General features: G+C 37.1%; 13 protein-coding genes and 2 long non-coding RNA genes across 29 annotated transcripts in view; 8 read left to right on the forward strand and 7 right to left on the reverse strand.

Moving 5' to 3' along the window:
• Positions 1-971: 971 nt before the first annotated feature.
• On the forward strand, positions 972-13,806 carry LOC311072052 (myotubularin-related protein 9-like). 2 transcript variants are annotated; one of them, XM_084096764.1, is made up of 11 exons: positions 972-1,431; positions 1,851-1,877; positions 2,472-2,580; positions 3,479-3,604; positions 5,926-6,099; positions 7,565-7,782; positions 7,896-8,057; positions 11,083-11,224; positions 11,387-11,607; positions 11,801-11,952; positions 12,083-13,806. In XM_084096764.1, exons 1-11 carry the CDS (start codon positions 1,247-1,249, stop codon positions 12,262-12,264), a joined length of 1,698 nt encoding a protein of 565 aa, XP_083952890.1. In that variant the 5' UTR covers positions 972-1,246; the 3' UTR covers positions 12,265-13,806. The 2 variants fall into 2 exon arrangements, with proteins under 2 accessions (XP_083952890.1, XP_083952891.1); XM_084096765.1 differs by lacking the exon at positions 1,851-1,877.
• A 503-nt stretch (positions 13,807-14,309) lies between these two features.
• Positions 14,310-21,313, forward strand: tdh2 (L-threonine dehydrogenase 2). Of its 3 annotated transcripts, XR_014603969.1 has the most exons (10): positions 14,310-14,445; positions 14,626-14,782; positions 15,561-15,603; positions 15,849-15,919; positions 18,014-18,163; positions 18,335-18,507; positions 18,942-19,032; positions 19,189-19,458; positions 19,672-20,171; positions 20,229-21,313. XR_014603969.1 is itself a non-coding variant. In XM_084096770.1 (9 exons), the coding sequence occupies exons 2-9, from the start codon at positions 14,635-14,637 to the stop codon at positions 19,815-19,817; spliced, it is 1,092 nt and encodes a 363-aa protein (XP_083952896.1). In that variant the 5' UTR covers positions 14,310-14,445; positions 14,626-14,634; the 3' UTR covers positions 19,818-21,313. The 3 variants fall into 3 exon arrangements, 2 of the variants coding, with proteins under 2 accessions (XP_083952896.1, XP_083952897.1); XM_084096770.1 differs by having other exon boundaries at positions 19,672-21,313; XM_084096771.1 differs by having other exon boundaries at positions 14,341-14,445; positions 14,630-14,782; positions 19,672-21,313.
• An 859-nt stretch (positions 21,314-22,172) lies between these two features.
• Positions 22,173-33,645, forward strand: srrm1 (serine/arginine repetitive matrix 1). Of its 6 annotated transcripts, none has more exons than XM_084096759.1 (18): positions 22,197-22,259; positions 22,751-22,840; positions 23,323-23,445; positions 23,757-23,882; positions 26,380-26,550; positions 26,696-26,790; positions 27,256-27,444; positions 27,549-27,746; positions 27,852-27,965; positions 28,705-28,880; positions 29,048-29,122; positions 30,297-30,383; positions 30,538-30,679; positions 31,097-31,189; positions 31,293-32,036; positions 32,117-32,300; positions 32,514-32,690; positions 32,841-33,645. In XM_084096759.1, exons 5-18 carry the CDS (start codon positions 26,395-26,397, stop codon positions 32,946-32,948), a joined length of 2,538 nt encoding a protein of 845 aa, XP_083952885.1. In that variant the 5' UTR covers positions 22,197-22,259; positions 22,751-22,840; positions 23,323-23,445; positions 23,757-23,882; positions 26,380-26,394; the 3' UTR covers positions 32,949-33,645. The 6 variants fall into 6 exon arrangements, with proteins under 6 accessions (XP_083952883.1, XP_083952882.1, XP_083952884.1 ...); XM_084096761.1 differs by having other exon boundaries at positions 32,848-33,645; XM_084096757.1 differs by lacking the exon at positions 23,757-23,882 and having other exon boundaries at positions 22,173-22,259; positions 32,848-33,645.
• Positions 33,646-36,314: 2,669 nt separating this feature from the next.
• Positions 36,315-61,427, forward strand: clic4 (chloride intracellular channel 4). The gene is made up of 6 exons (XM_084096777.1): positions 36,315-36,678; positions 54,029-54,138; positions 56,761-56,886; positions 56,982-57,088; positions 59,096-59,277; positions 59,439-61,427. The coding sequence occupies exons 1-6, from the start codon at positions 36,610-36,612 to the stop codon at positions 59,601-59,603; spliced, it is 759 nt and encodes a 252-aa protein (XP_083952903.1). The 5' UTR covers positions 36,315-36,609; the 3' UTR covers positions 59,604-61,427.
• A 1,370-nt stretch (positions 61,428-62,797) lies between these two features.
• Positions 62,798-109,802, forward strand: crybg1a (crystallin beta-gamma domain containing 1a). Of its 3 annotated transcripts, XM_084096753.1 has the most exons (22): positions 62,798-63,252; positions 83,347-83,494; positions 88,385-89,574; positions 90,875-95,078; positions 95,575-95,613; positions 96,048-96,166; positions 96,264-96,438; positions 96,614-96,753; positions 97,599-97,725; positions 97,835-97,870; positions 98,771-98,952; positions 99,079-99,205; positions 99,366-99,511; positions 102,365-102,491; positions 102,612-102,641; positions 103,015-103,127; positions 103,249-103,381; positions 103,998-104,137; positions 104,223-104,346; positions 104,775-104,933; positions 105,045-105,207; positions 107,728-109,802. In XM_084096753.1, exons 1-22 carry the CDS (start codon positions 62,942-62,944, stop codon positions 107,814-107,816), a joined length of 8,022 nt encoding a protein of 2,673 aa, XP_083952879.1. In that variant the 5' UTR covers positions 62,798-62,941; the 3' UTR covers positions 107,817-109,802. The 3 variants fall into 3 exon arrangements, with proteins under 3 accessions (XP_083952879.1, XP_083952880.1, XP_083952881.1); XM_084096754.1 differs by lacking the exons at positions 62,798-63,252; positions 83,347-83,494 and adding an exon at positions 85,666-86,106; XM_084096755.1 differs by lacking the exons at positions 62,798-63,252; positions 83,347-83,494 and adding an exon at positions 86,709-86,795.
• A 151-nt stretch (positions 109,803-109,953) lies between these two features.
• rtn4ip1 (reticulon 4 interacting protein 1) lies at positions 109,954-116,052 on the reverse strand. Of its 2 annotated transcripts, XM_084096769.1 has the most exons (10): positions 115,978-116,047; positions 115,631-115,848; positions 114,873-115,024; positions 114,706-114,774; positions 114,419-114,543; positions 113,740-113,788; positions 113,428-113,564; positions 113,147-113,330; positions 111,973-112,065; positions 109,954-110,158 (listed from the first exon to the last, which is right to left on the reverse strand). In XM_084096769.1, the coding sequence occupies exons 2-10, from the start codon at positions 115,776-115,778 to the stop codon at positions 110,036-110,038; spliced, it is 1,080 nt and encodes a 359-aa protein (XP_083952895.1). In that variant the 5' UTR covers positions 115,779-115,848; positions 115,978-116,047; the 3' UTR covers positions 109,954-110,035. The 2 variants fall into 2 exon arrangements, with proteins under 2 accessions (XP_083952895.1, XP_083952894.1); XM_084096768.1 differs by having other exon boundaries at positions 115,631-116,052.
• Positions 116,053-116,072: 20 nt separating this feature from the next.
• Positions 116,073-124,772, forward strand: qrsl1 (glutaminyl-tRNA amidotransferase subunit QRSL1). Its single transcript, XM_084096779.1, has 11 exons — positions 116,073-116,184; positions 116,493-116,652; positions 116,732-116,830; positions 116,929-117,025; positions 117,192-117,353; positions 119,231-119,406; positions 119,490-119,602; positions 120,231-120,423; positions 120,598-120,715; positions 122,759-122,964; positions 123,303-124,772. Exons 1-11 carry the CDS (start codon positions 116,134-116,136, stop codon positions 123,518-123,520), a joined length of 1,593 nt encoding a protein of 530 aa, XP_083952905.1. The 5' UTR covers positions 116,073-116,133; the 3' UTR covers positions 123,521-124,772.
• Positions 124,773-131,351: 6,579 nt separating this feature from the next.
• On the reverse strand, positions 131,352-132,561 carry LOC311072281. The gene is made up of 2 exons (XR_014603985.1): positions 132,419-132,561; positions 131,352-131,844 (listed from the first exon to the last, which is right to left on the reverse strand). It is a non-coding gene; the product is annotated as an uncharacterized lncRNA (long non-coding RNA).
• A 274-nt stretch (positions 132,562-132,835) lies between these two features.
• On the reverse strand, positions 132,836-133,932 carry LOC311072282. The gene is made up of 2 exons (XR_014603986.1): positions 133,707-133,932; positions 132,836-133,464 (listed from the first exon to the last, which is right to left on the reverse strand). It is a non-coding gene; the product is annotated as an uncharacterized lncRNA (long non-coding RNA).
• Positions 133,933-134,600: 668 nt separating this feature from the next.
• On the forward strand, positions 134,601-145,516 carry iars2 (isoleucyl-tRNA synthetase 2, mitochondrial). Its single transcript, XM_084097849.1, has 23 exons — positions 134,601-134,891; positions 135,069-135,191; positions 135,367-135,520; positions 135,640-135,788; positions 137,314-137,363; positions 137,491-137,600; positions 137,709-137,799; positions 137,886-138,001; positions 138,083-138,252; positions 138,347-138,437; positions 138,540-138,691; positions 139,591-139,751; positions 139,825-139,927; positions 140,478-140,571; positions 140,723-140,831; positions 140,993-141,095; positions 141,175-141,300; positions 141,883-142,014; positions 142,116-142,222; positions 142,318-142,463; positions 142,554-142,744; positions 143,505-143,649; positions 144,284-145,516. The coding sequence occupies exons 1-23, from the start codon at positions 134,712-134,714 to the stop codon at positions 144,427-144,429; spliced, it is 2,949 nt and encodes a 982-aa protein (XP_083953975.1). The 5' UTR covers positions 134,601-134,711; the 3' UTR covers positions 144,430-145,516.
• Positions 145,517-146,287: 771 nt separating this feature from the next.
• Positions 146,288-162,975, reverse strand: rab3gap2 (RAB3 GTPase activating protein subunit 2 (non-catalytic)). 2 transcript variants are annotated; one of them, XM_084097848.1, is made up of 35 exons: positions 162,638-162,975; positions 161,789-161,862; positions 161,578-161,698; positions 161,406-161,487; positions 161,089-161,136; positions 160,503-160,578; positions 160,245-160,346; positions 160,009-160,108; positions 159,781-159,879; positions 157,300-157,448; positions 157,119-157,198; positions 156,909-156,998; positions 156,156-156,295; positions 155,291-155,486; positions 155,066-155,209; positions 154,889-154,971; positions 154,355-154,419; positions 154,185-154,275; positions 153,980-154,101; positions 153,677-153,881; positions 152,785-152,882; positions 152,528-152,633; positions 152,280-152,440; positions 152,030-152,204; positions 151,586-151,717; positions 151,356-151,462; positions 149,800-149,866; positions 149,587-149,657; positions 149,467-149,502; positions 149,309-149,383; positions 148,914-149,129; positions 148,209-148,298; positions 147,801-148,001; positions 147,231-147,395; positions 146,288-147,151 (listed from the first exon to the last, which is right to left on the reverse strand). In XM_084097848.1, exons 1-35 carry the CDS (start codon positions 162,747-162,749, stop codon positions 146,999-147,001), a joined length of 4,032 nt encoding a protein of 1,343 aa, XP_083953974.1. In that variant the 5' UTR covers positions 162,750-162,975; the 3' UTR covers positions 146,288-146,998. The 2 variants fall into 2 exon arrangements, with proteins under 2 accessions (XP_083953974.1, XP_083953973.1); XM_084097847.1 differs by having other exon boundaries at positions 149,264-149,383; positions 162,638-162,968.
• Positions 162,976-165,414: 2,439 nt separating this feature from the next.
• On the reverse strand, positions 165,415-179,358 carry ppp1cb (protein phosphatase 1, catalytic subunit, beta isozyme). The gene is made up of 8 exons (XM_084096661.1): positions 179,239-179,358; positions 171,574-171,705; positions 171,028-171,258; positions 167,914-168,018; positions 167,693-167,764; positions 167,181-167,332; positions 166,912-167,046; positions 165,415-166,731 (listed from the first exon to the last, which is right to left on the reverse strand). Exons 1-8 carry the CDS (start codon positions 179,309-179,311, stop codon positions 166,627-166,629), a joined length of 1,005 nt encoding a protein of 334 aa, XP_083952787.1. The 5' UTR covers positions 179,312-179,358; the 3' UTR covers positions 165,415-166,626.
• Positions 179,359-180,164: 806 nt separating this feature from the next.
• plb1 (phospholipase B1) lies at positions 180,165-199,652 on the reverse strand. Its single transcript, XM_084096662.1, has 43 exons — positions 199,520-199,652; positions 197,501-197,540; positions 197,116-197,175; positions 196,970-197,033; positions 196,073-196,107; positions 194,773-194,824; positions 194,647-194,683; positions 193,099-193,155; positions 192,921-192,989; positions 192,780-192,841; positions 192,610-192,691; positions 192,411-192,515; positions 191,861-191,929; positions 191,542-191,610; positions 191,141-191,230; positions 191,003-191,063; positions 190,861-190,919; positions 190,118-190,191; positions 189,262-189,305; positions 188,797-188,905; positions 187,410-187,461; positions 187,042-187,122; positions 186,855-186,920; positions 186,481-186,581; positions 186,268-186,349; positions 185,927-186,031; positions 185,724-185,819; positions 185,213-185,284; positions 185,052-185,129; positions 184,898-184,958; positions 184,332-184,390; positions 184,172-184,239; positions 184,036-184,079; positions 183,776-183,875; positions 183,643-183,694; positions 182,667-182,747; positions 182,385-182,450; positions 181,810-181,904; positions 181,623-181,704; positions 181,416-181,520; positions 181,168-181,263; positions 181,008-181,082; positions 180,165-180,912 (listed from the first exon to the last, which is right to left on the reverse strand). The coding sequence occupies exons 1-43, from the start codon at positions 199,541-199,543 to the stop codon at positions 180,643-180,645; spliced, it is 3,249 nt and encodes a 1,082-aa protein (XP_083952788.1). The 5' UTR covers positions 199,544-199,652; the 3' UTR covers positions 180,165-180,642.
• kcnh1a (potassium voltage-gated channel, subfamily H (eag-related), member 1a) lies at positions 199,587-253,782 on the forward strand (the record flags this gene model as incomplete). Its single annotated transcript, XM_084096663.1, has 12 exons — positions 199,587-199,659; positions 203,880-204,003; positions 205,664-205,770; positions 206,017-206,145; positions 206,226-206,344; positions 207,537-207,929; positions 213,595-214,021; positions 231,038-231,237; positions 232,489-232,741; positions 237,554-237,750; positions 246,825-247,687; positions 251,240-253,782. 11 exons carry the CDS (start codon positions 199,587-199,589, stop codon positions 247,671-247,673), a joined length of 2,871 nt encoding a protein of 956 aa, XP_083952789.1. The 3' UTR covers positions 247,674-247,687; positions 251,240-253,782.
• Positions 250,641-288,358, reverse strand: part of hhat (hedgehog acyltransferase) — a 38,955-nt gene continuing 1,237 nt past the window's right edge. For all 3 annotated transcript variants that reach the window (XM_084096665.1, XM_084096666.1, XM_084096667.1), the window contains exons 3-13: positions 285,586-285,653; positions 285,302-285,415; positions 285,020-285,214; positions 280,900-281,130; positions 280,659-280,821; positions 278,664-278,814; positions 272,069-272,104; positions 261,943-262,144; positions 261,678-261,822; positions 255,293-255,407; positions 250,641-251,644 (exon numbers count right to left, since the gene is read on the reverse strand). In XM_084096665.1, coding sequence (XP_083952791.1) covers positions 255,328-255,407; positions 261,678-261,822; positions 261,943-262,144; positions 272,069-272,104; positions 278,664-278,814; positions 280,659-280,821; positions 280,900-281,130; positions 285,020-285,214; positions 285,302-285,415; positions 285,586-285,653 — 1,385 coding nt within the window. In that variant the 3' untranslated portion in view covers positions 250,641-251,644; positions 255,293-255,327. The remainder of the gene's footprint in view (positions 251,645-255,292; positions 255,408-261,677; positions 261,823-261,942; positions 262,145-272,068; positions 272,105-278,663; positions 278,815-280,658; positions 280,822-280,899; positions 281,131-285,019; positions 285,215-285,301; positions 285,416-285,585; positions 285,654-288,358) is intronic.

Below are 288,358 nucleotides of genomic sequence, written 5' to 3' on the forward strand. Positions count from 1 at the left end.
AAGAATTACATTCTAGCATCAGAATCCGTCAGATGTAATGTATTATTCTAAAACGAACGGCAGGCCTGTAGTGGGCCCCCAGCCGGGACCCCCAGAGAGCCGCAAAGGGTTACAAGGGAGTCCTCGAAAAAGTTCAGAAAAAAATTGTGTAAAAAAAGAGACAAAAATATTTAGAAAAATCACCCTTTATTTAATTATATTGAAAGATAAAAAAGTAAAACAGAAAGTACAATTTTTCTAGATATATTTTTCACAGTATAAATTGATCTTTATACGCTACCTGTATATATTAGAGAGGATGTCCCTCGCAAGACTTACATCAATAAATGTAAAACAAATGTTTAAATGACTTTTAATCCTGACCAAAAAAATAAAAAGATCCTACGTTTTATCCGCGGTTATTTTAGATGTCAAGTGAAGTCACCTTTATTTATATGGCTTTTTACAATACAGATTGTTTCAAAGCAGCTTCACAGTGAAAACAGCAAAAACAATGCAAGAAAGTTTCTTTAAACCATACTCCATTTAAAAAAATACTTAACTTACACTGACTAGCCTAATTAGTCCAACAAAAATGTTTGCAAAAATAAGTGACAAAAATGCTAAATGAAGTGTCATTTGCACAGTGACTAATGTTGACCTGAAATACTTAATTCAGCATTTTTGTGACTTATTTTTGCAAACTTTTTTTTTTTTTTTTTTTAGCTTTTTTTTTTTTTCATGTCTTAATTAATTGTCTGTAGCTTATGCCCTCCCCCATGTCAATTTTTCCTGCTCCTACCATCATCATCATGACCCTCAGCAAGCGGGGTCCAGAGACACCCTCTCAATTGGATCAGTTGAAAGATCACTAAAAACTGTAACAAATTACTTCACAATTATGCCAGGAAGAGTGAAAAACAGCCACAACAATAAACAGAAACATCACAAAAAGAGAAGAGGGCTGGGACTTCAAGAACGGAAACGAAAGCAGAGAAGCAAACAAAACTCTTATGAATCGATCGAGCATACACACCTCCCGCCGCTCGCTCGCGCACTGTCGATTAGTGGCATTTTATATATTTGCCAGATGCCGGTAAGTTTTATAACAGCATACATTAACATCAAGAGGTGGGACACAGTTTTGTAAAGGACTGACTTTAAACATTTGCGGAAAACTGAGACCCGGAGTAGTGGCTCGCCCACGGCCCACCGGCTCTCTAAACTCGAGAAGCTGCTACCAGATGGTGGTTGTTGTCATTGTGAAATGGAGTTGTCGGAGCACATTAAGACGGCTAATGTTGAAGATGTTACCCTGAGAAGACCTTTCCATCCCGCGCTCAGAGGAACCCTGTGCGTTACCAGCCACCACCTTCTGTTCTCAGACAGAAAGGATGAAGATTCCTGGCAACTTCTCATTCTCCTCAGAAACATCGATGCCACCGAGAAAAGGTAGACAGCTGTTCATCAGCTGGAGATTATTCCCTGCTGGGGGGGGACCCCATCATAAACCAGCCTAAATTGAGTTGCTGGTATTTCAGTTTCGTTTTATTGGTGTAACCAAATATATTTAAGTTGATTCAGTTATGTTAAGTAATATTTTGACTTTATTTATTGTTTAATGTTTAATGTTAATGGATTTTTTTTCCATGTAGGCCTATGTAGCCTAATATGTCTGTCCTTTGTAAATGCATAATTCATATTCTCATTATTACGGGCAAATATACTCTTTGAATCGCATTTGGGTCATGCTTACAGATAAGGTTAGAAAATTGTGTGTGTGTTTGATCCCTGAAATGACCTGCTTCTGTAATATTAAACTCTAATTCTCTCTTTCTCTAATATAATCCATCACTTTTCCTGCATGTCAGTGTCGAGAATCTTTTCGGATACCCCAGGTACACTTCTAAAGCAGGCCCAATGTTTGATTTGTGGACTGTCATTGCTCATTGACGCTGCCGTTTATTCTGATCTGGGATCTGCTGTTAATTTAATACAATGATGTTAAAAATGAGGAGAGCAGTGGCAGTGGGCAGCATCTCTTTTCAGCATAAGAAGGCAACTTCTAAAATGAGCTGCGCTGGCAATGTGTTCTTAGCTTATGGCAGGGAGGAGAACAAAATAAGCATATTTTGCAAGATCTTTTGTGCTTCGCAATGAGCATTTACGCAAAAGAAGATCATATCACTCTGAAATGCTTTTTGTGTTTTGAATACATGCAAAGCAGCTATTTGTGCAGTATATATTTATGTTTGTAATCTGATGTCCAAATACGGAGAGGAACTAGTTTACATTCTATTAAAGTTATATTTAGAGCTCAGTCATATCTCTCTAAAAATCTCAGAGTCTCTCTGCTAGCCTTACGCACATGGCTTATTTTTGCTTCCTGCTTCTTTCTCTTCTGAGGCCCCACTGGGGATGATTGTATGGAATTTGAGAATGTGTATGTTCTTAAAAATGTGTGTGGGGGTGTTTGTACGTGTCTAATACAGGGCTGTGGGATCCTCTGGTACTATCACCATTAAATGTAAGGACCTGCTTGTTCTTCAGTTGGAAATTCCTGGAATGGAGGAATGTCTGAACATAGCCAGTTCTATAGAGGTACTAATATTGTTCTCACTACTCGCGCTTGCGACAGGGATTATGAATATTGCTCATATTAATACTCTACTGTTCAAAAGTTATGTTTACCAACGCTGCATTTATTTGATAAAAAGAAATTCGTACTGACCCCAAACTTTTGAATGTACATTCGAACAAACCCCCTAACCCTCCCTAAGTATTAAATGCGCAACTTGTCCCCAACCATTTGTGCTACGGACATAAATTAAACCTCAAATCAAGCAGTTTGTTGAAGAGAGGTGTCTGACTTGTAATTCAACTTTATGAATAGCAATAATACACTAATACAATAAAATTAGGGTTGCACCTATAGCCTATTAAATTTCTGCCTTTCATGTTATGGCTGATAAGTGTTGCCCAATATTACATTTTTTTACTATTTTGTCTAAATGTTGCTAAAAAGTAAATTTAGGTGTCATAACATAATGTGCAGTATGAAAAATGAAGATTCATTCTGATTTGCTAAAGCGTACAATTAGCAGTGTTACAATATTATTAGTGTTTTTAATGATTCACTTTGAATTAGTATTAGATGATGGCAAAGGTTTTATCCAAATGTACAAATTGGGGAAATTGCCATGCACAATTAAATATCCAATATTGGCAGATATCGATAAATTAAAAATGAATATATTGAGAAAATCTTTAATATATTTTCCTCTCGTCAGTAAAGCATCCTGGAAAATCCTAAATACTAATGGGTCATTGCAAGTTGTCATTCATTACTTTTAAAGATGACTTAAGATGACATCAAGCATATATTCTGAAAGAAGAAGCCAATCTTCACTCTAGACACTGGCAGTAAAATAAATGTTGAGACCAGCACTGCCTCATCTTTAATGAGAGTTGACTCTGATATTGTCTCATGTCTCTGTAGGCTCTCTCGGCTCTGGAAAGTGTGACAGAGATGTATCCCTTTTTCTATAGACCGTCACACCTTACTCTGCATGGCTCATGGGGCCTGTCCTCAACAGAGAAATATTACAAACAAACAGAAAGACTGGTGAGCTGTATTTTTCTTTCATTTTCACTTCCCTTTCCTTCAGACCAGTTAATGTCATTCTGTAATTCTCTCACTTTGAGAAACACACAAGAAAATAGACAAACACAGACAAATGATGCTCAAAATCATTATTTAACGCTAGCCATTGCTTAGTTTCCTGAAAGGAAGTCAAACAGGATGCACTTTGTTTGCCACAGGAAACTAAAAGCAGTTGTGAGACATGTGGACACTTAAATTCACAGCAAACAGTGTGTATGCTCTCTCTGTAGTTAATAGGTTTTAACTCATGCATATTTTTTATTTTCTATTCCTTGTTTGTGTCCATAGCTTTCATTATCACCCACTGTCGTCTCACTGTTGTTTCAGATGTTTATCTCTCGCCTCCTTTTGGCATGACATATTTGTATCATAATTACTGTGTTTTTTACTTGTCATTCAGTTTTATATGCTGTATCTAGCTTATATAAAAATTGCTTATTTATAAGAATATATTTATAAGTATTTATAACTAATATGTTTAAATATATAAAGCATGTATGCATATACACTGCTCAAAAAAATAAAGGGAACACTTTTTAATCAGAGAATAGCATCAAGTCAGTTAAACTCCTGGGATATTGATCTGGGGTGCGTTTCCCGAAAGCATCGTTAGCCAACTATGGTCGCAAGTTCCCTCGTTACCAATAGAGTTCAATGGACATTGCGTTGAACTTGCGACCATAGTTGGCCAACGATGCTTTCGGGAAACGCACCCCTGGTCAGTTAAGTAACAGAGGGGGTTGGTAATCAGTTTCAGCTGCTTTAGTGTTAATGAAATTAACAGCAGGTGCACTAGATGGGCAACAGTGAGACAACCCCCAAAACAGGAATGGTTTTACAGGTGGAGGCCACTGACATTTTTTCCCTACTCATCTTTTCAGACTGTTTTTCACCAGTTTTGCATTTGGCTAGGGTCAGTGTCACTACTGGTAGCATGAGGCGATACCTGGACCCTACAGAGGTTGCGCAGGCAGTCCAGCTCCTTCAGGATGGCTCATCAATACGTGCCATTGCCAGAAGGTTTACTGTGTCTCCCAGCACAGTCTCAAGAGCATGGAGGAGATTCCAGGAAGACAGACAGCTACTCTAGGAGAGCTGGACAGGGCGGTAGAAGGTCCTTAACCCATCAGCAGGACCGGTATCTGCTCCTTTGTGCGAGGAGAAACATGATGAGCACTGCCAGAACCCTACAAAATGACCACCAGCAGGCCACTGGTGTGAATGTCTCTGACCAAACAATCAGAAACAGACTTCATGAGGGTGGCCTGAGGGCCCGACGTCTTCTAGTGGGCCCTGTGCTCACTGCCCAGCACCAGGGAGCTCGATTGGCATTTCCCATTGAACACCAGAATTGGCAGGTCCGCCACTGGTGCCCTGTGGTTTTCACAAATGAGAGCAGGTTCACCCTGAGCACGTGACAGACAGGAAAGGGTCTGGAGAAGCCGTGGAGAATGTTATGCTGCCTGTAACATCGTTCAGCATGACCGGTTTGGTGGTGGGTCAGTGAGGGTCTGGGGAGGCATATCCATGGAGGGACGCACAGACCTCTGCAGGCTAGACAATGGCACCCTGACTGCCATTAGGTATTGGGATGAAATCCTTGGATCCATTGTCAGACCCTATGCTGCTGCAGTGGGTCCTGGGTTCCTCCTGGTGCACAACAATGCCCGGCCTCATGTGGCGAGAGCATGCAGGCAGTTCCTGGAGGATGAAGGAATGATACCATTGAAGGGCCACCACGCTCACCTGACCTACATCCAATAGAACACCTCTGGGACATTGTGTTTCAGTCCATCTGACATCACCTGGTTGCACCTCAGACTGTCCAGGAGCTCAGTGATGCGCTGGTCCAGATCTGGTAGGAAATACCCCAGGACACCATCCGTCGTCTCAGTAGGAGCATGTCCCGACGTTGTCAGGCATGCAAACAAGCACGTGGGGGCCATACAAACTACTGAGAACCATTTTGAGTTGCTGCAATAAAATTTCAGCAAAATTGACAAGCCTGCTGCATCATTTTTTCACTTAGATTTCCGGGGTGTCTTTGAATTCAATCCTCTGTAGGTTGATTATTTTCATTTCCATCAAACGATGTGGCATCCTTTTGTTCATAACACATTACCCAGTTAATATTAGTATAGATATCCAGCATGATATTTTTCCCCATTGAGATCTGATGTGTTTTCAAAGTGTTCCTTTAATTTTTTTGAGCAGTGTATATTTAACTGTATACATGTACATGCCTGTGTATGTTCAAAATATGTGCATGTGTGTGTGAACAGTGGGACAGGTGGAGAGTCAGTACAGTAAACTCAGATTACTCTGTATGCCCATCGTATCCACATGCGGTCATTGTGCCTCGCGAGGTGGATGATGAGAAGCTGGTCCAGTCAGCCCGGTTCAGACAGGGCGGCAGATTTCCTGTGCTCTCCTACTGTCACCATAGGAACGGAATGGTGAGTGTAGGATGTTTCAAATCATCAAACCCAGCCCTCTCCCCACCAAAAGAATAAGCCTGAAATAAGCTGAAATCTTGTTTTGGAAATAAATTTAAGATATGACTAACCCTAACTTCCCACTTTGTTTACTTCCTAAAATGTCACATTAACACTTAAACGCATACCTCGGGTCTTTAGTGACCCGGGACATCATTCACTACCCTCCTCCTCATTAATTTTTTTTTAATTAGACATCAACCTTCTTAGAATTCCACAATCAATTTATTATAAACAATATAACAAAAGAAAAAATATATGCCTGTTTTCTCATTCATTTTATGTAAAAATTGTATAGGGTCGCTAACGACCCAATGTGTGTAACAGTATAAGTATATTTTTTCTGCACAACAATAATTTAATCTTTGATGACTGAATAAGTGCCATTAACCTGTATTCCTCAAAGTGGCAATGTCTGATACATAATGATGAAGTGACGTTTCAATCATAGTTACCGCAGGCAGAAAACAAAAGAATAGAAAGTATCATCAGCAAAACTTGAAATGGCTCAGCGATTTACTACAGAGCAAGTACTGAACGCAATCAAATATTAGTGTCACTGTCACTTGGTGATGGATCTGGTGAAGAAACTGTCAGCGATCAAAATATTGATTTTGAAGATGTTGAAAATGATAGTTTTGAGAATATGTTTGAGATCGCGAATATGAGCCAGATGCAGAATGTACTGGGAAATGAGCTCTGACGAGGACAGTGATGATGGTATAAAACATCTGCTCAAACTGAACCCTTCCAAGCTCCAAAAGGTTACAAAAAAGGGCTTTAATTTATTCTTCTGTAATTGCATGTCAGGAGAGTTTTATATTATCGTGACAGGTAGAGATCCATCCATGTTAGATGTGGGTCACTAAAGACCCAAATATTTAATAATGATTGGTGAAAAATTCATGCATTTAACTGGTGTGAGTGGTGTAAGTGACCCTTACAATAACTGGATCTGGCAACACAACAGGCTGCATCTGTGCCCTCACTCATAATTCTCTCTCAAGTTCCGTTCACTCTGCCAGCGTCTCACAGCAACATGAATCAATCTCCATAATTTTCTCACCATGGGAACTAAACAATCTAGCAAACTGTAAAAATCTAACTAAACTGAATTATACATGCAGTCACTCACAGGATGAGTTGTAAACGCCTAATAAGTCATTCAGAGAACTTCACATTTTAACAGAGGTCCGGACCTCTGTGACCTCATAGCTGGCTGTGGCCATGTCTCAAATGTAAGTGTATGTAACAGTGTATTGGTGTGAAAGAACAGTACAACCATAAAACTGAACAAATGTGTAACACTGTTTCTAGCATTAAATCATTTTTCATCAAAGCGAAAAATGCATCATACAACTCAATTTTTAATTTTGTAGGCTAATAAATTCATACAAAGTAAAAGTTATTTGCATCCATTGCTTAGGTGATCATGCGAAGTAGCCAGCCCTTGACAGGAGCCAATAGGAAGAGATGTAAGGAGGATGAGCTCCTTCTCCAGGCTGTGATTGATGGGTCAGTGTTGGGTTACATCATCGATCTGCGTTCTACCCAGCAAGCCCAGCAGGCCCGGATGACAGGAGGAGGTTTTGAGTCTAAATCCTGTTACAGCCACTGGAAAAGAATCCATAGACACCATGAAAGGTGAGAGGGATATTACAAGTCATTTTTAATTGTCTGAAATTATGTAACACATTTGACTTTGAAACAGATCTGCCTTTGGCTTTGATTTTGCATGTCATTGTGTGTGTTTACAGGGGTAAGGTTCTTCAGGAGAGTCTCATTAAGCTGGTGGAAGCGTGTAGTGACCCGTCTCACAGTGTGGACCGCTGGCTCAGTAAACTGGAGAACTCCAAATGGCTTTCTCATGTTCACAGTGCGCTGTCCACTGCAGGACTGGTGGTAGAGTGTGTGGAGAGGTGGGAAGATCTATTACTTTGGTCTTTTAAAGGGACACTACATAATTCTGGGCTCTCTGTCACCATCTATGGTTAAAACGTAAAATTGCAGTTTTATTAAATTATTGTAGGTTTTCTGTAGTGACTCGGTTTAACACTGATTGTCTATGTACTGGCTCAATAATTAATTTCTAATAGAAAAAAATTATTCTCTGTAGTGTATCTTAAACTATTATTGTGGTTTGCTTTTTACATTCTCTCTATTATTATTTTATCCACAGCCTTTGTGTAACTTACAGATAAATATATATTAGGAATTGTGTGTTTTAATGTTTTTGATGTCAGTTATGGTTGACAAGCATATTTATTCATTTGTTTCTTTATTTATTCTTGTAATGGCAAATCATTTTAATATGCTGATTTGCTGTGCAAGAATCATTTCTTATTATTATCAATGTTGAAAACAGTTGTTCCACTTAATATTTTTGTGGAAACAGATTTTTTTTTTTCCAGGATTCCCTGATAAATAGAAAGTTCGAAAGAACAACATTTATTTAAAATAGAAATATTTTGTAACATTATAACTTTACTAACCCTTAACTTCTAAATGTGTGTGTATAAAAGTGCTGGGTAGGTTGTTGTCTGGGACTGATTCCAAATTACATCCATTACATTACACATTTTAAGTAATATAATCCAACTACTTTTTATAACATTGTATTAGTAATATTGTACCATATTGATATAAGAATACAAAGAGAAAGAATATATATATATCAACAACATGAAATGCATTAAACATTAGATTGCGTCAGGGTTCATGATGGAACTGCAGGGGGTTTGTGAGTTTGATGAAATAAAGTTTAATTTAATGAGTTTAATTAAATAAATCATAAAAATGTCAAATTAAAATAAATCATTTTAAAGTAATAAAAGCCTTCCAAGGACATAGAAATACATGTTAAATGACTTGTTGAGTGATAATTCGAATAATAATGAATGTGTTTGTCAAGAGTTGATTAGATATGCAATGTTGAGAAAACACTTCTTAACCCTTTCATGCATGAATTATGATAACCTCAGTCAGGATTTTTTTTCCTATGTGTTTTTATTGCTCTTAGGGCATGAAAAACAAGAATTGATTTTTATTTTATTTTTTTACAAATTTTTCAAAGAGATCTTAAGATGTCCACTTGAGTGGACAGCATGCAGTTATGGTTAGCCTAATCAGATTACTTTTTGATCTAAGAAGTAATTAACTACAAGTAATGTGCATTACCTAATCAGATTACTTTTTGACGTAACGAGTAAAGAAACGCATTACAATAACATGCATTACGTAATCAGATTACTTTGTGATGTTATGAGTAAAGAAACGCATTACAATAACGCACATTACATAATCAGATTACTTTTTGATGTTATGAGTAAGGAAACGCATTACAAGTAACATGCATTACGTAATCAGATTACTTTTTGATGTTATGAGTAAAAAAACGCATTACAATAACTTGCATTACGAAATCAGATTACTTTTTGATCTAACAAGTAAAGTAATGCATTACAAGTGTCATACATTATGTAATCACATGACTTTTTTCGATGTCAATGAAAATTACATTCTAATAATACAAGTACATTTATTTACAGTAAAAAAAGTTTTTAAGTTTTAAATTTCAAAAACAATATTCACATTATAATTATGAATTGTAGCTGAAATATAGCAATTGATGCATGACGTCCACTACAGTGGACATGTGATTAATCAGAGTTTTCTCTCAATCTAAAATCAAAACTTGGAAAATTTTACTGTGATATGACTCATTAGATATTGCTTGATGCTGCAATATTTTTTTTACCTACAAGAGTCTCCTAGGATAGAAGGAATGGGTGGATATTCCGGAGCAACTTGGCATGTCTGACTGACCCTTGGCCATCTTGGTTTGGAGTGGGCTTGCCACTTGTTTGCAATTTATGGGATGATGCACCAGGGTCCAATGAAGAGGCTGATGTGCAACTTTGCCATAAAAACCCGTGCAAATTCAAGAAAATGCTTTTTTAATAGCTGTCCACTGTAATGACCACTATGCGTGAAAGGGTTAAAGGGATACTCCACTTTAAAATGAAAATTCTGTCATCATATACTCACCCTCATGTTGTTTCAAACCTGTATGAATTTCTTTCTTCTGCTGAACAGAAAGGAAGATATTTAGAAGATTTTATCAGTAACCAGACAGTTTCTGGTCTCATTGACTTCCATAGTAGGAAAAAAATATACTATGGAAGTCAATGAGACCAGAAACTGTCTGGTTACTGACATTCTTCTAAATATCTTCCTTTCTGTTCAGCAGAAGAAAGAAATTCATAAAGGATTGAAACAACATGAGGGTGAGTATATGATGACAGAATTTTCATTTTAAAGTGGAATATCCCTTTAAAAGTTAAATGATTTCTGTAAATCCAGTGAACAAATGCTTTGTGGCCTCTCAGTTTTCCATGTTATTATCTGGTCTGTGTATACAATTTCACAAAACTAGAAGACTTTCTGAATGAATATAAGTAATATGCTTTTTTAGAGAGGAAAATTTAAAACATGAAAAAGAAGAATTAGTGAGAATCAATAAGCTATGAATGATTTACTGCCAATAATATGTAATCAATAAAAAAGTAACTGTAGTCTGATTACGAATTTGTAAAAAAAACTTAATATAATCTAATTACAAGTACTTAATTTTTGTAATCTGGTATTAGCTGTTAGCTAACTCTGGTGCAATTACTCTTAATTGTGCATTGTCTATGTAAAAATAAACAATAAAGTAAAGTAAAGTTACGTAATCCAGATTACATGTGATCAGTTACTACCCAGCACTGTGTGTGTGTATATATATATATAATTTATAATTTTTTTTCTCTCTGTTGTTTTTTAAATCCTGTGCATGGCTCTGGGTTGTATTGTTCTGGCATATGGTCTATTTTTGTGTGGTCACTCCTGGCACACACATGGCTTTGAGATGTATCGCTCTGGTCTGTGCTCTGTTTTTTGCAGGGATGGTCACTCTGTGCTTGTGCATGGCTCTGAAGGGACCGACAACACTCTGCTGGTGAGCTCATTGGCTCAACTTATCCTAGACCCGGCCTCTAGAACTCTCACTGGCTTCCTCGGCCTGCTGGAGAGGGACTGGATACAGGTGAATGTTTGTTTGTGTGACATCATTTGTGCTCAGGTATCTGTGAAATTTGTGAATGTTTACAGATGCATTATGCCAACACTTTTCTAATAAACTACACCCAATATAGTCTCAGATCTGATTGTCAGAAAGTTGATGAATTGTATGTTTGTTGTTTCTCAGGCTGGACACCCCTTCCAGCAGCGCTGCGCTCATTCGGCGTACTCTCATGCCCGTCTGAAGCAAGAGTGCCCGTCCTTCCTGCTGCTGCTTGACTGTGTGTGGCAGGTGTGGCGGCAGTTTCCTCTGGCGCTGGAGTTTAGTGAGGCCCTGCTGCTCCGATTGGCACAAGAGGTTTACGCTTCTAACTACGGAACCTTTCTATGTAACAACGAGCAGGAGAGGTGGGCACAAATTATCCCTATATGACACTCATCATTATTATGCACTATACCGTTCAATTATGCACTATGTCTTTATTGTCACTTCTGATCAATTAGAATTTATTTTTATTTTTTTATTACTGACACTCGACTTTTGAGCAGTAATGTATGTATACTGTATTATTTATTTATTTAAATGTTTTGCCTGGGATAGATTTACTGCAGGAGTGAAGGAGAACACACACTGTTTGTTTCAATCCCTACTGAGTCCTGATATTGAAGAGCAGTACCTCAACCCACTGTATGAACCCACTGATTTAGCCATTTGGCCTTCAGTGCATCCTCAGTCCTTACAACTATGGACAGGTTAGGTCCAGATTATTCAGTAAATACACACATAAATGCAAAGTTACAGCTGTGGTGTGATAATGTTATTGGAGTTTTTGGGGTATTATTAGTGTGTAGGTCCTCATTATCTCTATGGGTTTGTTGGTAGGGCTGTTCCTCAGGTGGACTGAGTATGCTCAGAACATGGAGGAAGTTCGAGAGGAGGTGTGGAGCATTGTGAAAGAACACCGTGAGAGAGCGGGACCTGACCGGACCAATAATACGCCTAGTACACACTGTGACACCTTGACCCCATTTGAGAACCTCATGGATGAGCTGACTATTTTGTGACCTCGTGGTTGAAAGGACATTGTAGAGACTGTTACTATTATGCATGTCTTGGCAAGAATTAGTCCAATAAAATGAGTATCACTGCCAATCAGATATATCAGATATAATGTAGTTTTACAAAATCTGATGTTCTGTCATTGAATCGTAATCAGACATGCTTGCATTTGAAGATCAGACATATTGGCGGTCCTCTGCCTTACTTTCAAGCAAAATGCTAATGTAAATGATGTGTTTATTATGACCGCCGCTAGCGTAGCTAGCGAAAGCGGTCATATAGGGATTGTCAAAGTTTTTTTTTTTTTTTTTCCCGTCATCTACTGAATTTTTCGTCAACGATACCAGGGACACCGAAACACCGGGGAACATGAAATTTGGTGGGGCATGTAGCCCCACTAGATTTTTACGGAAAAATTTCGTTTGGTCCCCGGGGGCCACTCCCCCCCCGCGCTGGGCCCCCCAAAACCCCAAAAATGCAGTTTTTCCTAAATAACTACCTGATCCATGGCACCGAGGATGAAGAAATTTTTATGGTATGTTGGTCTTAAGGGCCCACATCAACCTAGCCCATAATCACTCATTTGTGATTTGCGCCCCTCCCATAAAAAATGAAAATGCAATATTATTCTGCTTTAATCGCCCCTATCTTCAGTTGAGATGTTCAGAACTGCACCATATTTCATGTGTATGATTAACTTGACATCCTCTGGGGGTATGCTAAGTTTCGTAGAATTTCATCCATGGGGGGGTATAAAATAAATTAATTTATGTGCACATTTAGTGACTGTACACTCATCGGCCTGTAGATGGTGGTGTTGAGCGAAGGGTTGCTGGTTTAGGATGATACTGTCACACACACACATGCAGGAATACAAACAAACGCAAGCATGCACACACACTGACATCCACACGCACAGACACACACCCATACACACACATACAAATCCACATGCACAGACTCACACACACAAACACACACGCGCACACACATGTACGCACGCATACATACACGCACAGACACAGACACACACATACACAAACACACACACATACACACACACACAGACAGACATGCACATACTACTACTTTTTTTAGGTATATACATAAACACGCAATACAGCCAAATTGCTCCACGTCATTTATTTTTGTGGAAAGCCAGTGCAGGCCTGAGCGGCGGTCATATTTTGTACCGCCATGCGGTACATCTAGTTGGAGTGTGTTTGAGTAGTTTGTTGGGATTTACTGTGATTATATGAGACAATATCAGTGATTGTTTTATTGTAAAAAAGTTTTACACTGTTACAGACAGCTGAATGTTGAATCAGGTGAATGTGAGAAGTCTGAATACCTACCAGAAGGCGATTTTATACATGTTTGAGAAGTTTCAGCATTTGCCATTGGAGCATGGTTTATAGCCTAATTAATTATTGCACAGCTCTCTGGAATACTTGATTCTGATTGGTTAATTGCCACATTCAGCATTCAGATATTTTCAAATATAACTTGTCTAGGGAAATTTTTTAATAAATATTATTAAAAATGTTTTCTAGCGTGTTTTTATTGTATACATTTAGCCTACTTTTTATTTGATTTTAGAATTTATTTGAATTTTTATAGAATGTATAAGTGACATATTTTTTCTATTCAAAAATGATTATATTATATTATTATTTGACATGTTTGACATTAAAGTATATTGTAATTAGGCCTACACATTATTTGATTATAAAAAGGGGAATCTGAGCATGCGCGCACATACACAAACAATAACATCTCACTGGCCAATAAAGTCTTCAGGGTAAATCCCCAGCTCAGCTAAACTCACCCACACAATATAATTCCGGAGTGGGCAGCCCGTCAGCAAGTTTGCCCTCTTCTAGCGCTAATGGACACCACAGTCATTATCACGCGACTGCATGTGCTAGCATAACGATACAACTACATTTCCCAGCATTCTCTGCTCCGGCCGCTTTTTTATCCAATGGTCATTCGATGCGCTCCTCCGGCAACCAATCGGATAGTAATCTCTTAATTCTAACGGTTAAATACCATGAAAATCCCTCTTATCAGCACTATTTACTTACTTAATTTTCCACCTCCGGATACACCACAGCAATGTTGTGATTTTGGTGCAAGACACGTGTTTCACATCATCACGGATTTCAAGTTTTGATAAACTCAAGGTGAGATGTTGCGATTTTTTCTTGATCTAGCTTCTGATTTACATTAATCGTGTATCAATCAACTCCATTTTAAAGACTTGACATTCAGTTTTAGCTAAAACTAAGAAACAACATGGAAATAGTTACTGTATTCTTTCTGAACCATTCGGTTTGATGACTGAAATGTTTATTAACTGACAGATAGACGACATGCTGTCAGGTGTCCGGGTGTGTGTCCGCTCGCTGTGTAAAGGTTGGTCGGTTCGCGGCATGAGTTTGTCGCCGCGTCAAATCAACCGATGGCCGAACAACGAGTCCTCCGAGCCTCCTACGGACAGTCCTCGAGTCCTCATCACAGGTGCCATCTGTTTCCCAGCTGCTTAAATAACGCGTGATAAACTAATGTTTTGGTGGAAAAAGTCATCCGTTCCATCATGTCTTCTATGTTTGTTTTCCATGCCACGTAAGAGGCGATCCTATTGATCGCCATGACAATAGGTTGGGAATAAACAGTGTTAAAAGCGCTCCGCGTGCGCACAATGGAGCGTGCGGCTGTTTTATGCTTGTGCAATAGCGTGTAAAGAGTGTGTAAATGGACTGTCAGTTGAAGTGGAGCTGAAAAATGTCTGGACAATAACAATCACGGAGCCTATTTTAAATTAATTAGGCTTGTTTATGAAACTGTAGTGCCATTTGTGAGCTTTTAGATCTTTTGAGTAGCCTACTTTATTTGCCCGTGCACTATTGCAGGCACACTACAAATAGCATCATATCCATATGGGTTTAAAGCGCTTACCAAATTCACAATAATCCTATAGCTACTTAGCCTATATGTCTTAGGCATCAGTCTAAAGTAATCACTGTAATATAATAATTTTTTTTTAGTTGTATAGAGTTGATCCCACATGATGTGTGCATATCATGTTTTCTTTTATTGTGCATTCACCTCTGACCTCCAAAATAATGCACACATAATAGTGACATTTATAATTAATGTTTAGATTTAGGGAATTTATTCAGCTTACTTGCTGCTCAGTTGTGACATGAGTGGTGATATTTCTGGTTTTTAAATCTTTGTTGCTGTAGTGTGTGTTTAAACTCCTTTAATTGTTGAATGTGTTTTCTCCTGTTAAAAGGTGGCCTAGGACAGCTTGGAGTTGGTCTAGCTCAAATGCTGAGGTTAGTGAACAGCTGAAATATGTGTAGCGTGGGAGAAATTTGAAATCAGACTCCAACACACACAATTTTTAGAACTTTGCATAGATTGGATATTTGCCTGGCTTTGCGTTGATATTTACTGTGAAAATTTTCCCTTTTTAATTTCCTGAGGTAGATTCTGTGAAATTCTGCAAACGCTGAATGAACGTTTCACTTTTATTTTGTCTATTTTGTTTCATAATCATATTTAACCCCCTTTACATCAGGCAGCAGTATGGAAATGAAAATGTCATCCTGTCGGATATTAGGAGGCCTCCCGCTGAAGTTTATAACATGGGTATGTTGACTGACTCTCAATACGCCTCTGATATGGGCAAGGCGGTTGCATCAGGTGCAACATATATATATATAGAGCCACATAGACAGTGTGGTGCCTTGAACTGGCTGTTAAAGTTTACAGTAGCTATAAATTTATTTATCATGTGGCTCTTTTATTTCAACACTCCAAATAAATTTCAGTAACACCGGATAAGGCTCTATATGTTATCATTAATTAATAGAATATCTAAGGTGAAATAACGATAAAATAAATCTTAAAGCATTTATTAATCTTATAGTATCAATTTGTACATACTCTACTGTTCAAAAGTTTGGGTTTTCAGACGTTAAAGCTGCAGTCTGTAACTTTTTTCGGTAAAAAATTATCCAAAATAGATTTTTGAGCAAGTACATAACCAGCCAGTGTTCAAAACTATCTGTACGAGCATGTCTTTGCGTCATTACGTCACATCTGTAGGCTATATTGCGTGTGAGGATGTTGGAGGTGGAGATTTACAGCCTTTTCTCACAGCACTTGATATAATTAAACTTATCAATTTAAATAAAAGACTTCGGACTTCGGAGTGGCTACAGAAAAAAAGAGACTGCAACCGGGCCCATGCGAAAACAAGGATAAATATTGGAAGGGCATTAGTCACGCAAAGCTGATGTTGTTAAACATTAACAATTTGAGAACAAAGTATAATTTGCACAGTTTGACGTGATATAAGCGATCGTTAGATTTAATCAGCGCAATTTACTGCAATGCTTTTTTTTCCCTTAGTTGGTCAAAACAAAAGTGGATGTTACTTACTTGTTCAGATGACATTTTCCGGTGAAAATTCTTATGTTGGTCACAATGTTGGGGAAAGTTACTTTTAAAAGTAATGCATTACAATATTGCGTTACTCCCCCAAAAAGTAACTAATTGCATTACTTAGTTACTTTTTATGAAAAGTAATGTGTTACATTACGTTTACGTTACTTTTTCTTCTCACCTGGGCTGGGCTTGCTTTTTTGTTTTTTTAATAACAAGACCAACAAAAAAGTTATATTTTTGGCAAATGTTAAGGCCCTTTCACACCAAAAGTGAACTGAATAACCCTCAGGCTGAAGGAAATGTATATTTACGCTTGTACAGTAAAGGGTGCCGCTCAAACTAACCTTTCAGCTGCGCTGCTGTTCTGGATTAAAGAACAATAATACACAGGAGAAGGAAGTTCAACACTCTTATTTCTAAATCTTATAAAGTAATTTTTGCTTATTAGTATGGTTGAATTAGATCATTGAAGGTCAGCAGCAAAGACATTAATAAAGTTAGATTAAATTCACAAAGTATATTTGTGTAATTTAATAGTTAATTATAAAAGTTGAGTAAAGTTCTGAGATTGCATTTTACTGTTTTTATTTATTTTAAGCAGTGAGATGAGTAAGTTCACATTTACTCTAGAACTACAATAACCATCATGTTTACACAGCGCACCCACCACCACCTCACTTTGTTTCTCTCAACATGGGGACAGGAGAGCTGTCAGTCAATAAATGTGAAAAAGTAACTAGCGTTAGGCTACTTATTTGGAAAAGTAACTTAGATATTTTATTGCAAATTGAAAAAGTAATGCATTACTTTACTAGTTACTTGAAAAAGTAATCTGATTACGTAACTCAAGTTACTTGTAATGAGTTACCCCCAACACTGGTTGGTCATACTTCCAAAAAGTAGAATCTGTGATTCCGAATGACAGTATCCACACCACCGGCACGGTGACTGACAGCCGCACATTCTCCTCAAAACATTGGATTCATCCGCGCTGTGCCGTGCCGAGGCACAACCCACGTAAAGTTGATAATTCCACGAATAACTGCAATTGCAGATTTCGAACAGAGTTGGCGACAAAGAGGAAAAACTACGGACTGCAGCTTTAACTATAAAGTATATTTATGAATTAACATTAGATTCATGCTGTAATAAATATTGTTTATTGTGAGACCGACCATGATCATGTTAACAAATTGAACCTTATTTACATTTCAGTCACTTGGCCTCATTCATATTCCTATTAATAAAGCTCGCATTTAAACTCCAACGTCTGTTGTGTGTTTTACCTCACAGGTCCATTTGTATACGCTGACGTGCTGGACTATAAAAACCTGAGGGAGCTAGTTGTGAATAACAGAATCACCTGGCTGGTGCATTATAGCGCATTGCTCAGTGCTATCGGGGAAGCTAACATGGCTCTCGCCCGCACCATCAATATCACAGGTGGGAAAACTCTGTCACACATGTTTTAAGCGTTAGGGTTAGGTCGGTGCTATGACTGACTAATTTACAACGTAAGGTTTCCACTATCCCTGACGTCCCACATTCTGTCCTTCTCCTGTTGCCCCTGTCCTGATATCTTCTCTTCTGCTCACCCCACTCCTCTTTCTTTAGGTCTGCATAATGTGTTAGATCTGGCTCTGGAGAACTGCTTGCGACTGTTCGTACCCAGTACCATCGGAGCATTTGGCCCTTCGTCTCCCCGCGACCCGGCCCCTGACCTCTGCATCCAGAGACCTCGCACCATTTATGGAGTTTCCAAAGTCCATGCAGAGCTGATGGGGGAAGTAAAGATTTATGTTTTTTTATGTTCTAGTTAGTCTGGGGAAATTAATTAAGTAATGAATGAATGAATATGTATATGTATGTATATACTTTGTAAGCTTAATGTGAACAATTTCTCACTTACATCAGGGTTTCCCAATAAATAATTGAACGTAAAATTAAAATAAATGAATAAATGGGACTGCATGAAAATCAGAATATAGCTTCAGAGTGAAGAACATATTATTATTATTATTAATTATTATTTTTTATTATCAACATCAGAGAACTTGCAAATGTTGTTAAATTGAAATATTAACTTAAAATCTCAATGGGTACTTCAAGTAAATATTTTACATCTAAGAGGTTCGGCTGACAAAATAGTTTTGGAACCCCTGACTTACATGATATTTAATTATGAAATGCCAACATCCTAACTGTGTTCTGATTGGATCAGTATCTCCACCATAAATATGGCCTGGATTTCCGATGCTTGCGATACCCAGGAGTCGTTTCTGCCCACACCAAGCCAGGAGGAGGCACCACTGGTAACTAGCCTCACTTACAAACACAAAATCTTTAGTTGTACATAAAGACACACACACATTCAAACTTACTCACTTATTCATTGAATTGTCATTTACTTACAATAAACAACACACCTAATCTGACCTATTTAATCGTATATGTCCTCTTTTCCTCAGATTATGCTGTCCAGATCTTTCACGATGCCCTCAGCACCGGCCACCATGAATGTTACTTGCGTGCCAACACTCGGCTTCCCATGATGCATATCTCTGACTGCCACAGGGCCACCATTGAGTTCATGCAAGCTCCTGAAAGCCGACTTTCACTGCGTACTTACAACATCGCAGCCATGAGCTTCACACCTGAGGAAGTGGCAGAGGAGATCCGTAAACACCTACCCCACCTGAGGGTCACGTACAATCCTGATACCATCCGGCAGACTATTGGTAAGAACAGTGTGAGTCAATGACCTTTTGAAAGAGTCTGAAATCATGTTTTTGTTTTATTGTACAAATAATACAATCAAATTAAAGACTTATACATGTGTTTTAAAATTTCAAAAGTACAAAACAAATAAAGGAATAGGCCATAAAACCCTTGATAACAATCCATTAATGCAATGATCTTAATGTTCATTAAAATGTACGTTCCTTCTATAGCGGACAGCTGGCCTGTGCGGTTTGATGACTCTAACGCCCGTCAAGATTGGGGATGGAAGCCTGAGTACGGCCTCTCAGAGATGGTTAGCAACATGCTGGCCTCCATCCGTGAAAAGAGAACCAATGCAGGACTACCTGTCAGCTAGCAGGTCTTCTCAGGGACTGTAACACAAATCACCAGCATTTTTCCAGTACATTTCTAAACTTATCTATCTCAAATTTCTTTAGACCAGGACTCTCTGTCAGTTAGAGAACTGCTGACACTGACAGTTCTCTACAAACATATGCTTGTGAAGAAAACATGTAAACCAACAGTGAAAACTCACATTCTCTCACTGCTCAGGAGACTCTTGCTGCGTCCGAAATCGCATACCGTATAGTAGGTGCTACATTCGATTTGATACTTGCTTTGCGAAAAAAAAGTATGTTCTATTTAGTGTGAATGTGTGTAGAATGAATGCAATTCGGACATACTATATCCGCCATGTTGTCACTGTCATGTGACCTATAGCATCAGTTGCCAGTGGATGCGCACTTCAGAATCTCGCCGGAAGTAGTAGGTCATTCCGGTACTTTCTGACCTAGTGTTTTGGACATACAACTTGGCTCACATACAGTTTTTTCCCTTCTATATAGTATTTCGGATGCAGGGTCTGTCTTTCTACTCTGTGATCTATTCTTACATAGTTTTTTAGTCATCATAGGACAGGGGAAAAACAAGAAAACGACAAAATGCTGATGAATATAAGAATAAGAATAATAGCCTAATGATAATAATAATAATAATTGCACACATTATAGATGAAACAGTCCAATTTAATTATTTTAGAGACACCACACAGTTTTTTTTTTTTTAACTACATGAAAATAGCAAGTTCTGGCCCCAATTTTCCCTTAAAGACTTTCAACGATCTGATGTTATAACTAAAACACTGCTTTCACTGCTTAACCAATCCTGACATTCTTTTTGCGAGGGGTTACATTTGAGTCTTTTTGTACATATACAGTAAGGAGCATTAGACACCTTTCACTCTACAGTGCTCTAGACCATGTACCGTGTGTCTTGGTTTGAACACAGCCATGGGCAGAAAAAGCTTCACTACTGCCTTTATTCCAACTGCTATCTGTGATGAATTCACAGTTGCCTGAATTTTGGGTTCTGCCCACTATTGCTTATATTGGCTTTATTTATTCTGAGTCAGTTATCAAGGGCTCTGGATTCACAATGTATAGTGTGGTGGTGTGAATTAAGTACTTAATCACTCAGCATTGCTGATGTATTATTTATTCACTATGAAGAGATATTTTTTAAATTTTTGTTAACTCAGAAGAGCAAAACTAATGGATAAAACACCCGGTGGCCTTGCAATAGAAAGGGGAGAGTTGTTTAGCTTCTGCCTGTCTGAAAGTCTTAGTCCGCCTTCTGTATAGCCTAGTGCAGACAAATAAAAATGAGTCTTAACTAAGACAATATGTAGAATGAATCACCCGTTCCAAAGGCAAGTGTGATTTCTGGACAAAACATATTGTGTTCACAATTGAAACTGCCTTAATTTACTTTTATCATTTAACCTCAAAAGTTGCTAATGACTCACATTCAGAATTGCAGTGTATGTCAAATAAATGACTTTAATACAGCAAACAGTTTATGTATTTGTTCAATGTTGTTTTAAAAATGAATCATGTAATATATTTTTATACTCAGTTCACTAGTTGACTCAGAGATAGGACGGCGCCAGACCATTCAAGGACTTATATACTACCAACAGCAGCATTACTAACAAACAACTATATATTTAGGAAAAACGTTGTGCACATTAAATTACAAAACATTACGACAAAATGTATGGAGGAGGTTTCCTAACAAAATATAATGATAAATCAAATGTTCACATGATCACATAAAATTCTAAAAATGTCTGCTCAAATGCAGTTTCATTTTCTCATTTGTTGAAGGATAAACTAACAAAATGAAATGAAATAATTTATGTTTTATATTTTATACTGATTAATCAGTTATATTATGAAACATTAATTAGTATTAAATAGATTTTAACAATGGGACAGATTTTTTTTTATTCAAGCAACATGAAATGTACATTTTTTTTACAAATGCAATGCAAGTATTAAAAGTATGCCATTATGCATACAATACAAAACAGAAAAAAAGAGAAAAAAAACTATATTAAAACAAAAGAAAAAAGGTGCCAGGGGAGATAATAATAATAAAATAAAATAAAAATAATAATAATAATATTAACAATACATAGTTAATGTAAATGATTGTGGGATATCAAAAGCATGCAGCGAAGGAAACATCTATGCTGCCTTCAAAAAATCCATCAGATGAAGGTATCTCAGGAGACTGGATGTGACACGATCACTGGATTCGGACGTGCCTTCTTGTTGCCCTCCAACATCTGTACTGCCTGCGGAGGCAGCATTTTCCAGCTTTCGGACGCAGACCAGATTTCAGGCACATGATCACCCATCTTCCGGAAGTGACCTAAAAGCTGCCGCGCCGCAGTGGATTTTGGGACATCGTGCCATATTGACACACGACAGAAATGGACGCGGGGTTTTTCCGCGTAAGTGTACTATTCTTTTACAAATACCACACCATAAAGGTCGAATACGTTGTTACTATTTGTTATTCGTCAGTTGGTTGACTGGTTGGTTGTTTTAAGGCTGTATTTGATGTGTTCATTGGAGTGTGGCTGTAATGGCGGCTGCGTGAGAGAACCTGAAAATACTCAACAGATTAATCAGGAACAACAGATTTAACGAATTTATTTTCATATTATCGCACTTATTATTACAAATAAAGTCCACTATAAAGTAATCTGTAGTCGATGTATCTTAGTTATATTTGTGAAATACAGACTGAAACCGAAATATAGATTGATATTTAATGTTCTTATAGACTATGTAACGTTATGTATTGTTGTATAAATAATTCATATTTTTCATTAGCCTCGTACTGCAAATTGCATATTAACCTCAGATACAAGTAAAAAGGAAATAAAAATGTGTCACATGATGTTTTAATTATGATTTCATGTTTTTTTTTTTTTTAAAGGGCACCAGTGCGGAGCAGGATAACCGCTTCAGCAACAAACATAAGAAGCTGTTGAAGCAGCTGAAGTTTGCAGAATGTCTGGAGAAGAAGGTCGAAAATATTAAAATACTTGTTTTCTTTGGTGCAAATGTGTTCACAGCACCAGCTTACCATAAGCACGCTGTACATTGGGGCTCATTAGATTTTAAGTTGTTCAATCGTTTTAGTAGAATAATAACTTTCTAAACTATCATCATTTTGCAATGCAAAGAAATTAGGCATTAAATTGATCAAAAGTGACAGTAAAGGCACTTATAATGTTACTTAATTTCTATTTCAAATAAATGCTGTTCTTTTGAACCTTCTATTCAACAAATAATCAGTTTCCCCAAAAATATTAAAACAGCACAACTGTTTTCAAAATATTTTTGAGCACCAGAATTTTAAAATGATTCTTGAAGGACCATGTAATACTGAATAATTTTTAACCAAATAATTAATGTAATACTGAATTAATCCAAATAAAAGTTGATCCTAAAGTTACCCCAAAATAATATATGGAAAATCCTTTTTGTTTTGTGATGTGGCATTAGGTGGATATGACCAAGGTCAACCTGGAAGTCATCAAGCCCTGGATCACCCAGCGTGTGACAGAGATCCTTGGCTTTGAGGATGACGTCGTCATCGAGTTTGTCTTCAACCAGCTGGAGGAAAAGGTAGACGCCCCCTCTGCTCTTCCCGCTCTTTTCACACATGCTGCAATTATATATTAAATGTGTTTTGTTCTTTGGGAGGATGAGAGAAGGTTTGAAGTTCAGTGAATAACCGCTGACAGTTATTTGAAACATTTGTCATGTGTAGATGTAGCAGAAAGCATCTAACATCACAGTCTTTAAGTGTCTGTCTGGTTTTAAAAAGACAGAAAAAGGGGTAAAAATGATATTCTCTCTCTCTGAAGATATGATTTGTGACACCGTTCCTTCTGAACAGCAATGTTCTAATGTTGATGTGATTTATGATTTAAAAGGCCTGAACCAATATGGATCTTATTCCTTGCATCTGAAGTATAGCACCAACTCCTAATTAGATCTCACCTGAGCCCAAAGTCTCTCTGAATCCAACTCTCCCTTGATGATGAGCTTTATTTTTTGAGGTGAGTTTTAAGCAGGGATTGACATTGTGCCAGTGGTAGAGTCATTTCAGCTTTATCATTTGTGCCTTTCAAAGTCAAAGTTTAGCAATACATCTTAAACACAAAGGCCTAATTTAATGACAATTTTAGAACAACATACAACTATTAAAGAATGCAAAGAAAACTTAAAATTGCATGTGATAATGCAGTACGACATTGGTGGTGTAAGATGGTCATGTTTTTCAAGGGGATTTATTAGGCAATAATTATTATTATGCTCTGTCTAATTGACTAGCTCAGCTGTCAGTTTTAAAATAATATATTGGTTAATTGTTTGATTGTCCGTTTGCACAATGTGATACAAATAACAAAGAGAGACACATTTTGCGTTTTCATTAATTTAGCTAAGGCTTGTTTATTAGTCACTGTTTTAGTCTCTAAAGATTTGATTTTCAGGAAGCTTTTGCTTGGATTCCAGAGAGGTATTTGCTCCTATTAATGATACGTACAGGTGTTTCCTTATTCTCTTACATAGAGGTGCTTTCAGTTTTTGTAATTACATAGCCATACAATAACTTAAAGGAATGTTTCAGGTTAAATACATGTTATGTTTGATCTACAGCATTTGTGGAATAATGTAATTTACCTCAGAGAATAATAAGTCGTCTTTTATTTCTTTTAAAAAAATTGCAACTACAATAAGGCACTTATAACTGTGCCACGGTTCGAAGGGTTTAAAGACTGAAATGTGAGGTTAAAGCACTTTTAATTCCATATTTTTATTTGTGCTAAAAATGGTCTAAATTCTAATTTTTGCAATTGGACTGCTAATCTAGGTGGATGAACCTGTAGTTTTCCAGGGTTTTTTAAACTGGGGCGGTGTTTCTCAACTAAGGGGCTGGGGCCTCGGCAAACATTCACAGGGCCCACAGGATGAATTTTAATTATGTTTTTAAAATCTAAAAAAATACATTATTTCTCCCCCCCCATTATTATATCTCAAAATGAATCACAATAATGAATCGAAGTATAATTTGCTACATTTTTTACACATTCTTTTTTTAATTTATTAGCTTTAAAGCTGATTTGGAGCAATATTTTTGAAAAGTACTATACATTTACATATAATTAAAAAAAATATTCAGCTTCAGGTTTGTCATTTCAATAGTGGTTAGAAATACAATATGAACATCAACCTTTTCTAGATAATACTTATAATAATAACAAAAATAATAATAATTGATTGGATAGATAATTGCTTCAGTACAGTAATGATATGTAAAGTAAAACAAAAGGGCTAACATGTTCTTTTTTTATATCACACTTTTTCTGAACGCTGTTTAAATGGGTCCATAAACTGTACATCAGGGGTGCCCAGTCCTGTTCCTGTTGATCTTCCCTCCTGCAAAGTTCAGCTTCAACCCTGATAAAACACAACTAAACCAGCTAATTAAGATCTTCAGGAGCACTTGGTAATTACAGACAGGTGTGTTGGATCAGAGTTGGAACTGAACTTTGCAGGTAGATCTCAAGGAACAGGATTGGGCACCCCTGATATACATGCAAAATAAATATGTCTGAAGAGGGCAAACAAATCATCATATTTGCTTGTTTCTGGTGTGAAAAATGTGAAAATTCTTAAATTATTCCACAGATGCTGTCGATGGAGTTTAACCGTTATTGAACCAGAAATGTTCGTTTAACCCTCATTTTAGGACACCGGGTGCTCAATCCTGCTCTTGGAGATCTACTTTATTGCAAAATTTAGGTCCAGCCCTATTCTTACAACTGAACGTACATCTTTAGGAGCACGATTCAGCATCCCTTGTTTTAGCACATGGATCTCATAGGTTTATTTTCCTCTTCATTTGTTGTAAATAAAGAGTTTTCCATGCCTTGTGTACTCATTATTGCTTGTTCGTCTCTTGCAATTTAGATAAATGATATAGCATTAAACTCAAGGTGATTGAGTGTGATGCAGTAGTGAGGCGGAGGCCAGCCAATGGAGCGCCTTTCTCCGCCCCCCCAGCCCACAGAGCCTGCGCCACTCACACTGAAGACAACTGGACTGTTCTTGCTTTGTGGGGTTTTGATGCACTCTGTTTGTGGACTGTAATGTTTCTATCTCTCAGGAGTTTGATATTGCACAGGAAGAGACAGCCCTAGTGGTGGGGAGGGTCTTATTGCTCCTTGATGAGGGGATGTGAACTGGGAGGGTACATCTCAGTTCAGATAATATGTAAACATGTAATGCATGCTCAAAGTGAGTTTATCCATTTTAGAAGTGTTTTGATCCTTTTATTAAATTGGTAAAAATAAAATTCAGCTGTGACAGTTGGTTTTAGAGACATTTTTGAGGCCCGCAGGTACTGGGCTCTTGTTGAAAAGCAGCTGTTTACTGGATGTTCAGGAAGGAAAGGTGTAGGTAGACTTTCAGAGCTCAGCACACTGGTTCTGTGTCAGTATTAACTGCATGGTTTCCTCCCCTCTCTCTTCCTCCCTGCTGTTTGTGTTGCAGAACCCGGATGGGAAGATGATGCAGATTAATTTGACAGGGTTTTTGAACGGGAAGAACGCTCGAGAATTCATGAAGGACCTCTGGCCGCTGTTGCTAAGTGCCCAGGAGAACATCGCAGGTATCCCGTCTGCTTTCCTGGAGCAAAAGAAAGAGGAGATCAAACAGAGACAGGTGATGAAGAAGAGCTGAATAGTTATGAACTTGCATACTAATTATGATGGGGTTTTATAAGGTTGGACATTTTGTGTTGTAATTCATTACATGATTGTAAACTACAAGTTGAGTGTTTAACAGTTTTTCCTATTTGCTGCTTTAGATTGAACAGGAGAAACTCGCCTCTCTGAAAAAAATAGATGATGATAAAAGGGAGAAGGAGATCAAAGAGCGAGCTCAGTCAAAAAGCCCTAAACGGTTGGTTTTGGCCTTCATTTTGCTTAAAGTCAGCATGAAATGGAAATTTTGATAGTCTTTTTTTCCCTATTGTGAAGTAAATCTGAGTGAAATGGCTTCTCAAACATTAAAAAATATAGGGTGGCACTTGATTTGTCCATCGGGAATTGTTGGATCGTTGTAATTTGCTAATTATAGCGATTTCAGTTCGTTTTTAGTTCAGTTCATAGCGATTTTAGTTGTAAAGATCATAAGGGCACATGAATCAAAAGAAAAATAGTTATGTACATGGATAAAAAAAAAAAAAAAAAGATTTTCATGGTGACGTTAACAATTAGATTAGTATATATTTGTTAGTGTAAATAATGGATAATGTTGTAAATCAAATGTTGTGTTGCAGAACCCGGATGGGAACATGATGCAGATTAATTTGACCATGTGCTTAACTGCTGTTTTTTTTCCCTTTTTTTTCTGGTCTAATTCCAGGAGGAAGTCCCGCTCCCCTGTGAAGCGTGATCGTAAATCCAGTCCCTCTCGCTCTCCTCGCCGAAAACCGAGCCCGGCTGCCTTGCCTCCTTCTAGTCCGCCCAATAATAAAGAAGAACCAAAGCAAGAACCGGACCAATCAGAGAGCTCCAAACCAGAGCCTCTAATTGAGGAGGCTTCGTCTACAAGGTAACTATGGAAACCTGACACTGCACTGTGCAATCCTAAAATTGTAGTTGCTATTGACCACAGAAAGACTTTGTGTATGAATCTGAAATCTCTCCCCCTGTCAGTGATCTGGTGGTTGAGATGAAGCCGGACTCCATGTCTGAGGCTGTGAAAGAGTCCTCTCCAGACAAAACATCAAAATCAGAAGACAGGCCCAAACCCAGAGACAGGGACAGAGATAAGGATGGACGGAGAGATCGCCCGCGCCACCGCTCTCGCTCTCGATCACCTCGTTCTCGCAAACGACCTCGGTCCCGCTCTAGGTGAGTTTTGTCTTCGATGGTGAAGTCAGTTGATTTCTTATCTTAGATAATTTTGCTTGCCTGTAAATGTGATTGAACTGGGGGATAAGCTAATGTCTCTTCTAGGTCGTTCTCTCCTCGCCGCAGAAGTCCCAGGAGGCGAATCTCTCCGAGACGCAGGAGCCCCCCTAGACGGCGACCTCCCTCTAGACACAGACGTAGCCGTTCACCTGTCCGCAGGTCAGCCTTTTTTATTTTATTTTGTATTCATACTTTTATTCCACAAGGAGGCATTCAATTGTTCAAAAGTTACAGTAAAGACTTTTAAAGTGTTACAAAACCTTTCTATTTCAAATAAATGCTGTTCTTTCGAACATTTTATTCCATTAAAGAATCCTAAAATAATGTATTAATGGTTTCCATAAAAATATTAAGCAACTGTTTTCAACATTATTAATAAGTGGGTGGGACAGGAGTGGGGGCGGGGGAGGTAATACAATATGTACAATAACAATTGCAGAATCATGTGACACTGAAGACTGAAATAATGGCATCTCAGGAATAAATATCATTTTACAATATTACTTTTTTCTGTGTTTTTGATCAAATAAATGCAGGCTTTGAGCATAAGAGACTTGAAAAATAATAATAAACATTTGGGCTGTCACAATTCCTGTCCCGGTCTATTTTTATTACCACAAAAAACAAAACAATCAGATTACTTGATTAATCGTCTAAATAATCGAAAGATTACTCATTTACCAAAATATTCGTTAGTGACAACCCTAATAAGCACGACTTAAATCTTTTGAACGGTAAAGCCACACTGGTGTTACATTTAGTTTTATAAATGTTCTCATGTCTTTTTCATCTTTTTACTCATCTTTAAAATAAAAATCTCTCTTTCATCTGCCTCATGTGAACTGCTAGAGGTTTTTGCTAGTCAGCTTTTGTTCACCTGATCTTGTTTGTCCACCAGGCGGCGCTCTCGCTCCCGGTCCTCCTCAGGCAGCTCGTCCTCTCGGTCACCCCATAAAAGAGCAGGGAAGCGTAGGTCAGCTACACCGCCCAGAAAACTTCCACGCCGCTTGGACCCCGTCAGCCCCTCCAGAAGACGAGGCCGCAGTCCTTCAGGACCAGACACCAGCCCTTCAGGTTGTTTCCTAGAAGTCAATATTGTTATTTGAAATGGTTTGAATAACTCCTTGAGTATTTTTTTTTTTTTTTTTTTAAATCTGAAATGGTTCCTTGTCAGCACCATGTTATTTGTAGGATAATAAGCTGTAAAATGATTCTGACTGAAATGCATGTGAAAATTTCAGCTGTGAAGCACAGGCCTGGTGGAAGAAATGACACTCCTTCTCCAAAACCCAGACGGTCCGATGCATCAGAGTCTGGTGAGATTTGGCTCCTAAACGTGCATTTGTGTACATATCAGAAATGTTTAGAGACTTGTAGGCAGAACCCTGTCTGTCTGGCCTGTTGTTATACTTCTAATAACATGAACTAATGAACTTTTGGATTCTGCAGCTCTTGTCTCACAAGTCTCTTCAGTCTCTTCTGTTCATTTCAAAGATGAGGGGAGGGTGCATGTCATGGCTGTGTGTGTGGCTGTCAAGGGTGTCTGAAATTAAGTCACAATCTCGAACTTCGAATTAAAAAATGGAATCGTTGATGCTGCCACGCCCCATGTCACGTCCGGTCGGCTTGCCAAGCGGAAAAAAAAGCTTTGCTAACACAATGCTAAATCATAAATCAGATGTATGTACAATAACATTACGATGTCCAGCAATCGATTTAAATAGTACATTGGGTTTAATGAGGTCTAATATATGTTGTTAGTGGTGAAAATTTTCACGTGGATAAATGCATAGATCTGACTATTTTAAGCCTGTATTTAAATGGTCCAGTGGCAGAACTTTTGCCAAGCGTTTCAGAGATTCTGGGTTCTAATCCGCACTCGTATAGTTTTTTTTCCTCCTCATCAAAACCGATTATGTTTATCAGTGGTTGTAAATCAGGCAGGGACACGATTGTGTGCATTTTGTTTTGTAATTTCACCGGAACGAATAGAGAGTCTCCACAACGGATTGAAGCGCGCGTCCGAGTGAAGACTGAAGGCTGATCGCAGCGGCAACGAGCACTTTGATCACTTGATTTCAAAAACAATACAATTCAGTGCTAGATCGCCTCTTATTAAACGAACGAAATGAATGCTCTGCCAGTTAACTGGAGATATTTTATTTATTTGTATTGGTACATTCGTGCCACGAGATGTTTCAGAAGTGGTGGGGACAATATCGAACTTAGCAAAATGTGGTGGCTACATGTCTCACCCGTCCCACCCGCAAATTACACCTATGCTTAAAAGTCTAGTCTAAAAATGGCATATCAACCTGTACTTTAAAAAAAAAAAGTAAGAATCGAACCGTGACCTTTGAAATGAAAATTGAGATTTGGAGAATCGTGACACCTCTAGTGGCTGTGTGTTTTTGCACATGATTACTCTGTGTTGGTGGGCCACGTGGGTGTTTCTCGGGCACTGAAGGACTCCACTGCTTTGTGTTACAGAAGAGGAGAAGGTGGGCAAAGGGTCAACAGCAGATTCTGTCCAGCAGCGTCGTCAGTATCGGAGACAGAATCAGCAGTCCTCTTCAGGTTACCACTGTTTTTTATTTCCATCACACTCGTCTGTCCTCACTTCCCCTCTCTCTTCCTCTCACACCTTCAAGTCGTGTTGGATATGGAAAATGTATGCTAGTAGATGATTTATTTATATTTTTTTATTGATTTTTTTATTTTTTGCTTATAGACACTGGTTCATCCTCTTCCTCTGAAGATGAAGGTCCAAGGAGGCAAAATAGAGGGGCAGGTGCCAGGAATGGAGAAATCAGAAGGCGGCGGAGCCATTCACCTGCATCACCACGGAGGCGACACAGAGATGCATCCCCAAGGTGAAAATCAACAATATTTGCATGACATTTGCATTTGACCTGTGATTTTTTTTTCCTTAAGGTCACTACTAAGATGCTTTGCTCATTTAAGGATAAAAATAGATTTTTCAGATCTTTTTTTTAGGATGTGTGCAAACTACTTTTAATTGTAATTCACATTTAAACATAGATAAACACATAGATGAAGCACATCAGAAATGGTAAACGGAAGCTTCGCCAAACGCAAGACAAACTTCATTGACAATTCTGTCAGCTTCTGCAAAAAACATAGTTGGGTGGACTAACCTTTTAATGAATATAAAGTTTATAACTGAATTGAGTTAAATTAAGTCGATACCCAGCCCTGTGGTTTACTCAACTGAGAGATGCTTTATTACTATCAGACCCTGAGTTTAGATTCCCTTTCTCTGCTTTCAGAAAGAGACGTTCTCCATCACCTGCTGGCCGTAGACATCGTTCACCATCTCCTGTTCGCCGCCGCAGGTCACCCTCTCCTCCCCCAAGGCGCAGGTAATGTCCAGCTGAGTTTATGAAGAGTTTGTGGTTTTGGGTTGTGAAGACTCTTTGACCTGCTGTGGGTATTCATCCCTTTATTCTGTCCCTCCTTTTTCAGATCTCCATCTCCACCTCACCGGCGTTTTACTCCTCCCATCCAGCGCAGATACAGTCCCTCCCCTCCCCCAGCTCAAAAAAGACGCTCATCAGGGTCTCCTCCCAAGCGTAGAAGGTCTCCATCCCCTGTATCCAAGAATAGAGGGTCTCCTTCACCTGTGCCCAAGAGGAGAGGATCTCTTTCACCAGTTTCAAAACGCAGAGGGTCTCCTTCACCCGTTTCAAAACGCAGAGGGTCTCCTTCACCCGTTTCAAAACGCAGAGGGTCTCCTTCACCCATGTCCAAACGCAGAGGGTCTCCATCACCTGTGTCCAAGCATAGAGGGTCTCCTTCACCTATGTCCAAACGCAGAGCGTCTCCCTCGCCAGTGGCCAAGCGCAGGGCATCTCCTTCGCCATTGGCCAAGCGCAGGGCATCTCTCTCGCCAGTGGCCAAACGTCGCTCCTCTCGATCCCCTAAACGGAACCGTGGCAGTAGTCCAGGAAAAAGACGTACTCCGCCCACTTCTGCTTCGCCTCCACCCCGCCACCGTAGAAGCTCTCCAAATCCCTCTGCAGCCCAACGGGGCAGGGATGCCCGCTCCTCTCCCCCTGCCCACTCTACTCGAGTGTCTTCCAGTCCTCCAGCTCGATACGGCCCCTCGAGTTTATCCCCGCAGAGACAAAGACGTCAGACGTCCCCGTCTCACAGCACCAGACCCATTCGCAGGGTTTCCCGCACACCAGAACCACGCAAATCTCAGAGGTACGTTTTTCTATAGCTCCGCTTCTATTTGTGTAACAGATGAACAATCTCTGAATGACTCTCTTCCTGTCCATTTGTAGAGGTTCTCAGAGCCCCCAGCCTGTAAGGCGACAGGTTTCACATTCACCATCTGCTTCTCCTCCTCCTCCTCCCACGGCTCACAAGCGACCTGCTTCAGTCTCACCCTCTCGCTCTGCTAGCCGTTCTCCACCTCCACCTGCCAAAAAGAACAGCAGTGTCTCCCCAAGCCCATCACCTAACAAGGTATGCCACACCTACCCAAGCTTGGGTCTCACTTGCCCCAAACTGGGGCAAAAAAGTCCAGAGAGCTTTGAGGCATCTAAAACCAAATTTGTATCTGGTTTTAGTTTCCAAACTTTTCAGTTGTTTGTTTTTACAAATGGATCCTATTAAAACTACCGTATTTAGGATTAATGCCAAAAGGGTCTCAACTTTTTCTCTTTGTTTGTTCTGTAGAACTCGGATGTAGAAGGTGGTAAGAAGAAGAAAAAGAAGAAAGAGAAGAAACACAAGAAAGAGAAAAAACACAAGAAGCATAAGAAACAGAAGAAGGAGAAGAGTGGAGAAGAAAAGAGCGGAGGGGCGGCAGGAGTACACGGACAGGAAGCAGAGCCAGACTCTGACCAGAAAAAGGTGAAGTTACACTTTTAAAGCTGTCTATAGTCCAGTAATATGAAGTGTCTCTCCATTTTTACTATACATATAAAAGTTCTATGTAAGGTAAAAGCCTAAGCATATTTGTTATGCTTGAGTCAGACATAATTAATGCTACCTTTCCTGAAGGAATCAGAGAGTGAAGTAGAAGACAGTTTGGATGATCTGGAGAAGCACCTACGTGAGAAAGCTCTCCGCTCAATGAGGAAGGCCCAGATGTCTCCATCTCAGTCCTGAGGGAATTTCTACCACACCCTACATTTCCCTATTTTTCTTCCACTCTCTGCATTTTAAATGTTTGATGTTGGTTCAGCTTTAGAATGTACAAATTGTTAAAATTCACCCTAGACTTTTGTTTGTTTGGATTTTTTTTTGGGAATGTTTATTGCTGAGGAGTTTTATGATGTGAAAATGATTGAGCAGCTGAAGCTTCTTGATCAGAATTTGTCCTCTTCTCCAACCTTAAATACTGTCAATGACTGTTTATCCAAAAACAAACCTTTTTTTAGTCCCCAATCCCTCTTTATGATTCCTGTTGCTTTTATGGTCATGATGAAACAAATGAAAAGCTTATTTGCAGTTCTGAGTTAATAATGTACAAGTTGGCCTAAGGATTCTCGCTTCACGTCAGCAGGACCTTTTACGAGGGTTTTGTTTGCATGGAAGGCAGACTCAAGCGTGTTTGTCCTCTAGTGTGCATGATCCATAAACCAAAACACCCAGAGAGCTGATCCAGCAGGCTGCTCTCTCCTGTTCATCTGAGCATTGTGGCAACGCTCCAGAGCTCTACAGTGCACATGAGAACAAATTAGAAAAGTCTGTTTTCATTCTTTATTTTTGCTTTATATTTTTTGTAACCTAAGTTGTGTTTGGAATTGTCAAACCCTGCAGTTATTTCTGGCTTTGAACAGTCACATTAAAATGAAAGAAAATATTTTTGTCTCAAATCCTTTTCTTTGAGTTGTATAATTGTTCATGTCCTCAATTTGATTTGTTTCCTTTTAATCCAAACCAGTATGGTGACAATTGGATTCAAACAGAATTGCATGCATTACATTTTAGATGTAATGTATGCAAGGCTGTTTTGCATGTAAGGCTATTTTACATATGTTTGCTAGTCCATGGTTCTGTGGAAAGCCTGTGGTGTCCCAGGTCTGGTGATGACACGTTGTCACCTTGGCAACACTTGGAGACAGATCTTGAGCAGCCACAGATGAAAGCTCAGTGAGTTCTTACTGTGTAATGTGGTTAATGAGGACTGATCTGCAAAAAACAACCAAGGCAACGGTGTTTATGCCCTGGTTATGTTATAGTGCCACCTGCTTTCTAACTGCAGGCTGCTGTGGGAATACATAGGTATTTAAGAGATAAACATGAGGTCTGTCTTTACCATGGTCTTTACACTGTCCCTAGAGGTCAGACTAAGTAATGGAGAGCTGTGTTTCTGAAACAACTGTTTCTTCTGCAGTGTGCTGGAAGATCATTGTTAATAACAAAAAACATCTTAAAGCGATAGTTCACCCAAAAATAAAAATTCTGTTGTCATTTACTCAACTTTATGTTGTTCCAAACTTGTATGGCTGTCTTCTGTAGGATAAATGCTGGTTACCATTGACTTCCATTTTATAAACGAAGAAAAAAAGAACATTTCTTTTCCCAATGTGGTTTTGGGACATCTATACAATACTAATGTTTTAAACCCTGATTTCTAATCACAGCTTTCATGTGTCTTGGCATGCTCCCTATCAGTCGGTCACATTGCTGTTGGGTGACACTATGCCACTCCTGGCGAAAAAATTCAAGCAGCTTGGCTTTATTTAATGGCTGGTGACGCTTGCTTACATAGACATATCAAGACATATCTGCCTGATTCTAGCCGTACTGAAGAACCACCAGATCATCACCAATCCACCACCAAATTACACAGGTGCGAGAGATTGTGGGGTTTAGGCCTCTCCAGGTCTCTGTCTAACCGTTGGGCAAAGCTGAAAACTGGACACATCAGAGAAGATCAGAATCAGGCAGATCTGTCTTTGTGAAGGATGTGTGACTCAAGCCACATACAAGGTTATCCTGGAAGAAAACATGGTTCCTTCTGATCTGACAATGTTCCCCAACTCGAAGGATTATTTTTTTCCCACAGGACAATGCTCCAATCCACACAGCCAGGCCAATCAAGGTGTGGATGGAGGACCACCAGATCAAGACCCTGTGATGGTCATCACAATATCCAGACCTGAACCCCACTGAAAACCTCTGGAATGTAAGCAAGAGAGTCACCAGCAATTAAATAAAGCCAAGCTGCTTGAATATTTCCACCAGGAGTGGCATAGTGTCACCCAACATCAATGTGACCGACTGATAGGGAGCATGCCAAGACGCATGAAAGCTGTGATTGGAAATCAGGGTTATTCCACCAAATATTGATTTCTCTTATATTTAAACATTAGGTGAACTTAAGTTGACTATTCCTAAGTTAAAACATTAGTATTGTGTTGTTTAAAAATGAATATATACTTTATTCGAGGTCTGAAAACATGGTATCTTTTGACCAGTTGTCATTTTCTCCAAATAAATGCTCTAAATGACAATATATTTATTTGAAATTTGGAAGTAATGTTATATGTTATGTATACATATATACACACACAGTGCGGGGTAGATTACTTACAAATTGTTGTCAGTTACTGATTCCAAATTACATGACAAAATTGTAGTTGGTAATCTAGATTACTCATTTTAAGTAATGTATTCTGACTACTTTTTGATTACTTTTTAGATTACTTTTAACCTAACTCGTTTATCGCATTGATTTGAATAGGATAATCTTGTACCATATTGATATGAAAATAAAAAGAGAATGAAAATATATTCCATTCTTTGTTAGCAACAATATTACATGCCTTAAATATTACATTAGGTCAGGGTTTCACACACTGGGGTTCGTGATTTTAATGGAAAGCTTTCAAGTTTCAATGTGTTTGAAATACAAATCCTCCTATAGAAAGTAATACATTAATTGACTCACTGAGTGATGACTCAAATAATAATTAAAGTAATGTTGATATGCAATGTTGCAATGTTGAGAAAACACTTATTAAAAGTGAAATGATTTATGTAAACCCAGTGATCAGATGCTGTGTGGCTCTCAGTTTTCAGTGATTTTAATTAACCTGTCACTGATTACTTTAATTGTCGCTACCTAGTGGTATAGGCTATTGAAATTGCATAGAAAAGGTAACTAAACGGATTAGCGAACAAAAGCTTAGACTCTGTGAATAATAAAAAATAATAACCAAGAAATACACGTTACACAGTTTCTGCCAAAATACCATATTTAACAATTCTGTATTTTTTTTTACAGAATTGTTAGGTTAAATATAGGCTATATAGATAAACTCGTTAACAGAAACTGATTTACTTTTCTGTTATTTATGTTGTTAAAAGCTTTCTCTGTAACAATATATGAGAATTAAAATAAAAGTCAGATTATTTTTCTATATAAATTTAGCATTCAGGAAGCTCTAGTTCTTGTGCACGCGGCACGGTACCGATTCGGTCGCGCCCGTTCAGTCCACTGCGCATGACATCACCGCCTTAAATACTCCCGTTGATTTTTCCCCCTCTTCGTCGCCATCCTGAGAGAGCAGTTGAGGAGGAGACATAGCGGACTCTGTCGGGTTTTCTCAGTGATGTGTTTCTAGGTTGTAGAATCTCGTGGAAAAGCTCATTACTTGATTTCATCGGACTCTCTGTATTTCGGTTGCGCTTGGTAAAAACACAGAGTGATATTTGTGTTCGAGAAAGAGGGAGGCGTGAAAGGAAAACTTTTTGTGCCAAGGTGAAGAAATCGAGGATTGTTGTTGTGAACGTGTCCGTATAAAGGCAGAAGTTCGGGATGTCTCTCTCGGTACCTCAAAACGGTGTGAAGGGGGATAACGAAGCCGTCATCGAGCTTTTTGTGAAGGTAAGACCAGGAGTCTGACTAAGAAACTCCAATCATTTAAGTAGGGATTAAAGGGATAGTGTACCCAAAAAATGATTTTTTTTTTTTTTTTTTTTTCATAATTTAACGTTACTCACCCAAATGACTTTCTTTTGTGAATACAAACAAGATACTAGGCAGAACGATACCCTTTGTTACCTTTTACTTTCATTATATGGAAAAAAGAAGCGTTGAAAGTGAATGGCGAGACTGTCAGTCTCTAACGTTAAGCCTACACCTTCCAAACCCACATGCTTCTGTTATAATTTGAATAATAATTATGTTTTTTGAACCATTTTAATGTTTTTTTAATTCACAATCCCCTAACCCGTAATATATCCAAAACGATGTCAGAAATATGATTCAGCCATTGTGTTTTACAGTAAACCTGAATGATGACACTGTGTCCATGTGAATGTCAAATGGGTGGAGGCGTTTTCTCACTATCACTCACTATCGGACTATGTGCTGTTTCTTTCATATTTATATGATTATATGTGACAAAAATAAAGGGCTAAGAGTTTTCTCCCTCAGCTAAACGCACAAAGCACGTGGGTTTGAGGAGAGGTTGCATGAGAAACAATGCACATCTGCAGTTCCTAATCCCGACTGCAGGAAATCCGTCCGGTACAGGACACAGAGGAACCCAGGCTTGCATTAAACAGAGCCAAAAGAGCCCAAATGCTGTGCTACAGTTCAAGATATGTCTGTTTAGTAAAGGGCATTGTGTTTGTATGTGAAACCCTTTGAATGGAACACATAAACCTTGCCTTTCTTTATCTACTTCAACATTGTTTTGCCTTCATAACAGTGTCATATTTTAACCCCACACATGAATCAGTCAGATCTGTTTAATGTCACCAGAGATGGTGTTAGGATCTGTTTCTTGTTGGTTTGCTTCTCAAGATATTAGTTCCAATATAAACGGAATAGAAAGAATCCAGTCCTCCTCTGGATCTCAGAGTAATCAAACTGGAATTATTCGAATTCCTCTCCACTGCAGGGAACCCTGCTGTCCTCTTTCTTTCCCTTGCTTTTCTCTTCTTTTCTCTCCCTCCAAAGGCCTTCTGCCCGGCAGAGCGGGAAAACTCCTGAAAGGAGAGAGAGAAGGGAAGTGGAGGAGGGGAGGGATTTACAGAAAGAGGAGGGGGCTCCTAACTGTGGATGTTTGGGGTCTGATGTCTGTTTGGAAATGTGCGACACAAGCTCTCCTCTCTAAACCGCATGGTTACTAAACTACTAGTGCATTAAAGCTAAGGACTTTGGATTTCAGTCTTGAAAACGCTGACCAGAAGTTTATGATTCCCAAGGCTTTAATTAAAGGATGCCCCTGCTGTATTAAATGGACTGTAATTAATAATTCAATGAACATTGCGGCAGTTTGTCACAATAGAAGACACTTGTATAGGTCAGCTCTTTTCGAGAAGTTGTGAAGTGACCCTGTAAAACATTAGAACAGACTCATATTTTAAATACTGGCTTTATTTTCTAACCCTACCCTGACCCTACATGAAATCTGAGAAGTGGAGTTGAGTTTTCTTGACTGCATTTGCATATTTCCAGAGTGAGACAAATACAAAAGGCTATTAACATTTAAAATCAAAGTATTTCAGAAAAAAATTAAATAATCATGTTTTTTTTAGTTTTTTTTACCATAAAACAGTATATAATTTTAAAATAATGTTTTACATTTTTTTTTAAAATTAATGTTTGTGTTTCTATAACACCATTAAAGTGCCCCTATTATGGTTTTTCGAATATTCCGTTTCATGCAGTGTGTAATATAGCTTTTTGTGAATGTAAACGTTCTGCAAAGTTGTAAAGTCGAAAGTGCACGATAAATAAAGTTATTGTCTACCAAAAGAAATAATTGATTAAACGAGTCATCTGTAATTCAAATCCCACTGCTTTACAGTTCTATGTCACTAGATAAGCCATTTGCATAATTTCTGTCTATGTTGTATGTTTTCTGGCCACAAACAACTTGTCCTGCCTTCAAACACGTCATTTTACTGAAGACTGCTTCTCAAATCTCGGGAGTTCAACGCAGGATTCGCTAAACGCTTGCTTGTGAAAGATGGGTCAAGTACCCAGTTTAGTTGGACCAGCTTGCTCCTCAGAATCACAACCTGTAAGTGTGAATAATTATTGATGTAAATATTTTCTACCGAGTGTTCAAAATACTTCGTTTTAATATACTGTGTTTTATATTGTGTATGTTTCCAGCTAACTCGCGTTATTACTGTCTTGTGTCTTACTCAAATACTACCTCAAATCATCTGTGGGCCACTATTACCTAAAACTTTGTATTAATGCAGATTTGTTTTGCAAACTTTGTTTCATCAGTCATTCATGTTAGTGCTCGGCTAACGTACGCGCTGTTATTGATACAGTTAATACAGTTCCTGCATGCCCACCGCAATAAATAAGAAAAACACATCGGTTTGTTGATGAACATACACTTTTTAATGCTGATGGTGAGAAATTACAGCTGCAACATCTCATAATGTAACATCTCAAACTGATTAGCGCATCACTGAGAAACTTCCTGCTCATGTCGTCATTGCCATGGAGGTTCGGGTTGAATAACTAGTTATACCAATGTATCGTCATCAGACTGTTTGGATTGATGTGGTAAAATCAACGTCATCGTTACTGTCTTTACAGTGTGTACAATCGCTGAGGACTGAGGAAGCCTCCTGAGCTGAAGTTCAGTTATGGTAATGCGCGTTTAGCTTCCAACAAGCACTGTAAGCAGTAGACCAATCACAACAGACTGAGCTGAGCCATTCAGAGCGGAGTAACTCGCGGAAAGGAGGGATTTAATGAGACCGATTCAGACTGAGAATGATTTGAGAATCATTGAAAAATGTGGTTATGTACAATGCATATTATGAGAAAATGAAACAGTTTTTTTTTTAACCTTTGATGCATGTAAACCTGTTGTAGGAAACCTCCAAAACATAATAAAATTAAAATAGCATAATAGGGGCACTTTAAAAATAATATAGGGTCATTTCTCATTTTAGAGGGCTTTTTTTTCTCCAAAAGTCACAGTCACAAAACCGCAGTTTTTATTTTATATTTTTTAAAATATAAATTGACCATCAGTGTTTTTTCTACTGCAGTTCAGTTCAGTGATCATGACATAGGAAATCAGCATCCAAAATTAGCACATGAGCAGTGCTAAAACAATTCTGCTGTTGTGGCTTTGATGTGGAGCAGCATGAAGAGAGACCGCAGGTCTCCCTCTTTCAGCATTGACAGAGTCTGCTGATATCAGATGAGCTACAGCGACACTTATAGTGTGTGTGTTTTGTTTCTATAGCGCCTGGGTAAAGAGTTTAGTTTTATTTGTTCGAAAGTGCACACACACTGCAATAGATAGATAACGGTGACCTCTTCCCCTCCCTTTCTGTTGTTTTATGTCCCTCTCATTCATAATTAACCGCATGTATGTAATGCATCTTTGTTCCACCTTTTCTTCCAGCACAACATCACAGCAGGACCAGCCCCTTTGTTGCCATAGACACCAAGCAAACCTTACCCCTGCTAGCAGCTGATAATGCAGTCATCTCCCTTCCTCCCTCCCTCTGTACAGCTGCACCTGCTGGTCATCTTTACCATGTGCATGTTCAGATTTTTGCTTTGATCGCCATTAAAGCACACTGCAGCATGTGTTAGTATACAAAGCGTTTCAAAAGGGCTCTGAACAGATTTCTTGTGTGGCTGAATCTGATCAGTACTTACTGGTTTAGAATTCTGTGTCTTTCTTTTAGTTCTTTTGGTTCGTTTAGTATCCTATAGTGTTTTCTAATGGATTTGAGATTTAGAGATCAGCCTCAGAGGTTTAATGGGATCAGTGTCTATTAAATTGATGTGACTTCTCTATAGAGTATGATGCAGCAGTAATAAAGCCTTGGACGGCGGAAGGATTTGCAGATCTTATGGTTATCAGATCAGATGTCAGACTTCAACATCTATAAGTGTGGTAAATTACAGATATTTAGAGCAGGATATTTAGATGCAGCCATTGTCCTGGTCCGCTTAGCGTTTACAGTGACATTTTTAACACCGAACCTAAAGGCATAGGAATACGTTCACAACCTGATTGGTCGGCTTTTATGGCGTATATTTCGAGACGGCGCTTACCAAATATCCAAAACAATGGTGTGTGCTGGGATAAATGCGCTCGTTGTGTGTGCGTAGCCTACATATGATGGTATTTTGACCAGCTTGTGAAGAGCTTAAAAAATGTGTAAAAACAAAACAGCGGCAGGAATTCCTCCGTCACACATACAAACGAAGATTTGCCACGAGGCGACGCGGTTCTGATGCCTTTACCAAACTGTGATGGCAAACGGGTATGCTTGAGCATTCTGTCCTTTTTAGGGTCACATTTTGTGATATCACTACCCGTTCTTAGTTCGTTTACATATCTTTGGTCCATTTTGCGTTCATATATGGGCATTTTTACACCGGCAGTTTAGTTCAGAATGGGGCACGGCTCGCATGAAAAATCGGTAATGTGCTGTCATGTGGACCTTGGGAGCGAACTGAGGCTCGAACCCGAGACTACCTGAAGGAGGTAGTCTGAGTTCGATTGCACTCGAACTTTGCCGTGATTCGCATGAATGTGAAAGCAACATGGACTCAGGTGTGCACTTGTTTTGGAAGAAAAGTAACATGTAAAAAAAAGTAAAAGTAACATCACATACATTGTAGCTGATTACGATGTATTTAGTTCACTAAAACGCATGTAAGGGATGATGGTGCTGATGATTTACCTTGGATACAAGCGAGAGTGAGCCTGCAGTGTATTCGCGCATATCATGTGCAATCAGGGCAAAAAAATAAATTCTCTTCTAAAGATTCAGTTTGCAAGCAGCAGAAAGCCGCCTTCATGTGACACACATACAGTAAACCCAAGTGTTGTTTACTCTGCTGTGCATAATAGCAACAAATAAATAAAATGCGCAATATATTGACCCGCGTTCTGTTTTCTATCATGCTCCGTGCATGTTTGTGATGACGTAAGATGCACGCAAATGCACCAGGGTTCGATAGAATCGAGTGGAGTGTGAAACCAGACCAAATTGCGATCGGACTCGGACTACAGCAAATGTGCCCAGTGTAAAAACGCCCTATTAATCGAACCACACCAGAGTTCGTGTGGAAGCGTCTTTTCAAGGGTTTTTTGGTCCACTTGTTTGGTGCGCACCAGGGTTCAGATGGCAGCGTTCACACTTATTCAAATGAACCACACTAACAGAGCAATCACACCAGAGTTCGTTTTAATCGAACCAAACATGCCAAGTGTGAACACACCCTTAAGCAACCACCAACAACACCCTAGCATTTTTATGGAAGCAGTGTGAGTTTCATTTACGTTTTCTTTACAATTTATAATCATTTATGATCTACCCAATCCTCTACCTCAGTGTGCACATGGAGGTGATAGCTCTGGAAAATGAGCCAGATCACCATGTGACGGTGGTGATGTTTACTTTGCAGAAGGACACTGTCACTCAGGTGCTTTACACAGCCCAGGTGCTGATGATGCAACCACAGTAACCCTTGCTCTGCTTTGATTGGCTCTTTAGATTAATTATTGTTTAGGCTGCATGTGGAGTCAGATGACTTCAGTGTGTTTTGCCTTTGGTTTGATTTTTGTTTGAGCTGATGTTAGCGATTGTTCCTTGCAGACTGCAGAGTTATATTTTTATCATGAATTCAGTGACATAGTTTGGCCTTATTTTTATAGCTTTCTATGCGTTTTTAAAGGAACCATTGCTCCTTAGACAATAAACAGGATATGCTGAGTCTTACTTGTGAAATGTTTTGTTTAACCTTTTTTGATATTCATGAAGAGTTCATAGGCTCAGATCTGCTGTGCTGTAGAAGTGACATGTCTGTCGAAACCTCAAGCGTTTTGGAGAAGGATTATGGGACAGCTCAGAGTGTCCTTTCATGTCTCACAGCTTCCATTTTTAACCCAAACTAGTGGTCAGTCTTTTTTTCATGGTTAAATATGCAATACAGTCTTTTATCAGCTGCCAAGATGGGAACTTAAATAAACACAGACATTTAAATGCTCCAAAAGTTTGGTGAGAACCCCAGCGTGTCTGTTTTCTGATCAGAGAAAGTTTGTGTGTTTTCGTGTGTTCTCACAATGACACAGGACTATTAGAGCAGACAGACATGGACACATTCTTGGCCTTTAGGGATCCAGTTGCACCAGAGTCAAATGCTTTCACTGCATGAGATCTGTCCTCACTGAACAGTCTGAAGGACAAAATACTGGCTCAAACTTTTCACCCCGTTTTCTCTCTCTCTTTAATGTCCTTCAGCCAGTCACGTTCACAGACGGCTCTTATCTAGAAAGCTGCATTGCAGTCATCTCAGGATAGTGAGCCTTCATGATGAAGTTTTATCCGTTTGTTTGGAGCTCCATTGTGTCCTCTTGGTTCTGTGTGGGCATGTCCTTTATTTTCAAACCAATGAAAAGTTTGTCATGTCGGTCACTCATCCTTAATTGGATCAGACAGAATATGCGAGTCAGAGTACACTTGAAGGTTTGTGTTTAACAGATGATTGATGCAAAATATTTAGTTACTGGGAATGCTCCTCAAGTCAAATTAAACTTATTGGATGTATATTAAATATCATGTATTTAATCATATAAAATATTCACATAGTGACTTGAATATTTAAATATTGAAGGGTTTATTATAATATCGTATCAGGAAACAAGATTTCAGTGTAGTTATTTTATAGGGCTGCACAGTTTAGGGAAGAAAAGTAATCTTGGTTTTTCTGATAAAAATTTTGATTTAAAAAAAAATATGATTTAAAATATTTTAAGAAATTACACCAATAATATTTGTGGCTGTCTCGTTACAAGTATGGGAAGATGTTTGCCGCATGCTGCATTCCCAAATGCATGTTAAAGTGACCCAAACTCCGAGCAGATGAAGAGATGAAGTTTGTGTGGAGCAGCATCACGCTGCAGACTCTGGTGGATAAGTGGAAGAACACAGTGAGACATAGAATAGATCATTTTTTACTCATTAATTTTTTTTGAGTAAAAAAATACCCCCCATGGCTGTCTCACTCACTCACTCACTCACTCACTCACTCACTCACACACACAAACTTTGTGTTGGTGTGTGACAGCCTTTTGCCGCCATGTGTAACAGGCATATGCCTGTGAGTTCAGTAAAGCTGTGTCAGCAGCACTGCCAGGATTGTGTGGATGTCCTGTGCCATAATGACATTGGATGTCACTGTACTATGACTCCTGTAACAACACCAGTATTTGAATTTTATTTTAAATGTTAAATGTAGGCAAATTTGACCAAGTTCTTCTAAGCAGGAGGGATTTGATTCTGAATTATTATATGGGGTAATTTAGCCTGTAAGCTCATTTTGGAATCTGGCATTGATTTGCATGCGTTTAGTCTTGTCAGATCTCACAGCTGATTGTCTCTCTTCTCCTAAAGAAAGTGATCTCCATGTTTTTGTTCATTTGAAAAACACTTGTTTATTCAGCTGGTGCAACACTGTGTAACCAGTGGTGTAGGTCAGGCGAGACTTTGCATGTGTCCGTTGGTGTGTGTGTGTGCTGTTGGTGACTGATGACAGGCTGGGAGCGTGGCTGTGAGTCATCAGTCTGGGGTCTGCTTTTTTGTTAGGAGGAATGTTTTGGAAATGTTTGCACAGACTTCGTAGCGTACGGGAGGCCTGCATGGAATCTGGAAACATGCAAAATTCAAATGCCAATATATTTATTTTTAGATGTCTATGTATCTTTCCCACTTTTAAATGTTCAGTTGTTTTCCTTATTATAAGCGTTTGAAGGGAAACTGAGCTTTTTTAATAAATATTTCAGATACCAATTTGAGTGAATGTTTTGAAATGTTTCAGCTTCAGTACAAGTTAGATGCTGTTGCATCAGACAGTTTTCTCAGTTGAAAGTTTGTTGTACCTTTGCACATAAGTGATTTTGTTAGACTACTTTCACGTGAATGGGGTAGGTAATGTTGCGTTTCACAGTATATTTATTTTGAAAAAATATTACAATTTAAAATAAGTATATTAAATATTTTGAAATGTAATTATCACAAAGCCAAATTTTCAGCAGCAATTACTCCAGTCTTCAGAAATCATGTTTTAATAACTTAAAAAATATTTCTTATTTCACAATGTTAAAATGCTGATTAATATTTTTGTCTAAACCGTGATACTTTTCGCCCCAGGAGTCTAAATAGCAACTTTGTAAGAGCGCATGACTTTCTTCCCACTCAAAAGGGGTCCCAATACCATCCATATATCAGTACATGAAATCATAGATTTCCTGATGCGAACGTCATTTGAAAAATGAATGTCTCAATCTGTTTCTCTGTAATTGGAAATCTTTCTTTCACTCTGTATGTCTTATTTTTTTTCTCTTTCTCCTTCCCTTTTTCTTTCCTTCCTTATAAGGTAACACCGTGGTCAGATTGTGCACAGGGGCTGGAGAATGAGCACATTGTGATTGTGAAGAGTTTGGCTGTTTGGGGTTCTAAATTTAGTCTGCTGGGCACTTCCCCTTGGCCACACACACACACACACACACACACACACACACACACACACACACACACACACACACACACACACACACACACACACACACACACACACACACACACACACACACACACACACACACACACACACACACACACATACACATACACATACATACATTCCTGTCCTGTGGGAATCTCACAGTGTGACCTAACAAGGGAGGCTGAAATAGAGGGCAGGAGTGGGTGCTGTGCCGTGTGTGTACAGGTTTAACACTATACAGGTCTCACTATTCTTGTGAGAGCCAAATGTCCACACTTATATAGTGAAATATTATGAAAACCGACTAGTGAGGACATTTTACTGCTCCTCACTGGTTAAAAAGGCTTATAAATTGGTCAAAACATGTTTTTATTTAAATCTAGTGTGATTTTCTGTGATGGGTAGGGGTTGGGTTAGTAAGTCTATGCAGTGAAATATTATATTTGAGAGAGAGACTCCACCTTCATGCATTCAGATTGAGTTGCCCTCTGTGACGTCTTTAGAGCTGTGCTGGAAGAGATGAGATCACTCACAGAGAGTGCAGATCAGATGGAGACGATGACACACTTACCAGCTACTGCACCATGACTCACTGTCTCCACTGGACAGCTGTAGCTATGTGTGCTTCTCCTTTAGGGAGTTCAAATCATTCATCTGTCCCTGACAGTGTTGCACAGTTTATTAAGAAATACTTAGCATTTACCTGTGAGAGAATGTGGCATAATTTTTCCAGGCTCATATTAATTCTATCACTAAATCAGCATTCTTTCATCTACGTCGCATCGCCCAGCTCCGTCCCTTCATCAGTATCAAAGACGCTGAAACTGTCATCCATGCATTTGTCACATCACGTCTTGATTACTGTAATGCCCTTTTCATTGGCCTATCTGCTATCTGCAATGCATTCAAAACTCTCCTGCTAGAATACTTACCCACACCAAGCGTTCTGCCCATATCACCCCAATTTTGTACGATCTTCATTGGCTTCCAGTGACTTACCATATTAAATTCAAAATTCTCCTGCTCTGTTTTAAATCTCTGCACAGCTTGGCTGCCCCCTATCTCTGTAACCTGCTCCACCCCACACCCGACTCGCTCTTTACGATCCTCTGACTCTAGCCTTCTCGTTGTCCCTCGGCATCGCCTAGCTTCAGTGGGGGGCAGATCATTCAGTGGTGTTGCACCCAAACTATGGAACTTTCTCCCCCGATCACTCTGTTGTGTTAATACTATTTCCGAATTTAAAACTATGCTCAAAACTCACTTATTTTCTGAATGTCACCATTCTTAAGTTGTACTACATTTCGTTGTGTCTGATTGTATTCTGCTGTATAGAGACAGAGCGCAACGCGTCATAATCTGAAGACCACGCCCACCGGGGGGGAAAACAGTCCAACTGTCTCCATTGACTTTGCATTGCGAGAGGCTGCCTCCTTGTCATTTCTTGCTTCTAACAAAAGACAGAATTATGCCTAAAAGCTGCTATGTGACAAGGTGTACAGCAAACAAGCTAAGAAACCCAGAAATAAGTTTTCATAAGCTGTCGACCCCAAAAAACGAGCGTTTGAGGACATAAAAGTGGATACAGGGTGGAACGAATGGGTAAATTGTGGGATCCTGACACTCAGTATGCACTAAAAATACACCACGTGTGCAGTAAGTTAAACATTTGGTCACTGGTGAGTCAAATATCCAAATGTCAGTTTTATATATTATATTTCTGTAAGATAAACTATCCTGTGTTGCCGATTATGGTCTCCTCCAGCGGGCGTACGTTAGTTCTCAGAGTAATGAGACACGTGACACTGTCTCAACTGCCTGTATCCACTTTTATGTCCTAAACACTCGTTTTTTGGGGTCAAGAGCTAATACAAATGTATTTCTGGGTTTTTTAGCTTGTTTGCTGTACACCTTGTCACACAGCAGCTTTTAGGCATTTTTTTGTCTTTTGTTAGAAGCAAGAAATGACAAGGAGGCAGCCTCTCGCAATGCAAAGTCAATGGAGACGTTTTGATTGTTTTCCCCCCGGGTGTGGGCGTGGCCTAAATACGCTCTGTCTCTATGCTGCCCCATCTACCTAATTCTCCTTTACTGTACTTTTACTCTCATCTACCTACTGTTGTTTTGTATGTTGTCATTGTCCCTTGCCATTATTGTTGCTTGTTCATTGTAAAGCGTCCTTGAGCCCTGGAAAGGCGCTATATAAATAAAACTTATTATTATTTATTATTATTATTATTATTATTATTATAATAATGCAACTGAAAGCATAATAGCAGGGAACATAGTGATGATGAACTAGGTTTTTGGGTGATATAGGTGAAAACTTATATCTAGATACCTTTTAATGATACCTGAGAAATAGGGATTTAAAAAAGACTTGTATAATTAATAAATGTGTTTTTTTGTTGTTACAAATTAATCCACAATATTACTTTTTCACTTTTTTTTTATTTTTATGATCAAATAAATGCAGGCAGCCTTTGATAACATACCAGGCTTTTCCAACTTATAAATACAAAAAAAATCACCTTTTCAACAGTAGCCTATATGTGTATATTTTTATTAAAAAATGTAAATAAATAAAAAATTAATTAACCAGAAAATCCTCTTTACTACAATTCTGACATTCTACACATTCAGTGTTTTAAACCGATTCACTGAATTAGAAAGTTTGAAAACTTTTTTGGAGCATCAAACGTCGGCAGCAAAGTGTATAAAGAGTTGGGAAGTTTAGAACAGAAAAGCAATAAATAGTCTTTTATTATCTGTCTTTGGTTTATTTATTAATTTGATTTAAAAAAAAAAAATGTTTTAGAGGTTCCGGTGTTGCCATATAAGGTAAACAGCCTGTCTTTTTACGTCCTCAGACTGCCATCTGTTTTTTCCCTCTTTTCTTTTGGATGCACCCAATGTGTTTTTAAGAGGTGTTGAACAAAAGGTCTCTGTTTGTGTTTGGAGAGTCATCCATATGTATCAGAGAGTGAGCTAGACCTCCTTGAATGGAGAGATGTGTATAGAGGGCAACATCTATGGAAAACAGAAATGCAAACACACTGCTGCCGTTCATTTTTGACCATGTGCCTCTTTCAAAGGTCATTTGGACCATTCTGATTTTAAGGGAACAACGTCAGTTCTGTTCAAAACCGGCAGATTAAAAACGTGCAGCACAGACGTTCCCGTGTCTTGAGGGTGTGAGTAGTGTGTTGTGTAGCTGTTGCTTATTTTAGTCAAATAGAATGTGTTTTAATAAAGATTGGATGAGTGAGCAGCTGTCTCAGAGGAAATGCTTGCCCTCAGTCGACATTGCAAAACCTAAACAAAACCCTCTTGCAACAGCCCATGCCGGACATTTCTGGAATATATTCTGCTCCCCTCCCCACCATCCTCAGAGGCCTTGCAGAAGGGGAGGTGAGAGAGAAGAGGAAGAGTAAAAATAAAAAAAGGGGGAGAAATGAAGACAGGAAGGGGTTTAACAAGTAAACGGGAGAGAATCCTCTCAAGTTTGTGAAAGCCCACCTGTTGCTCTCCTTTGTTCATGCTTTTTGTCTTGTCTTGTTGGTCTACTATACATGAAGGATTTGTTGTAGTTAGTTAATATGCTTATTTTTTATGAAATTGGATTGAAAAGCACCTGGAGTTGGTTTATAACCCCTAAGTAATTCAATTTAGATGCTTTTAAATATAATTCTGGAAGGACATCAATGGCCGACGTCCTTCTGAGTGATTTTTCTCTCTACAGCCTCATTAATAACAACGATTGGTCTTGTTATTAAACCTCTTTGTGTGAGGAAAGTCTGTTTGCTCTCTGTTGTGATGAATGGAGCAGATGAGTAGAGAACACACCCTGGGGAATCCACAGCTGTGGTGACCTGCAGGCCATTACTGGTACTGCAACAAGAAAACTGATTGGACCAACACAAGCCTCTGTTTGTGGCCTGTGTGTTTGTGTGATAAACCATTTCTGATTTAGTCATTTATTTTACTTCCTTAAAATTTGAATGGTTTTGTCTGTAAAAAAAACAGAGCCATAATGATCTCCGGCCTTGTAATATTCTGATGTTTGCAGACAACAAATTACTTAAGATGTTTTTTTTCTTTTTTTTTCTTTCTTATCACTGGATTTTCTGTTTCTTCTGTCATTCCCAATCACTATCAGTCACACAGGATTCCTTTGATAATTTATCTGTGATATCTAGAGAACAAGAAGGCATATATAAAATATTAATGTTCTTTTGTTCTAATTTTTGTATACACTATCAAAAGTTTGGGTTCAGTAAGATTTTTTTTTTAATTAATACTTTTATTTATCAAGGATGCATTAAACAGATCAAAAGTGACATCAAAGACATTTGAAAATAAATAGATAATATAATAAAATGATTTCTAGTTCAAATAGCCTAAATGCTGTTCTTTCAAACTTTCTATTCATCCTGAAAAAAAAACTATTTCCACAAAAATATTAAGCTGCACAACTTACTGTTCTGTTTTCAACATTGATATTAGATTGAATTTAAACATTCATTAGATTCAATTTAAACAAATAAATAATACTTTTAACAGTATAACTATAGTAGAAAAACATATAATATTGTAACTTTAATAGAAACTAATCTTTGGATTTATAATAGTAATCTAATGTGTTGTTTATAGCTGCCTTTTAAATTTTAGGATGGGGTCCCTCACATGAGGATGATCTCATATGGGGGTCCGTGGCATCTAAAAGATTGAAAACCCTTGGTCTACAAATTTATATGCATTCAGGATTGCACTTCAATCTTAACTTTATTTCTGATGAAGGTTTTGGACACACACAGTAAATAAGCTTTGATTTTAATGTTTTTCTTCATAACCCATATTTGTAATGTTGCAGTTTTTGGCTGTGAGTTTGTGTAACAGGTTGTTTTATAGTCAGTTGTCAGCCCTAATAGACTGAACTCTACAGGACAGATAGAACATTTGTGTCTCTATGGAAACCGTTGTCCTGTCCCTATGAGACATACTCTTCCTGTTCCCTCTTTCATTGGGCAGAATCCATTTACATTTACATTTATGCATTTTGCAGACGCTTTTATCCAAAGTGACTTACATTGCATTTCAAGTACACATTTACATTCTTATCAGTTCTTGCTTTCCCTGGAAAAATGAACCCATGACCTTGGCGTTGCAAGCGCCAATGCTCTACTGTTTGAGCTACAGGAAAGCTTCCAGGAATCCAGGAATCACTTAATTATTTTGAGCCATTAAATCTCTGACTCTTACTCCCCTCTGATTATTATTATTATTATTATTATTATTATTATTATTATTTTTTGGAATGTCAGGGTTTGTTTTGAGTATGTTAGCTTATTAATATATGTGAAAGAGGCACAAATTCAGTCTTCATCTGCCTGTTTTTAACAAAAGAAACTGCTCGAAATGAACCCAGAGTTCGCAGGAGAAGGACCTGCCACAATGAGCACTGAACAGAAGTAAAGCTTTTGTTCACCACACAGAGAGCGAAAGTGTATGAACAAGAGATACCAGCAGGGTGTCTGGATGGGAGAGAGATGGAGGAAGAATGAAAGAGAGAGAGAGAACTCTCTAGAACAAAGTCATCTGTTGTTTATTGGACTGCTGGATTCTTTTCAACATGCTAAACCAGATAACAAGAGAGCTAACAACAATACACTGCTGAAGAATAAAAGATGATTCAGATATCTGATGCTCTGTGTGGCTTATTGAACTGAGAACAGAACAGACAATTTATGGTTGCGTAATGCCTTCCTGAAATGGTACGGAATGGGTTTTCATTCAATAAATGTTGATTTCATCTAGCTAATCGTTACTCCTAGTCTGTTCCAAAACCTAGCTCTCTGCCTACTGCCTTACGAGGCAGCATCCTAACTAATTAAAAACTCATACATGAATGATTAGTAACACCTAACATGAAATGCAATGGAAACTCGACTCAAGTGATTTTAATACAGGCGTTATAGAAAAGCACAAAAATATACAGCAAACAATTTTTGATAAAGAGATTAAAAAAAAAAAAAATAATAAATTAATAATAATGTATATCTTTTTGACTGAAACATTGCAATAAATTCTGAGATAATTGCCAAGTCCACGAAGGATATACACTAACGTCCAAAGTTTGAGGTCAGTGTGTATATTTATAAATAAATTAATACTTTTATTCAGCAAGTACAAATTAAGTTAAATGAATCAAAAGTAAAACATTTAGCCCTATAATGGTACAAAATAACTTTATTTCAAAGAAATAATGTTCTTTTGAACTTTTTGTTCAAAGAATTCAGAAAAAATTAATGAATCAAGTGGCACAACTGTTTTCAACATTGATTATGAGGATTTTTTTCTTGAGCACCAAATCAGCATATTTATAATTTTCTAAAGGATCATGTGACACTGGAGTAATGGTTGTTGAAAATTCAGCTTTACCATCAGAGGAATAAATTACATTTTAAAAATAAGAATAGAAAACAGTTATTTTAAATTGTATTAATATTTTTACAATATTACTGGAATGGTTATTTTGGAATGGTCTTTGTGTTGAGCACCCTTGATGCCTTAAAATTCTCCATATGAGGCAGATCAAGACATTTTGGTGCCTGTTTCTCTCTCAAGTCAGGTCAGACTCACTGTTAGCTCATTGTATAGTTAGCTGAATCTGAATTGCTAAAGCACACAGGAACATCTCTATGCTCTGAATCATACGCATCTTGTTTCTGGAGATTGTCGGAGGACTAATGGAGAGATGGAAAGAAAACACGAAGGTCCATTGTGTTGGAGTTCACACGTTGTGTGGTATTCAGCCGAGAGATGTGGAGGAGGAGGGTGGGCTCCTTTGGTGATATCTCCACTGTGGAATTCTTTAAAAATGTTCACACATACACATGTTGTCTGAATATTTGAGGTTTAGATTTATTGGCATGATAAATGGCAGTAAATACATTGCTAAAGAATTCCTTAACATGATGCATGTAACCATGCTTTAACATTTTTTTTTAAATGGCACTCATTTCCCTCATTAGAATATAAAGAAACACAAAACATAATAGGACAGCCTCACATAAAATCACATGAGCAGTCAAATTCTGTTCTCAGTATTGGACAGGATCTCTGTTATTGGACATTTTTGCTCTCAGGATAAATATACTGTATTAGGGATGCACAAGATTTTAACAAACAATTATTGGCCATATTTAGTATTTTTTTTATTTACAATATAGATTTACAATAGTTACTAGCTAGTTAATTGCTGCATCATCAAACAATTTCTAATGAACATGGATTGGATCCATTTAACATTCAGCAGGCCAACAAAAATGCACAACAGAACAAAGATGCATATGAAATAAACAGTGCTTTTTAGGTAGGTTTAACAGTTTTCAGATGCAGAAATAAAGTAAACAGATGTAACATAACACTGCATATTCTTCAATGTATAAATTAAATACATGTTATTACATTGAGACGTAGCTAAATTCTACTGTACAATAGTAATATATTTCTGTCACAATTACTTTGTTAAACTGAACTTCTATTTTGATGGGTTGCCATGAAGACCTTTGAGTTTCTGTGTATGTTTATGATATGACCGTGACGATAGATTTTGTCAAATGAAACGGTAAAATGCTCATGAAGTGACTCTGGAGATGAAGTTCATGCATTCATGTTCTCATATAGAGAGGCGGCAGAGGCTGAAAAACACAGCGAGCGTCGTGTGTGTGTGGGGTAAATGAAACCAGACGTCTGTGCCATTCATTCACACAGTGACACGCAGGATTCATATTTAAATAATCTTTTCGCGGCTTAATATTTGCAGACACTATTATATATCGTGATTTGAAGTGTACTGACCTACTTTTTATTTATTCATCAAAACTTTGACAAATTCCATGACATTCCGCAATATACAGTAAATTCCGTTTTTATGACTGGATTCCGTCCATGTTTTCCGTATCGCAGAAATCATTGGACCCTATACATTAATCCTTATGAAAGTTACAAAAGTTATTTAGTCAAGAGTAGTGAGTGAGTTTTTTTTTTCTTGTCTTTAAATGCAGACAGCAGCGCAGGAGGAATATTAGATTACAATCTTGGATCATGCAACAGACATTATACACCTCAGTGCCTTCACGCAGTTAATTAATAAACCATCGGTTTGTTATATCGGCCTTTTTCATGCTATATCCTAGATGCTGATGGTTGTAAATTAATAAAAAATCGTCCGATACATCGGTGCATCTCTAGTATACATAGATGTATATAGTTAAGTTTGTCTGCACATGTTCAGGACTTTGAAGGTTTTGGAAGGTCTCTTTGGTTTTGAAAGTGCACCATTTTAGAATGTTGTAGCTCTCGCCATCCACTGGGTTATAACAGATTTTTTTTATTCTGGAAAAGGACAACATGTTTTGAGTCGGGTCAGCTTGCCTTCTGCTCTTAATGTAGGTTTTGTCTGTTGGAAGCCGGTTTAAAGTGAGTCTTCCTGTCAAATAAATCTCAGTAACATGGATCAGGTTAAAAAATCTTTCTTGTTGTGGTTTAGTTGTTTTCTCTGGCTATAATCTGATACAGAATTGTACGATAATGACCCTGTTATTGCAAAATGTTCACTGCTGAAATTTCAACTCATTGGAATAATGACAGTTTTGATGATTTGTTTCATATGCTTTTCTGAAGTCAGACTAACACATTTTTCTTTCTCTTTCAGGCGGGCAGTGATGGAGAGAGTATCGGCAATTGTCCATTTTCTCAGCGTCTCTTCATGATCCTGTGGCTAAAGGGTGTGGTCTTCAATGTCACCACTGTGGACCTTAAGAGGTGTGTGTTTTTGTAGTTTTTATATTTATAAAATAAAGTAGATCATTAATGTTTTTATATCCCCTTTTATATAGCAAACAAAAGAGTGTGTGTGTTGGGTAGTCATTGATCTCTGATATTAAAGTCCAATTCATAAGTCAACACCATTGTTGAGTATTTTCTCTTTAAAACTGCAGTGATGTAAAGACAGTCTCAAAAACCTGTTTTGAAATCACTGGTGTTTCTTACATCACAAACTACTTTGTAACCAATCACGTCAACGTGCCGGCGGGCTTTAGTATATCATTAACTATGACCGCTCTGAAGCAGTGGAGTCTCAAGAGAAGCCAGGTTATCCCGCTATACCTTTCTGTTGATATGAAAAATCGGGTACATTTAGCAATATAGTTGGGTGTATGATGTATATTACGATGTTATGATGAACTATATGCCTTTCTGGGTTTTTTAAAGTGTTTCTAAGGATACTGATTGTTAGAAGGCAGATGTCTGACTCTGAGATGGTGAACGGGAACATGGTTTGTGTAACATTAGTAACACATTATTAGCTGTTTGATAACGTAGTCAAACAAAAGGCTAATCATATTAATTACTGTTATGTGTTCGATGTTGTAAAGAGTGATAGCATTGTGCAGCGTTTACCTCAGTAAGTTGACCGAGTGGATCTCTGAGCTGTGATTGAGTGGAGGTGGGGCTGATTTGCATATTCATGGTTCTGCGTATACTAAATGAAGCAAGGGTGAACAGTTGCATTCAAGCTAATTTAAGGCATGAAGAAAAAATTTTCACAGAAAGAAAAAAAAAACGTTTAAATATGTAATTTTGGTGATCAAAGATCTGTTTGAAGGGATACAGGTATTGATTACAGGCCAGGGGGACTTTAACATTTTCATTCACAATCTTAGTAATTCACAGTTGTCTGAGATAAGATATCAGTTGTCTGAGATAAGATATTTGTATAAAAATGTATTTCAAAAAAGGATTTCACAGAGGAATTTAAGACACTAGTGTGATGGTGAGGCAGCAGAGACACTATATTCTGCACACAACTGTGTGCCACTAATTATCTATTGTAACATTTTGAAACTTCAGAACTTGTCTGAAAATGAGGTTAAGCCAGCTAATATTAGCTGTGACTTTAACCTGCTATTATATAGTATCCACTGTGTTGCGTATATGTGAATCCTAAATGCTTCTTGCAGTCTGTAAGGATTCTTACAGTCTGAATATTGCAAGGTTCTCTTCCTTTTTTCGTATTCACATCGATCGTTGATGACATCCACACCTATAGTATATTTCTCTCTCCCACTTTCTCTTCAGACTTTCCACATCTGATCTTCAGTCCGTGTTTTATGAGGCTGTAACACAGAGACATTGTTCAGCCTAAAGTTTATGACCCCAAACTGAAATCAACTGACATTCTGACTCCATCCATCTGTCTGTCCGTCCATCCGTCCATCCATCCATCCAATATAATATGAGTAGGGTACAATGGGGCTCAGCACTTTTCTTAATAACCGTTTTTGGCAAATTTGGCTGTCTTTCTTTCTTTCAAGCTGCTGGTTTTCTCCTCTCTCTTACCCTTTCCTTTGTGCCAACACGAGGGATAGGGTGCTCCTTGTGCTCATGCCAGAGGTGTGAGGTCATTTCCTGTTGTTGTAGTTGGTAAGATCAGAGTGTTCCTGCCTTCAAGGCCTCATGGGACACAACCCCCCTCTGTTCCTGAACCCTCGAGTGTTTTCATATTTCACAGTCTCCATTTGTGGATATCAGGGGACAACGTCCTCGTTTGGGGAAAAAACGATTCATGTAGAACGTTGTTGTTTTTTTTAATGCAAATATATATTTCTTTTAGGGGTAGGTTTAGTATTTACCAATACTAGTTTTATACAAAGCGAAGTGTGTGTTGGGCTGTGAGTGCTCTGGAAAACCCGTATTGTCCGAACTGTATGCAGGGCATCTTATCACCTTGTATTCTAAAGAAAAACAATTCATTAAATATCCTTGGGTTCTGTCATGCTGACCTCCTGTTACAGTTAAAAACTAAAACATTTCTACAGTTCCCATGGCTTTGGTCTCATGTCACATTTGTTTGAGCAAAGTTGCGTAGGGTTTATAGACTGAACATACTTGTTGAGATGTGCTGAAGAGTCTCTTATGAATAATTTCATCATTATGAGAAGTAGACTCATAGGCCAGGTTCACACAGCAACAGAATACGGTTGTCAGTCCTGTATTTGAGTACTTAATACGGTTACATTCACTCATAGTACGGTTATTTTCAGTCCACTGGAGCTGCTCCAGTCAGTTTTGTGTTCTACACGTGATTCAAATGTTCCGCTCTCCACCAAGATATAAAAGCTGCTGGTAGTTAATGAAGATTTGATGGATTTGACGGAAGATTGACTCGCGGCTTGATTGGACGTTTGACATATCAAAAGTGATAACTTTTCAGTTTTATGGACGTTGCTATGGTAACTGGTAAGAGAATACGGGCTTGACTCCCGTTGCACGTTCATACACACGTTCATTCGAGATACTACTGTAACTTTTGTTTCAATGGGGCAAACTGACAGTGTGAATGTAGCCATATTAATGTTGCACTTATGTTTTTCTTTGTGGTAGAAAACCAGCTGATCTGCAGAATCTGGCCCCAGGAACCCACCCTCCCTTCATCACCTATAATGGAGAGGTCAAGACAGATGTCAACAAGATCGAAGAGTTCCTAGAGGACGTCCTCTGCCCTCCAAAGTTAGTGAAAGAGTGTGTTTGTGTATTTAAGTGTTGCATCTGTCAACACCCTGTCAAAATGATTTATTTGACTTATGATATGTTTGTACACTCAGGTACTCTAAACTTAGTGCCAGACACCCAGAATCCAACACTGCAGGGATGGATATATTTGCCAAGTTCTCAGCCTTCATCAAGAACTCCAAACCTGATGCCAACGAGGGTAACCAGAAAGATTTCACTCTCTCACCTCTAAACAAACGAACAAATGTACATTGTTCAGTGGAATAATCACACATTTGATAAGCTCAGTTTAACCACACAAATACTTTCTATTGCTCTAGTTTAATAGATTAGACCTGGTTATGGTTGCCGTGTCTTATGTTGTGCATGTAAACAGTGTTGTCTCTAGTTTAGATAACGCAGGGCATGGATCCAGTGTCTCATTTACATACTTTAGTGCTGTAGGCAGGGCCACAATTTGATAGTTAGGTCAACTTCCAGAGTAAACACTGTTAACATGAAACTGAGTTTTGGTCATAGGAACAGCGACTGCACTTTTATCAGAGGGTGTAGAACTGTTGTCATAATGATACATATGCTAGGAATTTGCCTTGGTGTAATGTCGCACAATCTCAAAGACTCTTCGGCTCAATAACAGTTTGGCAGTGACCCTGAACATAAACTAACTTCAAGAGTCTCCACCCTTATGAAATGTTGACTGTGGGTGATAACAGCTCTCTATTCCAGCTGGAGTCTGTCAACATTGTCTCAGTGCTAGAAATGGCTAAGAGACCTCTCGTGGAGAGCAGAACATGCCGTAGCATTTTAGTTTGCATTTAGTTTAGAGCTTAATGTAACCTGTTACAGTGGCCTGCTAATATTGTTTATGTGAAGTGTCAGTATCAGCTTTCACTGGAGTGTAATAATGCCCTTATGTGGCAGCTGAGCAGAAGTGCAACCAAACACTGCAATTCTCTTTTGGAACTTTCTCCCTCTAGAGGGCAGATCACTATTCATCCTTTTTTTTTTTTTCTGTTTTTTTTTGGGGGGAATTCCTTTTAGTTTTTTAAATTTATAATTATATTATATTATGTTATATTTAGTGCTGTCAAATCAATTAATCGATTCTGAAATAAAAGTTTGTGTTTATATAATCTTTTATATAATATATAAAATTATAATTTTAGTTTAAGTTTATAATTTAAGTTTATATAATAATTTTCTTCTAGAATGATCATTTTTATCAGGCTTGTTTAAGTTCAGTAATTTCACATAAATGGCAATGAATAGTTAAATATATATAGACAGTATATAGACAGTATATAGACAAACTTATTTTAGAATCACGATTAATCGATTTGACAGCACTTATTATTTTATATTATACAAATATATTTCTTTTGTAATTTGTCTACTCTGAGGCATTGCAAGATGATGTACTTTTTCTAGAAAACTGACCTATTTTATCTTCTGTGTGTGGTTGATGATTTTTATTTATTTTATTTTTATTTTATTTCTTAAACTTGCTTTTAATTTTTTACAACACAATGCTCTGCCATTAAATTAAGTGAATTAGTTAATTTACTGTGAATTTGGATATTTTTGTTGTGTGTTTGCAATTTGGAAAAACAGACACAGATTAAAAAAAGCTTTAAAGTGGCTGTCTGTCTGCAAGGAGAAAATCAGAAGAACAACTTTGATTTATATGATTAAGTTGTATATTTTTTTTTTATTAATCACAATACATGTTACAACCCAGCAAGCAATAGCCATAATTTCACCGTCTAGGTTAACTGTAGACCCAATATGAGTAACCCACTTCTGGCCAAAATAACCTTGAATTTGGTTACATGTCATTTTTGCCAAAATTACTTGCAAGATGTATGATATATCATGTAAGCAAAGTCAACAGTGATTACAAGGTGTTTGGTTTCATTTCTTTGACATGTTTCACGTAGCCTGTGCGTCTATTCTTGGGCTATGGTTAGACATCTAAAACATTTTCCCTGCAGCCCAAATTTTGCCTTGTTTATCCTAGACGTCAGGGCTGTGTTTGGACGTCTATTAGACGTCTTTTAAATGCAAAATTGCTTGCTTGGAAGTGAACCGCACTGTGGACCACCTGAGATGGTCAGAGTTTGGTGTGCTTTAGATTTCTTTTTGAGTGTTCACATTCTGTGAATGGCAAACAATTTAAAACTTGTTGTTTTTTGTTGACGACATATAGCATTGGAAAGGGGACTGTTGAAGACCTTGCAGAAGTTGGATGAGTACCTGTGCTCTCCTCTACCGGACGAGATCGACCACAACAGCATGGAGGAGGTGAAGGCCTCTGTGCGCAGGTTCCTAGACGGTGAAGAGATGACTCTGGCTGACTGCAACCTGCTGCCCAAACTCCACATCGTTAAGGTAACCAGTTGAACAGGTCAACCTCTGCCTCAGATTAAAGAGAATTTCACAATATTGTTTTGGGCTTCAAATGATCTTTTAATATGATTATTATGTGCCATAATACATGACGGACTGAGCAGAAGGATTTACCAGTTAATTTTCTCTCTTTTGGTTTGCAGGTGGTGGCAAAGAAGTACAGAGGCTTTGAGATCCCTAAAGACATGACGGGCATCTGGAGATACCTGAACAATGCCTACAAGCGTGAGGAGTTCACCAACACATGTCCCAGCGACAAGGAGATCGAGATCGCCTACGCTGACGTAGCAAAGCGGCTTGTCAAATAATGGCTCAAAATCTCCTCCACTCCCCTCCCTGCGCTGGGACTGTTTCATTTCCATCACACGAGAAAGAGAAAAAAAAAATAGCTACGGACTCCTTTTTTCCTTCTCTTTTATTTAGAGTAAATACCCAATGCATGATTTCTCCCTCTTCCGTTACAGCTCTTTAGGACATATCATACATATTCGGTGTGGCCGAAAGGCTGTTATCACACGTTACTTTTTTCTTTTCTTTTTTGTCCTAGTTTAAGTGTTAAAGCAGAAAATGCCAGATACTGTCAGTGTATCGATGGCTAACAGCGTGTGAGCATCTGGCTCACGCATATCTATTCCTCTCACCCACACTATGTAGCAATAACAGAGTGGGTTCACCAGCCTTTTGTTTTATTATGGATTTAAAATATGAAAACAATGCTTTTTCTAAGCTTGCAACGTGAAGAGTTATAAAGCATTTTTGTTTTGTTTATATCTAAATGCATTTGAACAGTGTTGAAAGCTCCAGTGTTTATTTTCAGAGAGTTTTAGAGAGCAGTTTAGCCCGCTGAACACACCGACCGAAGTCTCAAAAGATGCTTTACTGATGTTTTAAATGAAGTGCATATTGACTTATGTTGATGTCAAAGTTCAACACTCATATATGAAGTTCATATCATATACATTAGTCATCAGTTTTTTGCAGAAATGGCACCTTTCATACCATGTAGTAAATTCGTAGCACCTGTGGCCTTTTGATGAAAGAAAGGCCTCTTTAACAGACTATAGATGCATGAAGAGATTCTATAGATCTGCCTTATTCACTCTAGATTCGTTATTTAATGTTAAGAGTGCTGCGCCATCATAACTGCATCCCATGGCACGAAACACATGAAGGGAAATGCCTGTGTAGCTCTAGAGGTAGAACTACTTCACTTGAAGTGTCCTTAACAATTTGAATGGTAGCAAAATATTTTTTTTTTAAGGAAATGGTTTACAAGGGGCATCTCATTTAAAGAAGATGGATTGTTTTTAACATGTGGTGCTGTGAAGGATGGCTATATAGACAGAAAAATGGCTTTATAGTCTTAGCAGATTAGTCTATCAAGTTTGATTAAAGGCCCAGAGTAAAAAACTGCATTTTATGTTGATACAATGTTGAGTGTAAACTTGATGTTTCTGATTTGGAGAAAGATAATAATGAAAGAAATTGGTTGCCATATGTTTTTTTTTTCCAATTCTATTTGTGATAGAGAATTGTAAATACTGTTTTGGGTTTTCAGAGATTAACATGCAACTTTTATACATTCGTGAACTGAATGTAATAGAATGATCCTTGTAATGACACTTCTGGCCTTATACATTTCCTCAAGGTAGCAAAAAAGAAAACGTGGTTGGAAGTGAGTGAGTTGCTGCCCTGTGGGAACAAAAAACAGGAAGATTGTGTTGTAGGGGGGCTTGTTTCCTTTTTCCACTCCTCTGCTTATGCCGATGGTTGAGTGAAAATGTAGGGATTTTTTTTTTCCAGCCTGCCATCCTTTCACTTTGAGTTCTTTGAGTTATTAGAAAGTTGGATCAGGGCCCCCTTTTTAAAATCTGTTTTCAGCTTTGTGCATTTAAAGGAATCGGCGATGTGCTGGGTTTTTTTGAGAGATGCTCCCTCCATACTATTCAGCCCATATCTCTCTGAGTAACTGAATGTTAAAACGTTGCTCTTTGTAGGTTTCTGATTGGGCCTGTGTGTGTGTGTGTGTGTGTGCGTGCGTGCAAGGAACAGGTTTGACATTAACTATGAAAATACTGCATGTTTGCCATATGCCATCGCACTCTCATTAAATAAACTGCTGGCAGCTATGACATATTTGGAGTATGAATTATTTTAGCATATCACTTTCACAACAGATTTCTGCCATTTCCATTTCAGTCCTTCTTTCCAATGTTAAGGATATCCACACATTTTGGCTGCAGTACAGATATAAAACCTTTTTAGAATTTAGGATATATAACTAAATTTAGCCATTGCTCATTGGGGGAGGGGGGAATTCTGAGAATATGCTAGTTTTTGTCATATCTAACAGGATGATCATGAGACAAACAAACTTACACCCAAAAAAAATTGTCACTGACTTTTGTCGAAGGGATATTACAAAAGACAAAGTGAAACTGAAGACAGAAAAAAACAATAAAATGTTTTACAAATAAAACATTCTCAAGAAAACAAGTTTTGTTTAGAACATTGCTAACACTTTACAATAAACTCTCATTTGTGAACTTTATCATTAGCTAATATAAACAAACAATGACCATTACATTTTTACAGTGTTTATTCATTTTTAAATGTTAAAATAAAATACAATTGTTCATTGGTCATACTAGTTCACTGTGGATTAACTTGTGTTAAAATATGAATTTTGATTTGAAATATGTATTTTTGAATGTTGAAATCAACATTAAGATTAATGGTAATACTTTACAATAAGGTTCAGTAGTTAACTACCTTATTTAACATAAACTAAGAGTGAACAATATTTCTACAGCATTTATTAATCTTAGTTCATATTAATTTCAACATTTACTAATACATTGTTCAAATCAGGTTGTATTTGTTAACATTAGTTAATGCACTGTGAACTAACATGAACAAACAATGAACAGCTGTATTTTTTATTAACTAACATTAAAATATATTAATAAATAGCCTACTGTAACAAAGGTATTGCTCATTGTTCGTTCATGGTAGTTAATTAATGTTAACTAATGAACCTTATTGTAAAGTGTTACCAGATTAATAGAAGTAGCCTACTGTTCATGTTAACAAATGAAGCCTTATTTAAAGGGTTACAGGAATATATATATAAAAAAAACAAAGAAACGTCTACAATATATTAACTTCATTGTAATATGAAAAATATGATTTAATTTTGATTGATTTTAAGTTGTGAGTTTCAGATTTCATTTAATATTTTTAGACGTATGACCACCAGAAGGCGCTATAACCCCTTTCCATTCGAAAGAAAATTACAGTAGTTGCTTCACACAGCAAATTGAGATTAGATTTAATAAAATAAGCACTGTAAATTGACAATAGATAATTCAGAACAAGTTATGCGTCTATATATTCCAGTTCCAGTATATTAATCTTTAAAATCTACCTTTGTTAGATTTTACAGCTCAGTCCAAAGTAAATACAAAGTTCAAAGATGAACTGCGCGCTCCGCCCAACACGCTCCTGTGAGCTTCAGGAGCGCGTGAATAACACCAAACCTCCAGCGCGCGTCAAACAAAGCGTGCGCATTTCAAACTTTCAGTTTAGACACCTTCATTAGACTAAAGGGAAACTTTATAATCGTATATGTCGTATATACTTAATCATGAGCATATCAAAGTCCAAAATTAAGAAGCTGTTTGGGAAGTCAAAGAGTTTAGGTAAGGAATCCAGGGATGCTGACAGGACTGAGGGTCAGTGGGGAACTTCACCCGAAGACGAGCGCGCGAGTTTCAGACGTTCGTCTATGACTTTACCGTCGAGCCATGGAGATGTCACCTCATCCCCGGACTCACTGCCCATCAGCCCCAGCGAGAAGAAGAAGAAACGTTTCCCGACCTGGAGGTCCAAATCGAGAAATAAAGATAAAGAGTTTTTCAGCAGTTCCGGAGAAGTGGACCATGCGTTCAACCACAAGTGAGTGATCTGCCGTCTCATTTCTAATGCTCTTTTCTCTCATTTTTGAATGAGCACCATATGCTGGAATCTCTCATTGCATCCACATTCACTGGTATTAGTTAACCTGGTCAGTCTTCAGCTGGTCAGACTGGGAGACCAGCTGTAGCCTACCAACTAAACAAGCTCAGCATCAGCTTTGCCAGGCTGGCAGACTATTTTAATTTTTTTATTGTATTTTTTTATTTGTTAAGTAGTGACTGAGTTGGTAACACTTTTTGGTAGGGTAAATTTCTTAACATTGTCTTTAACAAACATGGTCAACGGATAATTTGATATAGGCAGTGTCATGATTGTTAGAAATGTCATGATTCATATATATTCAACTTTGATTCATATGTATTCATATCTTAGTTTGTGTGAATCTCACAAAACCTCAACCGAAATTATAGGTAATAAAGCCCTACTGCAGAATTATTCAATGAAGCATTATTTGAATCAAGACAATTAAGCACCTCCTCCCTCATAATGCATAAATGTCTTATTCTCATTTTGAAAGTGTAACAATTGCAAAAATGTATATATTTTATATGCCAGCTGTGTTATATGTACTATCTTTAATTTATGTTGATGTAAAAAAGAATTACTGTCATGAGAATATAATAAGAATTAAATCGAAACAAAAACATTTTTATTGGGGGTTACGGTAAATCAATAAAAAATCATAATGGTGAGTCACGTACATAAACTACTGGGCTCTTAAATACTATGTTTCCTGATAACTTATTAAAGAAAGATTTTTCATTCATTGATTTTAATGTTGTAATGTGAAAGTTTATAGTGTCCTCTGAACAATGGTGAATTAAGTTCAATTTATGAGGCTACACTACATGACTATGTAGTAAGTACCATTGGTCTAATTTATTTGTAGATTATTAGACATGGATTTATCTGTTAAAAACTGCGACATTGTGGACTGCAATGTAGTATCAGGATTGTATCATGCCATAAGACAGCGGAAAGACAGTCAGCGGTTTGATAACACTGCTGAATCTGCATTGAGCTGATCAGCCTGCACGTCTCTGTGATCTCAAGATGTGCTATAATATTTCTCCTGGCTAAGACTAGTTACCTTCCACTGAGGCAGTATTCAAAACACTCTTTATTCACACAATTCTAGCGAGGCTTCGTCTGTGTTGAATCAAGGGTTTGGACACAAAAGCAAAATCTGACAAGAATTAGCAGTGTTCTTTATAGTCCCACTGTTGATTTATTTTCATCTTGCGTAATCACATTTGATGGGGAGCTTTGTTTGATTTGATGTAGAGAGCATGTTGTTAAATAGACAAACATGCTTCTGTTTTTTCAAGTGGTGAGATTTTGCTTGACTAGTTTAGGCCCTCACCTTTGGCTTACTGGGATGAGACGTCCTTGTATTTCAATAGCAGGTTTCTTCTTGTATAAGTTGGGTGCTTTTTTAGATTTACTGAATCACATATGCTGTGGTTTTAGTAAGTAAAATAAATAAATCTGTTGTATAATACTGTGATCGGTTCTTTCCAGATTGCATGGACGGAAGCATAACAACATATAATCTAAAAATAACTATTGTCCATAATTAACCATTTCTGCACATTTAATTAGTATTTATGATATGCTTGTCCATGTTAATGCCACTTTCCACTACACCTGGTACTGTTCAATGAGTCTGTTAAAATTAATTTATGATCATATGAATAAGCAAAATAGCTTCACATTGCAAGGAGTATAAATGGGTTCAGTTGGACAGACGATTTTTAATCACCAGACTAGACACTTTAGTTTTTTGGGGGTTTTTCTGTTGCACTTGTCACAGAATCAGTTTAATCCTGGGACAAAATAGAAAATGAAATTTTGTTTTGTATTTCATCTTTAATAAGCATGCTGATTTAAGTGATATATCATCTCACTTTCATAACAGATGATGTTAGAGAGACAGAATAGCAGCTTGATTTGATTATAGATCATAATGTCTGTAATTTGTTAAAGGCATATATTAAAGGAATTAAAGCCATCACGACTACAGATGAAGAGGACCGGCAAGAATTTCCTGCTGCTGGAGGCAAGAGTCACAGCCTTCTAAATATAGACGATTGTAGAGCTAATATTTTCAAAACATTTATAGAAACAATTATATTTACTATACCGCTGTGGCTTCATCTGAATTTATGAACTAACACTTCTGAAATAGCTGTAGATTTATACCTAATTTTATTGATGACAATCTAATTTGCTCAATGATTGTTAATTTAGCTCACATCAATTCAGGTGGTTGTTGTGTACAAATGCGCTAGTTTCTTTTTTCGTCGTCTTTAGGTTTTAGACAGGAAAGTGCGGATTACACAATTATCAGGCTTTCGGGATTCATCTGTCAAACTTTAAATGAACCAAAAGGCTCTGAAAAGCAATATGATCAGAGAAAAGATTGAGGATCACCCACACAACAGAAGCAGACTGCATAGGCTACATTAAATGAAAAACACGTATATGCATTTACAGTTGGCAGCTTTGACAGTTTGAGAAAGTAAAGTGACTCACAGTGTTCATTAGCCTTTTTATGGTAGGTTAATAAAAACTTAAGCTAAACTGTTTATGACCACTCTGTGTGGAAACACTGATCAGTTGGAAATGCGAAAGAGCTGCTGTGAGCTGCATGGTTAACTCCACAGTTGCCTGTGGGCAGGGTGTGTGTGTGTGTGTGTGTGTGTGTGTGTGTGTGTGTGTGTGTGTGTGTGTGTGTGTGTGTGTGTGTGTGTGTGTGTGTGTGTGTGTGTGTGTGTGTGTTGCGGGCAGGTGGGGGTTGAGAGAAATCCAGCTCTTCATGATGGTATTTGCTAGAAGCTTTGTTGTCATGACATAAAGTGCTAACAACACATTTCTACATACACACATGGTTGTTTTTCTGTATTAGTGAAGACAACTCTTAGGCCACAAAGCCTAAACACTGCAACTAAATTCGGTTGTCACTTCACCTTTTAGTGCTTAATCCTGTTCTGTACACACACAGTTCAGTATTTAATGGGAGTGGCAACCGCATTCTACAACCGAATTAACTGGAAAACGAATTAACAACCGCAAAAATCTTACGCAGTGTGTACAGAACCGAACTGAGCAACTAGTTGTTAATGAAGTAGTTTAACGTGCATTAACGTGCATCAAATATTTCTCTCTTCTATGTGTGGTGCAAGAAATCACAGGGTAAGCAGTACGAGCCTTGACTCATTCGTGTTGCCAAATCTAGCCAGAAAAACAAAGAACAAGACCACAATAAATCAAAATAAATTCAAATGCTTTGTGCTAAAAATAAGACCAAAATATCACGCCCCGCACTTGCTCACTTTAAAACGCTTATAACCTAATAAGTGGACATGGCAACACTGCAAGAGCCACTCTGTGAAGCAGCCTTTTCAAGCATACGAAAAACACTACACCTCCGTTGACTGAGCTCTAGGGGAAAACTGCTGAACATAACGAGTCCTTTATTGCTGTAATATTTCTTTGGTTAGAATTGCGTATACCAAACACATGAGACGCAAGAACATTACTATGGTTACCACGCTGTCAATCATCGCAGTTTCGGGAGTGAGTCATGTTCCGTACGTGGAACGATTCTCCGGCATTTAAATGCGGTTGTCACTCCTGAAACTTTACAGTGTGTATTTATTTTTTTATACAGAAGTGGTGTTTGCTAAACCCCAAACCTCTTTACACAAACCTATTGAATATCAGTAGATTTAAAACAAAACGTGAACATAAGAAAAAATATATAAATACATTAAAAATAAACAAATACCCCAAAACATATTTACATACATATGTTTTGATATGTTACTTATATTACTTTATGCCTATTATTGGCCATTCTTTATTGTCAGTTTATCTACTAATATATTGCATGTGCCCAAAATGTATTTTATTACTGAAATGTATTTTCTTACCCCTTAAAGTACATTTAGAAAAACATATTTCCTTAAGTGGCAGAGCATATTTTCAGCATATTTTTGAAAATGATTTTGGCCAGAAAAAGATTTATGAGCTTTATCAAGATTTATCAAGATATGAGCTGTTTAAATGGTCAAGTTTAAATGTCCTTACAAGTCTGCTTTTGGCGTGTTTGACTATATTTGTGAGTCTAAAAGCATTAGACCCTCACAATCATAGACAAACCTGTGTGTTTCAAGTGAAAAGTCTTCATGGATTGGATCACATCAGAAAGTAATTGTTACCATTGCCAGATTTGTTCTAAAACTGGCATATTAGAAAGCTCTGGACGAGCAGTGACTCACTGTGGTCGGCAAACATCTGGATTTGCAACACTGTATGCTTTTGTAAAGCAGAAATAAAAGGATTTGTTCCACTCAGAACAGTCATAGATGAGTTTGGAGGTTTATTTTAGCATGCTTTTTTAGCATTTTTTGGCATGAGTTTTTTTCTATTCATATTTCTTTTTCCATTAAATCTCTTCCATTGTTTTACAGCTTGAGTGTTTTTATGATACAATCTTTTTGCTTGAAGCACCTATATGTTTGTGTTCAACCATTTCAGGTTGAACACAAAGACACATTTCAGTGTTTCTTTAAAAATTTGGCATGATAAACGACAACAAACGAAGTATCTGCTTTGAATTTTCCGCTGCCAAGGCAACACACACACACACTCACTCAAATAAACAGCACACTATAGTCCTGACTACAATTGATATCTTTTGCTTTATATTTTAGATCTTTTAAATGCATTGAGAAAATCCCATTGTCTGTATCTCAAAATACATTTTTACTGGTAACACTTTACAATAAATTAACATTGTTAACATTCAATAATGCATTAGGTCAAAGTAACAATGAAAAACTTTTATTGATTTTTTTAATTCACACTTGTTAAAAATTCACAAGCTAAGGTTACGTTATACAATTAAAATGATAATACTGTATTAGTATACTTTATAAACTAGATTAATAAATGCTGTTTTATGTCATGTTAGCAATTGCATTTACCAATGCTAATGTACAGAATCTTATTGTACCGTGTTACCATTTTATTTGATATTTTATTTGAAGCACAGAAGGTAATGTGACCATTGTTCATTTGTTTGCATGCCACTGACAATGTCATGAAACGGTTAAAATTGTTACCAGATGATCATAGCAGAGGCCATCAGTTCTTCAACAGTTGTAATAACCTGGTGAAAAGTGCTGGAGGGTGGGTGCACTCTCTATCTTGACTTTCACCCCTCTTTTTGTGTGAAAAGCTCTTTGTCTTGGGCAGCTCTGCATGTTCCTATAAGCACATAAACTCATGCTGCAGGAATGTGCAAAGAGTGGTTGTGAAATATCCCAGTGAGCGATATAAAACAGAAGCTGATTACTCCAATTGTAGGTTATTTTATTCAGCACTTTTTGTATTTTTAACATGTCTGCCTATAGAGCTTCCTAATAAAACCAGTGAAACCAGTTTTTCTCTGAAGTTTTTTGTTTCTTTGAGTACAGTTTGTTATTGTGTTCCATGTGACTTTCGAGGGGAATAACTAAAAATATGATTCATCAGCACCTGCTTTATAATAATAATAAAGGCAGACTTAAAAACTGGAAGTTATCTCCAACCTATTATCTCCAACCTTAGAGGACTTTGCTGTTTGCCAACTTTTTATACACATGAGAAAACAGCTTTTATTCATTTGTAATGATGCAAATTTGCGTTGTCTGGCATATCATTGACAAAAAAAAAGTTCTGCTTTGTTATTTTAATATTACTTAGTAGGGCTACACGATATTGAGGAAAAAATGCGATATACGATAACTCTGTAAATAAGGCGATATTCGATATGTGATATGATAATGCTTGAGGTGTGTAAAATAAATTTAAATATATTTAAAAACTGGAAATGATATAACCAGCAATGTTTCACATTATTTTTGTGAGAAGAAAGCATCCCTACAACTTGTGAACAGTATTGTTTTACTGTAACTTAACATAAAACGTAAATGTCATTTTAACGTTAGTGTAAACCAGGGGGTTTAGGGTTTCAAGTAGGCCTAAATAAGTTTTATTTAACAACATCAATTGAATTAATCAAATGTACAAATAAAACACTGCTTAGTCTTCACTGTATGAATTAAATATATACCGATTCTCATTAAAGCTACAAAAGTTATTCAGTCAAGAGCAGTGAGTGAGTTTCTCTGTCTTTTGTTGTTGATTAACATTAAGCACACAGACGGAAGCAGGTTTATTAGGCTGCTGTCACTTTAAGAGCTGCATGGATCCAATATATTGTTGTTTGCTTTCTTTCTCAACTGTTTACTCCAGTTTTGTTTGTATTTGACAATATAAGCTGCGGGAGAGAACTGAATTAGCTTTCTGTGTGTGTGAATACTTTGCTTATTGCGCCTAATAACATTAAGTATGTCACATTTATGTACTGTAACAGTCATGTGTCCAGTCTACTCTCTACTGTTTGCGTTGACCTAAAACCTGAACTTTTTACCATCAGTCAATCATGCAAGCCATTGCAATAAGCATATCGTGATATGTATATTTGTGATTTTTCGATAATTTTGATATATCGTGCTGCCCTATTACTTAGTCATATCTATTAGTGATTTGCAATTTATGCTTGTGCCAATGCAATCTTGTTATTTCTCCCCTTATCATGCATATTTTTGTCTTATCTACATAGTTTCTGAAATGCACACAACACAGGCTGACACATAACTAGACTGTCATAATTCAAGATCTGTTAAGAGAAGTTACTATCAGGCTCACTGAGAGATGTTTCAACCGGCCCAGACACATCTCACAGAAATCTGATTAAATAAAGGCTCTATTCATTAGAGGCTTGAATTATGTCCGAGCTCTTGGAGGGTCCACCTTAAAGGGTTGAAATGCAAACAGTGTAAAATCAAATAAATAAAGGTTGTTTCCACATATACGGTATCTTATCATGTAAAAGTTGTAATCAATGTAGTGATGATTCTCTGGCAGCTTCACTTGTATCTAATCATGCATGGTTTACATTGCTTAAAGATACCTTTTAGTATATAAATGCACTTATTCAGAACAAAGGTAAGGAGATAATTTAAATACATCTACAATAATAAATAAACAGATTTGTTATAAGATTTGTTATAAGAATCCACTCCGTCCCATTCTGTAAACACCTCACAAACTGTATTTTGTACTTTGTACTAATGAATCACTAATGACAAAGTAAAGAAAATAAATGATGTTATATCAGGGAAGTTTCATCATATTCTTTAATCATTTGAATAAGAAGGGCACCCTGCAAATTTAGATTAGTCAAAGAGGTCAAAACTTTTATCATGTAGTGTCTTTCAAGGGTGGAAAGACATTTAGTTTGGTTCACAATTTCTTCTGTTCATGACAACTCTATGGGCTATAAACCAAAAAATATGTATTTGGGATGATAGCATCTGTTATATTGGAGATCATTTTTTCCAAAACACTTGAGAGAAAATAGTCGTATTTATTTACTGTAAGAGGAGATATCGTCACATGATGCTCAGATTCAATATACTGCATCCTGCACAGTTTGCATTAAATACAGTTTAGTTGATATCAAACCCACATCCTGAGGCGAAACTCGTGACATCCATCACTTCATGAATTCAAAACCAAAAATTGAAACATTCCAAAAGACACATAATCCCAGGGAGACGAAGGCTGACACAGGGAGACGTGTGTTTACAGGAAAGACACTTAAAGGAATTATCTGGGAAGGCTTAGGAACTCAACCATGCATACATTTGACATATAGACACATGTAACTGTAGATGGGTCCGAGTACTGACTGTTTTTGTACTGCGTGTTTGTGAGCGGATTAGTAACAGAATGGCGTTCTTTGATATAAAATAGAAAAAAAGTACCATTGTACTACCATGTTGATCATGTACCTTAGAGTGCCACATAAATAAATCAGTAAGACTCAAACCTTTAGTGTTATCAGTAGTATTACTATAACCATTATAAGAATTCACCTTTAAACTTAAATCTCATCTCACCACTCTCCTTAATATGCACATATAGGCTATTCAAGTAGTGTCATTCACAAAAATTACCAAAACCAACACATGTACATTAATGAATGAATATATATATATATATATATATATATATATATATATATATATATATATATATATATATATATATATTCGCTAGAGGCTGCAGTCTTTAGCCTCCTTGTTAGAGCGCCTGACTATCACGCCGGATACCCGGGTATATATATAACTAAAATCTAACCTTTCATTGAAGTAAAAGAATTGAAAGTGGGGGGTAAATCACATTATGAAGTAAATGCTTTTCTCCAAAACATGCTGGCCATAATTATTGGCTCCCTGTTATTAAATACTTTTTGCAACCGCCTTTTGCCAAGATAACAGCTCTGAGTTTTCTTCTATAATGCCTGATGAGTTTGGAGACCAACTGAGAAGAGATCAGAGACCATTCCTCCATACAGAATGTCTCCAGATCCTGCAGATTCACAAGTTCATGTTGGTGCTTCTTCTCTTCAGTTCACCCCACTCATTTTCTATAGGGTTCAGTTTAGGGGACTGGGACGGTCAAGGCAGAAGCTTAATTTTGTGCTCAGTTACTCATTTTTGTGTTGATTTTGATGTTTGTTTTGGACTGTTGTCCTGATGGAAGATCCAACCACGGACCATTATAAGATTTCTAGCAGAGGCAGTCAGGTTTTGATTTTTTATCTGTTGGTATTTGTTAGAATCCATAATCAGGGCCGGATCTACCATACGGGCAATCTGGGCACGTGCCCAGGGGCCCTTGCGCAGAGAGGGGCCCTCCGTGTTCAGAGTTTTTTTTTGTGCGCTACATAAAAATAGTATACACAAGGCCTGGCCTCGATCTTGATAATTACCAATCAGAATAAAAAAAAGTGTATATTACATTATATGATCCCACTCTTATTCATGCAAATGCTTTTAAACAATTAATGTGCGACAAGACAAAAGTGTGACTGTGACACACACACACACACACAGAGAAAGACGCGCCAGTATCGTGCGCACAAACAGCACACCAGAATACAGTTCTCTTTCGTGCTTGAACTTACAATAACACAATTATGCCAAAATGTCAGTTTTTTGTCGAGTATCTTCATATCATAAGAGCAGTCTTATGATGAATGTGAAGAGGTGTGAGAGAACGAGTTGCGTGTGAGATCAGCGTCTCTGTCAGCAGTGGCTGGTCTTAAAGAGACAGCAGCCAATAAAGCTTTCTGTCAGTAAAGTTAATCAAAGAACAGATAAATTACTCACTGCTCTTGACTAAAGAACGTTTTTAGCTTTAATAAGGATTAGTCTATATTTAATTTATAATTTATGCAGTGCAGACGGTTTGATAACTTTATTCAATATCGGCATATGTCCTTGGCCTACCTGTTAGACAGTAAGGGCACTGGTAAATATGACATTTATTTTTTACTATTGTATTATTGAGACAAATAACAAGTTTGTAAAGATGTCAATATTAAATTTTGTAAAAAATATCATTTTAATTTAAAAACACAGTGCATTTAGTTGTTGTTGCTAGTTTGAGTCGAGAAATACACATTTCAGCATTATCACTAATCTGTGTGTGCATTTCACTTGAGAACCAAGCAAGTTGAATAATGAAACCATTTGTTTATTATATCGCAATCGCAATATTGAACTCAATAATCGCAATATGACATTTCCCCCAAATCGTGCAGCCCTACTTTTCAGGGGAAAAAAAATTGTATCATTGTCTTGTGAACTTGTCATTCAGCTTTTGACCAATAGTGATGGCATGTAAAATCCCACACCTGGTGGGTCTTAGTATTGTGTGTGTGTGTGTGTGTGTGTGTGTGTGTGTGTGTGTGTGTGTGTGTGTGTGTGTGTGTGTGTGTGTGTGTGTGTGTGTGTGTGTGTGTGTTCCTTTGGAGAGTGTGGTTGTCAGGTAGGGGAGGGGGGCCACTGAGCTTCAGTGCCCAGGGGCCCCTGGGGGTACTAATCCGGCTCTGTCCATAATTCCATGTATCTGAACAAGATGTCCAGGACCTCCAGCAAAAAAATAGGCCCACAAGATCCTGCAGTATATTTAACCGTAGGCATGGGGGACTTTTTATCCCTGTTTGCACCAAACACATCTGGTGGGTTTGCTGCCAAAAAGCCCTTTTTTTGTTTCATCTGACCACAGAATCCGGTCCCTTTTGTAGTTCCAGTAGTGTTTGACAACTGAATATGCTGGAGTTTATTTTTGGAGGAGCGAGGAGGATTTTTCTTGAAACACTCCCAAACAACATGTGGTGATATAGGGGTTGTTTGATATATATATTTTTTAGGCTTTCTGGCCCCCAAGACTCAAATAATCTCTGCAATTCTCCATCTGTGATCCTTGGAGAGTCTTTGGCCACTCAAACTTTCCTCCTCACCGTGCATTAAGACAATATAGACACACATCCTCTTCCTGGCAGATTCGTAACATCTTTAGTTGATTGGAACTTTTTAATTATTGCCCTGATGGTCAAAATGGGGATTTTCAATTCTTTAGCTATTTTCTTAGAGCCACTTTCTATTTTGTGATGCTCAACAATCTTTTGATGCACATCAGAACTATTATTCTTTGGTTTTACTCATTGTGAATGTGAATGTGGCCTCATATTTAAACTCCTGTGAAACAAGTAGTCATAGCTAGACAATTTCATGTTCCTAGTCACCCTGGTGTGCTAAAAAAAGATAAATATTAATGGGAATATACTTCAGAGATATTTTACTCGTAAAAAATTCTAGGGGTGCCAATAATTGTGGCCAACATGTTTTGGAGAAAAACATTTATTTCATAATGTGATTTATGTGACTCATTACATGCAAAGTGAGATATTTCCAGCCTTTATTTGTTATAATTTTGATGATTATTGCTTATAGCTTATGCAAACCCTAAATTCAAAATCTCAGAAGTTTTGAAAATGTTCATAAGCTGTATGCCATAATCATCAAAATTATGACAAATAAAGGCTTGAAATATCTCACTTTGCATGTAATGAATCTATTAGTTTCACCTTTTAAGTTGCATTACTGAAATACATGAACTTTTGCACGATATTCAAATTTTTCGAGTTTCACCTGTATATATTAGGTTTAACAAAATTTATAGTCATTAGCATAGCATAGTCATTGATGTTATATAATGACAGATTTCTCTTCTCTTGTTTTCTGTAATTTTCATAATTTGTAAAGGGGAGTGGGAGTTTTGATTTACCAAACCCCTTTGCTCCATTAAAATATTATCTTTTGGACAATAATAAAATGAAAATGATTGATTTGACGTTGTCAAAATAAGTTGTGAAACCGACCAGGCCACATTGTTTTAAAACCGTGACCATATTTAGGTTAACCATTTATTGTTTGTGGGTGTGGGTGTGGGTTTAAAATGAAATCATCCTGAAAGGTTATGGAAGTTTTAAATCATTCTGTTCAATAGCAGCTCAAGATAAAGACAAGGGTGAGAACTTTTGGCTTTTTAGAGGAGTCATTACTGCTTTTTAGAGATAATAATAATAATAATAATAATAATAATAATAAAATAGCCCTAGTGGCAGCTTAAAATCTTATATTTTGAATGTATTAATTCAGTGCAGAGGTGTAAAGCGGTTCTCAACTGGTTTGGCCATGGGACCCACATTTTCCCATGTTATGAAGCTGCAACCCAAATTTTTAGGAATTTGAATCAGGCAAATTTATTTCTCAAAAATGATAAACACACACAAATACCTTGCCACTTTACTTAACATACATAAACTTTAACAATGTCACTTACACTGATGAACAGTATAAGGTAAAGCTAATAGAAGTCCAAAACTATTTTTTGTTATGTTGATATGATACACAATCATCAAAAACAACACAAAGTGAAAATAAAGTGGTATGGAAACTACAGTTACCAATACCATGACAACTACACAACATGAACTCTTAGTAAAACATACTGAAGAATCATACCTGCAATTCCTTTCCAGCTAACACATGACATACCAGTTATATAATTTATTGGTACTTTTCTGTAATTTCATTGGACTTTTATTGGACATGTTCGTTATTTATTGTTCCCTTCCTACATTGACATTTACATTGAATCATTTAGCAGATGCTTTTATCCAGAGCGATTTACAAATGAGGAGAGCAATAGAAGCAATTAAACTAACAACACTGTAAAAAAAAATTACATCCCCAAGTCAAAAAGTTCAAGTGAACGATAACATCTAAATTTTTCAATTAGTCTGACGTATTATTTCTCATTGAGCCAATGTTAACAGACTATTGCAACAAGAATTTCACTTGGGCCAATTGAAAAATTTAGATGTTATCGGTCACTTGAAATTTTTGATTTGGGAGGGTTAATTTTTTTTTACAGTGAACAGGACAACAAAAGGGCATGAGTAAACCAATAGCCTTCAAAAAGATCTCTTCAATATAACGGATAAATAAAATAATGTTAAGTACAATTAAGTAGTCAAAACCTACTTACAGCCATGTCCTCATCTCATATATGAAACACCTGCGATTCAGCAACTACCTGCTAATGCACTCAAATTCGATTTGTGTAAAGTAGCCTTGTTGACAAGTTTGGGCAAGTCAGAGCAAAACATACAAGATATCACTTCTTTTGTAGCAGAAATAAACTGCTGCAGAAAAAGTTAGGTGCCATGAATTACTCATTTCAAATGTATTTGTGTAAAGAATACATATACTTTTTCAATAATGTAGTCAAGTAGAGAGTAAAAGTTGCTAATATCTTTGATACTCAGTCAAAGTACAAAGTAGCCAAAAAGCTACTTAAAGGTGCTGTATGTAACTTTTCTACTAAAATTAATCCTTTTTTTATTATTAAAATGATCCACTTTGCGGGTTTTGCTATTACCTCGGAAAGCAAGTATTCGTATTTTTATGTGAAGGTGCCGGGTCGGATTTACCGCGGAATCCAGTGACGTGACCTGCGCGCGCGCTCCCGAGCCTCTCACCTCTCGCCTCTCGCCTCGTCTAGCCTACTGACTTTGCACTCAACAGCGACGACACTGCAATTTATGACATGGACTTATGACTTAAGCAACTTATGACATGTCTGATAACACTAAGAAACGACCTGCTCCCAGCAAAACACAGACTCCAACACAAACTCCACATATTGATAAAAAACTAAAAAAAAGTTTTTTTCTGCTGAAGCTCGTAAGGCCAGACGTGAATCGGATGAACTTCGGGTGAAAAAACACGACTCAACATCGGCAGGGCATTTGAATCATGGAGAAACCATCTACAAACCTAGAATGTACATTTCCTGAAGAAAATGTAAAGTGGTGCTTGCAGTGGCAAAATTCGGCACGGTTGATAGGGTTCCATACTTATCATGGTACGAGCATGGAGCATTAGTTCAACGCCAAGCTGATAAAAGTAGCCTATTATTGTAACGTTGCAGTGGGAGTTTACCTGAGTTTCCAGCATGTTGTATGATGCTTTCTCCGGTGTGTTGCGTCTCAGTCTGGAAGGTACCCACACAGTGCTCGCTCATAAATTCGAGCACACGCAAGAGCACGCGCTTGTAAAATTATTGGTTGCAATCTGAAACATCACCGCTAGAGGTCGCTGAAAACTACATACAGCACCTTTAAGTACAGTGTTGCGACCCAGATTAGGGATCAACGTAAAAAAAGCCGTTCAGAAAAATTGCAATGGCAAGGGCAAGAACAAGATCAAATTTAGTGGCAGCAAAAAGTAACAAAATAAACAAACAAGGAAGATAAACATCTACAAAACTTAAATAAGGACTGGTGAGCTAACTAATCTAAAATATAACTTGGAGTTAAAACTTTCCTAACTCAAGATAACAAACACAAAAGAATCTTCCTGGTCAGCTAACTTGCCTATGTTTTCCCTCTTCTCTAATATAACTAAACAAACAAAAACTCACCATCCTGTTCAAAAGAAAAGAAACTCCAAAACCACCAACAACAGGTTTCCTGAGGTGGGCCAAGGTGAAGAAGTTAGGAATAATCAGGCTCCCCCATCCAATTGACTATGCTCAGAAAAATACTGTTGTTTTAAATTTTGGAAGACACTCTTGCTGTTATTCAAGAATTACAACCGCGGTCCAAAATAGTGTTTAAAATTAATGCGGCACCTGCTATTATTGAGTGAATTAAAAAACTTACTGGTCATCAATATTTCTTCCATGAAATTGTATTTTGCATTGTTTTTATTTATTTATTTATTTTTATTATTATGATCCTGTGGCCTGTTGTCTTTCCTTGCATGATTTCACACATCCTGTATCCTGAATTTTCATGAATGCTCTGGAGACAGTCTGTATGCAAACCGTTTTTATGTAATGAAGGGGTGTGGCTCTCCCAACACTGTGTGCAACAGCTTATCGTATGTAATTTGTCACATTACCATTGTACCGCGAAGCCAAGTGATGCATCAGATGAGTCTGTGGTCACATTAACTGTACCTGATTATATTTAACTATCCTCATAACGATCTTATTTATATATGAAGACTTCAGATGCAAAAGCCTCTAAGTGCCATCTGAAATGTTCTTCTAGAATGATCATTTTTTTATCAAGCTTGTATATTTAAGTTCAGTAATTTCACTTAAATGACAATTCATAGGTAATTTTCATTGCCATTTAAGTGAAATTACTGAACTTAAATATACGAGCTTCATAAAAATGATCATTCTTGAAGAACGGCTTCAGATGGCACTTAGAGGCTTTTGCATCTGAACTCTTCATATATACATTTTAAGGAGTAATTAATTCACCCAAATGTGATTTTTTTATATGCCTTTATGTCATTCTGAACCTGTATAATTGTCTTTCTTTTGTGTAACACAAATAAGTGAAGAAAAAATAATATAATAGTTAGATTTTTTATATAATATTCATATAATATATGTGAATGGGGATCTGGACCTTTGAGTTCCAAATGGCAAAAAGTAAAGCGGTAAGACGAAGTTTGACAGCGATACTGTTATCGAACATCTGACGCCGCCCACTCTGCTGAGAGTGACGGTTAGATGAAAATATGTGCTGCGCGCTTTCCTCTAAATAACTAAATAAACACACAACAAAATTGAGAAAACAGCAAGCATTTTGTAATAAACCATAAGAAAAGCATCTAATCATAGCAACGTGGATAAGTTTGTTTGCACGACCTCTGCAATTCGACACTCTAGTAAAGTCACGTCATGTTTATATATATAGCACTTCACGTTTTCACTCGCGAATGTCTGAGCTCGACAGACTCGAATTGAAACTAGAAATGAACTAGAAAAGATTTCGAAGTGAAAGAAGGCGGAGCCTCCACGCACACCTACCTATTACGTAATCGCCACGGACCAATGATAGTACAAAGGTGTTTACCAGCCGGAGCAAACTTTTCCGTAAAGTTCGCTTTGGCAAACTGTTTCAAACTCCAAACGAAGTTCGTTTTGGCCTGATTTTGCTTGGAATTGCGTCACATCAGTTCTTTCTTCGATTTCGCCTTAAAGTATATCAGGCTCTTAAATGTGGACAGAACTGTAATTTTGGGGTGAACTATCACTTTAAATACTGTGTTTGGCCTCATGCTAATCTTTAACAAGTATGAAGTATTGAAGAATATTGCTTTATATGTTAGGATAAAAAAATAGCTGGCATGTCATGTGGCACACTCAAAAGGCACACTCTCTCAGATAAATGTAAACATGAACATAAGATGTGGACCTTGTACACAAAAGCATTGGGTTTCATTGTGCAAACAATGGAGGGTGGTCTTTGGGGGGTGGTCAGAATGTATGTGGATTTGGGTCAGAATGTCAGTTGTTATGTAATAGTTAGGTGCGGCCTAATGCTCCTTACGGGGCAGCGGTCTTAGTAAGAGTAGCCTCTGCTGTGGATCTTTGTCCTTGCGCAAAGCTCTCACAAATATTTGCTTGCTTAAATAAAGTACCCCAACCCTCCCAAATGCATTGTCCTAAGTAATGAAAACATAAAGCTCTTTGATTACAGATTTAGAAACAAGTTTGAGTCCTGTTAGTGAATCCTTTCCTCCAAAATCCATAAATAACACTCTGTGATCAGAACTGCTCTCATATCATTTGAAAGTAATTCTTTCAATTCTTTGTTGTTGTCTGTATATTATTGATAATCTTCCAAAACCCCAAAACCGAGACAAATAGGACAGGGTTTAATTTTTTAGCTGAATATTTAAGATGTCAGCAGCAAAAACTGAAGTTAAAGACTGTATTAGAAGTTTTTCATCTAATATTTCTATTTTATTGTATTTCAGCTTTATTTAAAGCAACACCAAAGCACTTTTCCTCTTCGGTCCCCCTACAGGTTGGAAGCGGAATTGTCCATTACCGCTGTCGTTAATAATTTAGCCTACCGCTGCCTACCGTCGCACGCACACTATTTGTTTGTCCAGCACCGGCTTTGAAAATAACGATGTCCACAGACAAGGTAGAGTATGTTGCATGATTTTATAAAATTATGATGTATTGCGACATCAGAAATGAAGAAAAACAAAATAATGACATTATAACGCTTGTCGTAAAGCAATTCAAATTTGTAGTTTCTTATGTCTCATTCGAACTACAGATCCGCTACCCGATCTGGCAAACTTGCATAGTGCGGTTATAGCCGATAAAAGGCCGCAAAGCAAATGATTTTGGAAACATTATTTTAAGGTATAAAAGAATCTTTGGTGTTGCTTTAAATGAACAAAACCCATTTTTAATAGTTCATTGTGTTGTGTGTGGGTGTGAGACTGGCAAGCAGTGCTTGAACATTAGCATAATTCCACAGAAAGTGCATCAGATGCCAGTCATTCACAGAGCTCTGCCACTCCTGCATTTATTTAATTTTTTTACTAATTGTGACAGGGACAAGACATGTGATGTGCTGTCATGTGATCAGGTGGATGTGTGTTAGAATGATCACACGTTCATGTTTTCTTTTTATATACATAATACAATTTTGTGTGACAGGTCAACACACATATTATTATTCACATGTGTGGGTCAGGGACAAGTTACAGTAGATCAGCAATTCCTTTTTAAGTTTAAAGTTTTCACATTTGAGTCACAGTCTCAATATTTCATAATTGGATGCATTTCGTTTTAAATCCAGAATCTGTGTTATTGGGTCATCCTGTAAATAGGCTTGGTTGACTGAAAAAAAAAAATCCAGACAATTGACAGAAATGTGTGTCATGTAAACAACGAAGGAATTCAAAATGCACTGAAAGGAATATTCATGGATATCTGTATGATACAAAATCTTAAACTGGATATGAGCTCATTCACATTAAATATGAAAAGCCGCAGGTGTCTCAGGTCGTTTGCGTTAGCATCCATAGCCCTGAGATCACGGCTTCTTTTACTGACACACATGTCAGATCATGTATTTGCCTGAGGGCTCAAACAGTCAGAGAGGAAATTGAAGTATTAAACCTTTTTTGAGCCATAGCTAAACAAATTGGTGTCATTCACAATATGAAGCAAAGGCTAGAACCAACATAGATTGTCAGTTCAAATTTTAGTAAGATGAAGCAGGGCTGTTGATTTGGAAGCCATTTATCGCATTCAACACCCAAACAATTGAATTAATGTGAACTCTTTCAATGTGATGAGTCAAGCATGAACACTGGATTGTGGTCAGAATGGCCAGATCAGACACGCTCTGTGAGACTTTCGTTTACTTTAACAAACCTGTCAAAGAACATTTTTGTCTTTTTCCCCTTAATGGTGTTCAGGTATTCTTCCTGCTGTAAAGTTATTTACTCAGATACTGTGTTCTCTAGAAAAAGGATGGAAGCATGCGGATCATTTCTGCACCTTCCTCATATTTCTAACAGTAAAAAAAAAAGTTTAATAAGATGTTTGCATTATGGGGCACGGAAGTTGTGTCGCAGAACTATGTTGATTTCCAAAGGCTTTTTATCTGTGCCAGTGGGATGTACCATGTCCTATACTGTTCATACACTGTGTTCCAAATTATTATGCAAGTGACATATCAGTAAACATTCAGATTTTAGTTTTTCAAAGAAAGCATTTGTTTCTCATATCTTTTTAGATATCTGGTATCAATCTCGGACAGGTTTAAGTAGGCCTAGTTTGCCAGGTCTTCTTAAATGGAAAACCTACTTAAAGAGGTTGTTCCACATTATTAAGCAAGTCACAGTTCTCACATAATATGGGGAGGAAGAAAGATCTTTCTGAAGATGAAAGGCATGAAATGGTGCAATGTCTTGCAAAAGGCATAAAAATAACTAATATTTTGCAGATTATTGAACTGTCAAAAGATTTGTGAAAGATCTTTCTTCCTCCTCATTTAGAACTGTGACTTGCTTAATAATGTGGAACAACCTCTTTAAGTTGGTTTTCCATTTACCTAAGAAGACTTATTTTACTTATGTTGAATCAGTACTTTGCGACCGCTATATAGTATAAATGCGTGAATGTAATCCGGACATATGCCTATAGACTTTATTCAGAGCAGCGCCATGACAGGTATGAAAGTTAGGCTGTGAGGGATAGACTTGCTGTGTTTTCAATGGCATCCGCTGTAAAAAGCTGTATAAAGCTCCAAGATTACTTACAATTATCCACAGCTTATATTTTCAGTTGAGTTTTTTGTCAACTGAAATTTCTTGGAAAGATATTTTTCCAGTGTTTCATGAGCAGAACAATCCAAAAACACATTAAATAACCGTATAGCCCATTGAAGAGATGCATGTCTGTCCCTCACAGCCTCGCTTTCATTCCCATTAAAAATCAAAGATGGCGCTGCTATGAATAAGGCCTATTCGCCATGTTGTCATTATCATGTGTGTAGTTGCGTCACTTCACTGCCGTTCACAAATCCTCTCCAATGGCCTCATGGGATAGTAAAGTGTTCATCATATGCACACTTCAGAATCTGGACAGAAGTAATAGGTAATTCGGGTACTTTTTGGCTACGCTGTTATAAGTACTGTTCGGACATACTTTTTTTGTCACATACTGTTTTTCACCTACTCTATAGGAAGTATGTGATTTCAGATGCAGCCTAAGTGAAGGAAAAGGCAATTGCATACTTGTGGGACTAAGCAGAACTAATCTTAGACTGCTCCCTGGTGGTTATATTGCAAAATGGTTCAATTGCACAATCGTTAACTTGCACAATACCTAGACAAGATTTTCTCACTTTAGAGCAAATTTATAGTTTTGAAGCCAATGTGACTGATTTTATTTAAGAACTGACACTACATTGAATGGAGGAATCTTTTTATGGTGTCACCCACTGTCCTGCAATGTTTATTTCCAACCTGCTTCCACTCACCTACATGTGTATTTCCAAGTGATCCTGAAGTGCTTTATAAGCTGGTTCAGGTGTGGTTGGTTAGTGTTGGAGCTAAACTCTGCAGGACAGTGGATCCCAGGAGCAGGGTTGAAGACCTCTAACCTAGATGACAATGAATTCCTATTACCATGAATTATTAATATTGCACTTTAATGCTAAAAGATAGACTTGTTGTTGTTGTGTCACAACGCATATTATAGTGAGCAGGACAAAAACAACAAAGCTGTTGCAGCATTTAAATATTTATTCTGAACCTGAGACCATGACACCACATTCTTCCAAGAAATATATGCAATAAATTCACTTAATTAGTTTTAATATATTATATGCTAGGTTTTCTGTTTAAATGTGCTTACAAAAAACACTCTTGATATTTTAACTTGTGCCACATACTCTTAAAAGTAAAAATATATTATATTATTTTTTATATTATATTATATATTTCACTATAATATAATTTTCCTATAGTTTCTTTTCTTCCCTCTTTGAGTTTGGGTTGAAATGTGACCTGAACATGTTCTTTACTGGTTCCATGTGATTCACATGAGAGGATTTTGTTTTGAAGTTTCTTTTTATTGTATTGAAAAGTCGTTTTATCTGTCAAGATAATGTCAAGAGTTTGCACTTTACATCTCCATTGCAAACTAGGGTATCTGGGAGTCATTTTATACTACAGTAACAATTGGTTCTCTGTTCCACAGGAGTTTTGATCAGATGAGCATCCAAACGGCGGACTATTTGATGACCGACACCTGCCCCACCCCTGTCCGCTCTCGGGCTAATTCCATGATAAGCCTGGATCTCATCTCCCTTTCAGATCCATCTTCTCCCACTCGCAAACACAGGAAGGTAGGTAGATCCTGGTAGCTCTATCTGTCTCTGTCTGTAAATCTGTGGATCTTGTGAAGTGGACATCACATGGGGTGAAATGTCTTTTAATCCTGAATATATAGATATTAAAATTCTCTTTACACTTTGTCCTGTTAAACAAAAAGAACATACTGATCTTGATGAGATCACTAAAGTTTACTGTTAGGAAGAGGAAGTTGACTGCATTTCCTATGCTGAGACTAGTTTGCTTTAGCCTTGGGCAGCTGCTGCTCTACTTTCATCAGAGGATCAGATTACAGCAGTCACAGCTCCCTGTACAACAAACACTAACAGACGCTGAATCTGTCTGAAATATATTCTGTGTTTTATGTGGTTCTTTTTTGAATTCTGCACAGATGGTTTTTGTAGAGAAGACTCATTTGTTGAATCATGTTCACAAACCAAGGACATTGTACATTGCTTCTTGTACTATGGTTTAACTTACTACGTACAAATACTTGGTAAAAAGCTTCTAGTGAATTAAAACAGCTCAAATGTGTTAAACATACATTTTATAACCATTGTCGGCTATTTATAACAAAAATGGTTTGATGTTAGTGAAATAAGTAGCTATATAAGGTTATTTATATTTGGTTTCCCCATTTGCTGATCTGTTTCAGTTCCATTCATGACATAATGATCTCTTGAACAGCTTCAAGGGATAGTTCACCCAAAAAGGAAAATTCAGTCATTATTTACTCACCCTCAAGATTCATTCAAGAATTTTCATTTTTGGATGAACAATCCCTTTAAGTGTTGTTAACTCTTTCATGAGCCTGCAGAGGGCAGCACAGGCTGAACAACTCAGTGAACTTACACATTAAATACATAATATGTATGGATGTCAAAAGAACAGAAAAATGTGGATAGAAGTATAATTTAAACATTATTATAGTCCATTAAAGTCTATTTGTCCACACAACCATTTGTTAGTTATCCATACACAGAAAAACATGTACGCCTTCACTTTATGTTTCTATGGTAGGCTACTCTACGCAAAGTCCAGGTTCAGGTTGCTCATTATTACCCAAATAGATCTGAAATAGAGTAATGCAGGGATGACGTCAAAACCCGGAAGACTAATTCGCATCTAGTTTCCTCAAGGTTTTCCTATAGGGTTTTATAACAGGGTTTTTCAATTTATGAGTAAAATATAACCTGTGGTAAACATTACTTGATGATACTTTGACTTTTTTTTTTCAATGACGTAAATTACACACACCCCTAACAAAAACGCAAATTTTGAAGCTGAATTTTTGAAAACGTAACTAGATAAGACAGTTTGGGGTGTGAGTGTGTGCAGTTTATGTTGTAAAACATAACCTCAAATGATCTTCAAGTTATGGCTTTATTTTACTCATAAATTGAAAAACCCCATTATAAAACCTATAGGAAAATCTCCTTTCGTTTTGATGTCCTCCCTTCAGCAGTCTATACTGGGTGTCTCTTTACCAAAGATTTCAGTAACAATATTGTAAAAATTAGAGTGTTCACTTTGACCTACTGAGTTGACAGAAAAGTAAAGTCAAAGTCATACAACAGTGAAGTCAAACAAAATCCTCAATAGCAGTGTTAAGGAAGGCTGACCTTTCTGTTGTCCATGACAAAGAGAATTTCAAGGTTTTATACTTCTATGGATAAACCACCTGATGCCAAACAAAGAACACACCTTCCTTTTTTAAAAGTTATTAGCAATAACTTATGCTTATGGTTTGTGTTATTTGCTATTTAGCTGATACTTTTCATCCAAAGCAATACTTGAGTGAATATTCATTCAATTAAGTGTTGTACTCAATTAATGCACACAACGAACAATCCAGTTCATTGCTCACACAAACTTTGGGCTGAACATGCAACTAAATGTAATAATGATACATTAAATATTTTATTAACTTTTATTTAATTGTATTCACTGTAGTTTCACTTGATGCTAGTGATATATACATAATTAAATAATCCATTTGACAAGTGCAATACAGAAATTAATATAAATCAGTAAAGTAATTGTTGTACAGGTGAAGATATTTAATTGTTTTGTAATTATAAATTACATATTACATTAAAGGTTGACAACAACATTATTATTATTATGAGTTGTATTATTTGGTTTTATTAATGCCCAGTGGTCTGTAGAGTCACTTTGGATAGACAGGAAGGGTGTGGCGTTTGCTTGGATGTGATCGGTCTTCATACATTGACTGTGGACGAATAATGGTATTCAACTTTGCCAGTTGCACAACAGCTCTAAAGTGAGCGCACTTACATGTGGCACAACCAGCAAAACTCCTGGAGCGGCGCCACCAAAGTAAACAGAACATGATTGCAACTTCAAAAAGTTTTGTCATTTTTTCGGTTCATGCAGTCTGCGACCGAACAGCGATTGAATGAGACGGTCTGAATATCGTAATCGAGAAAAGAGCTGGATTAATACCCTGTCGGCTATTTGTTTCTTCTAAGTTTTATTGCTGAGAACTTTGGACTGCTTACAATGATTTCTGTGTTCTGATTTCGGTACACTGCTTGAAAAAAAAGAAGAAAAACAAACAAACAAAAAAAAAGAGACACAGACTCACCATCAGTTGGATAAAATGGTAAGATATTTTGTTTAAAACAGATCAAACGTTAATGGAAAGTAGTTGTGTTTGTTTTCGGGGTTTTATCGTGTCTGGAGTTTTTGACTGTCTTACACATTGAGCTGCCTACCTAGACAGCATGTTGTGTGTTCTCACATGCGCGGTAACGTTAATTATTATTTCCCCCGGTTCTTAGGTCGCTCTGAGCTGAATCGGAACACTCTTATAATGCCCAAATACTGTGTAGGTAGACAGTCACAACACTCGGTTTTGAGACACCGCCTTTGTCCTAGTTTAGGATAGTTACAGTGATCCTGCGAATCACTTTTCGTTCGTTCAAGAGCCGCTTTAAAATAAATAAATTATTCTTTACGCCATGGCGTGGTATTGCTGCGTGCTATCAAGTTCATATATATGTTTAGTTAGGCTATGTTTCCCGCAAGTTCTGTCAATAGCTCAATTAAACTTGCGACCATAGTTGGCGATGCTTGTGGGAAAAGCACCCCAGACCTATTTATGAAGTAACGTTAATCGTTGTATCCTGTTTTGTGAACTGAATCATTAAAAGGTATCGACTCCAAGGAATGATTCGTTTATGAATCGGACGTTAGTAGGTGGAGGTAAAAACAAGGAGGTACATGTTTCAGAGGACTGCTCTGTAGAGGAAAAGATCATATATTATTAACGGGGAATTGGCAAGGTATGAGGTTAGTCATTTCACCTCGGGTGCTCAGAACTTTTTATATGTAGATTTTTTTTTTTTTTTTTTTCATAACGTATAACTGCCGCGGGAGTCTGGAATTTATGTTCTTGTCAACGTGGCGCTGCTAATATTTATGTTTATGTATCTGAAAGATGGATATGTCCCCCAAACTTATTTACTTATAAATTAAGTACTTGAGTTTATCTATCAAATGTATTTTATGATTCCGTTTAAATATATATATATATATATATATTCTATTCATTTAAAATGTAATATTTTTAGTTTTACATAAGTATTAAAACCGACTGAACCGATGTCAGTGGCAACACCAAGGTACCACATTTTTAAGTAACAATAATAACTGTAAATATAGTATTTTGTTGGAGGATGTTTGGTTAGGGTTCTGTGCTGACTTGAATGTTCTGTTGATGTGCTTCCTCTTGTCCCCGGGTGACTGTTCTTGCACATCACTCATTTTAGAGTGCCCGCCAAGGCTGGGTTGGTCTCATGTTCAGAATTTGAAGACCATGGATTGTAAAGTGGAGGTTTTGGGACTTGTCTCAAGTCCCACTTGTCTTTTCTGGAGACATTTTACATATTTTTTCTAATGATTGTGTGTGGCTATCTTGTTGAATTCCTTTATACTATAACGAAGGTTTTATGCATTTATGGAAGAGTGTAATCGTGAATAATTGATTTTGAAGCAATATGGTACAATAAGCTGTGCTCTTGATAGAGTCATCAAGGAAGAAGACAGCTCGCAGGTTGGGGAAAACAAATACCAGTTACCATAGTTACCTATGCTTTTCTATGTGGGAAATAATACCGGTATGTATCCAATAGATTTGCAATAGGGGTTTTTACGCTCCAGCAAATGGAATAAATAAGCTAAAACAAGATTTCTGGGAATACAAACAATGCAATGACTCTTTACTTTGCATATTTTGAATAAGTAAATTGTAAATCAGTAAATGTCAGAACTCAGATTACTATTTGCCAATGGAACACAGAAATACACAGTATCATTGGTGTTATTTTGTCAAGATCATTTATCATAATTTAGTAATTGGAACTAAAATTGCTAATAATGTTCAAAATCTGTAACCCCCTCAGCACAGTCGCAAGTACTCAAGTTTAAGTAAGGGATAATGTAGAGCGAGGCGGTTGTTATAGCGAATACAACCCCGACAGGCTGATCAGGACCCTGACGCGAAGCGGAGCATGTAATAAGCAGAGATAATAAGCATTATCCTGCTTATTAGATGACTACCTACCAAATAAATCAATAATTTGACACAAAATATTGATTTAAAAAGGAGTTTATTGATTTAAAAACGATTGTATTGCTTCCGCTAAAGAAAATAGTCCGTTCCGTCTCTACGGTTAGAATCCTGCGTCCTTAGCAACGCTCTGTTTTTCATGGCAACGGTGTGTTATACTTAGCAGCGGTCTGTTATCAAGAAATAACAGACCGCATTCTACATTAGAATTCAGCCACACCATGTAATAATAATAATAGTTATTTGAGATTGTATTTTATTTGATTTAGGCTAGGTGTTCTTACTTGTCTTTCCCGTTTTGTTCTCCTAGAGTTCTGAGGAGAAGAGTGGAGTTTTCAATCGTATTGGAAGCTTTTTCACTCGGAAGAAAAAAAGCAGAACCACATCGGATGACAGTGATGAAAATTTGTCGCCAGAGGCAAACAGCCCAACCAAGTACTCAGGATCAGAACAACTGAGACAGACTCAACACAGAGAGATTGATGATAATTCAGAGTTTGGTCCAGAGAACAGAAGTCCCAGCGTGTGTAGCGTTGCCTCCATTGTCGCATATGGAGGAGACTTGCCTTTTGCTGACAGTGGCAGTAGTGGACGAGGGAGCTTAAAAGAGGTAGAAGTGATCAAAGTGAGCAGGGTCGAGACCTCCTGTGACAAGAAGACCGAGCATCTGGTGCAGGAAGTGAACAGGAAGCTCAAGGTGTACCAGGAGGAGACAACAGACACAACAATAAAGAAATGTGCAGACGTCCCTGTACACACTCCTGACACGCCAAAGTATTCTGCGGCCTCAGGAGGGACTGAGAGTAAAAAAACTGTTTTGAAACCCACCATCACAGGCGGCGGGAATTACACGGCGCTGGTCGGGGTGACTCTGGGATCACATTCTAGAAACTCATCGTCCTCCGACATTCAGCCTGGAGAACAGACGATAACTGAAAGCATGGGGAAGAAAAACAGCTGCAAGCGAAAATCACGCAAACTAAGCAGTCAAGAAGGCAATAATGAGCTTCCCACCCCAACAAACACAACTTCCCCTGAGGCAGAGGAGAGTTCAGCTCAATCTTCTCCCTCACCTGGTCAAGTACACAGAGCCGTGTGGGCGGAAACTCACCTGACAGAGGAGGAGAGTGAGAGCTCCATTACTGACTCACTTTCTCCTGCAGAACCTGCTCTGGCCAGCCCAACTGAGAGCTACTCTATCCTCGGTGCAGTTGCCAGCAACACTCCTGGTCCTTCTCGAGCTCCAGAGCCAGCCAACTTCACCTTACAAGACAGCACTGAACCACCAGAGGAGGAAACTCGAGAGAGACTTATTCCTAAACACCTACATGCTGACAATAATGAAGAGAAACGCAGAAGCTTGAAACTGTCAAAGAGTGAAAAAGTCTTTGCTAAAAGAGTGTTAGTTGGTTCTCAATCAAGCCTAGACGGGGAAGAACAAGCTGAAAGTGAGACTAACTTGGATATAACGCAGAATGTACAGCAGGTTAGGGTGAAAATGTAAGTACTCTTGTGTTGTGTTTGTGTGTCTGTGTTGGGTTACTGAGCAGTGAGGCCTTTGTTAAGACTGTACAGTGCAGAGGACTGTGTGCAATATGATACTTGGGTTCCCATGATTTTGAGTATGAGATGAACAATGACTCTCAGATCTTTCCATAGATTTAGGTTTCTGTGTATGTGTATATATATATATATACACTCTACCGTTCAAAAGTTTGGGGTCGGTAAGATGTTTTAAATGCTTTTGAAATAAGTATTGCATGCACACAATGCATACAATAAAACAGTAATGTTGTGCAATATTATTACAATTTAAAATGTTTTTATTTTAATGTATTTTAAAATGTAATTTATTAATGTGATGGCAAAGCTTAACTTTCAGCAGCCATTACTCCAGTTTTCAGTGTTGAATGATCTTTCAGTAATCATTCTAAAATTGTGATTTGCTGCTCAAGAAACATTTCTTATTATTATCAGTTGAATGCAGTTGTGCTGCTTAATATTTTTTGAGGAAACCATGATGAAAGTTCAAAAGAACTGCATCTTTTTAAAATAGAAATAGTTGTATAACATTATAGATGTTTTTGCTGCCACTTTTGATCAATTTAATGCGTCCTCACTGAATAAATATATTTATTTCTTTAAAAAAAATAATACTCACCCTAAACTTTTAAACTTTTTTTTTTTTAAACTATATTAGTTTTGTTGTGGACTTTCTTTAGGGAGGAATAGATCTAACCACAATGAGTGTTACTGTTGTCTAATGTTTAAAAACTGCTGTTTCTATGTAATTTGATTTGATTATCTCATTATTTATCATATCTTCATGTACAGCTGAGTAAATTAACACCCGTACAATGGAAATTAAGTGCAAGTGATTCACTGTCAAGATAGGGATCGCTTGGGTTTCTACTGCAGCTATTGTTTGATTTGATCTGATCTTTAATTCACACAACAGAAATTTACCTGAATAATTCTGTGCAAATTCACCTCTGATTTATCAGCCCTTTTCAGCTGAGTAATCTTAAAAGTCTACACAATTAATTGATATTCTATGTCATGGTTAAAAGTTTAAGCTGTTTAAGTTGTGTTCAATGATGCCAAGGTTAAAAATGCGGTCAATCAAGTTCATAAAAAATGTTCTGAAATAATTTAAGCTCTTTAACACTACAAGTTTTTACACGGTTGAAGAAATCAAATTATTTCTCATCAATGTGATGCATGCTGTTGAAAGCATATGAATGCATGGATCCTCCCATACCTGTCTCTTAACATTGCTGTTGCCTTTGTCTTTCCACAGATTACCAAACCCCAAAAGTGTGAATGTCAATCAGTCCAACCAACAGACAAATGAGTCGGTAGAAGATTGTGCTGTTTTCATTCAAGAGCAGCCTCTCAATGAGGATGTAGAGAGCCCCTTTGAACTTTCAACAGAGAATAGAGACACCACTGATTTCCCAGAAATGCCAATTAATAAAGTACCATTTAATAGTGTGATGAGCAGTCATCAGAACTCATCTGTGCCATCCAAGCGTACGGACAGAGCTGCAAGTGGAACAAATGGGGGAATTAAAGCGAAGAGCTCTCCACCACAAGTTGCCCCTAAAACAAAAGCTGTAATGTCTCGCATTAAAAGCCTCTCTGAGGCATCAACGATAGAAGTGCCTCCAGTACGGAGATTTTCGCAGAAGCAGACAGACCAAAAAGAGATCCGGTCTCCAACAGAAAAAGACCAATCTGTTACACTTAGTAAACCAATTGACACTAAGACCAGAATTCCTAAGAAAACCGGACCAGAGGTTCAAACAAAACCAAAGAAAGTGGTGGAGGTTGTCACAGTGTATAGTGTGTCTACTGAAGCTGAAAGACAGATGTCCACCAAACGTCAGAATGGGGCAGGATTAATAAGCCCAGAGCAGAAAATGTCACAGACAAAGAGAGTGGAAGAGAGGGATGTTTTGGATGCCTCACTAATGACAAAAACTTCTCAACCCACTAAAGAACAGGTCACTGTTTCAAACCCTAAAAGAGAAAGAAGTCTAAAAAATTCACTTTCTGATGATAAATCCCCATCCTCCCCATCTTCACTGGAGAATTCTGGTTCAACAAAGCTTAACATTGAATTCAAAGCATGTAAAGATATCCAAAAATCAAAAACACAACCAACAATTGTCAGTGACAGAAGTCCAACATCAAAGAGTAGTTTTCATTATTCAAAGAGTAAAGTCAAATCAGGTGACACTGGCAACAAAACCCAGGTAAAACTTTCTTCCTCAGCGCCTGGCATTGACCAATCAGAGCAGAACATTGAAAAGGAGAAGTCAGCGAACGAAACCCAGCTAAGCGGGCCAAAGAGTCCAAGAAAAGTCGTGACTGATGTGTCACCAACAGGAAGAAAGCTGCCTCAAATGTCACCAACGAGCCCTCTTAAAAAGCCCTCAGATGAAGAAGTTGCCCGCGGAGAGAGTGAGTCATATAAACCCGCTACTCTGCCACTTACCAAGCCAGAGAGAAATGAGTCATCACTGGTTAACGGTCCTGAAAGTAATAGCAAATCTTCCAAATGTGATCAAGCCACTGGGAATGCTGCGGCCAGGGTATCACCAGAGCTCAAATTGAAAAGCCCTGTTAAGGACATGGGTGATTTACAGTCAGCAACACCACGTCTCAAAAGTCCCACTAAACTTAAACCCAAGAAAGATTTTAGGAAGGCAGAGGCAACTGCAGCTTCAGATTCAAAAATAGACGAATGTGAGAAGATGATGACAAATTTGCCTGTCACAGCCACCGCTGCTCTGAAATCTGACACAGTTAAAAATATTTGTACTCAATCAAAAGCCATTTCTGAAACGGAGAGTGAAAATTGTGATACTGCTGAGACCAAAGTCACACCGGATGTGTCACTTTCAGTAAATGATTGTCAAACCAATCGACAGACAGAATCAAATCTGTCAATTTTATCAGACCCACATGTGGAAGTTGCATTAGATAAACAGTCAGATATTGCCAAAGAAAAGGATATTGTTGGGTTTGGGGAAAAGACATGTGCTTTTGCTACGGCAGATGAAATTTCCACAATATCTAAGAAGGCTAAACAATCAAAAGCCACTTCTAAAACAAAGGGTGAAAAATCTGGTGCTGCTGACACCAGAGTCAAACTGGATGTGTCGCTTTCAGAAAACAACAATTTGCAAACCATAAAATGTCAGACCGAATCAAATCTTCCAGATTTATCAGAGTCACATGTCCAGATTATGCCAGATATGCAGTCGGATGTTGTCAAAGAGAAGTTTCTTGGATTCAAAGAAGACAAATGTGCCCTTACTAAGAAAGATGAAATTTCCACAATACCCAAGACAGCTAAACAACCAAGAGCTTCCTCTGAAATGAAAGATGAAAAATCTGGTGCTGCTGAAACCAAAGTCAAACTGGATGTGTCGCTTTCAGAAAACAACAAAATGCAAACCATAAAACTTCAGACCAAATCAAATCTACCAGATTCATCAGAGTCACATGTCCAGATTATGCCAGATATGCAGGCAGATGTTGTCAAAGAGAAGTTTCTTGGATTGAAAGAAGAGACATGTGCCCTTACTAAGACAGATGAAATTTCCACAATACCCAAGACAGCTAAACAATCAAAAGCTTCTTCTGAAGTGAAGGATGAAAAATCTGGTGCTGCTGAAATCAAGGTCAAACTGGATGTGTCGGATTCAGAAAACAATTTACAATTCATAAAACGACAGACAGATTCGAACTTACCAGTTTCAACAGAATCACATGTGCAGGTTGCATCTGATGAGCTGCCAGATGTTGTCAAAGAGAAGTCTCTTGTTGGGTTTGAGAAAGAGCCAACCAGTAATCTGAGTGCTCAAGGTATGGAGAAGTCTTGCCCTTCTCAGGATCAAATCATTCCAGTCATTTCAAAGAATTCATCAAAGATAGTCCAGAAGATGGAGACCAAAGAGCACAGTGTGAAAAATGCTCTAAATTCAGATTTGAAACGACCAAAAACAACTATACAGCTAGATGAAAAGGTTAAAAATAAAGAAGAAAGTGGTAAATGCAAAGTTTCAGAGAAGCAACCGGTTCAGTCTGAAGACTCAAGTAAAACAAACCCAGAGTGTGTCAAACAGAATGAATCCAATATATCAAAGCAAGTTGATGAGACGGCAGTAGCAGTGTTCACGGCTCCAGAGGCTGCTTCTAAACCAGAACCTGTTCAAAAAGGTGATCAGACTTTAGAGCAGCAACTTCCATCAGTAAAAAAAATACCAGATAAACGGCCTCTCAAAGTGGACAGGAAGAGTGAGTTCCAAATTAAAAATACAGAGTCTAACCTGAACATCAAGGATTTTACAAAGACTAAAGATAAACTACCAGCTATTAACTTGCAAAAGCTGAAACCACCATCCGACCAAAGTGTTCAACAATTTACATCTCAGAATCTTCCTTTAGACCCCAAAAGCCTCTCACAAATTAGCAAGGCACCATCTAGTTGGTTAGACGTGGACCAAAGTTTTGAGAAAAAGAAAACAGAGAGACGTTTGGATTGTTCTGCAAGTGATGACAATCAGCATGACACTTCGGGTGACTTTGATGATTTCATTCGTAACATTAAAGAAAACTGCTCCCCTTTCTCTTTGCCACCAAGAAAACATGGGCAGAACAAGATGCCTTCGCCACCTTTTGCCATGCCGGCCATTAAAGAAGATCACTTTGAAAAGATTCTTGACCCAGAACAGTTCCAGTTTGGGACAAGAAAAAACGCCGGACCAAAAGACCCCTCTCCAGCCATGATTATTAAGAAGAACAATGAAGGGGCAAAAACCAACCCATTGTCCAAACGTGCTGAGGACAGCCTGCTTTATAAAGGTCTTTCATCTAGACGGGAACAAGACAAAGCTAAAAAGCTCACAGTTACTGAGGAGAAAAATGATGGAGAAAAACAAATCACAGAAGGCTCTGGAAAAATGTCCTCAAGATTGGAAAGAATGTCAATAATTTCAAACCTTGTGAACTACCCAAACACATCAAGAAAAGCCAGATCTGAACCAAGCTCTCTCATTAATGGCATTCAGTCCCCCATTACGCCACCACCAGAGGTGGTGCCAACCTCAGGAGAGCAGAAGGGTATACCACTGTCCCATGCTGTCACAGCTCCAAAAGAGGGGCTTGGTGATTTGCCAGATCATGGCAATGTAAAGGGTGGATCTGGTGATTCAGTAAAGAGCCCATTGACACCTCCTCCTCTTCCAACTTTCTCAGAAGTCAAACTGCCTGACTTATTGGAGAAATACATGAATAAAGGCAAAGAATCCAACACAATTAACCAGCAAAGGCCTGACACTAGCTCTCTCCCTGCATTGGATATTGGTCTCACCTCCAACACATTCAATTCAAACATGGGACTGCAAGGCATATCAGGATTAACATCTCCATCCAACAGCACTCAACAGATTCCACTGCTCACACCCACCAGCCTCTCACCAACATATGCAGAGGTAAGAAATATTCTTAATACAGAATGCCTACTGTTTAAAAAAATCTCCTTTTGAGTAAAGCCCAAAAAGTCCTAATTTTAAGTTCTTGCTTGTATAGTATAGTATAGTATAGTATAGTGTAGTGAACAGCATGTGCTATATACTCTAGTGCATAATGTGTATAAAGCCTTTGTTTATAGTTTATTCGCTGCAGGGATGTGGGGAAGTCTTGCTTCACTGTTGAAACTGCTTGGGTTGTCTGTACCTGCCTAGTCTTTTATTAGTGGAACTTATGTTGTTCAGTGTCTAAGGGGAATGTTATGCCCTCTAGGCTTCAGTTTGTTTTTATAGGTACCACTGACCACAGTGCCTTAGTGAGCAGTACTACTTTTAAACCAAAGGTCCAGTCAATCTCTCAAAGTAGTTTTAAAAATGTAATAAATGTCATGTCATAATTTTCTTATGATTATATTGGAAATAATGTTTAAATATCAGCTAATTTGTTTTTGATTTCTAGACAAAAGGTGTCAGGGGCTTCCACAGACGCCCTGGAAAGGTATTGCAAAACTGAACTGATCTATACAAAATTGATCATAAATTATAATATTTATAGTACTATATTTGAAGACTGATGCAAAAGCCACCTCTGTCAAAAATTAGATAATAATATTGAGTGAATGCTCTCCGCACATAGTATACATTCATCAAATACTTTCACTTCAAACTCACTGCCTCAGCCCATTCAGAAATGCCGGTACTTGGGTAGAAACCTATACATAGGAGCCTGATAAAAATGTTAATATTAAACAAAAACTTTAGACGGACTTAGAGGCTTTTGCATCTGAAGTCTTTGTTTATTTAGTAGGTATTTTAGTACAACTAATTTATTGCTACTTTCCAGTTCATTTTCCACTCATACAGTGCTTCAATTAAGCAAGAAGAAACCATGTGACTAATTTATGGAGAGTGTTTAAATATTCTTGCTTGCAGATTGTTATATACCAACAACCTCATTCTGGAGGAGAGGCATACGAGGTGTTCAGAGACGTAGAGGATGCCACTTCTCTGACACTTTCTCCACTCATCTCCGTAAAAGTCGTCAGAGGATGGTAGGAACAATCACTTCCTCCTGTGACAAAGAATGTGACAAATCTTGTGACACTTTAAAATGCAAGTTTGCTAATGTTTCCTGTTTTGTCCTGTTAGCTGGCTGCTGTATGAAAAGCCAGGCTTCCAGGGCCGATCCATCGCACTGGAGGAGGGGTCAGTTGACTTAGCAAATGAGTGGGCGGAGACAGAGCCCAGTGGGGAGATGGGGCCAGACAGCCTGCCACTCCCAACTACACCCATGGTCATTGGCTCCATTAGACTTGCATTAAGGGTAAGTCTAAAATCATGAGTCACATGCATCAACACTTGACCTCAGTACTCTTATTAATCAGTACAATTACCCAAAGAATCTCTTAAAAAAAAAGTGTAATATGCATTGAAAAATGCAAATGAAGCACTGACGTGCATCCTTTGATCTTTGATTTGCATTGATATTTTCCTCTCAGGACTACAGCACACCAAAAATAGACTTGTTCACAGAGCTGAATGGGATGGGCCGAATGTCTTCATTCTGCGATGACACCATAGAAACCTGTTCATTTGGTATTCCTCAGAGTACTGGGTCCATTAAGGTCCACAGTGGAGTGTAAGTGAGCTTCTGATCTTAAATAAATGCCAAAATGCCTGCTTATATGGGATGCTTATGTTTACAAAGGCTGCATTTAAAAATACAGTAAAAATAGTAATATTGTTTACACAATTATTGTGAAGTTTTCAATTTTCATATATTTTAAAGCTGAATTTTCAGCAGCCTTTACTCCAGTCACATGATTTTTCAGAAATAATTATAATACGCTGATTTTTTGTTCAAGAAACACTATTATTATTATTATTATTATTATTATTATTATTATTATTATTTTTATTATTATTATATTATTATCAATGTTGAAAACTGTTGTGCTATTCAATATTTATGTGGATTCTTTGATGAATGGAAAGTAAAAAAAAAAACTGCATTCATTTGAAATAGTAAAGACATTTATAAGATTCCTGTCACTTTTGATCAATTTAATGCTTCCTTTCTGAATAAAAGTATGAATTTCTTTCTTTCAAAAATAATCTTGCGTATGGGATCAAAATTTTGATCTCTCAAAGCTAAAATTAGAGATTAAGGACACAAGCTTCATATTTGGCCTCGCTGCATGATCTAGTGGAAAGTTTTGAGGTTAAAGCATGTGACCGATGATTGGAGTTGTGAGACTTTTCGAGAGGAGACTGTGTGTGTGAATGGAATGTTGCTTTCTTGTCGTTGCGTGTTGGTTGGAGATGACATTTTCAAAATATTTTTTTATGCATTGGCATGTTTGTTCTTTGCCAAAGCTTCAAAAGGCACAGGTACCACAATACTTAAAACTATTTAAAAAAAACTTTTTTTTTCCCTGTAAAAAACCTGTTAGATCGATTCTTACTGAAGTTGTGTGTTTGTAGATGGCTGGTCTTTAGTGACCCAGGTTTCCAGGGTCTTTTGGCTGTTTTGGAGGAAGGAGTATATCCCTGCCCTCAGGACTGGGGTTTTCCCACCCCATTTGTCGGATCACTGCGGCCCTTGAAAATGGTAATTACATACCACCACTCACTTTCACACACTTATTTTATCTTTATCATTAATAAATGAGATATATGAACAGAGATTCGAATAAAAATTTTCCTTATGATGTTCACAGGGTGAAATTAAGGTGGAAAATCCCAATGAAGTTAAGGTGAGCTGTACATGTTAAATCTCATTGAACACTGATTGTGCCAATAGGTGTAGTTCACTGAGAAAATTGTAATGACTAAAGACTAATTTTTGCACATTTATTGGGTGAAAGACTTTCTGTACAGCCTGGAATTAAAGGTACCTGTTGATGCAGGTAGTCTGGACCAGACTGAGCATGCCCAGATGTGGGATTTGTGTTATTTGCTTTCTCAGTCCGTGCCAGCATTTGTTTTTTTTTTCTGAGCCGTGAAAGAGCAGCAGCATTGTGTCTGACTTTGAAACTACAGTTAGATGCAGTAAAAACTTTGGCTGTACATGTATCTCACAGCAGAGGCGTGTAATCCCATAATGATTTAATTACATCTATATATTACGTATAAGAAGCAATAAAATGTTATGGCAGAGGATATGATGGACTAAGGAAGCTGGGTTAGTTTGCGTGAACTGTGCCTCTAAGGTTTCTGACATTCCTGAACTAATGTCTGGCTGGGCTCTGAGTGCTGTATACAGGCCTTGAGTCGGCTTTGCCAGAGCCTCACCAACTCTGGAGGAAGAATTCCCAGAATTCAGAATATTCTGCCTACAAATGTATGCACACACATAAACACACCCCAGTCAAACATTGAACATGTCATGGATTTTGCTGTATGAAAATAAATGATCTCTAAGACCTCTGTAGCATTTCATTTGGTCATATTCTGGGATGTTGTGTTCAGGCCTGTTCACACAGGATGCGTTATTGCATCTGTATGTGCTATTTAATTGTTTATCTGACTAAAAAAGCTCTAAACAGATATCTTGAACTGCTTCAACTTGCTTAAATTGTTCATGTTGCTTCATGTTTTTGACTGAAAGTTATTTTGCAGGAAGCTGTAAAGTGTTTTTCTCTGTCTGAAATTAGGCAGTACTCTTTGAAAATCCAATGTTCCAAGGGGAGTACATAGAGATCGAAAGGGACATTTACAACTTTGATGAAGGAGAGGAAGAGGAGAAGAAAAATGAAGAAGAGGAGACTGAGAGTCCAGACAACACCAGGAGAAAGAGACTCTGTTCTGTCGGTTCATTGAAGATCCTGAGTGGCCTGTGAGTGTACTCCTTTTTTGACAGTGAGACTGACGTTGTAGGATTTGGTTTTGTTGGTCGCAGTTCTTGCTGGTTTATTGCCTTTAGCTGGCTCAGACAGTGATTCATGTTTTTGTTCATACATAGCTGGGTAGGATACTCTGCTCCAGGATTCGAGGGGCGCCAGTATCTTCTGGAGGAAGGAGAGTATGCAGACTTCACTGACTGGGGTGGACTGGAAGACAGGCTCCAATCTATACGTCCTGTGTTAGCAGTATGTACACGGAGACCATTTCTGAAACAAAAGAGCTCAAGATTAATATACAATAAACAATTTACAGCATAATGTAGCCTTGTGTTTTTCTGACTTGCACTGATGTTTTCTTGGAATAAGGAGGTTGTAAGTCATTTCATGGTTTTGTGTCCTTCTGTAGGATTTTATTACTCCTCACGTGAGAATGTTCAGCGAGCGTGATTTCGCTGAGAGAGGGATGAATGTGGACCTGCTGGAACCTGTCATCAACATGGAAGCCACTGGCTTTGGCATAAAGACGCAATCAGTGGAAGTCCTTTCTGGAGTGTAAGTGTTTGTTTGTCCTTTTAGTTCCATCTATATCCAAACTCCCTCCTTCAGACATCACTCTCTCGTTTTCTTCCTTTCTTTCAAAACCTTAGTATGGCTGTAAATCTGTGAGTGAAATGTTTATTAGCTCTTATGGGCAACTGCTTACAGAGATAAAATCAGGAGTAGTTCAGTCAAAAATTATAATTCTTTCATTATTTAACTCATTATTCAAGAGTGTAACAGTCACCACTCACATTTTTAGAAGTCTTGGTTCTAATTCAGAGTCATTAACCAAACTAACAAACTTTAAGATGAATCAAAACATTACAAACTTTGCTTTGAAGCAAAAGATATTTGAGAATCAGACAAATATACACTAATGTTCAAAAGTTTTGGGTCAGTATGATTTTTTTTTTCTTCTTCTTCTTTTATTCAGCAAGGATGCATTATATTAATAAAAAGTGACAGCAAAGACATTTATCATTTAAAAATGTTTTCTATAAGAAAAAAGTTCTTTTGAACTCTCTATTTATCAAAGAATCCTGAAAAAAAGTATCATGGTTTCCAAAAATTAATATTAAGCAGCACAACTGTTTTCAACCTTGATGATAATAAGAAATGTTTCTTGAGCAGCAAATCAGCATATTAGAATAATTTGTGAAGGATCAGGTGACACTGAAGAGTAATAAATGCTGAAAATTCAGCTTTGCCATCATAGGAACAAATTACATATAAAATATATTCAAAATAGAAAACAATTATTTTTACTTATAATAATATTTCACAATATTACTGTTTTTTTTTTATATATTTTTGAAAAATACCAACCCCAAACTTTTGAACAGTAGTGCATACCTGTCAACCCTCCCGTTTTTCCCGGGATTCTCCCGTATTTTACCTTGCTATCCCTCTATCATCCCGTTTAAAAATTTTCCCGTATTTCTCTCGTATTTTTAATCTTTCTATAAAAAAAATCCCACTGGGCGCAAACCAGTTAAGCAGAAATATTTTGGTATCCAAATGTTGACAGGTATGGTAGTGTGTGTGTGTGTGTGTGTGTGTGTGTGTGTGTCTATATATATTATTTTATGATTAATGGAGGATGATTTTGTCAGTTAATCCATCAACTAGTTCTGTAAGATCTATAAACTAGATTTAAAACGAATGTGTTAAAATGCAGCAGTCTTAATTCACTCTGTAACTCTGATAAATGGTATGTTACAAAGCTGTTTCATGGTTTAAGTTCATACCTGCTCTTTTAGGTATGTTCATACCTGCTCTTGTTAATGAAAGGAGTGGCACATGAGTGTGAGGTGTCATATATCCTGAGGCAGACTCATACTCTAGTTATCTTAAAAAAATAAATAATGATTTTAGTCATGGTGTGACAAACACACCCACATTCCCCCATCTCTATCTTCTCTTGTTCACATACAAACAGACACATAAAACTCAAGAACACACGTGTCACTGTAGCTCTGCATCATTGGCAAGGGTGTGACTTTGATATGATACTGAAATGAATAAATTATGAGATAAGTAAAACAATAGTGTTCATATTTAACACAGATACATAAAAAGACAATGACATTGTGATTCAGTCACACATATTTCTGTATATTTAATGCCTGTGGTTTATTTTATAAGATTAGTAAGTGACATTTTGCCTACTGTCTGAGACTGATTCATTCAACTGTCCATATTTTCCTTATTGGATGTGAAATTTGTGGCAAATTGTGAGTTTTGTGGATGTGAATGTGGTCCATATTACAGATATCAGGGGCCTCATGTATATAAACTTTACGTAGCTTTCATCCTAAAAGTGTGCTTGCGCACAAAAGCTAGATTTTTAGTCCAGCAGAACCTGCACAAAATTCCCTTTATAAAACCCAGTCAGCAGAAGATGCGTGTATGCATGTGCGTATATGCATCTCCACCCTGTTTCCTCCCCGAAATAACCATGTATGGAGCTTACGATGCCTAGTTTTACAATGCATATCCTTATCTGCATATAATTTCCGTATGCATATTCCAATCCACGTTAAACCATGTTTAACAGTGCAAGACATTAAGAAAATATGCCATTTCTGTCATCACATTACATTGCTAAAAATCATTTAGTATTCTTGTCTTGTTTTATAAAAAAATATCCGTTAAAGCTAAATTATATAAAATACTTTTCAGAGAAGAGTTATTTTCATTCTTTTCCACTGGACAAATAGTATTTGTTTTAAACAAATCAAATTTATGCAATTTTGCCTATAAGGTAAACATATTTTTAGGATGTTTATACAGTATATTTGTAATGGAAACAGATAGGCCCGTTTATTTTTTCAGTGTAAATACAATTGTCTGTCTCAGTGCGTCATTTAAAAAAAAAAAAACATTCAAATCTTACCGTTTCCTTCAAATTCTATCCTTCGAATACAATTGTTTTTGCCTGCACACAACATCAACAGCACACCTCCGTGCAGCAGTGGTTGTACAGTATTGTCATCGGACCTTTTTAAACCGACCAATGGACCTTTCTACCACCAAACGAAAATATGCATCAATAATTGTTCTCGCGAGAAATATTTTCTCAGAACATGAGTTCTGCAATTTAGTTTAAAGAGGAATTATCATGCGCCTAGCACTCTTCGCTGTCATTAAAGAGTGTATACGCATGGTCTAGACTAGAGTGTGTGGACAGTGCGCACATATTTACGCTAAGTTTCTTTTTTTAAATCCTGATATGTGCATGAAGAATTGCATACGCACATTTCAATGCCTTTTTTGTGCGTACGCAATGTTTTTGCATCAGGCCCCAGGTCTGGTGGGATACAAAGTAAGCCTGTCAGTGAATTTCTCTAACATCTGACTGAACAGGTGGATAGCATTCGAGAAGGAACACTTCTCAGGCGAGCTGTATGTTTTAGAGAAGGGTCTCTATGGCAGTCCAGAGGATTGGGGAGCACGCAACTTCAAGATCTTGTCTCTTCAGCATGTGGTTTTGGTAATAATTTTCTGCAATATCTGCCCTATTTGTTCAATGTTACAGTTACATTGTTACTTAATAAAACCATGCTGGTGTTTGTATTCCCATGGCATCTTATATTTTATTTTTCTGTCTCAGAATCAGGCTGAAGGACTGTCCAGATATAAGGTGAGTTTAATGGACATCCACAAATTGTTATTGTTCCACATGGAATCTGCACACACTATACATGTGAATCTGAATGAATTAATCAGATATGAATTAATTGGAGCTGACATTAAACTCTTATTGGCCAATGAAAAAATGATCAAATTAGAATATTTTTTAAATGAACATGCAGCAAGATGCTTTGTGAATGACAGGCATTGACATTCTGTGGAGTTCTGCGGACAGATTCCAGGCAGGCCTAATTTGAACTGTGTGAAGATCTTGTTATTCTAGTCAGCTAGATTTATTTTTAGTTTAGATTAAAAAGCAACTTCTTTGAAGCATCATTAATGTGATGTTTTGATTAAACTCTCTGCCTCTTGTTGGTTCTCAGGTGCAGTTGTTCACTGAGCTGGGGTTCCAGGGAACAGTACAGGCCTTAGATGAAAGTGTGGCATTCCTGACAGAGGGCTTCCAGCCCATGTCCTGCAAGGTTTTGGCTGGGAGGTATGAACCCAGTTCAGTGCTATCAAAGAAAATCCAAAAGGACTTTTCTCAAAATAATCAACAGGATAGGATAGTGTTTCAAAATAATGATACATTTCTCTGTGCATGTCTGTGCTTGAAGCTGGGTGGTGTTCGACGGCCCACAGTTCACTGATAACATGTATATACTGGAGGAAGGAGAATACCCCAATCCTGAGGCTATGGGTTTACTCAACTCAGATTGCAAAATCAGCTCTCTCCACAGTGTAGGACATGTGAGTACTGGAAAGATGACAGGAGTCCCTAGGCTTGTCAGATTAATACTCAATTTGGTCCAACTGAAAATGAGGCTGTGAGGATGTGCCAGGCAAGAAACTGTCACTTGCTCTATCAGACGAGGGCTGTCTTACAACAACAAATTACTTTCATTGGTCATGTACATGTATTTTTGACCCTTGCCAAAATTTAGATTTAAACATTAAACATTTATCTGTCTAAAAGAGATGTGAATTTGTTGTAATAACAAGAACAATGCTCTTGGAAACAATATCTACAATGAATTTGAAAAAACAATTGCACCATATGCTATAGAAAAGTCTCATGTCAAAAACATATATAAAATATGTATCATGTTTGTAGTGAAGCAAAATTAAAATGTTGACAGGAAATATTTCTGGAGAATTTGTGATACAGTATAGTCAGTGTTTTAGCTGAAAGATCTAAACCCAGGTACACAACAGTACAACATATTCAATTCCAGGGACAGCCTTGTTTTCAGTCATGTCATATTAAATACAGTCTCACCACCTAATCTGACCAAGGTTTCTGTGACTAAATCATTGGATTTTTATTTAATAATAAACACATTCTGTGTTTCTCTGTTTACCTCAGGAGTTTTCTATACCCTCCATCACACTCTTCTGTAAATCCGGCTTCAGAGGGCGTAAAATAGTTCTGACAGAGGGCGTTTTGAACCTTTCTCTGGCTGGCATTGATGGGCGGGTCAACTCTCTGTTAGTCAATGGAGGAATGTGAGTGGTTTCTGGCCCATTTAAAGCTCAGACTCAATCTGATGTGAAAATAATGTAAAAGTAATTGATTTACCTTTGTTGTCAGCTGGGTGTTGTATGAATACAGCAACTTCCGTGGTCGTCAGGTCCTGCTCCATCCCAGCGAGATCGGTGATTGGCAGAAGTTCAGCGGCTGGGAGCAGATTGGCTCTCTTCGTCCATTACTACAGGTATAAAACACCAGCACATCTCTACTAGAGATCATCTTATAGAGTTGGAGATGGCAAACTATGACCATCTAGTTGGTCAGACAACCCAACAAGTAATTTAGCACATTGCTAGTTCTCAGAAGCATCTCAAAGCATTATTACTTATGATTTACTATGTATGTGTTCAAACGGGATAGTTTTGCTCTTAGGCGTGAGAGTTAATAATTTGGGAACAGCACATATGAAGGCAGGGCAAACCGAACACATTTACAACGTGCACATATTCCAGTAAATCCAGAACAAGATCAGTAATCCTCATAATGGCTTAATAAAACATAGTTTAGTGGAGTTGATGAAAGAAGATTTAGTCAATCTTTATCAACAGTAGTTCTCTTGTAGTTAATTTAATCATTCAAACACAACCATGTATCTTCTGTCTTTCTCAATAGAAACGTGTTTATTTCCGGCTGCGTTGTGCAGAGACAGGCTGCTTGATGTCTCTGTCTGGACCCCTGGATGATATAAAGCTGCTCCGGGTTCAAGTGCTGGAGGAATCTGGTGGTCCAGAGCAGATTTGGGTCTATGAGAACGGACTACTGCGCTGCAAGGTACTCGAGACTTTGATCAACACTGTTCCACCTGAACTTGAGTACACGTGTGATCTCTGTTATGGCTCTGTTTACCGATCATGACCAGCATCTTTCTCTCTTGCTCTTCAGATGGTAGAGGACTGTTGTGTGGAGACGTCTGGAGGTGTGGTGATGGCAGGTTGCAGGTTGAATGTCTCACCTGAACCAGGCAAAGACAATCAGTTCTGGAGCATCACGGGAGACGGAATAATTCGCAACAACCTCAAGCCTGACCTTGTGCTGGAGGTCAAAGGTCAGTACTTGCATATGCTTGAAAGAAGAAAGACAGAATAAAAAGAAATGAAACAGAAAGGTTGGAATGAAACAAACAGAGAAACATTCACATGCACATAGGGCGTGTGTGTGTGTGTATCTGTCAGTAATACAACTGCACCCTCCACTGATGAGCTCATAATCTCTTACTGATGACACATTCTAATGTCACATCATACCTGTGTGATATTTCTATTAGCAACTGTGCTCGATCTGCTTGGGCAACTACACTGACCCTCTCATACATACCACAACATCCTGTCAGAGGCAAAGAATCTGTGCAATCTAAATGCTTTAAATATTCCCGAAAAGTATTATAGTAAAATATGAATATAATTAAAATACATATATTGTTATAATATATAATAAAAAATATATAATTCATAAAGTTTAAAAGGTTTTATGGTCAATGTGAGTTGCCTAGTATACAGTCACTAAATTATTTCTTCGGCTAGAAATGTGTGCCATCTTTACTCTTATCTATAATTTTTTTTTTTTTTAATCCTTATTCAGCCATCACAATTAATTAGAAAAGTCATTGATCAAAAATGTGTATGTATGTATTTAAAGGAAACAATTTGTAAAATTATTTTTTTACATGTAAAGCATAAGGAGATCAGGACATCAAACAAGAAGTAAGATGAGGGTAAATTATTTATTTGGACTGAGACGGGAGTCTCTGATGAAAGATCACTGCTGTATGGCTCCTTTTGTTTGTCTGAATCCAGAATGAGGCTGTTTGTGATTCAAATTACTGTAACCTGAGCTCCACCCTGACTTCAGTCAGCTCAGCAGTAGCCGTGCTGCCATCTAGTGGTCACTTAATGTGGAACACGTTAAATCACTCATCAGTCTTGAATTAACACTGAAATGGCCAAGGCAAAAGTATATATTATATATTCACACAAACACACATTTATAGAAAACACACACACACACACATATACATATATACACACATATAACACTTAGTTCTGGTTCTCGAATCTGATTGGCTGAGAACCTTATTTAATAATAATGAGAACCTTATTATTACCTTATTGAGAACCCATTTCACAATTTGTATCACCTTGCATTTCTCACAGCAATAATGTAAATGTAAAGCATCTATAAAATACACGTACACTACTGTTCAACAGTTTGGGGTCAGTAAGACGTTTTAAAATACAGTTTTCTATTATTGAATATATATATATATATATATATATATATATATATATATATATATATATATATATATACACACACACACACACACTACTGGTCAAAAGTTTTAGATCGGTAAGATTTTTTATGTTTTTAAAAGAAGTCTCTTCTGCTCACCAAGGCTGCATTTATTTGATTAAAAACTATAAAAAAAACAGTATTATTGTGAAATATTATAACAATTTAAAATGACTGTTTTCTATTTTAATATATTTTAAAATGTAATTTATTCCTCAGATTAAAGCTGAATTTTCAGCATCATTACTCCAGTCTTCAGTGTCACATGATCCTTCAGAAATAATTCTAATATGATGATTTTATACTCAAAAAACATTAATTATTATTTTCAATGTTGTTGTTTTTTAATTCTTTGATAATAGAAAGTTCAAAAGAACAGCATTTAAAATAGAATGTTTTCTAATATCATACATGTCTTTACTGTAACTTTTGATCAGTTTAACTCATCCTTGATGAATAAAAGTATTGATTTATTTTATTTCTTTCCCCCAAAAATAAAATTAAAATTCTTACTGACCCCAGACTTTTGAAGGGTAGTGTTTAATGTTACAAAAGCTTTAGATTTCAGATAAATGCTGTTCTTTTGAACTTTCTATTCATCATAGCATCATGAAATAAAAATGTACACAACTGTTTTCAACATTGATAATAATCAGAAATGTTTCTTGATCATCAAATCATCATATTAGAGTGATTTCTGAAGGATCATGTGACACTGAAGACTGGAGTAATGATGCTGAAAATTCAGCTTTGATCACAGGAATAAATTACACTTTACTGTATATTCACATAGAAAACAGCTGTTTTAAATTGTAATAATATTTCGCAATATGACTCTTTTTGTTTGTATTTTTAATCAAATAAATGCAGCCTTGGTGAGCAGAAGATACTTCTTTTAAAAACATTAAAAATCTTACCGATCTAAAGCTTTTGACCGGTAGTGTATATATATATAATTGTTTTTTATTATTATTATTCCAGTAATGGCAACGCTGAATTTTCGGCAGACATTAATCCACTCTTCAGTCACATGATCCTTTTGAAATCATTCTAATATGCTGATTTGGTGCTCAAAAAAACATCTTCTTATTATCAATGTTGAAAACAGTTGTGCTGCTTAATATTTTTGTGTGTACTATGATAACTATGTTTTTATCAAGATTTTTTTTGTGTACTATGATAACTATATGTTTTTATCAAGATTTTTTTTTAAAGTAAAGTTAGTAATTGTTAAAATCTTGAAGTATTTGACCTTCTTAATCTATTCTTCATCCAGGTGGCCAACAGTATGATAAAAACCAGGTGATTCTTAACACCTTTGATGAGCAGAAAAACAACCAGAGATGGACAGTGGAAATCCTTTAGTGCTCGAGTCACACAGAGACCAATTCTGTTACTCCTGATGTTCAGCAGAACCCCTAAAATATCTGAGGCTGTTCTGAGTCTTCAAGATGATGGGAATCTTAACCCCCAAAAATTACTCTGACGAGTCTCTCTTACTGATGGATTGTTATCCCAAGGTGAGAATGTGTTGGGGACTGAATCTTTTGTAATCATCCATCTACATTACAGTCTCTAAATGAGTGATGTGTCTTTGGACATTCAACGAAGTTCATCGACTACGTCAAGGCCATTAAAAAGACCTGCCACAGTTTCACTGGATGCGTCTCAATCAGCTCCCTAGTTCAGTAGTTAGGGCACTGATCAGGGAGTCAGTCATTTTAAAAGCTGTCTCAATAGCAAAATCCTTACAGTGCACTGAAACGTTCGCTCCCTAAAACGTCCCACAATGCATCATGAAAACCAGGGAGCATCGATGCTCACTAACAGAAGCTCTGAAGCGCAAAACATAAATCATGCGAGCCAACTCACTACACATAATGACACGAGATAGATGTTTTTAAAGATACAAACCATTATTTAATTATATTTCAGCATAAATTACATCGCTAGACAGGTAATGAACATAATTTAGCTAATGTTTGTAATCTACGGCTGAAATGGTGCACGTATATGTAACAAGTAAAGAATTTATAAGACTGTACTTGAAATAACATTAAAAAAAGATATCAGATTAAGATATCAGTTCTGCTGTTGTTCATAAATACCAGTAGTGATGTTGTACAATGAGGATGTTGTCATGTCACAGGCAATAGTCATTAATGTCCCAATGTGTAGTGAGCCAGGGTCCTTACTGTCTTTACCAGTGCCCGAATTTGTGTACACGATATACTGATTCATGACCTCGGATGCTGAATGAGACACACCCACTGTCTTTTGTGCTAGTACTTTTTAGTTGTTGACCCGGCAACACAAATAACTGACCTGCTTGCAATGCAATGATATTACCAAAGGGGGTGCAATAGCATTAAGATTTGTATGTAGCTGCACTTTAGGTGGCCTTGTTCATTTTTTTGTATTCGCAAAGAATCAAGGTTTGGCTAGTTAGTTTGACGCAGTTTACCCCTTGCTTAATGGGGCAAAAAGCTTCCTCCAAGTCTTGAGTTGCTGTGTATTGACTAAATTATTTTTTGTAAGAATTACATAAATCGTTGATATTTCATTATAGTATAGTAGATATTTTACTAGTGCCTTATTTTTGAGGACTCTAAAATAGACTCTTTTTTTTTTAACATCTCAACTTCGTCACATCTCAGGATGTTCACTAGGTAAAGGGCTTGTTCATGTGCTATCAGCAGTCATGACATCATTTTCTTGCGGATAGTGGATACAGAGTGATTAATCACATTTATTGGTTCAAAACAACCTGGCTGCAGAACTAATCTCTCATGAGTAAAATTAGCGCATTTTAAATGACATATATTCAAGGGCTCCTGCACCAGATGAGCCACTTCTGTTGAGAGGAATCAGAATACAAATGGATAGTTTTCTCCAGGTATTACAGACTTCACTGAATGTAAGGCAACATTTATATGCCATTCAAAGTCACTGAATGTTTACTCACACTATTTTACAGTTGCTGACTGTACAGTGTTTAACATGTGAGACTATTCTGCTAAATCAGCAAAAAGAAACAAAAAAAGAAAAAAAGAAACACCATTGCACATATTAGAAAATTCTACAACATTTCCTTCTGTTCGTGCTGATCTGGCATCAGTTCAATCCTGTTCACATACTCACATTTATTGGAAAGGCAGCTGATCCTTGATCATCTGTTCTGCTCTCAGAGTATTTTCTGTCTCTCTCCATTTTTAAGTTTGAGTTTTTTGATAGTTGGTTTTGTGTGTGTACATTTTCTATATATCTATGTTTAGTCATCTGTTTTAGCGTTTTTATGTTCATGATTTCTGAAATATACTGTTACATATAGAATAAAACATTTTTATTGTTTGTTTGGCTTTTCAAGTTGTTTATGAAAAAGACAGCAATGTATATATTTGAAATAATGAACAAGAGAATTACCTTATATATACTAATATATTTTTTATATACTATATATACACAATACTAATTTTGTAATGCAAAATAAAGACACTAGCCATTAGATAAATGTTTTTAATTCAACGGACATTAAAAAAAGTGCCAGGTTTAACAGCTTTTAAGTAGGTTTTTGGTTGCCATAGTCACTCTTTCTGGTCCTCAGTGATGGACACCACAGTTTTGCCACGAGCATGACCCTGCTCTACTTTCTGAAAGGCTTGAGGCACCTTAGCAAATGAGAACACTTCTTCCACCACGGGACGGACCTACAACGACACAACAGATCACAAAAGTTAAAACTAAAAGTAACTTTACATAACACCTACAGGTTCACTGAAAATTCATATAAAAGCCTGAAAATCAACATTTAAAGTGTGCTTGTACTGCATTAGTTGATGCTAGAGTCATAGTGAGTGTTGTAGTTTAGTTGTGGGTGCGATGTGGTGTAGAGATTAGTATTCTGAGCAGGTAAACAGGAAGTTGCTGGTTTGGCAGCAACTTTCACACAAGATTAAAGTTCTTGTCTTCACCATCATGCCCTTGAGCACGATTTGCTACCAGAACTGTCATTCTGTATACCGGAAATATATGATCTGCTGAACTCATTATCAAAAGTCAAGTGATTCATTATAATTACAATAAGAATAACCACTAAAAAGAACAAATAAATAAATTAAACTTCCAACACGGGTAACTTACAAATCAGACCAAAAGTCAGGCCAAGTATTGTTTTGTATTAAACATTTTATATATATATATATATATATCATTGTATTCTCATATCTTATCTAAACTAACCCTCACTGACCACAATCTTGTTAGTTGAGAGTGAAAATATAAACGTCTGGTCACCAAACAAACAGAACATGCAGGCACAACACCACAATGCTCTAAAGGAAATAAGATAAGATACATTTCCTGTCTGTTGTTCTCTGTATCACTTTGTATTTTTACTTAGATGTGACAAGTTTCTAACTTAAAAAAAAATGTTTTTATGCTTTCCAATAGAAAAAGCTCCCTTAAATGCTGATTAACATTAAAGTTTAAAGGATATATTCAAATAATGGTAACTTTAATAATGTTCTTTTTGGTTTCTTTCTCTTCTTTAATATCTGATATTAAATTCATAAATCCCAGAGCTCCATAACTTCTCTTTCAATGACGCGTCTGTCTTGTGTTTATGTCTGGTACAGTGTTTGCTATATCTGACATCTATCGTGAGGGTAGTGGCCCTTCATACTGTTGTTCCCGCCATGGAACAATCAAGTTGTCATAACACGAGCGCATAATGACAGTTCTGTCTCATTTCTGTGTTCAAGCAAACCGCAAAAGACTTACCGAGTCAAAGGTAAATATGCAACTGTGATTACAGATGTATTGCAGGTAAAGTTAAGATGTCATTCTATTTTGACATGGAATCATTTTTCTTCCTGCTAAAAGTTCAAATCTGCAGGGGAAAGTAGATGCTATTTATTTTATTTATATGTTTAGTTGAGTTACAGTTGCTGCTAATCACCGTCAGTGCGAACAAAGTGCCACAACTGAGAATCACGTATACAAGCCGACAGTTAAGAGAACTGACTGAAGATATGGGAAGGAGAAAGCTTAGGCGGCTGACTTGTTGCCTCGCTACCCTATTAGGCAATGACTTTTCAGGCCGTGTGAATGTGCGTATGCAGATTGAGGAAGCGTAAGGGCTTAATGAACTACAGCAAAATAGAGAGCTTTGGAGATAGCTAAGCAAATATGTAATTACTGCAATACTAATTTCTCACTAGAAATAACATCAAAAGTGGAAAGTGTTGGTCAAAAACAACTGACCACTGCAACTGTCAGATGCCATCTTTATTTTTTTAACTCAACTGTCACGGAATAGAAAGCACAGGATAGTGGGATATCAAAGGCAGCGAAGGATACATCTATGCTGCCTTCAAAAATCAATCAGATGACGGTATTGCCGTGAGTAGACAGGATGTGATGTGATCATTGGATTCAAACATGGCTTGTTGCCCTCCTACCTGCAGTGCGGAGGCAGCATTTTTCAGTCTCACACACATCAAATACACTCAGTCTGATGTACCTTTCCAGAATCAACCATTTCGCTGATCTCATCCAGCGTTGAGCCACTTGGAGCAAAGAAACCCCAGCGATAGTGCACTCCTTTCCTGAGGTGCTGAGAAAGAGAGAGAGAATTAGTACCGAGCAATCTTCTACCTCCACATTTATAATTAACGATTATTACTAACGAATGAAATGATGTCAGGTAATCAGGTTTAGGTTCCTGACACTTCTACACTCCTTCATTCTGGATCAGTATATTTTCATTCATTAAATCACTTCTTTCCCCACGCCACAGGACAAGGTGGTGTAAAGCAATAATGGGTCATTAGCAGTGAAATGAAAGTGTATTTGATAATGAAATGCTAATAATAATTTCTAGATCAATATTCGATCAAGTAGATTTGTGACATTGATCATATGACTGTGTAGAGATGTTCTTGCTTCCACTGAATATTTTCTGTGGGTTAAATGCCAGAAAAGCAGAACAGGGGTGTCGATTTCCTGCTGTAATTCAGTGGTGTGGATTTCCTGAAACATGAACATCTGCAAGAACAGTGTTCAGACTAACCACAAAAAAAATCTACATACTGCAGTATACAAAATGTTTTGAAAGAACACTTTTATTCACCAAGGATGCATTAAATTGTTTAAAAAAACACTAAAATATATATATTATGTTACAAAAGCTTTCTATTTCAAATGAATACTGTTCTTTTGTACTTTCTATTCATCAAAAATATTAAAGACAGCATAACTGTTTTCAACATTGATACTAAGAAATGTTTCTTGAGCACTAAATCAGCATATTAGAATGATTTCAGAAGGATCATGTGACTCTGAAGACTGGAGTAATGATGCTGAAAATTCAGCCTTGCCATCACAGGAATAAATGACATTTTAAAATAGAAAACAGTTATTTTAATTTGTAATAATATTTCACAATATTACTGTTTTACTGTATTTATGAACGCATTAATGCAGCCTTGATGAGCATAAGAGATGAAGTCTCTCGATGTTTTTATGAAAATTAAGTGATTCATACAAGCTACTAATTCACCCACACATACATCTGTTTGAAAGGTCATGGTTATAAACTGATAAACCATACAAAATAAGAGAAGTTCAAACATCTGTGCCAGAAGAAACTAGATTTCTAGATGTTTTTCACCAGCACATGGACAGGAAGTCTCTACCTTCAGCACTTTGCATCCTATGGTGACTCCAGACTGCATCATCCCGTCTGCTAGGCCCAGTTGGTCCGTGTTATGCAGGAACGGTGTTAATAGAGTAACATATTTAGCACCATTCCAGGGTTTCAGAAGATCTAGTGCCCATTTCTCAGTTTCACCACCAATATTGTCTAAAATCAAATCAAACCTAAAAGAGAGAAAGAGACAAAAGATATAAACTCAACTTCCATCACAAGTTCCATAAAAATAAAAAAAAGTCACTGACTGGTTGCCCAAAAACGAACTTTTCTAAAGTCTGTAGTTGCTTTTCAACCGGTCCAGCAGTGTAGTCCACGACATCATCAGCACCCAGATCTCTCACCAGCCGCTCTGCATTCTGGGAACATGTTACAGTCACATGGGCGCCCCAGGCCTTTATCATCTGTAGAGAAGTAAAAACCAACATCTTAATCAAAATGTCAATTATACAGTGGTGTTACACACAAATGATTATGTGTTTTATTACTTATTAACTCATTTGAAATTGTTTCCAAAAAAAGTTTTAAATTATGCAAAATGCTAAAAAAATCTTACATGCAAAGAATTATCATCATCACCTGTATAGCAAAGGTCCCCACTCCTCCTGATCCTCCCAGGATCAGAACGCTGTATGAGGAAAGGATAGTTCCATTACAGCCAGTCTAAAACAACTGCACATCTATTATGATTCATCTAAGCTTCTAACATGGGTATGAATTATTTGAAATCACCGTTGTTGTGTTCAAGTGTTGCTGAGATCACAGGGTCGAAAGCAAAGAAGAACTTTCAGCATATAAAGTACAGTTGTCTTTAAATAAGAATGATCTGCTAAATAATGTTGCAAATTTGTAAATACGAGCTTCAATGTGGTAATTAATGTCATTATGTAATTTGTTTTGAGATGCCTAATCTAATTTTGGTACATGCTAATTCAGTTAATACTATGAGGGCATTATTAACAGAAAAAAATAAGACCAATTGGAGGCTGGAAATTAAACTAGATACAGAACAAGACAAAGCAAAAAGCAGAAAGGAACAACAAGTATTTTTAGTTTAAAGGAGTCATGATATATATACATATATAATTTTTCACCATAAATCATCTTTTCACAACAAGGAAATATCAAAAATATGATTCTATGTGAGATGAGCCTATTAACTGGACGAAACAAAGACCTACTCCCACTCGACTCAACAGGAGCAACGGACAATGTGTTACAATCACTGAAAGATGAACCTGAACAAACAAGTACTTGCCGTTTCTTAGCACAGTTGTCTTTGTTCAGGCCACCGGTGTTGACGATGGCAGACCAGGCCGTTGCAGCCACATACGGGATGGATGCTGCTTCAACATGCCTGAGTGATTTGGGTTTATGGGACACCTAAATCACAGTGATGAACAATGAACTTCTCTACGTAGGAGTAATTTAATTATCTAAAGGACAACAATTGTCATGTGACGTGTCAAAACTACTGTACTGTTCTCTACATGTGAATGGATACTTTTATCCGTTTATACAACAAAACATGAAATTAAATATTACCTCATTGGCACTAAGCACTACAAACTCTGCCAGGCCACCCTGCTTCCATGGAGGGACAGCGGCCCACACCTAACAGAGAAAAACAGACTTTAGGGTAATTATTGGACATTGTGTATATAATATCATACAGTTATGATATTATATAGAATAATAACTGAATAGAGCACCTGATCTCCTGGTTTAAAGTAGTTTACATCCAGGCCACATTCCATGATCTCTCCAGATACATCCCGCCCCAGGATTAGAGGAAACTCACTGCCTGCCTGGTTTATGTTCAGTGGATCACGTTTCATGGCCATAGTAGCTGCTCCATAACCACCTATGGGAAACATAAAAGACTTTATTTAGTACACTATAAACTCTTACCAGAAAATATTTTAATTTATTTATTGAACATTTTAAAATGAAATACATGTTTATTGTTTAATTTATGACGTTAAAGACCCAGTCAGGCTGGTCCCAACAGGCCTTGTGACTCATCCTTTCACAATAACACAATAAAGTGGTGTGTTTTTGACTTTGCATATAGGCAAGCTGGTGTAAACCTGAGGATGTTGAAGTGCTAACATTACTAAAACTATGTACATGTATACATGATGTATGTATATAAATCATTTAAAATATCAAATAACACATATAAAATACTAATTCTAACTGACTGTAACATGGTGATATTTAGCAGGCACCACTAATGACAGCTCATAATGACTAAGCAATTCACAATTATGATATTGCATGCTCCAGTTCAAAGTCAAACATTTTCTTCATGAAATATGGTGGTCATTTGTCCCTCACATACTTATGTCATATCTGAAAGTGACAAACTATTCTGAACCATATAAGATGCCTACAATCATTCTACACACTATAAATGGCACATGCTATAAACACAATGATATCATTAAGTGATGTGATCGTCACATACCCCTCATATTGATGTCGATGGGGTTTATACCCGCAGCGTGCACCTTCACGATCACTTCATTGGGATAGTGGATGATCGGAAGCGCCGCGTTCTTAGTGAACCGCAACACCTCGTTTTTCCCGTATTTGTCGATGACCCATGCGGGCATCACAGTCCTGCGGGAGGCTGAGAAACTGAAGCTCCTATACTGACCCCTCAGCGAGCACACCAACCACCGTCTACACATGAGCATGATTGATCAATCATAAAAAAAATATTCCAGGGCTCTCCTCCCGAGGATATTTCTTACAGTCTCATAAGCCCTTCATCGATTAGGAATAAAACCTATTGCTTAGTTACACACTTACAAGTTCAGCGAAAGCGCGTCTCTTGTCCTGCAAAGTCAAAACAATCCGGTGAACTTTCACACGACGCAGTGAACCAATCACAAGACACATTGCTTTTCGATTGACCAATCAGAGAGTAGAGGTGATGGAACGTCAGCGGGGTCAACAGAAAGTGTCATGTCAGCCTCCAGTGCGGCAACAGCGATGCTCGGCCTGTCCATTAGAGAGGTCTGTGCTTACTTTAACCTTAAATTAATTTATATCGCTTAATTGTAGCCAAGAATTGAACTTTATAAGGATTCACCGCGCTGTTTTTCTTGGCAATGTGTTACTTAATGTTTTAACTCAAAACCCTTCTAAATTCAGCCTATAAAACAGTCTGACATAGCTGGTAGACCTTCTAGGACCAGCAAAGCAGTAGCTATAAGCTGTTTTACAGCAGGGTGTAATGAGCTTTTAGGTTAATATTCAGATACTTGGATACATTTATATAATTACCTACTAAAATAGAAAGCCACAATGTCTGCCTACTACAGGTGTCCCAGGCACTGAGGGATGGAAGGGTGTCTGCCACCGAGCTCTGCAAAAAGTGCATCAACCAAATACAAAGGACACGTTACCTGAATGCTTATATCACCATTACAGAGGAGACGGCAATGGAACAAGCACAGAGAGCAGACATTAGGCTCAGAACAGGTATGTATGTCACATAAAATGTATATTTAATTCATGGCTGAATAATAATTTCCATGTGCTCTATGTTTTTTCTTGTAAGGCAAACCTCTTGGTCCTCTGGACGGCATTCCCTTCTCTGTAAAAGACAACTTCTGCACGGAAAACATCGAGACCACCTGTGCTTCAAACATGCTTAAAGGTCAGCTAAAATACAATAACAATATTGAAGCATAGACACCTTTACGGTGTCACTGGTGATTTGTGAGCGGTTTACATTTAGTCTGTTTGGATTTGTAGGTTACGTTCCTCCATTCAATGCTACAGTTGTGCAGAAGCTGCTGGATCAAGGAGCAGTTCTTGTTGGAAAAACTAATTTAGATGAGTTCGCAATGGGGTAAGATCAAAGTGTGCACCTACACTGCTTTTCAAAAGTTTGGGCTCAGTAAGATATATTAATGTTTTGTTTTTTCAGCAATGATACTGTACATAGTTGAATAGATTGAACAGATTGTGTCTGCTCTGCAAGTCTGAGCATTTCCTCTGTCTCTCTCTCTCTTAAGATGTGGCAGTGCGGATGGGGTGTTCGGTCCAGTTCGTAACCCATGGAGCTATGCAACCCTGTACCGTGAACACAGCAAAGAAGATCCAGATTCTGATTGGGCAATCACAGGAGGAAGTTCAGGAGGTAGTGCAGCGGCAGTGGCTTCTCTCAGCAGCTTCCTGTGAGTGTAAAACTCTCCATATAATTCTGCATACTACAGCATTCACCAGTCAAAATATACACCTGGACTTTCGCTTCAATACAAGCATGTCCATAAAGCCCAGTTCACATATTTGAGCAGGTGCTCCCAGATGAAAGCAGAGGAATAGTTCTCTGTATATCTGAAACAATATATTATATTATCTAATATTTTAGCATTCATTCCAGAACAGATGTAGACATAACTCATTTACTCTTTTGATCTTTCTGACACTTTATAAGTGACTAATTGATCATAATGTATTTATTTAGCAGTTTAATACTCTGCATTTAATTAGTTAGGTAATAGATGTTCATGTGCATGGGGTGAGTGTACCAAAAACACATTATTACATAAGGCTTCATTTACAATGTGTATGGGCCTAAAACTATCTCTTTGCCACACCTGCCAATGGCCGGTAACTTCAGAAAATTTATCAGCCATAAATATGTTTTACTGGCCATTAAACTGTTTTTGCAAAAACAGGCAGTAATGACACCAAAACTTTAGATATTAGTGAAAATTCACAATTTTCGATTCCAATTTCAATACCACAACTAAAACTACTAGCTATAATTAATATAAATTTAAAACATTAAAGACAAGTAAACAGTCAGTAGTAAAATTAAAAACAAATAATCAAATTACAAGCAAAAGCACAAAATAAATTAAAAATAACAAAGATACTGTGAAACTGCTTTTCAGGTTTTTCAGGTAGGGCTGACAGTAGTTTTCAGTAGGGCTGCACGATATTGAGGAAAAATGCGATATGCGATAACTCATTAAATAATGCGATATTCGATATGCGATACGATAATGCTTAAAGTGTGTAAAATTAACTTAAATTATTTTTAAAATATATTTAAAATTAAATAACCTACATACGTGTTTCACATTCTTTTTTTGACAAGAAAACATCCCTACAACTTCTGAAAGTGAACAGCAGTGTTTTACTGTAGCATAACATCAGTGTAAACCACAGGGTTCAGGGTTTCAGGTTATCCTACATTAAGATTATTTAACAACAGAAACTGAATAATCAAATGTAAAAATAAACACTGCTTAGTTTTCACTGTATGAATTAAATATATACTGATTCTTATTAAAGCTACAAAAATTATTCAGCCAAGAGCAGTAAGTGATTTTCAGTTTGTCTTTTGTTCATTACCCAGATTATTGCAAGCTGTTGCGATATGCATATCGCGATATACACATTTGCGATATTTCGATAATTTCGATATATTGTGCAGCCCTGGTTTTCAGGTACAGAAATTCAATAAAGTAAGCAAATGTAAAATAACACTGCATAGTCTTCACTGTACAAATTAAACTTAAACATCCTTATTAAAGTTACAAAAGTTATTTAGTCAAGACCAGTGAGTGATTTTTTTTTTCTTTGTCCTTTGTTGTTTGATTAAGATTAAAAACGGACAAAAGGAATATTAGGCTGCTGTCACTTTAAGACTAATGCATGGATCTAATATACTGATACACATGCGTTTACTTTCTCAACTGTTTACGTATGGGTCACTTAAGACATAACCAACTATGTTTACTTTCTTGCTTTTTTTTTTACATACAAATTTGAATTTGTCTGCTCAAGTGAAAGACAGTGTGCAAAAACTAAACTGAGCTCTCTAAGACACGGCTTACATGGCGCGTGCTACGGATGTTTGCGCACACAAAACTTTCCACACAGCATGCAGGGAGCTCATTTTCTTTTCGCATCATCTTGAATATTGTCAAGGCTTAAACTTTTGTGACAATGCAACACTGACCCGTCAACTGTCCTGAGCCTGTTTCACATTTGTTCATGTTCATGCATTGTTAGAATTCATAAAAAATCAAATTTCTCTTAGAGCCTTGGGATCTGATACAGGAGGCTCTACACGAAACCCTGGTTCTCTCTGTGGGGTCGTGGCTCTGAAACCCTCTTACGGCCTACTCTCTCGTCACGGCCTCATCCCTCTGGTCAACTCAATGGACGTGCCGGGAATCATGACCAGGAGTGTCCATGATGCTGCCACTGTCTTGAGTAGGAGAGCTTTCGTTCATTAACATATGAGAATCACTGATTTAAATTTGTACTTTACGTTTTTGGGTGGTTTTGTTTTTCAGGGATTCTGCAGGGCCGAGATGAGAGAGACTCAACAACTGTCCAGGCACCCGACACCCCACCTAGCCTTCCTGAACACTTTGACATTAGAGACATATGTGTTGGCATACCAAAGGTAAAGCTGCCTTCAGACCATTCGCTGGGTGACAGCAGCTCAGTGTGGTTAACAGCAGAAGGGTCGAGTCTGGTAACTCAAATATTCAAACAAGCATTGTTTATAAAGTTGGACAAATTATCTTACCATATCCAAAAAATATTATATTTAGATAATGATTAATTTAATATGTAATGCAGCATTTGAGAGAAACTCACTGTCAAGTGGAAAAAAGAAGTCAATAAATTTTAGGTTAATATTTAATTTCAATAATTATTATATTTTTTATAAAGTATTAATTATGTTTTTTCCATAAAGAAGTTTAACCTATTTAATATGTAACTGTAAAGTATTTATCACAATAGTAATTATTTCATTTAAATAAAATTTATGCTGCTTTAAATAAAAACATAATTGTGTCCAGGAAGGATTACTGTAATACAATAATGAAATGGACTTTACTGCATTATGTTTATTTCTTACGACTGTAATGAGAATATGGGACAAAATATGCTTAACTGTCATAATACTATCACAATGCAAAATGGTCTTCATTTTCTTTTTTTCAGATTTTTGGGGTGAAATAAATTTGATTGTAAAGATTCAGTTATGTTTCTATGATATTGTAATAGAGTTTCTATGATGTTAGGAATATCATGCTCCGGGTCTGTCTAAGGACACTCTGGCCCAGTGGAGTCGAGTCGCAGCCATGTTTGAGCAGGCAGGGGCGCGGGTACAAGAAGTATCTCTTCCACACACGCAGCACTCCATCGTCTGTTACCACGTCCTATGTCACTGTGAGGTTGCATCAAACATGGCACGTTTCGATGGGCTTGAATACGGTATTTAAAGCCTAAACATTTCCAAAACCATCACATAACAATTAGACCTACATGATGGGTTTAAAATGTAGGTGTTACTTTTAAAGCTACAATTACAAAAAAAAAAAAATGTACATCTCCATTTGAGTTTTGAAAAGTTTTTTTTTTTTTTTAATTGTCCCTTTTTCTCTTCAGGCCATCGCAGTGCAGTTGACAGCTCCACAGATGCCATGTACGCCACCACACGACATGAAGGCTTCAACAGTGTGGTCCGTGGAAGAATCCTCTCAGGGAACTACTTCCTACTGAAATCGTGAGGGCCTCAAAAACAGAACCACAATTGTCTCAGATCCGTTTAACACTGTATCTTTATTCATAGTTTGTATAGCCCCTCTCATGCACACTCTATTTAAAGATGCACAAATTTGCTCACTTGCTTAGTTTCTACTAATGCATCGGTACTACATTATCATTGACATTATAGTTAGACAGATGTTTAAAAGTTTGGGATCAGTGTAAGGCCCGTGAAATTGGTCCAATCTGCCGGTCCGCCAATACACGGGGAAGGTTATCACGTGCTCTGTCCTCACTCATGCAAAGTATTGGTTGGTTAAATTTACAATACATTTAGTTATGTATTGTCTCGTTTATTTCATCTGACTCCATAAATGAAAAGGTTTTAATGATATCTGTGGATCATTAATCATGAGTAAATGTTTGACTATTCCGTTTAACTCTTCAATGAAAATAATATCAAAGTCAGTTAGAATAATCAAATGTAACAATTTATTATGTCAGGTAAATGTATCATGCCAATTTCATAATCAATTCAAAGATAATCGATACAAAACATCAAATGCTCTGGAATAGAAAGAAGATGCAAACCCAACATTAAGAAATACGTGAGGCTGAGAGATCTATATCTCTCAGCCTAACGGACCGATCTGAAGTACAGAAAAGGCCCTGAACTCTCTGCTGCATCTCATTAAATAGTCAGACCTCTTTCACATGGAAACATGTGCTAACAAAAGAAATTTGCATGCAGTGGTCGCACCTTCATGGGGGTGGGTGACCATTTGCTTGAGAGACCACCTTCCTTTGTAAGTCAGTTATCCATAAACTCTTAAAACCTTATTACCTTTTATTTGATCTATCTGGATATGAGATATCTGTACCACTCACTTTGAGACATTTCAAATGACACCAAAAACATAACAGTCAATGATAAACATTCACATTAAACCATATTCTTGTGTGAGTTCTTAGTAGTTTGCGGAAGTGAGGTCGTATGGGGGAGGTCAAATGGTAATTAGCCCTTTGTTTCAGACCAGGGCCTCAACCAGTATTTTCAGTCTTACATCAATACGATTTTTTTTTTTTTTTTAAAGAAATTAATAATTTTATTCAGAAAAGATGCATTAAACTAATCAAAAATTACAATTTCAAATAATTCTATTTAGTAATGTTTCCTGAAATTAAACTGTTTTCACAGTTTCCACAAAAATATTAAACAGCACATCTGTTTTCAACATTGATAAGAATGTTAATGACAAAAAGAAACGTTTCTTAAGCACCAAATCAGCATATTAGAATTATTTCCGTAGGATCATGTGACACTGAAGACTGGAGTAATGGCTGCTTAAAATTCAGCTTTGCCATTGCAGGAATAAATTACATTTTAAAATATATTAAAACAGAGAACAGTTATTTTCAATTGTACAAATATTTCACACTCTTACTGTTTTTTTATGGAGCCCCTAAAGGGACATGGTGGTGGAAAAAATATGAGATGAGAGGAAAAATTATGTCAATGCTTTTGCAATGCTCTCGCAAAATGTTTGCGTTCCCCCAATAAACTTTGTGTTCGCTTGCAAAACATTTGAATTCTTTGTGAGCAAGTGCAAAGTTTCTCAGGACCAAGTCCCTTTAGAGGCTCTGTAGTTTTTACTGTATTTTTGATCAAATAAATGCAGTCTTGGTGAGCACAAGAGACTTCTTTCAAAATCTTACCGATGCCAAACTATTGAACAGTAGTGTACATTAGTTCCCAATTTGAGTCTTAGCTACCTGCAGAAGTTATTCTTATTAACACATGGCCTGCACTTGTTTTGTTAGGAAATTGTATGCCAAAAAAGAAATGTTAATCACTTATACAGAATTTTTCAATATGCAGAACATTGCAGGTTTTCCAAAATGTTACCATGGTGCAATTTTGATTTGCAAAAAAATAATAATCATTTGTATCAATCCACCCTACTGTGCTGTAGTGTGTTTTAATGCAGATTTGCCTTGTGTTTGTTCTCATAGAGTGGTTACAGATATCAGCGTTTCAAATCTTCACACCCTGTCTTCGCAGGAATTATGAGCATTACTTTGTGAAGGCTCAGCAAACCCGTCGTCTTATCACTGAAGATTTTAAAACCGTGTTCCGCTCTGGCATAGACGTTCTCCTCACACCCACAACGCTGAGCGATGCAGCCCGCTACTCTGACTTCATACAGGAAGACAACCGAACACGCAGTGCTCAGGAGGATGTCTTCACCCAGCCTGTCAACATAGCAGGTATGCACAGGAAGTGGATATGAGAGAGAAATTACTCCTCTCAATGGAGCGAGATTTTCCATAGAGGTGCTGCATGTCCATATCTGGCTTTACCTGTGCAGATGTGGTTTGTTTATCACCTGTTTTGAGGTCAATCAGGGAGTTTTGCGTGATCACAACAATCGTCAAGGACGTGTGAACTCCAGCTAAATGACCTCTGAGTACAGCAGGGTTGTCTCCTGAAGCAGTATAAACAAACTCACAGCTGAGTTTAATGGGTCAATGAACTAACAAATCCAAAGTCCATCCATCTTCTTGTGATCTTTTTCTAAGCCAAAATGTATGTATTTCCTCCACAGGCGTGCCTGCTGTGACAGTGCCAACAGCCCTTTCACCCCGAGGTCTTCCCATTGGCCTGCAGCTGATTGGTCAGACACTACAGGACTGGAAGTTGTTGACAGTAGCCCACTGGATGGAGCAACAACTCAACTTCCCATTGGTCCGTTTTCATGAAGACTCAAATAAGAGAGAGCTGGACCAATCAGTCAGAGATAGGACACATACAGTGGGATTATAACCAAAACACAAAGACTGAACTGGTAGAGTTAAGAGGAAATGAAACCTATGATGGTGTAATTTAGTATGACGTGAGAATATTTGTTGTAGAATGTACAGCAAATCCTGTAACAGCACACTGGATCTATATGAGTCTCTATTTTGGACTTTGGGCTGCATCATTCATTCTCCTTTGCTTCTCAAAATTCAAAAAGTGGAGCCACTGAATTAAATTCACTACTGCTGATAAAATATAAAAATGCAAATATCTCAATATCTCTATTTTTATTTTGTAACAATATTTTATTTGTCAAACATTATGGAGACAATAAAGTGTAAGCCGTATTTGGGAAAAAGATTCCAATTTTAATAAATCGATTATATGTGATAATTTAATTGAATTAAATAGCATTGTGTTATAAACATATAAACTCACATACACACAACACATAGTTTTTTGCCACGCTGTATTTTTAAATCTATATGAGATTAAAAACAGCTGTTTTAAGCTAGTTCTTTTTTTCTTTATAAATGAGGAATATCGTCATCAGGAAACGTGTCACATTTTGGCAAAATTTCACTGGCAAAAAATGTCTTGTCAGTAGTGTAGCGACGTATAGACCAGATCTCACACATAATTCACTCAAAGAAAGCAGCTTTCTGTTGGTCAACCCGACAAAATAGTGTGAACAACTTGAGCTGGTTGCGAAACGTGCCTTTGGGAGTCTTTCATCTTCACGGCATTCGATTATATGTGATATCATTTATTTTTAACAATTAAATATAGCATTGTGTTATAAACTTACTGTGATCTTAAAAATTACCTATTGCAATCCTTATATTGCAGCTTTTGCTGCAGCAGTGGTTACTTTTCAGATATTGTGAAAGCATAAAAATAAATCAGTTAGGAAAAACTTGAGTGAAGGTAAAATAATTCTCATTTATACAATCAGACAATATGGGCAAACTTGTAAAACAACTTGTATTCAAAGAGAATGGTCGCAGGTCTCCAACAGAACCACATCACTTCAGTTTGTACCACAACCTTAAAGCAGAAGTTTGCAAGCAAACCGCAGGTGGAGTGCTGTTTAACCATTCCATGTGCACACATCCTGTTTCTAACGTATGACAATACTTCGGTACTTAGGCCGGAAATGAGCTTCAGTTATGTCTTGAGTATGAAGTCGTTATTTATAATTTCTTTTTATGGCTAAGGTTATTAACTGAATAAAGGGAGCTGGCCATGAATTATTGTCTCTCCAGCACATCACAAATTGTGTTGTGAAACATTTTTTGTTCTGTTCTTACATTAAGATGGTTATGTTAACAAAATAGTGTGTTGAATTGTATAATCAAAATCATATTCATCACTGATAAACAACATCTTCACACAAATGAAAGAATGTGAATTATAGATTTATCCTTGGACAAAGCTTAATGTTGTGTATTGTATGAAGAAGCTGGAATCATTCATTCTTGTTTAGTGGTATCTTTTGACTAGTGCTGGAAGTGTGCTCTTTATTTCATTAAAACTTAATGTGATTATCTCATCAGCACCACAGGAAGCTGGTGTATCTAATTTAGTCAATGAAGAAGTGCACTTATTTCCATTTAACCATTTCATTCCACAAGAAAAATACTGACCATCTGTGACCACACACACAACAGAAGTCACTTGCAAAGAAAGGAGCTTTCTGTCGGTCAGTGCAGTGAATTTAATTGAACAACTTGAACCAATTGTGAAAAGTGCCTGTGGGAATCTTTCACCTTCACATGAAATTCTAGATGACATGGATTTCAATTGAAATGACTGGATTTTGCCCCTTCAAAATTCAACGAACAACAGAAAATGTGATGTCACCGCTGTTGGAAAGTTTTCTTTTATCGAAGCAGAGACCAGGAGACAGTTGGGATCGCGTTCAACGGAAGTTATTCTTTATTGAGAACTCCGCTGTACGTTGCTGTAGTACTTCCAACATGATCTAACTCTAATACAGTATGCATTGTAGTTATATACATTCCAAGGGGGAGGGATTACATAGAGGTGGAGATTCTGAACAAAGCATGCAAATGAAGTATACAGGTTAAGGTAACACCCTAGACTGAGGGTCTGGCCCATCCTAATTCAATCAGCATAAGGCTCCAAGAGCCATTTGGGTCCGAAAGCCATTTTGCAGAACAAAAGGTGAGATTCTCAGTGAATCATTCGTGTGCTAATCCCATCAGTCTGACAATAAGGAGAGAACAGAAATTGCAACTTTGCTGAGATCTTAACCTTAAAAGATTCTTTACCATGATGTTATGTACAGAAGCATATTTGAAATAGATTCTTAAATTTGTAACCCTTCACCGCACATTATTTAGTCAGGGTAGACCCATATTAAATTTTACATGGATGAACACAAGGACTTTCAGTCTTTTTAATGGCACAGACTATATAAAGGTCCTAGATCATGTCATTTTCACAACGTGAAACGTGACCTATTGTGACATATGTCTGAGTGTAAACGCTTCTCAAACAAGAAACAATGTAGGGCAGGACTTTTTCCATTTAGAATTGATTGGATTGTTGTGGTTTGCAGTTGTCATGATGTCATGTGAGTGACAGGTTGTCCCGCCCTTGTGCCAAAAAACGTGTTATCAAAGAAGAGAAGAGGGGAATTTATTTTGATTAAAGGTTATGGGGGCAAAACATTATGTGTACAGTTAAATCATTTAGAATAAATACTGCAATATTCCATTAAAAAAATAATTTTAAATTTTCATTTAATTGTGACTTTAAGCAACTCTCTTTGACAGTTTTACCATGTCTCGCTGCTTTTTTGCACTTCTTTTCTCAAACAGTCTCAAATTAGATCCTAAGTTTCAATAGGCTGAAACAAAAATAACTTCCATCAATGACATCAAGGTCAAGGTCAAGGTCACTTTTATTTATATAGCACCTTAAAACAGCATTTCTGCTGACCAAGGTGCTTCACAGAAACACAATAAAAACACAAAAAACACAATAAAAACAAAAGTCGTACAAATTACATAGTAAAAAATGTAACTCACTAAGGCTAGATATCCACAATTATGAATAGGCCTGAGAGAAAAGATGCATTTTCAGTGCTGACTTGAAAACATATAAAGAAGAAGACAACCTGACAGATTGAGGTAACGAATTCCACAGTCTAGGACCAAGAACGGAGAACGCTCTGTCACCTTTGAGATGAAGGCATGAATTACTGTCTCTAGGTCACCAAAAGATAAAATAGATTTCAATTTCCGTAAGCCTCTAAGCTGGAAGAAACTGCCTCTGACAACAGAGTTTATTTGCTTGTCAAATTTTAACTCTGAGTCGACAACAACACCCAGGTTTTTTACATGAGTGCGGATATTCGCCTTTCAGCGGTCCTAAACCAGAGGTCAGGCCATCTACCAAATGGGGGGGGGCAAATAAAATAACTTCAGTCTTCTTTTCATTCAACTGTAGAAAATTTTCACCCATCCAATTTTTAATGTCATTTACACAGGCTAATAAGTCAGATACAGACTTAGAACCAGGCTTTTTGACATATACAACTGGGTATCATCCGCATAAATATGATAAGGAACCTGATGAGATTCAAAGATGTAACGAAGGGGGAGCATATATAAAGAAAATAAAATCGGTCCCAAAATGGAGCCTTGCGGTACTCCACCCGTGACAGGAACAGGTGATGAATGAGACTGACCTATCTCCTCTCTGAGAAATAGGATCTAAACCACTCTACAGCCGAATCACAGATACCAGCCTCAGTTTTTAACCTGTTTAAAAGAATGCAGTGATCCACTGTATCAAAAGCTGCACTTAAATCCAACAATACAAGAACTGCACAGTTTCCGGAATCCACAAATAACAACAGGTCGTTTACCACTCTCAGCAAGGCTGATTCAGTGCTATGCTTGGATCTAAACCCAGACTGAAACGGATCAAGTATATTATTCTCAATTAAGTAAGGGGATAACTGATTTAAAACAGCTTTCTCCAATACTTTCGATAAGAAAGGCAGTTTTGAAATAGGTCTATAGTTATTTAGATCAGATGGATCCAAATTTGCCTTTTTGAGCAGCGGATGAACTACTGCATGTTTGAAACAAGATGGAACGGAGCTCGTCTGTAAAGAACTGTTAATGACAGAAATAATATTTGGTGCAACTGAGTCCAGGACTTCCTTTAACAATGTAGTTGGTATAACGTCAAGTGAACAAGTGGTCGATCTTAAACTGGACACTATATTCGATAGTTCCGCATGTGAGATTGGATTGAAGTGAGAAAATTTAGCTCTATTCAAAGGCAGATGTCAGACCTTCTGGGATGGATTCGGGACAATCTGGGATTTGATGCAAAGGATTTTGTTAATGAAGAAGCTGCAAAACTTCTCACACAACTCTGGGCTCTGAGCAACACCAATCTCAGTAGAAGAATTTAATACTGAATTTATAGTAGCGAACAAAAACTTTGGACAGTGGGAATTTTGAGAAATCAAGTTAGAAAAATATTTAGATCTTTGCAAAGCGGCCTCCTCTTGAAATTTAACTAAGGGATGTTGCAATAGCTGATAAGAGATTTGTAATTTGTCCTTCCTCCATTTTCTTTCTGCCCTTCTACACTCTTTCCTTAAAGAACGAACTTTGTTCATCCAAGGCTGTTTTTTAGGTTTTCGTATCCTGACTTTACGGGGGGCAATTTCATTTAAAATCCCAGTACATGATGTATTAAAACTAAGCACCAAGTCATCAACATCAGGATACTGTGTAGTGACACTTACAGGGAGTTCTGTGAAAGCCTCAATAAACTGTGCAGCAGTAGAATGATTAATAACTCTAGACAGGTAAGTGGAGGACTTGTGTTCAGATTTTAAAGTAGGGATAGAACAATCAAATATTATTGATCAGACAAACCAGCATCACGAATGTCAATGTTTGTTATAGGAAAGCCTGAAGTCATAACAAGGTCAAGTGTGTGACCCTGCATATGTGTAGGATCGGAAATCAGTGTTGTAATATCTCTAGTCATCACTTCAGTGCGTGTGTCTTGCCTAATAATATGTCCAAATAATATGTCAGTTATGGAAATATGAAAACAGCGTACCTGGTCAGAACACCATGGTGACCCTAGGGAGCTTTAACAGAACCGAAAAGCTCTGCTTCCTCTCCAGGAAAGGTGCAGTGCAGTCACGTTTCGCTGCTTGGTCAAATTTTGCAGGCAAAATCTGTACATATGGGCTTCATACATTGCTACGCTATAGATAATGGACCATTTTTTGCTAACAAAATTTCACTAAATGTTTGCATTTAATTTTATCTGTAAAAGACTGTAAAAATGCTACAGTACTGATGCTAAAAATGTAAAAATTACAGTAAAAACCTGTTAGTTGGTTAACAGTTATTTCCCTTTTAGTTTACGGGGGAAAACAAATAGATCTAACCTTAAATCTGTACCATTTTTGGAAGTAAAACTTATGATTTACATTGAAATGCTGTAAAGTGACATTCCTAGAATTCCCTGTGTGACAATTCACATTTGATGGCTTTTCATTTAAATAATTATTTCTTCTTAGTTTCTGTTATCAGTTTTGTACATTAGGGTTGTTTAGTATGTCTATTTTGTTTAGTATGTTAGTATTTACCTGAGCTTGTGGATAAGCTGCTTGTGATGAACTTTAGTTCATCATGTGGCTTTCTCTTTACCACTTGTGTTGATATAGTGTTTGTCAGACTTCAGTAGCAGCTTGGCCAATTCAGAAGAAAAAGGCTGTTGGAATAACCCATTTAACACATTATTATTATTATTATTATTTTTGTTATGAAAGTGATTCCAATGATATCGCTCCTCTGTGTCGTTAACTTTACAGCTCTGATAGAACCAGAGTGATTATTAGTGAAGTTCACAATGTAATTTCGGGAGGAGTGAACCCATCTAATCTTTCAGTTAACTGCTGGAGCATATAAGCAGCCGCTCACCTTGCTCTGGCATCAGCTGTTTTGGCATCCCTCCACCTCCCCAACTCCACCAACATAATTTAGGCATCTTGCTACCTTACTCATCATCCAAGCGTTGGTAGTCCCACTGAAGCTCGAGTTGAAGCTGCTTCCTCGAGCCCCTCCACTCCGGACAGCAAGCCAAATACGCTTAACCTTATAAGCTTAAAGATTATATGGGTAAAGGAACTCGTGAAAAACTTTATAGTTTTAGTTATTAGTTATCATGCTTGGTGTAAACAGACCTTAACTGAGACATTCTGTCACTGTAGGGTGTTATGAGCCACTGCTGTGGGTTTTTGTACAGCCACACACACAAATCATCTAACAATGGGTGGGTTTCTGTTTCCAATTATACTAACCACAGATCAACCATAACTTTTCACCTTTTTTTTTCAGATATTTTGATTGGTAGATTATACAAAAAGAGAAAGAGGGAATCTCTGCAAGAAAAGAAATAAGATGGACTGTCCTATCCTAGGGCAATATGAGGTGACCTATAGGGCCGATGTGGCAGGGGGTCTCGTGAGTCAAAGCAGCCAACAGCAGAACTACTGGTGTAATGACACTCTGACTTGAATAAAGGCCCATTATTGATAGCTTCAGTCAACACAAACAGTGTTCCACCTTAATGTTTACACAACAGACTGAAAGATATCAGAGAGACAGAGGGAGGGTTACAGACGCTCTCATTCATGGCATCTCGATCTGTTGAGGTACAGGATGTTTAGCTGCTTGTCTGTGCTCTCACCTCAGGGACAAAACACCCTTATTGTTCTGATTCATCAGAAATAGCGTTTCAGAACGTGGTGCTCTGACTTCAGTGTTTTTGAAGAAAAGTAAAAGATTGTTTTTCCTTGAACACATAACCATATCAATTCTAGAATATAGGCAAGGCAAGTTTATATATATTTCACATTTCATACACTTTGGCAATTCAAAGTGCTTTACGTAGAGAGGAATAAAAATAATCACACTATAGCAATTCATAGAGCTTTGCAAATTAATTCACTGCAAATAGTCACATTGAAGGCTCTATAGCTGTTGTTTGTTTCTGCTCTACATGACCAAATCAGGGGTCAAAAACACTGCAAATTATCCCACATTCTCTCTTGTTTATGAGCAGCACATATGTGTGATGTTAACTGTAAATATTCAACACAGCTTAGTCATTCTGTTCACCATCACTTTGGCCCCTATATATGGGATCGTTATGAGGAACAATACAGTCTTTAATTGAAATGGCCCAAGGTAATTGAAACCTTAGAATAAATACTCACTTTTATTGACCAAACATCTTGAGTGCGTCTAAGAATGCCATTGAGAGGCTGTTTTAGACACTTCTAAAATACATGAGCCAAGTTCCCTGCTTGAGTTTCGGGTAAGTTCTCACTTACTCTATGCCATTACATCAGTGTCAAAAAGACATCAGCATCTCAAAAGTGACCTCATTCTCTTAAATACAGTAACAGAAACTCTTGTTTAAAATTGCTTAATTTAGCTTAAGTGTACTATAAGAAAAAAAACTGATAAGATAATAGAAGATGGAAGAGTAGTATGCTTAAATCTGGATGGAGAGAAAAAAGTATAGGAACTAACAGGGTTTTGTAACCTGCCTTTTCAGTGTGAAATAATGCACACTTGCCCCTTCTTTCCTTTAAACACAAGTTGGCCCAAAAAGTGACAGTCTGTTTCAAAAGCCAAGATCAGACTATTTTAACAATTGTTAAAATAATTATAAAATATCACTGCAATACTGGAATCTAAATGCATGAATAAAACTCTTTTTATAGCATTTTTAAAAACACACTAATATGAAATTGGATAAAAGATGACACGCAAACATATACAATGATCCACTTTAATTGTGCATATAGACAATTAATAGCTCATCACAATCATTACAAAAACATTGTGGAGGAAATGCATTACAGTGGTCAGATTACAAGAGAAGTGAGCCCTATCTAAAACTGTGACTTGATGGGGACAAAACACAACTGAGAGCCCAACTGTGTGGTTTTGTTGGGGTTTGGAGGACCCTCGGTACAGTATGCAATGGCAAATTTCCTTTCAATAAAAAAATCAATTACAAGTTGTTGTGGCATCTTTCTCTCTTCTGTGTGTCTTCTATATTCACGAATTGTGGAAAAGTTGACTCTTCATGTGACTGGCTGTTCATCGTGGTCATCTCAACATTCTCCAGCCAGTTTAGGATCTACTGTGGATGAAGGCCAGAATGGCTGGTGGGATCAGCAGGCACAGCGTGGTGGGCCACGGACCTAATCCTGCAGCGCTGGCCACAGGGGGATCAGGATTTTTAGGGGTGGGGTTGGTTGAATTCTACACCAACATGAAAGAAAAATCAGTATATGCAAGCTGATTATTGTACATTACTTTAATGTACACTGTTAAAAGTAAAAATGTGCAGTTGTTAACTTAAAGAACAATTTCTGCCTGATCTGACCCTTATAAATAATGTTTGCTGCTGTAACCAAGTTTTAGCCTTTTTTTTTCTTCTTTTTTTTGTAGCAGTGTATGTTATATTAATGTTTATTTGGAGTAGCTGCTTGAAAATTCACTTTGTATGGTAGGCCTATTATTATTATTGTTGTTGGTATATTTGTAACCAATATTATTGACACTTGTTGAATTAACAGACACTATAACGTGTATAAGTAGTAAAAAGTAAATCCAGTCCGGTAAAAGACCCAAGCTTCTGCTTTTACACATTATAAAGAGAAGTGGTGACACCTTTCTATAATCTACATTTTGCATGCACATACAACAAATGATTACCAAATGTATCAAAGGTTATTAAAAATTAATTAACAAAATGATCAAAGATAAAAGAGAAAGATGGGAAAAATGCTAGAAAAACTTCTAATGCAAGAGATGAACAAATCATATTGCCTACCTTCTCAGTTGAACAAGGTAAGGTTATAATCAATATCCCAAGGCACAATATCAATATTTTATTCATTTTTATGCCTTCTTCTTCCGGAGACCTTTACTGTGAGGCAGAGAGTCTGTGTTCAGTGATGCGGGATGGGAGGGGAGTTTTATTCTCACAGAGATTAACGATTGATGTGTTTAAAAACCTGCCCACCAGTTTCTGGAGGAGGATCACATCCTCTGTACATGATGTCTGAGGAAATCTCAAAATAAAAGTTGTGCTTTCAAAATGTCAAATACACTAAATTCTCTAATACATTTTGATCTATACTCCTTTTTTTATAGTCAACATAGCTATAATCTAAAGCATTACTAATACTCTGTGTGAAGAGAACACACATTAACACCAAATTGAATAAAAGATGACATACAAGACATATACAATCATCCACTTTAATTGTGCATACAGTACAGACACATTCTGAGATGGATTACATTGATTCATATAGTAAAATTTGTAGTACACAATATCATTATAGAAATGGAAATTGGTCTGTTATTTTAAATGCACAGTGATTACTGATTTAAGTAATTGAGTTATTTAACCTACTTGACCTCAATCACATATACTGAGCATAGGAGAAACAAACTCTTCTAAGAGAAGTTGCCAATGAGTGTGTGAGCCTTCACTAAAACAGTGACTTTGAGACAAAACATAACAAAGAGCCCAAGGGTGAGGTTCTGTATGGGGTTCCAGGCAGCAGATGTATTCATTTTCATTAGTTAAAAATCCATTTTAAAATGAGCTGTTGTGCGTTATATCTTTATGAATTGGGGAAAAAACTGCTCTTTGGGTTGAACGCTGTCCATTTCACCACTGTCTCAGTTTGGTCATCTATGGCGAACTCTCTCCATCCATCAGGATCTACTGTGGATGAAGCCCAGGGTGGCTGCTGGGATCAGCATGTACAGTGTGGTGGGCACAGGACCCAATCCTACAGCGCTGGAATTTGTGGAAGGATTAGGGGACGCGCTGCCTGAGCCTGTGGACTTCTGATCAGAGCTCTCCTGAACCAAACATGAAGAAAGTCAGAAAAAAGAGCTCACATGTTACAGTGTGACTTCAGAAGTGATAACCTATTTTTGGAGCTACTTGAAGATGCACTTTGCTATCATCATTATTGTAATTAATTATATAGATGCTTACTATGAAAAACATGAACACAAACAATTAGTGAATAAATCCTTCCATCCTCTTCTAAAAACCTAAGACAATAAATGGGGGGGGGGGGGGAAATCATAGTGCCTACCTGAGTTGAAAATGGTATGGTTATGATCAGCACCGCAAAGCACAATATCCAAATTTTATTCATTTTTGTGCCTGTGTTGTCTTCTTCCAGAGAAGTTTGCTGCTGGACCAAGGGTCTTTGCTCAGTGAGGGGGCAGGCCAGAAACCTTTATTCTCAAAGTGACGTCAAAAACACCCGCCCATGACGAGGCAGGAGATGTCCCATATCTAGATTTAGCTGCAGGTGAGATATCCAAAAGGGGGAGGAGAACTCGCCCCTCCTCGCAAAGTACATTGACAAAACATAAACAGCAGGCCTACACTACTCAGCACAAGAGAATAACAAAAACTGTAGTGTTTTGTTTAAAACATATCACACAAAAAGCTTACGTTTAGCTAACTACGGACCACGGAATTAATAAGATATTAATAAGATACAGTTTAATAGCTGTTTATGCAACTGGCCCCCAGGTTGTGGTGTAGGCTACACGTCTTTTCCCTGTCAAATCTTTGACTTATAGCATTTTCTATTATAACAGCTACCTCAAAATGAGCATTTCCTGGACTGAAGGAACTTGGTTTTACATACATTTATACATTGGCAGATGCGTATCTTTTTATCAGTTCATAATATACATTCCCCGGGAATCGAACCTTGCTCTGTTTGAGCTACAGAATGGGTTTACAGTAGGGTTTACTCAATTATTCATACATCATTTATGTTAAAAATCATGTTAAAAATGTGTGTATCGAACATGACTCTGAATAAAACCTAATGCTTCCTTCAAGCTCAAGCTCCACGTTAGTGACCCTACAACGCCCTCTTCCGTTTCAAATACGCAGTCACAACATGAAAAAAAGCGTTTTCGTTTTATGTGAATGGTTAAGAGAATGTCTCTTCCTGGCTTCCGTAGTTCCGTCGTTTCTATCATTCCGGTTAAGATCGAGTTCCGCCCATGCGGAGGAGGAGGTCACATCCCATAACAAACTCTCACCCTGGTCGGAAACTCACCTGTCAGAGTCCCTCATGCTGCTGGTTCGGCGTTCGGCAGTAGGTTTCGGCGGTGTGGCTCGATGGGGACTCCGCTGTCTGTGCTCCGGAGACGCAGCGGGGCGGTACCGGGACACTGTGTTGCTGCCCCGCACTGACTTCCCCATGAAAGTGAACGGGCCAAACCTTCTGGAGCGAGAGATCCAGATCCAGCAGGTGAGAGTGTCAGATCCAGGACCTGACACATGCTGTTAAAACTGCCCGGTTCTGTTTTGTTACGTTCCTAAATCACCCTGAATGATTAAGATGACAGTATCCGTTGCACTTCTATAAAGCCACAACTCTCTGGTTTGTCTTGTGATGGTGTTTGAACTTTGTTGTGTTGTTCTACAGAAATGTGGTTTCGACCAGCTGTACACATGGCAGAGAGAGAAAAAAGCTAAGAAGGTGTACTGCCTTCATGATGGACCACCGTATGCCAACGGGGACCCGCATGTTGGGCACGCTCTCAATAAGGTAAGTTACCTCCTGTCAGTTCATAGGCACACAAGTAGATGTTCCTGGATCTGCATCCTTCACTTGTCCTTTTAATGACATCATACAATATTATGCCTAAACCTATATGAATGGAGATACACTCTCATGAGCTTCATAATATGCCATCAGCATCTTTGTTTAATCTCTCCTGCAGATCCTCAAAGACATCCGCAACCGTTTCGAGGTGCTGAAAGGCAGGCTGGTGCACTATGTGCCCGGCTGGGACTGCCATGGGCTGCCCATTGAGCTCAAAGCACTGGGAGACCTGGGAACCAGTGGGCTGACTCCTCTACAGATCAGACAGAAAGGTCAGGAAGTCACATATAATGAATGTTCTGGCGAAAGAGTCATTTGTTTTAATATTAAAAGCTTATGTGCTATTCTGCTTCTGGTTAATCAAAAACTGCCTTTGTGTCTCTCCGTTCAGCGCGGGAGTTTGCAGAGAGGGCCATCTCTCGGCAACGTGCTGCATTCCAGCGCTGGGGCGTGATGGCTGACTGGGACAATTGTTATTACACTTTTGATGGGAAATATGAAGCGGCCCAGCTGAAAGTCTTCCTGGAGATGCACAACAAGGTGAGAGAAGCTCTTTCTGTTCAACACAGCTTGACTCATTGACTTTTTTCACCACCCAAAAAAGAAATTCGGAAATTATTTACACTACTGTTCAGAAGTTTAGTTAAATTTAAGATTAAGCGTTAAGAGCAAGAGCAAGATGTTTAATTTTTTTTTTTTAAGAAGTCTGGCTGCATTTACCCGATAAAAAAAACAATATTGTGAAATATTTATACAATTTAAAACTAGATTTATATTCTATTTTTAAACTAAAGTTGGCATGAAACTGAGGTTGCAGTAGTCTTTTCTTTCCCTGTTGTAACATATATCCTTGTGAAAAGATTTTTTGTACAAGAAACACTTGATTGGGACTTGATTTTGTCCATTGGGTATTGATTGGAACGTCGGATGGTTGTGGTTTGCTTTTGCTGTAATCTCATGTGAGTGACAGGTTGTCTCGCCCTCACGCCAGTAAACGCGTCATCAGAGAAGAGAATAGATGTCGCTGCAAGAGGGAGGAGAAGTTATTTTGATTAAAGATTATGAGGACACTTGAAAAAAAAAAAAAAAGGATAAATTCTTTGTAATAAATAATGCAATTATGGGTGGGCGATGTGACCAAAATCTTATATGACGATATGAGTCATTTTATTTCATGATAACGATATCACTATATATATATATATATATATATATATATAGTTAGCTTTAAATAAGGTTTTTATGATATACTATATTTTTTTTTAATACTAACCTAAGTAAAAGCTTATTGAAGACAAGTAAATAGTCAGTGATAAAATAAGAAAAAGCAATAGGCCAAAACATCAATAGAACAAAGAAACAAATGAAATAGACCTACCTGAAAAACTTCAAGCATTAAGAAATACTACATAGTGTATAAAGTAATTAAATGTACAAAAACACTGCATAGTCTTCACTGTGTAAATTAAATATAAATGTATTCTTATTAAAGTTACAAAAGTGATTCAGTCAGGAGCAGTGAGTTATTTTCCCTGTGTTTTGTTGTGGCTGATTAACATAAGTGACAGATTTATTAGGCTGCTGTCACTTTAAGACCGAATGCACTGATCTAATATACTGATACACTCAACTGTTTACGTTCACTTAAGACATAAATGACAGTGGATACTTGAAAAGCCAGGCATTTTGAGACATAAGTGTGTGTGTGTATTTGACCTGTTCAAGCCCAATAAGGCAGCAAAAATAACTCCGTTCAGTTCTCACGGGCTCTGAGTAGCGGCTTCATGGACAGCGCACATATACCGAAATGAGTTCTCTTTCGCTGCTTATTGCGCTTCAACAGTTTAAAATCACTTGTTTTTAAACAGCAATGCTTAAAAACGCATACAATACCATTGACTTTAATGATCAAGTGTCGAATGATAAAAAGTTCATCCTTGCTGGCTGAGAGTATTAATTTCTTTAAAAATATATATTTTACTGACCCCAAACTTGTTTGTGTACTCACCCTCATGTCATTGAAAAGATTCTCACTTTCCCCTTCTCTTCCTATCTTTGTGTACAGGGTTTCATTTATCAGGACTATAAGCCTGTTTTCTGGTCACCATCATCCAGGTAGTAGAAGCTCAGTATTTGCAGCCTTACATAAAGACCTTTAATAAAGCTTAACAGAAAGCCCATGATTTTGAGGTTTTATATGTTAATGTCAGTATATTTTTCTGCTGTACCTGCCTCTGTAAAGGACTGCGCTTGCAGAAGCTGAGCTGGAGTATAATCCAGAACACGTGAGCCGTGCTTTGTACATCACTTTCCCCCTGCTCACCCTGCCAGCCAAACTTGCTTTGATAGCAGGTGTGTATATGCTGTCTATACCTGTGCCATGTGCTTTATACAGGTCACATACACAGAGTTAAAGTTACGTTGCTATTTCTGATGTCAGAATCTTCATCTGCGATTTAGAAAGTTGGGGTCGTGTGTCTGTTCTGATATGGACAACCCAGCCATGGACTATTCCAGCCAATCAGGCAGTGTGTTACATGCCCAAAGTACAGTAAGTCACACACCTATGAATCTGTGGGATGAACATGATATGATTTCATGGAGACATTCATGATCACATACTTGTCCTCTTCTCAGGTACTCTGTAGTGAAGCGAGCTGATAATGAGCAGCTACTCCTAGTGGCCACAGAGCGCATGAACAACCTCGCCTCTATACTGGGGACAAATCTGGAGAGTTTGGCTACATTTGCAGGTAGATCCACTGTTATTGGCCAAAATGATGCTTTCTGAACTGGCCTAAGCATTTATCTGCCTCTCTTTCACTCATCTCCAGGGTCAGATCTTGAAGGTGGAGTTTGTCAGCATCCCACAATTCCTTCAAAAGAAGTGCCTTTGTTGCCGGCTAATCATGTGACCATGACTAAGGGAACTGGATTGGTCCACACTGCTCCTGCTCATGGCATGGAGGACTACAGTGTTGCAACGCACTTTAATCTGCCAGTAGTACGTCACCCACACCTGTACAGTATATGCTGGAATAGTAAGAATCTTGGGTTGTTGTTGATTTTAAACTTGCTGTCTCTCTCTCTCTTTCTAGGAGTGCATGGTGGATGAAGAGGGCAGGTTTACAGAACTTGCTGGGGCTGAACTGCAGAATAAATCTGTAATGACTGAAGGCAGTGCCACAGGTGAGAGAGAAAGAGATGGATAGATGGAGGAAAGAGAGAATATATATATGTATATGATAAAAGAAAATGCATGTTAGTAACTAATGTTGTGTGTGTGGGCAGTAATCTCAATGTTGCAGGCAGCGGGTGCAGTTGTGAAGGAGGAGGACTGTGTCCACAGTTACCCGTATGACTGGAGGACCAAACAGCCAGTCATTACCAGAGCCAGTAAACAGTGGTTTATCAACACAGGCAGCCTCAAAGACAAAGCTAAGGTGAGCCAATATACTCTGCAGCATCAGCTGGATGAAACCCATCAAAATATGTCTGGGTCATATTTATCCTTCAATTTTTGCAGAATAATGCAGAAAAAAAAAAATCTCATTCCCATTACTGTAATGTGAAAAAACAAAAACAAATCAAGAATGTATTCCTAATGGTGTTTTTGTACTGCCTTAATGGGTCATAATTCACCCCCAAATATTTATTTTTATATTTGTTTCAAGTAAATAATTCATGTTTTAGGACTTTTTTTTTTACACAGTGAAATTTTTTTTTAAATGTATTATTATTATTATTATTATGATTTTTTTGCATAGCTAGTAAATTCTCATTACCATGATGCAGAAAAAAATATCATTCTCATTACTGTAATGTGGGAAAAATAGGAGGACTGACATTTTCTGCATGCAAGTGAAGCTCTTAGAAATAATATACAAATTGTCATGGAAACAATGTGACAATGCAAAAAATGTCATGATCCTCCTAAAATAGTATTAATTGTGTTAAGTGCGTTAAAAGTAACTTTTTTTATTTGTGAGTGAGAGAAGTGAGCGTATATTTTACACACACATGTATGTATGTGTATATATATATATATATATATATATATATATATATATATATATATATATATGTGTGTGTGTGTGTGTGTGTGTGTGTGTGTGTGTGTGTGAAATATGCGCACACAGCTTACGCTCACAAATAAATGGTCAAGTTACTTAACGCGTGTTCTTTTTCTTGCTCTGGACATGTTTTTGTGAGTGCACATTCTGCATTTATTTGACTTTTTTTAGTTACTTTTGTTAGAAGTATTAGAGATTAAACAGACTTCCTTGTAAGTTTCCAGTTATATGTTTTCTGCAGAAAATAAACTGTGAGTGTGTTTGCGTAGGACGCCCTGCAGAAGGTGCGTGTGATACCCGAATCAGCTAGGTCCAGTTTGTTGGCGATGTTGGACAGAAGAACATACTGGTGTATATCTCGGCAGAGGAGCTGGGGCGTCCCCATCCCAGTGTTCTACCATAAAGAGACCGGAGAGCCACTCTTAAACAAGTATATACTTGCACTGTCATAGACATACTCAAGAAATAACTACAAGTTTAAGAATTCCCTCTTTCTTTCTCAGACATTCAGTTACACACATCGCTAAAGTTTTCTCTGAGAAAGGAAGTGACAGCTGGTGGGCAGAGCCAGTGGAGACATTTCTGACTCCAGAGGTTCTTCAGAAGGTACTTTTTTCCTAAATTTTCATTCAAAAGTTTGGGGTCGGTAGGAAGTCTCTAATGCTTACAAAGTCTGCATTTATTTGATCAAAAATACTGTAAAACAGTAATATTGTAAAATATTATAATTTAAAATAACTACTGTTTTCTATTTTAATATATTTTAAAATGTCATTAAATTATTCCTGTGATGGCAAAGCTGAGTTTTCAGTGTCACATGACCCTTAAGAAATCATTCTAATATGCTGATTTGCAACACAGGAAACATTTCTTATTATTATCAATGATGAAAATTGATTTTTTTCATGGAAACTGATAAAAAATTTTTTAGCATTCTTCAAAAAAACATTTTAAAATCTCTTTACTATTACTTTTGATCAATTTAATGTGTCATTTCTAATTATTATTACTATTATTATTATTATTTAAATCTGACCCCAAACTTTTGAACGGTAGTGTATGTTTATGCCACAAATACTCTTTAGTGCAAAATGAAATGTAAAGTAGTGAAATAAAATTCTAGTATAAGTTATAAATTGTTTGTGTGTTTTGTCAGAGTAAAGCAGGTGCACTATCTGATTATGTGCGGGGTGAAGATGTCCTGGATATCTGGTTTGACAGCGGTGTCTCATGGGCCGCTGTACTACAGGGTGAGTCATCAAAGTGGTCCTTATCAATACATGTATTTCTGGTTATTTAAGCAATCAATAAGTATATTGTTGATTGCTTGTCTGGGGTCCTTTGGTATGGTTTGTTGCATTGTAGTGTTATGTCACTTCTCTCTCACTCTCTTTCTTTCAGAATCAGACCCGCGTGCAGACTCGTATGTGGAGGGGAAAGATCAAATCGGCGGTTGGTTTCAGTCGTCGCTCCTCACCAGTGTGGCTGTACGAAATAAAGCCCCTTACAAGTGAGTAATAAAAATGCATTTCTATCGTCACAAAAGAGTTTAGCATTGTAATGGATATGGCAATGTTAATGTATCTATAGTTTCATGACTGAACTTTGTATGTGTACGTGACAAATACATATGTTAAAACATATGCCAATCACCTTCTGTGTGTGTTTCAGAGCTCTAGTGGTCCATGGATTTGCTGTGAGTGAGAGAGGAGAAAAAATGTCCAAGTCTATAGGCAACGTGGTCGACCCAGATGTTGTTATTAATGGAGGGAAGGTGAGATACGATCAGCCAATGGTAGAATTAAATGATGTCATCCAGTCAGTGTTTTCAAACATCAATTTCTCTCTCTCAGGACTTGTCTGTCTGTCCTCCTTATGGTGCTGATGTTTTGAGATGGTGGGTTGCAGAGTCGAACGTGTTTTCTGAAGTTCAGATCGGACCGAACACACTGAACGCTGCTAAAGACAGCATCAACAAGGTCTGGCACATATCAAAGCAGATAAATTGTTGCAGTAATTTGCTAAAGGTCAATGCTAATTTTGAATTCACTTTGAGATTCTTCTAAAATGAATCATTTTATTCAGCAAGGATGCATCAAATTGATCAAAAGTTATAGTAAAGACATTTATGATGTTACAAACAATTTCTTTCTTTCTTTCACAGTTCTGTTTTATCTTTCTGTTTATCAAAGAATCCTGGAAAAAAAAAATCACTGTTTACACAAAAAATATTAAGCAACACAACTGTTTAACATTGTTAATAATAAGAAATAAGCACCAAATCAGCATATTAGAATGATTTCTGGAGGATCATGTGACACTGAAGACTGGAGTAATGGCTACTATAACTTTAACTATATTCAAATAGAAAAGTCATTTTACATTGTAGTGTTTCACAAAAGTATGTTTTTACTGTTTTAATCTAAAACAAATGCAGCCTTTGTAAGTTTAAAATACATTTTCCCAAAACATCTTACTGACCACAAATTTTTGAACAGTAAGTATAGATCAAAGTGTTTATGAGCGAATGACCTCATAAACCTGCTATTCTCTGTCCCCAGCTGAGGAACACACTGAAGTTTCTCTTGGGGAATCTCCAGGGTTTTGATCCTCGTTCCCAGGCTGTGGACACTAAACAAATGCACTACATAGATCAGTACATGCTACACCTGCTCAGAGAGTTCAGCATGAAGGCGAGTCTAAATGTTAACAGGTTACAATGTTTGTATGGGCTGGGCTTAAACCAGCTGTGCATTGCTGTCGGTCACGTGACACGTGTTTGTGTGTGCTGTAGGTAACTGATGCCTACAATGAGTTTGACAGCAGCCGCGTCATCCGCCTGCTGCAAGCCTTCATCACTAGAGAATTATCCAACTTCTATTTCAGCATCATTAAAGATCGGTAACCACTCATCTAATTATGTAACGTTCTGTTCGAAAATTAAGCTATTTTTAATGCTCCGTAGCAAAACGTCTCACTCACTGTCTCTCTCTCAGGCTTTATTGTGACCCTGAGGACTCCCTTGGTCGGAGGTCATGTCAAACAGTTCTAGAAGAGATTCTGGATGGAGTGAGTCGCTCTATCGCTCCTGTCCTCCCTCACCTCGCTGAGGAGGTGTACCTGCACTCTCCTGGACATGAGGGTACTCACCCAATTTTCGTGCAACTGATGCTGCATGGCTACAGACTGGCTACCTCACTGTAATGCTTCTCACCTCTCTCTTTGTCCGTAGAGGGGGACACTTTGTTTCGTAGCGGCTGGATTAAGACCGATTCAGTGTGGCGGAAGCCAGGACTAGAGGAAGCAGTAGAGGGCACATGTGCTATCAGAGATTCCTTCCTGTCGTCTATTCCGGGACGTAACGCTGCTGAGTATGACCTCATCATTGCCATTGAACCCGGCCTGTTCTTTGAAATCATGGAGGTACATCATGGATTTTAAAGCCTGTTCATAACAACACAAATGTTCGGCACTGAAATTCATTCCGATTTTTGCTTGCGATTTGTCTGTTTAGAGCAGGAGTGTCAAGCTCGGTTCCTGAAGGGCCACTGTCCTTCAGAGTGAGCTCCAACCCACTTGAATGAGCTAATCAATGTCTTCAGGATTACTAGAAACTTCTTGGCAGCTGTTTTAGAGCCGGTTGGCACTAATTTCTGCAGGACAGTGGCCCTCCAGGAACTGAGTTTGAGACCCCTGGTTTAGACCAAATCATAACAAATGGCAGACAGGCTGAATGAACATGCAAATTCTTTTTCTGATAGTATGTGGCACTTATATAGATGCAGAAATAACTTTCCGATTCTGACACCCAATTTTCACAAAGAAGGAAAGAAATTAAACAGCATTTACATGTTTTTAAACAGCCGTTGAGATTTCTGTATTTACCAGTTTTATGTAACAGCAGTGGCTCTGGGTATGTGACAAAAAGCACAAATCTTATTGGATGGGGCGTTTTCTTCACAGTGTAATGGAAAAGAAATTAGAACACCTGCGAATTCTGTCGCATTGACCACATGCAAATGTTTCAAATTTAAATATTTATTGCACTTAATAACAAACATTTGTATTGGTATGAATAGAGATAATAGATACTTTAAAGAGATAATAATTTGTGCTTCATTTGCTTGCGACAACATTTTATACGCCCCCCCCCCCCCCCCCATCCCCCATCCTTTTCTGCCAGTCTCTTCAAGAGGAGCCCACTTCCACCGGCTCTCAGCTGACAGAGCTCATGATGGCCTCACGCACGACTCTGACAAACTCTCTCCCACGGGATTTGCCATCGGATTCTGTCACAAGCACAGGAAACTTCCTCATCAACCTGGAGGGTGAGATGCTTTTCTTCTGATATAAATTATTACCCTGTGTTTCTATCACAAAAACTAACACCACCTACTCATTACTACCCCTTTTGTAGCAGTTAGTTTAGACCAGTGGTTTGTCATGGAAATTCTAAATAAAACTTTACGAAAACTAATCTCAGAGTTTTCGTCCAAAACTTTCAGTGCCTTAAATCTTTAGCACTTCTAGTTCCAACCTGCAGCATATGACACCACTTCCAAGTTGCCCTTTGCAGGATTAACAAATTTATACATCTTCTTAAAACACCTTCTTTGCCTCTCTTTTAAGTAAACATTTCATTCTCCATCAAACATTTTCCAACACAAGTTCTTAATAAACTTCAAATGACTTAAAATTAAAAATAAATAATAAATCATTATATTTATATCTTGCCTTATATTGGGTAGGTGCTTTGAATGTTGTGTTGGACTATGCTGGGCATTAAAGTCATGAAAGTTGAGAACCACAGGTTTAGACAGAATTGGCAACATTTGGTTTTAATTTAGAAGCGGTTAAACTAAACTTGCCTTTATTTCAGAAACAGATAAAGAAAATTCATAAAAAATATTACTGAACTCTTAAGTAATTGGGTATTGATCTGCTCATCTGTGTGTTCTGTAGGGGGAATGATCCGTGAAGAGAGTTCATACAGCGTAGCCGCGATGCCCACCTCTCTCTCACGCTGTCCGAGATGTCGGCGATACACTGCAGATGAGCCAGACTGCCTCTGCCCACGATGCCAAACCGTGCTGGAAAATACAAAGTAATCACCTTGACTGTTGCCATGACGACTGTCCACCCACTGGCCCTCCTCCTCCTCTGTTGAAAAAGGCTGCAAGGGCTACCATGGACCAGTATGAAGCTGCTATTGTAACAGACAGAAAGTTGTCTGAAGCTGTGGGAGAGGGGGTATCGTGTTACTCAGGGGTTGGACAGGAGACAAACTGTTATAAATGAATAAAGCAAAAATTTTGAAGGAAAAACCAAACAGGAAATTCTCAACTGAGAAAACATACACAAAAACCCGTTTCAGATCATGCTTACAATATTAGCACTGACCTGGGATCTGTGTTAAGTTGACAAATTTAACAGTGCAGTTCTCTGCTACATGTTTAAGCCAACTTATTGTCAGTACACTGAAAAGAGTGTTTGTATATGTCAATTTGAGCTTGTTTGCGGTGGGTGGAAGGTTTGGTTGAACACGTCTAACTGTACTTTCTGTATATTCAAGTCATGAGGGGGTATATTTTATTGTGACATTTTGCATTGAAGATGTACTTAACATGCAGAAGCAATTTGTGAAACCATTCTTTAATTGTGACGTTGATTGAACGTGGCAGTTTTATCAAAGAATGGGTTTTCAAAATGTAGACATTCATTCTGCTATTTTCATTAATGAGGCTCAGTGAGAGGAGAGTTTGTCAATTTTAGTTTCTCTGTTTACCTGTAAAGTATGCTTTATGACGTAAGTTTTATTGCTAAGCCAATAAACAGTGCATACAGAAAAAGAAAATGTCTCTTAATGTGAATTTTCATGGGTTCACTGTCATGAAAATTAAAATCTCAAGTTTACAGGTATTTTAATGTTTACTTAGCCCTAAAATATCTATTTTAATAAATTGTGTGAGAACTAATAATTTTCTAAAGCAAGCCTGTTTAAGCTTCAGTGTTCCCCATATTTGATGAACTCTGTGTGCATTGATCAATGTTTACATGGGGTTAAAAGCGACTGTATCTGTCTTGAATTTAACCGTTTGAATCATGTTTTTGATCCATGAAAAGTTTGGCTGATTGGACTTTCAATGAACAGACAAAAATTATGAAAGAATATTAAAATCTGACTTGCACTCATTTAATTTGCTCGTAAGGTAGTTTTCATAAAAGAATTACATTTATTCAAATATAAATTAACAAGTTAAGTAAATGTTTTATATCTGTAGTTATTTTTTTGTAGTTCATGTTAAAGGCAACATTATAATAATTTCCTACATGGAAACTCAGTTTATCCTTGTAGGAAACTTTTTTTTCTACAGTCCTAGGAAATTTCCTACTGGGAAATCTGAGTGTCCTAGTAGGAAACTCTAGTAGTTTCTTAGTAGGAAATATGATTTGAGAGGGAGTTCCATGTCAAATTTCTTTAGTAAAGTCAACATTTTAATTTCCAATTAGGAAACTCATATTTTCCTACTATGAAATCTGAGTTTCCAACTGGGAATTCTGATCGTCTTAGTAGGAAATTTAGAGTTTCTTAGTAGAAAATATGATTTGAGAAGGAGTTCATGACCAATTTTGTGAGCAAAGACAATAAATGATAATTTCCTACTGGGAAATCTTGAGTAGGAAACTCGTCCAGTAGGAACTGATTGTCCTAGTTGGAAATTGATTTGAGAGGGAGTTCATGAGTAAAGACAATAAATTATAATAATTTTCTACTAGGAAACTCTTGAGTTTCCTACTAAGAATAGTTTCCTAGAAGGAAGTTATAGTAATTTTTTGCCTTTACTCATGAACTCCTTCTCAAATCATATTTCCTACTAGGTGTTCCTACAACTTCCCACATTAAGGACATGTTGCTGATAATTTAATTCTCCCGTTTCATTTTCAAGACAATGAGCTGCACAACAGTTCTCGGAAATTGTCTTTAATTTTGGTATCACGTATTATATGAGCAGCCAGGCACAGCTGGTACAGGACTGCATAAGAGGTCAGCACTACAGAAGAGGTCTTTCTTTTCTCTCACCTTGCAACCACACCTAAAGTTGTACATTTAAAATAAACACAAACATTAACAGATGACATTTTAGTGCTTGTTCACTAATAAACAGCATCAGATATTACAGACACATTTAATTGGCAGAATAAATGAACGAGAACATCTAGAATTTGAAATAGAAAATATACCCCTCATGGTGTTAATATACTCTAATGTTTTGATTATACTGATTAAAGCACAATATTATTTTAAAGCTTCCTTGTAAAGAATGTCCCTCTTCTTTAATTACAGGACTACTGTACATGAATAACACTAATAACACTCTAGACACTAGAGACTCCAGGCCCTGTGTTCGTGACACGTTCAGTGTGCACAGGCATTGTGGGGTAGCACATCCTCTAGAAGTGCTAGTGTTCTTGATATGTTATTTTAGTGATAGTTGGGAAAAGAGATTAAAGCCTGCTAAATTAAGCAGATTACTGATGATAATGATGATGATGCATTAATTTAGGCTGCTGACTGGATGGTTTTCCAGGTCTTTGGGCTCCTGGGAAAGTTTTTGAGTCTGGAATTTAAAAAAAAACATGATTCTCATTCTCTCTCCTCCAATGCATTTCTCTATATCAGGGCTCTTCGTGTAAAGAGTCCACAGCCTCCAGCAGGTGGAGGGCAAGGCTATACTGGGCGTGGTTTTCGGGGAGCATCTCGATGACTTTGTTGATCAGTTGACAGCTCTGAGACAGAGGTACTGAAGGACAGCGCAGCTCACTGGGATCCTAAAAACACACAAACCATGATACAGGTGAGTGTAAGACAGTAAGAGACTGGCCAACTGTGCAGCCCGTGTATTCTTACCATAGCCTTCAGCCAGGTGCAGAGGGTCGGTGGCAGACGGGCCAGCAGCTCCATGTTGGGTTTGGTCTGTGACTGGGAGTGGAGTAGGGAGAAAGAGAGTCTCTGACCAGTCAACACCAGCAGCTGAGAACCCAAAACATCCTTGTCCTGCACCTCCATCATCACCTGAGAGATTACGATAGAAAGAAAAAGTGGAAAAAGAAAAAAGATAGAAGACGAAAGAAAAATCACAAAAAAGATATATACAGAGGATAAAGAATAAGGAAAGGACAAAGAAAAATCATAAAAACAACGAAAGAAAAAAAAAATACGAAAAGACAAAAAAAAGATTAAATATATATACACAAAAAAACAAACATTTAAAAAGAATATAAATAAATAAAAATGACAAAAAGAAAACAAAAGAGAATGAAAAATGACAAAAAAGATATATACCAAAAGAAAAACAATAAAGCAAAAGATAAGTTTAGAAAAACAAAAATTACAAAAAGAAAAACAAACGAAAAAAGCATGATCTTTTACTCCTGCATGTATGCTCAGGAGGTTTAACAATGTGTGTGTGTGCGTTACCTCCTCTGCCCGCAGGTCCAGGCCCTGGTTATAGAGCTCACAAACAAGGTGTCTGCGTAGTATGTCAGTATTGACTTGCAGTAGAGAAGAGAGCTCCATACACACGGACGGCCACATGTCTTCAGCACCACTGTGTTTCACACCGTTCTCCTCAGCTTCAGCTAGAACCTTCACCCAGCCTGTTAACACGTTCATCAGAAACTACACACACAGTAATACAGTTAGACTGGTTGGTTTCAGAGGTGAGCTATAAACATCTTACGACCTGTTATCCGAGAATCTTTTTGTTAATATGTGGTCAACATTTCACTGTCACTGTACAAGATGCATGTTAGACTGACTATAAAATAAAAATGTTAATACTTATTTTAGTTGGGGGCATTCTTGTTGAGAGCAGTTCTGACTCACTTCTTGTCTCACAGCCACCAGGTTGGGGTCCATATCTCCACTGGGCAGCAACTGAATGGACGCCAAATCTCTAAAAAACGCATTCTTGCCCTGTAGATGACAGAAAAAACAACATGAATTAAAGGCAAAAGAACTGAGATGGTCCTCCCTGCAGAACACAAAATCCAGGAGGAGGAGTTGGATCCAGATCCAACTCCTCCCACCTTACATATACCTAAACCTACCCATCTCCACCCCCTGATCCCTAAACCCACCCCTAAACCTACCAATCTCCACCCCTTATATCTGGATCCAACTCCGCCCCCTGGATCTCGTGTACTGCAGTGAGGTGCTACTGAAAGAACTTGTAGTCGATGTGAAAAGTAAATTGCGATAATCTTTTTTTCCTTGGAGTGATGTATATCTGAGAGAAATGGAAAATCGAACGAGAAAAAAACAATTAGCTCGTTGTAGTTTGCAAATTGCAGCGATTTCATATGAGTGACAGACTGCTGGAGGAGTCTGGTGACTGCTGGATTATCGTTCAGTCCTTGCGCTGGTGAGCACATCATCAGAGAACAGATGCAATTGCAAGAGGGAGGGGAATTTATAATGACTAAAAAAACAGCAACATTCCAAAAAAAAAGAAAATGTAAATTTTGATTTCATGGTGACAGATACATAGTTAAGTGTGACGTAATTGTGTTTTTGTTGTCCTGTTTTTACCTTGCTGTCGAACAGACTGAGCGGTTTCAGGCGCAGGGAGAAGGTCATGGCGGCGTGCAGCAGTGAAGCTAACACACAATGATGCTGAACGAGGGGATAGTGTATGGATCTCTGATCCAAAGCTAACTCCACAATAGACACTGGACCCTCAGCACCGCCCCAAACTTCCTCCACGCTCACATCTGGAACAGACACTTCCTCCACCTCTGAATCCGCCTGAGAGAGAAAAGACGTTTATAATATATTTCACGCTTTTATTTCAAGCCATAATTTGTTAACCATTCTTGAAAAATCCACGATAACTTAAGACATGCTTCCACCCATGCATCCACTGTTTGATCAGTCCTTACTCTGGAGAAAAAAGGATAGGAAGGGAGAAAAGAGGAAGATGAGACCTCCATCAGAGCCTGCAGTAACTGCACGCAGGAGCCCAGGAAACTCTTCACGGCTGCGTCTCCCATTCCGACATCCTAAACACACACACACGCACGCACACAAGTTAATTAAAATGAAAAAGATCTAAATTGAATTAATTCTTTGTGTCTTCTCTTACCCGTCTGCACAGCCGGTCTTTAGGTGCCTTTCCCACCTAGACCAACACATGCATCGTCAATTATTTAATATTAGTCACAGCACACAAAGAGAAAGAGCCAAAGTACACAGACACACAAACCTTTTCCATTAGGAAGGCAGCAGCTGAAAACCGCTTGACTATGAAGGTCTGCCACATCATTGCAGAGACACCTGAGGGAAGAGCAGTTGAGGGAGAGAGAGTTATCATGGAAATCTTTCTGTTGTGAAGAAATATGTTGTGGCAACTTGTTCAGGCAACAGAAATCAGCTTTCACTTAGTCAATATATGTCATTTTTTATTAGTGACTCTTACCCAACTGAATGTAAGGACTGGAGATCATCTTCAAAAACTCCACTGACCACTCTAAGTACTGCCCCACCTGAACAGAAAGAGAGAGATGAAGTGTCCTCTTGTGATTGGCTGATATTTTATATCAGTATTAGGAATATCAGTATATATTATATTATATTATATTATATCAGTACTCAGTATATATCAGTTCAGTATTACTGAACAGCGAATAGCAAGGATTCGTGGGTGGTTGCCCTGCATGCTTAATAAACAGCAATCGTAATAAATAAACTCCAGCTGGTCCAAAACACAGCAGCTAGAGTTCTTACTAGAACCAGGATGTATGACCATATTAGCCCAGTTCTGTCAACACTGCACTGGCTCCCTATTAAACATCGCATACATTTTAAAATTTTGCTAATTAATTACAAAGCACTAAATGGTTTAGCTCCTCAGTACTTGAGCGAGCTCTGAACGCATTTTAGTCCTTCAAGTCTATTGCGATCTCAAAATTCAGGCCAAAATTCAGGCCAGTTGATAATACCTAGAATATCAAAATCAATCACAGGCAGTAGATCCTAGAACCCAAACTGTGGAATAGTCATCCTAGCCTTGTTCGGGAAGCAGACACACTCTGTCAGTTTAAATCTAGACTAAAAAACACATAACTTAAACCTGGCATACACATAACACATAATCTATTTCTATTATTCAAATCAGTTAAATGATTGTTAGGCTGCATAAATAAGGTCAACCGGAACCAGGAACACTTCCTATAACACCCGATGTACTTCGTAAGAAGAATGGCATCTACACTAATATTAGTCAGTCTGTCTCATCCTCATCCCGAGGTTACCGTAGTCAGCCATATCCGGATCAGATGGTGGACCTGCACCTAGACACGACCAAAACACAGCCCTGAATGTCAGCAGAGACCTTGTCTACTAGACAATCCCCTGTGAAGACCTCGTCAACTTGACAGCCATCGGCACAGACCACAAGAACCAGACAGGTCCTCTGCACAGACCCTATGGCCAGCTTCGGCGTGATGAATTCAATCTTCAAGCAAAAGGAACTGGGTGAATATTTGAATCCTACCGATCCCGATCTGAATTCTGACTTGTGATGCAGCCTGAATAATAATGACACCGTGTTCATTCTGACTGAACCTGGTTTCTCCCAAGGTTTTTTTTCTCCATTTTGTCACCTGATGGAGTTTGGGTTCCTTGCCACTGTCACCTCTGGCTTGCTTAGTTGGGGACACTTAATATTCAACAATATTATTGATCTGACTGTACTGACGCTGTTGTATGATAACTGAACTGAGCTGGACGATGACATAATTTTTTGCAGAAGTACTTCATAGAAGAAATTAACTGATTTAATCATTCATGACCTTTACAACGGAACTGAATCAACACTGAAAAAAAATAAATACAATTCTTTTGCTAAATTAATGTAAATTAACAAAAACAAGTAATTTGGTTCCAGTATTTATTTTTAAGTTCTAAATAAGAACTGGCAATTGGTTCCCAACCTTATTATAAGAAAGCTTTGAGACTTTTTAAAGTCTTTACCTCTGGGTCTTTGTTCCACTGGACCACATTTTCCCAGCTACAGTGAGCAAACAGCACATCAGGAGACAGAGAGCTTGGGAACCGCTGACAGACACACTCCAGCAGCTCTGAGACAACCCACACACATGCTTTAGTCAAACATAGAACACACACAGATGGTTAAAAGAAACCACCATGGAATAATTTTGATGTATCATCTAAGTCACATGATCAAGAATCTCCACGGTTACCCTCCAGTTTCTCCTCCCTGCCTGGCTGTTCTGTGGGCTCATTCTCTCCCCTCTGTTGAAAGATCTTACTCAAGAGATCTGGAGACACACCCTGTCTGAAGATCAATTTTGAAACGCAGTCTGCTACACCACCTAAAAGACAAAAAACGAAAATATGGAAATACTATAATCATTCATTTGCCTATTACCTGGTATGAAAGCATAGATTTTAATCTTAATTTTACTGACAGCTTCAATATTCACTAGCTTTAAAAGTTGCATTTATTTGACAAAAAAACAGTAGATTCTTCGATAAACAAAGTTAAAAAGAACAGCATTTATTTGAAATAGAAATCTTTTGTAACATTATAAATATCTTTACTGACACTTTTAGTCAATTTAAGGCATGCGGAATAAAAGCATTAATTACTTAAAAAAAAAAATCTTATGACAAGTTTTATGCACCTCTGCCACTCTCTAATAGTGTTTTGACTGAGCAGCGTGTAACAGTGCCCCCTGTAGAGCCCTGAAGAGACGGCAGGCAGAGCAGCGTCTGCAGAGCAAGAACATCCTCCAACTGCTTTATACACACCACCCACTGCTCCAACTCCAGAGAAACACACACCCACTCCTCCTGAAACTGCACAGAGAGAAAGAGAGTTAAACACACTCTGTACCAATTCTACAGATGCAGAAAAAAGACACACACAGACACCTTGCTCTCTGCCAGCCTGGTGATGGCATTCTTGGCTACACGATGAGCGACTAGAGCAGCCAGTAGTGCGGAGGCCGCGCTTTCAGACTGAACACATGCTGTGCGGACCTGCTGCCACCAGGGTGAGACACACTGGCCGTCCCATGACTCATCTACTGCTCCTGATACACACACAATTGAAATATTAATATACATGATAAAATATAGAGGACACAAGGTCAGTCTCTCCTCCAGATGATGTTAAAGACCTTTCATTGAGCTGAGGGTAGACAGCAACGTGTGCAGGTGTGAGACGGCATCTGGGATCTTCAGTACTTCTTTCTCTTTGTTCAGCCAAACTGACAAGAGCAAAGACTGCCAGAGAGAGAGAGAGAGAGACAGAGAAACAGTGTGAAATCAAAAGGAGAGATTTTTATAAAGAGCAAAAATCTCAGCAAATTCACATTATTTTCTAATCAATCCATCCTTCAATCTTTTGTGTTCTTTTTACAACACTTTATCTTACCAATAGCTGCTGAGGGCTGATGCCACTTTCCTGCAGAGTCTCACACACTCTCTGTAAAGGACTCTGTCCAGACAGACAACCCCAGAACAGGAAACTACCTGAAAGCATTCAAATTCACACATCAATTAATAACTTATATAATGACAGTGGCGCACCAATATTAAAATTCTGAAGATGCAGATAATTATTTTCCTAAAAAAATATATAAAAAAACTTAAACCAATCATTTAAAATGTTACAAGTGAATTTAGGCAGTACAAAAATGGATATTCATTTTGAGATTTGCAAAAGATAACATTTTATTTTTAAAACACAATAATAACCAACTTTAAGAGAATATGCAAATTGGTCCCCGCCTCCACTCAATCACACCAGTTCGGAGTACCTGTTCCACTTGGTCAACTTTACTGTAGTAAACGCTACACAATAGGAAGTGGAAATATTGGTTTAATTCAGCCATATATGTTATAAGAAGTAGTAGAAGAGTGTTCATACAGTTGGTCTACAAGTTGATGTATCAGAATGGTAAAGGCTTATATGTATTGCTCTCTACAATGTCAGACACATGACCGTAAATTATATAATTAGCCTTTGGCTTGACTATGTTATCAAACAGCTAATAATGTGTTTTTAATGCTACACAAACCATGTAAACACATGTTCCTGTTCGCCATCTAAAAAGTTAGATGATCTGAACATCATGGAAAGTCGGTTGAGAAAAGCCCCACCTGCACGTTAATGGGATTGGTTACATGTTTGTCTAAAAGCATATTAAAAACACTACACAGAAATATAAACAATACAAAAAATGTATTTTCACCACAGGGGGTCTTTAAAACATTAAAATAATGCATAAAAATAAACACATAGCACTAGCAGGGAGCGGTTTTACCTAGTTGGGTCCAGTCGGTATCAGGTTGTTTAATCACTCTGAGCTCTCCGTTCACCCATTCCAACTGAGACAGAAATGTTCGGACAGGCAGTGGCCCACTAGAGTCTTGAGCAAATGAGACAGAGGGCCGAGAGTTCATCTCTGTGTATCGTTGTAGGATTGGGCCAACACGAGCAAGATCCTCCTCAATGCCAGAAAACGACGGCTGTACAGAGAGCAGAAGTCTTAAGTTCAAATCTTAGTGTGACAATGGTACATTAGTTTTGCTTAACTGGATAGTGTCTGTGTGCATGTGTTACTCACATGTTCTGGCTCAGTGGGTGATGAATCTGGTGTGTGCAGTAACTGAACATCTGTATAGAGCTGGAGAAGTTTGAGCTGGGATGAACAAAATTGCAGCAACGACTCATCCACTGCTTCAGGATCTAATACGAAGACACATGAAAAACAGATCTAAGTGTTTAAATATGAAAAATACACAGTGCCCAGTGAGGATTGAGGGAGTTACCTTGTTCTTTCAGGCTAGCCAATAATGCACGAGTAACATGGGTCAAACAGGACACTGGTGCATTCTTATTGGACAGCAGTGACTCCAGGGCCTGTCAATCAATCAAATATTTTATTAAAGAATTTATTAACATATATGAATTAATATGTTGCTGTGTGTGTTTTACTAACCTGTTTCTTAATAGCTGGATGTTTAATGTCCAGTAACACACTTTGTGCTTCACTCTCAAGCAGCGCTGTCAATCAAAGTTCAAAGGTCAACTCAAACATGTGGACACATCAGTGCAATAGAACTTAAACACAACACTGGGTAGTAGTAGTTCTTTAAAAAAAAAGACAACTTAAAGATGTTCTGATGTATATGCATGGTCTCTCGTGAATATAAAAGTATAATTTACTCACCCTAAAGTTGTTCCAAACCTGTATCAATTTCTTTCTTCTTCGGAACACAAAAGAAGGTATTTTGAAGAATGTCAGTAACCAAGCAGTTGATGGGCCCCTATTTACTTCCATAGTATTTTTTTCTCCATCCTATGGAAGTCAATGGGGCCCATCAACTGTGTGGTTACCCATATTCTTCAAAATATCTTCTTTTGTGTTCAGCAGAAGAGATAAAGATACATTCATACAGGTTTGGAACAACTTGAGAATGAGTAAATGATGACAGAATTTACATATTTGAGTGAACTGTGAGGTATGTCTGACCTGGTTCCACCTCCCTGGTCCTCAGTAGAGTGGTGAGTCTCCTCAGCAGGTGCATATCTTTAGCACGCTCACTCTTCTTATCACTGACCAACAAACAGAACAGATGCATCTGTGCTCACCTGCATTATGTGTGTGTTTTTTTATATTAATGTGCAATTTTTATGTATAAGTGTGTACCTGAGTGCCAGGTGGAATGGTATGGTAATGGCTCTCAGGGCTCCATTAACCGGATCAAACAGACACACCTGCTGTGTGTGTATCTGCCAACCCTGACTGGTTACACTATTCACACCCATTAACCTGTGACCTGCATACAACAGCCTTAAGAGAGAGTAATGAATTAATGAATATGCATTTTTGAATTGTAGCAATATATTTTAGTTTTTTTTAGTTAGTGTGTACCTGCAATGTTTGCCTACAGTAAAAGCCCCTACTCGAGGTCCATGCTGAGTTCCCCACACCTCTAAAATGCCCCTACGTGGGGCATAAATCACCAGAAACTGGGCGTGCCGGCGGGGCATAGAGGGAGATGTGGCTATTTCTCTCTCCCCAGGAGCCTCTGACACCTGCACCCACCCGAGCTGAGCATCACGATAACCTACACACAATACAGACATTAAGAAAATGTTTTACTGTTTATATACACTACTATTTAAAAGAAATATTACAATTTATTGCTTAAAATTAAACTGTGATACATTTTGTACAGGATTCTTTGATGAATAGCAAGTTCAAAGCCTTGATTTGAAACAGAAATCTTACGTAACATTATAAATGTCTTTGCCGCCACTTTTCACAGTTCAATTAATACAAATATTGAATTACCTCAAAAAAAAAAAAAAATACCTCAAAAACAGTTGAACAGTAGTGTAGTGTATGTATGTAATTATATAATTATATTATTGCATATAACATTTTATAAATACTAGTATTCTAAATATTAAAATAAAATGTAATTTGTTTTTTTTATATAGTTTAATTTATTTGTATAATTATAGTATTTACTTAATTAAAATGCTTTTAGTTTTTAAAACTAAAATATAATTTATTACAAAAAAATTACTTTTAACAACACATTGTCATATGGACAAGCAGTCCCTAACGATACTGATTTGCTCTGATGTTTTCAGTGTGTTTGTTCACTAAAGCATTTGTCACACTGATTCAAATCTTTTTTGTCACAAGATATTTCTGCAATTTAATAGGAACAGGCTCATAAGATGCTTGTTCACAAATCAGACTACATTAGTTGCGCTACACTGCTCACCCTTCCACATCCTAATAGCGATGCCTCGTGCCACATCCAGTAGCGTGACTCTGCCAAAGTCATCTGTGACTCCGGCCATAGTGTTACATGGAGAGAGACAGATAGACTCGCCATGTCGACGAGAATCTGGAAGACCAAACCTGATGAAAGCAGAAAAATTTAATTGTGCACTTAAATGAGTTAAATATGGTGTGTATCAGTGTTTGGTAAGTTACTCTAAAAAAAGTAATTAATTACTAGCTACTAATTACATCTTTTACAGTGTAATTCAATTATTTCATTAATTTCTCGCTCTAAAAAGTATTACATTACTTATTAATAATTACTTTCTAAATTCCATATCAACTTTGACCAATTGAACAAAACAAGGATAGACATGAAACTGCTCTTTTAATTCTTTAAAATAAATAATATAAAATTGCATAAATTATTCTTGAACTGACCAGAGTATTTGAAGGTAGAATCTTAGATTAAAACATGCATTTCACCATTAGATGTAAAATTTTGAAGTTAAATCCTATATTGTTTTATATAGAATAGTTCTACTGGTCTATACAGTCTATTACATCAGAAGTAACTGTAATTTAATTACAGAAAAATGAAGAGTAATCCCTTAACTTGACTTTTTCAGGGGAAAAGTAATTAAATTACAATAATTAATTAGTAATGTATTACACCCAACATTGGTGTGTATATGATTAAAAGAAGTTAAAAAGCAACGTTGGAAGGTAGTGTTACTGCATACAGATTTACCTAACAGGAAGTGATGTGGCCGGCTCCACCTTTGGCTTCTGTTTCTGCACTGACTCCTCTTCATTTTTACTCTTCCATCCCAACCAACCACTATGGAGGAAGAAAAGAGAGAGAGACAGAGACCAAGAATTCATAAACATGGAGTGAGCTTGAACATGACAGGCCAGTGCTAATGAGAGCCAACAGTTAAAATAACCCAGACACACAGACCTGGCAGCATTGAACAGAGCTGATGTGAGTTTGCTGGCCACAGCCAGAGCCACATGGGAGAGAAGAGGCTGAGAACTTCCCTGAGATTTGAGAGAGAAAAAATGGCCATAATCATCAAAAACAACTACAAATAAGCCACACGCACCAACAATAGAGCAAGGAAAAATGTGTGTGTGTGTACCTCTATAGCGTAGTAGAATCCAGTGTAAGGTCCTCCTCCCACTGTGATATACTGACTCATAGCAGGAGGGCTTCCTTTAACCGAAGCATGATATCCTCCCAGAATAGAGGCATTTTTCATCTGATCGAACACACTCAGCGTAGTAATACCTGAAAGAGACAGGCATCACCTTACACTACCAATCAAAAGTTTGGGGTCTCTAAGATTTTTTTTTTTTGAAAGACATTAAAAGTTTTATTCAGCGAGGATGCATCCAATTCAAAATTTCTAATATTACAAAAGAGTTCATATTTCAAATATATGCAGTTTCTTTTTGAGCTTTCTATTTATCAAATGATCCTAAACAATGCATCACATTACCACAAAAAAAAAACTGTTTTCAACATTGATAACAAGAAACTTGATCACCAAATAAGTATATTAGAATAATTTCTGAAGAGTCATGTGAAACTGAAGACTGGAGTAATGATGCTGAAAATTCAGCTTTGCCATCACAGGAATAAATTACATTTTTAAAATACATTCGAATCATAAAGTTATTTTAAATTATAGCCTAATAATATTTCACAACATTACTGTTTCTAGTGTATTTTTATAAATAAATAAAAAATGCAGCCTAGACTTTTTCAAAAACATCCTACCGTATGGAAGAAAATGAATGGCAAATGTTTTTGAAACAAAAAAGCTTGTTGAATTGCACGAGAAAATATGCATTGCATTAACAGTGCTTGTGTGATTCACCCATGTGTAGTCACAAGGTAATGTTTGTTCTATAATTAATATTTCTTTATTTTTTTCGTGTATAAATTAATTTATTTATGATGTGACAAAAAGGGGAAATTTATTGTATTGTACACTGAGTCATACTGAGTTTGAAAAGAAAGGAGGCGTATGTTGTGGGTTGCCATGGTGACGCCCACTGTGTTTACCTCAGATGCTAAGAGCTGTGACTGAGGAAAGCCACTGAAGTCTTCTTGTCATTTATTTTTCCTGATAATTCAGGCATATGTTCATAAAAAGTGAAAATGTGCGCCATTGTTAATGTAAAAACGTGCAAGTTCATATTTCCTATGACTTACAGTCATAAAACCAACTGTAAAATGTTCATGTAGGTGTCAGGCATGATGCACAACTTTTAGATTGTTGATATTAAAATAAATATGAGCTCATGCAGTAGTGAAAAAAATAGCAATATTTAAGCATGATTTGACAGTTTATTTGATTAAATATCAAGAATTTAAAAGGTGTTATGACTGTAATTCATTCTCTTCAAATGCTATTGAAGTTAGAAACGTGTATACCAATGTCGAATGTAACTTTAGAGCCGGTCCCTAAATTTGCAAACATCGAACATCCAATATCAAGTCAACTTTATGCCAGTATTTCACTGGGAAACGTTAAGCGCCAAAACTTTGCGCAAGCTCATCTGCTTGCCTGTAGCCTAAATAGTATAACCTAAGTCCCCAATGAGGTGCGAGTTTTGTCTTTTATATCACTGTATTAGTCCATTAAGCTATAATAATAATTTTATATGTCCCGACGGCAGGGGAATCCTGGAGTATGACGTATGAAGGGAAACTGTAGTACTGAAGCACAGCACCGCGTTATAAAGTTAATGACACTAAACAACCGAGAAAAATATATGTCTACCTCATATTTAACGTTTGATCTGTATATCAGCATCGGGAAATAACGTTATAGTATCGTTCACGGTAGAGAAAGCTGCTTACATGTACACAGGGAAAGTAACCGTGAAGACACTGAATTAAAAATAAATGCAGCTTTTTTGTCTTTATCAGCTTTTCCGCATATATAATGTTACTGGCCCTGATAATCATCACACATTTGTGAATGAAATGAATTACTCCCTCTAACTGTTGCTTTGGTCTTCATCGACAGCCGCTTGCACCCCCTGCTGGTGAGATAAACTAACAGCAGATGGAGATTATCAATTGGTACTCTACTGCTATTCCTGCAGTTCCCGGATGTGAAATGTTGAATTTTCTGTCGAATTTGAACCACTGAATTTGTGGAAGCGAATTTGTAAAGCGAAATAAAATGGACCGAAAATTGACAGTTGAATATTATAGGTTATGTATTTTTAATGTGAAATCTGAAAGATGAATATGGATTATTGAAGTTTTAATAATGAAAATGTGTGTGAGATGTTTTGAATTGAAATTTTCACATCTTAAGTATCCGACCATAAAAAAAAATTTCAGACCATAAAAATGCAAGCCCTAAAATTACAATGCATTAAAACGCAAGCACGGTTAATGCAATGCATATTTTTTCAAGTACTGCAATTCAACAAGCTTTTTTGTTTCGAAAAAATTTGCCATTATTTTACTTCCATACTACCGACCCCAAAGTTTTGAACGATAGTGTATATTAACAGTTTTTCTACTATGCTGTGGCTTTCTGTTCAAAAAGATAAAAAAGAAAATGTTAGAGAAATTAAATAAAAGAAATCTCTCTTACCGATGCTGGAATGGTCTGTAATTGTGTCCATATCTTGTAGGCCCCACTTCTTATAGGCCAGTGGTGGAGGCTGGATGACATCACTTCCTGCTGCTGCCGCTAAAAGGCAAAGGGATAGATACAGGGAATAAAAGGGATTAAAACAAATAACATGAAAGGCATTACTGGCCACACTATAATCTGGTGAAAGCCTGATACACATTCATACACCAGCACTCTCTATCTTACCTCTGGCAACCTGGTTTCGACAGGCACGTAAAGACTGGAAGAGACTAAAGCCATCGATGGTGACCAGGGCTGCTGGGTACAAAATACTGAGCTCCTCATGCTGATAGAGAGATCGACATTTAAACATCATCAGCGTAGTTTGGTCTGCTGTTTAAGTTAAGGTGTCATGTGTAACCATGCTAAGAATTGCTTTGTGCAGAAATGAACACATCAGTCAGTGTAAGAGTTATCGGTACCTGTTCCGTTACTCCAGGGTGACGTGGAATCTCATAGGTGCGACATTTGAGTCGCAGCACAGGATCTTCATGCAACAACTGGGCCAACAGGAGAACACCACTCTACACACACACACACAATGGATAAGACCAGTGGATTATCTGTTCTGCTGATACTGGTCTGGCTTTAATTAAAAATGACACATTACTGTTTATTATTAATGCATTAAAGAGTCCAATTCAGCTGGTGAGTTTATAGGTCAGAAAACATCACAGTACCTCTGTGTAGAAACGGACATAACCTGAGCTGAATCCAACCACAATACAGGTCCAGTCGGGTCGGCCGGTAGAACTTCTAAACAGATAATGAGCACATACATTACTGTTCAAAAGTTTGGAGATCGTAAGATTTTTTAAATGTTTTTGAAAGAAGTCTCTAATGCTAATAACCAAGTATGCATTTATTTGATCAAATATACAGTAAAAATGCTTGGAAATATTATTACAATTTAAAACAATTTATTCATGTGATTGCAAAGCTGAATTTCCAGCAGCCATTCTTTTTTTCTCTTCTTCTTCTCAAGAAACATTTATTATTGTTATCATCAACGTTAAAAGCAGTTGTGCTGCTTAATATTTTTGTGGAGATTTTCTGAATTCTTTGATGAATAGAAAGTAAAATAGGTCACATTTATTTGAAAAGTCTTTCCTGACACTTTTGATCTGTTTAATGTGTCCTTGCTAGATAAAAGTATTATATTTTTTCTATTAACAATCTTACTGACCCCAAACTTTTGAACGGCAGTTTATGTGAAAGAGTAGATCTGTTTATACAGGAGTGTGTGTGTGAGTGTGATGTTCTTACCTCTTCTGGCTGGCCAACGGAATACAGATAACACTACTGATACACTCTCTGTGAAAAGAACAGACAGAAAATTGAGAACCAATGAACAAAAATAAAACATTATCTTTATTTCTTTTTGTTCTTCTGCCTCTGAGTTTTCTATTTATTACAATCCCTCTTATTATAAACATATCTTTTTATTAAATGTTTATAAACTCCTCTACTTATAATATTGCCCTTGTTTTGTCTTGTACTCATCCTTTCTTCTTTGTGGGATTATGTTATTTCCCATAAAACCATTCAAACCTGACCCTGCCCTCTCCTATTTCATCTCTCACCCCTCTTCAACTCTCAGCGTTCCGCTCCAGGTCACAGTTAGGGCCATTTCCTCCTGCCCACTTTCAGCTGTCCGCCACTTTGCTGCCAATCAATCAATCAATCAGTCAATCAATCTACGAGTTATACCAATAAGCAATAAAGAAGAGATTAATCAGTACTGTATGTGTGTACCAGAAAGAAATGTGGCTTTATGCTCTCGAGCAATGACCAGTAGATCTGAGCAGGGCGAGAGAGACAGAACACAGTCCTGCAGCCAGGGGGCGCTTTGCTGCTGCTCCTCCTCCTCCTCAGCCTAGGAGAACACACAGGTTTGGAATGAGATTTCATTTGAGTAAATAATAACATAATTTTCATTTTTGGCTTCAAATCCTTTAATACAAACCTGAGCTCCATCCTCTTTACCGTCAGGATTCTCCCAGGAGCCCCAGTCCGAGTCATCCCACGTTAACTCATTCTCTAGAGAGAGAGAGAGAGAAAATGATGTGCTGTAAGTAATGTGGTCAGCAAGGATTAATCTTTTCACTATTAAAGTCGGCTCAATTTGCTCCTTTGCAATTTGAGCTTATTTACACAGTCTTATCCTTTTTCTTGCTATCTTTAAGTCCATGCATACTCATTTCTCCCTCGCTTCACTATAGTCAAGTGTTGACTGTATACTATACTAGTGACTACACCATAGTCAACACAAATTGCCTGTCAATCGAATGACAGAATCTTGAATGCAAGGTCCCTTCCCTTTTCTTTTCCTGTCTTTCTCTTCATTGGTCTTTCGTTCAGTCATGTGCTTCAGAATCTTTCTGCAGGATGACTCATTCACCAAGGGCAAACACACCTCCCTTCCTCTCCCTCTTTCTCTCAGCAGGGAGTGAATAACTTATTCTGCATCACAGTCAGACAATTTACTTTTTACACATTGTCTTTTTTCATATAATCACCAGCATACATTCCAGTGACTAAGCATTAGATTACTATAAAATCAGTATATTTTATATCCCGTAACTCCAAACCTACCTCTCTCAGAAGTTTTTCTGCATTTATATATTTAGTAGGTTAATTATACTGTGTTTGTCATGACTGTGTCGTTCCGCATTTAACGTTACCTCCGAACATCCAACCATCCAACAACACCCTTACTGACACCCATAAATCACTGAACAACCGCAGTGCAGGAGAACCATCATTAAACTGGACCTTACATACACATACAGACTGACTTCAGCAGTAACGTTACCTGCTTGTGTTTTCTCTTCCTCCGGGCCGGCTTTCTTGTGCTTGGGGAACAGAAACTCTCGCACCTGTCTGAGCTCCTGGACCCGGCCGAACTCCAGCAGACAGCAGGACATGATTCGGGCGGAACGAACCGGACCCAAAACCTGCAGATTCTACGACATAAACCCACCGTTCGATACACGTACCACCTCTTAGTGTGTTTATGAGCCTGTCAGTGAGGTTTGTCAGGGTGTTGACTGTTTGTTGGACCAGAGTGGGTCAGAAAATCCAGCTGAGGTGTCAGTGTGTTGTTGTGATGTGAGTTTTGGATGACACATCCACATCCGCTATAGACACGCTAATCGCGCTGCTGCCTCCTGCTGGCCTGGAGGACACGCGCACAAGATATAATATTAATCGAAGAGTGTCAGTGCAGAGAACTGTTTTCATTTAAACTGTTAAAACTGTTTCTTTCCTGATTGAGTCCTCAGAGGTGAAGATAATAGATCCTTGCATTCAGGTATGTTGGTTATTTAAGCACCCTTAGATCAGAAAAGTAAACATATACACCATGGGTTAGATGTTACACTTTATTAATTTCTTATTTTTTATATTATTTATTTATTTTTCTTTATCGATACATACCTGTAGTCTATTAGGCTTTTCATCTAAATTTAAAGAGTACTACAATTATTATATAATTATAAGTTAAGTAGCATAAAAATATTGTAATTAAAGAATTTACAGCATTTAAAACACATTTTATATATATATATATATAAAAAAAAAAATTATCCTGAGAGCATAAAGTTTTTCAGTTAAAATATACCTTAATTTTTATTGTTTATTGTTGTCTGAATGTTTGCTAGTGTGATTTAATTATTCACTTGTTTACCCATCAGCTATAGCAAAAATAAGATTTATAGTACCAGCAGCCTTAATGTGTAGAAGTGCTTAACATTATAAGAACAAATGTAAAAGAGATTTACTCACAGAATAAAATATTCTGCTCAGGATACCTGATCATGGAGAAGAGAGTTTACATAAGAACAGATCGTGCTAAGAGAACATTTTCACCAGAAGCCAATAAGGTCTCCATGAAGACATCTAACAGATCAGACCAACAGGTAATAAAGAAACATGCATTAGGAGCTGCTACTGCATGTGTGGACTGGACCTGTCACTGATCAATCTCCATCACCTCACAGAACAGGGTCAGGGACTACAGGCTGGTTCATTTGCTGAAAAACAGCCAGCTGGGCTGTTGGCTGAGTGAGATCTGTACAGGCAGAGTGGCACTCCAGCTGCTGACAGTCGGACTCTTCCTGCTGTTTGTCTGGCTCCTGGCAGAACTGCACGTGGTCCTGCCCTGCTTCCTTCTGTGTGGCTGCCTCTTTCATGGGCCATTCAGGAGGGCAGTGAACACAATCTGGGCCTGGATAACAGCTCCTGTGGTGGAGAAGGTGCCCCACACTGATGGATGCACTGGGATTTAGTGTGAAAAAGCATGGTGAAAGACAAAACCTTCCCTTTATTGCAACCTCACTGAGACTTCCATTTTTATTTTTATTTTTTGTATGGAAAACAAAGAAGGCTTGTGTTTAAATTCACTTCAAAATTAATTTTAGTGTTGATAAGAGTCTTTAGTCTTGGTGGTCATTGAAATTTTGCCAGGTATGTCCCTTGAACAGGTGACCTTTAATTGGTCCTGGAACAAGATCATAACCTTGTAATCAAACACTAATAAAGAACTAAAAGTGAATTTGATTAAATGCAACACTTAAGAATTGGCTCACCTTCTGTTGATGAGATGGAATTTGAATTTGAATTGCAGGAAATCAAATAGGGATTAAAGGGATATAGGTGCAGACACATTTACCGTTGTTTGGGTGAAATTTGACAGAATAATATGGGAGTAATGATGATGAACCAACCTCAAACAACTGCTTTCCAAAATGCCTTGTTTTTATAATATTTAAGTGTTCACATTCAAAACAAGAAAGACTTCTATCTTGGTAACTAATAAAGCTTTAATAATCATTTTGATTCTATGAATCAAGTCCACATCACAACTGTAATTATAACAGCACAGAGGAAATATGAAGTTGGAATCACAATATTACTGGAAATGTCTTTGGAAATCAATCAGGTGAAATCCTTAATTGCAGCAATGGTAGTGTGACCAAACCTCAAGATCTATAAACCTTCAAAGTTTAAAAATGTAGTTATATGAATTTCATTTATTTCCTTAATCCTTACATTCACATCTGAACAGCAAACCTGCATTGTGATTGCTTCCTCAATTCAAAGTCAGTAAAATATTATTTTTCCTAGTCCCTAAAATTTGATCGGTCAACTGAATGATCTCCCATTTGGAAACCACCATACATTTAAAACAAAGCCCAGATTAATTCAGGGGAACAGTTTTATTTGCACAAAAATAGCAGCAGAGGTAGGACTGTGATTTGATAAGATTAAATACATTTATTCAGGTCATTGAACAAATCAATCATGTGAAATTTCAGATGCTACTTCAACTGAAAACAATTTCAGCTCATTGTCTGCTTTTGGCTGCATTGAAATAGAGCCTGACCCTGCAGGGATAGAGTAGCCATGGCAACAGACCACAGATTGTCCTTGTCCACATTTTTCAGCATTGGCAAGTTACAGGGCTGCTTATTTTAATGAAACACTTGGAAAAAATCAGCTGAATAGCATCCAGAACTATGGTCTGCACCACTTTAATTAGCCTGGTATTTATACGGTTGCTGAGGGACACAAACACAGAGGAGGCAAAACGAGTTTTCTTCCATTTATTAAGTTTGAAGCCCACTTATACAAAACTCATGAACTGCTTTTAGAACACTTAGATAGCTTTCCAAACATTTGGAAAATAAATTAAGGAGAAGAAGTAAACAGCAACACAAAAATAAAAACATTAAAAAAAAGAATGAATTATGACAGGTGAATATCAACGTAAGGAAATGCAACCCTCACAGAAAGGCATTGTTTAGTCACACATGTGCTACTATTTTAGGTAATAAGTTGTTAAACAAATCCAATAGAATCAGCTTTAACCTTCTAAATGATGTTAGGGAACTTCAAACAAGTGCTAATCTGTAATATTGAATCAATATCTTCCACCTGGAGGCTCTATTTGTGTCAGCTGTCTTGTTATCCAATGAGAAAATGGCTGGTGGATCACATTGCTTCAGGCAGGTTATTACTGACGTGTACATGGGCCATGCAAAGAAGTGTTATGCCGTGACGCTTTTCTCCTCAATTATTACTATCGTAAGACATAAAAACAGCAAGTTAAACAGAGGTCTATAGAGTTTAGCTGTAAATCCCAGAGGTATTAAGAAAACAGAACATGCAATGCCATTTGTAAATGCAGCTGTGCAAATGTGTACGTGTCACGGTATCCGAGTTAAAATCCCTTTTCCAGCTTTGTCCACGCTGACCTAGTTTATCGACAATGGATTGTGTCTGCTGACCTGTGATCAAGCACCCTGACAGAGTTAAGTGTGAGTGTGTGTGTATGAAAGCCTCTGGTCTTGAAACTTCAGAGTGTAGAGAAATACACAACAACCTTCAATGCTTACAATCGTCACTCTTTCTTTATGAATCAACATTAAGGTTCAATAATCAAAGAGTACTGAAGTAAAGTTTAATAAAATGCTTATATATCAGGACACTACTGAGATCTTTGCGTAAGAGAATGAGTGTGTTTTGCTCTGGGTTCTTAGTAGATCAGTTTCTTCCCAAAGCAGTATTATTATTATTATTATGTTATTAAAATACCAATAAACAAACAAGCAGAGCAAAAGAAAAGAGAATTTAACTGGTCACAGCAAAATTTCTGTACACAAATATTAAGAAAAGAGAAAGAGGTTTGGCAGGGCGAGAAGAGAGATTTTAGAGGATATTTGGGAAAGTAAAGCTGCCCCAGATAGGGGTAGTTTGCTGACGGTGGGGGGATGGAGGGAGTTGTACTGGGTGGCAAGCCGCTCACCTCTTCTTGGGGGCTTGGGCCGTACGGGGCGGGGTCACAGGTCGCCCAGAGTTGACCCCACCGTACTGATACTTTGCCTTCTTTTCTGAAGGCTTCAGGATCTGAGAGAGAAAAGAGTGTGTGAGTGCATTGTGTGTACACAATGCATGTGTGTGTGTGTTCTTGTATATATGGTTTATGAGGACACAAATGTGTATAATGACATGGATATTACAATGTAACAATGGTTTACGAGGACACTGTCTGTGTTTTTTAAAATGTGTGTGGGGATGATGACACACCTGAAAAGAGCACATGAGTGACTCATCCACACTCATCATTCCACCAGCATTGTCAAACTCCCCGCAGTAGTTTGGCGCTGAGAACAGAGTGACCAGCTGACGCTTTGCAAAGAACTCATAACCATCTTCAACAACCTGCAAAACACGACACGCTCATTGCACTAACTAAAAACACAACCTACATATAGAAGTCATAACCCACCTCAACCACAATTATTCAAAGTTACCACATGGATAGTGGATACTGATTGGTTGAAATGAATTGGTACCTGATGTGCCCTGCAGATTAGGTCCAGATCGTGGCGGTTCAGGAATTTGCTGACTACGTCGGCACCGAAAGTGAATGAAACGCCACGATCGTTCTCCCCCCATCCTTGAACGTCCTTATCTGGGTCCGACCACAGCAAATCACACAGCAACCCTGCAAGACCAAGAGACAGAGAATATGTATCTAATAATATTTCATTCCATCATCTTGAGTTATAATAAAGTTGATTTCATCTGCAAAATCTGTTTTTTAAAATGTTTTTTAATGGCCAATGCCAGTACCAACATATAGAGCAGGGTGGCTGATGGCAGATCAGGGTTATTATCATTAACTAAAACTATTAAAAACATTTTTGTAAATTGAAATAAATTTAAAAGAAAATATAAATACTGATGAAAAACTTAAACTAAATCTTGACTTGGCACCTAACTGAAATAAAAATGAATTAAACAAATTACCATATATATAAAATATAAATATATTGTATGTCACATGCACGTCGTACACACACACCTGTATCTGGGACGTCAGTTGGTCGCATAATCCGGCGTATCTGTTCCATTGACTGCAGATCAGGAGAGAGACCTAGAAGATGGACAGATAAGAGACAAAAAGTCAGACAGAAAAAGTGTCACAAAGAGAATGCATTCATATTTTTAGACTCAGTTGCCCTATTTTATCAGGCCAAGAGTCACTTCTATAGAACTATCCATCATTTGTTCACTCATTCTCACCTCCATGGCAACAGAAAATCTTCTCATCTATGATGGCAGCGATTGGGAGGCAGTTGAAGCAGTCTGTGAACGTCTTCCAGAGTTTTATGTTGAACCTGCGCTTGCCTGCAACAGACAAATGTACACATTCATAACAATACAGCATTATGCATGACTTGAAAGTTTGTTCAGTGGGTGAGAAAATCAATAATAAGATTTCAGATTGTCTGGTGTGGGTGTGTGTTAAAGGTCCCATATTGTACACCTTTCTGAAGTTTTATTTTAGGTTTAGATGTCCTTAAGAATATATATTTGCAGTATAAGTACCAAAAACCATCCCAATAAATTTTTACAGCTCCTTTCTCAGGAGCTCTGCTAAGAACAGGTCGATTTTGGCCTTTCTAATTAATATTCATGAGCCTCTCTTCTGATTGGCCTGATGTCTTCTGAGTTAACGTTAACGCTAATTTAAACTGTCTGTAAACAAACTTAGACTTTTTTTTGTCAAATTTGATTTAAATCTCTAAAATATGTACGTTAATAGCTAGTTATACACTGATTTTGAAACACTTAACTGCTTTATAATGTAACGTTAGCAGACAGACAACGAATGCAGTAAGCTATGTAACTACTGCTTTCCTACTGATAAGTAGTAAGTTAACGTGCTACAATTTCTTTTACTATGTTACTTTTTTCTGTAAAAGGTGTACTTGTGGTAAATTGGCAAGGATGCCAACAGAACGCGAGAACATGCTGCAATTGACGGCCAAGGTAAACTTGTAAAACTAAGAACTGTAGGGACTGCAGCATCTTTGAGGAGTAGCTTCTTTGAAAAAACGGCATTGAACTGTGCCTGATTGACGAAGCAGTCACTTGTGTGAAATATGCAGAACAGATGGTTAAGGTCAAACTAAATTGCTGTGGCATTTCTGAATAAACAAACATTAGCCACTGTTCTCTTATATTAATGTTGTTCGGAAGCCTGTGCAATGATGTCGTTTCCTGACAGTGGGCAGTGCTCGGGGTTGGACTGAAGGCGGTGACTGAGTAGTTCTGACATCACATTTATACGGAAGTCACAACGGCTCGTGAAAAGGCACAGCTACTTTATGTAGGCTGTGTGCATTTGTCTGTGGATTGATTGTTTTGAAACTTATATGGTAGTTTCATAGCCCCTAGACCTCTGTTATCATGAAAAAAGCCAGGACATTTCAGTTTTGACAATATTGGACCTTTAATATTTGATGTGTTTATATATGCATCAGAGTTTCCGCTAGAAAAAAATGGTGCCGGTCAAAGTGACCGGCAGAGGTTTCGTTTTCCGGACATTTTGATGATATGCCGGTCAAATATCGCCTCTTAATTAGTCAAGTTGAGGAAAACTGGAGGAAGGCTATGTAACTTAAAAAATTACATAATCAGGCCGAATGCAACATGTTTATTAGCCTAACTTTCAAATAAAAAAACGGAAAAAAACATGAACGTCCGATTGGCGTCAATCAACAGTTTAATTAACAAACCAATCCCCCTTCCCCACATAGAATATCTGAAGCCTATTGTTTTTACTCTAACTTCCCAGTGTCTCTCCACAACCTGCAATGCGCATAAGCCGCGTAACCTTGTTAGGCGACTTCGCTGCTTCGTCTTGATCCGATTCTGCAGCGAGAACCCCCTCTCTGCAGGAACACTCGAGACCCATTTTCTACTATGGTTTTGTACGTTTCTTCATTCGGATCTATTTGCGATCCATTTCATTCTAAACAAACGACGCAGTTTATATGGTTCGTCCTTGCTTCATTATTCATTAAGATAATAATTAATAAATGCGCGCATAATTATCAGTGAACTTGATAAATGTTGCAGATATGTTTTGCTATGCATGCACAAACAAATGCCTTTCAACTTATGTGTGCAAAATTCTGAATAAAAAGAATGTGCAGCAATTTGTACAAATAGAGAGTCTAGGTCTACTATACGTGTTGTAGCCATTAAATAAGCTCATTTAGTTTAATATTTGTTAAAATATTATAATGTTATTTTTTATTTTATGTTGATTATGAAAAGTGAACCGCACGAGTAGGATAGGATGCGCAATATCGAGAGACATGGAGCGGGTCAGACATGATTTTGACCACTTAATTAAGTTTGGTTTTGTAGAAAGACTTTTTTGAAGTGAATTTCGTTTTGTATAAATTGTATCTTAATTTTAATAATTTTTTTATCAACCAATTGCCTGTATTTAATAAATAAGCAGCAAATATAGCAGACGATAGGCCTAATCATGCAGGCGCCCGCGCGGTCACTTGCATTGCTCGTGAACGGGAGCGCATCTCATCCTAATTTAACGAAACTCAGCGTAGGCCTCACAGACATGAAATATATCTTAAGAAAGCTTGAAATGTCTTTTTAACAATTTAAAACGAAAGGCTACTCTCTGATTATGTAATCCATGATGTGCATTTCTCTCTATAGGCGCGTTCATAAGGAGATGGCGATCGTCAACTTCATCTTTACAGCTGTTGTTGCTGTTAATAAACTAAAAATAATAGGCCTATAATTTTATTAAACAATAAATTAAATGAAATTGTAGTTGTATTAAAAAAGCAAAAAAAAAATCCTGTTTAAGTTTTTTTTTTTTTACGCATTAAATTCAGGTAGGCTACTGAGTCACTGTCCTCAGTGTCCAGAAAAGCGCTGAAACGGAGATGAAGGGGAACCCGTTTTTATTTATTTTTTGCCTTATTTTAACTGGCCCATCCAGTTTTCTGGAGGCCCACCTACAATCAAAATCCTGGCGCCGTTAGTGCTTCGCAGCGGTCTGTTATCAAGAAATAACAGACCGCATTCCACATTGGAATTCAACCAAGCCATGAAATAATGTTTAATAACTTTCAAACGGTAGAGCCTGTTCCTTTATAACATAGCCAAAGGTCAGTGTATTTTTGCTTTATACATTTTAGGCTTATTCTCAAATTCAGATTGTGTTAGGGTGGCGGGATTATAAGGCAATTTTAATCGGACAATTTGACCGGAGAGATTTAATTTTGTCGGACATTTCATTTTTTTTCCGGCCAATGTCCGGTAATTACCGGACAACGGAAACCCTGATATGCATGTATGTGCTCAGATGCTCACACTCATCGTAGAAGCCATAGATACGGTTGATGGAGGCGCACTCGTGATTTCCCCTCAGGAGGAAGAAATTCTCAGGGTATTTGATCTTATAGGCCAGTAGGAGGCAGATGGTCTCCAAAGACTGTTTCCCTCGGTCCACATAATCACCCAGAAAGAGATAGTTTGCCTCTGGTGGAAAACCGCCATATTCAAACAACCTCAACAGATCTGTGTACTGCCCATGGATGTCACCTAGAGACAGAGAGAGAGAGTTTATATGATTGACATCACAAATCAATAAAGTTACATGGATTTAGTTAAATTAGGCTTAAAGAAAAAAAAAGGCCTAAAGATCTTATCACCCAAAATTCAGGTTAATGACACATACGGGTCTCAGGTGTGACACAGAGAAGAGAAATGACCTCAAACCTATCCTCATTACATTCATATTTATATCCTGCTCTACTTACACACAAATTTTCAAAACCTTGAGAGATAGAGGGGAAGGAATGTAATTAAAACAGCAGAAATGTTCTCCACTCTGGAGAAGGAGAGTATCTAACCTACCACAGATTTTAAGTGGAGCCTCCAACTCCAGCAGGATGGGCTGGCTGAGGAAGATCTCTCGAGATTTAATGCAGAGTCCTCGAACTTCTGCTTCCGTCATCTGAACGATCTTCCCTGGACGACATCCTCGCACTGGAACAGTAGACATCAACATTAGTTAACATCTGGTTAACATCGTTTGTTAATCCTTAAGTGCGACAACTTTACTGCAGCCTCAATAACTGGGTCAAATGTGTGATTTTCTAATCACTCATCACAAATTGGCCCACATACCATACAGTCATTCACGGAAGCATATTGCACACATAAATAGACACTCTCAATCTGGCAAACTGATTAATCTGATTTTTGAAAAACAGATTTGTATTGCTTAGAAACAAAGGCATGTTTATAAAGTGCTGCATAAGCGCTTCTGAGGAAGAACTAGCCACTGCGGATTTGCCAAATTTTGTATTGCAACATCAAATCTTTGGAAGATATTCAGAGTTTTGCTCAGGGGACGCAACTAGATATCTATGAAAAGAACTATATATTTTGGTTTGACTGGGGAAAAAATCAGTACGTATTTAAATAAGTAAAAAAAAAAATTCACACCGGTTTATGGTAGTAACTATTTCAGATAAGCACTATAAACATTTAAAAACCATGGTTGGTAACTTCACATATTTGTCAGACAGGTCTCTTCCTGTAGTCCAGTCATTTTAAGCCAAAATGGGGGTCAACCTTGAACAAATTGCAACAGAAGCAAACTCAACTGATTTTGTATCCTCAATATGCCCCGAAGAATCCCATTAGGGGAAAGTTTCGAAAAAGACCCAAATATAGCCTATTCATACGCCTATTCATTCTTTTTCTTACGTGAATAGGGTAAAAAATTTAACCTTCAGATATCACCATGAAAATTACTGAGTTGATTACTTGCATCAAGACAAACAAAAAATGTATTACAAGTTTTTTGAAATTGTTTGTTAACATGGACAAACGGTGCATAATCTAATAGAGACAGAGCGCAACGCGTCATAATCTGAAGACCACGCCCACCGGGGGGAAAACAATCCAACGGTCTCCATTGACTTTACATTGCGAGAGGCTGCTTCCTTGTCATTTATGACTTATAACAAAAGACAGAAAAATGCCTAAAAGCTGCTGTGTGACAAAGTGTACAGCAAACAAGCTAAAAAACCCAGAAATAAATTTTTATAAGCTTCCGAACCATAAAAGCCAGCCTTTTAGGAGACAAAAGTGGATACAGGCAATAAGACGTGAAGCATCAGCAGGAAGAATGGGTATTAAATTGTGGGATCCTGACACTCAATATGTCTACGTGTGCAGTAAACATTTTGTCACTGGTAAGTCAAATATCCAAATGTCAGTTTTATATATTATATTTATGTAAGCTAAGCTGTAGCATTTTTTACAATATCATGTCGCGTTCCAGTGGGCGTAGTTCTGAGTAGTTCGAGAACTAGTTGCACTCCATCTCAATTGATCCACTTTTATGTCCTGAAACAACCGTTTTTTGGGGTCGACAGCTTATAAAAATTTATTTCTGGGTTATTTAGCTTGTTTGCTGTACACCTTGTCACATAGCAGCTTTTAGACATTGTTTTGTTTTTTGTTATAAGTCATAAATGACAAGGAGGCAGCCTCTCGCAATGCAAAGTCAATGGAGACTGTTGGATTGAACCCGTTGGATTGAACCCGTATTTAGGCGTGGCCTAAATACGCTCTGTCTCTATTACATATGTGCTAATTTGCATAAATACCACAACAGATCTAAACATTGGGTCTAGCCAGGTGAAAATGTCTTGTTGAATCTTGTTGACACATAACAGTAACATACTTAATGTTAAGGTCTGAATGGAACCCATTTAGGGTACCCATGAGCATGAATACATAGTCAGGAAGAAGTACTTTAGAAACCAGCCTTTATTAATTTTTAAGAGATTGGGTTTGGGGCTGGGTCCGTTGGACTGTTTCTGTGGGACGAGTCTGAGGGAAGAACAGGAGACAATGGTAAGGAGAATGCAGAAGACTAAAGGTAGGCAAAATAAAAAGTGAATCCCCAGAAACAGTCCCACAGACCCAGCCCCAAACCCCATCTCTGCAATAATAATTAATAAAGGCTGGTTTCTAAAGTACTTCTTCCTGACTCTATGTATTCATGCTCATGGGTAGCCTAAATAGGTTCAATTCAGACCTTAACATTAAGTATTTACTGTTTTGTATCAACAAGATTCAACAAGACATTTTCACCTGGCTAGACCCAATGTTTAGATATGTTGTGGTATTTATGCAAATTAGCACATACGTAATTAGATTATGCACCGTTTGTCCATGTTAACAAACAATTTCAAAAAACTTGTAATACATTTTTTGTTTGTCTTGATGCAAGTAATCAACTCAGTAATTTTCATGGTGATATCTAAAGGTTATAATTTTTACCCTATTCACGTAAGAAAAAGAATGAACAGGCGTATGAATAGGCTATATTTGGGTCTTTTTCGAAACTTTCCCCTAATGGGATTCTTCTGGGCTTTTTTTTCCTTACTCAGGATATATTGAGGATACAAAATCAGTTGAGTTTGCTTCTGTTGCAATTTGTTCAACCATTTTATGAAAAAAGGTTGAACAAATTGGCCAGAACAGGCTGCAAAGTGGACTTTGTCAATAGTCAAAAAAGTATTGAGCTGTACACGAAATCACCCCCTATACCCCTAAATAGGGGTCTATTTGAAGGGACAGCGATTTGTCGTGCACACACATTCAATCCCACAATCCACCACAATGAGTGTACAACCGATGTACACTCAACGCCTAGAGAATACCCAAAATGCACTGTGTAATCCATTGTGAGATTCGCACGTCTGACCAGAGGATGGCGCCTGCAGCTGAATCATCCATCCATCCATCCATCCATTTTCCAAACAGCTTGTCCAATGTGGCTACAGCGTAATATCATACAGGTATAAATTCCTTTTTAAATGATTATTAAATTGTTTAATTAAGGTTTATACATAGTTTCCATGACAGAGTTCAAGATAAATATTTGTATCTTTTTACTGGAGCTGCTAGTTTGATTTGACTTCAAATAATTATTAAACAGCAAGCACAAACGATTCAAAAGCAACAGCCCTTCCAGCACACTCAGTGTCCAAATTCACTCACTCGTTTTCATTCACTCCCTCAAATGAACTATATTAGTGGACCAATGTAGGGAATAGTGAATGAGGGTATAGGAGGCGATTTAGGACGCAGACTTGCTGTGCAAGATGTCAGGCTGACATTGACACCTGATGTCTTTATCCAATCCAAGTCTAATGGTGGATGCTGAAAAGCTTTGCTATCACAGGAGTAAATTACATTTTAAAATATATTAAAATATAAAACAGTTATTTAACAATAGTTATGTTTGACAAACTTTACTGTTTTACTGTACAAATTGATTAGATAAATGCAGCCCTAGTGAGCAAAATAAACTTTCAAAAACAATTAAAAAAATCTTACCGAACTACGAAACAGTAATGTACATAATATCATAATAAATAAACATTTTTATATGTCATGTCCTGCTCACATAATTCCAGTGAATGTTGCTGTTTATGTGAGTGGGAATCTTGAGAGTGTCTGGAATTCAGCAGGAATGTTCCCGCCTTGACAGTCGAGACTGTCTTATTGTTAAACAACCATTTTGCAGAGCGGTTTGTCCAAGAACTTAATTTGATGGAGAGAAACTATAAGTGAGAACTTACTAGCTATAATTCACTCTGAGACAGGGAGAATGACAGATTAGAAAAGTGTGTATGGGGAGAAAAAGTACAATAGCTCAAAGACAGTATATGTTACCGAAAAGGAAAAATTGTGCTCTTTTCTTAAAGCCATGATTATGGTTATATAATAGCACTAACCATTTTAGTCTTCAGGCCATCCACCCTCACAATATCCCACGCAGACCAGTGTGTTGGTCAATGTTGGAGACTTTGAAAAGAATGCTGTAACCCCAACTACTGTGCATGTATAAAGTGCAGAACACTTTATGAGATTGCAAGCATGGTGCCATTTGTGTAAAAGTCTATGAGCTGATGAAATGCCCCTGTTATTGCAGTATGACTAAACATAAGGAAAGTCTGATTGTGTGTATGTGTGTGTGTGTTTGACAAGCCACAGTCCAGACCAGTCTGAGCTAGATTAGGAGCTGGCTAGAAACAACTTGTTCAAAGTGGCAATCGACTACAATTTGAGAGGAATTTTAAATGCTCCGATTCCTTGTTCATCATGTTAGGGTCGTAATATTACATAATACATAAGAACGAAATGACACAGACAGACTAAACTGATTCACTTTCCCAATACAGCATTTTACAGCAATTCACAAGATTATCCAAGTCCTGATGGGCAGCCATCAGACGGTCCTCTCTGACCACCGTGGGTATGTCAGCAGAGAGCCTGATCTTCACAGATCGAGGAGTGTGATCAAGAGACACAGATGGAACATGAGAGAAACATACAGAGATATGTTTGTGAGACCATAAAAATCGAAGTGTGAGGAACTGAGAAGTGGGACGTTAGGGTCACAGATGGCATTGCTGAGTGAGGGTCAGCAGGAGGCTGTTGGGACAGATGGACGGGCACAAGCCATATCGGTTATCGGGATGGTGCAATAATCCATGGCGCTTTCCTTTATCAAAAGTAACTGAAAAGCAGAAGTTTGTGTAGCAACAAAAGTCACTGAGATGGACAGAAGTACCCCCATGGTAGATCCTAACCGAATTCCCCTGAGACAGCAACATTGGTCTTTCTACTACTACTCAAAAATCTCTCTAATATCTACTGTAGGATAATAAATGGTTCCAGCATCTATAAAGGCAGAAAAGTAAAAGCCATGGCACACACTAAAGCCAACAATCCAGTCTACAGTAGAGGAACAATTACAGAGCAAACAAAGCAGCCATAAACCAGATTTCAGAAGATTGTAATAAAATCCATTTAAAACTTATTCACTTCATACTGAGAAAAAAGTTAATCTTTATATTTAAGTTAAGTTACACAGTAAAGTTAATGTGTATAGTAAGAGAAAATACGGTGTAACATTCCTAAGAGAATACAGTGTAATGTTATGGAGAGAATATATAGTGTTCATTTACCATTATGATGAGTATTCAATGCAACTAAGGTGAAAGTAATAAAGGGAATGCAGCAGTAGCGGCTCCTGACTGTAAATGTAGGGAGGGCAAATTCTGGGTCTTAGTGCTAGTTTAGGATAAACAATTTGTAAGCTTTATTTTCTAATTGCTGAACACATGCAGACACACTTTTGGCAGAGGTCTAGTGTCCTTGCATAATTCAGCCTGATGGTGATGCTCTAATGATGGACTAAGTACTGCTATAAGTACGCACAGCACACATGTTGGCTGCATCTGAAATCGCATACTTCCCTACCATATAGTAGGCAAAAAACTGTATGTGACAAAAGTAGTATGTCCGAATTCACAGTACTCATAAAGGGTAGGCAAAAAGTACCAGGATGACCTACTACTACCGGCGAGATTCTGAAGTGTGCATAAAATGGACTCTTTACTATCCCATGAGGTCACAGGAGAGGATTTGTGAATGGCAGTGAAGCGACGTAACTGATGCTGGTAAGTCACATAATAATGACACCATGGCGAATTTAGCACGTCCAGATTACATTACTACTACTACACACATTCATACTAAATAGATTATAGAACCTACTTTTTAGCAGTTGTGAAGTAATTACTTATTCAAAATAAGCACTTACTCAAGAGACTATGTGATTTCGGACGCAGCCATATATTTATACTTTAATTAATTTGATATGATACTCCACATAAGTCTTGTTGAGAAAGAACAGACATGCCAACTAGTTTACTGACCTGATTCAGACTAATATACACACAGCTGAAGCGGACTGATATCGTCTTGGTCTGGAGCGAGGTTTACGAAGATATTGTAAAAAGTAAGCTGGGCTGTCTCAAATCTGCCCAATTACTCTCAATTAGACTGCGCTGCAGTTCAATTTTTCCAATGAGGTGCTGTAGAGCTGGACAGGGCTAAGGCACTTTCTGTCTGCTTAGTATCATGATACCTGACTGGCGAAGCCATGATGCGTTAAATTTTAATATCCTGCTCACTTAAAGGGATAGTTCGCCCAAAAATGAAAATTCTGTCGTCCACCCTCATGTTGTTCCAAACCAGACTTTCATTCATCATCGGAACACAAATGTAGATATTTTTTCTGTCCTTGTGTCAGCTAAAACTGTAAAACTGATGAATGTTTATATGTGAATAAAAGCCTAAAATCAATCTGTTTAGCGTATAAGCGATCGTGTCTTGTCAGAAAATGTGGACTAAACCACTCAATTCATATGAATTAGTTTTACGATCTCTTTATGAACTTTTTGAAGCGTAGCTGTCAATGGAGGGACATAAATCACTCAGATTTCATTAAAAATATCTTAATTTGTGTTCCGAAGATGAACAAAAATCTTACGGGTTTGGAATGACATGAGGGTGAGTAAATGAACGGTTTCATTTTTGGGTGAACTAACCCTTTAATGACTTAAAATAGTCTACTCTAGAAAAACAGAAAAGTATTTGTTGCATAATGCTGAAAATATTTACGATTTATTATTGATTCAGTTTATATATTTTGGTGGGGCACTGCTCCACCTGCTCATTCAGATGAGACGAGCTGGAATAAAGGGAAACATTACTAATAGTATACAGTGTAACCTTATGAAAAGAATAGTGTGGATTCAGTTATTTCCTCAGAGGACTACAATAAATCCTCTTCATAATCAAACAATAAATATTCTCTTCATAGCATAACATTGCACTTGTATTCTGTTAATAACGTTACACTGCATTCCCTTAGTGAAACTACTTTGTATTCTCCTCGCAACGTTCTTGTTACACTGTAACGCGTTACAGAATACAAAGTCATTAAGGGAATGCAGTGTAACGTTATTAAAAGAATACAAGTGCAATGCTATGAGGAGAATAATTGTTTGATTATGAGGAGGATTCATTGTAGTCCTCTGAGGAAAATGCAATATAAAAATAAGAACTGAATTTAACGTTATTGAGAGAAAAAACAGTGCGATGTTACTAAGAGAATAGCGTAACGATGTACGTTACATAGTACATGCAATAGGATTTTAGAAAACACATTTATAACATTAATAAAGAGCAGGTTAGGAGAAGTACACGGTCACGTTGTATAGGCTAAGGCTACTAAATATAGTGTGAGTTGAGTCAAATGGAGAATCAGAATTACGTCGGTTACATTCGCCTGAAGTCAACGACGCAGCGGACACTGCATCGTCCTGCCCTCTCTCTCATTTACTCGGTTTCTTTGAACAACTGATGTATAAACTGCAGGCCCTCACGTCTCGTTCCTGCTTCGCTAGATAAAGGCAAGGTTATATCTGATCTAATCTGAAACTCCCAGCACTGGTATAAAGGCTGACCAAACCCCGGGGCCACAGCCGTGTTTGTAAACAGGGCGCAGAGACGCGAAGCTAAGCTATCTTTACGCGCACAATTCCCTATTCACCAACAGAAAAACAGATTACGACACATACATAATTATCGGGTATGTTTGTGTAAACGTTAAAATGCATTCACTTTCAAAAATCTTACCTTCAAGAAGACGAGAAATGAGACTGTCGACGTTTAATTCCCCCTCCGCCATCTTCAGTGCCGAGTTCTGCATGCAGCGCTTCCAGCAACGGCCGCTAGGTGGTGGTCACAATGACGTCATTCACTTGGTTACAAGCAGTTACGTCAATATTAATGACCTTTTCATGAATATTTAATCGTTTGAAGGCAAACTTTTGACCTGTTGAAAGCAACTTAATTGTTAATGGTATTTTCTATTGTTCAACGTCTTGCTATTTGTGTATTTGGTTTCCCTTCCAGGTGGATTTTATCCTACTCTGATAAAAATCCACCTGGAAGGGAATTACACGTGGCATTTATTTATTTACTTATATTTTGTAATCAATTTATTGAGCTTGATTCGCACAAGAGTGCGTTTCTTTAGCCATATCAACGTGATTAAAACGGAATTTAATTCTTAAAATTAATTAATTCCAATTTTGTTTATTGCATGTTTTCAAGCCATTGGTTTCCCATTCCTGGGCGTCAAAATGATCATACATTTAACAATGATTTTGTTTGCTTTATTATAATATTTCAGTCATATTTATCGTAACTTTTCGTTTAGGCTTTTAGTCTAGGCTCCGTTGCGCTACTGGCGAAGCTGCCATCTATTGGTGAAAAACTGAAAGACTCAGCTGAAAGTCATGAACTGACTCGATACTGATTTCATATTTGGTCATATCAGATGAGCTTGAACAGAAAAGAAAAGGAACGAAACACAAAAGTTAAGAGAACAGAAGATTTAAAAAAAGATTAACAAAACACACACACAAAAAAGAAAATATATTCGAAGTTGTAATTCTTATTTTTCAGTAACAGTAACAAATAGTGGCAAAAATAATAGAATTACAAATATACAGTTAAACATATTACACGTGTGTATTGATATAGTCAGATACAGGCTTGGTTTAACAAAAAATGATTTTATTGCTCATGGAAACACTAAAGGGTCAAAAACAATACCCTGTAAACATTTTATAATATACATATAACACAATCAAACAACAAATAATAAAATTAAATTAAACATTTAATTTTCAATTACTTTCAAATGAAAATATAATGACTGATATACTTTTGTTTAAGTATCAAAATTATTTGTTGTATAAATAATTTACAGCAATAAATTAATTTACTGACATCTGAACACTTTCAAAAACAAACAATGTATGTGAATTTGTGAGGGTTTGAGGTCAAAAATATCCTCACCTGTTAAAACTATAAATATGAAAAATATATTTATGATATATATATATATATATATATATATATATATGCTTTTAATTAGAAAATACAAAAATATTTATTTTAGGGGAATGCTTAGGCATGGGTTTAGTCTGTTGTAAAATAATTAACTTTATATATGCAATTTAAAAAAAGTTATTAGAACTTCGTTCCGTTCATTTCATCCAGACATTTCATTTCAGTCTGGTTTCTCTTTCTGTTCCTTCGTTCTCTGTAGTAGAAGATCATCCAGGTTATGCCCAAACCAATCACCAAGCCTCCTACAGCCAGAATGGCAGCTGCCCAGGCTGGCACAGAATCGTTGGGGCAATCTGCGGGGAGAGGGGTGCCCGGGGCAACTGTGGTGGGAGTGGCAGTTGTAGGGACGTCAGAGCCACTGTTTATTTTTGTAAAAATGAAGGGATGCTCCTGGAGAAGATACGAAGGAAAATCATTATTTGAAAGACCATTTTATCATATATTGGTTATTGTTCTCTTCCAGCTTCCATTGGTTATTTACTCACCTTTGTGGGACAGTGAATCTTACTGCGGTCATATGTGAAATTATTATAGTTTTGTTTACTCCCCAAAGGCTCCAGCTTAAAACCACAATACAGGAGAAGTGCTGTTAAATGCAGGAAAGCTTCTGTGAGATTTTCATAAATGGTGTGCAAGTGTATTTACCATGTTGTTCCAGAGCGAAATAGCCATCTCTGCATGTCCATGCTCAGAGAAATGAAAACAGTCCACAGAGAAGAAAGTCAGGTCTGGTGTGCCATCCTAAAGCAGAGAGAGACATTTCATCTGTTAACATTGGCCCTGATACTGAGACTCAAGGTTTGATAGCTATTAACATATTTAAACATGTCCTAATGTGTTAATGTGATCTCATGAAACATGAGCTCTGTTAGAGATGTTTTAAGGAAGCTAACCTCGATCATCGGAACAACAGAGTTCTCGAAGAAGGGCTGTAGCACCACCGTAAAGTCCTGTCTTCCGTCATACCGTCCCCCATACACCAGCTTTTTAGTCTCCGTCTGGCACAGAAAGCAACACTTTTATTATTGAAGGTCAAGATAAACCAAAGCCCACTCAGCTGATCAGTTATAAATGAACTGACAACTTGATTGGCTACAGACCTGCAGATCTTTGTTGACCTTCTTTATTTCATTCATTTCTCGAGAGTTCTCACCGGGATTCAGAAAACATGGACACAAGTTCCTGTCACACACACAGTCATGAAAATGCTGTTAGTGTACATAAGAACATGAAATCCACACAGGTTTTCAGATGAATGTTTAATATTTCATTGATTAATTGATTTACTTTTGCAGGAGGCTGCAGCCCAGTGTGTCCCTCTTTACTAAACGCAGATCATTGATCTCTAAGATTTCCACAAAATTTACCAGCACTCTGGGAACCTACACAGACACACACAACATCATTTTAAATGTGTTAATTATACGTGTACATGTGTGTAATTGTCATGAAAATAATGTAACTTTGCAAAAAGCCTTATTTTTGTTAGGCAAAATTATTTACTAAGTAATAAGAATTACTTTTAATACTTTTTATCTCAATATTCTAACTAGTTTAGATATAGACTCAGAATTGTGAGATATTGATTCAGAATCACAAGAAATAAAGTATTTTGCGAGATATAAACTCGCAATTGCGGGAGAAAAATTGCATATTGCATATTCTGACTTCTCGCATATTCTGACTTTTTTTCTCAGAGTTGTGAGATATAAACTCATAATTATGAGTTATAAGATCCGAATTGCGAGCTGAAAAGGCAATTACCATTTTTTTTAAATTCCGTGTTGGAAACAAGCTTCTACAGTGGCCAGACATGTTTTCATGAGATTTACCCACTGAAAGAATGTGATCATCTCTCTCACCTCATTGTACAGCATGTCCAGACTGTCTCTGATGTGACCGATGTACTTAGAAGGGGACAGAGAAGCCTGGGTAGAGAAAAACACAACACAGAAAAATAAATTGAATTGTTGTTTGCTGGTCTTAAAAAACAACACAATGGCAATGACGCAATGGCACATCTCTGTTAGCTAATATCAGAATGTATTTTAGCTGCTTAAAGGTCACTGCTGAGGTTCTATGGCATAAGAAGAAACCATTTATGATGAGGAGATGAAAGCATTTATTAAGAATCATCCACTCACCCGGTCATAACAGTACTGGCAAAGGTCATTACCCCCAATAAACAGTGTCACCAGCTTCCAATCCTTCTCAAAGTCCACTTCCTGTAAAAAAAGAGTGTAGTGTGGCATAAAAACATTTATTTGAATAAATTAGGTTATTGTCTTTATTGTCACACAACAATTGGTGGAATTTGCTTTGTGCAGCAACTGGTTGGCACATACAAAATATACACTGCCCAGGTGAAAAAAAGTCGCTGTTTGGATTTGAATATGCAAATGCTTAAGAGTCTGTGATTGGATCATTTTTGCAGTGATTATTATGTTTCTAGCATGTTATATGTTTGGCAACAGTTCTTCTAACCCTAATTGATGGAGTGTGTAGTTTTTCATTTCTTAAACAACCATGTAGGAAGACACATCATGGCCATATTCCAGGATGACAAAGCCAAGATTCATTAGGCTCGAATTGTGAAAGAAGGCCTTAAATTCATTGAAAGTCTTTGGGATGTGCTGGAGTAGACTTTAAAGAGTGCTTGACTCTTGCATTGCCAATAAAAGATCTTGACCAAAAGTTGATGCTCCTCTTGATGAAAACAGCTATGATGTGTCTTCCTACTTCCTACTAGTAATTAACAACAAGAAAACCAACCTAGAAACAGACATGAACAGAACAGAAAAGGAGATCAAAAGCAAAATCTAAACATGACTAAACTCAAAAAATGGTTGTTTAAGAAATGAAAAACTACACACTCCATCAATTAGGTTAGAAGAACTGTTGCCAAACATATAACATGCTAGAAACATAATAATCACTGCAATAATGATCCAATCATGGACTCTTAAGCATTTGCCTATTTAAATTCAAACAGCAACTTGGACGGGAAGTGTATTTATATAATGACAAAAGACAACAAATATTGTCATTTGTATGTATTTTTTTATTTATTCACCACAAAATGGTTCAGAACAACTTAATAGATTAAATAAACATACTGACCATGCTCTCCTTTAAAGCTGTGATAAGATCCTTCACTTGTGCTGGAATATTACTGAACAGAGAGAAAGAATCCATTAGATGAGACGATACTGTGAATTGTGTTTGTGTGTATATGTGTATGTGTGTTCCTCACTTGGCTTTGGCACCGCTCACTGCCATATTGAAGCCATTTGGCCTTTTACTTTTTCCTTTTGAAAAGCCGAAGACACTTGGATTGAACTTCTTAAGGATGTCTGATAACAAATAATGATGCAGGGCACTGGTGATCATTATGTTATTAAACAAGAATCAAATCTGATAATAATGTTTAGAGCGATTAGAGTCTCTTTACTAAGCAACACTGCTAATAACAACCAATAAAAATGACAAAGTGTTACATAAGAAAATACTCACTTGGCAATGTCGTGACAGTTTCCAAAGTATCATCCCCACCAATGCTGTCAATCAAATTAAACATAGACACTTTATGAAAACATGCAGAGAATATAACAAAAAAAAAATCCATAAGCATAGGCTGACACAAACTCACCTCCAGGAAACTCCTCGCTCCTCATCTACCAACTGCAGAAGGTTTTTAGCTTTTGCACCAAAGCCAGCCTGACAAATGCAGAGAGAGATAGAGAGATAGAGAGAGGTGTTTACAACATGACAAAACACAGCAATATACACAAACATACACCCATACTTACTGTAAGTGAATCTCCCAGAGACGCCACCACTTTAATGTCACCTGGACGCAGCCTGTGAACTGAAAAACAAATGTGATAAGGTGAATATCCTGGATACCGGATACAACACAGCTCCATTGCAGGGTACTCGGACTTAGAAAGATAATAAACAATGCAGGGTGTCTGTACACAGTGAAAGCCTGTCTTGTCTCTATTGTCTCTATCCATAAACCTATGCACATAATTACGGTTTCTGCTTTTACTTGCATTTAGATCTACTAATCTTTATTTTATCCTCCTTAATACTTTTTTGAGATTACAGCATGGTATTTTGTAAATTCAAGCTACTTTTCATTAACAAAATATTTCAGCTCTATAGACAACATCTTTTATAATTTTACATACATTTAAATTTAGATTAAAAACCAAAAGACAACACTGATAGAAACACATCATCAGGGGAAGACCTCTCAGAATACTAATTTAATTTACTTTGCCCTTAGTTAGTTAGTTAATTAGTTATTTGATGGGAAAAAATATTTTTTTCTCTTTTACCAGAGAGGAGAGACATTTGTACTCTCTCTTACCAGATGTTGGTACAGTGTCAGAGGGTGCTGTATCCACACATGAGAAATCACTTCCCCAATTCTAAAATGATGGTGAGAAATCATTTCATAATACATTTTTATCCCTTTAAGGCAGTATTCTACTTTATGAACATAATACATTTGTGTGACTTACTGTTGTGGGTGGAGGAGTAGGAGGAGGGGTTTTGTATGTGTAATTGCTGTTATGATAGGTCTTCAAATAGGGGGAGGACTAAAGAAGATTATGAAACAGTGTTACCATGTGACAGAATTATAGAGTTTATTTTATGTTATAAAATGTAGAAGTAAACTCACCTTTTCTGGGCATTTAAGAGGGATACCTGCAGTAAAATCCTCCTTATCTGTCTTATTACCTAAAGGCTCCATCTGAGTAAAAGGGGCAAAGAGGGAGGGAATGAAACCATTTTGAGAATTATCATGCTGTAAAATGACAATATATTAAGAAAAAGTATTGACCCCCCCCCTATATTAATAATAAAATATTAGGTTAATACACTATTCTGTGTATCTAATCTTTCAGAATCAGAATTAGAATTAGCTTTATTCGCCAAGTGTGCACGAAAACACAAGGACTTTGTTGTGGTTTCCAGGAGCTCTGGGTCCATACATACATACATAACACAAGAGGATAGAAAGAACTTTTAAATAAGTAAGATTAAGAAAATAAAAAATAATAATAAATGAAGAAAAAAAACATCTATAGATTAGAAGATTTATGTACATATGGGTGCTTTATGTAGCGTATATACAACTGTATAAATAAAAATATGCATTAAAAAAAAATAAAATAAATTCTCATACTCACCAAGTTGTTCCAGAGAGCCCGAGCCATGAGCGTCTGAGCTTTTTGACTGAGATGAAAACAGTCCGGAGCGAAATAGGAACGGTCAGGTTTCCCATTCTAAAAGACCATGGAAATAATGACAGAAATAGAATGAGAACAAGTGTATCAAGAAGTAGTAACGATTAGTTAGATTTTAGGTTTGTTCAAATAAGATTGTCCAGCACCTCCAGCAAGGGGAGAAACACATTTCTGAAGAATGGCTGTAAGACCACGGTGAAGTTATCATGTGTGTCATATCGCCCAGAGTCCACCAGCTCCCTCATACCACGCTGAGAATAAAACACAACACAGCATATATTCAATATTAATAGATCATTTAACACAGTTACATTAACATTAATAATATTACTAAGTATTTACAGCTGTATAATTGCTTTATATTATAAATAATCAAAACGTTACATTCACAATAAATATACTGACGTTTTCACAAAATGAATTCATAATAAATATACAGACGTTTACATAATTTTTTTAATTCATATTCATGTAATAAGTTGTGTACCTGGTAGGCTTTGTTAAACTCCTGCAACATGTGGAATTCATAAGATTCATCTTTGGGTTTCAGAACACAGCCACACATAATTCTAAAAAAATGTAACACAAAGCAAAATAATGAAAGACAAACATGAACAGTACCAAAACTTTCAGAAATTAAGTCTTCTAACTGAGTCTAGTGGAAATCAGAAGAACCAGTTGTTTGTAGGGCAAAACTCACTTGACTATCCAGGTAGGGCAGCCTAAACTGGTGTCCTGATGGAGACGGCGCAGTGGAACTATATCCAGGAGCTCCACTAGGTTCACCAGGGCACGAGGGACCTGGAGAAGAAGACATGATTGAACTCATACAGGCAGCTGGGATTTACATTTTAAGATTGGTGTCGGTTTACTACCAATAATCTGGCATCCCTGATTAATAGAAATTGTGTGTGTTTAACTATTTTTTCAGACACTTTAGATTTGAAAAAGACATATGTATTTTTACAATTATTCTCCATTTTAAATTCCATAGTATTTTTGTTCTTACGTTTTTTTCAAAAAATCTTAAATCCTTATTTCCATGTTTACATTTTGAAGCCAAAAATGCCTCACCTCATTATGTAAAATGTCCAAAGCCTCACGAATATACTTCACAATGTTATCAGGAGAATAGTATCGCTGAGGAGAGATAGAGAAAGAGAATGATAAAGAAAAGTAGAGACACTATATAATTGTAGATCTATTGAAACTGAAACTGAAACTGATAATAAATAAACTGGCTTTATTAATATCAGCGTACACTATCAGAGCAGTGGTCGCACAGGTCATTTCCTCCAATGAAGACCGTGATAATCTTCCAATCATTCTGGAAATCAATTCGCTGAAAAGAGACAGAAATACTCAGATAGTCTAAATGAGATTCAGATTTAGCACCATGCTTGTGTGTGCAGGTCAGGTTTTGCCTACATTGTGGGGACTAAATATCTGTCACAAGAATAGTAAAACCTGATAGAAAATAGTTCAAAAAACATATAAGCAAACTAATTAATACCTTAATGAAAATCGGAGGGTTGAACATACCATTAACTCATTACATTATGACAACATTTCCAACTACAATAGAAAAGCAAATGTGTGTGAATGTATGAGATTTTGCAAATGACTTACCGAGTCTTCTTTCATTCTTTTAATGACAGCACGGACTTGACTGACCAGATCACTGCAAAATGAAAAAAATGGATTTTACTCAAAAGTTTGGGGTCTGTAAGATTTAAAATAAATAAATAATAATATATACTTTTTATTCAGCAAGGATGCCATTAATTGATCAAAAGTGACAGAAATTATATTTATAATGTTTTAAATTGTAATGATATTATTATAATAGATATTAGGGCTGTCGACGTTATAACGTGTTAACACATGCGATTAATTTGTAATTCTTACGCGTTAAAATAATTTATCGCAAATAAATTACTGAAGCAGGTGAAATTGCATCATTAGCGTAATTTACGTCACACAGTTAGATGATAATTAGAAGTCGGGAGTTTATCACATTGAGCATCTACAGTGGCACAAGCACCTGTAACACTGGTAGGTGGAAATTTCTACCCTTTGGCTTTAACCCCATTTCGCTTCTCTGTTTGCGATCAGATCATTTTAAGACTACTGATGCACAAACAAACCTTGTGTGTGTGCTCTTTTTTTGGCATCTCCATGTGGTCTTATTGTGTATGGCAACTCGACTCGTCTAAAATGTAAACAAGCTCTTGCTGTTGCATTGTACACATACAATGAATTCGGAAAAGTTTTTTTCTGTAATGTTTTTTTTTTTTTTTTCGTGTGTGCTGTGGTGTGCATAAATTTATGAATTATATGGACTCCATATATTACTTGGTTATTTGGTGTCCTTTTGGAGTCTGAAAGTGTCCTTGTGGCAAGCAGGACGGGGCCGAGAGCCGTGAAAAAATGCCGCACCTGCCTCGTATCTCTCACAGAGGAGCTACAGGGGCATAAAAGGAAGAGCGACGACAGTGAAGGAAGAGAGAGGACTAGGCCTGGATTTTATGTTATGTTTTGTTTATGTGTGTGTGGCAGTCGTCCGTGAGGGGCTGCTATCTTTTACTTTTGTTTGGTGTTTGTTTATTTTGGAATTAAAGTTTGTTAAATGTTCGCCGGTTCCCGCCTTCTCCTTCCCACAACTATTAACCTCTTTACAGTCCTTTTTTGGAAAGACACCTAAATTTACCTTGAAGAAAGCTTGCAGAAAGTAGCCTACATTTTTGTGAAAATCACCCTTCAATCTGATTATTTGCTAAATATAGCAAATGATGACAAAATAAACACGTTAAACAAGATAAACAAAGTATGCTTAATTTCATGAAAAGATTAATTAATAATGTCAATAGATTGAAAAGTTGAATCTATTGACAGACCTAATATATATAGGCCATGTGACTGTATATATATATATATATATATATATATATATATATATATATGCTTCATACTCATTCATTTATTCAGTAACTGGTTTATAAGATGAGAAACTCACTCAGCTTTGGCTCCTGGTACTGCTTGGTTCAGAAAACTTTGTGCAGAATCCTCATCTCCTTTTCCAGTGGAATAGCCAGTCAGTGAAGGGTTGAAAACTCTCAATATATCTAAATAACAAACAAACATTATCTTATATACATAATCACTCAAAATCTAATTCACTTGCCTATCGATTCCTTGAAAATGGCAAAGGTAAAGAGAATAGTAAGGGTAACACATTTGGCTTGCTCTTTGTTAAGAAGGGAATCTAGCATGACACTCAACTCAAGCTTTCACCCCTGGACTACAAGTTAGTATAAGGGTAGAGATTTAAAAAGCAGCTATTTATAAACTAATGATCAGCTATTAAGTAATTAAAACATTTCCAAAAGTTTATTACATTTCCAATCAACGATTAATCAGAAATTGACAGTAGCCTACATAATAATAAGAGCATCACAGTAATATGAGAGCTTGCACATACTTGGTAAGGTGGTTATAGTTGTAAGGTTCTCATTTCCGCCGATGCTGAGAATAAAAGAGAGGCGAACAAAATGAAACATGACTGTCTTCTGCTTCATGAGATCATTGATCATTCAGATTCTTTCCCCAATAATCATAGGGATAAAACACTTGGCATTAACATGCGATCAGTCAATCAGGACACGGCGCGTTCACATTTGTTCACATCAAGTGGTCTCTATATCTAGATATCTGATCGCATTCCATGACTGAGAGGAGAGCTCGCAGATTCAGATAATGTTGCACAATTAAAATGAAAGATGACACAGAGGATATCATAATTATCATAAATAACTAGTTTAAAATTATTGTCAAGTTGAAATACGTTTAATTTCTTGTCAAAACTGAGTGCGTCCATTATTTTCCAACAGCCTTCAGAGAGAGTTGGACAGGATTTATATGACGTCGACCTGTGAATGCAGAGATGATGGCTAGATTGCATTTACATTACACTGACCAACGATCCATGCGTCCTCGTCTACCTCTGGACCAGGGGTGCGTTTCCCGAAAGCATCGTTAGCCAACTATGGTCGCAAGTTCCCTCGTTACCAATAGAGTTCATTGGACATTGCGATGAACTTGCGACCATAGTTGGCCAACGATGCTTTCGGGAAACGCACCCCAAGGCACACTGATCAGATTACATTCCTATCAGAAACGCGTTTTTGTCTTTTCAATGTGTATGTCACAATGTGTATGTGTATGACATCGTCCGGATACAGGTCGCATGTTAATGCCAAGTGTAAACGCAGCCTAAACCAGCATCATCTGTCTGCACTAAACTGATGGTTTACATTATGATCAGGATAGACACTCACCACCATGACAGGCCGCGATACTCTGTGATCACACCCAGGAGGTTGTTTTGTGCAGCACCCACCCCATTCGCTGCCTGTTTTTGGGCAAAAGAAATGACATCATAAAACTGCACAAAACAATGTACAAAAGTAGCATTTACTCTATGGTTCAAAATTTTGGGGTCAGTAAGATTTTTTTTTAATTGTCACCAGGAAATCAATATGGACAATTCTTTTTTTATGGAATATTGCAGTATTATTTATATATATATATATTATTTATTCGTGCACATAATTCTTTTAATGGATGTGCCCTCATAATCTTTCATCAATATAATTTCCCCTCCCTCCCTCCAGCAATGCAATCTCATCTCTTCTCTGATGATGTGTTCACTGGACATCCTGTCTGTCACTCACTCACATTATATCACGGCAATAGCAAATGATACAACTGTTTTCACTATTGGAAATAATCAGAAATGTTTCTTGAGCACCAAATCAGTATATTAGAATGATTTCTGAAGGATCATGTGACACTGAAGACTGGAGCAATGATGCTGGAAATTCACCTTTGCCATCACAGAAATAAAATACATTTTAAAATATATACATAATAATATTTCACAATATTACTGTTTTCACTGCATTTTTGAACAAATAAATGCAGCTTTGGTGAACATAATACACTTTTTTTCTCCAAAAAAATCTTACCAACCCCAAACTTTTCAACGGTAGTGTATATTTGTGAATATATGTATAATCACCGTCAAAGAATCACCAATCGCTGCCACCACTTTGATGTCGGCTGGCCGTAGGGCATGGACTACAGAAGAGACAGGCAGAAAGGAGCTTAAAAAACTCCCATAATTCCAAGAAAAATGTTCTAAGTGTTAGATCCCTGTTTACCTGAGGTAGGGATGCTGGAAGATGGAGACCTGTCCTCACAGATGAGCTCACTCCCCATCACCTGAAAGGTCAGATGCAGCACAAGTGAGACATATATGTCAACGCAACAGGGTGGGCTTATGGTGAGAATGGACTCACTGGGTCGAGAAGTGGCAAGGGATCCTCTGGTTGTGAGATTCTGAGCTCTGCCAAGTTTGAGTTTTTCTGTGTTCGCAAAAACGGCTTTTCCTAGGAGGACAGAACAACATGTTTAGTAAAGCATATGTGCATGTTTCTGGCTGTTTAGAAAAAAAATATGAACGTTCAGACTTGAACATATAACGTCACTTACTCACACACATATTGAACAACATCAGTGCTACAAGTGATGTACAAATGAGATGGTACTGAAATACACAGTTGTGTAATACACTTTTCACAAATGATGGACTAAAACTTGCGTAAAACAGACTTTGGAAAGTACAGAGAACATTTTTTTGTAACACTCTGAAACAGCAGTTTGCTTTATGAAGATGTCATAAATCAAATATCTCTGTCACCTCAGTTGGACACGGAATGGTGACTATGCCCCGCCCATCCATCTCAGTCTTGTCGGTCATTGGCTGTAGCTGGAAACAGCAAAATTAGGATTGGTTAAAACAAAGGCTCCAGTTCTTCCTCATATAAAGGCAAGATTAGATAAGTGGCTCGAGGTTTTCAAGGTTGAATAAGGTCTCAGTTTAATACTTATCATCGAGAGCTGATTATCAATCTGTTATCAGTCACATCAGGATATTTATCACTTCAAAGTAAGGTGTCCTGGATTTCACCTACGGGAATAGTGTACACATGCGTTGCTTGCATTAATAGCAAACTTACCAAATTAGTCCAGAGTTGTAAAGCCAACATGCTTATGTCACGTGAGGAGTCAGACGTAAAGGTTTTCATCTGAAAGTACGTCAAAAAATAACAACTGTGCTTAATAATGGGACAATATATCCATCCATACAAAACTGCTACAGTGGGCTTGTTTATGGCACTGCGTGAGTCATTTCTGTGTTTTTAAAAAGGCAAATCGAATCAAATACAAATAGCATACTCTCAAGTCTCCATACAAGTCTGACTCAGTGAATCACTAGAAAGGTTAGATTTATATTTAGTCATTTTTAGTTATTCAGTTTCCTCAAGTGCAACTAAAATATCAAGTGCACTTTAAATAAATTAATAAATTGAATTATTACTGGTTCTGACCTTTACAAATGTTTTTGATGCTATACATGTGCAATATAATACCAATATAAATACATTTTTGGTAGTTTTATACCAATTTAAATCAATCTATCTATCTATCTATCTATCTATCTATCTATCTATCTATCTATCTATCTAGTGGCCTGTTCAAAATGATCTCTGAGTGTTACAGACTCACTGGGTCTGATAGATCGATGTGCACTGGACTGGACTGAAGCATTGCGCTGAAATCCTCCCGATCGCTGAACCAGCCTCTTTTCTCTAGAAGAGCACCGACTGATTCCTGTTTAATGCACACATAATGTTTGATCATGTCAAAATATTTTTGTATACAGTAGATATGATGTGTGTGTGTTTTGTATACACGTTGTGCATACCTGCAATGAAGCCATAAGCACTACTGTATCCAGCCTGCGTCTGTTTTCATCATATCCTTCCTCACAGTGGAACTTACAGACTCTAAAAACATAAGCACCTTATAAAATAAAACTGTTCACCACAGAATATCATCTGAATTTGGTTTTAAAGAATGTTCTCTAATACTGACCGGTCATGTGATTCACCTGACAGTCCACTCCACACAACAACATGAACCAGTGTATGTTTCAACTAGAGAAGAGAGAAAGCTGTTATTGTAAACAAACTCTATTCATTGTAAACTGATTCAAACTTTTGTTTCAATCTTCACCTTCTTATGAAGAGAGTCCAGTGTTTGCTCCACTCTATTCACTGTTGCATTAAAGTTTTCACTGAAGCCCTAAGCATAAATACAGAATAATACAGAATTATAGCTGGAGTTTGATTGTTTATTATGTCCCATGTGATATGCTATCGAGGTTGATCGGATTTGTGGTGAAATGTCTGACCTGGTCCGTACACGCAAAGAGCTCATCAACTGGTATAAGCAGAAGGAGCAGCTTCCACTGAGAGAGAATGACAAAACATTTGATGGTTATGACTCTGATTGCTCATTGTTTAAATATAATACATGAGTATGTATGTTAGACACAATATGGACAGTTACTTTGTCTATTTCCATACCACCACTACACACACTAGTGGTGTTTCTATCCCGAATGAATTTGAAAAATTAAGTTGAGTGAATGATTAATGACTCACTCATAAAAAGTTACTTGTCACGTAACAATGCAGCCTGCAGACAAATCCCCAACACTAACACACATAGACTATCTGAAAGGGAATGTTCTCAGACATTTGGCTAACGTTCTGGCAAGGTTCTCTCAAAATTATGAACAAACATTACAGTGAAAAAACATAAACGGACATTCTCACAATTACCTCCAAACATTTTACATTTTGATGGTATTTTGTTTAAATAAGTCTTTCTATTTTTGTTATTAATTACCTGCATTAGGGTTTTATGTTTCATATTATGTTGTTTAAATAATGTTTATTGCATTAGTTTAGTGTTACGTGTGGCGTTATTGTATTTGGATGACACTGTGCACCTTCTCTTCGTATGAACAAATAACCAACGTGTGTCATTCCCCATTTTTGTTCTCACTCTAGCTGTGAATATCTTTTACTTGTCAGGTTTATGTTCTGATTTGGTTTAGTTCTGTGTTCCCAGTTCCTGAATATATTTTCTGTATTCATTAGTTTCATAGTTGTTTATTACCTTAGCAATCTATTGTGTCCACCTGCCTCTTGTCAATTCACTCATTTAGTCTCAGTATACATACTCATTGTTTAGTTTAGTCCCTTGTCCATTTTTACGTCTATATTAGTTTGGTTGTTTTGTTTTGTTATTTATTGTTTATTAAAGTTTTGCTGCTGAAACTAGATCCAGCATCTACTCATCCTTGTGTCACATAACCATATAGTGACAGTGAATACCAAGTTCTGGCATGAAACTCTAGATGGCACAGGCTGATATAGTAGGTCCTCAACTCGATTTGGTAGCGATCACATTGTTATCTACATAGCGCAGCTGATTGGTTGCTGTTGCATAAGCAGCCAATGAGCTGCGTCTCAACATTCAAATTCTGATAGTGTTTGCAAGTCTGCAGCGTGCTTTCAGAAACCCTCCACCTTCCCCAGCTCCACCTGTACAGATCTGCTGCGGTGGTTATTTCATGTAGCCTATGTTACATTTATGTGCAGCAGCAGAATATCTTACATGCTTACAGAAGCATGTCTGTGAATGTCTCAGTGCTTGTTCTGCAGCAGCAGCAGTGTAGCAGATCTATACCGCCAAGACCAAATACATTAACTTTGCCATATCCATTACCATGCCAATCTCTTTGAGAGTTGTCATTACAGAACTAAAGTAAATATCAACAATGGCAATGTCCGTATCACTGGAAAGTCTTGTCACACACAGAAATACGTAACGCACATCAGCGGCCGACTTTTGTAAAGGTTTGACTGATTGTTCAGTAGAGGATGTTTACCTGAGTGGGGCTGAGAGACTCCAAAATGTTTAAACTCCTGTAACACAAAGACATGTATATGTAAACATACATAAAAAATGTAGGGTCTGTCATTAGTTTGTGAATATTAATTCCTTTCTACATTACCTTATGTCAGGTAGAACAGTTGACACATCAGGGTTAAAGGTGAACAATATTTCTAAGGCAGAAAGTGAAAAGATGTTATTTTGTATCTTGAAAGTTAATTATTGAAGCCTTCTGTCTCTCTTTAAGATACCGGCAAAGTATCATTATATCACCATCACCTCACATGCACACATCTGTGCTTAGCATGCGTCAGTGCTACTTTATTGACTTGACTATCAGTTATCAGTGCAGTTTCTGTTTTCCCTTCTTTTGTTCCATCTTTGATCAGTTATCCATTTTCATGACAAACATTGAGAAATTATTCAAATTATTAGACTAATTATACATATAAACCTTATCTCCTTAAGATAAATGTACAGAAACTCTAAAGGACATAGCGAAATAAAGATAAATAAATAAATAAATCTGCAATCTTCAGAGGTCTTCCAGAGGACATCAGAATAGACATGTTGATAACCCTATCACAAACAGTAGTAAACAGACCAATAGAATCACGCCAACTGAATCAATCCAAAACAAAGTACTTAAGTGTGCATGCTAAAATAAGACAATATTATCACATTTGATTGAGATTATGGACATGTTTGAAGGACTTCCTGTTAGGTTCCTTGTAATAAAAGGTTTTTATTTTTGGTTTATCATTTATCATATCTCAGAAAATGAACATCTAAAAATCAGTAGTGTAATTGTTCAGATACATGGTTGTGTGTATCTCTCCCCTGGCCTTGACTTTCATTTCAAGGACTCAGACTAAATCTTTCCAAAACCTTTCTACAGAGATCTGGTTTAATCAAACCTGAAAATCACACAAAAATGTGTGAAGGGCAATCGATATGTTACTCAGTAACAAAAAAAAAAAAAAAAAAAAAAAAAAGATGGGAAGAGAGAAAATTCAGGATAATACTTTTTATACAACTGTTCACATTAGACATTCTACTAAAAGTAACTTTGCAAATATCAACTAAATTAAAAGACTATCTGCTTAATATTTGCAAAACACTTTATTTTGATACTCCCCCAACAGACATTCTACTGACTATAAGTACATTTGCAACTACATATCAACTTCTACTATTCTACTACATATTCTACTAACCAGAACCCAAACACCTGACCTTACAGTCTACTAATACTCTACTGAGAGTTAGTTGAAATGTAGCTGCAAACTTATAGTTAGTCTAAAGTGGACCATCAAAATAAAGTGTAACCAAATTCAATAATGACATTCTAATGCAATTTGAGTATAATGCAGGTTCTGTAAAGATATTATTTGTTTATTTTTATAAGACTGAAGCCTTACCAGATAACATGTTCAGGGCTCTGGTTTCATCAGATCTGCCATAAAAAAAACACCCAATTTAATCATTTTAGGTGGCATTATAATAGCACTGAATGAAGAAACCTAATCATTTGAATGAATTGTCAATTTGCTCTATGCAATGCTAATATGCTGTTTGTTGTATAAAAATATGTTATAAACTCTTTATAGAATAGGTCTATAGGTCTATATAGAACCTTAAAGGGTTCTGTCGGGCACTTCATAAACCTTTTAGAGGTTCCCATCATGGGATCATTTTATGGATTTAGTTTTATTTTGATTAAAGTTTATGAATGAAACAGCCCGTAAACATACTTTATCACTAAAAATAATTAAATAACATGTTAAATGTGAAAGTATTCATTTAAGGATTTCTACTTATATAGAACCTTTTTGGCATAAAGAGTTCTTTAAAATCAAGTCAAGAACTCTAGAAAACACACTGAACCTTTTTTTCCTAAGAGTGTAGTTTTAAATATGAAATAACAAAAAAATTAGACAGTTTAACAATAGAGAATGTGGAAAGGACTATGACAGCAGCAAACAGTGTGCTTAATTTTTTAGCTAACGTTCTTTTAAATTCAGAGAATTACCTAAAATTAGGTATTAAATGGGTCAACTTTAGTTAAAGGTATAGCGGAGGATTTTTTTGAATCCTATTCTATTGGTCCTCCTAATTGTCAATCATTCTGGTGAATCAATCAAACTTTTCAAAAAGTGGAGAGGGCGGGTCTTATCTAAAATTCGGAAAGATCCTCCGCTATACCTTTAAACTAAAGTGCTGATCTATGTTAATCTCTTTTCAAGCTTAAAAATCTGCCTCAGTTCCAATGAAGCTTAACTGATATTTTAATGCACTTGTGATAAATGTGGACATACCTCTCCACATCAGCCAAAACCAGAGCAGAGACCACATCCACATCAGCTGGCCGCAGAGAATGGACTGTGAAAAGGATAATAAGACAATTTATACACTGAAACCAAGCCTAGATGTTTATTTATAAGATTCTTATAGATTCCCTTACCAGAAACTGGAGTGCTAGGTGAGGGGGATGAATCAGCACAATACAGGGGACCAGACTCAACTGCAGAAACAAAACAAACCCTTATAAGCCACTGACACACATGGACAAACTGGACTCGTTCACATGGAAGCACAATTTTGGAGTGACAAATACATTTCTGTAAATGCATTTCCTAAATTGCATTGGATGATTTGGATTTTTTTTTTAAAACTCAAAGACTGAAAGAAACTGTCTCAATATGCGCCTTGACAGATTAACTTCTTGAAAAAAGTGAAATCACCCCATTTCTAAAATACCATCAATAAAATGTCAGGATAATACTCTAAGGAAGCTTTATGCATTAAATTGAAAGAATAGTGGCAGAATATCAAGAGTTATTAAATACCTGCTGAACACATGCATGCTAGAAGGGCCAGGATCATAATCTGTGCAAAGGAAGAGAAAGTTCTATCTTTTATTCCCATGATGGAAAGAAACATCCACTTCTCTGCTTTGAGCCGTCTGGAGTAAAGAGCAGTTCTGAAACTAAACTGTTCAAGCGTATGGTATATAACTGTAATCTTCCTCAATCTCGCAGACACGCCTCCTGTTAGTTTGTGTGTTTCAAGGTATATGGGATTTATTATTAAAGATCTGTCCTGTCATTTATCAAGGGTTTTATTGGTATAACATTGACTAAGTCTATAGTCCTATAGTTCTATGTTTTAGGATGATATAACAAAACAAAAAAAATTCGCTGAAAAAAAGAAAGATGTTCATAAAACTGATGGTCCATCAGAGGACTGTGAAAAGTGGATATTGGAAAGGCTTTGCAGAGTAGTTTTAAAAGGTACTATTCTTTGTTCCTAAATCTGTTTTAGAATACACTGTAAAATAAATTAAATTCAACACAACTTGATGCATTCAGCTTTTTAAGTTCTCTTAACTATTGTCTTAAAAAGTTACACTTCTTTGTTTTGGCAATATAAATACATAGAAGGCAACTACAGATCAGTTGATTTTATTGTATATTAGGATATACAGATATGATATGTTAAGTGAAATATGATATGTTAAGTGAAATATGCTATGTGCAAACACTTGACACAAAAACCTTAAAAACTATGACAATCAATAAATGTAAAAAAAGATACGCTCTTAATATCACAATACAACAAATAACTAACAATAATGACAAAACAACAAGTTTTCTTAAAAAAATGTCAGCAAAGCGCAAACAATAATCCTATAACAGTAATCACATAATTTATTCATGCTGCAGTGCATGCTGGGAACTCACAAACCCTTAACATTTCAGCAATATTGTTCAAATTTGTTCAGACAGCTGTTTGACTGTGACATTTGGTGGAATTCTGTTGGTCTAACATGGATGTAGTTTAAATTCACAATTCAATTCACATTCAGTCTTTGTTTCACAAAATGTCCAGTAGACTAGAAAATCTATAGTTTTTTTTTTTACACTGCAATAAATGAGTTCCGACTTAAAACTTTAATTTCAGTGCCAGTTATTCTATTTCAACAGTTATAGGCAACCAATATATAACCATGCTTTGTCACCATGCGTGTTTGAGGATCAGGCGCATATCTCGAATCTGATTAGATATGATATAGATACTGAGAATGAGGAAAGTCATTAAGATTTGTGAAGATTTACAGTACAGCTTCTCTCATTGATAAGATAAACGTTCAACCCTGAGCTAACATTGGCAGAAAGAGGATAACAATTTTTTAATTTATGTAACGTCAATGTAAGTGAACTATGTTTTGAAACATTTTATTGTTACTGTAATCTAAATTGTTGTGATGATGACATTTACATTTACACATTTGGAAGACGCTTTTATCCAAAGCGACTTACATTGCATTTCAAGGTACACATTTACATTCTTATCAGTTCTTGCTTTCCCTGGGAATCGAACCCATGAACTTGGCGTTGCAAGCGCCAACGTTATACTGTTTGAGCTACAGGAAATTGTAATCCTAGGCCTATAGGCCTTTTTTTGTAAATTAAGTTAGATTTGTTAAGTGAACTAATAATTATCGTCTCTTCCTCGACTTTTCGTTCATTTAGCCTAATTGACAACAACAAAAAAAACACCAAAAAAGTTTCCAAAACATAAAAATGTTTGCAAAACTATCCACCAGCAGATGGCGTTAAGAGATTGGAAAGATAGTGGATGTTATTATGCATTGCAAATTCTAATCAGCGAATAGCGAATCAGCGCCATCTATTGATTCACATTGGAACACCTGCTGCTTCACATGTAAATCAATAGATGGCGCTGTTTCGCAGATTAAGCCGATGGTGGAGAATCAATGGGGTGGAGGAGAGAGGAGTGCGTGAGGAGAGCCCCGGGTCCACACATCACTGGATGCGGCAGCGGCATGTGGACGACAGACTCACCGGAGACGTGTGCGGGTACTTCATGTTGACCGGTCCGGGCACACACTGGAGCGCATGACCCGCCGTGATGGCCGGGGGACGCAGAGGACTGGTGGCCCCACAAAACACTTTTCTGGAAAATATTGTCCGACGGTCTAACGGTAAGACGCACCTCCACATCCAATACATACAGCGCACATACAGAAAGAATATCAGCGGTAGTGTCGCAGATAAAAAGAAAGCAAGCGAAAACTTTGGGTAAATAAACAAAAGACTTAGAATAGACCTTTACTTAAAGACAACGTAGGCTACTTTTGACAATATACTGTACCATAAATACACACTAAAAAGTTAAATGTGTCTGGCAACATGCAGGTGAATTCTGTAGTGAATACGTTTTAAAATAGCAAAATAATAATAATAATAATAATTTAGAAACAAACGTTAAATATATATAATATTTAGCCTAAGTCTTATTTTTTCTAGATTTCTTATATAGGCTATAAACATAAATATCTCACTTGTATCAAATACATAATTTATTTGTAGATTATAAAAATTATATAAATCTTTAAAAAGAGTAATGGGCTGCTGGAAGATATTATTCTGTATCCTCTGCGTGACAGCCTTTACCCATTTGAGTTGTTCTCATTCATCCTTCCATCAAGCTTTGTGGGAAAGAGAACAAGTTTAGGTTAGATTAATATTTAATAGCAATTAATATTTAAGAGTGCTGAAAGGTTGAAAACTGTCTGAGGATCTTCACCAGCACTATCGCATTTTTGCACCCTACTGTAAGGTCCTTAAAATAGAATCAAAGATCTCTTTTATTGATGTTTATCCATCAGGACCGCTTTTCTTATTTACGAAGTTCCGTTATATGCAAAAACATGCATTATGTCCATTTAAAGCTGACTGAACCTCAGCTGTCCACAAATGCCCAGTGTACACCTCCTCTGCCCCATCCACTTGAGCACTTAACAGTTCAGAGATCTCTAAACTTGTATTCTGCTTTCAAAAATATTGAAAATATGTACATCTCATTTAAGTAGGACTTCTAATATTCTACAAACGTTGATGTCTGTATATGACCTGCTTGGTCATATAGGGTTATGGCCGTCTTGGAGAAGAACAGGAGGACAAATTCCTCTACCTTCTGGTGTGTTTGTGTTATTTTAACTCTTTTTCTGTTTTCTTTAACTTCCAGTTTGGACATTATCACATAGACACACAGGTATAAACCTCACTGAGCAGAATACTTGTGCTTTAACCTCTTCCATCCCTACATTATCTCTCTCCCTCTCTCTTTCTATCTTTCCCTCCCTCCCTCTTTTTCTCTCTCTTTCCCCCTTCTACTTCCCATTTGACATTAAATATTGTTCTATACCAATTTCTGTTAATTTACAAACCGATAGTCTGAATTCTATAATGATAAACTCTTTTGTGGTTAAAGTGGTTTAACAGTGCTGTTGATATTTAAAAGCTGCTTAGTTGTGGTGAAAGTAACTATGCAGATGTTGCTCCCTGGTCATCATTTAGCGCTGACAGCACTTGCTGTAAAATAACAAATGTTGGCATGGAACGGTTTTTTTTTTCCTTCATAGTGGTGCGTGTGAGTCCATGTGTGCGTGTTTGTTTCAGTGTGGAGTGCACTTCCCGTGTTTATGCTCAGTAGAGGAGAACTGTGCTCTGTGGCAAATCCACCACCATGCTCTTACATGAATTGATATCATGGACCTGATTTATCCTTCACTTCTTATTCCGATGCTGCCCCTCCATTTTCTGTTTGTTAGGACATTTACTCATCTCACATTTACCCTCTACAAGCATTAGCCATAGAAAGATAAAATGTTGTGTGTTTGTCACATGTGCAGTCAAAGTGAAAAATGTTGCCATTCATGTTATGTCTGAATGAGGCAAAGGACGTATTTTAGAATGAAAAAAAGTACTAGAGCTGATTGCATGTTTTATTTTATTTATATTTGACAATATATGAGTTCATTTTAGTTTTGAAATACTGTACAGTTGGGGTCAAAATCTGGAATTCAAAATTTAAGCTTGAAATACAGTTTTGTGATTTTTAAGAATGCTTTTATGAATTTTTATGAATGCTGTCTAAACCATTTCTATACTGTAAAAACATCTAAACTCAATATTTTGTTTCTTTTTTGCATACTTTTACTTACAAAAGTTAAGACAACTTTTTTAATTGTCATTTCAAATACATTGGACAAATCAATTGGATGAACACAGTACGTTAAGTTTACTAAAATAAAAAAAAAACGATTTTACAGTGCAAGTAATCAATAAAGCAAATTTGTGACACTGATCACATGAAATCCTTAATTTATTTAACCTTGTATGCAATGTAAATATATTGATAAAGACTGAAGAAAGTCATGAGACTGTTCACAGTCTTCATATTACAAAGGACAACGCTTTAAGTCAATTTCTTGCTTTTAAATACTGTAAGAGTCTTCACTGGCCCTCATTTGTACCTGACTAGATGTTTTTAATTCTCTTATATCGGATTACAAGTTGTATAGTGTTACCGTGAGCTTGCTCAAGCTTTGAGATACATTTGTTAAAAGTGCTACTGGCTTACTCAGCAGTGGCTAAACCACTACTGTCAGCTAATCAGCTTGATAGCCTGCTTAAGCTAGCCACTAACACACTAACATTGACAGACATCACAGGAAAGGTTAAAGCAAGGTTACAGAAATGAAACCCACTACAGAGGACCCTGGCACAGAGAGTTTTCCTTTCAACACAGACTTTTGGAAAATACACTCAAGACGTAAAAGTTGGCATATAATTGGGATTGACGGCGACAACCTTGAATAGCAGAAACTGTCTCTGCAAAGACTCCCGTAGTGCATTTGGACCATGAAAAGACATAAAAGAGACATAGCAGAGTGTTTGAAAGTTTTGTGAAGATACTGAGGGTTTCAAAATGTGTGTTTTAGCCACTTTCTCACAGTATTATGGGTATCAGATCATTTAATTCTGTTCAGCCAGAATTTTGGTTCTATATACACTGCCGTTCAAAAGTTTGGGGTAAGATTTAAAAAATGTTTTTGAAAGAAGTCTCTTATACTCTACAAGGCTGCATTTATTTAATCCAAGATACAGTAAAACAGTAATATTGTGAAATATTATTTCAATATAAAATAACTGTTTTCTATTTTAATATATTTTAAAATGTAATTTATTCCTGTGATGAATTTTGAGCATCATTACTCCAGTCTTCAGTGTCACATGATCCTTCGGAAATCATTCTAATATGATAATTTGGTGCTCAAGAAACATTTCTTAATATTATCAATGTTAAAAACGTGAAAATGTGCAAACCATGCTACATTTTCAGGATCATTTGATGAATAGAAAGTAAAAAACAGCATTTATTTGAAATATAAATCTTTTGTAGCATTTTGTAATGTGTTTACTGCTACTTTTGATCATTTTAATGTGTACTTGCTGAATAAAAGTATTAACCCCCCCACCCCCCAAAATAAAATCTTACTGAAACTTTTGAACAGTAGAATAAAACATAAGCTAGTTCATAACTGCACAGCCAAAATACACCCAGGAAAGGCACACTGTGTATGATAAAACACATCTGTTGATTTTGGTGAGACATAAGTATTTAAAAACTGATGTAACAGTGGAAGTTTAGGTCGAATATACAGGTGTGATCAAGCATACTGTATCTCATTTACTTGCTTATAAGTGTCTCAAACTAAATTCTTGAATATCTTTAAAAGTTTTAATGCTACAACCCTGCACACCTTGGCAAATTCACCAGCAATTAGATATTTCTTAGACTTGTACAAACCTATGTACTTTGACTTCCATTAATGACAGACAAGTCATCAATTATATTTGAACTCAATGTTTTTAGGCAGATCTTTTGCATTTTTTATGCACTATGGATCACAATATTCTGTGGGTTGTTTGTGGGCTGTTTGAGGCTGAGGCTACCATTTATGTTTCTTTCTGTTCACTTTAACAAGAAAAAAAGAAGAAAAAAAAAACCTAAGGCAGGGAACTGTATGTGGACAAGGGATCTCAGAAGGAAGATTTCGAGATAAACTTGTCATTGTATTTTGAATGGGGCTGTAGTATAATGTGGCAGTGTTTTATGTGCTAAGGCAACACGTACTGCTGTGCAAAACCATCTCAGGCACAGACCAATAAAATAAGGCTGAAATACTCAGTGTTGTCATAAACATGTCAGATCAGTGGCTTTCGGCTGCCGTGACACTGTCCACTCATCCTGCCTCATGTGACATTGGCTGACCCCTTGCTTTCTTACTGTTGACCTTGTGCCTGGTTCCTCTCACCTGCTTTCTCCCCATACCCTCCTGTGCTCTTTCCACAGACACAAATTTTGTGCTGGGGAATGCCCAGATCGTAGACTGGCCCATCGTTTACAGTAATGATGGCTTTTGTAAGCTGTCCGGCTACCACCGTGCTGAGGTCATGCAGAAAAGCAGCACTTGCAGGTATTAGACTTCACGCAGAGCTTAATGATGGTTTCATGTACTAGTTTTTATATCACAACATATTGATGATATTTTTGTCTATAAAAGAGAGGGAGGTAGAGACAGTTCGTCTATTGTCAATTTGAAGATTTACAGTATACATACAATCTACCATTTACAGTAGTATTGGATAACACATTGTACAAGATAGTAGAATAATGTTTGTAATTAAGTTTGCCTACAATACAACCAGTATATGAACAGTGCAATATTGTATTACAATATGCAATACAATACAGTACAGTATAGAGTACAACCCTACACCCTATGTGTGGAAATTGGGGAAGTAAGAGTGCAAAATAAATATTTTTCAGCAGAAAAGAAGAAAAATAACTTTCATACAGCAAGAATGCATTCAATTGTTCACAAGTGACAGTAAACACTGTTACAAAATATTTCTATTTCAAATAAATGCTGTTCTTTTGAAATGTCTATTCATCAAACAACCCTGAAAAAATGTATCACAGTTTCCACACAAAAAGTCATAATTAAATTGATAATATTAAGAAATATTTCTTGAGCACCAAATGATTTCCACCATATTAGAATGATTTGATGCTGAAAATTCAGCTTTGTCACCACAGAAATAAATTAAATTTTGAAATATATTGAAATACAAAAAAGTCATTTTAAATTGTACTACTATTTCACAATATTACTGTTTTTAATGTATTTTTGATCAAATAAATGCAGCCTTGGTGAGCATAACAGACTTCCTTTAAAACGGTTAAAAAATCTTACTGACTTGAATGGGGTAGAATAAGCACAGTCTAATAACATATAAATTAACCTGTAGGTATGCATTCTGTTACATGAGCCACAATTTTCTATGTTGCAGGTGCTAAATGTCAGAAATAGAATTGTATCTGTGAAATTGGCTGTCTTCTGGAGAGTTGTAGTTTAGTTATTGAGCCAGCAAGCTTTGAACTGACTTTTCCCTGATATGCCAAACACAAGACAAGCTCATTAGAGTCACAGTTTCAGATGCCTCAAAGAAAGACACAGTTGTAGAGTCTCTTGAACATATCATCCCTTCCTCTTTGCTTCTGTCATCACAGTAAAGCAAAGCTGAACTTGTTTTCAGTAAACCTTTGATTTTATCTGCCCATCATGATCAACAGATCAATTAAGCAACAGACTGACCCACCCATTAATTCACTTGTAAAATCTCTAGAGATCAAACATAAAACATTTTTTTTTTTAAAAAGAATGTTTGACCATTTACTCACTCTCAGGTTGTTCCAAACCCATGTCACTTTCTTTCTTCTGTGGAACACAAAATGAGACATTTAGTCCATCTGACCATATGCTGTCAACGATTCTCTCGTTTTGGCTTTAGAAGACTTGCAATAAATCACACAATTCATATGGACTATTATTATGGCACTTTTTGTCACTTTTGAGTTCACTATAATACTCAATACAAAATACCCCTGGTCACAGTTCAGTTCTATTTTAAGCAGCATGACTAATTCTGCTAAAGTTCTACTTTTGTGTTCCACAAAAGATACAAAGTCAACTACATTTGGAATAACACGAGTAAATGATACAATAGTTACACAACATTCTCAAAACCTGTATGAAAACTCTGATTGTGATTTGTATTTGTTTTCTCTTTCAGCTTCATGTACGGAGAGCTCACAGATAAGGACACGTCTGAAAAAGTTCGGCTGACTTTCGATAACTATGAGATGAACTCATTTGAGATCTTGATGTACAAGAAAAACCGTGAGCATTACGCACATACAGACCCGTACACGCACAAACAGAAGCACACACAACTGAGCTGTGAGAACTAGGAGCAGGGACACAGCAATTCTGGTGCATAAATTTGTGATGCTAATCTATTAATGAATATGCATAAAGGTGTAAAACAGAGCCAAGACAGTTTTTACTTCAATAGAATTTTTTTCTGACATGTTATCTGTCACACATTTACAGCATGTTTAAATGTACGCGGGTGTGTTTTTCCAGGAACGCCGGTATGGTTTTTTGTGAAAATAGCACCTATACGAAACGAACAGGAGAAGGTTGTGCTATTCCTGTGTACGTTTAGTGACATCACAGCATTCAAACAGCCAATCGAAGATGACTCCTCCAAAGGTACGTGTTGTTCATATGTATTTTGAGTGTGTATCAGTGTATTTGTGAGTGAATGTTAACCGTGTCATTTCTGTGTTCAGGCTGGGGGAAGTTTGCTCGTCTGACCAGGGCTCTGACCAGCAGTCGGGGGGTCCTGCAGCAACTGCAGCCCACCGTACATAAAGGAGAGAATGTACATAAGCACTCGCGCCTTGCAGAGGTACATCCGTATGTGCACATCAGACCGATACATTTCATTTTACACCTGTGAGTGATTCTGGTGTGTGTCAGCATGTGTTCGCATCCATCAGTGTAAAAGATCAAACTAACACTAGGACGTATTTCCTCTCACACTGTGTGCTTTCAGTACACACACTCCTACTGCAGATTAATCAGATATGTGGGGTGTTTTTGAATAGTTTACAAACCAGGGTCAAGAATTAACAACATTGGGGCCAAAATGCCACCAAATGTGAAGAAATAACAAAATTCTAGACCTAATTCTATTCTAGGCGGGGCTAATTATACTATTATCACATAAAAGCTGTCATGCAATGGAGATGCCAGATTATGGTGGTGGTAGACAATAAATATACAATTTAATATGAGCAATTTAAAATGACTATATAATCTGCCCCAGCCAATTATATTCAGTAAATAAGTAAAAGAAGAAAAGACTGGTGTATTGCATAGCCACTTGAATGAATGAATGAATGAATGAATGGATATGAAATATTGATTTGAATTTAAATGATTTTATTATCTTAAATATAGAGATTGCAGAGAGACTGAAAATGACCACAGCTGTGTAACATACTGTTACTGGTCAGAAGTATATGTTTGCCTTTGACAACAGTCATTATTCAAAAATATTTCACAGCTCAATACCATGATTGACCAATCAGAATTAAGTATTGTAGAGATCCATGTATTAATAAATTATAGCAGAAAAATTGAAATGGTTAAATTCATATTACCGGTAAGTAAATGTTAAAAATGTATTACAATTATTTAAATGGAATGATATAATATAATATATTGATTGAAATGCTTCATGTAACCAGACCTACATTTTACAGTTAAAAAAATCCACATTTTTATTCTACATTGTTTAATTTGAATGAAAGGAAGGTAACTGTACATTACATTTTTTACATAGTATGTTTCCATTTTTTCTTCAATAATATATAATCTTAACATTTATTCTAGCAAGGTTTAGTCAATTTTAGTCAGTGACAAGGCTTCATTGGTATCTGTTAAACAGAAGAGATGAGATGAGATGTTTTACAGGATGTGATTTTTCTTAGAGGCGAGTCTCCTGTACTGGGCATTACAGCCAAGACAGGTCATTCCTCTTCCTCTCCGCTCATATAAACGAGTCCACTGCCTCACTCTCTCTCTCTCTCATGCAGGTTCTCCAGCTGGGCTCAGATATCCTCCCCCAGTATAAACAAGAGACACCCAAGACCCCCCCTCACATCATCCTGCACTACTGTGCCTTTAAGACCACCTGGGACTGGGTCATCCTCATTCTCACCTTCTACACCGCCATCATGGTCCCCTACAATGTCTCGTTCAAAACCAAGCAGAACAACGTCACCTGGCTGGTTGTGGACAGCATTGTGGATGTGATCTTTCTGGTGGACATTGTACTAAATTTCCACACCACGTTTGTGGGCCCAGCCGGGGAAGTGATATCAGACCCGAAACTGATTCGCATGAATTACTTGAAAACCTGGTTTGTGATTGACCTGTTGTCCTGCCTGCCTTATGATGTCATCAATGCCTTTGAGAACGTGGATGAGGTCAGTACGACAAATTTATTTGCATATACACACACAAACATGAAAAAGGATTAATCAGTGATTGAATCAATATGCCTGTGTAATGAGTTATGGCATTGTTTTTGCTCTGGTTTTCCAGTATGCTGAAGTACTTGTTTCTCACAATGTTTAAAGCAAGAAGATATATATAGGAAGTGTTTAAATAAAGCAGCACACTGCAATAATTTCAGAGGCAGGAACATGTAGTTTATGTAAGATACTGTATGTCAGGTCAAGGAGTTTGCAAGTAAACTTAAAGAATATTTATCGGATATTACAAAAATAGTAAAGGTGAAATTCATCATTTTTGCTCTGTTAGCGCCACAGTGTAATTTAAAAAATAACTGTCTGCAAACTGGTTTCTCCCTCTTTCTGCCATTGGACAGACAACCAACTAACAATTATAGAGTGCTTCAAGGGTGACGTTTTTTTATAGGCCAACTTGGAAGTTAGCATCACCCTGATTCCCTGTACAAAAAGGAAATAAATTCCATTGGTTTTTGGAAGTTGCAAATGTTGCAAACTTTTGTGAATTTTGAAGTCTAAATACAATAGGCAGAGGTAAAAAGCAAAAGCTAAAGGATTACAATACAGTCGCATGAGTCAATAAGCGTCTAAAATTTTGCTGTGGGCTGGTCTGGAGGACGCTCAAACAAACACAGCAATTCATTGATAGCCCCAGTGTGGATGTTTTTTTTTGGGGGGGGTAAATCTGTCTATAAATAGCTTGTTTATAGTTGTCCCCATACTAAGTTGGGATGATATTATAAAATTAAGGGAAAAAAATATGAACATCAACTTTAAACTCATTATGCTAATTGTTTGTTTTGAGATGTCTTCAGACTCTGTGTAGCATCTGCTCTGTTTTTGATGTAGTCTACTTGCAGTTAAACAGTAAAACTGATCTCAGATCAGTGTCTTGGTCCACACACACACTGCCCAAGCCAACAGCCCAACAATTGAACTTTGACACAATATTGATATTCACTACAGATCCAAATAGGAAGTACATACAAGTAATTGCTTGTACCACATTTAATGTGTGTTACTCAGTTTTATAAACAACCCTTTTATTTCTTTAATAATAAGTCTTTAATTACATTTAAGATTTTGCTTAATATCTGTGGCCTTTATGCACAGAATTGCTGTGCTGATTTGATTAGCTGAATGGCTTTAAATGTGATAAAATGGGGCTGTGAGTACTACACACTGTATGGGTATCAGATATATCTGAATATTTAACAATAAACAAACACGCAATGGACAGGGGAAGTGGAGAACATTGTCCCGTGTGGGCCTGGTAATAGACATGAATAATGCCCCTTAGAAAGGAAAAACTGAAGAAAAGCATTGGGCAATCTTGCTGGCTCTCATTACAGAGAAAACCTATAACATTGATGTTACAACTCAATAATCTAGGGGAGATCTTAATAAGTTGCTACCTAGGGTCCACTTGTGTCCTTCGTTTTGATTTGAAATGCACCAAGGGAAATTACGGCAACAAATGAACAAAACTATATCCAAAAGTGTTTGTATGTAGGCACTCTTCTGAGATGAGACTCGCAACTCGCTTTTTTCCATATTTACCTCAAAACACCTCTATTAAACGTGTATATCTTGACAACTGGCAGTATAACAGCCCTGCAACATTAAACTAATCATTTGTCTGAGTACTTTGTATGAGGGATAGTATTTGAGCTTGTGATGGAGCAAATCTTTGGTGCTAATTAATATTGATCAGGGTGCGTGAGAGCGGAGCACACAAACCCTTTCATTGATCATGGGCTAAGAGTTCTTTTCCATGCTATCATATTTACACTTCGAATTTTTATTTAAAGCATATGAGTGCTTTTGAGTAGAAGGTAGATCTTTATTGGTGCGCCTCTCTCACTTTAATTCTCTATATGTCTCTCTCTTTCGCTCGCTGAATACGGTTGATGGTATGGTAAAGTTGGGGACTGGTGCGTGATTCGCTGTGGTGGTGAGGTTGGAGTCTGAGTACTAGGATGAAGCTTTTGCTCTCGATCAATCTCTGACCATATAACGATTTAAAGTGAGCTGTCTGTCTGCATTTAATTAAACTCACAATCAATTTCCGCAACTGCACAGAGGATGAGCGCAATCTTTCTGCCTAATGTTAACTGCCGTCACACCACACACCTGCATTCCACAGCATTCAACACCTAAAAATGAAAACTGTGATTTGATCAAAATATCATAACTGGACCTTCCGGTGAAAACAACAGACTTCTCTCTGGCAATGTATACCAGACCTCTTAAACGCAACTCACACTTACACACACAATCTAACTCAAGTTACAAATGAATATGATACCAGCACATTCACCCACTCAGACGCTCTTCCCTCCCACTTTCACTGTTGCACGCACACACACACGCAGGATCCGAGCTTTCATCTTGCCCCTGGGCATATGGCTTTTCAGAGGGGCTGTCAGCGCCAGTTTACCATGATCAGCTACATCAAGCTCATCAGATCTGTCTGCGCATGCTGCCGGGCTTTGAGCTCAGCAGAATCAGCCCAAAGAACAGAGCACTACCATAAATAACGGCATCCTTAGAGAGTTATGCAACACAAGGCGAATTAGATCCCAAGGTGACGAATTTCTGATGGAGAATAATGCACGCTGTCTGGTGTTTGCTTTCTGGCTGATTTGTATTGAAACAGCGGAGGAAACGGCTGGTAAACTAAAGTTCACACTGAGGTGAACCTTAACAGGCACTAATAGTATATGTTTTTAGTGCTGCTACAGGTAATGATAGAATTGAATATTTAGTTTTGTCTCACAAGCCTGGCTGTCATCCTCTTAAAATGCCTCAATGAGCAGCATTGTCTTCCAAGCTTGATCACTATTCTTCATTGAGTTATTATGAACAATATCAACGAGCTTTCCACCATAATTCTTTAATTAACATGCCCCCAAACTTGGAAAGTCAACTCCTGAAGAAAATCCACAGCTTCTTATTGGTAATTATGACATTGTGGCATTCATCTCATAAATACATCATTATTCCGACATAACCTAAAGGCAGCATTAGTGCATAATCATATGCTGAAATTACTTGGATGGGAAGTGTGCATCCATGTTTTTTTCAAACTAACACACACTATGGCATATTGTTATACATACACAAAACTGTGCACAATCTCATCAGCAAATGACATACTTTTAGTGAATAAAAGAATGCAAATTGGAATGCAACCAATGTTTCTTTTTCCCTTTTTCACAAACACAAGGACCAAGCATACTTGCACACACATCTCTCTGTTCCATCATCTGGTACAGGTGCATATTGTTATGGCCTACAGGGAGAGCTGTGTGGTTTTTAATAATCTAAATCCTCCTCAGGTGTTTCATTTCAAAACTTTTGTTTGCATAATTATCTTATGTTGCATAACCCTCATATGATTTCACAGATACATCTGTCATCGTTTCACTTTGCCTTTAATGCCTTAGCAGCGGAAGCTTGATTATTAATGTCTGCGATGCCTATGATCTCACTAACAGTCCAGGCTCAGCTTTTTCACTCTTGATTCAAAGCGCCATGCTTTTGTTTGCACTGACTGTTATTGTATTCTTCTGTTGACCATTATCACTTTCTTTTGTTTTTGTTTTTTCCTCCCTCCTCATCCCTCTTTCTTTTTGCATGTCCCTTGCACTGCCTGTGTTTGTTGTGGGCGAATGAAGAACTGGAATCATCGAGCTGTCACTCAAGTAGGCCTTTCATCTCAAAACTCAGCATTTGATTGATATGCTGTGCCCAAGGGCATCAATCAGACATTGATGTAAACCAAAAACAGTTTTAGAAGTTACCCTATTATTATTTCATGTTTCTAATCAAATCAGTCAAGAGAATTTTATTTTTCATATGAATTTTTGTCATTTAAACATTTGCTTGATGTGTATTAAACTGTATTGTCTGTGTGCATGTGTCTGTTTGTAACTCCGTGGATTTGTTGATTGGTATGTAAGGGAGTAATTCACTGATAGAAATAGAAATACTGATATTATTTATTGTTCAAAAACCCATTTGCTGGTATGATTTGCACTGGAACACAAATGGAGAATTTTTATACATTTTATAAACATATTTGCATGGCTCTTTTTCAGATAATACTTTATAGTGACCTCATTGGTTAAGCTCCAAAAAGCCAAAAAAGCACTATAAAAGTTGTCCATGCTTCTTGTGCACTATATTTCAGGTCATCGGAAGTCATTAAAAAAAAAATGTGCGAAGAACACACCAAATTACAAACAATTTGAGACCCAAATAACCATTTCACTGAAAGGAACTGGCTTAAAAGAATAATTTATTCACTGATCTGTTTCTTGAGTTCAACTAACTGATTCAGTGATTAATATTCAGCGGTTCTCAAGTTAAAGATTCATTGAGGGAAAGATTATCAATGAATAAAATGTTAAATTTCTGTCTGTAATTAATGCAAAGCTATTATATGGACTAAATTTTCTGAGCTTAACATATACTGTAGGTCCCTGACTATGAACTGTTGCTGTAAGCATAAAAACTGCATGAAAAGTTCTAAGAAAATACAGCATGTTTGGAAAGACATGAGTATAAGGAAATAATGTCAGAATTAACATTTTTGGGTGAACTAACACTTTAATAAAGAATTCATGCCCATTGACCTGAATTACAGTAGTATCACAAAGCAGCAGTCCAAATTCTATCCAAAATGTCCTTTTTCATTTTTGAGTACAGCAAACTGGCTAAAAAAGATAGTGCCTCATTTCTTTTTCAGTGTCTGTTCGTAGAGAACTGACAAAATCACTTGAAGTGATGCAATTTGTATTTGTAATATCTAACCAAGTAAATCCCTGGATAAAAAGATTTTAATTCCTGATCTGAAAAAGTCTTTGATTAAAAAATACACACATATACAAAGGCCAGAATTACAGGGTGATTTTGGCTTGAATGTTTAAGACAGACATTATATATATTTAATAGTTGTGGCCATTCCCCCACAGCAAGTCTCTACTTTTCAGCTTTAGTGCCCTTGTGTGTATAGTATTTAGTTTGATTGGTGTGAGGTGATCTTAAGTAAGCAGATTTATTCATGAACACACATTAATACTTCACACAGTTAAGGATTATAAAATATAAAGGAATAGTTCAGGCAAATATTAGTGCAACTAGTAGTGGTTCATTTCATGCTCTGTTCCTCAGAATAATGACTGCAGTAACTCTGGTGTCAAGAAATAAGAAGACAAAAATAGGAATAAGAGGGAAAAAGCATACTCTGACAACATAGAAGTACACTTTTTTTGGAAAAAAATAGTACACTTTGGTTATTTATGGATACATTCCAGCGTGTTTGTACAGATCTGAGGAGCTCTTTGTTCTGGCTGCTCAGGTTCTGTTTCAGCTCTCTGTGTTGTTGATTTCAGAAGGCTGGCTTGGCAGACGCCTGTACATATTTATAAATGCAGAGAATTTGTGCTAAGAGAGAGACAATGAACTTTATTTTGACTGAAGAAAAGAAAAGGAGTCTGTAGAATTGCTTTGGCCTTTCATGTTTATAATTTGATAGATGGATGGATGGATAAAAACACATTTAAACGATTATACTGTACATTTAATTTTCTCTATCTCTCTTTCTCTCCCTCAGGGTATCAGTAGTTTGTTTAGTTCACTGAAGGTGGTTCGGCTGTTGCGTCTGGGTCGGGTGGCTCGTAAACTAGATCACTACATTGAGTATGGAGCTGCTGTTTTGGTTTTGCTGGTTTGCGTGTTTGGATTGGCGGCCCATTGGCTGGCCTGCATCTGGTACAGCATTGGAGACTATGAAGTCATTGACGAGGATCGTAACACAATACGTACGGACAGTTGGCTTTATATGCTGGGTGACACCATTGGGTCACCCTACCGCTTCAACGCCAGTGCAGGAAGATGGGAAGGCGGACCAACAAAAGATTCTGTCTACATCACGTCTCTGTACTTCACCATGACCAGCCTGACCAGTATTGGCTTTGGAAACATTGCTCCAACCACAGATGGGGAGAAGATCTTTGCCGTGGCCATGATGATGATCGGATGTGAGTTGAAAAGCTTTATATACTCCCCATAAACACCTGAGTGAAAAATACAGTGTTCACAAGTCTATTCATCATATAATATGAGAACAAGGGATTGTGCTTGTCAGTATTAGGGATTTAGTTCTATGCACACACTTAGAGTGCGTTTTCAAAAAGCTTTGTTTTCATTAATATCTCAGTGTGGACGGAAGGCCAAAACGGAGAGAAACATATACGTTTTCAAACGAAAAGTGTGGACATGGCCTTAAATCTACCGTTCTATGTTGAGACAATTTAGGAATATTTGGCCACAGAGATCCGTATTTCTTGAAGAGATACTAGGAAATGTGAGTGACTCATTGTGTCACTGTGAAAACGTGTGTGAAAAGTACATACAAATACGCATTAGAACAACAATAATCCCATATGATTGTTTGCTCAGAAAGCAGCAATGTATGTTTACTCTGATCATTTCTCCTGAGGGAGTTTTACCATATAAATGACAGCGTACCGGCCATGTTAGCTGGTCATGTTTAATAGCACATATAATGAAACTGAATCATTTTCCTCTGAGTGGTGAATCACAGCTCAACGGCAGGATGATCTAAGAGAGCCCCGCCGTGGATGACCCTGTAGGCGTCGTCTCTAGATTCAACACTCCATTATTTCGCTCATCTGTCTTTGTTTGCTAACAGAACCAAATGAAAGGTAGCTGTCTCAGTCAGCAGAAACAGTCACAAATAAATCAAAACAGATTTGAATTGGTAATGTGAAACAAATCAGTTCACATTGGAACATATCAGGGCAACATGATGCAAAGATTTTTGACCCAAGTAACTAGCTAAAAAACATACAGTAGTGAAAATATAAAACCAGAAATAGCTAAATCAATAAGATGCATTGTTTAATTGTCCTACAAAGCTACTGTAACTTGGAATCTTGCAACAAAACGATGCTTTTAAAAAAAAGATACACAGACCATCAACACTTAACACTAAGGGTGTCTCATTCTCCAAATCCTCGATTCGATTACATTTTCGATTCTAAAGTCACGGTTCGATTCGATTCTCGATAAAAAAAAAAAAAAATTGAAAGCACAAGCTATGCCATTTTTAGACTTTTATGTAATATAATAATATCTGACCTTTGTTCGCAATGTACCACACACTACATTGTCAAATTTAAATCGTTTATTAACAACATAATGTAACAATAAGTTATAAGTTAAGTTATACCACTGAATAAGGTTGCATGTCCGCGGCTATAAATACTCCTAGCGCGCTTGTAATTGCCTTTGCACGTGTTGAGTTACTTGGAAGTTTTATTCCAAATGACGGGAGAGTAGTTTGTGTTACAGTTGTCGGTTTATCAGATAAATCTATGTTTTTGTGGTGCCTGCGGAGATGCCCTGCCATGTTAGTCGTGCTGCCGGTGGAATAATGTGGTATACGTACATAGCAGAGCTTGCAAACTGTGTTTTTTTGTCTTCAACACGAACGTTGTCAACATAACTCACTGGAAATCCAAAATACTTCCACACCGGCGACTTCAGTGAAAGAGGAGGTTCAAGTTCTGTCGACGGGTCTCCTGCGTCTGCAGTTGCCATGCTATCTTTTGGCTGGTTGTTGTAGCTGTTAGGTTGACTCGCAGCACTTCAACACGTGTTTTTTTTCGCTCGGCAAGCCGAGCTGACGTGACATGGGGGCGTGGCAGCATCGACGATTCCATTTTTTGATTCGATAATCGAGATTGAGCATTAATTTCGATCGAAATCGTGACACCCTTACTTAACACATAAACCTCAATAACGGTCAATTACGTTGGCAACAAACAGCATTTAGTAAAAATAAAAGCACTGAACATCACAGCACAACAGTGATGACAACAACAACGCCAGTGAAATAAAACCAGCTGAACAGTAAAACAATAACCAGTAAATAAATAGTAAATAGCCCCAAAGTTCAATATAAAAGTGTTTGTCCAGCTGACTCTCCATTAATTTGCTGGGTCAGCATCTAACATAACTAGGTTCGGGAACTAAATAGAAAGAGGTGGGATCTAGAATTTGTGTACAAATTTAAATAATCAAAAGATATTTAAACCAATAAACAAAACATTATAATGTAGGACGAGGCTGTTTTTATTACATGAAAGGAAAAATACCTATTCTACATTGATTTGGATATTTAATTGTCCATGCTCATTTCTCCTTTAGATTACTTTTGCCATCATCTAATTTTGTAGTTAATCTTTAAAAACAATAATAATCAAATAACACAGTTAAATGTAATCTTTTGCAAACCTCAAAATGAATCCCATTTTCATAATGTTTTCATACTGTTACTTTACCATTTTTCACTACTTTTCATACATAATATTATATGTTGAGATTCACTTTATAGTTTTAGCATTTAAAAATAACTGATTTAAGTCTTTAGTGTTTCATTTTTTTTTTTATTTAGACAAAATAGTATGGCATTTTATTCATTCATATTGGCCTGAATTTCTGTATCAGTGTATTTCTATTCTGGGAAAATTATTGTAAAATGTTAATGATTAATCACTGGACATCTCTGTACAATAATGTGATATGAACCCATATCACGTAATTACACATAAAGGAAATAAAAAATTACATATTAAATGTAAGTATATGAAGGAATGAAGGCTGCAGGCATTTCTTCTGAGCTTAAGTATCAGTTCACGTTGCATTACATAATAGCCTATATGTCATGTTTTATGCTCATTTAACAACAGCTAATGAAAATGTTCAACTGGCATCACATAGCAGTCTGTTCTCAAACGCTTCAAGGTGAAGTAAACTTACAGGCTTTTGTTCCACAAGCGCATTTCAGATTTCTGAAGCCTGCTGATGTTTCATCATGTTTATAGTGACGGCGCCGAGAGTAAACACTTGATTGGAACATCGTTTTGCATCATTCTCAAGGGCTTTATTCCACAGTCTAGAGAAGTTGTGAGAGAAATGAGTCTCTTCTTTTGAAACAAAAACAGAAGTGCAGATGCTGATTTCATGGGTTGCTCAGGGAACAGGGCTGGCAGCAGGTGCTGGAATGCCTGTTTTGTTGCCATGGCAACCCCTGGCTTGGGGCACTAGTTTAATGACCGATTGAAAATGTAAATCTGACTGAAACAGACTAACAGGTAGAGACATACATGCCTGGCTTGTTTTCTTCATATATAGTGTTTTGAAGATCGCCTGTGCATGTGCTGATGTACACGTGAGATGGTGAAAACCATGAAGCAGCTTTCATCTTTCTCCTGCAGGAGTTTTTGTCAGCTAATGACTTCATACATATTAGATATGCGTTCATAAGGCGTGCATTGGCAAATTCATCTCAACACTGTTAAGTATTTGTGTTTTGCCATGTTTGATCGATTGCTTAACTTTCTCTCTTTATTTTCAGATTAATTTGCGCAAGAGCACCAGGCATTAATGTTCCTCACGTGTTTTTAGACTGCATGTGCACATGTTGTGATGTCACAAAAGTGTGAAGGCTTATGAATATTGATTAGGTTATGCACAAATCCTTGAACATGATGTTTTAATGTTTTGATAAATAGTCTGTGATGTACAGTATCAGGTCTTTCTCAGACGGTTTGATAAAGTCTAAAATGAACAGAACGTGTCAGCCAGAAATGGAAAGCTAAAATGAACCTGGATGGCTTATCTGTTCTTTATTGCCTAAGTGAATGTGAGCCTGTTTTCCAGTAGATTTGGTGCTTAATCAATTTAACTTGGCCAAATTCCCCAGCATCCTAACCTTTCAACTAACAATGATACGGATTTACAGTGTTTGCAAATGTGAAACGGAAAGAGCTCAGTCTCACCCTGCCGTCACATGGCCCTTTGTAGGCAATGATGCAAGTTCAATTGGAAGCAGAGATGTCGAGATATTAAATATTCTGTCACATGTTCCTGTAATAGAGTCACAGCCACAGGGAATCTTTTGACAAGGACCCGTTTCATCGGATCAGATACACTTTCTTCCCCTCTTCAACTCTTTCTTTCTTTCTCTCTGTCTGTTACCACTCGCTCATTCGCAGAAATAATCAAAGAAAAAACACAATAGATAAAGAGGACAAACATAAGGGCTTTTCACACTGAGCTTTCAAATACCGCTTTTAACCCTGGGTAAAGGACGCTATGTTAGAATGTTACAACTAAATGCTTAGCAACCAACAACCAATAGCGTGCCTCATATTCACTTGCTTTGGACAGTCACAGAAACAGCGCATTGTATAAACAGTAGTTTCAGCGTTCGAGGGGAAAAATGTCAAATAGTGACTGAAAACGTTTCATTCCGACCTTTATAGTCTGAAAAGTCCATTCAGATAATAAAGACTTCACAGTACAGTCGGCATTCTCGGCAATGTATAATATGAAAATGCTAGAGCCTTATGTAAACATATCACATGCAGCGTTTGTCCAATCAGTGACAATGACACAGCAAATATGCAATTAAGGACGTTAACCCAGGGTTTATGAATGTACAGTATGAAACGATGTCATGACAGTTAATGATTATACTAAATACATATGAACAATATTAATTTAAAATATGTATAGTTACTATATAGTGCATAATAAAACAAATCGAATGCTTCTTTCACTTGATACAGATGGTGCCCAACCAGAATGCCTATTACCGCCGCGCCAGCTGCCGCGGCGAAATCACCGCGGCGAAAATAAACCAGCCGCATTTCAAAGTCGTTCCCGAAATGACCGCCAGGTGGCGCAAAGGGACATTGTGCAAATCAGCAGCAATTGCCGTATTTTAAAATGTAAGTGGGTTAAATATAAAACCCTAAGCCTAATAGGCATATTTTTCATATATATAAATAGGCCTATAAGGCTACAACAGAATAGAACTAAAGATAGAATCAATTTTAGAACTGAAAAAATAGAATCAAAAGTTAAAAATAGAGACGATATTAGGAGCAATGACGCTATTCTATTGAGGAATTAGATAAATGAAGAGCTCTCGTGAGCGATACAATTGCATAGTAATTTATAGTGATTTCAAAAGCAGTCCTTAAAAAAAAAAAAAAATACATGGAGTAGTGTGGCATAAATTGAGAGATTACGCGGAACGCGTTTTAGTTAAGATCCTGGTTTCAATGCCCTTGGGCTAGGCTACTGCTTTAAAAAAATGTCACAACGCGTTTTGAGATTGTTTTGAATTAAACATTGAAGTTTAAAATGTAGTGTTTTGGCACACCAGGCCGAGTGGCGTTACACATTGTTCAAAAATCAGGTTTTATTCTGGCATGTTGAATTGGCGTTAGAATTTTTTTTTAGATTTATTAGATTTAGATTTTAGATTTCGTTAGATTTATTTTTTCTCATAACAGCTAAAATAACTTAATATATGCCTTGTCTTAATATGACCTACTTAATATAGGCAATAGGCATATAATAGCCTATATAATAAATTAGCTAAACTTGGCCACTAAATATTTAATTTTCAATTATTTAAATTATCACAATTAAAGTTTTAATTTTATTAAATTGAACAAGCGCAACAATCAGCATTTAATCAAATATTCTAAAAGATGTATTATTAATAATAATGTTATTTCAACATAATATTTCGTTATATCATAATATCGTTTTGTCGACATAATATGTGTGCGTGCAACAAGCAAGATGTGTATTTGTAAATCCGGTGATGCGTGCATTGATTTTTATCAATAAACTAGTGTTTTCTGACAGTGTCGACTGCAAAGATGAAGTTGACGATCGCCATATTTGTAGTGAACGCACCTAGAGATAAATGCACATAAAGACATAATCTGATTATCAGAGAGTATAGCCTTTTCTTTTCGTTTTGAATTATTTCGTTTGAAGACATTTCAAGCTTTGTGTATTTGATGTATTTATCATGTCTGTGTGAGGCATACGCTGAGTTTCGTTAAGTTAGGATGAGATGCGCTCCAGCTGACGTGCAACGCAAGTGACCGCGCGGGCGCCTCCATGATTAGTGTCTGTTATATTTGCTTCTCTTACTTATTAAATACAGGCAATTGGTTGATGAAAAATTGGTTAAAATTAAGATACAATTTATAGAAAACGAAATTCACTTTAAAGAAAGGTTTTCTACTAAACAAAACTTAATGAAGTGGTCAAAATCATGTCTGACCCACTCCATATCCATCTCTCGATATAGCCTAATGCATCCTATCTTACTCGTGCTGTTCACTTTTCATATTCAACATAGATGGAAAAAAAATAATTAAATGAAACCTTGTAACGAATTCACACTGTAGGGTAGACTGTGTACAGTTGAGACACCTTAAATAACTTGCGTTCGCAGCAAGCACAAGTTGTGATTTTTGTTGTGCACTTGCATATTAGTGTCAGCTGGGAAGGAAATATATACCAGACCTCTTGGAACTTTAATTGAATACATAGCGTTGGTAAAGCAAACTGAAATTACATCCCTACAAATTTATTAGGCCCTACTGAAAATAAATATATCGAATTTAAGCAAAGTAGCCTAAATGTTAAGACTGTAAGCCCTTTGCTTTTTACTTAGCCTATAAAGGACTCTTATAGCCGACTTTGTGTTAATTTAATTTGTAGAGGATTTTTTTAACTCAAACATTAACACTGAAATAAATAAAACTAAATTATTGTAAATTTTTTGGCACACCACGACGAGTGGCGCTATGCATTGTTCTAAAGCCAGGTTTTATTCTGGCATGTTGAATTAGTGTTCGACAAACGCGGCGGCGCGTTCATTTGAATGAAGAGCGCTTCTCGCTTGTGTGAGCGAACACACACTGGAACGTTAGGCTATGTCGCAACGAGTGAATCGTGGCCGAGTGGTTGAACTTACGTTACGATCATTTAGATGACACAGGATCGAATCCCGAACTAACCTGGACTATTGATATTTTTATATTAGCCTATTAATGCATTTTATAGTCTATTGTTGATGCAGAGAGATTTGTCTAGTTCTAAAACATAGTTTTTTGCTTATAGCCTATTTACAAAATAAAATCACCATGCATTTCCATTTTACACTAAGGAACAAATATTATACAATGACTTTACTTCTGTAGCCTATAATAATTCCAATCGTAATTTCAAAAGCAGTTCTGTTAATATATATATATATATATATATATATATATATATATATATATATATATATATATATATATGACGTTTAAACGACAAACAATAAAATCAGAACCAGTATTTGCGTTCATGGTTCCAGTGGCAGTAATGCATCCACGGCTTTTCAGAATGTCACAAAGCGTTTTGAGATTGTTTTGAATGAAATATTGAAGTTTATAATGAAGTGTTTTGGCACACCACGACGAGTGGCAAACTCTTTGTTTTGTTTTGCAAACTCAGCTAGCCTGTGGGGGGTTTGGAGAAGGCAATAGTTGCTTTATCGTGGGGGTGCAGGACAGAGGTGTTAATGTTCCGTCTTTCATATGGAGAGTGTCGGAGCCAGCCTGATGAGCAGGCAAAGGCAAAGTTATTTTAAGGTTTAATCTCAAAATCTCCAAAAGTCCATAGCCTATGTACAGTAGGCCCTATATCTTATTAAATTATATATTGTAGTTTTATTGATTGTATTTAAAGGTTTTCCACACACAATTTCAATTTAGCAGATACAGAACTCTTTAATTCGCGACCCACCTCGTTTTATTGTGAGGCGAATTCAGCAAGGCATGTTGTATCTTTGAAGGAACAAAAGCTATTTGTTACAGTTTTTTCTTTCGTGATTTGTGTGGATGACACACAGCGACATATACAGTATTATCAGCTGTATGGTGTTTTTTTACGCTGAAATGCTTAATTTCGAGAAAGACCCGCCGCGCGCAGTGAGGGAGACCAAACTTACTAAAAAAATATCCAGCGCGAGAGAGGCAAAGAAAAACGCCTGTTCTTAATTTATGTTGCTTTGAACTTTTTTTCGTTTTGTACCGTTTTCATTTTTTAATTTAGCTGCAATTTCTTTGACAATAAATTTAAAATGTTTCTTATTTTGCATCACAAAGGGAATAAACTCTATCGAATCGATGCAACCCTGTTTAAATAAATAAACTGTCCCGACACTTTATTCATACCTTGAAATGTGCGATGGGTTTTCAAACTTAATTAATTTTATTTTTCTTTTACATTTTCATTGTTTATTTTTTAATTGAAAGCAATACTGTATTGAAAGTATTTTTCTGATTTGTTCGATCTGTTTTGGAAAATGTCTACCGTTGCTATGGCCGGGTATTACTGTCAGTCATCTCAATCTCGTGAATGATTCACACACACAAAAACAATAATTTAGCAGATTAAAGACGAGCTTCATCATCTTCATTTTCTAGTGCAATCGGCTGACAGTCTTCCTTCATCAGATAGGCTATGTCATAGCGTGCAGCGGCTCAACTGGAATGTAGCAAATTTATGTTAATGTACAATTGATAATTAAACAAGATGATTGACTTTAATAAACAGATGCATATTTAAGCATCAAGAATGGAAAAACACAAACACTGTCGGCTACACTGAGATTCGATCTCAGATCGTTTGAAGCTCCGAGAGTCTATTGTTAATGCATTGACCACAGATATCGTCTGAATAGCCTAGGTCTACTATTTTCTCTGTTTTAAAAGTTAAAAAAAAAAATTATGTGTCAAAAAAAAAAAAGAAGTGTTTTTACAAGACCTTGTGCTGTTTATTTATTTATTTATTATTATTATTATTATGCAGATGTTAATTCAGCCATTCTGTTGGAAAAAAATTGTCCCTAATGTAAAATGGAAATGAATGGTAATTTTATTTTATAAATATAAAATATTTAATAGCCTAGGCTATAGGAGAAAAAAACAATATGGTGTAGCAATATTTTAGAACTATCAAATCAAATTAATAATAAAAAAGTAGCCCATGTTTGTTCGGGATTTGAAACGTAAGTTATAGCCTACCACTCGGCCACGAATTTGTTTTGTTTTATTTTGTTTGAAATGTATTTTTACATATTTTGCTTTCGTTAATGTTAAACAATTCTGAGCATAATAGGCCTATATTTTTTCCCTAAAAGTTTGTTTTATTCTCTGCTTTGTTTGTTTATATTTTAACATATTCAGTCAGTCTAATTTTTGTTCAAATAATGAAAAAAGTTTTTTTTTTTTTTTTTTTTTTTAAATAAACAGATAGGAAACTTACCTTTTAAAATGCCGCAGTTGCTGCTGTTTTGCCCTGTCACTTGCCCGGTATAGCCTATAGTAATTTCGCGAACGACTTTGAAATTCGACTGGTTTATTTTTGCTGCGGCAGTAGTAATAGGCATTGTGGTTGATTATTTATTAAAGAATTCAATTGATAATCATAACAACATGTAAGCCTAATTCTGAATATAACAAATAATGCTTAAACCGACTAACATCGGTTAGTAACTGCAAGTCCTGAAAATGTTTTAATTTTACGGTAAATTATTTTAATTTATTTCACTGTTATGTTTCAGTTAATAAATCTACAAACACATTAAAATAACACGAAGTAAATGACAAGTAACCTATTGACATAGCCTTTTTAAATTATAGAAAAACTGGGCACACAATGTTAACGTGTGTCTACTTTGTTTAAATTAAATGAATTTGAATTCGTTTAACCACAATATTTATCTTAAATTTATCTGTGGCCTCAGATCAGATTACTGCCGCGGCAGATTACGGCATTAAAGAGAATAAACTGACACTTTTCAAAGTCTGTGATTACAGCGCCACTCAGCGGTAAAAGGCAGCAAATACACATCCCAATTTTGCCGCCGCGGGAACGGCGGCGGTAAAAGTCTCATTCTGGTTGGGCACCATCTGTAAACTGTTAATTAATTAATTAATAATAGCTTATTAAGTGAATAAATGTGAAAAGCCATATAGATCCTCAATACTTAACACACAATAATGTTGGCAACAAAGACAGTATACATACAGTATATATATAATATATATATATATACTGAACAAAATTATAAACGCAACACTTTTGTTTTTGCCCCCATTTTTCATGAGCTGAACTCAAAGATCTAAGACTTTTTCTATGTACACAAAAGGCCTTTTTCTCTCAAATATTGTTCACAAATCTGTCTAGTGAGCACTTCTCCTTTGCCAAGATAATCCATCCACCTCACAGGTGTGGCATATCAAGATGCTGATAGACAGCATGATTATTGCACAGGTGTGCCTTAGGCTCTAAAATGTGCAGTTTTACTTTTCTTGAGGGGGTCTGGGGGTCCGGGGGGAAAACTGCACATTTTAGAGTGGCCTTTTATTGTGGCCAGCCTAAGGCACACCTGTGCAATAATCATGCTGTCTAATCAGCATCTCGGCAAAGGAGAAGTGCTCACTAACACAGATTTAGACAGATTTGAGAACAATATTTGAGAGAAATAGCCCTTTTGTGTACATAGAAAAAGTCTTATATCTTTGAGTTCAGCTCATGAAAAATGGGGGCAAAAACAAAGGTGTTGCGTTTATAATTTTGTTCAGTGTATATATTATACAACATTTGATAGAAAACACTTTAATTTAAAAATAAAAAAAGACAATAATTACCACTATAACCAGTAGATGGTGGGTCAATAGATACCATTGTGCTCAACTGGTACACACCAGTTAATAAACAGCACAATAAACCAGCACAAATAAATAATCCGTTACAAAAACACAGGGCTGTGGCTCTAATTAATGAGTTCAGTACCCAGCGAGGATAATTGGTACTTCTGAACAAACAGATTAAATGATGCTATCAGTCATGGCAAGGATGCATTAGTTATTGCTGATTAGAAGGCAAGAGAGATCTGAATTTCGGTATTAGGCCTGAATTCTTGGGTTTCATTTGTGAGATGATTTCTGTTGAATTAGTGATGAATAGGTAGTATACCATTAAATAGGTTCTCTGTACCAGTTTCTGTACCATAATAGTTTAATAATAAAATTTTTAAATGAATGACATCAGTTAATAATTAATAAGTAATACATTAAAACATTAACATGAAGCTTTAAAACAGTTAAGTGAATATTGCTTTAAAAAAATATAATGAAAAGTTACTCCAATATGAAACCAATATGAAAGTAGCTGCCTATCCGGTACTCAGTACTACTAGGACTGCAGAAAGGCTTGATCGTTACATTTTAAAAATGTAAGTTTCGACTTGCCACCAACATGTCGGTACTTTTGACAGCATTTAATTTTCTACAGAACCCTCAGAACTAAAACTAAAACTTACCCAAAGCTTTAACACTACTCTATTGCTGTTATTCAAGCACTGGTATTTTCTTCAGAAATTGCACATCTAGTTAATTTGAGAGATCATAAATTTGAGATTTTTATATGATTTACTTGAATATAAATTATATTGTTTGTTACTGTCAGTATTAAGTATACACTATTTGAACTGATTTAAAACAACGCTATACTGCATATTGTGTAGTCAAAATAAATGGGTGATAAAAAGAAAGAGAGGGGGAGAGATGGAGTGAAGAGCACAAGTATAATGCTGGCAGTACAATTAATCACCTGCACTAATCAAATTACACTAACACAGGCTTATCTCCTCCACCCCATGTTTTTCTTTGCTCTACCATTACCCCTCTGTCTCACACCATCTCTGGCAGCGGCTCAGCTCAAGCAGATGGCGAGATGTTTCGTCTTTTACCGAAACAATGTTATGAATGTGTCACGCAAAGACAATTACCGCAGCAACTTTCTAATGAACAGAGGAAGTGTAAAAACATCAGTGCTGAAAAATATACGTTTCCACTAACGAGTCCTGCTTTACAGTACAGACTCCCCTGGGGTTTAGTGCTGATTTTTGCTCTTCTTCTAATGACTTGAACTTGCACTTGTGTGCTTCCATGTTTTAAACAGAGCACACAGAAAGTCCACGAGCACAAACACAGTTGTGTTTGATGGATTTAAATCTCCTTTATGACGGCAAGGAAGATTAATGGGGTTCTGTGCCATTGTTTCCACTCTAAATCACATGCCGTTTCCTAGTTTGAGTTGTTGTGTACTTCAGAAGGAACAGAATAACCCGAATGTGGCTATTTTTAGAAAATATGTTAAATTCATGAAACCTCAGATTTAGCTGTGCTAAGGGGAACAGAAAATGAGAGTGTGAAAGAGAGAGGAGACAGAAAGTGGATTGAGGAATTTTAATGCGTCAGTCATATAGTTTTAGGGGACGTTTACACGACACAGTTAAAAAAAAAATGTTGTTATTTTTTTTATAATATTTTTTAAATAAGCTTCTGAAATCAGGTTTCAAAGCGCAAGTTTTTGAAAGCGATACTGTTATCGTCAAAACAACAAACAACAAAAACTTGAATTTTTTGGAAACCGGTGACGTCATGCGCATGCATATTTATGTTCAGTCTATAGACCCTTTTTACGCCGACATCACAATTACGTCACGGCGTTAGCTGGGGGCAAAACAAAGGGAAAACTGGAGGCAGCCAATACAAACCTACATAAGGAGCTTAAAATGTCATCTTGTTGTGTTGTTGGGTGCAAGAATTGATGGAGTACAGGCTCCAGTTTGAAATTATATCGCATAATATTTTCTAAACTATTGTGATTATTTGTGAATCATCTGTGATTGTATACATTGTTGTGATTGATTGTGACTAGACTTTTTGAAGAACCTGGTAAGAAAGAATAATCAAATACAAAATTAATTTGATGTATCTGGAATTTTTATTTCTAGAAAATAATCACATCTTTAAAATTGCACTGTAATATCACTCTTTAAATGGTCATCTTCTGGCCTTGGCGCTGGCTTGACAGAACTTCAGATCGTACCACACAAGTCATGTACGTGACCATTCAGCAAATAGTTATAGACATCTAAAGATTTATACGCCCTCAGTTTCTCTTTATGCTCGGTTTCTCTATTAGTGTAGATGTCAGGCCAATCAACCGGAGGTAATCTGTCAGATCGTCCATCCATTGAGTGAGTGTGAATGGGTCGGTCAATCTGTTTCTGTCCGTTAAAATTAACTTTTGCAAATAACAAATTGCGATCCTGGACAGTGAGTGACCTTACACATTAAGGTAAAATCAGATTTTCTCCAGTCATTGTTACAAAACAAGCTAACAAAACTTGCTAACTTATGTTAGTGAAGCAGCCAGAGGAATCGTTCCATCTAAGCTCCGCCCACAAAAAAAGGTCACCATGTTTACAAACTGAAGGGGTCTATAGACCTTATGCGCCAGAGAAACAAGGGCGCCGCCATCTTTAGAATATTGTCTTTGAACTTCCGTTTTTGCAGTCGCTCTGTATATTTCTATGGCATTGTTGTCCAGGAGTAATTAGCTTTTGAAGTGGATTTACTTAATGTAAAGTTAACGAAAGTTATCATGAGGATTGTAATGTTTATGTCTTAACAAATGTCAGTAGACCGGGAAGATTTTAAAACGAGCCTTTCATTCATAAATACGCAAGATCGCTGTGAAAATACAGACCGGAAGTCAAAAGACAACGAGCGCAGCGCTGAAAAGGGGTGGGGCTACATAAGGTCTATAGGCATTTAGTGTTTCTTTACAAAGTGACATCGCCAACTACTGGCCTGGCTGAAGAATACAGTGAATGAACGGGTGAAGTTAGTACATCGTTGTAGGTTAGTAACGGACTAGAGTCCAGTTTTGAGTGGAGCGTAGGGCACATCAACTGCAGTTTTAGAGCTCCGGCTATCACTTGGCACTAGTTCAAGTGTACTTAGACTGTAAAGGCTAAAAAGGGAATATCCATTTAGGACAATAAAATGTTGATCGACCAATCTAAATAGGATGAGCCTTACCTCTGATGCAATGTTACTCTAGCTAAATGTACGTGGGAAACCATGGCATAACCAAACCAAAGCTACTATCAGAGAAGTACCATTGGTCTGCTTATATCTGTAGTAGTGGTCATGACCTCTGACTACAGATAGTGTTGCTTTAATTCAAGTGTATACAGACCAATGGGAACTAAGCAAAATACTTTTAGATAGAGCAAGCGTGAAGGCAGCCTTCTAAACAGTCAATTACCACTGTCTAGTGACCAAGACTGGTGAGTTTATGATCGTGTGCCCGCATAAAAATGAACGGCCGGTGCGAGGACCCTGTGCTAGTTTGGCACCCGAATGAACGAATACAATAAGAGTAAAGAGTTAAATAGAATAATCAAATGCGTAGCTAAACTATTATATAAATGATCAATAACCATTTGGCATTCCAACCTAAATTTGAGGTCATGATAAAATGGAGGCAGATAAAAGTTTAATTGGAATTAAACTACTTTGCCACGCTGAAAAGACTTCCCCCGCTTATCGGAAACTGTCGTTGAACCGATTGGACGGGCCTTACACTGTCATGAGAGCTGCACAAGATAATAGACATTTATTTTTGCACTGCACTGAAAACTTTAAAGGGACATTTCATGTGTGTGACTGTGCGTAACTATAAAATTGAATCAATAAATTATATATATAGATATAAACTTGACAGCACATTTGAAAACTTCAGAACAATTTAAACACGTGATATGAAATATAACCATGCGTTTAGGTCAGAGCATTCAGTCAAGAGCTGCCTAGGCAATCCATGCAATCTCAAAGATCAAAACACTCACTTTCTCTATCTCACCCACACGATTAAAGACCGTACATCAGTTAATGTAAAGAGAGGGTGTGTAATAAGCTGCCTGGCTCACTTATTTGTTAATTTGTTAATGAACATTCATCTATCTCTGCAATGAAAAACCGATGTGTGCGTGTGATTCGACAGGACAGTTCATCTTGAAGCGTGAAAGCAGTTAAAGTTGAACTTTTACATTGCAGGGTGAACAAACGCCCACCCTGTGACCTCACACATTGATACATCTGGACGTGTCTGTGTCCTATGTGTCATGTCAGACCATCTAGAGTGTGCTCATGTTTTCAGTGGGAAAGTCGCTGTCAGCTCTGTTCCATGTTATTGTCACCTTGGAGCCAAATCTGTCCCCAAATCAGAAAAGACTGTCACACTGCATATCTGTACATCACCGATTTCACACACAAACACTTACAAGACTCGTACACTCTAATAATAATGGCTGGGGTCCCAGAAAACTGCAGCTGGGTAGTTGACAATACTAAAAAGCCTTGAACTTTTTTCAACATCAGCATCTGCAATAATTTGGAAGTGTGCACAAATTTAAATGACAGTTTTATTAGACAGTATTATTATAAAAGACTATAAAGTCACAGTGTTTAAAATTGCTGTGTTTATTATATATGAATGATCTGTGCAAATTTTTTATGAACTCTTTCCCCACCAGCGTTTTTATTTTAAAAAAAGTTGCCAGCCAACGCCAGCATTTTTGATCATTTTCACAAAATCTTCATGGCACCCAGAATATTTTGTTTTATGAATATCTGAATATGCAATATATCTAAAGAAAGAACAGACCCTCTGCTTTTAAACACTCACACAATTTTTTTTTTTATTCTAGCTTAATGCATTCTTTTTTTTAATCAACACTGGGTAATTTTCATAAAAAAAGCAACATTTGAGATGAGAAAATCACGTTTTTATCAAAGACTATATCTAGATCGGACTCAGAATGATGATTCAAGAAGCCATTTTACTCATATATACATCACAATAGGGAAGAAAAACACTATCACAATTTCCGTTTTGTGCCGACTTTAAAGAGATAAATAGCAGACATGATTGTTTGCTCTAATTTGAGCTTTTCTAATTCAAGGAAGTTGAAAAATCTGTCATCATTTACTCACCCTCAAGTCATTCAAATCCTGTATGCTGTTATTTTTTTTCAGTGGAACACAAAAAGAGTATTTTGAAGAATCTTCACAAAGATCTTTTTGTTACATAGTGACCATCTATCAAAACAGCAACAAAAACACACTATAAAAGTGGTCAATATATGCAGATCACTGAGTCAGTGAGCTGAACCCGAGAACCGAATTGGTCCCGATACATGAATGAATAGTTGAGCCAGTTGATCCGACCGATTCACAAATCAGACTGAACGATTCATTCATGCGTCCGACTGATCCAGCTCTTGAGTTAATAGCTCACTGGAGGGGAAGATTATCAGACTAAAATAAATGACTTCTTTCTGTTTCTCACACAAAACTGTAAGAAGTTACTTCAAAAGATTTGGAATAGCATGAATCACTACAAATGGTCTCTACAAACTGTTATTGCACAGAAAGTGCTGCACAAATTTTCAAAACAATAACAGCATACAGGTGTGGAATGACATGAGGTTGGGTAAATGATAACACAACTTTTATTTGTATGTGAATTATACCTTTAATATATCAGGGCATTGTTTCCTGAGTTCATGAGATAGACATGATTGTAGAGTAATGGCAGCTCATAATTCTCATCTGAAGGTATTTAGGAGGGGATTCACACTCACACACACACACATAAGAGTCCCTACATGCGTAATTAGATTTTCTTCTGTGTGCAGAGCCATTACAGGCAGACTAAATCAGTTTAAAAGAGACATTCTCTCGCCTTTATTGAATTTTCTTCTTTCTGTCCTGTGCTTTCACTCGTTTACAATTCACTCTGTCACTTATCATCACCATTTCTGTCTCTCTCTCTTCTGAAACTGGTAACTTTTGGAATATTTTTTTCCATGTAGCTTTTGTAACTGGCAACTACACAATGCATGTCAGATAATGAACACACACACACACACACACACACACACACACACACACACACACACACACACACACACACACACTCTCTCTTTCTCTCTCTAAAGTTATTTGGGGCTTCTTTTGATTTTCTTTCTTGCAATACATTTTTTCTATATGCATGAATAAATTATAAATTATTTTAAAAAAATACTTTAAATATTTTTAATATTTAATGTGGATTTTGACTTTTGAAGACCACTGTATGTATATAATTATCATTTTATTTCTGATTTATTTCAATTATTCTGTGCCTCCTCTGTGTTGTTCCTTAATCCAGAAAGTTTATTTCTCCCTTTCTTATAGCTCTCCTCTACGCCACCATCTTCGGTAATGTGACGACTATCTTCCAGCAGATGTATGCCAACACTAACCGCTATCACGAGATGCTTAACAGCGTGCGGGACTTCCTCAAGCTGTACCAGGTGCCCAAAGGCCTGAGCGAGAGAGTTATGGATTATATCGCCTCCACCTGGTCCATGTCCCACGGTATTGACACTGAAAAGGTGAACACCCTGTACGCCCAACTTCAATTGGCCAGCATGCAACTCGGGACACCTCGCAGCAGCCACCCTCCTGTCTAACGTGTGTGTATGTGTGTGTGTGTTATTCGCTTCTGCTCTGTCTTGTGCGTGTGTGTGTGTGTGTGTCTGGCTAAGTATTTTTAAACATTAGTGTGATTATTTAGCAAGATGCTTTTTCACGCTGTGTGTTTAGACTCGTCCTGTCGTTTATACTTAAACCACAGGAGGGGAACAGCATGACTGTGGATGTGAAGTCCCCATTGGGTGGACATTGTCAGAATGCTCCAGCTGTCGTCTCCTCTCTCTCTCTCGTGATTTAGCCGTCTCATCACACACAGACTTGCACTGTCCTCCCCAGAGCCAGCCTCCATGTCTCAGTGACAACCACATGCAGAAAGGGAGATGCTCTGGAAAAGTGAGGAGCTGCTGGGAATGGCAGCTCAGGGACATATCACACGCTAATGCGCTCAGATACACACATACACACCGGCACACGTGTCCTGTACCTCTGTCTCTCTGTGTCAGCCTCTCAGTATGCTTCATTGGCATGACAGTAAGCATAAATTTGGGTGGCCATGAGACATTTCTAAAAAAGAAAAATTAATGCATTTAATCATGCCCATGGCCGGTGCATGAATCTCCAGAATAAGGGATTTTCCTGCCATCAGAGCAATGCATTCAAAAACAGCTGGAAGTTGAACTTACTGTTACTTCATTACTCGGCTCATACAAATAGAACAATTCTTACAATAATTGTAAAAATAATAATTTAAAAAAAATGTTAAAAAAAAATTTCTTTAGAATTTTGGCCTTTTTCCATGATGGGATATATTCATTTCAATCAACATCTCTCATAATAGTTTTAGCATGTAAATGGATTTGAAAATGTTAGTGTACTTGGTCTTGGTGGACTATATCTGCTGCACACTCTGCCGCTACAGAGAAAGTATTGAGATGCTACTACCAGTAGATATACAAAGACATGCTGCTGTGAGCATGTAAGAAATGCTGCTGCTGTATGAATAGGCATAAATGAATCTCATAGCAGATCTAAACAGGTGGAGCTGGGGGAGGTAGAGGGTTTCAGAGGAAATCTGGTAGTGCGTTGCAGGAACAGCACACAGTCAGGGCCGTAGGCAGCGTTTTATAACCACCTAGGTCCCAAATTTAAGTTAGTTATTAAGTTGCAGCTGAATAACCTCTCAAGTCTGATATTCCTCTCTCTTATTACAGGTTTTGCAGATCTGTCCTAAAGACATGCGTGCTGATATATGCGTGCACCTGAACCGGAAGGTTTTTAAGGAACATCCTGCTTTCCGTCTGGCCAGTGACGGCTGTTTGCGGGCCCTGGCCATGGAGTTCCAGACCATCCACTGCGCTCCAGGCGATCTTATCTACCATGCGGGCGAGAGCGTGGACAGCCTATGTTTTGTGGTGTCAGGGTCACTGGAGGTCATCCAAGACGACGAAGTGGTCGCCATTCTGGGTAAGAGAATATTGACTAGGTATGGATATGGATTAGATTATTTTCTTGGATATATTTTTAGCAAAAGTGCATTAATTATCTGTAGCAGTTTGCACATCATGACATCATCCCTCTGTCTTGGGTTTAGTTCCCAATAGGAAGATTATTTGCATCCACAGAGCTTCTATGTGATCGTATATCTCCACCACACTGTGCCATCCCTCTCCCTTTTGTTTCTTCCCACATCCTGCACCCTCTTTGATCAAGGTGTTCATCTCTTTCTCTGAGTGTAAAACATTCAGGGAACATAATAAAATAAAATGAAGAGGAAAAAGTTTAAACTGTGAGCATAATGCATGTTAAATAATGCAAAATATGGCCTAAGCTGATGATAAAAAAAATAACATAAATGTCAGTTCTAAAGTATGTTTTTAAGATCCTTTCTAAGTATCAGTTCATCCTTTTCTGGCAGTAATTGAGTTGGAAGCATTCCAGCTTTCTTGCTGTAGACTTCTTATGTCTTCTGTTCAAACAACATTTTCTCTGCCGCACAATGAACTGTGATTTATTGCACTATAAACTTTAAACGCCTGTGTTTTTAAATGATTACTTATACCTATAAACCTACCTATAAACACTGTAATAACTTCTCACGTTGGCTCCATATTATTTCATTCAATGAAATGACAAAAAACAAATAGAAATTGAGTAGTCACAATACCAAATATACTAATATTGATGTATACACACACACACACACACACACACACACACACACACACACACACACACACACTTTCCTTCTCAATTTTTAATTATTATTCCAGTAATTTGTCAAGTAAACAGTCAGTAATACATTTAGATTTTGTGGTAAATTTAGGTACATAGTGTGTGGTTTTCTCTTTTTCTTGTCAAAATTATTAAAAAAAGTGCATTAAATCGGGAAGTATATCCGGGAAAACTTTTACAAAATAAACACACACAAACAAATACATGTCTCTTTGGAGTCTTGGCGAAGCTGTTTTATCAGCAGCATCCACAACAACAACAAATGTTTTTTGCGCAAGTGCACTTGCTAAATGAAGGCGGATTGTATTTAATTTGCTTAATTTGGCTTAATTTGATTTGACGACAGTCACGAGACCGATTACTCGATCCAATCCAATAAAAGTAAAATTACAAAAATTTTAAACTACTCAAAAAAGTACAAATTCTGAAAAAAACTACTTAATTACAGTAACGTGAGTATTTTTAATTCGTTCCTTCACACCACTGGTCTCACAACAGAAAATTAGGCTACTTCGCCTCATGAAGCCACAGAGCTGAGAATCTAATGGCCATTTATTTATCTGTTGACAAACTAACGATGCATTGCTAAATTTGGCTCTCTGCCGCAGCTGTTAAACTGATTTAGGATCAGTCTGGAAGGCCACAAATGTCATCTTTTGCTTCTAAAATTTACACACACACACTATGTAGACAGAATAAAAAGGATTATCGATCTGACCACTTGTATCTCTCAAGTGGGCGGATTGAGCGAAACTGTGGGTCAGAGGTTAGTATGCGTGTGTCTGAATTCTCATTAGGCTGGTGTGTGTTACACTGTGACCTCTGGAGCTATAAATAATGATACTGCTGGTCCATTACACATATTAGAAACTCTCTCTTTCCATTCACTCTTACTTAAAAGTACAAAGAAAGAGAGCACAGTGACAGCACCCATATTGCGAGTGTTTATTTCTCCTTAAACGTCAGTTTAAGCAGCTACAAAACACAGTGAGCTCAAAACTTCCCGCTAAGTCCAAAACAATCATTCATTAAAGCTATGCTGCAACACTGATTCATTCCAAACTTCTTGAATTTTCTGATGTAATGCAGATAAATATATTAAAGGGACATCTCACCCAAAAAAGAAAATTCTGTCATTTCTTATTTATTTCTTTACCCTTATGTCATTCCAAACCTGTATTTCTTCCTTCTGTGGAGCACAAAAGATGATTTACAGTGAGGAAAATAAGTATTTGAACACCCTGCTATTTTGCAAGTTCTCCCACTTGGAAATCATGGAGGGGTCTGAAATTGTCATCGTAGGTGCATGTCCACTGTGAGAGACATAATCTAAAAATAAAAATCCAGAAATCACATTTTTTAACTATTTATTTGTATGATACAGCTGCAAATAAGTATTTGAACACCTGTCTATCAGCTAGAATTCTGACCCTCAAATACCTGTTAGTCTGCCTTTAAAATGTCCACCTCCACTCCATTTATTATCCTAAATTAGATGCACCTGTTTGAGGTCGTTAGCTGCATAAAGACACCTGTCCACCCCATACAATCAGTAAGAATCCAACTACTAACATGGCCAAGACCAAAGAGCTGTCCAAAGACACTAGAGACAAAATTGTACACCTCCACAAGGCTGGAAAGGGCTACGGGGAAATTGCCAAGCAGCTTGGTGAAAAAAGGTCCACTGTTGGAGCAATCATTAGAAAATGGAAGAAGCTAAACATGACTGTCAATCTCCCTCGGACTGGGGCTCCATGCAAGATCTCACCTCGTGGGGTCTCAATGATCCTAAGAAAGGTGAGAAATCAGCCCAGAACTACACGGGAGGAGCTGGTCAATGACCTGAAAAGAGCTGGGACCACCGTTTCCAAGGTTACTGTTGGTAATACACTAAGATGTCATGGTTTGAAATCATGCATGGCACAGAAGGTTCCCCTGCTTAAACCAGCACATGTCAAGGCCCGTCTTAAGTTTGCCAATGACCATTTGGATGATCCAGAGGAGTCATGGGAGAAAGTCATGTGGTCAGATGAGACCAAATTAGAACTTTTTGGTCATAATTCCACTAAACGTGTTTGGAGGAAGAAGAATGATGAGTACCATCCCAAGAACACCATCCCTACTGTGAAGCATGGGGGTGGTAGCATCATGCTTTGGGGGTGTTTTTCTGCACATGGGACAGGGCGACTGCACTGTATTAAGGAGTGTCACAGTGGACATGCACCTACGATGACAATTTCAGACCCCTCCATGATTTCTAAGTGGGTGAACTTGCAAAATAGCAGGGTGTTCAAATACTTATTTTCCTCACTGTACGTCATTATACACAAACATTTCCCACTCATTTACTGCCGTTCAAAAGTTTGGGATCAGTAAGATTTTTTTTTTATATGCTCACCAAGACTGTGTTTTGATCAAAACAAAACTATTTTAAAAAATATGTATATTTTTTACATATTTAAAATAACCATTTTGTATTATAATTTATTTTATAATGTGATGTATTCCTGTGATAGCAAAGCTGAATTTTCAGCAGCCATTACTCCAGCCTTTTCTTTCTTCTTATTATCAATGTTGAAAAAAGTTGTGCTGCCTAATAATTTTTAACTGTGATACTTTTTTTTTTTTTTTGAAATCTTTGATAAATAGAAAGTTATGACAAACAGCATTTATAGTGAATATTTAATATATAAATTTAGTGTATCAAGATGCATCATAGATGTCAAACACCATTGATTCTTGATGTCTCGTAACCAAATGTGACACTCTAGATCTCTCTCTCTCTGCTAGCAGGAAGGAATCAGTATTCTAGAACATTTACTAAGACAACCGTAAATAATTTATCTGAGTGGACATTTTGGCTCTGTAGCTCCAACTTATCCTAGATGTGAGCAGACAGAGATGGATGGACAAGACTTTTGTGCATTTGTTCATTTCAGTAATGGAATGAGGGAATATGTCTCATCATCATTTCTCCTCTGTCAGACATGCTCATGATATGTAGCACTATGGGTTGACCAATCATAATAAAAGTGCGTTTGCGTGTGCAAAAGAATGCTGCCTTGCCAGGATATTGCTGTGAATGAGATTTTACCAGTGCTTTCGACTGCTTAAATCTTCTGATCTGACGTGTTAGTGGTGTTTTACATAAATTGAATTACACACCCAAAAAACCCCAGAATACATGATCTGTCTGCTGTAATCTGATCTAAGACAGAAGATAGAGGAAAGAAAAAAACAGAAAGATCATTTGCAGTATTTTCTTTTTTTTTCTGCAAAAATTGATAGAAAATAAGAAATTAATTTAGCAGAAATTTCTTGAAACCAAAAATGAAGATATTTATTGAAAACAAGTCATAATACACTACCGTTCAAAGGTTTTTGTTAGATTTTTTTATGTTTTTTGAAATAGGTTTCTTATGCAACATTTAAGCTACATTTATTGCATTAAAATACAGTAAAACAGTAATATTGTGAAAAATTTAGTTTTCTATTTGAACATGTAATTTATTTCTGTGATTGCAAAATGTTCAGCATCATTACTCCAGTCTTCAGTGTCACATGATCCTTCAGAAATCATTCTAATGTGCTGATTTGCTGCTCAAGAAACAGTTCTTATTATTCTCAATGATGTTGACAGTTGCTCAATATTTTTGTGATTTTTTTTTTTAACATTATAAATGTATTTACTGGCAACCAACCCTCCTCATCAAAAAACACCTTACTGACACTGAACATTTGAATGCTAGTGTACAATATACAATTTGGCTTATTTAGGACAACAAAACAAATATACTGATTACAATTTTTTTTTTTGCTGTTCAGTTTATATCTAATATATTACTTGGAATAAACATACAGTATCGATCTGCCAGTTATTTAGACAGCCACAGTCCTCTATAAATGTACCATTCAGGGCTGTGTTTCCCAAAAGCATTGTAAGCCTCAGTATAGAACCATTGCCGCCAATAGTCTCTAACATCAACGAGAAACACAGGCCAGGCCTGTTTGTGTGTGTAAGAAAGTGTCTGTGTATCTCCGCAGGTAAAGGTGATGTGTTTGGGGACGTATTCTGGAAGGAGGTGACGCTAGCTCAGGCGTGCGCTAATGTGAGAGCGCTAACATACTGTGACCTGCACGTGATCAAACGGGACGCGCTTCAGAAAGTCCTAGAGTTCTACACCGCCTTCTCCAACCACTTCTCACGAAATCTCCTGCTTACGTACAACCTGCGCAAACGGGTGAGTGAATGCTGTCTGCCATTCTCTTTCCCTCTCAGTACTTTTTCAATTTCCACTGGCCCATGTCAGACCGCATATGTAAGCAGAATTTCTCGGGACCCACATTACAGGTTACTGGATTCAAACTTCACTGCACAGCTGGAAGTAGATTGTAGCACGCTGAACTCATGGGAAAATATAAATACAGCTCTCTAAAGCTATCTAGATAATCACATACTACTTATAGTGACAGACACTTTCTATTTATTAAATCAGAGTAAATCCAGATGATTTAAGCAGTTTATAGCTACACTATCTATTCTGTGCAGGTTAATCACCATATGGATGTAAATGTAACCCACCTCCTAGTGTAAATTATAGAATTTCTTAATTGCCCACTCCTGATAACCTTTTTTTTATTTTTATGGACATTTATGGTTGTCACAATAAAGAGCTGAAAATAACTGATATAAATATAAAAAATTATATTAATACTGACTTAATACTACACATACAATAATATTGTAAATGACCCAGTGCCAATAATTAATTTCATGTTGATAGAGTTGATACTACACATTATAATACTGTAAAAAAATTCAGCACCAGTAACTGGCTGATACTCCAACATAGTAGGTGGCAGTATTGCAACTTAATGCTGATTGCCAACGGTCTTAAAAGGGAGAAAAAGAAGATGACACCATGTTTACGTAGCTACTACTGCCAAACAAACTCATGTCGGAGACAACAGACCAAAGCATTAGTCCCTACACTAGTATTTTGAGGGTGATTCATTAGCCAAAAAAAGGAGAGAAAACCCTCCCACGATAATATTGTTTTTGATTGTGAATCCACAATAATTGTGTCATGAAAATCTGATATTGTGACAGCCCTAATGAATGTATTAACCCAGAAATCACTTTGCCTACACAGAGATGCATCGTATGTAGCAGGAAAGGCACAACACAAGCCTTCTGTTCTGTATAGAGTTGCGCTGCTGCTTTGCTTAATGTTAAGAAACATTTTTAAGTCTGTTAAGAAAAGAGGTTTGTGTGTGTAGGTTTACATGGAAGTGCCAATACAAACATGTGATAACATGTGTGTGGGAGCTGTTAATACATACTTTATTGCTGAATTGAAGAGCTGTGCTCCATTTATCTGACAGAAAAGAGAAAGAAATCAACCAAAGAAAAGGACAGACAGAGAGAAAAAGAGAGAAATATTCTGATCAGAAACACAAACAACACTAAACCGACTTGTTAAATGGCCAGAAATGACTGAGAGGAGGATTAAGGGATTAAAGGACATGCAGGTTGTTTCTAAACCCTGTTGTTTTTAATAGAAACGATAGGCTAGGATTGGGAAAAATAAAGTCAGGGGGTCGCCCACATATACAAATCAGAGAACTCAAACCACCTGCCTGGCCACATCCCTGATTGTCCCCATTGTTTTGACTGTTTGGAGACAAACATTGAAATTTGTTACAATTTTATCACATCAAATCGTGTTCAAAATAACTGTAAAACTCCATAAACCAGATGTAGTCGTTATCTTACCCATAAATTCCTTACCAGTTCCAATCAAAGACAGTATAATAAAAGGCTTGTCAGTATGATAAAATGGCCCTCAGTGTGTCTAAGTTTTGGATCTCTGCCTGAGTTCTGTTTCTCAGTGGAACTGGGTCTGAGGAGGAGACTAATAATAGCTCAGTGAGCGTCTGCCTCTTTATTGGAATGGCTTACGTATAGTTATATTTATCCATATGGGTTAAATATATCATATACTTCAGGAAACGCATTCATATTGGAGCTGGAGAACCAAATTCATCTGCGGCATAAATATATACTACTAATATATTTTAAACAATAATGGTACAGGTAAGAGCTTCAGTGAATAGTCTCTCTGTCGAGCTCTCCACGCCTACACTTGTTTGTAATGGATTTTTTTCATGTTTGCATCACTTGTTCGAAAAATAGCTGGATCAGTGCAATATGGTTTTGCTAGCGCTATAACGCTAACTGTTCTCTTAAACAATACACTGAAATATGAAAACACAAAATGTGGTTATATTAATGCCTCTCTGACACCATTGCCAAATGGGAGCCTTTAATTAGCTCATGTCTCCATGAATTAGTCATGATGTTTACTGTTGGATTGTGACCCAGATAGAAAAAAACTTGTTATACATGGAAAAATATGTCACAGGAAGACTACATATGTTATATTTCTGGACACATTCTATATTCACCTATAGACATATACAGTGGTCAAATAGGCCATTTTGGCCTAGATACAACAGCAGCAGCGATTACACAGTACATATTGCAGTCTATTTGTGATTACGGGACTGTTTTCTTACTTTTAATATACGCATAAGTCCTCATTCCTAACTAAACAACTCCCAAATGTAGTGTCGAGAGTGTTCAGACGAGTCACTTCTTTCAAAGCCCTACAGAAATATTCTCAGGTTCAATTAAAACTCAAATTAAGCTCTATCAACAACATTTGTTCGAGGTTAAATACAGTACCACAATGAACATTGTTTTTCTAACTGTCAAAATATACTTTTTTAACTAAGGCATATTTGACATATTCTGTCATAATCGACTTATATTCTACCACATACGTACAGTATATTCAAATAAAATACTATTCCAGAAAAACTTAAGTATTCCTTTAAAATTTTACTTGAGTAAAAGTACAAAATATTACACATTTTACTTATAATACCCCATTTTATATGTAATATTTTGTTTAGGTGCATTAAATATAGTATTATAATTATAAAAAGTAAAAGTTCTGATCAACAGATCGTTTATTATTTTTGAGCAGTCATATATAACCAACTTAGCTGCAATCAGATCAGCCAAATTCCCAAATGAATCATTCAGTGCGAGCTATAAAACGTTCACAAATCTGACAATCATTTGGAATGTAGTTAAGGAAAAGTTTCCTAAAATAACAATACATATACATCTATACAGAACAAATTCTTGAAAATTGTACATTAACAAAGATAATGTCCACCACTGTTGACTTAACTTGTATTGATCCGGAACATTCCTTAACATTTTTACTTTGAGAAACATATAAATTAGAAATCAGTATCGTCACAAACAATGTTTGTACTAAAACATCTGCAGGTCTTAAATAAGGGTAAACAGAAAATACATTTTTGGAAACTGAATTTGTACACAACAGGCACATAGCACCTCAGTTTTGGCATATTTCTATGTAAAATCCGAACAAACACACTCCCATGATGCTGAGACAGTGCATACAGTACATCTGTCTTCTGTCACAGCTGCATTAATAAATGCTTAATTCTGATTCTGCATGTTAGTGGTTGCCAAGGTAACACTGTAAAACCCTCTTCATCTCGATGCTGCTGTGTCAAGAGTTATTTTAGCTTTGATTAAGGTTACAGTTTATGCAGCTGTAATGGGTAAAACACATTCATGCACACATAACTGTAAAGGCATTCACACCCTTCAACACGCATTAACATGCGTGTTTGCTACTGCAGTTGAATTGCTGTCAAAAGTCATGCGTGGTAAAAAGTCAGATGTATATCACTGGTTTGACACTGCCATTTACTCAATATGTCCCGTTATGACCCTGCGATCCGTGTGTGTGTTTGGCAGGTGTGAGTGAATCAGTCGTTGCTGAGGGATCAGATTCTGTGAGGTTGTGATGAGTGTGGTAAATTTGATCAGATCAGTGACATAAAACCAGTCAGTCAGCATGAGGCACACAGTAAAAGCACAAGATACGCAGGAGTGAATTCACTTCACAGCAGGATTTCGGCACAAAAACCTTCAGCTTATTTACCAACCAAGAAACCACATCATTAACAAGCATCAGTCTTTTAATTCTGTTTTCCTAATAGAATAATTTACCCTTTCTGAACATCATTTCAAAACACCAAGGCATATAAGTATTAGTAAACTGAAATATCTTCTATATCCATTTGAGGTTAATATTACTTATAATCTATTAAACACATGCTTCTTAAGTCACTCTGTTTGAATGTGTACGGATTGTTCCGGTTTATTTCTCTGACTCAGACTTTGGTGCATATTTAGGCAGTGATTAATAATGGGATGTGAGGCAAGAATATAAGTATGTTATTAATGTTAATCTGTTGTGAGTGTAATGATTTTTTAATGTTTTTTGAAAGAAGTCTCTTATGCTTACCGAGGCTTAATTTATTTGATCAAAAATACAGTAACAACAGTAATGCTGTGAAATATTTTAATATATTTTAAAATGTAATTTATTCCTTTGATGGCTGAAGTTGAATTTTCAGCAACCATTACTCCAGTCTTCAGTGTCACATGATCCTTCAGAAAATATTTTAATATGCTGAAACATTTCTAATCAATCATTATCAATGTTGCTGCTTAATATTTTTGTGGAAAGCTTGATTAAGGATTTGATTAATTAGATGAATAGAATGTTAAAAAGAACAGCACTTGTTTGAAAAATAAATCTTTTTTAACAATGTAATACTCTTTACTGTCACTTTAGATCAATTTAATTCATCCTTGCTGAATAAGTGTTAATTTCTTAAAAAAAAAAAAAAAAAAAAAAATCTCTAACCACAAACTTTTAAATGGTAGTATACAGGTGGAGAGATGTTACACAAAAACATCTTAAAATTTAAATAAAACATTTATTACAAATCATACACTAGAAAACACTCCCAGCATCGTTGCCACAAATACAGTATTATACACACTCGGGCTCAATTAGAATAACCAGGATAATCAATCATAAACATACAATTTGGTTGTTTCAAGACCACCAAACCAACAGCGAGATAAACGTGACCCCACAGAGAATATAAAGTATGCAAATACGCATTCAAATGATGACCGTCATGGCGTGTTGTTTCAATTTAAGCATAAATTAAACATGAAATTGTAACTTTTATTACAGACAGGGTGCAAATGGAGGTTTAGTTATAGGTAAAAGTACACAAGGATAGTGTGCAGTTGAGGTAGAGGAAGTAAGATAGGTGTGCGTATGCTTTTATTTCATAGTTTTACAGTGTTATGGGAATTTTTTTTCTGCTTCGATGTGCACACAGCCAGCTTTTAGTTTGAATTATGAAACAGCGGAGATGCGAGTGCTCCCTCTCGCCTACTGTCTCTTTCCGTCCCCTCCTTTTTACCGTTCTATCCCCAGACTAACACCTCCAACATCACACACACATTTTGAACTCTTTGAAAGTTGCAGAATGAGTTTCCCTGTTTGATGAAGATATATTTATGGGGAGAAAAGCAAACGCAGAATACACAAGAGGGCCGTGTGTGCGCGGGAGGGACGCGTGGCAACAGAAGGATTCTAACAATACACCATTAGGAAGCTAGGTGCGAGCACATAATACCATCCTCCTCGTACACGCAGACACGCGCACCTTTGTGTAATGCTTCAGCTTTTGTTATGTAATCCCTCTCCGCATGTCTGTCCTTTCTCTGCCTCGTATATCCTTCAAGGGCGATGGTTTACAAAACACTAGAAACAATGACAGTCCCCTGTATCTGTCAGCCAGAGTGCTGACAGGCTCAGTATCCACTCTAGAAGTCTAGTGTGGAGTATTTTATGATTTAAAGGAATATTTCAAATACAATTTAAACTATCAGAAAATCGTTTGGACTCTGCCTTCAGTTTGTAAAATTAAGTAAAAATCGTGTTTACAAGGATGCATTTACAATGGAAGTCTATAGGACATTAGAACCAGATGGTTTGAAAGCACAAATATGAAGCTTGTCTGTTTGTTAAAGCAAACAGTAAATATGTCAAAACTATTTGTCATTTTGAGATATATCATTTTCATAAGTGGATACGACTAATTGTGTGTACTGGTGTAATTTGTGAGGATGAGGTTTGCTACATATGTAGACTCTTATATTTTTTATGTTTATTTGAGCCAAAATTACTTTTTTTGTTTCTAAACAGGAAATATTTTGAAGGATGTTTCAACTATTTTTGTCGATACAGTGTGAAAGTCAATGTGGTCCAAATCAACACTGGTTGCATACATGGCTTTCATAAAATTTTGTGTCAGTTAAAAAAGCAGATTGGTCTACTTTGAACCGAAAAGTTAGACTGATTACCTCTTGACTAACTGCTAGTTGGCTAGTTCTTAAGACATAGTCTTAACATAGTGACTGTTTATACATCTGGCCACTGGACTCCACTGACTTTCATTTTATGGACAAAAAACCCCTTATTCTAGTGTGACAGATATGGTATGAATGTTTGTGCTAAAGCTGTCTACATGCGTATGTACTGATACTGTGCCTCAGAAATATAAATGATGGCTATAAGGGTGGATTTATTTCCGGATAGTGGAATGGCCTGTGTGTGTCTGTGTCCAGGATAGGAACGGCTGAATGGGAGGGCAGCGGTCTGGTCATTACTGTCCATCATCTCTGTAACGCAAAGAGAAGCAAGACCCTTGACGTCCTTCAGAAATGCAATCTACTGAGGCTGTCTATTTGTCTGACTGATTTGTTCAGTTCTCTCATTCAGCCTGGATTCTCAGAGGGAGCGGCGTCGGTATATTTCTCCACCTACTGCCAAACATTATTAGTTATTTAGAGTTCAATTACAAAAAAAACATTACATTCAGCTGGAAAGTGGCAATATGACAAATTTGAGCATTTAAAGCCCAAATGAAACAATTTTATGTGAGACATAATGGGGAAATGCCTAATACGCTCTGTTTCTCCGACTAATAAACATCGCTTGAGGATCATTTTGAGGTGCCTAGACTCAAAAATGGGAAAGAATGTGATTTTGTGCATAGCCACCTTTTTATGCCATGGTCGATTTTGTTCCCACCACTTTATGAAATTGCTTGTGGCTACTGGCTAGATGTATCTAATAAAGGGGAACGCTTTCCAATTGTTGTTTTCTGATGCTGGAATTTGTCATTTTTAATGTTTGACTGAGTTATCGTTTTGGAAAGTGACAGCAGCAATGTTCCCTCCCACACACAGCACTCAGACATGCGCTCTACCTCCCTTTCGCCGGCTTGCTATCCATTCTAATGAAATCACAAATCAAATTTAAACAAATATGCCCCCACTCCTGCTATACGGCCACTGATATACAGTACAGCTGTTATTTTAGCTTAATAAAACAAGTTATATCAGGGCAGGTTAAAATCTTATGTTTGCCTGCTTCCACGTCAGAGTTCAATAAATTAAAATAAATGTTACTGTGAGATAAAGGTTGAATAGATATAGATAAGTAAATAATGGTAGATATAATGTAAAAATTCTGAAATCAAAAGCCTGTTTTCAATTCAAAGTTCAATTAAACAAAATAAAATAAATGTAATTGTGAGATAAAGGTTAAAATAAGAAAGACTGAATTGTATGATATAATTTATATGAAGTCAAATTGTAAGAAAAAAGTGAAAACTGTGGGATATAAAGTCAAAATTCTGATATACAAAGTCAAATCATGATATATAAAATCAACGTTGGCAGATATAAAGTTGCAAAGTCACAGAGGACACATTTCTACCAGGTTTAAACGGCCATGTGTCTCACCTGACCACTTGTGATTAGATCACTTTAGACATGTTGATACAAGGCCGTATGTGTCATTTCTTGAAAGAGTGTGTGTGTTTGATATGTTTGGAAAGCAATAGTCTGTCTTTTGTCTCAGGAGAGGATGACTTGTAAACCCCAAAGCTACATCTGAACTTTTCACAAACACCTTTTGATGGCCTGTTCACACACGTTTACACGGTCTTTGCAAAATCTTCACAGTATACTGTATGAGATTATAGTCGTCTCAGCTGAATTAAAATGAACTAACAATAAACACATGGTCAATCAAATAAATAAAAAATAATTCCACACAAACCAAGCAAGTGTCCACAGCCCATCCTCTTCTACTACACACGAGAGGACTAGAGTATGTATGTGTTGTTCTGTTCCAAGTAATTTCACAGACAGATTGGTGGTACAGATGCTTGGGCACTCTGTCCCACTTAATGAATATTCAGGACATAATGAATATTAACATATTGAAGATGGAGTCATACAAATGCATCGTCCAGCTTGCAATAGTGACAGGAACAAACTGTCTCAGTATGCAGGTGTGCACACAGCACACACACACCTTTTAACAAGCTTTTTCAGCATTATAATTATTAAACCCTTCCACGAACTGTCTTGGCCAATTAAAACTGAAGGCCAGTATGTGTGTGTATGCATATGAGAGAGAGAGAGAGAGAGAGAGATGGAAGAGGGAGAGAATAAAATTGCTACATCCAGACCCACACACTGAGATTTGAGCAGACACTCACATAGCAGAAGCTTGACTTTGGGAATCTGCTCAATAAAAGCCTTCAACTCTGAAATATACATGAGCTCCAATAAATAAGTTAGAACTTAGAACATTTAGCAAAATTCACAACACCGGGCGCAGGGTCTCCAGGACAGCGAGTGTAATCTCACTATAAAGGAGACACCGGGAATGGTTGTAATTTTCCTGCTGAAGTCTACATATTGCATAATCTTGCAGAGCCTGACTTATGACTATCAGCGCAAAGACTAGTTCACATCGCAGCTTATCCTGGATAGAACTTAGACTAAAAGAGGCTATCTGCACAATGTACCTAAAGTGACTGACCACTTTTTGTTTTAATGTTATGGTAAAGGGATAATCCACCTTTACTTTGTTTATGGACAAAAACAGTTGAGAAATGGGTCAGTTTGATTAAAAAAAAAGTGAGTTACATTAAATTTGCATATTTTGTTAAATAATATAGTTTTCATTTTTTAGAACTATACTACTTAATCCTCTTCATCCCACGTGAGACATAAGGCCGCATTAAAACTATATTAGATATTCTAAAAATTATGTTTCATATTTTAGAACTATATTATGCTAAAGCATTTCTGAAGCTCAAACTGTAGAATATAGCACTAGCAATGCCAAGACCACGGGTTTGATCCCCAGGTAATGCATGAACTATAGTATATAATTTATATATAATATAATATAATATAATATTTATATCATTTGTATTATGCATGTTTAATGTTTAACTAACTGTGTCTTTTCAGCTTGTGTTCAGAAAGATCAGTGATGTGAAGCGTGAGGAAGAGGAGAGGCAGAGGAGGAAGAACGAGGCCCCGCTGAATCTTCCTCCCGATCATCCTGTCCGCCGCCTGTTCCAGCGTTTCCGCCAGCAAAAGGAAGCCCGTCTTGCCGTTGGGCAGCCCGATGACCCTGATCTTGAGAAGGGCCAAATCCACAACAAAGTCATCAGCCAAGATGTGGTCGCCACCACAAGCATCGTAACAGTAACGGAAAGCCCAGCCACGCCCATCCCATCCCACCCAAACAAAAACCGCACCCTGGGTGCTTTCGACCAGGCCAAGCTCAGTGCCCCTGTCCCAAACATCCCTCGGACATCAGAGCCACGTGCACGAGGGTGGGCCAGGTTTAGGGAGAGCGTTGCAAAGCCAGAGAGCTGGGGGAACGTTCCTAAAGCGGAATCAATGGAGACTCTCCCAGAGCGGAGCAGCTCCACAAAGACTTCAGAGCCCAGCGGACTGAAGAAGACCGACTCCTGCGACAGCGGCATCACCAAAAGCGACCTACGGCTGGACGAGGGTGGCGCACGCACCCCTGTAGACCGAAGCCCAGTCCTACCTGACGGAAAAACTCCCCCGATCCCACCTATCCCCCCTATTCCTGAACACACACTGCATGCCTCACTTCTGGAACTCCGTACTGAACTTAAAGAGGAGCTGTCGGCGCTCGGTAACCGAATGGTTGCCTTGGAGACACAGGTTGCTGAGGTATTGAGGTTGCTAAGGAGCAGAAAGTCTCCGACCTCTCCCATGTCGCTCTTCCAGATCTCACGACCGACATCACCAGACACAGACAAGGAGGACATATTCCCTTGAAGAAAAAGAGAGAGGTAAGCTTCTTTCTTCTTGAAAGGGAAATGATTCAAATACTTTCTCTGAGAAACGATTTTTTTTTAAAAATGGAACTACTTCTGACATCTGTGCCAGCAAAAAGCATGACAGACACTCTAAAAGTGAGTGTGTGTGTGTGTGTGTGTGAGAGATGAGTGAGGGAAAGGATGAAATAAGACACTGGAAAGGAGAAGGGGATGTCTCATCCCAAGGCAGAGCATCTGCGATACCAAAGTGATGGTGTGTTAGTTGTCACACAGACACTCTTTGTGTCGAACTGCTCCCTGTTTTAGTCCTGCGACGCTGACAGATAGTGAGAACTCTTGCCGCAGGGCCCACTCTGACTGATGGTTGTCATGGCAATGCACGGTCCCCAACTGCAAGTGCGGGCCCTTCTAGATCCGCTCATGTAGCAAGTCTTCCCCTCTCTCTTTCGAGCTCTCTCTCTCTCTCTCTCTCACACACACACACACTACTGTTCATGCTCTGCAGTGTTTCTGGTATAGAGATCCATTCTGCACCGTCCTGTTGGGTAACTCACCGCCGGACACAAGCCTTTATCAGGAATCACAGAGCTAAGCATCTTGCCCAAATATGTGGCAGTGTGGATATAAGCTGCTAGCCGAAAGATTGAAGAAGCAGAGCGCATCCCAGGAACCATGGAAACCCCAGACAAACATGTTTGTACAACGACAAATCAACTACTATCCCAAGAGTTGTAAATGTAACTGGAGAAACTAATGAGCTCTTCAGGGGTTTTGAAGTGTAACAGCTGTTAAGGTCCTTTCCATGACTTGCGTCAATGCACATCTCAACAAACTATAAAATAAAATCTGACAACAGTGGTATAATACATGTTTAGGGATGCACAATATATCGGTACCATATTGGTCATTGGTTCATATTACAGATTTTTTTTTTTACCAGATTTATTGGATAAATATCAGCCAATATTGGATATTTAATTGTACAGTACATGTACACTTCCCATATTTTGTTTACATTTCATTTGCCATCAATGCTCACTTGAAGTTAGTCTTTAACTAACTTAATTTAACAAGACTGTTAATTGTAATCTGTAGCAAATTCTGAAATGAATACCCATTTTCATTGTGTACATTATAATGTTGTGATGCCTAAATTCACTTTTAGCATTAAAATCATTTTAGTTTTTACTGTTTTATTTTTAATTAATTTAGACAAAAAATATAGAAATGTAATATTCGCCATTTTCACTTATCATTCATAACATAAAAATTAAAGGGTTTGTTCACTCAAAAATTTAAATTCTGTTATTAATTACCCTCACGTCGTTCCAAACCCATAAAACTTTCGTTCATCTTTGGAAGACAAATTACATTTTGAATCAAATTTGAGGGCTTTCTGTTCCTCCATTGACAGCCTACACAACTTTCAATCCCCAGAAAGGTAGTAGAGACATAATTTAAGTAATCCACGTGACTCAACATTCTCAAAACATTCTCAACATCACTTCGTGGTTCTGAGAATTATTGTGTGATTTAACTTGCTGGATATTTGAATTGAATGTGGACTCGATGAGGCCAGTACACCAGTGGTTTAACCAAAATGTTATGAACTTGGTAACGCAAGTGCTTTGTTTAACAAAAAAAAACAAACATTATTTACCACTTTGACAAAATATTACAAAATATCTCCACTGTGCATTCACGAGAGCTTCACAATGCATGTGTGTTGTGTTGACGCAAGAGCAGACGTTGTTGCGTGACAGCACATCGGAGATTATAAACGTCGTTTGAAAGGACAGTAATGATGTGAGTAAATGATGACAGACTTTTCATTTTTGGGTAAACTAACCCTTTAATTACCGACTTATAAATATCCATCAGAATATTAATATTGGTGCATCCCTATCAAATTTGTTGAAATTACACCAAATGTTCTTAAACTGGTCCAGTTAGGGTGTGTTCACACTTGGCATGTTCAATTCAATTGGTCTGTTAGTGCGGTTCATTTGAACGTGTGAACACTGCTATCCGAACCCTTGTGCGCACCAAACAAGTGGACCGAAACCCTTAAAAATATGGATCTCGGTTCGCTTCCAAACGAACTCTGGTGCGGTTCGAATGATACATGAACGAAACACGGACCAAATACATGTAAACAAACCAAAAAAAAAAAGACCCTAAAAAAGACAGAATGCTCATGCATATAGTTTTTTTCTCGTCATAATCGCGATGTTGCCCATCATAGTTCAGTACAGGCATTAGAACCACGTCTCCATGCAGCAAATCTTTGTTTGTGTTGTGTGTGTAACGGAGAGATTCCCACCACTGTTTTGACTCCTTTACACTTTTTATAAGCTCTTCATGAGTTCTCAGCTGGTCAAAATACTATCACATTGCAGGCTATGCACACACAACGAGCGCATTTATCCCAGCACACAGCACTGTTTTAGATGTTCAGTAAGTTTCGTCTCAAAATAGGAAATACGTCATAAAAGCAGACCAATCAGGTTGTGAACATATCCCTTTTGGTTCAGTGATAAAAATGCCTATCTAAATGCTAATCGGACCAGGACTAAATGTTTTCTTTTTGTCGTCCACACGAAAAACAAACTACAAGTGTGTGAGGAAACAACCTTTTTTTTTTTTTTTTTTACTGAAAAGCTGGATTTTCATTTACACAAGTGGTCCTTCTCCCCTTTATACAGTCAGTGGATATTCCTACATGGTGTGAAATTGTTCAAGTTTGAGCGTTGTTTTACAGCATGTGGCCTTCTCACAATGTTGTTCAGAGGTAATGCTGTAGCATGATGTTTAATGCAGTTGTAGATGTTGATGCAAGTCATGTGAAAGGATCTTCATGTTTTTTGGTCTACAATAGGCATCTTCAAGCAAGTTAATTAATGACTCGCTGGATTGCAGTGGCCAAGTTTTATAAAATAACACTGAAAGAACTAGTGAAACAAAAGAATGTATGTGGTTTCTTTATCAATGATTGGGTCTTCCAGAAAGCACACAAACATATTATACCACGGGCGCACTATTATTATTCCGATCTGATGTGCATTGTAGCTTTGTTATCCAAAATGAAATGATGGATGTAATCTATACACATGATTTCTGTCACAACACCACAGTATATCATAACACAGTTATTACAGCATTACAACAAACATCAAAACACAAAGAATCTCAGGAATGAAGAGGGGTGATGGTCTGAGAGCTCATTCTGATCCCCTTCCTGGATGTTTTTACATATTCAATACTGAAGATGTGGCATTATCTTCACACCAGCCCTGTTTAGCTTTTCATTGGTCAGCAGGGGAGACTGGGGCTGCTTGTCAAAAGCCTTTTTTTTTTGGTAGCCAAGACTTAAAGGTATGTGTCTACAGAGAAATTGCCTTGTAAAAAAATAAAACAACCTTGGGAAATTTCACTATAGTTGTGACAGCTAGTCCCAGTCTCCCCTATTATTATATTAAATAAAGCACTAAAGCAAGTTAGGAGTTAATCTGTTAATCACATGGCTAAGATATAAATAGCTGTTTATTTTGCTCTCTTTTCCAGCATCCCTCTCCCATATCAACTCCATCTTAATTTCCATAACGAGGTCCAGGGGGGAACACAGAGATCGAGTCTCGTGTATTAGCCTCTCTATTCAGAACACCACCACCAATCCTGATTATCTTTATCTCGGTCACAGAATATATGAACTTGTATTTATTCTAAGATGATGCTTAATCTTTCAGGTTTTCTCATTTGTATCTTAGAAAGAGAGTGCCTGACCATACAAACTCTGATAAATGCATTGTGTGTGTGGAGAATTGTGGTAATGAACATACTGTGTGCGTCAGATGAGTGGTTAAGGGACACGTTAGCATGCTGTGAGATGTTCTCAGGTTAGAGAGGTCATTATCAGGTCCACATGAGATCTGTTGAGGTCAGTATATCACCTCACTGCTTCTCCACTACCTGAGAGCAGAGAGAAAGAAACACGACTCAGAAGAATCACATAAAACCAAAAAGCTACCAAGGTCATATCAAACATCACATCAGAAATTAAAAAAAATATTTTGTTTGGGAAAGAAAGACAAGCAGCTCCACACGTCATGTTTTTCCTACATGAAGATTTATTTCTGTTACAACAAAGGTACATTTTGTACAGTCTGAAAATTTTGTATGGCAAAGAAAAAAAATCCTAGTTTCTTTAAAAATATATATATATATATTTTGCCCTTAAGAGGTGATTATCTCACTCTGTCAGCAAGACACCAGAGGAACAGTATTAAATGGCACAATTCCAATTAAGGTTATTTTATGCTTCAGAGCTTGTTTTACAATAATGATATCTTAATTAGCTTTAATATTATGGGTCATTTGCTTAGACTCCAAATACGGAGTAGAAATTGGAAAAGGTTTAGCATTTGTATCAGGCAACCCAGAACTGATTTTAAATAAGACATATGAATGTTACAAATAATATTAATAACAATACTGACATGCAAATCCATGTAAACTGGAATGTAAAGCATCAGCCTGAGCTGATTCTGAAGCAATAACCATTGCTGCTGTATTTCACACCGATTATTCCTGCCACGCTTCTCCAGCTCAGAAACAACATTTAACCTGAACCACATGATGTAATCAACATAATACAGAGAAACAAACGCAGCCCTGATGTCACTGCATGCCTCTGCAGCACAGCAATAAGAGTTTTAACATTCAGAGAATGCACTTTTTCTTTATTCGAGAGAATGAGATTGAGGAGGATTGTACAGAGTTAATTCGTTTAGGCAGAGATGCAAAGCCCTTAGATACTAGCATGGTTTACTTACAGAGATTCGTTACCATCTGATCGTGACTGATTTGCTCAAATACGACAACAGCATGGCTTGATTTGCACTTAAAATAAGGTTAAGACATGCATGGTAAATACAAAGGAAAATTGGCATAAATTATCATTAAAAAGAAGTACTCCTCTACTGCAGGAGTATTTAATCTCCTGCCTCTTACCCCATAGAGCTAATGGATTCAGTCTTTGTAGCAGACCTGTCTGACTCTTGGTGAGTGAGTCCAAATTTGCATTTAGTAGGGGATATGAATCCTCACAGATCTCAGACTCGCATTAGGCAGTTTGAATAGTTTTTTTCAGACTTGAGAACCAAAGTATCGCGTCTCAACAAAACAGGCCACTACATCATTAGAGACCAGTCCATGATAAATAAACTTTTCTATGGTCGCGTTTCTTTGACAGAAGCCTACATAAGTATCCTATTTATCCCAAAATCAAAAAAAAAAGAAAAAAGAAGAAAAAATCACATTTTATATAAAGTAAATGAAGTAAATTTTTAGGACTGTTTAATCATATTAAATTAAATATAATAATAATAATAATAATTGATAAAATATAAAATATTGCAATTAATTTGAAATATTATTAAATATATTGAACCTAAATTACACAATTAATTTAGTATAAAGAATACCACCATAAGTATTTTTTCTTGCATTACAGTACTGAGAACTGAGCATGAAATTATGAATTTAATGTAAACATAAACATTAAAATCTTAATGCATGTATTTATATATGCAAAATATAAATTCTTATTTTTTTCTTTTGAATTTGGGGTGAAATATGAACTGAACATGTTTTTGACCAATTTTGTGAGAATCAACCAAACGCAATTGTACACACAGTATATTAGTTTGTGTGTTGCTGCATGTACGTATACGTATATGTTTGACTAGAAACTTGACATGTACGGTACAATATTTTGGGGAACAAGGAGTATTTTTAACAAGTCCTTAACACTGGATACTGAAGTCCAAATGGAGTTGTGCTGTTCTTTAAAAGCGCAGGGCTTGTAAGAACAAACATGTCTGTACGCACACAAAGGTCCTTCTAAGGGTCATTCTTTAAAAACAGCCCTAATTAAGAACTTAACACTATGTATTCAGCAGACAGCATGGCCATTATACACTGACTGAAACATCCTCACTGAAATCATTTCTTCACATGGACATTACTACTACTGTAAAGCACAAAGACAAAATTTGTAAAATTGCTGTAAAATATTATTTATGACAATAAAATATTTTATATACGTATTTTTGCCCTTACTCTCTTTACTTTAAGTATTTCTCTTTCTTTTAGAACATTAAAGCTACTTTTGAAGACACATCAGCTTTGAAGTCAGCATGGAATCAATGTGAATGTGAATGGTTTACTTATTTACAGTAGAAATCAAATTGTCCATAACTATTAGAAACAGGTTATTTGATAATATTCACCAATAGCCAAATAGCCATTTAGCCATTGTTTTAGCAAAACTTCAGGTCTAGCTCCATTATGGTATGTATCGCCCACTTTTCATCATCCAATCCTATTCCCAATTAATAAAATTAAATCCATAATATTTCAAATCTAATTAAATATTGTTTCAATAACAAAAATACCACATTATGAAAAAAATGGCCAATTCATGCTGACTTTAAGCAGAGGGAAATACTGAGTTTTTTGACTGTGCAATTACATGTACTCTGATGAGTGTGTTTTACACGGCAATTAATCAACATGCATTAATAGCAGAGTGACCTGTTCTGAGAAACACACACACACACACACACACACACACACACACACACACGCACATTAAGGACCTGTGTAATGTGTGGTGTCAGTAAGCAATTTCAGCATGACTCACAGAAAGGGCAGGTCAAACATGACCTCTGCCATACCATCTACTAATATAACATCATATCACTGAGAAAGAGACAGGGATTGCAATCATAGCAAAATCTATAAAAAACCTTTAAGTGCACCTTTAATTACTTTTAATAATATATACTATAATAATGATTATTTACATTTATATATTTTTTATTGTATTTTGCTTATTTGTTAACTTGCAGTATTATTTTGTATTGCAAAATTTCTCTTTGCTTTTATGCTGCGGTGGCAATATGGAAATTTTTTAAGCATATGGTAATACATAATGCCAATAAAGCACACTAAAATTGAACTTGAGAGAGAGAGATTTAGTGAAGGGATTATGAAAGATTAATCTGATGCTGATAAAGGTACGCTGCAGAGATAAAGCTCTTTAAAGTGTAATCCCTCCAACCACTGAAACACACACGCACGTCTTACCTCTCTAATAAAGGAGAAACTCCAGGCTAGCAGATCACTGATCTAATTAACCACACAGAGCAGCTTGAGCTGTTAGTAAGAAGATTGAAGTATAGATACACAAGGAGAAAGAGAGAATGAATGAGACAAGACCGAGAGATCAGGAAAAGAAAGATCAGAGGGACAAAATGAACCTGAGGATGGAAACATACACAGATGGAGGGACAGGAAGAGAGCGAGATCAATGGTCAGGCTGTATCCTGGCCAATGATCAGAGGCATGTGTCACCATCAGTGTTCAGACAAACTCATAAATAAACCAGGATTAACAATCAAACACACACCTGGAGCATTCACACCATTTCATTTTCACACACACACTGTTCAAATACAGCATAGCCAAACAAACATATGATATTGGAGGAGTTGAAAAGAATGTTATAGTTGTCCACATTGTGACTGGTCGAAACTATTGTAAAACTTTAAATACCATTTCTTCCCATGATTCCACCCTGAGCGGTGTTGTCATCTCATGTCCCACTCAATACCAACTTGAGCAAAGCAATAGAGAAAAGCAACCACTGGAACGGCCACAGAAGACCAGCCTGTTGAAGAAATAGAGGAGAAGAGAGAGTTTGAATGGTACAAAACAAAGCCTACAAACAAGATAATAAGCAGACACCAAACAGGAAGTGGGGCTGTATCTGAATTTGTCAATTCCCTGAGGGCACCTGAATAGTATTTGGACAGACACATACAGGGCCCAAAAAAGGGACCTTAGGGACCTTGTGTGTTTAACAATATCCAATAATATTTTTATCCCACAAATTAGAATAGAGTCTTTTTTTATTCTAGAATAGAATTTTTATTTTCACATTAATTTACTCAAATCTGTGTTGTAAATATGTATCTTTAATTATTACATGTCGTCATACAAGCAACCAGTAAGTAAGTAGACAAATGTAAGTTTCACTAACCCAGGGTTTCTCAAACTTGGTCCTGGAGGGCCACTGTCCTGCACAGTTTAGCTCCAACCCTGATCAAACACACTTAGCTGTGAGTTTCTAGTGATCCTGAAGACATTGATTAGCTTGCTCAGGTGTGTTTGATCAGGGTTGGAGCTAAACTGTGCAGGACAGTGGCCCTCCAGGACCGAGTTTGAGAAACCCTGCACTAACCTAATCTGTCTACTTACTAACCAGTTCCCTGTTGGATATACCTGAAAAATGACTCATGATTCTTTAAGGGAGTCAGTTGTAAACGCAGTAAGGGATCTGAACGATTCATTTATTGCACGAGTATGATTCCAATGGCTAATTCTCAAGCAAATTATCCAAATTATCAAGCAAATGATTTTAATTATTCTTTTAATTTGATTAAAAAGAAATGTGTTATACCGAATTCTATGACTTCTATGATTCAATTGAATTCATTGTAGGCACTGTTGTCACGCTAACACTAACCCCAACTTTATCCTTAAAGGTGCAGTATATAATATTGACAGCTAGCGCTTGAAATGAGTACTGTAGTCCAAATTCAAAATATTGGAGAGAGTCGTTTCCCCCATCCCTCCTCCTTGATCCGTTGATTTATCTGTTTTAATATTCCTCTGGTGTTAGAGCTCTTTAAATGGATGACGAAGATTTTAAGGTTGAGTACATTCTGAATTCTCTGAACCATATCGTTTGCTGGCTTTCATGTCCGCAATACGCTGTGTTTTCTGCCAACTGGGTGTCGAAATACTATTGGGTAAATTGGCAGTGGGCGGGATCACACAGACTAAAACAAACCGACATTCTGACCCAGATGCACATTTCAGTAGAATAACTGGCTGTAGAATTGTTTTTCGGAGACACAAGTATGTAAACTTAGCATGTTTCCTAAATCTCTGTAAACATATTATGGTATTTTTATGCTTTAGTACAGTAAAAAATAAAATTACAGCACCTTTAACCCTATCGTCACTACAGCACCTACTACGGTCACAGAATTTGATAGGTCAAAAAATCCATTGTTACACCTGTTCATAAGTTAATGGTTCACGAATCTTGCCTTGATGACATATCAAAAAAGAAAGATGACATACTATATGTCTGAAGAGCACAAATACTGCACCCGTGTTCGACTATTTCAAGTGCTTAATTTATATTTATATATACATTATTTATATATAAACAAACATATTTATCAGATTATTTCAGGTCTATGCCACCCCTTCCAACTGAAAATTATTTTAAAATGAGCTCAGTTGGATCAAATTAAGTGTTTACATGAAGGCTTTCTGATTTTTATTTTCCGATTGAGCATATGGACGGCATATGCATTGAGCATATGCACATAACTATAGAACCAATTCTTAATGCGCATGTGAACGGCATCAGCATTTCTCACAGGTTCGCGTTTAAAGTCTGTGTAGAGAGAATGGTGTCGTCTTAGCGGCCCCTAATTTAATAACAAATGATCGTTGCGACGGAAGCGGATCAATCAAAAATAACTTTAGCTGAAAAATAACTTTATTAAAGAACCGCTATAAAGCCAAAACAATCTCGGTTACCATAAATTATACGTTTATCTCTGTAAAGCTGCTTTGAAACAATCTACATTGTTAAAAGCGCTATATAAATGAGGATGACTATGGACGGAAACAAAGCATTAGTGACTGTCTAGATAGTTTTTTTTGTCCATATTTGCACTCATTTTAAGTTGCACCTTGGAGCCCTGCAATTTCAAAATTTACACACACACACATGAAAGTCTGGTGTTTTCTTAGTACAGAATTGCTTATGTAGCAGCATTTACAAGAGGTTACTGCAGTATAAAGGGATCATTTCCCCCACACAAGCTCCGATTTATAACCTCACACAGATTAACAGGTATAAAAAATTAAATCTTATTAGACCATAGGGGTGTATTCACTCATCACATTTACATTTGCATTTGCCCCCTGCAGTCAGTAAATGAACCGTCCATATTGGCACAGGGTCACTTTCTAAAACCTTTACACTCACTATATCCCAGTGGTAAAATAACCTTCCAAACTTCACCTGCAGAACCCATTATGATCTTCAAAAACGGCTGAAGAAACACCTTTTCCGGAAGCACTTCACTTAATGCACTTATATGTCTGCTCCTCTCTAGTACTTCTGGATATGTGTTAAGGTAGCAGTACGTTACATTCTCCCTCCCTTGAATTAATTGATTTTGCTTGTGTTACTCCCATTTGTCGTTTATAAAAAATGTATAAATGTATTGCAAGATGCAAATAAAATGTTAAATAATTTTCAAATTATCATTGAGATATATTTTATTATATAATTTATTTCCAAATTATTATCAGTGACAGATATAGTGTACAATATATGTTATAGGCTATATATGAGGAGATGCTTATAATCATGGCTCCCCTCAACATGTCCACTATGAGCCCGAAGCAGTTAAAACACACCAGACAGGTGTGTGTGTGTGTCTCTTGTGGGTTCATTAAAAGGACCTGCCTTGTTGCATCAGGGACAAGAACAGAAGGATGAAACAAAAAGTAAGTAAAAGCAAATGAAAGAAGGGGGTTGTGGATTACATTTGGTTACACCTCATTGTCTTTCAGGTGCTAGAGTCACAGCTTTGTATTATTCTCTAATACACGTTATTTGTATCAATGTGGACCTGGGAATTTGAAGGATCTGGAGAGACTCTGTGTGGAGGAATGCTCTCTGATCTCTTGTCAGGTGTTCTATAAACTCATCAGGCTTTATAGGAGAAAACTCAGAGCTGTTATCTTGGCAAAAGGAGGTTGCAAAAAGTGTTTAATAAAAGGGTGCCATTAATTGTGTCCAATGTGTATTAGAGAACTATTTTATTTCATAATGAAACAAATTCCCCTATTTTCAATTGTTTTACTTCAAATGGAAGGTTATATTTTTGCGATTTTCTTGAATAAAAGGTCAAAAGGATTAACAATGCTGATTTATTTCACAGGCTTCTTTTTTCATATTTATCAAGGGTGCCAAAAATTCTGACCAGGACTGTATGTAAGACCTGAACTACTTCAAATGGTCAAAAAAGGTGCAAATAAGTTTAATTAATATAACAAATTAAATGTAACTAAAGTAGTAGGATATGGTTCTTATAATAAATGGTGAATTGAACTGAACGAAGTAATGAATAACTTCAGGGTTCTGTGATTGTCTGTGCCCAGCAGGTCTCTCTCTGAGCTTTACTGTACCCCGCTGCTCCTCAAAACCTTTGGGTCATAGTCTGACTGACAGTTGCTGTAGGGGGCGGGTGGGATCAGCACGGCTACCCTTCAGAGATGTCAAGAATGAATGATACCATGGCGACCGTTGTTAAGGCTCTGTGGTGTTTATGGTACCCGGTGGCAAATAGATAAATAGCAGTTTCTAGAACTTCCAGACAGACATTCACCTGCCTTCCAATCTTTGCCTCAAAGGCCAAATCTGAAGTGGCATAAAATCACAAAAATGTACATTTACACTGAATGTTTATAGAGACTGAGCGACGCGCGTCATAATATGAAAACAATTGTTGGATTGTGGAAACCAATCCACAAGTCTCCATTGACTTTGTATTGCGTGAAGCTGCCTGCTTGTCATTTCTTAACAAAAAACAAAACAACGTCTTAAAGCTGGTTTGTGACCCCAAAAAACAAGCGTTTAAGGACAAAAAAAGTGGATACAGGCAATAAGACGTGAAGCATCAGCTGGAAGAATGGGTAAATTGTGGGATCATGACACTCAATATATGCACTAAAAATACACTACGTGTGCAGCAAACATTTTGTCACTGGTAAGTCAAATATCCAAGGGCTGTTTATACCTGGCCACTTCATGCGTTTTCTCAGATCGGATGTTTAGGAGAAAAAACTGAAAGTGAAAATGCCACTCCATCAGTTCGACCCGAAGAAAAACGCAGTAGCGTACAGGTGACATTGTAACCTGTATGCAACTGGTGACATGCGCGTACATTGTAATACAATACAATACCCTTACAAAAACTGTTCTGTTAATTACCCTCTGTCAATCTGACTGTCTGTAGGCGGGGATACAAAAATGCAAAAGCATAATCTGTAGTTTTCAAGCCCTAGAGCTGTCAAAAATCTGCCTGATGATGCAAAAAGCTGACGTTTTTGCTGACAAATAAACAAATTTCTCTGTCCAGGTATGGAGGACAAGTAAACATTGTTCATTTACATATACTAACAACAGCGTAAAAATACAAAGCAGGTTGAAAAATCAATGGTTAAACTTTTATATATATTTAAACTAATACATTCTCATTTGATTGTAAATAACCACACGAAGCCAGAGCTTTCCCTATCCGATGTTTTTTTCCCCCGTTCAAAAAAAAAAAATTACGTAAACACGGCGTCGTCTAAAGAAATATCTGCGTACACACGAAACCACTGAAACGGACTCAAAACGATGTAGTATACATGCCAGACCAGTAGGTGGCGCTGTAATTCTGCCACAGACATACACTAAAAACGGAGAAGAAGACTTAGAGCATGCGCATAAACCTTGCGCGCTGTATACAATAATATTTAGGCACAGTAGCTTCTTTTTTTCTTTTTTTTACCAAGAACTTGATTGAACAATCTCGACTAAAGATGTTGACGATGCTGACTTGCCACCTTCGCAGTATTGTGAACGTGCCTATAGAGAGAAATGCACACTTCATATGGATTACATAAGAGAGTTGTCTGTTTCTTTTCGTTTTTAATTGTTTTGTTTAAAAGTAGACATTTCAAGCTTTCTATATTTCCGAGTTTCGGTTCATTTATGAGACGAGCTCCAGTTCACGAGCAATGCAAGTTATATCGCGCCGGTGCCTCCATGTCCTGATTAAATTGCCTGCTATACTTATTCTTATTTATTAAATCCAGGCAATTGGTTGATGAAACATTGATTCAAATTAAGATACAATTTATACAAAACGAAATTCACTTTAAAGAAAGGTTTTATACAAAACAAAACTTAATGTGGTCAAAATTATGTCTCCCGATATATTGCGCTTCTTATGATTACTCATGCTGTTCACTTTTCATATAATCTTTATCAACATAGATGAAATTAAAAAATAACATTATTTACACATAAATATGAAACTAAATACATTTTCTTTAATGGCTACAACATGTAGGCCTACAGTACAGAGAAATTTAATGTTAGAGTGGAATTTGAGCGAACGCCGTTTTACTGGTGATCATGTGGGGCGGGGGTGCGTTTTTTGAATAATAATCAAATAATTCCCAGCAATCGTTGAATATTATTTTTGCTTGAAACGCCCATCCCTACAAAATACGAAATGTCTTAATCAGACAACAGACAAGCATCATAGCATAAGAAAGAAAATATAAATAGGCCTAAATAAAGAAGTAAAAAAAAAGAAAGAAATTAAATAAAAATACATTCAAGTAAATAATAAAGAAAGAAATAAAAGAGGCTCAGTAGCTTCTGCAGCACGAACACAAGCATGTAGTCGGCAATTGTTGCTGTGACTTAGCGGTGTCTGACTGGTTGACACTTGGTGTGATGACATCATCGTTTCACAAAATGTACGGATTGGCCGTACACACGAAAACGCAAGGGTAGCGTTTTCAGATTTATCCACCTTCAAAAAAATAGCGGTTTCAGTCTCCGAAAACGCCGGATCCATCTGGACGAAACGTCAATACGATACAAATTTAGTACGGATACAGCTAAACGCGTCTCCGTGTGGACAGAAGTGTCCAAAAACATTACATTCTGTTCACACTTAAGTACAAATTATTTCTGTAGTAATCTTATTAAAAGTATGCTAAAGTGTACTTCTTTTTCTAAATGATAATCTGTTAAGAGAGTGCATACATTTAAATGACCCACCTTGGACAAACACCCTCTTCCAGAAGATTCTACCCACATGGATCCCGCCCAGAAATAACAGATTGGACAGAATCAGAAGAGCCGTGGAGAGGGCGGAGATTAGAGCTAGGCCACGCCTCTGCATCCGAGGTGACAGACAGCACACCTAAGACCAGACCAAAAGTGCTTGTTATTATTTATGCTGTGCTATGTGGCATTTATTGAGTGATCTTATAACTGAACTTTATCTCCGATACTTAACAAGAGAGCGTTTGTGTGAACTCACAATAGTGTGATGAAGAGGACGAGAGGAGAAGAGGAGTGCAAGAACATTCTCCACCAAGACCCCGATCCAGTTCAGGAGGGCCCAGTACTGCAGGTAGTCATGGCAACCATGCCAGAAACACACAAACGCGAACGCCAGCGCAGTGGAGACAATCTTCCGGAACACACCATGACGTGAGCCTCCCAACGGCACATATATGTACCTAAAAGCACATACAAAAACACACATATGAACGACTAAAAAATAGTTTTCTTTTAAGCCCACTTTGACAATTAACAATTAAGTAGTTTTAATATTGAGTTGTTTTCTGTCCCTTAAACCCTTAATCCTTCAAAAAGCATTTTTGCATCAAGACATTATTTAATGCGTTTAATTAAGGGGGCATTCTCTCTGTGTGTTAATGTGTGAAAAAAGAGGAAAAGATTATTTACTGTCTGTAAAACTGCTACCATTCCCCTAATAATAATAATGACAGCAGGAGAGAGAGAGAATTCTGAACTAAACCCGATCTCTCTATACAGCAGTATAGTAGTTTCCATTTCAGGGCTGAGAGAGCACCAATCTGTTCTAATGAGGCTGCTGGGATAGTGGAGGACTTGACTCATCTGTGTGTGTCTGTGAGAGAGAGATAGTGAAGAGGATAAGATTAGCTCTTGACCACGGCTCCAGCTGACAGCGTACGTATAGAGATCAAGAAAAAAAGATCAACTGTGCTTTATTTTATCTCACTTAAAAAAAAATCTCTGCTCTTCTATTTTTATTCTTCAACATTCATGTGTCTGTCTCTCCTCTATAGGACCCCTAATAGGATAGATGGGTTTTTGTGGATTCACTGATATGTTAACTGGACTTACTGATAAGGCTTTTTGCCAGTTTCATCTAATACAATAAAAGAGAAGCAATTTTATGCTCTGAATAAGTCTGGTTTTCCAGCAAAATTATCTAAATATTCTTAAAACAAGACTTGGCGTACTTGAAGAAAAATTGTGTCGTCAGATCATTTCTTTTATTTTCATTTTGCTTTTGGCAAAGTTTTTTTTTTTTTTAAAGCATATTACACCATCGTTCCATAATATTTAAGTTTTTTTTTTTTTTTTAAGCATATACACTATCGTTCCATAAATATTTTTTGAACAAAATTAATACTTTTATTCAGGAAAGATACATTAAATTGATCAAAGGTTACCGTAAATATATTTACATGATACAAAAGATTTCTATTTCACTTAAATGCTGTTCTGTCATGACAACTCTCAGAAGATTGGTATGGTAATAGAGATTGGCGTGGTAATAGATATGGCAATGTTAATGTATTTGGTCTTGGCGGTATAGATCTGCTACACTGCTGCTGCTGCAAAGCAAGTACTGAGACTTGCTACTGTCAATACAGTCACAGACATGCTTCTGTAAGCATGTAAGATATTCTGCTGCTGCACATAAATGTAACATACATGAATAGACCCCCATAGTAGTTCTATACAGGTGGAGCTGGGGAAAGGGGAGGGTTTCTGAAAGCACGCTGCAGACTGCTACAAGCAACACCCCAATATTTGTTTGAATATTGAGCCGCAGCTCATTGGACGCTGATGCAACAGCAACCAAATTAACTGTGTTATGTAGATAATGATGTGATCGCTACCAAATGAGTCAGAGACTTATCAGCCTGTACCATCTAGAGTTTCATACCAGAACTAGGTACTTTTTGATATTCAAAGGAACCTGAGAAAATGTAAAATTTCCACAAAAATATTAAGCAGCACAACTGTTTTCAACATTGATAATAATAAGAAATGTTTCTTGAGCAGCAAATCAGCATATTATAATGATTTCGGAGAGATCATGTGACACTGAAGACTGGAGTAATGATGCTGAAAATTCAGCTTTGTCATCACAAGAAAAAATTATATTTTAAAATACATTAAAGGGGACCAATAGCTTGTTTGCACATGATGTCACTGCTGTGTTCTGTCTGCTGATACTGAAATTAATATGAATACCTGCTTATACCTTTTGTTTTGCTTTTGACTTAGTTAAATATTCACATTGTTCATGGTATCGTTTGCAGGGAACAGAAGCTATTTTATCCCATTGCATGATCATTTGCTATTTTCACTGAAGTTTTGTACAATCCCGTTCACAATGTTGATCTGGTTATCGTGAAAACAGTCACGTGCTGCTGCTGCTGCTTCAGCCATCATATGGTAGAAAATGTCTAAATAAAAATTGTGATCAACAAAATGACAGAAGTCCATCCATTTCTTTGTTGGAAAGGTAAAATATTCACTTTCCCATATGACCACGGAGGAGAATCGGAGGGTCACATTCAGTGGACAAACAACACCACACTGTATATTTTTTACATTATACTTAAAACCTGTTCACAAGCTTCTATGGTTTGACTTTGGCTGTCATTTGTTGAAGTGGCTGCCATTTGTTGAAGTGGCTGCGTGCAAGTTATGCTAATTCACAAGCCAAGTGAGTCATACTCATAAAAATGTAATGTTAATTATTAAACCAAACAATTATAAAACGTTCAAAAACTACATTGAACAAAACTTTTCCTCTCTGAACAACAAAAAACTGTGGAACTCTCTTTGAACTATTTCTAACATGGATTCTAAAGACATCTCGTTACTACTGACGATTTTAAGAAAGCAAATTAGTTGAATTACTTTTTCATAAGGTTTGATAATAATAAAACGATTAGGTTATTACAGTTTTAGATTTCAAGTCAGTTGAAATTTTTGGTCAGTTATCAGATTTCGCTCCCCCTCTGACGTAGGAAAGGGATTTTATAATATAAACCACCCCTTAATCTGCACATTTCCATGGTTTCCACCCATGGCGCCGCCATTTGGTTTTCGCAAGCGACAACAGTGTAACCAGTTCTAAAGCAATGGCAAAAGTTCGAGCAAAGCATGCAAACTGTTCTGTCGTTGGCTGCACAGACGAGCACAGAATACCATTTGACCAAAAAATTTCACAGCTGTCTTATAAAGACCTCAGGGAACTGTATCAACTTGTGTAAAAGTTAAACATGTCGACGAGATGAATCAAAATGTAACTCCACAACAACATAAATGTATCCACTAACCATTCAGAAACATCCAGGTGCAGTCTAAAGTTGCAACCTCTTCCCGAGTCTCTCTGTAAGGCTGCACTTAGCTACTGTTTATTTCTGAAATTTTGGCTGACTGAAATTATTCGCGTGTTGTGTTATTGCATCCGAACTAAGCTCTCGTGTAAAGGATCTGACATCTTCTGAACATGGCGGGGAGCAGCAGCTCATTTGCATTTAAAGGGACACACACAAAAACAGCGGGTTTATGCCATAGACTGTACAAAATATGGACAAAGCGTCTGTGACGTCACCCATAGACTTTCTGAAGAACGGGTTTGAAGCTATTTTTTACAGTCTATGGTTTGAAGCCGTTTATGGGGGGTATGGGCGGCGCCATCTTGGAAAATCTTGGGAAATCCTAACCCCGCCCACCTTCTGACGCAGCGCGCGTCACTCAGCTCGCTCTGCTACTCCGGTTATGTCCATGTATATTTTAGGCAACGAAATATGTTATAAAACACCACACTAACTCTTTTCGTTTTCATTTAAAGAAATCTTAAACATTATAGCCACATAAATGTGGTTCAGGCAACGCATATTGATTATATTCACTGCACACATAACGTTTGCCTATTTATAACAAAACGAAATATAAAACACAAACCTGCCTCTTTTCGTTTTAAATATAATATAAAAATATTAAACATTTTAATATGGTCCAGGCAATATGTGCATTTGTACTAAACAACAGATTTTGCAGTAAACAACTTTAAAGATCATCTTCGTTGTATTAATTTAAAATGACAAAACTCAACCCAGTTTTGTTAAATTTCCCTTTTATCAATATTAGCCATTATAAAAGTATAAGTAAAAGGTACAAGTAGCTATACAAATAAAGCAAACAATTCAGTCAAACATACAAAGTCAGCGCTCTAGTCTAACCATACAACGGTAAAGTTAAATAGCTTATAAAGTTATGAAACTTCCCCACAGCCAAAACGATTGCCCAGGGAACAAATTATATTCACAAGACCAAAAATCGCCCATTAGATATAGACAAGACGATGTTTAACCACTACAGAGACGCCAGAGTCCGCGGCAAACGCCAGAACGACTAGCCGAGGAAAAGCTGTACCAGGCAGGGTACATGACGCCGAGCGCCCGGTCATCGCTGGATCTCACAACTGGATAAAATTTTCATAAATCTTTAAATAAACCACAGATTTGAGCTTTAAACAACTACATTCTCGCCTGAAAAACTCTTAAAACTACATTTCATGATACAGAAACAGTAGTATTATATTTCAACTGTGTTAAAAAAAATGGCGCTTCTTATGTTGTCATTCTCCTTGGCGCAGCCTAAGCTGTCAATCAAGCTGTCAATCAAAGATAACCACGCCCTTATTTGTCATACATTTTATATCTAAATACGATCTAAACTAACGAGTCAGAAAAAAATTCACCCTCCTCACAGTTGTCAGGCACTCGGAAGCTATCGAAAAATACAATAAAAGTCCATGGGACCAACCTGTAAAAACATGAATTTATGCTGTGAAAACTGACATTTTAACATGGGGTCTTGCATGTATTGCAGTTTTTCGCACTTCCGGGTAGGCTTCATTTTTCAGATCAGAATGTTGGCGCTTGGTTTTTGCTCACACCCAAAAAGGGGAAAATTTGACAAGCTATAATAAATAATCTGGGGAGTATTTTGAGCTGAAATTGCACAGAAACATTCTGGGGAAACCATAGATTTATATTACATCTTGTGAAAAGGGGCATATTATGTCACCTTTAAGTATGCATAGAAAAAGATTCAAGCCATGTTTTATTTCCAATGTATATCAACTTCTGCCATCAGGGAAGCGTTATAGCGTCCCACTTTGTAATAGCAACTTACAAAAAATATACCTGTATCTAGTAATATTTTAAGTGGTAAGTTGTCACAATTTATTCATTGTTATGAATTCTTTTTAATGTTTTAATTATTATTTCTTCCCCTTTAATGATATTGTCGCGTGTTGTGTGTGTATGTTGTGTACTGCTGCAGCTTTGAGTCCAAGACAAATTTCCTGAAAAAGGACAATAAAGTATACTCTACCCTTTCATTTTTCATTTACCAACTTTGTGAAGTAACTGCATTGCGGTAGTCAATGAGATGCAACCACCCAGCTTCATTTTCAACTTCTGTTCATCTGACTGTGAAATTCACAGTTCCACTAATCTTCTGCTCTCAGAGCAGGATTACACAGAGAACACATCACTCTCTTTATCTAAAAGCTCAAAAACTCTGAAGAGACACATATCTAAAGGTAAGAATCTTCAATCTTCTGTTTTTCAAATAATATAATAATCTAAAGAAAGTTTGGACATCATGACAACTGATTAGACTGGTCAGTATGGTTGGATTGATACCAAAAATTTGGCTTTGGTGCGATACCAGCATCTGGTCCTCGGTATCTTGACTAAATAGATACCTTGGACAACACCTAAACAGCCTTGAGTGACTGATGAAACTTGGGATGTATACTGTATACACATACATAATATATATTGTTTATAGATATTCTGTTTCACAGATTGCATCAATACACACTGGAAATTCAAACACTGGACTATAATAATAATAATAATAATAATAATAATAAATAATATAACTTTTCTTACAAGCAACAAACATGCTTTGCAATTGTTGTCTGATAGGCTTCTCATTAATATTTCTACATGAATATGAGATTTCATACTTAAAGAGCTTTGGTGATAATTATGTTCTGCCACAAAAAAAGTGTAGAATAATCTTTCTTATGTTAAACATGCCATTAGGATTTGATTATTATGAAATGAAATAGTTATGTCAAATTCAGCAAAATGCACTTAAACACCCACTTAATTAATCACATTACCTTCATATCACACTTCCTGAACTGAACACATTATTGTCAACGCAAGGTAATGAAATCTGCGAAATGATGATATCGTAACATGGTACTTTTTCCAGTACATGACCAGGTATACCAAGCAATCCCAATGGATCTTGCATTCTGTTTCGGTTTCTTTTGTTAAGCTGCTTTCTAAAGCCCAAGCGTAGACGTTGCCCTGCTAAGAAAAGTGTTTATGGGCACATTTTCATTATGAACAGAAACAATAAGGTCTCGTTCTGGCTCTGTGGCCACCGCAGTATAATCTCAGCCCTCTCTCGCCCTTATATAAGCTCATATGAACTGCGTCTTTGATTTGATTGTTGTGAGCACATTTCAATAGACAGGAGATGACACTCAACAGGCTAAAAGCGAGGCGTTCAAGCAGACAATAGCGCGACAGGAGGGGTGCGCGGCATGTGTCTGTGGATGCTTTAAGATCAGCGGTGAGTCACAAGATCCTCTCCCACATCTCCTCACTCCAAAATTCAGCTCTTCACAATTACTGCACATTTAAAAGCACATTAAGATCTCTCCAAATGCACTTTGCAACACTCGCTCACACACACATACACAGCCCACATTCACACTCCAATTATGCAGATCAGCTCTCTCTGCCACAATGCAATCACTACACATTTTAGCAGAGAGAGAGAGAGAGAGAGAGAGAGAGAGAGAGAGAGAGAGAGAGAGAGAGAAGAGAGAAGAGAGAAGAGAGAAGAGAGAAGAGAGAAGAGAGAAGAGAGAAGAGAGAAGAGAGAGAAGAGAGAGGAGAGAGAGAGAGAGAGAGAGAGAGAGAGAGAGAGAGAGAGAGAGAGAGAGAGAGAGAGAGAGAAATATGGAAAAGATACACTCAGAAAGAGACAGAGATGTTTTTGATTTTCTGTTCGCAATGAAGGGATAGATAATCACTCAAATACTGAACATACTTAAATTCAAACTCAAAGTTCCAGCTTGAAAACTATGGAAGTGCTTATTCTCTCAGCTTTCTGGTTAGTGGCATTCAGGGAGCAATGGGACACTTCCCATTTGGGGGTCTGTGGAAACTAAACTGATACAAGGCAAAGGGGATGGATGTCCTATTTATAACACTCAAAAAGTTGAGTTGATCATAAAATCAGTAAATTAAATCCTCTCAAACTCCATAATATTTAACAGTATTGCCTTGGCAAGGGCCAATTAAGGGCCAAGCCAAAAATAGCAAAATATTTAGTGGTCTATTAATGGTCTTAACCATTTTAAATCACAAATCACTGGTTAGGAAAATTAGCAACAATTGCACAAATACTGTAGATAAAGTAACTTGGCACAGAATAGCATTCCCCAGCTTGCAGACAGCTTTTTACAGGAAGAAGAGTCAGTGTTGTCAAACAGTTCACGAGTAGTTGAAAAATGTCTCCCAGTTTGTTTGAGTTTAATGTGAGACCAAATATTCACTATATGGTTCAAATCTGGACTCCATCAAGTCCTGATGGACTTATCAAGCCACGTCTTGGTTGTCTTTGCAAGTTTGGCAGGAGCATTGTCTTGCTGAAAAATAACATTTGACCATTTCTCTTCAGATAACAACTTTTCATTTGTGGGAAGCAAGTCATTCTGCAATATTCCCCTGTACTTTAAAGCATTAACTGATTTTTCACAGTGAATCAGTTCACCAATACCAGCAGCACAATGACACCTCTGCCTCCATGCTTCACTGTGATAGAGATGCAATTATTATTATATTTCCCCAAAGATTTGTGAAGTTTCTGCTCTAGAGCAACACCATGCAACTCGTGTTTCATTGTGATTCATCACTCCACACACAACATCCCATGCATTAGTGCATTTGCTTAAATTGTGCTGATTTCTTGACCAATAATTTGTGGCTTAGACAGTCAAAAGCTTAGTATTTAGTCATTTTGTTTAGCCAATGGGATTGGGCCAATTTTTTTTTTTTCCTTCTTGGGCCCAGGAGTGTGTGTGTATGTATAAAGAGATAAATGACTAGGGCCCTATGATGAAGGAAAACACATGGACATCTTTTTTATTATTACAATTTAATCAAGCCATTGAAAATCGGAAAATGCAGAATCTGAGAAAAAATAAAACTGAATTAATATAGGGCCCTAAATAACCAATATAATATGGATATATCATGCATCCCTTTAATGGATCTGTGATGCATAGTGCGTGAAGATTTGCTGTGGGGGTTGTGGTCCCGGGCTGATACAGCATTTACTCGTTCTTTTGGATTTCCTATCTTCTGTAAGAAGCTTCATAAACGTAATTTACAGCAGGGCAAGTGACAAGACACTGTGTCCTGTCACTTGCCCTGAGGTTCTCAAATAAAATAAGAAATAATTTATGGACTTCTGGGTCTGTGTTATTGGCCCAAGCAGCATCACATTTAATATTAATTTCCAATGTACATATTCACACAGACTGGCGAATTTCCAAAATGGGCTAGAATAAGATGCTCTTCGCGCTAAATACATGCTAATACAACCCTGATCAAACATCTTTTGTCTGTGTCGCAGCCCTGCCAAAGACTGACAATACCAAACCCAGCACAAAAAAAAAAAACACAACCTGGGCCCTCTCTCCAAAACCTCCACAATGATCTCTCCATACAGCTGAAGGACATTAGAATATGAATAACTGTCAGGAAATGCAACAGCTGAGCATACAAGGTTACGCCAGGACCTGAAGAGGTTGTTTTTTTAAAAGGGTTTCCATATTCCAATAGGTTTTCCAACCTATTCTAGTCCCTGAGAGTATTTATACACAAAGAAAAATATCATTAATGCAAAAGTGGCGTGCTTGAAAACATCTGTCCAGCTGCTCTGGAGAATTATTTGTCTGACTTTTGTCTGTCCAGGAAAGTGACCACTCATGCTAACTAAAGAAATGGATGCTTATACAGTACAAACACATAAAAATCAGAAATCGCTTCATCACCAACATTACACACTAACAGCACATAATGTAGCAGCATGTCAAACGTCATTTATTTATAATAATAATAATAATAATAATAATAGTAACAATCAGAACTGAACTTTCTATTCCTATTCAACAGACATTACAACATTTTTTATCTTAATGTCTGTAACATTAAGGAATTACCAGAGACTCTGATATTCTGAGACATCAGGTATTTCTGGAAGCATTCAGCAACTGGATTTCAAATATCACAACAAATCTAAAAAATATTATAGCATGGAAAAGGCAACATCAATCTGGTAATATTCATAATATTCTGCCTATCAGAGTCTAAACCAAGTGAGTCTAAATCACAGAAAAAGCAAGTGGTCTTTGGCATAAAAAGAGAACTACTTGTTAAAAAAAATAAAAAATTGCAATCAAACAGCAGAACATTCTCAGCAGCGAGAGAGACTGAGCTGAGCCGTGTTTCTGGACTCTTGGGTGAACAATCATGACCAGTGCCCCAATTTATCCATTGTGTTTTGCTGTAATATAAACTGTTCATTATAGGCTGCCAGGTGGCTTAAGAATGTGGAAAACACCCTATATTATGAAGCTCATCTGCATAAAATTGGATCATTTTGAGCCAAAATATGTAATTAACTGATTTGCATGTATCTTTAAATGTAAATGACTCATTTGGTGAAATTATATTCTTTACAGGGCTATTATATTTATGTAGTGTGAGTCTTTCCCACTGAACTAAATCTGCAGATCACATTGTCACATATCATAAGTGCAATAACAAACTGTACCATAATGACTTAAAGTACATTTAACAATGCAATGGATAATTGCGTAATTTTGCATTTATCTTCAACCAAGTATGCTGATGTTCCAGCTTAAATGGTTTTGCCGTTAAAAAAGGGATGTTGCTGCTAAATATGAACCTCATAAAAGGTCTCATTTGTGTATTATGTTTCAGTAAATTTCCTAAAAACTAAAATGAGAACGTGAGAGCTGAAAAAAAGATATGAATCTAGCAAGAACAAAGGGAAGTAGATGCAAGAATGTTCGTTTAATATGCCAAAGTGATGTATCTGAAACGTGTAATTTTTGATTATGATTATTAATCATGTGCTTTTCAATTAGCAACAAGAGAAAAAACATGTCCATAGCAGTACAAAAGATCTCTCTCTCGCACACCCACTCAAAATAAGAGGAAACTGAGGAATCGTACCTGATGAGCCATTTGTAAAGTCCCACGTCAAAGTGTCTGAAAAGCAAAAAGACAGTAACGAGTGAGCTCAGGGGTTAAACACAGATGGTTTGAGGTAACACACATACTTCTGTAGAACATGACAACACAAACGTGTGTTTAATCAGTCAACATCCAGAACAGACAAAAAAAAAAAAAAAAAAGAGAAGAGAATCTGCATAAATGAGATGCTTGAAGAAACCATTTTAATGAATCTCTAGGGGCAAATGACATTTGCTGAAACGGTTGTCGTACCGGGAGACATTTTCTCAAAGTGGCTGATCCCAGAACAGTTTTGCTGTTTGACTAGTTGAGCTGTAGCCTGACACTGGGTTTTGTGGCAGGTCTAGGACACACAAAATTGATCTGGGAGACAGAACTAATATTCATGCAGTCATATGAAACTATACTTATTTTTGCCAGCATGCAAAACTTGACACCACAATGCTAGTGTGTCACTGGTCAGGTGGTTGTCAGGGCATTGGTTGCTAAAGTGTTCCAATTGGTTTTAGTGAGTTGCTATGTAGTTACTTGCTACTAGGGTGTTCTGGGGTGGATGCAAGGGGGCTTTTTACCGGCCTTAGTCAAAAGAGACTATCCCAAAGTCTATATGACATTTTGTTTACTAGGTATGGCTCTGGGTTTTTTAATTTAAAATTAAATAAAATATTAAAAAATTAAATTAAATAAAAATCAATAATCTCATTTTAAATAAAGTAAAATATAAATAAAAATAGTAAAAAATAAATAAAAATTACAAAAATAAATAAATACATTTACTTCACAAAGGTAGTAAAACATTTTTTTTCTTCTAAATATTAAAATATATAGCCTAAAAATAAATAAAAAACATAAAAATATGAGGAACATGAGGAAAATGTCTCAAACTTACTAAATATTGTCCTTCTTATCTAAATAATTAAATTATAAAAGATAAATAAATAAAATTAATATAAATAAATACATTTACTTCACAAGGGTAGTAAAACTAAATGTCCTTCTAAATAATTAATCATAAAAAAAAATGTTTTAATGATAAAAATAAATATAAACACGGTTTCACAGACAGGCTTAAGACTAGTCCCAGACTAAAATGCATGTTTGAGCTGTTTTAACTGAAAGCAACATGCACTGACATATCTTAAAACATGTCAGTGCCATTGTTTTATCCCAAGATACACACCGGTATTGTTTTTTTCTTAGGCAAGTTTTTAAAAGCTACTTAAATTTCCTAATTAAACTAAGGCCTAATCCTGGCTTATTCTAAGCCCTGTCTGTGAAACTAGGCCTTTAATACATAAATAAAAGATAAATTTAACTAAAATGAATTTAAGTAAATCTAGTTCACAAAAATAGCCTGGTTTTTAGAAACTACACATCTAACAGGTTTGGATCTCAACTTTATCCAATACTGTATATGCTTCTAACAAACAATATAAAGCCACATTGAGCTCTTTCTCGTTTCACTGATCACACAGGGTTTCTCTTTCGCTCTTTGACATGTAGTTTGTATCAAACCATCATGACAGCCAAAATATCGATTTGGCCCTTTGTAACTCTCAATTTATTTCTCTGCAGGACTTTCTCTTCCACCTGTTCCTCTGAGCAGGTGTGAACAGACGTCCTCAAGTCATCACTATAGCCACAGGTTCTCTTATAGTTATGCTCACTTTACTTCTAGTCATCCATCTATCCACATTTCATCCCTCTGTAGATCAGCTGGTAAGGATGGGTGAATGAATGGACAGGTCAAAATTTTTATTTTAAAATTCACAGTAAAAAATGGATTAAGGTTTAAATGAGGAAGTGGACAATGATATGGATTTCTCTATAGAAACCATCATCTCATCCAATTAGAGGAAACACAATCGTAATCTGACACCAACAGACGGTTTTCTGGCCATAAGGCTTTCAAATGTAGTTCAGTCTGTCACTTATTGAGTCCAAATAAACACAGACCCCAGAGACAGCAGTAAAGAGTTGGCGCCGCTAGGCTTCTTTAAAAAAAAAAAAAAAAAAACGGCCTGGATGAGGAGAAACAGTCACATGCAAGCAGATGGTTGCTAACACGTCAGAAAGCCCTGACATGAAGTTTTCATGAGCCCACAGAAACTATCAAAAACTTCAGTGCCACAAAAAAACATCCATCTGGAGAAAGAGAGGCAAAACAAAAGTGAGTGTCTACGAGTGTCTAGAGGGGTCTACGATACATAATGACTCCTAAATCAGATTGTCCAGGACCATTTGATTCATTCCAGCTCTTCCCAGCATTCATTAGCAACTATTGATGAAATGTGCTTCAGCTCTAGGGAAATAAAGTCATCTGGGAAGGCCAGGAGAACAGATGAAGCAGAAGAAATTCCACTCTATATTAATAAACCATTATGTGGAGACATGCAGTTGTTTAAGTCTCTTCTGTTTAAGCCCAGAAATGCACAATGTTTGTCCAATGCATGTGTTGTCCTGTTGTACATACTTAAAGAGATAATGAATCCAAAACAATTAAACTTTTGTCACAATTTTCTTACTATCGGTTGGGTAGTCTCAGCCTCAGACGTCACACCAACAAATCGTTGGCTGAACGTCTGAAACACATGGCACACAAAATTGGAAAACACTGTTTCAAAGTCGTCATCTGATTGGTTGAACTCTACAGGATTTCCGGGAGACATGCGTGTCACGTTCTTTAACGGTCTGCCTGGAAACAGTGCTGTCATGAAGCCTCAGGGAAGAAGCAAGCCGTTGTGTTTACATGTGGCATAGACTCTTTGATATACATCCAAGAAATGTATACACCGGTCTGTTATTGTAGGGACAACGACGTTACATTTTCACGCCCCTAAACATGACGAGGAACAAAACGAACTATGATTGGTTGCTTTCATGTCAGTCAGATGGCAATGAAAAGCTGCTATGGAGTCCAGACCTTCTGCAGTCAGTCTGAAGGTCTGGCTACGTGACACTATAGGTTCAAGCAGCCCTTTACGAACACTAAACCATAAACCAATTATGTAATTTGTTATTATCATTAAATCATTCTTAAAGTCCCCATGAAATCAAAATTGACCCTATTTACTTTGTTAGCGCATATTACTAGTCTTGTGGTGAACAATTAATCCGTGCAAGAAAATATTGAAAATTTTTTTTTTTACCATGGTAATCTTTAATCAAAATCTGAAAATGCCCCTCCCCTCTGCATTGGAGGACCTTCTCTGATGACGTAGGTTTGAGGAATTGGTTTGGGCAACGCTTAACCACTCCCCTCAAACCATTAGTCTGCTATGAGCAGAGATGGAGAGGAGGAGCGCTAGAGTAAAACCCTGCCCTCTGTTCAATATTCCTTTTCACTGGGAAATACGTCATAACACTGGAGAAAAGTTGTTTGCAACTTCCGGTTCACGGGGACTTTAAAATTGCATAAAAACTACAAGCAGTAAACGTTCTGCTACAAGTCAACAAAAATATTTAAAAAAAATTCTCATCTTAAACAAACTAAAAAAAAAATAATACAATTAGTTATTAGTTATCAAATTTTTCTTCTATTTTATAGGTTTACTAAAGCTAAGGAATCACAACATTACACTACAGCCTGTTTGCACATTTCAGGCCTAAAACGCCACAGTAGGAAAGCTTCTCCAAGAAAGCAATCCCTCTGAAATGCCAATTTGACTCTACTAGATGCGTGTGGCACATAAACAAGGAGCTATAAAAACAGATGCAGTGAACATACTGAGCTGGAATCTCATGTCTTATGTCATTCATGAGCTCTGTGAGTCAGATGGTGATTCATGAAGATGAAAGTGAGATACACATTGGAAAAGATTCACTCAATATTCTGCTGTTTCCTTCAGATTGAGCTTCTGTACTTCAGAAATCATCTGGCAAATCAGGCCTGATGGAACATTGTGTAAACACTTTCCACAGCACAGAGTTTTCCTCATGATCCCACTACAGGTGAGCTGATGAAGAGAAGAGAGATTAGGATCAAACCTGGCCTTGTTCTCACTGCATATTTGTGAGAGAGGTTATGCCTACATTGTGGAGACCAAAGGTAAAAAGGTAATAAAACACCAGTTAACAGTCCCCATGAGGAAATGTCTTAATGAACATACTAAATAATGTCCTAATGAAAATATAAGCATGAGTGAGGGTTGTTTAGGGACAAAGGACAGAAATGATCATTAGCTCAGTATTAGGGTCAATGACAATGGTCACAAAAAAAAGAAAAAAAAAGAAAAATTATATTATATTATATTATATTATATTATATTATATTATATTATATTATATTATATATATATATATATATATATATATATATATATATATATATATATATATATATATATAAATAAAATCAAATTTTTAAATAAATTAATAGATCCGGAATAAAGAGCCTTGTGTCATTGACTCAGATGTGTCATTGAGTGAGCAGATAGCTATCAGCAGGAATCAGCAAAATTGTGTGTGTGTGTGTGTGTGTGTGTGTGTGTGTGTGTGTGTGTGTGTGTGTGTTTTACAGCAACCCGTAAACCTTTCAACCGCCGTAAACCCAGTCCATGATAGCAACCGTACTCAATCACACACATGCACACACAGCAATACTCACACATCCAAACACGTGTGCAGAGTGCAGACAGACATCTCCAGATTTAACTGCAGCCACACACACACACACAAAGAAAATCTCCAGAACTGCAGCCGAGAGCAACATCTCAGTCTCTCTTTCTCTCTCTGTTGTTCTCAATCTCATTCGCTCCCTGTAGGACATTTGTACTGTAATCAGAGACTTTGCTGTCCTGCAGTATGGGCTACTGTCTCCATGTGGTATGTTGCATCCGGCAGTTCTAAGCAATTAAATACAGAGAGGAGCATGTTGGATTTTGAAGTATCGGTGTGTGTGAGTGTGTTGAGGCTATGCTGAGCTGTTAGAAAAAGTTATGCGTGCACGCGCTCTGTCAGGTTCAGAGGAGCTGAGCTCTTTTGCTCCATGTGGGATTGAAGCCAGACGGGGTCTTACAGCAGGTCCAGCTAAAGTCTCCAGCATACATCTGTTTCCTTACAGCTCTCATTTATCACACTCTAAACTCCATCACCTTCAACACCACTCAGAGACACACACTAGTGCTTAACCTTTCCGGCTCGCAGAGCTTCGGCAGCTGTCTGCATTGTAGATCTGCTGATACACTCAAAACATGCACAATTACACATGATACAGAAGATAGAGTCACTCTCTCCACGCGACGGGGAGTAACAATTATCCGCTGGGTTAAGAAAAATAACTGAAAACTGCTTGTATTATGATGCGAAGCAGATAAATACAAAAAAATACCATGGTGAATATAGTTATTACAGTTAGTTGTTGTTTTTATTACTGTTGTTTTAACTCCTTAAAGCTTTCAGAACATTTCTGTCATTATGTTTATTATTTTTTTCATTTTCATTACATATAAGTCAGTAAGATTTTTGTAAAGAATTAAATACTTTGATTCAACATAGACGCATTAAATTGATCAAAAGTAACAGTAATAACAATAAATGTTACAATATTTTTATTTCAAGTAGATGCTGTTATTCTAATAATCAAATCAATCCTGAAAAATATAAAAAATATTTAAATAAAATGTTTCTTGAGTAACAAATCAGCATATTATGATTTCTGAAGGATCATGTGACATTGAAGACTGGAATAATGATACTGAATATTCAGCTTTGCCATCACATGAATAGATTACATTTTAAAATATATTAAAATAAAAAACTTGTTCATTTAAATTGTAATAATATTTTATCAAATAGTTAAATAGAAAAAAATACAACAATAATTGTATCACAATCATTAAATAATTTTACAGTAGATATTCCTGTGTGTGAGAGACATGAATGTACCTTTAATGATTATGAGTTTGATATACTATATGATTACTATGTATATATCTCATTGTATTTACATGAAACAAGAGCATGGTACATCCATAGTCCTTTTGTGTACTATGGATTTATAAAAGCAAGCAAATAGAAGGCAATAATTAGTAGTAAAACAAACATTTTACTAAGTATAAAAAAAAGTAAAAAAAAATAGTTTCCAGACTGGTGTTGCCTAGGTTTAGGAGACCATTCAAGACTATTCAAGTTGAAATGCTGTGTACCTTCATCAAGCATTCTAGCTTTTAGAGTAAAATTCAATCTGGGAGGAAGCCTGCATGTATGAGCCTGTTCTACATCGTCTCACGAGACGTCAGAGCGCTCAACTCCATCAGAGAAGCCCAGCACTCATTCCCATATTTTAGAGGCAAGATGTTTGTGGCATTAAACAGAAAGCATGAATCTTGTTACGCTTCTGTAATGTGCTTCTAGATGGTGTAAGTGAGTCTTAAACCTGTTCCAATCATATCACGGCTTAAATAAATTAACGCAACAGCAGCGCAGCTCTGCCCCCTGCTGTTTCACAGATGTACTGCAGATGACAGTTAAACCACCTCAAATCATTCCAGCTATAGAGGACACAGTGCCTTAGAAGTCAAAGGTCAGAGCTTTTGAAGTTTGCCAGAACAAACACATAAGTGTGTATATTTACCTCCACATCCCAGTGAAGCTGTACATGATGCTGACACACCGTGGTAACGCGGGCGGCTCCAGTCCGTCCAACCTGACGAGCAGAGACACCGCTCCAAATAAGACCAGATACTTTACGTAAAAAAATTGCACTAACGCGAGGGCCAAACCACCTGCAGGTGAAAAAGAGAGTGGTTACATGACATAAAACAGTAAAGCGGTATGTGCTTGATCTCACAAAGACATGTGAACTTATGGCCATGCAGTGTATGTGAAGCTCATTTCGGCCCTTGATTCCATTGTGGCTGAGAAGAACCACAGATTTAATGATTTTAATCAGATTTCAGAATCAGGTTTCATAATGTGGTTCTATCATCCTTTCTAGTCATATCTCCCTATTCACTTTTCAGTCTCTGTGTGTCAGTGGAAACTGAGAATAGCATTTGTCTTTTTTCCATATCCCACTGCTACAGAGCTAAAAGCTTGTTAAAAAAAAAAAAAAAAAAAAAAGGACAATTTCTGCAAGCACTTTCTGTACAAAACAGGTACAAAAAGGCAATAATGACTCAATGTTTCAGTGTGCTGCTGCACAGACCGCTCTCTCTTGCAGAGTTTGTGTTTATGAATCAAAGTACAGGCAGCCCAAATCAGCAACTTTCACAGATCAATAGACAGCAAGTGCAGAATCAAAAGGCTGCAATGGAGAGCGCACACACAAGGCTGAAACTCAGTGTGTGTGTTTCATTGCGAACATCTGTGCACGATAATAATATAATAACCACTTTAAGACCCAAAATAACACCATATACAATGACAGACTGCATCAATTCTGAAATACATAATTTGGATAAAAACTGCAGAATTTGCTTAAAAACTGTATGCATATTTCCCCACTACACATTATGCAAACAGCAGTATGTCGCAAAAGTATGATGTCGGAAAACTAATAAATATCATAGGCTCACAATAATTTGCAGATGACGTACTGCATGAGATTTTGGACACTTTGTTGTTATCCTATGAGACAGGAGTATCCAAACTGTCCTGTAGAGTCTGGCTCCAACTTGCTTCAACACACGTGCCTGGACGTTTCTAGTACCTTGATAAGCTGGTTCAGATGTGTTTAATTGGGGTTGGAGCTAATCTTTGCAGGACAGTGGCCCTCTGGGAGCAGGTTTGGACACTCCTGCTATAAGACAATAGGTGTCAAGGAGCTGTCAAATTTGAAAAGGGTTGTTATTTTCAAAGTGAGCTGCAGGTACCAAGAAACTTGTTCCTCAGGTATACAAAACCAGTCAAACATTTTATGTCAGTAAGATTTTGTATTTTTCCAAGAAATTATTTTATTCTGCAAGGACGCGGTAAATTGGTCAAAAGTGACATTGAAATTGTTACAATGAGTTTAAAATGAGTTCTATTTCAAATAAATGCTTTAGAACTTTCTACTCAAAGAATCCTAAAAAAAAAAAAAAATCCACAAACATATTAGGTAGCACAACTGTTTTCAACACTGATAATAATAAAAAATATTTCTTGAGCAGCAAATAAGCATAGAGCAAGAATGATTTTTGAAGAATCATATGAAACTGAGGAGTAAAAGCTGATAAAAATTCAGCTTTGCCATCACTGCAAAAAATAGCATTTTAAAATAGAGAATGGTTATTTTAAATCGTAATAATATTTCACAAAATCAGTGTTTTTACTGTATTTTTGATCAAATAAAAATAACCTTGGTGAGCATAAGACTTATTTGTCAAAAACATTCAAAGATCTTACCAATCCCGAACTTTTGGATGGAAATATACTTATTTAACAGAGAAGACTGTTTATGGTTGCTGTTAGCATATCTTCAAACTTCAAAAGGACAATGCCAATATTATGGATGAAGCATATCTGTAGAATAGCGAAGTGTGTATTACACTACACACTTGCATCCCTAAAGACGGTTAAGATGTTCTTCATTGAATTCAGTATATACTATGAAAGTACAAGAATTCATACGAAGCCACAGACTTACCCAACGCCCAGTGCGGCAGCATCTCCAGGTAGGTTTCGTTGCTCTGGATGGCGTGCATGTACATGAAGTGGATCATGAATTCGGCTAAACACCACCAGACAAACACGCGCAGTATCCCACTTAAGACATACACCAAAGACACTTTACACACCGGCCTCTCTATCTGCAGAGAAAGACATTTACAGTACATTTGGATAAAGAACAGACCCTGCACCCTTTTATGAACCTCATTTTCTTCTACCTGTTCGCTGAAGTCTCTGTAGGTCATGATGGGCCCGTTGTAGAACAGAGGATGATAGAAGCAGTAGGCAGTGAGCTTGTAGAACTGAGGAATTAGAGTCTTCAGTCCTTTATCCTGATTTGGAAGAGGGTGCCAGCACAGCTCCAGACTAAAGCTAATGCAGCGCAAACTACAAACAGCAGTACTGAAGAGCAAGAGGTAGAACTGGTCCTCAAAGGAACACCAGCCACGCTAGAGACAGAGAAAAAACATTTAAATTAACCAAACTAAACAACAAAAAGCTAAAAATCAGTGGCTACAGGACAATAAATGAAATGTGCAACAAAAGACAATGAACAGGCCCTGAAATAAAACTGTGGTAGCAGCCGGAAGACTATCCCTGCATCTGAATTCGCCTCCTTCCCTACTACATAGTAGGTAAAAAATTGTTAGTGAAGTGAGGGGTATGTCCAAATTCATTGTATTCATTAGAAATACCTGGAGAGATTCTGAATTGCAAATCCAATGGATACTTTACTATTCCATAAGGCCACATGGAAGGAGATTTGAAAGACAGTGAAGCGACACAATTGACGATGAAGGTCACATGACAAAACCAACATGGGAGATGTGGCATGTCCGGATTTCATTATACCACACAATCTTGTCAGAACTGGTGAAGCAGGACCACAATCTACAAAATTCATAGCAAAAGAAAATGGCAGATTGAAAAATGATCGATCCCATTCATTCAACCGTTTATTGAGGATCACAACTTATTTTATGGCCTCTGTGAGCCTCTGCGTGTTTGAAAAGAGTAATTATTTTTCCAATTCTGTTTAGTTCCACCGATGAGACAGAAAGGACACACTTCACTTGTAAAACTGCTGCACTTATTATCTTTTTTTTATTTTGAAGAAATATAGCACAGCCATACAGTTTGTTAGGTTTGAAATTATAAAACAATGGATATATTCTTTAAAATGAAGACAAAAAGTAGCCTCGTTAGACTGGTTATCCAATGTTAGTGGAACATGTCCAGTTAATTAGATGAACTACACATATGGTTGCTCTGATATAACTGACTTTCAAACATTTACTAAAAATCATCTTGGAACCATTTACAACTTAGTTTGATATGTTGTTTCCAATGCAATGTCACCGCTACTTAAGTGGCCAAACGTGTCCAAAATAGCCTTTGTATGTCATTTACCCATCATTTACTCACCCTCATGCCGTTCTAAACCTGGCTGTAAGACTTTTTCTGTGCAAAATAGAAGATATTTTGAAGAATGCTGGTAACCAAACAGTTTCGGTTCCCAGTTGTATTTCTGTCAGGACCACTACCGTCAAATATGATTGACAATTAGCATACAGTTTGGATTGGCGGTATGGTTCCGTTCTGGGCGAGAACTCCCTGCACATCCATGCAGCCTAGCAGGGAGAGCAGCAATAATCCCCCTTGGGGTAAACAGAACAGAACCAACATGAAAATTTGCAAATATATTTAATTCAAGATTTTAAAGTACAACATTATTTGATAATTATTCTGATTCAAGGGGAATCAGAATGTCAAATCCTGACTGGGCGAGAGGAGGAGCTGGGGATGGAGGAGGGTAATTAGCTCCTGAGAAACACGATAGCTGCTGATAATACTGAAGGAGCTTATATATGTATATGGTGATAGGCATCGCATTCCTATAGGTAGATGTGGATCAGCTGAGGGTCAGCTGATGCGAGCTTGATTAACATGACCTGCCATTTTTGGTGCATTCAATAAACCAAAACAGTTAGTTATAAACATTCTTTAAAATATCTTCTTTTGTGTTCCACAGAAGAAAGTAAGTCAAATCGGTTTAAAACGACATGAGAGTGAGAAAATTATGGCAGACTTTTCATTTTTATGTGGACTATCACTTTAACACTATACTCAGTCACTGTAATATAGAATTTTCACTCTTGGGTGGACTATCCTTTAAGTAGGCTTCTATGTACTGTAAGTGATAAACAACCGCTGTAAACCACAGCTTCATCTTTCTAAATAACTCCACCTCAGGCCAGCATCCACTGATCCTCTGTGTTGAAAATAAACTACTATGATCTACTGGGCATGCTCAGAAGACAGCTGGCATCCAGCCAGCCGACACAGCAGCAGTCACTTTCAAAAACTCATTATCGCCACTCAAAAATAAAGCTATAACCACCTCTAAATTACATTAAATGACAGGGCAGCGTTCTGAAATTAGGCACTGGCTGATGCTGTTTTTCTTTTTATGTCATTATGGCAGTCTCAGTGGTACAGCTGCATGGGTATTGCTGTCTTCCTAAGGGTTTTTCACAGCTCATAAGTAACTGAGGTAAACAGAGATATACAGAACAAAAAAATATCATTAAAAGATAATGAAGATCACAATAGATTAAATTATAGTTGATTGTTCTTCGGATGGGTATGTTAATAAATGCTGCGGAGTAATAAATAATGATTAGATGAAGGTTTAATTAAGAAGGGGTGTCACAATTCATCAAGGAGAAACTCAAGGAAAGTAGGGAACTCATTTGTCACTTAGATCAATATTCCCTCAGTCTCTTTTGTCCCCTCTATCTGCACGAGCTTGTTGATCTCGTTGCTTTCCCCTTCAGTCAGTTATCTAATGACAGCTGTCAATCAGTCATTCACTGTGTCAAGTGACTAAGCAGATAAAGAAAAAGAAAAACAGGACCTTCTGGAAGCCAGCTGACTTTTCGTTGTACTGCTGTAACTATTGTGTGAGAAAAAAGGAAATACACAAGCACTTGTGTGCATGTAAACGTTTGACTTTGAATATTTGCTTGAGAGACTGTTTGAAAGTGTATGCACCACTGTGTTTGTGTGAAGAGAATGGTGACATTTAATGCAGACTTGTTTCAGTCTCATCCTCATTCTCTCTGTGGAGCACTGCAGATGTGCTCTGAGAGCCAAGGAGACAGCATAGAGTCTGATCCTGAACCGGACAAATCCCTCACTCTGTCCATCACACCTCCTCCTCATCAATACAGAAAGCTTTAAAGGGACAAAGGTAGTTCAACCAAAATTAATAATCATCATGGAACACAAAAGGAGAAATTCTGAAGACTGTGCTGGTCACACCTTTCCATGCAATTCCAATGAATGGAGACTTAAGTTTTTTATTCAATGTTCGAAAACAGGACATAAAAGCACTTCATCCAAGTCTTCTGTGAGAAACCGACCAAAATTTAAGTTATTCACTGATAATCACCTCCGGGTAGCTTTTAACTTAAGAAGTGAACAGATCAGTTTGATTTGTGCATGAACCATTCAGATTGGTTTTCGGAACTGAATCAACCAGTGTTGTTCTTGTTAACTAAAAGAAAAACTATTAAAATTATTTTCGCTAATTGAAATAAAGGTGAAATTAAATATTAAGTAAAATATAAATATTAGATGAAAAACGTAAATAAAAAAAGAAAAAAAATCAACGAAATTGAGTTGCTTTGGCAACTAATTGAAATAAGTTTAAGAAATACTAAAAATACTCAAACTAAAACTGAAATAAAAGTATTTTAAAGCTAAATAGAAATATAAAAAAAACAAACAATATAAATGACAAAAGAACTAAATTACTAAAACTTAAACTAATTCAAATTATTAATAAATACTATAATAGTATAAAAAGTAATACTAAAATAACACTGGAATCAACCAACTGAAAAGATTTGACTTAAAAGAACAATTTGTTCAAGCATTGCTACTTCCCTCATGATTTTGGAGTATGATGAACGATTTTATGATTTTGCACTATTACAATACTTTTATGGTGGTTTTGCATCCTTTTTGAAGCATGAAAGATCTCGCCATCGTTCATGATAATGGAAAAAAAAGCTCATGGAAAAAAGCAACCAGCACATCATTCACATTTCTCATTTTGGGTTCTAAGAGGGGAAAAAAGAAAGCCATTTGGACTTGGAACAACATGAAAGTGAGTAAAATGAGGATATTTTTGGGTTAGCACATCATGTCATTTTTGGGTGAACAACCCTTTAAATTGGACACTTTTATGCAGCTTCTCCTCAGAGGAGCGGCAACTCTGATGCCTCACGTACATGGATTACAGCGATTACAGGCGGACAGAGATTCACACACCTGTAAATCCTGGAGGGCACTGACATTTAGTGTGGAGAGCAGCAGGAGGGAGCAAAACCACGAGAGGGCGGGGCTACGTAGCTGAGCAACCACCAATGAGATGCTCAGATGCAGCATCAAAAGAGTCACGCCCCACACACCGAGAAGCCAACCAGCAGAGAGCAAGCCATACACTGCAAAGACTGCCAGCCGGAACTGTAACACAAGTGCACAAGGAAAGATGACAAAACATGCAAACATTTGATGACTTGCTGAAATTCATCTTCTCTGCATCAAAATGACCTGAGGCAGATAACAGGCTGCCAGTCTGGACACCACAGCGTGGCCAATCAGAGACCACAGAAGAGACCGCCATGCCCACTCATTCCAAAAACTCCATTCAAAATCAGTATGGTCCTAAAAACACACACAGATAGAAAAACACAAAACACACAAAGAGTTTTGTTTGTCTGTATAAAAGGAACTTGTTGATTGAGCAGGAAACAGGAAATTGGCCTTGGTGGGGTGCACCAGCCAATTGTGCCATCCTGATTAAAGTCAGTAACATAATCACCATGTTCTCTCACCTTCTTGAATCCCCATATAAGGAATCCTCTCTGCAGCTGCACCTCTCTGTCCAGACTGACCTCATGCTCTGTCAATCACACACAGGAAAACACATTTCTCACACAATATTCTGGAGGAATACAAAGTCTGTACACGGGACTATTTTGGTCAACTAGAATCAGAATTCAGGTTTACTGGCCAAGTTAGCTTACACCTTGATACCTGGCAAGGTATCTCAAACATCTAGTTCACAATAACTACAGAACACACAACGGGCCTGTCCAAATACCCACACCTGCGGTCTTTGAACTTGACCACTTGTCTACTGTGGTGGATTTTTAATGAATAAAATAGTAAACTGTACATCAAACTAATATTAACAGTAACATCTAACCTTCTTTCTTTTTTTTAAGCCTAACATGCTAACACTTTGAAACACAATGTACTAAAACGTTATGTCCTGTGTTTTTGAATGTTGTATTGCCATACCCCTTTTACTTTGGTTGTGTGAGTGTAAAAATAACAAATATGGGAAAAGAAACTTGACAGATGACTAGGTTTGAACCTTGTGATTAACAATGAAGTAATCATTAAAACAAAGTTTGCTTTACCTAGTAACAGAAGGGTTTGTCTATGAAAACCAATCAAATTGTGGGGAAATTATGTAATGCAGCATGACATTTTTGCCATACCTCCTTATTCTATAAAAACTGTTGTATTCTTTTAGCTGGTGGGATTCTCAATGAAATTTGTCTGAGATGCTCCAGCCTTGCTTCTTCTTGGGAGAGATTCCCTGAGAACTGCTCGGGAACTCTTCCGGCCGTGATTAAAGCATTTAAAGGACATTTGCTGAAGTCTGTTTGTCGATCATTGCTGCGCAGCAAGAAAGCTAGTTAGGGAAGCAAGTTAGTTAGGTAGACTATATATTAAACGTCGATTGGAGACGACCCAGGTAGACTATATAGGGAACGTCGATTGGAGACGACCCAGGTAGACTTAGAGTAGGAAGGGAACGTCGATTGGAGATGACACAGATGGTTAGGTTTAGGGAAAAATCTACCACACTACTTACACAACGTATTTCCTGTTTTTGGCCCGAGTGTTCAAATGGGCATGAAGAATGCAAGTGTGTGTGAATAGAACTTTTGATTACCCGATGGGACCCAAGTGTTTTACTTTGATTTTCAATACTTTGCATTTTAAAATAAACTTCTAAATGTCTGTTCAGTAAAACCTATGTAACAGACAACATAATTTAGTACTTGTGCTGCTTCTAATTAAGTGATAAAAAGCAGTTGCAAATGTTGTACAAAATGCACTCATCTTTGCACCAATAAAATGTTCAACACTGTTTTACTTCCAGTTGTGTTCACGTGCTCGCAAGTGGCCAAGACCACAAGTGTGGGTATTTGGACAGGCCCAATAAAAAATTTAGACAGTGGTTGGCTGCCTCTGTATTGTCCACAACAATATTCAAAGGCCCCATAACTTTTCCTGTTGTTCATGATTTGATGGATTAGGATTAAGGTAATAATTTATTACTATTATTTTACTCAGTTTCTACTCCACTAATATTTAAGCTTGGCATAACTAGAAAAATGTATATTCATTATTAAAATACCTAAAATGACAGCCCCCTGGTTGAGAACCACTGATCTAAGATATTTAACATCCACTTAATTCTTCAATTTGATTATACGGACACTATAGGATGGAGGTTTGAAGATTGTTCACCCAAAAATGTATATTCTCTGATCATTTACTCACCCTCATATCATTCTAAACCTGTATGGTTTTAATTTTTTTCTGAACGTTTAGAACTTTCACTATTACAATGAAAGTAAACTTGGCAGCCCTATCCACTTTCATTTCATGGATAAGAGCCCCATGGATAAGTTTTGATGAAGGCTAAGATCTCTTGAATATTCCCTGCACACATGCATTAACTCTCTTCTTTCTCCCCTGCAATGCAGTGTCAGTTTGGTATTGTTTTCCCCACCCCTCCCCTCTCTCCCATCATCTCTTTATTCATCGAGTTTCTTAGAATGGACCTCTCGTCACCTCGACAGACGGTTTTCCTGCAGGGTGCAATGGCAGGCAAGGATCTATTCACACTGTCATAAACGCGCACACTTTTTCCAGAAAAGAAAGTGTACATAGAAACAGAAGTGAGAGCACATTGCCATCTGGTGGTCGCACTGTGTTGAGAAACAAAGACTGCAGAAAGAAGTATCGTGGGCATGTTTGCTGTGATCTTAAGTGACACGATCTGGAGTTATATTTTGTATAGAAACCCACATCAGAAACAATGTGATTAATAGTGCCTAAAGTGTCTTTAAGATGAAGAAATTAGACCTGGCCAAACAATAAGCTATATATATATATATATATATATATATATATATATATATATATATATATATATATATATATATATATATATATATATATATATATATATATATAGCTTATTGTTTGGCCAGGTCTAATTTCTTCATCTCAATTGCCTGTAATTTACTATTCACAAACTTATAAAGTGAATGTTTTCTCAAGTATTCAGGTCACTTTTTCTCAAAATTATTACTATTACTAGTATGAAAGCTATATGGAACTGAACCTAAAGTCATCTAAATAGTGTCTTTTAAAAATGCTGTTTTCTGATGGCAAAAATACTTATCTTTAAATGTATTATCAGATTCACCTATTGTTGTCATTTATGCCGTTTTTTGAGCATGAGGAAAGGCCCCATTTTAAAGCTTTATTTTTGCACTTTTTTGACTGGCATGTTTTGGT

The sequence above is a fragment of the Abramis brama genome (genome assembly GCF_963993115.1).
Source record: "Abramis brama genome assembly, chromosome: 21".
Classification (NCBI taxonomy): domain Eukaryota; kingdom Metazoa; phylum Chordata; class Actinopteri; order Cypriniformes; family Leuciscidae; genus Abramis; species Abramis brama.

What these genes read in the sequence shown, in the direction of transcription:
- LOC311072052 (XM_084096764.1), top strand. Translation starts at nt 1,247, where the DNA reads ATGGAGTTGTCGGAGCACATTAAGACGGCTAATGTTGAAGATGTTACC. An exon ending in ACATAGCCAGTTCTATAGAG is followed by an intron (nt 2,581 to 3,478) that starts GTACTAATATTG and finishes ATGTCTCTGTAG; the next exon opens with GCTCTCTCGGCTCTGGAAAG. An exon ending in ACAAACAAACAGAAAGACTG is followed by an intron (nt 3,605 to 5,925) that starts GTGAGCTGTATT and finishes GTGTGTGAACAG; the next exon opens with TGGGACAGGTGGAGAGTCAG.
- tdh2 (XM_084096770.1), top strand. Translation starts at nt 14,635, where the DNA reads ATGCTGTCAGGTGTCCGGGTGTGTGTCCGCTCGCTGTGTAAAGGTTGG. An exon ending in TCCTCGAGTCCTCATCACAG is followed by an intron (nt 14,783 to 15,560) that starts GTGCCATCTGTT and finishes TCCTGTTAAAAG; the next exon opens with GTGGCCTAGGACAGCTTGGA. An exon ending in GCCAGGAGGAGGCACCACTG is followed by an intron (nt 19,033 to 19,188) that starts GTAACTAGCCTC and finishes TCTTTTCCTCAG; the next exon opens with ATTATGCTGTCCAGATCTTT.
- srrm1 (XM_084096756.1), top strand. Translation starts at nt 22,239, where the DNA reads ATGGACGCGGGGTTTTTCCGC. An exon ending in CAGTCAAAAAGCCCTAAACG is followed by an intron (nt 26,791 to 27,255) that starts GTTGGTTTTGGC and finishes GTCTAATTCCAG; the next exon opens with GAGGAAGTCCCGCTCCCCTG. An exon ending in CGACCTCGGTCCCGCTCTAG is followed by an intron (nt 27,747 to 27,851) that starts GTGAGTTTTGTC and finishes TGTCTCTTCTAG; the next exon opens with GTCGTTCTCTCCTCGCCGCA.
- clic4 (XM_084096777.1), top strand. Translation starts at nt 36,610, where the DNA reads ATGTCTCTCTCGGTACCTCAAAACGGTGTGAAGGGGGATAACGAAGCC. An exon ending in ACCACTGTGGACCTTAAGAG is followed by an intron (nt 54,139 to 56,760) that starts GTGTGTGTTTTT and finishes TCTTTGTGGTAG; the next exon opens with AAAACCAGCTGATCTGCAGA. An exon ending in CAAACCTGATGCCAACGAGG is followed by an intron (nt 57,089 to 59,095) that starts GTAACCAGAAAG and finishes GACGACATATAG; the next exon opens with CATTGGAAAGGGGACTGTTG.
- crybg1a (XM_084096753.1), top strand. Translation starts at nt 62,942, where the DNA reads ATGAGCATATCAAAGTCCAAAATTAAGAAGCTGTTTGGGAAGTCAAAG. An exon ending in CTGTTAGTCAATGGAGGAAT is followed by an intron (nt 104,138 to 104,222) that starts GTGAGTGGTTTC and finishes CTTTGTTGTCAG; the next exon opens with CTGGGTGTTGTATGAATACA. An exon ending in CCTTGTGCTGGAGGTCAAAG is followed by an intron (nt 105,208 to 107,727) that starts GTCAGTACTTGC and finishes TTCTTCATCCAG; the next exon opens with GTGGCCAACAGTATGATAAA.
- rtn4ip1 (XM_084096768.1), bottom strand. Translation starts at nt 115,862, where the DNA reads ATGCTCATGTGTAGACGGTGGTTGGTGTGCTCGCTGAGGGGTCAGTAT. An exon ending in CATCGACATCAATATGAGGG is followed by an intron (nt 115,025 to 115,630) that starts GTATGTGACGAT and finishes TGTTTCCCATAG; the next exon opens with GTGGTTATGGAGCAGCTACT. An exon ending in ACTTTAAACCAGGAGATCAG is followed by an intron (nt 114,775 to 114,872) that starts GTGCTCTATTCA and finishes TTTCTCTGTTAG; the next exon opens with GTGTGGGCCGCTGTCCCTCC.
- qrsl1 (XM_084096779.1), top strand. Translation starts at nt 116,134, where the DNA reads ATGTCAGCCTCCAGTGCGGCAACAGCGATGCTCGGCCTGTCCATTAGA. An exon ending in TATGTGTTGGCATACCAAAG is followed by an intron (nt 119,603 to 120,230) that starts GTAAAGCTGCCT and finishes CTATGATGTTAG; the next exon opens with GAATATCATGCTCCGGGTCT. An exon ending in TTTCGATGGGCTTGAATACG is followed by an intron (nt 120,424 to 120,597) that starts GTATTTAAAGCC and finishes TTTTCTCTTCAG; the next exon opens with GCCATCGCAGTGCAGTTGAC.
- iars2 (XM_084097849.1), top strand. Translation starts at nt 134,712, where the DNA reads ATGCTGCTGGTTCGGCGTTCGGCAGTAGGTTTCGGCGGTGTGGCTCGA. An exon ending in TTGTTATTAATGGAGGGAAG is followed by an intron (nt 141,096 to 141,174) that starts GTGAGATACGAT and finishes TCTCTCTCTCAG; the next exon opens with GACTTGTCTGTCTGTCCTCC. An exon ending in TGTTCTTTGAAATCATGGAG is followed by an intron (nt 142,745 to 143,504) that starts GTACATCATGGA and finishes CTTTTCTGCCAG; the next exon opens with TCTCTTCAAGAGGAGCCCAC.
- rab3gap2 (XM_084097847.1), bottom strand. Translation starts at nt 162,749, where the DNA reads ATGTCCTGCTGTCTGCTGGAGTTCGGCCGGGTCCAGGAGCTCAGACAG. An exon ending in GCCACATCACTTCCTGTTAG is followed by an intron (nt 156,296 to 156,908) that starts GTAAATCTGTAT and finishes TGCTTTCATCAG; the next exon opens with GTTTGGTCTTCCAGATTCTC. An exon ending in CCAGGCTGGCAGAGAGCAAG is followed by an intron (nt 152,205 to 152,279) that starts GTGTCTGTGTGT and finishes CTCTCTGTGCAG; the next exon opens with TTTCAGGAGGAGTGGGTGTG.
- ppp1cb (XM_084096661.1), bottom strand. Translation starts at nt 179,311, where the DNA reads ATGCAGAACTCGGCACTGAAGATGGCGGAGGGGGAATTAAACGTCGAC. An exon ending in GATTTTCTGTTGCCATGGAG is followed by an intron (nt 167,765 to 167,913) that starts GTGAGAATGAGT and finishes TCCATCTTCTAG; the next exon opens with GTCTCTCTCCTGATCTGCAG. An exon ending in TAATCTGCAGGGCACATCAG is followed by an intron (nt 167,047 to 167,180) that starts GTACCAATTCAT and finishes CGTGTTTTGCAG; the next exon opens with GTTGTTGAAGATGGTTATGA.
- plb1 (XM_084096662.1), bottom strand. Translation starts at nt 199,543, where the DNA reads ATGAAGTACCCGCACACGTCTCCG. An exon ending in AGCATGCATGTGTTCAGCAG is followed by an intron (nt 197,176 to 197,500) that starts GTATTTAATAAC and finishes TTGTTTCTGCAG; the next exon opens with TTGAGTCTGGTCCCCTGTAT. An exon ending in GCGACCACTGCTCTGATAGT is followed by an intron (nt 186,921 to 187,041) that starts GTACGCTGATAT and finishes ATCTCTCCTCAG; the next exon opens with CGATACTATTCTCCTGATAA.